We start from the raw sequence: 288,358 nt of genomic DNA, 5'->3' as shown, positions 1-288,358 counted from the left end.
AGACAAGATCTCCTGAGTAAATTTAGTGCATGGGCGCCATAGGAGAATTGAAAGGGAGGAGAGAGGCAGAGAGGGGAGCAGAGAAAAATGTATAGTTCAATAAAATCAATAAGAAAAGAAAAAAAATTATTTAAATAAGATAAAATGCACAAACAATGTTGTTGGTTGTCAGAATCTTCCTGTGCCTCTGGTCTCAGTGACCAATGCAGCACCTTATTCTCAAGGCTTCACACTGCCCTGGCAGCCGGCAGTTGTCTCTTTTTCAGGGACAAAGTGATTCATATCTCAGACTAAGTACTGTCTTCATCAGCGCAAGTACTGTCTTTGCTGCTAAAATTTCTGATATTAATTCATTCTTACCTGGTAGCAGGTCATAGGCCTCTACCAGATCTGATCATTATCCCTAGAGAATGGGACCCATTTAGTATATTAAGGCAAAGTTATTCACTTATTCATTTAGGAGCACAATGAAGCGTTAGAAGGCCTTGATGACCAGAGGTTTCAGTCTACCATGGCCTGGCAGCTTTTTTCGAAAGCTTGGCAACATGGGGGACTCCTCCGTTCCTCGGTGAGACTTCTTGCTCTCTGTCTGCCCTCATCTGGAGAGTGTCCCTGGGCTTGGAGACCTGACCTTCTCTGAAAGCTGTCTTTAAGCCTGAATGCCTGATTTATCTTTAGCATGACCTATGGCACAGTTCCCTGCTAGAAGCCTTTCCCCTGCTGCCTATATCATAACTAACACTTGTACTAAGAGCTTTGCCACAGGACCCTACTGCCATGTATGAAGCCTTAGGATAAGAGTGCAGCACTTAATGCAAATTAGAGTTTGTCCCCAGGGTTCCCAATTTTATATATTCCTTGTATTCTGGAATACAGTTGAGCTGATTCACTCAAGTCATATCCTGGAGGGCTGTGTCCATCATACCCACAGCAGTCCAGACGCTGTTTCCTGCTTGTGCTCCCTCCACCCTCCTGGACTAAAATCACCACTAATCTGGAAGAAGAAGTAGAACCACAGTTTTGATGCTGGGCCAGGAATAAAGAGTGAAAGAAGAGATATATTAGATTGATTTGTTGGGGAAAGGAGGGAGGGGCTGGAGAGAAAGGTATGGAGCTAGCATTAACCTGCCCAGGACTACCGGTCTTGGATTTCTGACTTTTGAAATATTAATAGAAAGAAAAAGAATGGATGAAAGGTAGGTGCAATCACTTTACAATAGGTTTTAGTTATTTTTCTACTAGAATGTTCTGTTCATTTAACAGAAATAAGGGTTCTTAAATGGTATGGCAGTCTCAAGGTAGCAAACATAAGAGGCTAATGAGATACTGATGCAATACCCAAGACTATATTCTGTATGAAAGCAGATGTGGGGAGCAGAGATGTTAGAAAGCCCTCAGTGTTGGCAGTGGCTTTAAGAAGAAATGTACATTATAGGTTCATGTATCTGAACACTTGTGCCTTATTGGCGGGGCCATTTGAGAACGTTATGGACCATCTAGGAGGTAGAGCCTTGCTGGAGGAAGTATGTCACTGTGGGTGGGCTTTGAGGTTTTACAGCCTTGCTCCACTTCCTGTTTGCAGACACTGTGATGAGCCAACTTCCTGCTCTGGCTACCATGCCTGTGCATTTGCTAGGCCTCCCCACCATGATAGACTGAATCCCTTCTGGAGCTGTAAACTGAAAGAGGCCCTTTCTTCCCTAAGTTTCCCTTTGTCAAGGTCTTAACATAGCCATAGAGAAGTAACTGATTATCTTTGAGCAGAGCTATCCTCTGACTACTGTTTCTCTGGTGTTTTAAAGATAATTGTGCTTTCTACAAATATGTTTTCCATTCTGATATTTTTTTATTCTCTATCCTGAATGTGTTAGCAGCCTTTCCCATATGATGTCATATCTGGGTTAAACAGTGTATCCGTTACTTTTCTGGGACTTGGGAAAACTTTTTATCAGTGGTTCTCAACCTTCCTAATGCTGTGGCCCTTTAATACAGTTCCTCATATTGTGGTGACCCTAACCATAAAATGATTTTGTTGCTTCATTGTACCTAGAATTTTGCTACTCTTATGAACTGTAAAATACATACTAGATGCTCAGGATATCTGATAGGTGACTCCATTGAAAAGGTTTTCTTGACTCCTGAAAATGATTGTGACCCACAGGTTGAGAACATCTGCTTTGTATTCTTTGCTCAACAGTTTCCTTGACTAGAGGTCTTTGCTTTTAGCTACCTCATGCTCCCCTCTTACCTAGGAAGGCTAGTTAGAGAACTGATGTCTTTTAAACTCCACTTTTTTTTTGTTTTTCTTTTAAAGCACTAAGATCTTACCACTTGCCATCATACTCTATAAATACGAGGTCCCATCTGTCTGGCTCTTCTTCCTCTGGTTGCTCTAGCAACCCGCATGTGTCCAGCTGCTATTCCTCTGTGGCCTCGTCTGTTCAGTCAATGGTTCAACAAATCTGACACTGACCTCAGCATCCCGTTTCTGGATAGATCCATTTTCCTTTGTTTTCGCTTTTGAAAAGATTCTTGCTTTCTTCCACAAGAACTATGCCAATTTGTAAGAGGCTTTTAAAAAATTATGAAAACACCTGAGTGCTTTCTAAGTGCAACTCTGACTTTGCCTTGAGAACAACTCAAAGGTGCACCTGGTCTGGAAGAGAGCTGAGTTTGGTTGAGAGAAAAGAAAAGCTGGTAGGTGAAAGATGGAAAAGTGAGTCACATTCCAATCATCTTAGACAACTGCTTATCTAGTAGGGATTTCTACTGTATGAGTTGTTAAAAGGAGCTCAGATCTGTAATGTAGTAATGATAAATGTGCCAGGAAACAATAACTCTGCAATAAACACATTATTTAAAATCATTCTTTTTAGATTTATCAACATGCCAGGATAGTTAAAAAAAAAAAAAACACGCTTGTGCTAGAAGACTTCCTGATGACTGGAAAAATTAAATTCGTCACCCAAGAGAATCTATGTAAATTCTGTCTTCAGCTAACTGCCTTCAGTTAATGATAACTTTGATGTGGATATAATTACTGCTATCCTTTTAGTGAATATACAGCCATTTCCAGAAAAGCAGGTCACTTCCACGTGTATGAGCCAGACGTTTGTGTGCGTGCTAGAAGGAAGATCTGTTTGCTGGCTTCTTCTCTTTTTCTTCTGCCACACTCACAGCCTGGCTTTGTGCTTATGTGTGTGAACTTCTTTTTCCAAATGCATTGGTGGGGAGGAGAAAAGGACGTGTTGAGCTCGTCATTTAAAGGATGGGAGAAGGGTACTTTAGGTAACGTGGCAGGTGTATTTACAAGTCCCAAGGTAGGTAAGAACTTACAAACAGCTCGTGTGAATGTCAGTGGTAACTGAGAGAAGGGTGGGATGAAGCTAAAGGGAATAAATGGCCAGGCAGCTACCTTAGTGTCAGAATTGTTGAAAGCCCACTAACCAGATTGGATGATTTTAATGGAAAGCCACTGAATGGGACTTCTCCATTTTTTTTTGTGGTTTTCAAAGTATCACATTGGTTTAGGGAGACAGGACTGGACCTGGATACAAATGACAGCGAGAGCCCATTTTGAGGGTCACTGTAATAACTGGGACAAGGGATGCCGGTGGCCAGGATGTAGCTATGAAGATGAGGAAAGCTGATAGGTGGAAGATGCGTGAGAAATAGAAGAGATAAGATGGCGAAAGGGGGAGATCTGGAGGAACGTGGAGGAAAGCAGAGTCAAGCCTGAGTAAAACTTTTGGTTTGCAAAACCAGGCAGAGAAACGATGATGCCATTCAGTTTGATGTCAGTGACAGGGGAGGGACAGGTGGAGAGCCCAAAACACGGGGTTTACTAATCAGGTTTCCACGCAATCAATTTTAGAATACTTGCCAGAAGCCTGGAGGAAACCAGTTAGAGATGTTATCTGCAAGTTCCCTGAAAAGAGAAATTATTTAAGGCCACAGGAACAGGTGGGTATGGAAAAAGAACAGGCATGGATGAAATGGTAAAAGCCAACTGTTTAGAAGTCTGAATAAAAGAAAGGCAACACAACCTGTGTTCACACCATTCTCGCTGAACATTATACTCCACTCTCCCCTCCTCCTCTAAATTTCAACTTGTGTATTTTTTCATCCAGGCTTTTCAATCACAGAGCTAGATTTTCACCATCATCCTTCAAGTTGTGGCACCTACAGTCAGTGCAAGAAAGGCTCGTGCTCCGAGGAGAAAAAGGCACACATTTCCTTTTAGCTGTAGTAAAACAAATTCTGTTTTGTGTCCATAGCGTTCTTGAATTAGTGTTTATGGCAATGGAATCTTCTAAGACACACTGTTTATCATCTAGATGATTTATTATACCAAGCACCCTATAAACAGTTGCTACACCTTAATGTCAACTTGACTGGGCTAAGGGACGTACGGGTAGCTAGTGTCTTAGTTACTGTTCTATTGCGGTGAAGAGACACCATGACCAAGGCAACTTATAAAGGAAAGCATTTAATTAGGGTCATGCTTATGGTTTCAGAGGATTAGTCCATGGCCATCATGGTGGGATAGTGGGGAGCATGGTGGCAGGCAGGCATGGTGCTGAAGCAGAAGATGGGAACTCACATGTGATCTGTAGAGAGGGTAGGGGAGAGAGAAAGAAAGAGAGAGGTGGGAGAGAGAGAAACATCAACACCCATTCCAGTACCATACCTCCTCCAACTAAAACACAACTCCTCCAGCAAAGCCATGCCTTCTAATCCCAAACATTTCACCCACTGGAAACAATATTGTCAAATATATTTATGTTTGGGGGCCATTCTTATCCAAACCACAATGGTTTGTAAGCATTATTCCTTGGTGTGTCTGTGTCTGTGAGGGTGTTTCTAAATGAGGTCAACATCTGGATGAGTTGACTGAACAATGAAAGTTGCACTTACTACTGTCGGGGATGATGATCCTCCATGCTTACGGGACAGTGAAAAGAAAAATATCCCCTACCCTCAGTACATACATACACACTCTGTTCAGAATGTATGCTATTTCTTCCCCAAATAATTTCCCCCTGTTGCCAGTTACAATGGGCAGAACGTAAATCCCACGACTTCTTTTCTGGGGAATACTGAAGAATACAGTTTGCTTATATTCTATGAATACAGTCTCTGGATGCAGTCTCCACTGGGCATGGACAGTGCCTCACATTCCACTTTTATGAATGATGGCTGATACTGCTGTTAGCCCCATGGAGCTATTGCAGGGATTTAATGCCTGAATGTGTGAAAAAAACAACAGCAGGATCCTTTCAGGGCTTGAGGCTGGTTCTCTTTTACAGTCTTTCCCTGTGGTTTCAGGACCTTTTAGTTCTTCAATTAACTTTATCCACTGTCAGAGTAGAAGTACAGATGATATGGTTTCTCCAGTTCTTCTCTCAGAAGTGAGCTCCATCTTGAAATCTTCAAACATGGCCCCTGCATCTGATAAAAAACTCACAACATCTATGCTCTCACAAAAGATTCTCAGAGTCGCTGGCTTTTGAGATGCTAAAAAGGTGCATGGAGCCACTGTTGGCTTTGACACTACCTGTGATTGAATAACAGTACTCAACTACTTTGAGATTTTATTAGAATTTTTGCTCAGGAAATTCAGATAATGCATTCCTTATACACACTGTTAAACACAATAGTGATAAAATGGCAGGTGTCAGTCCATAAAAGCAGCTAACAGAACTGCCTCCAATGACATTTATTGGACTGAGAGAACCTCAAGGCCATGATTGGGTTTTGAGGTAGGGAGGAAAGTATTAGACAGAAAAAATACAATATTGAGATTTAAATGTAGTGCAGGCTTAAAAGGAAGCAGAGGCTTCCCAGAGGAGTTTCATTAAGAGTATAAATAAGGAGTAGTAGGCCAACACGAAATGGATGTGTGTGCGCCTTTTGTTTTGCTCTCTCATTTTTATTTGTTTGACATTTTTTTTTGGGAGAGAGAGAGAGAGAGAGAGAGAGAGAGAGAGAGAGAGAATGAGCACTGCCATAGAGAGGGGTTAGGGATCGCAGTGGAAACTCTTCAGAGAGCAGCCTTCATCTCTAACCCAAATCCTGAAGCATTCTCCCCAAGGAGTCTTGAATTAATCCCCAGAACAAAGGAAATGTTTGGCTTTTTGTAAACATTTGGGATAGTGGGAAGCTTTACATCATGCAATTTAGTTCAGCACAGGTATGTGACAAAGGATATGGAGGAACCAGGTACTGGTTGGGACCCTAAATCAGGGGCTGCTGCTAGGCCACAGGATAGAACGTTTCTTAAGTTTTTGGTCCCAGGAAGAGGTTCAGGGAAGCTTGAATCAGACTTTGGGATCAGACCTAAGTTGCAGACCTGTGTTCTAACACACGCCACTTAAAGGACAGTCTCCAGGGATGGGGATGTAGCTCAGTGTTTGCCTGGCACACAAGAAGCCCTAGGGATGTTTTCTAGAACCATATAAAGAAAACAAGAATGAAAAAATAAGGGACAACATTTTATAGTGTCCAGATTGTGGGTCACATGATGATATCATTTAAATTCAAACGTGCAACGAATCTGAGGTATTCCTGGTGGTTTTAGCTTGTGTTGTATAGTGCAACTTTACTGCAGCCTCAGCTGTGAACAAACTTGCACTTTTGCACTGTGCATGCCTTTGCAACACCTAGCAGCAACAAATGCCTGACACATAAGAGCTCAGAACAGATGCCACTGTATGGTATCAGTTGCAGTGCATCATTGAATGGGCAAAGTTTTCTGCTCTTAGAGAAACAGAATAGTGGAAAGCAAAGATTTTAAATATGTTCCTACTGTTGTTCTCCAGCAACTAAGGATCAAATTTGTGTGATGTTTTATGTTAGAATGTTTAATTAAAAAAATTCTTATGTTAGAATGTTTAATTAAAAAAATTCTGTTTGAGAAGTTGCTTTGCGTTTCATAAAAGAAGTTGTTAAATGCATTTTGGTTTGGCCATAGGACAGAAAGGTGCCACCGTTTTGAACTGGCTCCAAACTGTCTTCTGCCATTGTGTGCTGTCGTATGCAAAATGGCATTCTCAGCATTGATGACACAAAATCAAAGTTCCAATCAACTCTGAAGAATGGGGATGATGCAGTACATCCTGTAGCATCAATATTCTCCCAAGAGTTAGTAAGCAATGTAAACATAAGCAGAGCATCTGCCATATTAGTATGCAAATTTGCTTTAATCTTTTATAAATGGTACAATTATAAGTATAGAAAAAAACTGTTTTAAAATATTTCCCCATGATTTATTGCCAGAAAATGTTAGATTTGTGTATCTATTCTAAAGACCCATATACCTGGGTTTTCATGAAAATTTCTCCAACGGAAAGGGCCCACATGTAAAAAATGTTCACAAAGCCCTTGTTGCTATGGTTACATTTTTTGCTGAAAAAAAAAAAGGGATAAAAAACCAAAGAAAGACTGACAAAAGAACTATAAGACTAACTGGAAGTTTTTTTCTAAATCAAATATAAAGCTTAGGGGATTTTTATATGTGTGAAATAAAATTCTTGGTGTTGTCTCAGGTTGGCTTTCTAATTAGAGCCTATTGGCTTTTGATTGGTACATTGTTTCAGGCATAGTCCAGAGAAGTTAAAAATTATTTACAGCACAATGAAAAAAATCTCTCCCAAATCTGACACCATCGTACCTAGGATGGCTCAAAAACTTTTCTTTCCAAACTGTTCCCAGACGTTGTTTATCTCCAAAGCTAAGACAGGCTGATCTGCATTCTGCAGCTGACTGCCCCATGCCTCTGCAGTGTGAAGATTTGAAATTGGCTTTCTCCCTGGAGGGTTTTCCTTGGATGCAGGAGGGGAAGGGAGAGTCAACTAAGCCAGGGCATCTTTAAAGATCTTTTCTCTGAAGCAAGATACAAACTGTGCTCTTTAAACAATGCATTTCCAATCTTCTGAGCTGTGACCTTCCCTACTTTGAGTGAATACCAATGAAATCAATGCTTTCTTGAGGGAGAAACAGAACTTCTGGGACTAATAGGCAGATGAAAAAGGAATATATAAAGGAAACAATAGACTTTCTGGGGTCCTTGGCAACTTTGCAAATCCTGTGGGTAAGGAAAATGGAAAAATTAGTGAGATATTAACTTATATCTTATAAATCACAAAAATTTAGACTCTTATCACAGGATGTGCATTCAGAGGTTTCTCAACAGAAGCACATTCCATTTTTACAGGAAGACCAGCCTTGGCACATGATCTATTTTATCTGTACATTAAACAGCATGTCCTTGCACAGGACTAAGTAAAGGATGGGAAGAACCAGGTTCACGTCTTGGCTGTCGCTGATGGAGCTTAGTGCTTTACCTCCCCTGAACCTCTTCCCTTTTCTGTAAAATGATAGCAGTGAAGAGCTTCCTGATAGTGAAAAGAAATGTGGCAATCAATGCAGCATAGGCATTCATCTGTGGCAGAGATGCAGTCTCCCTTTCTTGTCCTCATCTCTCCTGATTTTTCCGTGTGTCACTATAGCTGTCTCTTTATGCCTCTGTTGTCCCCTCTTTTCTCCTCCTTCTCTGTGCATCTCCCTCTTCCTCTCCCTGCCCTCACTCTCTGCTTATCCATCTTACTATTAACTTCCTCTACTTTCTGCTCTACCCTCCCTTCCTCTCTCCCATCTACTGATTCTTTACAGCTCAACTTCCCCCTCAAATCTCTTGGCCTCTTCTTCTGCAGAGTTCCCTTTTCCCGTTCTTTCTTATGGTCTTAGTTTTAGTCCATTCTCCTCAGCAATTCACTATTTCATCAATGCAGTGAAGGCATGATTTTAAAACATGTCATGGCCGGGTGATGGTGGCGCACGCCTTTAATCCCAGCACTCGGGAGGCAGAGGCAGGCAGATCTCTGTGAGTTCGAGGCCAGCCTGGTCTACAGAGCTAGTTCCAGGACAGGCTCCAAAGCCACAGAGAAACCCTGTCTCGAGAAAAAAAAAAAAACCAAAAAAAAAAATAAAATAAAATAAAACATGTCATGACACTCCGAATTTGAACACAGACACATCTTCAATAAATCCTTTGTATTTATACTTGTACTTATATGAGACAGTAAACACCTCATTTCAGTTTCTTTCTGCTAAGTTGATCAGGGAATATCATGGACAATATTTATAGAATAATCGTAGGGTTTCCACACCCTAAATTAAAATGCCATAAGTATTCTTTGAAACATGTTTATTTTGGCAATGGAAAAATAGAGAGTGAGAACTCAAGTTTTTCTGACTCTAGAATTTAAACTCTGCTAAATTATGTGTGTTTCCTGTTACATTTCAGATGAAAATGTATTTATAGTTCTTTTGTCTGAGTTTTAGAATAAAACAAATTTTCTTGTGAAAATCTTTATTGCAATAGTCTATTCCTTGAAACAGCTATAGGCTCTCCTTGTTTGCCCTGCCATATGGTTATGGTTCTTGAGAGTAGGGAAGGCGGGTTCTTGGATGTCTATTTCTTGTTCAGAGGTTGTAAGACATATCCAGTCTCCTGTTTAACCACTGTACTCCACAAGCACTTGATTGGACCAGCCTCTGGAGGGTTTTTAATTATTAAAATTTTGTCTTTGGTATCAAACACAAACCCAGGAAACAAACACGCATATACTCATGTACAAATTAAAATTTTTTCCTTGCAATAAAAATTTTGGTAATTTGAAGCATCACATGAAGCCATCTGTTGGGCTAATCTGAATTGTGTTTTCCTCTCAAAATCAGTGAAAGGAACAGTTCCACTGTGGATAAGTCCCAATATCCCCCACACATGAGAATTTTTTTCTTACGAAAATGCTTTCCAATTATTATGAGTAGTTTTGTGTTGAATAAAAACAGAAACTCCCAAATTGAGTGATTGTGGCCAATATTCAAAGTTCAATAGTTTTTGTGGAAGTTACTGGTTTTTTTCTTGCCTAGTGTAAACACTGTATTCACGGTCTTGGAGGGCAGATATAACAGACTTTCCCCAGACCTTGCCATTTCTCCTCTGGACAGCGAACAGTTATTTTGCACTCTAAGTATTTCTGTTACTTATGTTAGAGCAGTGTTGGTATTACAGGAGCGACCTCTATTTTTCCTTTTAGGGAATAATAAGTCTACAAATTTGGGCAAATTATTTGAGTGCTTAATGTTCTGTTTGCTGCAAATTCGAGGACAGGTGATTTATGATCTGCCTTTCTGAGAGAAGTGAACAACTTATTTGATGTGATGAAGAAAAGGAGAAAAAAACGGAATACTGGAGTGAGATGCTGTACCCTAGGCCTCAACTGAGAACACACACACAAACTGGATTTCTAGCATTTGCTGCCAACTGTGCATATGAACTCATTTTATTTCATGTCTTTTTCAATTTAACTCCTAATTTTGTCTTTCCCTTTCAACTGGCTGGAGTACACCCTTAAGTAGGACTTCCTAAGTGATGCTTTTAAGACTGCACCTGAGCACATCCTTATGGACTGGAGGTGATTTGGATACCAAATTGCTGTGTCTCTGTATTTTCTTTCCAAGATAAAATTTGGTATTAAAACTTGGTCCAGCCGGGCGGTGTGGCACACGCCTATAATCCCAGCACTCGGGAGGCAGAGGCAGGCGGATCTCTGTGAGTTCGAGGCCAGCCTGGTCTACAAGAGCTAGTTCCAGGACAGGAACCAAAAGCTACGGAGAAACCCTGTCTCGAAAAATCCAAAAAAAAAACAAAAAAAAAAAAAACAAAAAAAAACAACTTGGTCCAACTTAGTTTTTGTTCATTGAATAATCTGTGTTTTTGGCTTACATGAATTCTTTTTTTTAATTTTTTTTTATTTTTTTATTTTTCGAGACAGGGTTTCTCCGTAGCTTTTGGTTCCTGTCCTGGAACTAGCTCTTATAGACCAGGCTGGCCTCGAACTCACAGAGATCCACCTGCCTCTGCCTCCCGAGTGCTGGGATTAAAGGCGTGCGCCACCACCGCCCGGCTTGGCTTACATGAATTCTTATCCCGTTAAAAAAAATCTTTTTAATTTCAAAATATTTATCATGATGCTTATAGTTTAGGGGTATTTGTTGATTTAACCTAGAATATGATTCATGCATTCAGCCTTCACTTGCAATTTTTTAACTATGAAAATCTGAATTTGATTGTAACTTTAATTATTGATGTTTTATCACTAGAAATATTTCCCCAATGGGTACCTAGTTTACCAAGGAAAATGGCAAACTCATTCTTACTGAGAATACTGTGTTGTCTATATCCTAAGACAATGTACTGTTTGAAAGGAATACTTTCAAAGAAACACAGTGTATATGGATCACAGAGACACCGTTTCCCTAACTAGTTGAAAAATGAATTTGCTGAATTGAAGTAAAAAACTGGTCAAGGTGGCTTGTGCCTGGAGCCTTAGCTATTGAGTAGGTGGAAGTTGAGGGACAGCTTTAGCTTAAGACGTGGGCCCAACTTGAGGAAAGCACTAAGCTACTGCTTTACCAGACATGCATACATACAAAACCAATCAACCAACCAAAAAAAAAACCCAAACAAACAAAAAAACAAAAACAAAAACAAAAAAAAAAATCCAAAGAACAAAAACTAAGAACCAAATCAAAACTCAAATAAGCAAATAGGAGGAGGCAGGATTTATTTCCTTTTCCTTTTGAGTGGTGTTTTTGAAGAAAATGGGAAGTTCACCGAATAGGAAGACTATATACAATGGGATCTGGTTGGGATGCCTGACTATATTGCTGCTTTGAATTGGAAAGATACCTTAGTTCATTTTCCCGTGAAATGCTTATAGAACATTGCCAGGAAGACGTGTATCCCGAACAGGAGGAACCTGTAAATTCTGATGGTTGGTTACTACACAACCAAATGGCCCAGTCCTTTCAAGCTATGTGTATGTATCACTTTGCTAAAACTAAGAACAGTAAGTAAAAAGAACCCAGCCTGTTAAACCATCTGCTTGCTGCAAAAGGGAAAAGAGAAAGAAAAGAAAAAGCTTGTCATAAAACAGATTTGGCAGCTGAAAGGCCCATGTAAAGTGTTTCTGAAGAACAGCCCATAAGTGGTGGAAATTCTTGGGTCTATCGGTGTGTATATAAAGAGAGCGACAACAGAAATTAGTGCAGGCTTGAGCTGGGGACATGGACTTGACTTCACAGAAGCCTTTCTTGAGAGTTTTCAAAGAATTGTTGAAAAAAACAGTGCTCATCAGCATCTCTGTGTGTTGATGTAACATTTCCCATCTCCCCAGGTTGCTGTAACACTTTCAACAGTCACGCATGTCCTTATATTTGTTCCCTCGCCTAGCCACTCCTGTACTCCTTCATTCACTTATCCTAGAGACCTTTTCTATGCTCCTCTGATGCGTCATGAGCAATTCTGGGTGGTGAGAATATCCAAACACAGCCTCATGTGACTTGCTTTCATGAGGGCAAGATTGTCATGAAAAACAAGACACCACCATCTTTCCCCACTTCACTGGATTTGATTTTTATCCTCTTCTGGAGTTAAACACAGGGAATTGAGAAATTTATTTAATAGTGTTTAGAATGAAAAATTGAATTTGAAACCAAAATGGAAAAACCAGAACTTCTCAGCAGTGGAGACAGCCCTCTGGGGGTGGAATACTAATTCTGAGAGAAAGAGAGGAGAGAGAGAGAGAGAGAGAGAGAGAGAGAGAGAGAGAGAGAGAGAGAGAGAGAATTGAAAAAGTAAGAGGAAAAAAGTAGTTAAATGAGTTTAGCTACAAGCTGATCACTCCAGGAAATTACCTGGGTATAATAATAAATTCAGATATTACTAGATATGGCAGCACATGCTTGTAATAACCAGCACTTGGAAGATTTATTATTACCAGTTCTAGGCTAGTCGGTGATGCACAGTAAGGTCACGTCTCAAAAGTAAACAAACAAAGAAACAAACATCCCCCAAACTAACAAACACCATAAACAGCAAATGTAGCCATGAATGTTCTCTGAAGTTGTTTCTCTCTATTTCTTAAGAAATTTCCTCACAATCATTCCACTGATTTATAACACACACACAAACCTATATGTACATACATCTATACAATGCATATTTTATTATATTTCTCAGCAATTCTTTCTTATTTAATTCTTCTTTCTTTTCTTCTCTTTTCTCTACTTCTCTTCATTCCTTCTTCTTTGTCCACTTAAAAAAAAGTACTACCCAATAAAGAAACTTCTGGAGGCATCACCATCCCTAATTTCAAACTCTTACTACAAAGCTACAGTACTGAAAACAGTCTGGTATTGGCATAAAAACAGTCAGGAGGACCTATGAAACTGATTTGAAGACCCAGATATCAATCCACACACCTACGAACACTGATTTTTGATAAAGAAGCTAAAAATATAAACCGGAAAAAAGAAAATACATTCAACAAATGGTACTGGCATAACTGGATATCAACATGTAGAAGAATGCAAATAGAACCATAACTATCCACAAAACTCAAATCCAAATGGATCAAACACCTCATCATAAAACCAACCACACTGAACCTCATAGAAGAGCAAGCGGGAAGCACACTTGAACACATTGGCACAGGAGACCACTTCCTAAAAATAACCACACTAGCACAGACACTGAGAGAAACAATAAATGGGACCTCCTGAAACTGAAAAGCTTCTGTAAAGTAAAGGACATGGTCAACAGTAAAATACGGCAGCCTACAGAATAAGAAAAGATCTTCACCTACCCCACATCAGACAGAGGACTGACCTCCAAAATATACAAAGAACCCAAAATACTTGACATCAAAAGTATAGATAATCCAATAAAAAATGGAGTACAGATCTAAACAGAGAACTCTCAACAGAGGAATCTAAAATGACTGAAAGACACTTAAGGAAATGCTCATCCTTAGCCATCAGAGAAATGCGAATCAAAACTACTCTGAGATTCTATCTGTCAGAATGGCCAAGATCAAAAACACTGATGACAACTTATGCTGGATGAGGGGAAGGGGAACACTCCTCCATTGTTGGTGGGAGTGTAAACTTGTACAGCAGCTTTGGAAATCACCATGGCAATTTTTCAGAAAATTAGGAAACAATCTTCTTTGAGACTCAGCAAGATCACTTTTGGGTATATACCAAGTGTACTCAAGCATAACATAAGGATATGTGCACACCTATGTTTGTAGCAGCATTATTTATAATAGCCAGAACGTGGAAACAATATAGATGCCTCTCAACCAAAAAATAGATAAAGAAATTGTGGTACACTTATACAACGGAGTGCTACTCAGTGGTAAAAAATAATAAAATAATGAAATTTGCAGGCAAATGGATGGATCTAGAAAAAAATCATACTGAGTGAGATTACCCAGACCCAGAAAGACAAGTACAACATGTACTTACTCATAAGTGGTTTTTATACATAAAACAAAGAAAAAACAGCCTACAATTCACAACCCCAGAGAATCTAGGCAACAAAAAGAACCCTAAGAGAGATATATACATGGATCTAAATAGGAAGGAGAAAAAAACAAGATCTCCTTAGTAAATTAGGATCATGGGTGTCATGGAGAGGATAGAAGGGGAGGGGGGGAAGGGAGGGGAGCAGTGAAAAATGTATAGAGTAATAAAAACACTACAAAATTAACAAAAGCTACTACCTGTCCTTAATCTAACTGTAGTACAAATCGCCTAATCTTTTAAGTATTGTGAGCACAATGTATTAGAAAATTCACTAATTTTTTCAAATACGATTTCCTCTAATTTGACTTTCTTTCAAACTCCATTTGTAATTTAAATTTTTATTTTTGAAACCCTTCAGAAGTGTATCAGTAACCATCTTGTGAGTGCTTCTGAAGGTCACTTGATCCTTTCAGTGCAGGAAATCCTGATGGAGACTTCCTGTTCTCATACTTGTTCTTTGTTTTTCTGCCCTGTTTTTCCCTCTCTGTGTAAGGAGCAAGGCTGTCTTGCTTCCTCTAGAGTCTAATTCTCTGGGGGGAGATGACATGCAGATTAGTTACAAGCAGTTTATTTTTAAAAGGTCCTTTGGCTTTTAATGTCCTTTCAAGTCCATTCTCAGAAGATGCAATTCCAGCCATTCCAAAGACCCCAAAGAGCATATCTGGTTCTTTGTTGATGTCTACTGCTACTTTAGAATTGGGGTTTCTTTAGATCTTTAGTCTGTTTCCACTCATCCAACTTCCAGTTTGTTTATGTTGTTGGGATTACCTCTTCCATCCCTGGTTTTGGGATTTTTAAAAAAGCCTTTATCTTTTGCGCAGTTTTGGAAAGGAACAAAATAAATAAAATACACCTAAATTTTTCTTATTAAAGAATTTATCACCAACAACTCAAAAACACATGAATCTAAAATTCAAGCAATCTATCAGAGCATGAAAAAAAAGGTGGGGCCCCACGTGGACTCTCATGCACGTGGTCTGAATTGTAAGATGGTGGTATTTGCCCAAAAGATGCTTAATCCTACTACAAAGGCATTTGTTCAACTATGTTCATAGCAGCATTGTTTGTAACAGCCAGAACCTGGAAACAACCCAGATGCCCCTCAACCAAAAAATGGTTAAAGAAAATGTGGCACATTCACACCTTAGAGTACTACTCAGCAGTAAAAAAACAATGACATCTTGAATTTTGCATTCAAATGGATGGAATTAGCAAACACAACCCTGAGTGAAGGAACCCATGTGTACTGTGTTGTGCTGTGGAAAGGCCAAGGTCAATATCATGCTCCTTCTTTGCAGCATCACATCACACTCTGTTCGAAGATTCATTAGCTCTGCGTTCACTGCCTAGAGGACAAAGTAAATATTCCAAGAGTCCAGGGTCATTCCCTGATGGCAACTGGCTTGCAGATGGCCTATTTCTGTGTCTGTATGCACACATGTGCTTTGCTGCGACATTGTGGCATATACATCTTTCCTTGTCTTCTGGTTATTGAGTCTTCCTTCCTCCTTTCATTTCTTTCTTTCCATCTTAGTTCCTTCACTTTTTTCATGTTTTTGTATGTGTATGTATGAGTGTAGGCACATGTGTGTATGTGTACATGCCAATACACACATGTAAAGTTATGAGGTTAATGTTGGGAACTATGTCTATTCTACATTATTTGTTGAGGTAGACCCAGTCAAATCAAGAAGTTGCTGATATGGCCATCTCACTGGATAGTTTGCTTTGGGAAGCGTTGTCCCAGCCTTCCAAGGTTGGACTTACAAGCAAAACATCAAGTCCACCCAGCATTTGTATGAGCTCTGGGAATCTGAACTCTGATCCTCATGCTTGCACAACAAACACCTTAATCATTAGGTCATCTCTCCATCCCTGTTGTCTTCTTTAATACACTGTTATTCCTTATGGTTCAAACAGGACTGCCCTGTTGTATACATTTTGTGACCTATAGTACAGTCACCCTACTTCATTAATATAAGGTGTTTACTTAGAGGTGTTAATTAACTATCACTACATAATAAAGTTATGTTGCACAAACTGTAAAGCTTTTAAGTTATTCTGAAAATACCATTATAAAGTATGTCTTTAGAATATTGCAACATTAGAAAACAATTCTAGGAGTGAGTAGTAGTAGGCACTTTACTGCAAAACTGCTGTACCCAGTTTGTTTCCTTAATTTGAAAGTCTAAGTTCTCATATTTTTTCATAAACTAGTTGATTTCCATGTTTCTGAGGTGATACCGGAACATATTTTATTGTAATAAGAATAACCTATCAAGCAAAAAAGCCATCAACTTCCTCATTACTATGCTTTGTGTATAGGAGAGTGTCTTTTGTCTGCCAAAAACTGTATTCCACACTGTCTGATTTTGGAAAATGGATTGTTTTTAATGGGTGAGTTTGAGTGACTCAGGCAGAGAGCAAAGCACCGGCCTGTCCCCTCAGTTGATAGGATTAGATCTGAATGAATAAAGACACGCAATGGGCTGCAGAGTTCAGGAAGAAGTCTGCAGCGCACACTGACACTTCCGAACAGCATTAGCATTCTGTGTGCAGTACTAACTCTTTAAAATGCCATTTGCATTGACGATGGCATAATTGACATTGCTCCCTAAGGAACTCTGAGGATTATGGGGAGGTAGAATCAGAGAAAATTCATCTCTTCTGAATGTTTTTTCCTCAAGCTACAGAATTCAGTCTGACAAGAACTCTTGTTATCTGGTGATGTCATATTAATAAAAACCAAATAAGCACAAAATCCATGCATTGTCACAGTATTCCCAATAGCCTTTTAATCTGATTCTACATCATCTTTCCAAGTCACATTCACCGGCATTTGTCTGAATGCCTAATATAATTTCTGTACTATCTGTTAAGATTCTTCATGATCCATAGACTCCTACTGATTTTTCTTTGAAAAATAAAAAATTTGTAGCTCCAGCAATATCTTAGCATTCCAAGCACCTGTAGATGCATATCAGAGAGGTGGTACACACAGGCAGTGCACATGCAGTTTCTGCTTTAACTGAAGAACTCTAGAATCTTTACAATGAGCTTGACCTGCTGGGGGTTGCCTTAGTCACTCTTCTCATTGCTGTAACCAAAATCTGATAAGAAGTCATTTAAGGGAAGAAGAAGGGCTTATTTGGGCTCACTGTTACAGGGGAGACAGGCTTTTATGGGTGGAGAAGGCATGGCAGCAGGTACGTGAAGCAGATGGTAACCTTACTCCCACACTCAGCAGAGAGCATTGAATGCCAGCATTGAGTTGTATTTCATTCATTCCATTGCCCCCAGGGAATGGTCCTGCCCAGAGTTCAGTTAAGATGGGTTGGCCGTCATCAGTTAACCTGATCAGCTTGTTTTCTCCTTTTTAATCAGTTAGGGACCTAGCCCATGGGACGTGCCACACATTTCTGAGTAGGTCTTCTGTCTCCAGCTAAAACTCTGGAGAACTCCCACTCAGACCTCCATAGAGGGCTATCTTCTAGCTGACTCCAACTCCTATCAAACTGGCAATTAAGATTAACCATCAGAGAGATTTAGCATCAACTGTAGTGCCATGCAACCATACTATAGAAAAATACATTCATTGGTGCCAGCAGGGTGTAGTTTTTGAGATTTGTTTTTATATTTGTGTGTATGTGTGTTTGTGTGCATGTATGGTATGTGTATATGTGGGTGCCCTCAGAGACCGGAAAAGGGTGTCCCATAGAATTGAAGATACAGTTGTGGTGAACCTCCATATGTGAGTACTGGCAACTGAACTCAAGTTGTCTGGAAGTGCTGTAAGCACTCAACTACCCAGTCACATCTCCGGTAAGCATTCAAGGGAATCTACTAGATCTTGAAGTTTAGCTACAAGATAATTATCCCTTTAATTTGTTTTGGATCATTGTATATTAGAAAAATTTTGGTAAATGTTTTGCAAAGAATGAGTTAATAGAGAAAACAATTTCCAAACAACTTTTAAAATCAGTTATAAGAGAGATACATATTTTCTTAAAGTATTTGATAGACATGAAATCAGTTAAAATTCCATAGGGAACCAGAATAGGAACACATTTATTTTTCTCTTGATAAATGTCAGTAAAATCCATCTTCCCCCTGATATTATGCTAAGTAGAACTTATCTGCCTTATTTATGATACTTGGAGTTTGAAAACATCACCCGAGGCATTACATTATTTGGTGACTTGATACTGAGATTGCCTACTTTATATTGCACTATATTTTTAAATTGTTAATCGTTATCTAGTGTTTTTGACAGTTTATTGTAATGACAAGAGAGGTATTCAGAATAACTTTAAAATATTGCTATAAGAGATAGAGATACATTGTTAAGGCTGAGATATGAAATGTGCCTCTCCTGCTGCCAACAACTCATGAGTTGAAGGCTTGATCACTAGATCGTCTTGTTTTTGAGGTGATTGGTTCATTGGAGTGCTAACTTTATTAGGAGATAAATCATTTGATGAGGTTATAGCTGAATGGACTATTAGGAGATGAGGCCTTCTTATAGGAAAATCGCTGGCAGCAGGTGTTTGTTTCTTCTCTCTCTCTCTCTCTCATATCATGGGGTCTCTTTGTGTAACCCCAACTTTCCAGGCATTCCCTATGTATATCAGGTTGGACACACAGAGATCCACCTGCCTCTTCTGAGTGCTGGGATTAAGAGCACGTGCCACCTGTTATTCATCTTTCCATTACCCAGTGCAAAAGGAGCTTCTCTGACTGAGAAGCAGCCCATATATGTGGGTATAAACATAAATAATGAATATCTAGAAGGTAATTTGACAGCATGGCTGTTTAGCAAAGTAACAGCAGTAGTTTTTGCCACAGGGCATATGACCTCTTAAGTCATGGGCATTTGGCCAGGTTTAGAGCACTGGCAATGAAAATCCATCCTGTGGAGCAGGTCTCATAGCCAAACAAAACGTGGTTAATTACTCTATAACTGTTGTGTCTTGTTGTATATCTGTGAACACATATTGTTTAGAAAGCCAGTATTGTAGCACTTAGAATCTAGGGGTGGGCAAGACCTTGAATACCTGTTCTCCTTTAGCAGCCTGCAGGCACCTTATGGCACTATGAAAGTTAGCTAGCAGGTAGAAAGTTTATCATTCAGTTTTAGATTGATTTCTGTATGATCAATAACCAAAGTGTGTGTGGTTCTTCAGCAACTGGGTCTTATTGTGTAGTTATGATGGGTCACCAAGAGCAATGACAACACCTGTGCTGTTTTGGAGCCCAAGCATATCTTGCACTGATATTTTTGTTCAATGATCAGAGAGTGACCAAAGTGTCAGTGTTCATTCATGTGGGACACCAGCTTGAATGTATTTTTAAAGCTGTTTTTGGAAATTAGCTTTCTCATTAGTGGGTTTGTACAAGGTTTTTTCTACATCCTTAGTTTAGGTTAGTGCATCCACTGTTCCCTGTCATCAGAGGCTGCTCAGTTGTTTCTGGCTGCCCAGACTGAAATAATCACTCAGAAACTATATTAATTACAACTCTGCTTGGCCTATTGGTTTATGCATATTTCTAGCTAACTCTTACATTCTAAATGAACCCATCTCTATTAATCTGTGCATCACCATGAGGTCGTGGGTTACCAGCAAATTTCTGGCGTCTGTGTCTCCTTCGGCAGCTACATGGTGTCTCATTGACTCCACCTTCTTTCTCCCAGCATTCAGTTTAGTTTTTCCCACCTGGCTCTATTCTGCCTTGTAATATGCCCAAGCAGCTTATTTATTAATCAGTGGCATTCACAGCATACAGAGGGGCATCCTACATCAGTCCCCTCTTTTCACCCTCCCCAAGATCCTATCCCTTTGAGTACTTTAGCCTCCAGTATGTTTCCCTCTTCTTTCATATTGTATATATTCTACTACCTTTCCAGTTACATTCCTAACATGGGTGGCAAGATACTAGACTTCTAAAGGGATTTCTCACACATTCTTCTTCTGGGATAGACGTCCTCTTCCTGATTCTTCTCATACTCCTGTGGCATCTCTACTTAAGCCTTTTGACTCCCAATATTCTACTTAAGTACTTCATCTTACTTGCCCTCTTCCTTAACACATACCCCCTGCTAATGTTTCCTTTCTAGTTTCCTGGTTCCTATTTGTGCACCAAGTTAAATGTACAGAGCAAAAGACTGAAGCTAGAATATGTATATGAGTGAGAACATTTTTTATTTTTCTTGCTGGGCGTGAACGTCCATAGCATAATCATAATTTTTTCCAGTTTCATCCATTTATCTACAAATTCCATTTTTCTTTTTAGCTGCATATCCATTATATTTTTCTTATCCACTTGTCTGTTGATAGATGACTCATTTGGTTCCATTTCTTAGCTACTGAGAATAGAGTGGCAATGACAATGGAAGTGTAAGTGTCTCTATAGTGAGATATAAAGTCCATTGTGTGTATGCTTGGTGGTGTTATAGCTGAGTCATGGCGGGTTTATTCCTTGTGTTTTCAGAAGCTGCCAGACTGATTTCCAAAGTGGCTTCACTCCTTTACCCTCCTGCCAAAGTGTATAAGACATACATATCCGCACCTGGATTTTCTGTCATTTATATTCCTAATGAGAACCATTATGACTGAGGTGAGACAGATTCTAAAATGGTTTTTTTCTGTATTTGCCCAACAGTAAAGGATGTTGAGCACTTTTGAAGTGTTTCCTAGACATTTGTATTTCTTTTTTGAGAATCTTATGTTCAGTTCAATTGCCCATTTTAAAATTAGATTGTTTATCATTTTAATGGTGCATTTTTTATTTTTTTCATATAGTCTAGATAGGAACCTTCTGTCGGATAAATACCTGGAAGAGATTTCTCTTCTGTTTTGTAAGCTGCGCATTCATTCACTAACTTCGGTTTCCTTTGCTGTTCAAAAGCTTTCAATTTTCATGAGATGCCATTTGTTGATTGTTGGTATTATTTCCTGTGCTACTAAAGTCATATTCAGAATTTTCTTATTTATGTTTGCAAGTTGAAGCATACTCCCTGTTATTTTTTCCTCTAGCAGTTTCAGGGAATCAGGTCTTTCACTGAGGTCCTTTATCCATTTGCAATTGAGTTTTGTGCATGGTGAGAGTTAAGGACCTCCTTTCCTTTTTCTGCATGTTAAAATCTAGATTTTCCAGAATCATTTGTTGAAGAGGCAGTCTCTTCTCCATGCATCTTTTTTTGACATCCTTAAAATGTCAGGTAAATGTCATCGTGTATACTCCTGTATCATGCAATTCATTTCACTGTTTATGTTTTATGGCATCGTGGAGAAATAAACAGAACCAAACCTAACATGGTAACTGTCACAATATTGTAAATTCTGTTCTTTAACATCTTCACTGAGTTTAAGTATATACTAGATTTAAATTTTCATTTATTTGCTACGGTCAATCATATTTTCTTATGTTAGTGTTTTATTTCTTTTCTGTGGACTTCATCTGCTTCTTTGCTCTTATTTCATGATGGGTAGATGTTCTGTTAAGACATTTAGAAGTGCTATAAAACCTATAGTTTATTTCTTCATATCACCTTTGAGAGAATATGCTTCTCTAGATTCTCCAGTGTGATGCTCTCTCTTTAGTAGTCTATAGATGTCAATCATCCTAGAATTACATATTTATCTTTATGCTTTTGTGTCTGCATCTGACATCTTAAAGTAAGAGATAGGTATAGGTGTCACTGGTTGATTGTAAAGATTTATAATTTTTTTCATGGCTCTTCATTCTTCTTGTTGAATTACAGAATCAAACCTACCACATGAAAACTTCATTTCTCAGAGCCTTACATAATAAAGTATTGTTGTTTTCAAAATCCACCCTTGAAATTTTGACTTCTCTCCAGATTCTCATGAACAAAAGCTATAACCATTCATGCATTTTGTTCTAGGTCTCCCCCCTTTTCTTTCTTTTGTTAATTAAAAATCTTTATTTATTTTGCATCCTGATCACAGTTTCCCTTCCCTCCTCTCCTCCTGTTCCCTCTACCCGCCTTTCCTCTACTCTCCTATACACTCATGCATCTCTATTCAGAAAGGGGCAGGGCTCCCAGGGCCCTCTTTTCTTGAGAAACTACAAACTCTTGGAGGAAACCTTCTGTTGTGTTTTAAGGTCATTATTCTTCCCAAATAGATGGCTGGTTTTTCTTTGGAAATATCGTTAGGTACAATAAAACTAGGATGAGGTAATACTCTAGAAAAAAATCCTAATCCAGTTATTGGTATTTTTATAAAACATAGATGACTTTGGAAAAAACACATCAGAGTTGAAGACCTCCAAGTCTGACTGGGGCAGAGGCAAGTTGCTGAAGTTGTAGCCAGTGGATGTTAAGGGTTTTCAGCAGTCACAGAAATTCAGCAAGGGATAAAAGGATCAGAGTCTTCAGAGTTAACAGGAGCCCATTGATACCTTGGTTTCAGACTTCTAGGTCCCAGAATTTAGAGACAATGAGTTTTTGTCATTTGAAGACGCCTGGTTTATTTTGATTTACTGTGGAGGCCCTAGTGATCTACCATAATGCTCTGTAGAGGATTATTGAAAAGCAAAGTGGCAGCTGCATATTGACTGAGTAATTTCAGAAATTCAGAGGTCTAGTGAAGGGAGGTGTAAGGAGACAGGATTTCACACACCCTAAAATAATTACCCACCAGTTTTACTTATTGGTGCATGCCCTAAACTTAGCCTAGATTTCTTAGGTTCAAATTGAAAAGGAATAAAAGGTGCTTATTTCTTTTTCATGCATATTCTTTTGATGAATCAAATTATGGAAAAGGGTTATTTCTGTTTCTTGATCCAGTTTTATAAACCATACAGTTTTGAGAAATTCCTACCAGTTTTGGCAACAGCGTTTGATTATCTTATTTTAATCCCCATTTAGTTATTACGTGTGACTCTTTCAGAGTATTTTGGACGTGTGGGTATGTGAGAAGTTCATCGTATCTGAATCAGAGGTACTGATTCGCATTCCCTCATCACCTTGCCACACTTCAAATTACAGACCTATGTATGAAGGCACTGTAAGAAGACAATGGTAGTATCAAGTGAGACATTGGTTTACTTGTGTTGGAAGCTCAAGTGCTACCATCTCTTTACTCCTTTCTCCCATACCGTGCAACAATTTTCTTGTATCTGGAGAGTCCTAGATTACTCCAATCCACCCTTACACAAGTAGTGCAGTCAAAATTAAAAAAAAATTAAAGAACCGGAAAATTGCTGCTTATAATATATGAATTTGTTAGTCCATGATTATATAATACACACATAGCACTAAGTCAACTTAAAGAACATTAAATGTAAAGCTATGCTTTAAAATATGAAGCCAAAGAACCAATTAAAATAAAAAGAATATGATTGGCTTTGAGTAATAAGCCAAAGGATATGACAGAAACTGCTAAACAGGTGAAGGAGAACAAAAATGTGATATTGTATTTTGCAATTCTCCTGAGTTGTTGCAGCAAAAATTTCTTAGTTTAAAAATGTATTTCAAATGTATCTCAGGAATTTAGTGGAAGAAAAAGCAGTAAATCTAATTCAGAACTTTATCATCTATTTCAAGTTTTGAACAATAAAAAAATCTTGTTAAGGCCATAAAAAGATATATATATATTAGCAAAGGCTTCGCTTTGGCAATTTTCGAGACATCTGTTTACACAGATAGGACATACACAAACGAATACTAGCCAGGATAATTTAAAAAGCACTGAGACTTGGTGAGAAGAAATAAGCATTTTATTTTTGTACCGTTACTGCTGTCAATCAATGCTGTAAAGAAAAACAGAGAAGAAAGGAACAACAAAGGACAAAGCAATTTATCTCCAAATGTTCAAAAGAGACAGGTGTTGCCTATGCTTTGCAAATGAAAGAAGTTTTCTTCTCTTTCTTCTCTTGACTGTTTTTTTTTAAAGACATTTCTAAGCAAGGGAAAAATATGATTCTGATAGGAAACTCCAAGTCAATGAATACTGGCGTGTATGTGAGCTTGCCAAATTAATTTGAGTTGCTATATCTTTAATACAAAGGTGTGTCCTGTTCATTGTACCATTCTCAATTATCCTTTTTTTGTTGCTCAGGATAGATATGTTTTGAAAGTGGCAACTCTTATTAACCTTAGCTGTGTACCTTTTAGAAAGAATAATAACGGTGGAGTTTTGCTTCCAATGGTTCCCACACTGAGCAATTGCACAAAATGTTAGTTTGAAATCTAAACAGAATCTTAGCATTCTCTTCAGGTCAGAGAGAAACGATGGAGTGAAGAAGAATGCAGATGTTTCTGAGCCTGAATTCCTGTTAGGATATTGTCATATGATATAGGAGAAGCCAAAGAAGATTCAAGAATCAAAACAAACAAATTTATAAAGGGAAGACGTTTGTCTCTGGATATCACAGTGTCAGGTAGATAGGTGATGCTGTACTTGGTGAGTATGAGACACCAGCCTGACATGAGCTGTACCTTGTGATCTAGGTCCATTTCCTTCTAACAGGGCCTAATACCATCATCTTGGCTTTAAAACTGGAAAATCCAATTCCCAGAGAAAGAAAGGAACACGGCGGAGCTATCATTATTCATTAGTGGTGGAAAGAAGAGATCGTCTTCTTAGTCTAGACAGAGCCCTCCTCTGAACTCTCGCCTCCTTACCTAGTGATACCTCCTCCACGGCAGGTCTGATTTAGAAGTGTACGGGATGTGAATGTCAGTGAATCAGTGGGTGGATTATTCACAACTTCCAGATGTATAGTGCTATATGCGGAAGGCTTCTGGTAGACTCTGGTGGACCTGTTTTAATTTTGTCTGCTCAGCATCTCTTCCTCCTATTTTGGTATCCACGTCCTGATTTGGCCTGGGGTAACTATTCTCTCCTGCCCGTCTGTCTCGGTGCTCTGTATTTCCTTGTCTCAATAGAAGTTATGACACATAAGTTAGCCTGATCAGATGGTCTGGAACTTAGTTAGGAAGCTTGAGGGCTATGACAAAGACCTAAAATAAATGTAGTTTCTCATCATGAGGTCAGAATTTGGAGGAGACTGGAAAGTGATATTTCAAAACAGTGATTGAGTCCTCAGCTGTTTTGATTTGGCTCTCTTAAGTCTGTCATGTTAGCTTTTCCTGCAGTTCTGTGGGGTTGCAAGATCCTTCTCTCACATTCCTTTCTATCTGAAGAGAACTAAATTCCACTTATATAGACACAGATGTCCTCCATCTTTATGTGGTTCTGGAGAATGAACTCAGGTTACAAGGCTTACAGAGCAAATGCTCTACCCACTGAACCATCTTTCTGGTTCCATACATTCTGTTTATTTCGCTGGGTGCCAAACTTAATGAATCCATAAGCAACTTACTTTGTTACATCAGACTAACCCCAATTGACAGATTGATAAACCTGCAATGTAATAGCCACACCCTTAGGTGTAGCTTAGCAAAAATACTGAAATGGAGGGTAGAAAGACTGCACAAGCCAGAGATAGGCATACCTGCTTTTAGGTGGTTCCTTCTACACAAGACAGGGAATTCACAACCATATATATATATATATTTAACAGTATGATTGCTTGAAAAAGACTTTAAAAATGGGACATTCTAATGTGGGGAAATTCCACAAGGTCCTACCCCTAGGTGAAGAGCCAAAGGTGGCCCATGGCTATTGAGGTAGAGAAAGAATCAGTTTATCAAATTTCAAGTGGTCCCCTCAGACACAGGTACACACAAGTAATACTAAAGAAATCCAGTAGGTTGTGTGCACATACACGAGAAAAAGCACACACACATGTATGTGTAGGTAGCAACAATAATTAGAGGTCATGAATTTGGGAGGGAGTGCCAGAGACATGGGGGAGGGGCAGAGCAGTGTTAATATGGTGCTCATGCATGAGATTCTAAATTAACATGGAAACAAACCCCTAACAACCACACAATTCTTTGACATTAGACCTTACCCCATTGTTTCTTTTTTTTCACTTATGAATATAGTGTCAGGTTTTCTGAACCCTGTTCATGGGTTTGTCCCAGCTTATGTATTAGAGAAACATCATATGGGAAGTTAGTAAGGAAGAACAGGAATCTTCTAAGAAGCAGCTGTCTCTGACATCAGTAGGCAGCGAAAGTGCTGCAGTTTTATTTAACAGCATTCCAGGGGAAGCAAGCAGGTGGTGGAGGAGGAGGGATGTGAGCAACTTGAATTACAACTACGTTTTCAATTTTTAGCTAGATTCTATATTTGAAAGGCATGAGGGAGAGGGAACGAAGGGGATGGAAAATACTGGGAGAATATTCTGGAGTCATCCTTAATGCTTGCCTACTAGGGGTAGCTAGTATGACTGAGTACTTTACAAGCTGAGCATCACCTCAACATCTAAAGGGAAAGCAATTTCTATAGCAACACTGGAAGCATTTGAAGTGTGACTAGATAATCCTCTGTTATAACCCAGAAAGCACGGATGGAAATTTATTAAAGGCATATTTCATATACTCAGAGTATTACTTATTCAGGGTAAGTATATTTCTTCCACAGCCTGTCAAATGTCTGACTTAAGTCATAGAACATTAAGTATTGATGTATCCCTGTATCTTAATTAATTTTCTATGATAAGTTTATACTCTTAGGCACATAAGCATCATGATTAAGTATTCAAACAGTACGAAGCCTGCCTTTCTGGATTCACCTTCTAGTTCAAACACTTATTACCTCAGTCTTACTTCCTTAATCTTATTATCTCAATCTGGCCTCAGTTTTTTATCTTTAAAATTGAAACGCATATATCGTCACCTCTGAATATCTGTAAGTGTTAAACAAACAAATCTGTATGAGCAGCTTAGGACCGTGGCTGGCAAATAAAATAAAGTTGGCTCAATAGTAACAGAATTAGATAGTTTTTCAGCCATGAAAGAATTTTCTCTTTTAATAGACACAGTTAGAAATCATAGGCTATCCAGCTGGGCGGTGGTGGTGCATGCCTTTATTTCCAGCACGGGAGAGGCAGAGGCAGGTGGATCTCTGTGAGATGGAGGCCAGCCTGGTCTACAAAATGAGTTCCAGGACAGCCAGGGCTGTGTTACACAGGCTGCTTCAACTCACCCCACCCCTCATATCATGGGATATCCGAATAAATAAAAGTAAATTCAGCTAATATTTCTTGGATAGTTCTTTAACTCAAAGCATAATTATTGTCACTGTATGCACTAAGTTGTTTATTATCCGCCTAGTGAGGGGAAAAGATACACAGCTGAGTATTTGTTGTATAGATTGCAATCCTGGAGGGCTTCACAGGGGGTCAGTTCTTTGTCTCGTTACCTTTGCCTTGCTTAGTTCTCAGTAAGGCTGGATCCTTCTGCTGGTTCCACTGTCAGGCCAGATGTTATCTGACCAGGGACACCTCCCCGAATAGTCTTTCAAAAGCTGACTTTTCTGAGTCTATTTCTGTCACTGTGTTAGGTCATCAGACTTCAAGGTCACAAGGGAAGGAGCCCCTCCCTCAAACGTAGCAGCTTGTCACAGCAGGAATTGTAACTGCAGGACTGGTCTTACAGAAGGATGTGATCTGAATGGCACATCTGGATGCCGGTAGTGATGTGTCATTCTGAGCTGTCTGGAAGTGAAGGCTTTCTGGTAAAGATCAAGGGAATGACATCATCTCCTCTCTTAAGAGTTAACTTAAATGGGGATAGGGGCTGGAGGGATGTTTCAGTGGCATCTGAAACAGCAGCACTGGCTGCTCTTCCAGAAGACCTGGATTTGATTCCCAGCAAGCATAAGGTACCTTACAACCATTTGTAAATCCAGTTCCAGAGGGTCTGATACCCTCTTCTGGTTCCTCTGGTCCCCAGACATGTATGTGGTGCATAAACATACATGCAGGCAAAACATTCATGTTTATAAAATGAAATGAGAGTTAACTCAAACAGACTGCCACACCCATCTGATCTTTATATGGGTTCTACGGATCTGAACAATTGGTCCTCACGGACTTAACCATTGAGCCATCTCCCAAACTCTCATCTGAATCCTTCTGATGGAGACTGGGGAGCTGAGGAAGAATCCAGAACAAGACCTTGCTGACAAAAGGAGCCAACTTTATTTTTATTCCTAGCAGTTTCACAATGTATAATTATTGACTTTAATTAACTTGTTTAATTAGCCATCTTGTTGATTAGACCTCATCTCCCAAATGAAGTAGATGCTTCTGTTCTGCTTACAGGGTCCTGTTCTTTGTCTTTCAGTCTAATAAGCACGAGGTAAGAGAGTGAGCCCTGAACATAGGGAATCAGACTGCAGGAGACATTTTCAGTTTAGGTTAGGAGTTCTACCAAGGTTTTATGCAAAAGGTGGTTACTCTGGGTCACATACTCATGCTTGAACATTTTGAAGCTAGGCAACGCAAACAAATGGTTAGTCCTCAAACCAGACATGTGTGAGGAACACATAACTGCAAGGTCAGATTTCAAGTTTCTTTTCTAAAAATTCTATTCTTTCCCAGTTTTAGTGCTTCCATAGTCTTCTCCTGTGTTATCATCCTCTCTTACCCCCTTCTTCTTCCCACTGAACCCATTCTTTTCCCCACCAACTCTCCCTCCTATTTTCATGTTCTTTATTTGAAGCCCAATGCTTTTAACTAGAGTTGCCTACATGAAAATATGTTGGAGGTTATTTACTTGAGCAAGGGTACCTTCCAGTGGCCACACCACCGAGGGATATGACTCCCTTTTCCTTCCAACTGTTAACCGCCTATAGCTCCTCAGGGAGGTATGTGGCCTTACAAGTTCCTCCACTCTCCTTGGTGGGATGTTGGTGGCCCAGTCTTGCACAGGTCTTGTGTAGGTACCCATTTCTGTGATGGGTTCAGGGAGGAAACAGTCACGTCACATCCAGATGGCTGCTTTCAGTCTGTTTTTCCATTATCTAGTTCTTATATTCCCCTCCGCCCCCTGGCATGTGTTCAGAATCCACCTCTCCTTGCCCAGTCCTTGTTATTGTGTAACTTTCCCTGCCACACCCTTGTCATTCGAATATAGTTATCCTTTTGCACAGAGAACAATGCAGCAGTATGGTCCTTTTGCTATAAAAGCTGTGCAATCACATTATGCATCCCCCAGTCACTGGCTAGGTAGCACAATCATGTTTGCGCCACCGAGAGCAAGAACAGATAAGGTTACTTGTGGAGTTCACTTAGCTAAGAGCTATGGGCTTCCATTAATTGTGATAACCACAGCGTAATTTCACTGCTGGCTGAAGGTTGCAAGATAATTAGGAAAAGTGCATGCCAGAATGCCAGCGCATATTTCTCCTAAATTAATACACCCTCATCAAATAGGTTATATTAAAAACAGACACTGAATGATACAAGATCATTGATTGGCTTAATTAATAAGAATCAACAGGCAGAGTCAGGGCCTGCATTAACCTTGGCAGTAGATGAGACTCTGGGAAAACTAACTGAGTAAAAAATGATCTGCTGGGAAATCAGTCTGTGCTCAAGAATAGCTTTTGAAATGGAGTGTAGCTGCTGTGCCCAGATGCATCTGTTCTGCTCCACACTGGGCTATTCTCCCCAAAGATCTCCCTGTGGAGGACCTACTAGAAGCTGGACGGTAGGACGGAGAGGATTAGGATACAAAAGAAACAAATGACAGAAAGAATGGACTGCCCACCCACCAAGGGTTGCATGTAAGGGGCAGAGTATACACATGTAGATAATTTGGGACCCATAAAGGGTTGCAGCTCACATGACCCAGGGACAGTGAATGGGCTTCTCACTTTCTCAACTCTCTGGTCCAATCCCTTGCTTGGAAGTTATTTCTCTCTTTTAAAACATATTATTTTATTACCTTATTTTATGTGTAGAGGTATTTTGCCTGCACGTATATCTGTGTGCCATTTTTGTACCTAAAACTCTGAGGAGAAAGACCTGAAGAGGGCATCAGCTCTCCTGGAATTGGAATTACAGACAGTTGTGTTGTTTTCAGGGACTCAAACCTGAGTCCTTTGAATGGGTAGTCAGTGCTCTTAACTGCTGAGCCACCTACTCAGACCCGGTAGTCTCTTTTTAAATAAGTTGTCTCTGTTTCTTCTACTCACATGGCTTGACCCAATTCTGTGTTCTGGCAAGCAGGATCCTGAAAATTCCAGTCGTGTCCTCTGGTGTCCAATACCAACCCACAACACCACAAGGGTTGTGTGATGTTTAATACGAAATTGTTAACTTGGTAGGATCTGGAACCACCTAGGGGACAAGTCCTTAATCATGCTTGTGAGGGATTAAATTGATTAAATTAACTTAGATTCGAAGCCATACCCTACAAATGGTGGCATTATTCTATGGGCTTGGGTCCTGAACTACATACAAAAGATAAAGCTGAGTAAGCACATGAAGTCACCATTCTGCTTACTGGTTGTCTCAATCTTCTGTCACCGTCTCTGTCACTCGGGACCTCCCCTTGAAGTGTGAGCCAATAACAAACCCTTTCTGTCTTAAGTTGATTTTTTTTTCAAGGCGTATTATCACAGTAATGGAAGACACAAAGAAAAGGGAGGTGATGATCTGGCAGAGATGCTGACTTTGTGAAGACATTCATGTAGCTAGCTAGAGCCCATCAGTGGAGATGGAGCAACGACAACAATGCCAGCAGCAACCACAAACAGCAACAACAACAATTCAAGATTTCCTAATCTGTTAGTAAAGGATCTCTAAAGTTATAGCTTGAGGAAATGTGGGAAAACTTAAAAACTGAGAAATGCTAGTGTCTCAATTTCATAGCAACATATGGTCTTTTCCATAACACTCCTGATAAGGCAGCTGTGAAGCCCAGGTGTAAACCTTTCTAGGATTCTGTGGGCTTCAATGTTTCCCATTCTACTTTGTGGGGATTTGAGAGTATTTTATTTCTATGGCTAGGGAGAAACTTTTGTTCTGGTTCAAATGATATTCTAGGAAATCTCTATTTATTTCAAGTACAGCCATTTTTGGGTCGCCACATTTAGCAAATAAATACATGAATGCCCAGCAAAAATCTAAATTTTAGATAAACACCCAGGATTTGGGACACACTTGTATGAAAAAAAATGAGTTTGTGAAATTCAAATTTGGTTGAGTGTCCTTCGTTTAAACTGACAACTCACCATCTGTAGTTTAAATTCAGCTGTTGTTAAATGGAATGCCTACTGCATTTGCAATGCAGTCTACCACTGAGGGAAATCAAGGCAGGAATGTGAAAGCAGGCTTGCTTGCCCTTCCACCCAGCATTACCTTCAACCAAGGAACTCACTTTATAGACAAAGAAGTGTGGTCGGAGTATTGGAGGTTCCTGGTTTTTGGCTGGCAGACAGGCTTATGTTCAGCTACCATTTTATAGTACTCAGGACCACTTGCCTAGGGAATAGTGCTGCTCATAGAAACAGAACTGATAGAAGACTATCTATCTATCTATCTATCTATCTACAAATCATCAACAAGACTTATTAGAGTGGCTTGCTGATTCTGGTCTTACCATTCCAGCAATGACTGTCACGTGATAGAAAGCCCAAGAATACTATAGTTGTTCAGTTCACAAGACTGGATGCCTTAACTGGTCATCAGTAGACACCAGAATCCTGAAGAAGTAGGCTCTAATGCCAGTGAAGGAATGAACATGCTAATAAGAGTAAGGGCAGGCAAGCAAAGAGCAAGAACATCCTTCCTCTATGTTGTTTATATAGTTTGCCATCAACCAGAAGGTGTGGCACAGATTTAAAGTGACTAACTTTTCTCACCTCAAAAGATCTGGATTTAGGGTGGGTCTTCCTACTTCAAATGACTCAGTCAAGAAAACCCAATACAGGTGTACTCAGCTGCTCAGGTTTTAACTAATTCTAGACGTAGTTAAGTTAACAACCAAGAATAGTCATTATAGTGGTGTAGGCAGGGTCTTTCATCTGCTTCCAAATAACCACATAGAGACTTCTTATTAATTACAAATGCTCAGGCAATAGCCTAGGTTCATTATTAACTAGCTCTTTCGATTTAAATAGCCCATATTTTTATATACACACTACCATTTTGTCATACCTTTTATTAGCATGGCATGTTCATCTCCTGCTTCCTCTGTGTCTGGCTGGTGACTCCACCCCCTTTCTTCCCAGCATTCTCAGTCTGCCTGCCCTGCCTAAGCTCTTTCTGCCTAGCTATTGGCCAATTGACTCTTTATTAAGCCAATGAAAGCAAACCATGTTCATAGTGTACAAAAGACACCTTGGGCTCTGCACTCCTACATTACTTATCGAGACAATCCCATAGACATGCCCACAGGTAAATCTGATGTAGGCAATTCCTCAATAGAGGTTCTCCTCTCAGATGATTCTAGTCTGTGCCAAACTGACAGGCACAGCTCTGGTGTTGCTTCTCTCCTCATTTTAGAACACTACCCTTTCCCCCTCCTCTACTGTTTTGTTGTTGCTGCTCCCTCCCAGTCCTCCTCACTCTTGGCTTTGGTTTATGAGAAAAAACATGCACAATTGTCATTCTGACTTTGGTCTATTTAGCTTAACCTGCTTTCCAGTCCCATCCATTTCTCAATGAATACCATTCTTCTTTGGAGTTGAACACAACTCCATTGTGTATATTTATCATTTGCTTTTCATTCATTTGTTGGTTACTATCTAGGCTGGTTGCATATCTTGGCTCTAATGAGCAATGCACCAATAAGCATGGGTGGCGAAGTATTCCTGTTATTTCTGTGGTGTGCTGACTTAAACTGCTTTGGGACTATCACCAAAGTGGCCAGAATGGGGTCATGCAGTAGTTTAGGAGGAACCCCCATACTGAGCTTCACAGTGATTGCACAAGTTTCCTTTCCTATTGTCTGTGTGTAAGCACTCCTCTTTCCCAGCTCTTCCTCCGGATTTGTTTTCTTGATAGTTTTTTCTGACTTGGAGGAAGTAAAATCTCAGCAGAGTTCTAACTTGCATTGCTCTTATAGTAAGTAGAATAATATACTTTCACTGGTCCTCTACATAACATTGAAGGGAAATGTTAAGATTAAATAATTAATTATTAAATTAAATTTTATTTTTTTTGGAAAGAGTCTTTTTATGTAATACTAGCTAACTTTGAATTCACTCTATATTGCAGGCTGGCCTTATACTCACGATTCTTTTGCCTCAGTTTTGTGAGCAGGGTGTGAGTCATCATTTCCCACTCTTAAAAATTTTTAATTTGGTTGTTTAGTAAAAATGATTAGGTAATTGTGGCCAATTAGTTAATTGAAACACTTATCCAAATGTGATGATTAATTTTGATTGTCAATTTTATAGGATCTGGAATCACCATGGAGACAAGCCTCTGGGCTTATCTATGGGAATTTGTAGACTGAATTAATTTGAGGTAGGAGACCTACCTTAACTGTGGCCAGCACTGATCCCTAGGCTGGGGTCCTGGATAAATAAAAAGAAGACAGATAGACATAAGCACTCATTACTTTCCTCATGACTATAGATCCAATGTGACCCGCTACCTCAAGCAAGCTTTTGCTATGATGTCCTCTCAGTATTATAAACTGTACCCTCAACCTATGAACCAAAGTAAAACTTTCTTTAAGTTCCCTTTGCCAGGTATATTTACATAGCAAACAGACAAGTGACAAATACAGACAAGTTGATAGTCAATTTTTTGGATCTGGAATCAACCAAGTACCACATCTATAGGAGTAACTGTCTCAGATGTTGTCACTCAGTTTCCCTTGACCAGAGTTTCTCACCTTGCAGCCAATTATTTAAATCCTGATTTTAGTCCTCAATCCATCTTCTAATTTTTTAATTTTTTGGAATTTCCCAGTAGTGAATTCTTAGATCTCTTCAGAGTTTTTAGTGGTAGTTTTTCATCATTTAACCTGATTCAGATTCTTTATCTTGACTGGTGACAGAAGTCTCCTGATATTTAATTTTATGTCTTAATTGTTACTTTCTAGAGCATCTACAGTGATTGTTTGTAAGGGCATTTTTTTTGTTGAATTTAAATGTAATAATTGTTGTAGGAAGTGCTATATTGCTATGCTTCTTTTCCAATGATTAGATAACTAAACTCAAAAAATTGATAACAATCAGTTTTGGTGGAAGTATAAGGGAGTGAGCAGTTTAAATTTTTATAGTGTTATGCAAATTAGCACATTAGTTTTTACCTTAAAGATTTAAAGTGTATGTTACATTTGACTTAGAAGCTTACATTTCAGTAATTTATTCTATGGAAATGCACAAATGTGTTAAGTGCATATGTACTTTTGTATAATGCATGCCCATAATGCATCTCTCTCTCTCTCTCTCTCTCTCTCTCTCTCTCTCTCTCTCTCTCACACACACACACACACACACATGTATATATAACATCATTATATAATGTGAAAATTGGAAGTAATCTGTCATCGTAGTACATTACTTTTGTGCAATAAATTTCTGAAAAGTCACTAAAAAGAATGTAGCACTTATATTTACTTAAGGGAAACGAAGTGGCTTTATAGTACACCTTCCAAAATGCCTATTTGTGGTTGTTGATGAGCAATACTTGAAATTACTATATAAGAATACTTGTTAAGTTTGTAAGAACAATTTGCTCTGAAAACGGGGATTTTATGGGAGCCAAGATGTTATTCATTTGTCTTTATTGACTGAGATTTTGGGAAATAAATATGCATATACTTTTTTGATGAAAAAATTCAACTTTCTTGGAAAGGGATTTTATGCCTTTTGATAAGTTTTGATTTTAGGTTTCACACCAACCGGAAATTCAACGGTCTTTTCTCAACCTGGGGCAAATATGACACGGTGGGAGAGCCCAGTCTCAGTGACTGTCCTGATACACAGTGAGTGTGGTTCTGAGCAGCACTCAAGGAAACCTGCTGGACAGTCAGTTTTGTAGGGCAGAGAAAATTCTGGAAATACAAACCTAGTATTTACCAGTAGGACAAAGAACACAGGGACATCAGAGAGACACTGCCTTAGACAATATACATACAGATTCATACGTAAGATTTTGTCATATGACGAAAGAAATGATTCATAATTAATACATCTCAGCACCTACTGTCTAAAGCTTAGTATTTGCTGACAGAGCAGCAAAAATCAGAGTGACTGGTTGAGATGCCCATGGAGGAAGCAAATGTGGGGTTTGCTTCCTTGGTGGGCAGTCTTAGCTGAGTGATTACTTTTTATTGGTCGAAGCCATAAAATAACAGCTTTGGTGATCAAAGTTCGATGCTAAAGGAACTTTTGGTAGATAGTATAGTTAATTAATTGATTGACTGATTGATTAAATCTTTTCATGGTACTAGGGATTGAAACTAGAGCCTTGTATATGCTAGGCCAGCAGTACATTACTGAGTGATATACCCCCCTATATATCACTTTTTTTGTTTGTTTGTTTTCTTTTTCTGAGGTAGGGCCTTAATAGTTCAGACTGGCCTGGAACTCACTGTCTAGCCTTTTTTGCAACCCAAGCTGGCCTCGCACCGACTCTTTAGCCCAAGCTCACCTTGAACTTGTAATTTACTTGTCTCTCCCTTCAAAGCAGGCATCGTCCTGAATTAATTATACCAAGTCTGTGCAGTTCACCCAAAGTCTCAAGGAATTTGAAAGTTATTTCATGCTTGTGAAACTCATTTCAAACTGCATTTCTTTACTGAATGAATGGTTCCTTTATGTTATGAATACCTTTGGTTTCTTGCTTTGTGTTTAAGGACAGCCTTGAACTCACAAAATAATGTAGGATGTCCTCAGACTTAGTAGCCTCCTGCTTCAGCTTCCAGAATTCTTAGCTTGAAGGGATGTGCCATAATTTCCAGTTAGTCACTTAATTTTCTGAAATGCTTATGATATTTGACATTTATCTATGATATTTTTAATTCAGTTTTATTTTCTATCATGCATTTCTCCATTTCAGTGTTAACCCCTTTAAAGAAAATTGCTTCCTTTATTCCCCACTACAGTATGCCAAGAGTGAACTTCATCTGACATTGCACAGACACTCAGTAAGTACCTTTTATTAAAGAAGGATACACAGGGGTGGGAAATGGATTTTAAATCTTTCAACCTTTTTATCTCATATCCCATTCTCATTGTGGTTTCACTTATTTCAATGCCTATCATCGTGTCAGGATTGTTATCCACCAAGGGGAGGGTGTGATGATGCCCTTCCCACCCATATTTGAATCATTCTGGACTTGGTAAGTTTTTCTACTATATGTAAAAAAAAAATTCAGTGACTTTAAAACAGAAAATTCTCTGGTATTCACTTTCCTTCCTAAATGCTTTGTTTGTTTGTTTTATGATACAAGATTTCTCTGTGTAGTCCTGGCCCTCCTAGAACTCACTCTGTAGAACAGGCTGGCCTTGAACTCAGAGATTCGCCTGCCTCTTTTCTCCTGAGTGCCAGGATTAAAGGTGTGCACCATCACCACCCTAAATGCTTTTTCATTACATTTTAATGCACTTATTTTGTGTGCATGTGTCCGTGGTCAGAGGACAACTTCACATAGTCAATTCAGTCTTAGGCTTCCAACAGTTTTTAGGGATTTTATTTTATGTTTTAATATATCTGAAATATGAGTGGTTATTTTAATCATCATTGGCATCTTATTAACAAGCCATAATTTAATTTACAATATCTGGTACATCATAAAGTTGATTGGTATTAGATATTGTAAAAGAAAGCATTAGAGTCTTTTACATTTCTACTTCAGCATTTGAGAAATTTGAATAGCAATTAATATTGGAGGAAAAAAGTGTGCTTTCAAGGAAAGAACTGAATTTCAATCTGCAAATTAGATGGGTTACAACACAGAGAAACTTTATCCTTTTGGGTCTTTTCCCCTCCTCAGTTTGAGAGAATTGGCTGACAAACAAAACTCTTAAGGCTGAATGACATACATTCAGATTCACACACATGCACATGAGTGCACACACACTCCAATAATGCATTCTCATAAATATTCACTCATGTCAATGCACACACACATTCTCACATACATGAACAAACACACATACACAGACTCTGGCGTGAGAACCAGGAGTGGAGAACAGAGCCTGGCTTCATGAATCGCTGGAAATGGTCAGGATCTAAAGAGTTGCTTTTCCTGTTTTGGTCTTTTCTTATCCCTCTTGTTGTCTCTTCTTTTATTGTCTTCCTTCTTGTTTGTTTCTGAACCTTTTCTTTGCCTTGTTAGTCACATGGTCGTAAAGGGCCTCACTCAGCCTCTAAATTATTAGCTTGTTTAATATTGAAAACTACTCTGAATTTTCACACTGGTTCAAAACCCATACCTGTAAGCAGGTAGGGAATGATGATCAATTATAAATATTATGGAGAGCTTCGATATTTGGGGGAATTAATTTTCTTTTCTCTAAAAGGAATAACCAGGAAGATACTCAAAAAAATGTGCAGTAGTTAGTGGTTAATTTATCTCTGAGCCACCTCTAACTGGGTGAGCTATGAATTGGGGCAGAATTGAATGTTTTATGTAGAATGTTTCTCCTAAAATTAGTATTGTACGACTTTAAGAGGCAACAGGTTTTTCTTTGTATTACCCCAGAAGGCATTCTTGGTAATAACTATTGGATTTCTCATTTGACCAAAAGACCTATATAGATGTGGCTTATTTCAAACTGGAGATGACGCCAGAGAGGAGAGAGCTTCAAAAGGCATCAACATGAATTTCATGTCTTTGGACTGAAACCGTGAGCCTGAGGAATTATTTGTCATTATGAGGTGTTGCATTACCATTTAAAATACAACAAGGATCTTTCTGTGACGTTTGTATTCATCTCTTGTTTCCATTGATACTCTTAATTGTTTTTAAAAAATATTGTGCCTATCATTTTGTTAAGACACGGTCTTGTGTAGCTCAGGCTGGCCTACAGTTCACTATAGAGTCTAGGATGACCTTAAACTTCTAATCTTCATGTCTGGCTGTCCTACGGGTTAGGATGTCAGGCATGTGCCACCACATCAACCTATGTGGTACTAGGGATGGAACTCAGGGTCTCATGCACAGTTGGGATGAACTCTCCCAACAACTGATCTACATCTCCAGGCCCTGAAGCACTATTAATCCATTTTAATTGAGACACAGTGTGGGAGAGTATATGCCGGCATTTTCACATGGGGAGGGTGCCGAAGAAAGAGAGCAGGTGAGCTTGCACACTTACTTTGCACCAGGAGTAATACTTTCACTGGAGACTTAGTAATCACAATGTTTCAGACTCATTCTTTTGTAACAGCAAACGTCTTACATTTGGGACAAGCAGAGAAGCAAAGGTTGGCAGAAGCTGAGATGATGAACACTCATTCAAGAAGGAGCAAAAGGCCTAAGCCATCCCGCTTCTCCTCCAGTGAGTAATGTTTGTGTGTGCACAAATTCTTTTAATGCACCAGCTCTAACACACGTAACAATTTGGAGAGTTATTTTTCCTTTTGCCTTGCTGAGGCATGGTGCCTAGAAATGCTCCCATCTGCTGTCATCTTCACACCTGTTCTTCAGGATGGATGTTCTCAGCTTTTGTGATGTTGTTCTGAGATCTTCGAAAACTCCCCTAGGATGCCTATGCTTCATTTTCGTGCAATATAGTGTCGATGAAATAGAAACACTCAAATATTTGTTTTGAACTGAATGGGTACGTATTTCCATGCAGGGTTAATAGAAGGATTGCCTAGGTGTTTAGGTAACATTGATTCTAGGTTCACTGACATAACCCTGTGTTTATCTATTCTTTTTATTTATATCTGGAGGTATTGTATCCAGGCTGGCCTCAAACTCATAATCCTCCTCTAGGATTTTGAGTGCTGGGCTTATAGGTATGTGCTTCCATGCTGAATTTACTGGATGTGTTTATACTTTGGCATCTCAGCAGCAAAACAAGGTATCATTAAAGAACCAAAACATTAGACCACTGTGAAAAATAGACCTTTTGTGAATGTTTTTATGAAGCTCAGTCCAGAACAATTTCTCCGAACTTCAAATATTTACTGTTATAAAAGAGACCATATTACTATTATAAAAAAGATCAGAGTCCATTTCTAGGAGTTTTTGTTCACATTGGTGAGACACACAAAACTCAACATTTTTCTGTTGTACCTTTTGTTACAGGTTTGTCCAGGGCCCCCTAAAAGAGAAACCAAAACCAAAACCAAAAAAAAAAAAAACCCTCCCCAAAAAAGCAAAAAAGACACCATTAGAAGATAAATACAAATTGCAGGGTTTAATGTGTAAGTTTAATTTTTGCAAAAGAAGAGGTGTAAATAATCTGCTACATTGACTAACTATGCCTACTTCTTATGAAGATTTTAGAAGTCTGATGATTTGACAGAATCAAAAGGAAAGCGACAGAAAATATGTCAGCAACACATTTAGACTGATAAGACGCGGAAAGATTCAATGCCTGTGTGGGTCTTCGCTTATATCCACACCCACCCACTTTAATGTAGCGCACTGATGAATTTCCTTCTCATCTGCCAGAACAGAGTGAGCATCTTTGTTACCTCTGTTGGGTACATTACCACAAGAGTTCTTCCGTAGAAAACGGGTAGTCATCCATTTTGTTCTTAACTAAATAAACTGCATTAGAATTTAACTCCAGTTTGGGGGTCTAATTATGTGGAATAATATGAATATTCTTCTGTGTTTTTCTTTTCCTTTTGTCAAATGTATTCCTTATCCCCGACATTGGCAAAAATAATAATATAAATTAATAATAAATAAATGAATAAACATAGTGCACAAAGATAACAAATAAATTTTGCATTTGGCAGAAGTTATTTTTTAAGGTCTAAGTAATGACTCTTAATAGAATTGAGAATTATTTCCCTGTGTCAGGGGAGACTATTTCCTTAAAAAATGCCATCATTTATTAAAATTGTCAAAAAACAAAGGCTATTGGCAGTTTATCAACAGGCCTTTTGGGCATGAAGTAATATTTTCTTCATTAGAAAATCATAGTAGACATCATAGGAGAATCGGTATGAAAAACTCATCAGTCAGTGCTGTACCTAAGTAAGACGGCAGTGAGTTGGGAACCCTGAAGAAATGAAAGACCATGCGGTAGTTTAAACAACGCGTTTGCTTAGAGTCAGTCTGCCACATCGTAAGATTCTTTGCCTCACTTGTGCATATAAGTATCTGGCCTGGAATATTTAAAAAACCAAAGAACGTAGGATTTAAATTCGGTGAAAGGATCCGTTTTCAGACCTGCCTGCTTAGGACTGAGACAGGAGTGGTTTTTGATGGGTTCCGTTTTCGTTAGGACTGAAGGTGGAGCCCTTGAGCCACGTCCCAGAGGTAGCCTCACCAAGAGGCTTTCAAACAAGCTTTTGCAGTTCGCAAAAGGACATTTAGCGGGGAGGTGGTGGTGGGGAGGTGGGAGTAGCTTGCGCCTAACTCCCTGCTTGCCACCTTGCATAGCTTGTGGTGGGGACTGTGGAAATGGAGATTAACAGGATATGATCAACTCAGCCGTGAGCCCCGCTGAGGTTTTTCTTTTCGGTGTCTTACAGTTTGGCCATTGGACGGGATGAGAAGGGGAAGTATTGTTCTTTGAATTCGCCCTTGGACTCAAATCTCTACCCGGCCTCAGTTTCACCATTTGTATAATGATGGGGAGCTATTGCTGTTTTCTGTTATGTTTGAGCATTCTGTGAATCTAAGGGATATTTAAAGAGTTTTCCGCCCAGATCAGCTTTGAAATGGGGAATACAAGAGGTAACAGACAAGAGTAGTCGACTCTGGCTCTGTATCCAGAAATTCACAAACGTTACCTCGTTTTCCCTCCAACCAGAACTTCCTGAAGGTCATCCACATTAAGTAATGTATGCACATATTGAAGCAGAGGGCTGGATTTTGAACCCAGATCAGCTAAACTCCAATTTGAGGCCATTTCCATTGTAATCAAAACTTTGCATACATTTGCAAGAGATAATACAGAAAGCAGATTTTCCCCCCTTGAGGTAAATGCAGACTCTGAATTAAAATCACATTGCATGAATTTAAATTACATTGGAATGTTATTTTTTGCCTATCAGTATGGCAGAAATGAACATGTTTGTTGCATAACCAACTTTTCCTAGGGAATCTCAATCTTGTCACCTCGGAGAGAAAAGCCAAGGACTTAACAAAAAAAGTATTGTGTCCAAATGCAGTTTAGGAGAGCAGGGGCAGCTCTGGCAGTCACATAGGTAAAATTGTATCCCCTTGCATGACTGACACTCATGGGGGCTGGGTTAGAGAAGTTCCCAGGGCAACTTGCAGGCAGCTACCCCACTGAAGCATTGCCCTCTTGAAGCGGTTATTGCTCATATAGCCTCCAGGAGGGTGCTCTGAGTCTGAGTGTTCAGGAACCTCATGAACCTTTCCTCTTCTCTCCATGAGAGGACTTTCCAGTGCAGGGCAAGGGCTGCACAGCATCGTCTTGACAAAACTGTTGCTGAAGAAGCAGTGCTGGGCTGTGCGTGGGTTAACTCTTGTATTTCACATGTTTCAGAAACTTATCTGAATTATTTAATACTATCATGTGCAAATATATTGGCCTTTATTATTATTATTATTAGTTAATTATTGTTATTATTTAATTTTTCTGAGATAAGGTTTCTCTGTGTAGCACTGGCTGTCCTGGAACTAGCTCTGTAGACCAGGCTGTTTTTGAACGCATATAAATCTGCCTATCTCTGCCTCCTGAGTGCTGGGATTAGTGCACTCTTACTGGCAGGCTTGGTTTTTCCTTCCTTCCTTCCTTCCTTCCTTCCTTCTTTCCTTCCTCCCTCCCTCCCTCCCTCGGTTCCCTCCCTCCCTCTTTCCTTCCTTTGCTTCTTTTTTCTTTCTTTGTTTCTTTTTTTAATTAATTTTTTCTGTTTTGGTATTGTGTCTTTTCCCCAATTTGAAAGAACAGAAAGGTTTTTAATTTTTTTTTAAATTCACACACACACACACACACACACACAGAGAGAGAGAGAGAGAGAGAGAGAGAGAGAGAGAGAGAGAGAGAGAGCGCGCAGAAACAGACCCAACAAGTTGTATTATATATTTGGGTGCATGTGTGCTCGCATACACATAACAATAGTAACTGGGGAAGAAGAGACTATCCATTTGAGAGTGTGGGGGAAGACATAAAGGAGTTAGAGAGAGGGGACCTAGGAGAGGCTGGAGGAAGAAGACTTGGCAGGGGCTAGACAGAGGAAAATTACTCTACCAGTTGACCCGTACAGATGCTTGTGGAAATTTTCTTGATTGATGACTCTTGTGCAACGGCCAGTGTGCTGTGGGATGTGCCATCTCGTGGAAGGCGGTCCTAGAGTGAATGAGAAAGAAACCTTAGGAAGCCACGAGGAGCAAGTCAGAAAAGCAGAATTTCTCTACAGTCTGCTTCCGTTTCTGACTGCAGGTTCCTGCCTTGAGTGCCTGCCCTGACATCTTTCCAGGATAAAGTATAAATTGTAAGCTAAATAAACCCTCTCCTCTCGCCATTGCTGTTGGGCATTGTGCTTTATTATGGCAGGAGAAAGATGGCGAAGGCATAGGCTTGTCCTAGACTCCATCTTGAGGAAGCCATCCTTTCTTTACTAAATTGAGATGACCTTTACTACGACCCAAGTTTCTACATGTATTTGGAACTATTTTTTCCATTTTCTCTGAATGGGAGGGGAAGCATGCTACTTTCATTATTGTTGTTTTATATTTTAATTCCTATTAAAGTCCATTTAGCATTCTTCTTATTTTAGATCATTTTCCTGGCTACTCATTCATCTTTTTAAAATTAAGTTTTAAGAATTCATTCGTCAGAGTCTGGAGAGATGGCTGCATGGGTAATAGTGCTTCTTGCACAAGCGTGAGGATCTGTGTTGGGGCTCCAACCCACTGCTGCAGTTCAGTGCTCCTGCAACCCGGAGGGGCAGAGACAATAGGACTATTGGTCCTTGTAGGGCACCAGTCTAATTCCAAGTCCAATGATAAAAAGTGTGTTTTTTAGTTTTTCAATAATAATTTTACTTATTCTTTAAAATTCACTTACGTTATTAGGACATGGGTAGAATACAGCTGGGTTATTTGTCAGATTATCACACCAATTATCTTTGACCCAATTTCCAGTTGTGTCTATACTCCACTCTGAACCTGCCAGAGCTGAGCCCCGACTGCCTGCACTTCTCTCTACATTCTGGTCTTCCAAGTCTGGAAGAACGGTCCATCAATCTCTGCTTATAAATTCTTCCACATTCTTTTTACTGTCCGGCTGCAAAAGGTCTAAGAACCACATAAGCAGGTTTATCATAGCAACAGGCTCGATCATAGCAACAAGCTCACTTCTGGTACCCTTTTGTCCTAGTTACTTTATGCATCGCTGTGAAAAGAAAACCTAGACAAAAGCAACAGAAGGGAAGAAACAGTTATTTTGGATCAAAGTTTAAGAGTCCAGTCCATCATGAGAGGGACGTCATGGTGTAGGAATGTGAAGTCAGCTGATCACATTTCCTATGCAGCCAGAAAGCAAAGAACAAAGAATGCAGCTCTCAGTTCCCTTTCTCCTTTTGATTCTCTATAGGATGCCAGCCAGATGCTCACATTTAGGGTGAGTCTTCCCATCTTGGCTTACCCTAGAACTTTACTCACAGGAAGACACAGAGATTTGTTTCCATGGCGATTCTACATCCCGTCAAGCTAACTGTCAAGATGAACTATCCCACCTGAATTTGCAGTAATCTATCCCATTTTTGTATTCTGGGTAGTCATTCTTTGAGAGTAGTATCAGAATTGTATTTTTAGTTTATGTACATTTATTGTATGTACTTTTAAAATAACAGTACTTTTATTGAAATCTTTTCTGTTAATATACAAGGATATCATCTTCAAATTTTAAATGCCTTTACTAATTTATTTGTACCAAATAAGACCTCCAGAATAATGTAAAATTGGGAGTGTAGACAACTACGTGTTTTTTGTTTTACGTAGTAGTTTTATAATGTTAAGCCACATCTGTGTTACTGGAGTCTCACCAATTGCTTATTATTTTAATATTTTCCTGGATTAATTTAGCTAATGACTCTTTTATCATAACAAATGAGACTGTTTATAATTTTTCTTTTATTAAACTCTGATTTATTTTCATAACAAAATTACAATTGTCTCATAAAATGAATTGTTAACTGCTGTTTCTGGATTGGAAACTGTTTATAATAAATGGACGTATGGCACCTTGAAGGTCTGGGAAAATATGTTTCTGAAACATGGTTGTTGCATGAATTTGTTGCATAATTCAATACTTTGGCAATTAGTTTATTGCAAGCTCTTAAGGATCGACATAAGGCTTATAAAACATGCTGTAGGAAAAAGTGCATTTTATTAGAGATGTTTATAATCATTTAGTGGAATGGATTTACTTTTTGTTTGAATGTGGTGAGTTGTGATTATTGATTTTTAAATGTCAAACTAACCTTGCTTACCTTGAATAAACCCTGTTTGCCAATATTGTCCTACTAACAGGTTGAGAATAATGTGACTTTTAAAAAGAGGCATTCACATAGTATTTTGAGGCAGGTGGGCTGGTACTTTTTGTCTTATTTTTCTTCAAGTTTTGCTTTTGTAATTATGCAAATCTCACAACATAGTGAAAAATGCATTTACTCCTGCTGTTTTAAAGTTCATTTAAGATCTGTGCAGCTTTCTCCTTTACTCAGCAATGGGCAGAACTGAACACTGTTTGCTTCCAAAGTTTGCAGTGATAGACAATGAATTTAATTGCTCTTTTCTATGTAAGATCTTACTATGTAGCCTTGGCAGGCCTGGAATTCCCTATGTAAACCAGGCTATCCTCAAATGCACATACATCTGCCTGTCTCTGCCTTCTGAGTCCTGGGATTAAAGGTGTGTTCCTTCACATTTGGTGCTCAATTCTTTTATAAGAGTATTTATATTTTTTCTTTTTCATACTCTTTTATTTATACATAGTTCTTTTCTAGGAATTTGCTTATTTAATCAATTTCAGATATCATATTTGATGCCAAAATTATTATCAATACTACTTTATGATTTATTATTGATGTTCATTTTCATACAGATGTGGAAACTTCTAATAGAACATGTATTTTCAAAAATTATTTTTATATTTATTTTTTGTTGACATAAGCTGCTTTAATTTTAGTGTCGTTTTTCCTTTTGGAGGATGTTGAAACTGAATCTCACCATAGAGCCTAGGATGGATGTAACTCATAATCCTCCTGCTTCAGCCTCCCGATTACTGGGGGTAGAGTTGGGTACTAACATATCTGTCTTTTAGTACAATTCTTTTTTTTTTAACTTTCTTTTTGTTTTATTGAGAAAAAAACAATTTCCGCCTCCTCCCAGCCTCCCACTTCTCCCCCCCCCCACTCCTCTCCCCGTCCCCCCACTCCTCTCCCTCTCCCCCCACTCCTCTCCCCCTCCCTCTCAAGTCTGAAGAGCAGTCAGGGTTCCCTGCCCTGTGGAAAGTCCAAAGTCCTCCCCCCCCCCCCCCATCCTGGTCTAGGAAGGTGAACATCCAAACTGGCTAGGCTCCCACACAGCCAGAACATGAAGTAGGATCAAAACCCAGTGCCATTGTCCTTGGCTTCTCATCAGCCCTCATTGTTCGCCATGTTCAGAGAGTCCGGTTTTATCCCATGCTTTTTCAGTCACAGTCCAGCTGGCCTTGGTAAGCTCCCAATAGATCAGCCCCACTGTCTCAGTGGGTGGGTGCACCCCTCGTGGTCCTGACTTCCTTGCTCATGTTCTCCCTCCTGTTCCTCATTGGGACTTTGGGAGCTCAGTCCAGTACTCTAGTGTGGGTCTCTGTCTTTATCTCCATCCATCACCAGATGAAGGTTCTATGGTGATATGCAAAATATTCATCATTATGGCTATAGGATAGGATCATTTCAGGTTCCCTATCTTCAGCTGCCCCAGGAACTAACTGGGGACCTCGCCTTGGGCACTTGGAAGCCCCTCTAGTTCCAAGTCTCTTCCCAACCCTAAGATGGCTCCCTTAATTAAGAATTGTGCTTCCGTGCTCCCCTATCCAACCTTCCTTTATCCCAATCATCCCGTTGCCCCATGTTCTCCCCATCCTCCCCTTCTCACTTTTCTCTCCCCATCTCCCCTTACCCCCCTCCCCCACCCCCCTTAAGATCCCGATTTTTGCCTGGCAATCTTGTCTACTTCCCCTACCCAAGAGGATAGCTATATGTTTTTCTTTGGGTTCACCTTCTTATTTAGCCCCTTTAGGATATCCAATTATAGACTCACTGACCTTTATTTAAGTCTAGAAACCAATTATGAGTGAGTACATCCCATGTTCATCTTTTTGGGTCTGGGTTACCTCACTCAATGCGGAATTCTACCAGAACTTCCAAGAAGAGCTTATACCTATACTCCTTAATGTATTTCACAATATAGAAACAGAAGAGTCATTGCCAAATTCCTTTTATGAAGCTACAGTCACTCTGATACCAAAACCACACAAAGACTCAACCAAGAAAGAGAATTACAGGCCAATCTCACTCATGAACATCAACGCAAAAATCCTCAACAAAATACTGGCAAACCGTATCCAAGAACACATTAGAAAAATTATCCATTATGATCAAGTAGGCTTCATCCCAAGATGCAGGGCTGGTTCAACATACGAAAATCTATCAATGTAATCCATCATATAAATAAATTGAAAGAAAAAAATCATATGATCATTTCATTAGATGCTGAAAAAGCTTTTGACAAAATTCAACATCCCTTTATAATAAAAGTCTTGGAGAGATTAGGGATACAAGGGTCATACCTAAATATAATAAAAGCTATATACAGCAAGCCCACAGCTAACATCAAACTAAACGGAGAGAAACTCAAAGCCATCCCACTAAAATCAGGAACACGGCAAGGCTGTCCATTCTCTCCATACCTCTTCAATATAGTGCTTGAAGTTTTAGTACAATTCTTATTTATCAAAAGTCTGCAAAAATTGTAAGAGTTCTTATCTGTCTCTACTCCAGTTTTTTGTCGTTTACAAATTAAAGTATTCTGATGGATTATTCCAGCATTAGTTCATCTTTATTGCCTGTTCCTTACACCTTCCAGAGCTTCACCCAGATGTCCCTCGCTCTGCCCTTAGCCTCCTCTGACCTGTGACCTTTTCAGTGACGACCTTCAAAACCCGAGGTCATGTTGGTGGTGGTTTCTACACTGGGTTTATTTTCTATCTCACAATTAGCATGGGCTTGCTGAAGAATGGTGACAGACATGAATTCATTTGCATCATGTCCCATCAAAAGGTCAGATTGTCCCCCAAATTATCAATGATTAGTTGCATCACCTGGCTGAGGTCTCACCTGTCAGGGTCTTCAAGTTGCTCTTTCATATTTTCCCATACCTATATTCACTGGAAATAAGTGATTAACTGAACCCCATATTTAAGAGATGGGGCATTATTCTTATTGCAGGGAGAGGGGACAGTGCCTACTTAAACTATTTGGAATTCTCAATAGAGAACCCGTTTCTTTGATGGGAAATTCTTTACTGAGTTATTCATTGGTCCTGTTTTACTTTATTTTATAAACAATTTTGGAGGCTTGAGAGATGGCTCAGTGGTTAGGAGTTCCTGTTGTTCTTCCAGAGAATTCCAGTTTCATTTCCTGCACCCCTGTCAGGCTCCTCAAAACCACCAGCTTCAAGAGATAAACTCTCTTCTGGCCACCGAGGGTACATGCACATTACATATACATGTAATTAAGAATAAAAACAATAAATCTTAAAAGCAAAAATATATGACTATTGGAATGGTTTGAATGCCAGTGGTCCCCATAGGCTTAGATATTTGCATGCTTGTTTCCAATGGTGAAATATTCGGAGGATTAAAGGGTGTGACCTTGTTGGAGAAGGTGATGGTAATGAACTAAGTCTTTGAAATTGTAAGCAGCCCCCAGTTAAGTACTTTCCTTCATGAGTTGCCTTGGTCATCGTGTCTGTTCCCAGCAATACAACACTAAGACAATTATATTGCCATTGGGTAACATGGTCAAATGTTCTGTATTTGTGAATTGGTGAATTGTGAATATGGTTACAACGGTAGAAAGGAATTCTTGATCTATAAATAATTTTGAAAATGTTTTGTGAACATTTCAAATGATCATATGTTACCTTTTCCTTATTATATGAAATTTATTGTTAATTAAATATTTCTTTTGACCTTATGTGTTATCTTATTAATTGATGAGTTATTCATAAAGTATGTAATGTGTCAACACAATAATATTTGTGATTTTTAAAAACTATTTTCACATTATCATTTGTATGTTTTCATTTTGTATTATTAGTAGGAGTGTGTTTCTTCCTGCAAGCTTTTATGTACAGTGTAAATTCAGTGACTATGAAGCTCAAGTTTGTTTAATAACTTCTGCCTTAAGTTCTACATTGTCTAATATTTTCTCTGCCATTCTATCTTTTCTCAAATATCTGATGTTTAATTTCTTTTCCTAATGTACACATAAAGATGAAGATGATTAATAAATGTCTATGGCTTATGTCCCCTTAGCAGTCTTGCTTGCTCATGTAAGCCCACTCCTTGTAACTAATCTGTCCAAGAATATAGATTACTTACTCCTTGCCTTGTATGAATGGGGATAAGTAGTAATGTCCTCTACTTTATCACATTCCTTTAGCCTGGGAAAATTGACAAGCAATTAGTGTCCTGGCTGCAGGGAAGCTGAGGCAGGAGAGTAGTGAATTTGAGTCCAGTCTGGTGAAAATATGACCTTGTCATTCACACAGAAAAAAATACCTCTTCTCTGAGAATAGAATGATTTATTAAAATAGTAACAATGAACAATGGAAAAGGCAAAACACTAGGAGGATGTTTTAAATAAATGAGCCATTACTCTTGTGAGGTAGCTACTATTATTTGACATTTTATGTAATAAAATAGTTACAAAGAGTTGCTGCCACTTACTTAAGAAGTGTCAAAGCTGGGTGGCTGTAAGTAGGAACACCACTGGTTATTCAGGCTGTGGAGACCACGCTCTGAGCCACCGTAACACTTGCTGACTGTTATTCAAAGAGAGAATAAAAAGTTCTTTTCAGTGTTGCATGTGTGTGACATTATCTCTGTTCAGTTCTATCCCATTTCCAGGACTCACGCTGTTCAATTACTTCTCCTCTGTTTATTTCCCTAGTCCTGGCACTATCATAAGACTTCCTGCTTTGCTTAGAGTAGAATTATTCAAATTCTCTGCAGAAGTGAGATGTTTTGTAGTTTTACTGTCCACCCAGGAAGCAAGCTGTTACTCCTGTGCTACTAGAGGGACAGCAAAGGTTCAGAGCTGTTTCTCAGGATGTTTGACATGGGCCATATATTACAAGCAGCCTCCTTATGGGCACCGGCCCACCTCTTAGTTACTCTAGTTTTGTCCCAGGTTATTTGCAGCTCACTCTCAGCTTAGTGTGTCTGTGTGCCATTATTGGGAAAGGTGACCTTGGAGTGTCCTCTCTTTTGTCTCTTGGATTGTGTTTTATTTAGGCAGATATTCTTTATTTCCCATTTTATGTGTTTCCTGATTTTGAAAAAAAAAAAAAACTTTAAAGTTTAGTTCCCTGATGGAATACGTTTCTGTTTTCTAGTAGTGGTCAGAATTTCAAAAGCATATGTTTGGGGTTCAAGAAATGGTTTAGCAGTTCAAAGATTGTACTCTTTTTTTCAAAGGACCCAAGGTCCAAGTTCAGTACTCAGCACTCATGTTAGGTGGTTCACAACTGCCTGAAATCTAGGCATCCAATGATTGTTCCAGGAGCATTCAGTGATTCTGACACCCCATGAATACCTGTACTTGTGTACTTGTATACACACACACACACACACACACACACACACACATACACACACACTAATAGAAACAAAATAATAAAAACAAAAAATATCTTAAAAAACAAAAGTGCTTTTTATTTCAATAAGATTTTATAAGGAAAAAGGGGCGTGTAATCGCTTTATCTTCCTCTGTCAGAAAGTTAATGAGTTTCCAACATTTTAGCATTATGTATAATGAGTGCATAAAGAATTGATGTAAGGCCTGGGCAGGTAGTTCATCTGTCAATGGCTGGGCTCACAATCAAAATGTCAAGAAATGGTATAGAAAGTGAACCTTGTCTTTTCTGGAACTATTCAGAAAATATTCTTCTTATCTAGTATTTCAGGAATGGAAGAAGTGGTGCTTGCAATAGTTATTATCATAAACCAATTGGATTACTTGGAGAAGAAATGTATAGGCAATTTTTATGTATTTACTGCTTTTTATTTGGTTGTGAAAATTCTGTCTTAGTTTTTATCTTCTTTAAGAATACCTTTTATATTAGTTACTTTTCTCAGTGCTGTGAAAACTCATGGGCAGAAAGTCACTTGAGGGAAAAAAGATGTACTTTGTCTTACAACTTTTTTTAAAAATTATTTATTATATATACAATAGTCTGTCTGTGTGTATGGCTGCAGGCCAGCAGAGGGCACCAGATCCCATTACAGATGGTTGTGAGCCACCATGTGGTTGCTGGGAATTGAACTCAGGACCTTTGGAAGAGCAGGCATTGCTCTTAACCTCTGAGCCATCTCTCCAGCCCCCTTATCTTACAACTTAAGAACAGAAGTAGTCCAACCTAGCTGGACAGCGTGGCGGTGGGTGAGCGAGGCCATGGTCATATTACATACACACTTGGGGAGCAGTGAGAGGTAAATGTATGAATGTTGGCTCTCCTGTTCCATCTTTTTCTACTTCTTCATTCTGGCCACCCAATCCTTGGGATGACGCCCTAGGGTTTGTCATGCCCCTATAGCTAAACCTCTCTAGGAACATCATCACAGGTACACTCAGAGGTATGTCTCCTAGGCAATCCTCATTCCATTCAATCTGACAATGAAGATTGAGTACCACACCTTCTTCACCTCTCCTGCTTTGCTCTTCCCTTTCATTGGCTACTACAGAAGGTCAGAATTTTAGCTTTCCCTGGGATCAGACTTTTTCTCTGTAGTTTTTTGTTTGGTATAACCAGATCATTTATCTGAAGATTAGTTGACAAATTTTTGTGTGTATGTGCTTTTGTATGTGTGCATACATGTATATGTGTATGTGTGTACCTGTGTATGTATGTATGTGTGTGTGTGCCCGTGTATGTCTGTGTGTGCATGTGGAAGACAGAGTTTGATGTAGGTGGTCTTCCTCAATCCCACAGAATCTCTCATTGAATTTTGAGCTCACCAATGGTGGTAAAAAGGCTATGCCACCAGCCCCAGGGACTCTCCTGATTTATCTCTTCAGCATTGGGATTACAGGAATGATCCACTGTGTCCATCCAGCCTTTTTGTCTATTTATTTATTTATTTGATATTTTTTATTGAGTTTTTGGGGACTTTGCATTGTTTACCACAATCCCCCACATTTGGCTGTTCGTCTGTGTCCCCCTTCACTCTTGTAGTGTCCCCCAACAAAAGAAAAATTAAAATGAGATAAAAAACAAAATAAAAAATATTAAATAAACAATATCTCCAAACCAAAAATAGCAAAACAAAAGCAAGCAAACAAGCAAGCAAATAAACAAAACAAAACAAAACAAAACCCCACTTCAGTTCTCCGTCTTTCCGATCTCTGTATGACATCTTCATTCATCCTAGTGGCATTGGGAGGTATGGTGTGCCACTCAGTAGACCCTTTTGTCCAAACAGCTTTACTTGCAAATATTTGTTGTGCAGTGAGTTATTAGTTAAGTTCAAGGCTTCTGGTATAAAACAGTACTGGCTCCTCACCAATTTCCTACTGTTGCCCTGAGTCATGGAGAGCATATCGTCATGGTACCACAGGACCAGTCTCTTCATGCTCTCTAGATGCTGGGGAGTGACAGCTTAAAGGCCTGGGTGTGTACCTGGGTAAAAGCTGAGTTGGTCAGTCTGGGCAGCTGGGAACACTCTCCTTGGACAAGGAGCATAGCCAGCTCTCCCATGTCCATGGTGAGAGATGGGACCAACTTTCCCAAGGGGTCACAGCTCTCCTTTGAGGAGCATGATCAGCTCTCCCAAGGCCAATGGGAGAGGAGTAGAGCTGGTTCAGCATGCCCTCAGACTTTAACACACTTGGTTGACCACAAGGTCTCCTGTGTTCACATGGATAGTGGACATCATAACAGACCTCAGCTGTAGCAGGACCACAGACCTAGACGTGGTCCTCAGCAGCAACCCAGAACCATGGTCCTGGGTAACAGCGCAGGCCACTCAATAGCTTTTTTATTTTTTAATATTATCTTTTGACTAGTTATTATGGTACTACCTGCCACTATCTTATGAGCTGCCCCCAGATGTGTTCCTGTAGGAGCATTGGTAATATTAGGAGCATCTGGATGTAGGCTATGAGACCGTGTCACAGACAATTCCGTACTGAGTCTTGAATTAAAGACATCTTCATGTGGGGATATTGGGTGTCAATGAAGCTTTGAACATTTATTCAATGTGCACAGGGCTATGGTTGCATTATTCCTGACATGGGCAGAAGCTAACAGCTCTGTTTTTGAATTGCCGTGCAGCAGTGGAGACTTTTAAGGATGCGTTGTGAGCACAGTCGGTATTGTTTTAGCTCTGCACAAAAATATTGTAGTGAACTCGACTTCACTGCAAAGGCGCCTGGTGGGAAACACCGGTGCTTCCATTTTCTATTGTCAAGGAACTTGATGTCAGGAAGTAAAATGATCCCACTAACACATCTGTGGGTACAGAATTTGATCTATTTAAGTAGTTGCTATAAGACTTTAAAGTGCTAGTACCAACTGTACTTTTTTTTCTTACCATGATGGGGTGGATGTTTTCAGTGGCATCATCATGAAACATACTTTTATCTAAACTCTGACATTGTGTAGCAACAGATAATGTTAATATTTGGGATGATAGTTTTTCAATATGCACTTGAGATTATACATAAATGTCTGCATAATTTTCTAAAACTAGTATTCTAATATGTAATATGAGCTTTTTACAATGTCATGCTAATCACAGGTGTTCTTATGAACATATGTGCTGTAATTCAACTGGTTGCAGAATAGTAAACGACTATAAATAATACGATGAGACTTACATCTTTTTGCACAAACCAGGTCAGGCCACATCAATCTTCTAATTCTTATACCTGAACGTAAGTGAAATATGATTGACAAAAATATGCCTGAAATTGATGGCCATTAAAGGGAGAAAAACTTACTTTGTTCAGAGTGGGGTGTGATTGTAGTTTGATGCAGGTGGGGTCAGTCCTAGGTGGCTAGTAGGTACCTAGGTACAGTTTTCAAAGAAATGTGTATGTGCAGAGTACAAGAAGGAAAAGTGGGAAGTACCCTACAACAGATGGGCACAGGAGATCGCTTCCTAGGTATAACCCCAGCAGCACAGACATTAAGGGCAACATTGAATAAATGGGACCTACTAAAACTGAGAAGCTTCTGTAAAGCAAAGGACACTGTCACTAAGACAAAAAGGCAATCTACTGACTGGGAGAAGATCTTCACCAACCCTGCAACAGACAAAGGTCTGATCTCCAAAATATATAGAGAACTCAAGAAACTAGACTTTAAAATGCTAATTAACCCAATTAAAAAATGGGGCACTGAACTGAACAGAGAATTCTCAACAGAAGAAGTTCAAATGGCTAAAAGACACTTAAGGTCATGCTCAACCTCCTTAGCAATCAGGGAAATGCAAATCAAAATAACTTTGAGATATCATCTTACACCTGTCAGAATGGCTCAAATCAAAAACACCAAATGATAGCCTTTGCTGGAGAGGCTGTGGAGGAAGGGGTACCCTCATCCATTGCTGGTGGGAATGCAATCTTGTGCAACCACTGTGGAAATCAGTGTTTCGGTTTCTCAGGAAATTCGGGATCAACCTACCCCTGGACCCAGCAATACCACTCTTGGGAATATACCCAAGAGATGCCCGATCATATGACAAAAGCATTTGTTCAACTATGTTCATAGCAGTATTATTTGTAATAGCCAGAACCTGGGAACAACCTAGATGCCCTTCAATGGAAGAATGGATGAAGAAAGTGTGGAATATTATACACATTAGAGTACTACGCTGCGGTAAAAAACAATGACTTCTCGAATTTTGCATGCAAATGGATGGAAATAGAAAACACTATCCTGAGTGAGGTAGCCCAGACCCAAAAAGATGAACATGGGATGTACTCACTCATAATTGGTTTCTAGCCATAAATAAGGGTCACGGAGTCTACAATTGGTGAACCTAAAGTAGCTAAATAAGAAGGTGAACCCAAGGAAAAACATATAGTTATCCTCTTGCCTATGGGAAGTAGACAAAATTGCCGGGGAGAAAAGTGGGATCTTGGAGGTGGGGTGGGTTGGGGGTAAGGGGAGATGGGGAGAGAAAAGGGAGAAGGGGAGGATGGGGGGAAATTGGGGGAAAAGGATGATTGGGATAAAGGAAGGTTGGATAGGGGAGCACGGAAGCACAATTCTTAGTTAAGGGAGCCACCTTAGGGTTGGCAAGAGACTTGAACCTAGAGTGACTCCCAGGAGCCCAAGGCGATGTCCCCAGTTAGTTCCTTGGGCAGCTGAGGATAGGGAACCTGAAATGACCCTATCCTAGAGCAATACTGACGAATATCTTGCATATCACCATAGAACCTTCATCTGGTGATGGATGGAGATAGAGACAGAGACCCACACTTGACAACTGGACTGAGCTCCCAAAGTCCCAATGAGGAGCGGAAGGAGGGATAAGATGAGCAAGGAAGTCAGGACCACGAGGGGTGCACCCACCCACTGAGACAGTGGAGCTGATCTATTGGGAGCTCACCAAGGCCAGCTGGACTGTGACTGAAAAAGCATGGGATAAAACTGAACTCTCTGAACATGGCGAACAATGAGGGCTGATGAGAAGCCAAGGACAATGGCACTGGGTTTTGATCCTACTTCATGTTCTGGCTGTGTGGGAGCCTAGCCAGTTTGGATGTTCACCTTCCTAGACCAGGATGGGGGGGGGGGACTTTGGACTTTCCACAGGGCAGGGAACCCTGACTGCTCTTTGGACTGGAGAGGGAGGGGAAGAGGAGTGGGGGGAGGGAGAGAAGGGTGGGAGGAGGGGGAGGGAAATGGGAGGCTGGGAGGAAGGGGAAACTTTTTTTTCCTTTTCTCAATTAAAAAAATAAAATAAAAAAAAGAAGGAAAAAGTTCTAGGTTTCACGCACATCAATAGAAGAGGGATGTGTGCATAGCACATACTAAGTGGAGTTCCAGGTTGTTTAACTCTTCTATGCTTATCTGATTCATTATGATAGGTACTGTGAATCCTATCTCAAAGACTTCTCTCTGTAGCTCTCACTGATAGAACTCAGAGTTGTGAAGAGAAAGAAATCTGCTACCGTGCTTGCTGTTTTATTTCTTTAACTACCTTATTTTGGGCCACTTGAATCTTCAGTTTCTGTAACTGTAAAATGGACATCAATAGAATTGTTGGGAAAGTTAAATATAAGATACAAGGTTTTTGATAGTGCCAGAAATGACTAGAACTAGAAATGACTCATCAAACACTGTCATCATCTAATTGCTAGAATAACTCATTTTCTAAATTTAATTCTATCCTTCTAGGTCATAAGGTGACATTCACAACAGCAGTTGTCTGAAGTTTCTGCCTAGGTAGTAATCTCAATTAAGATTATTTTTTAAGATGAATGTTTTTATTTCTAATTATGCATATTTGTGTACATACATATCAGAGTGCAAGTAACCATAGAGATCAGAAGAGGTCGCTGAATTCCCTGGAACTGGAGTTAAAGGCAGTTGTGAGTTATTTGACTTAGTGCTAGGAACTGAATCTGAGTTCCATGTAAGAGCAGCACCCATTTAACCATTAAACCATCTCTCCAGCCTGAAGATTATGATTCTTTCTTTCCTGCTTTCCCCTTCTCTCTATTCCCCTTCCCTTCCCTTTCCCTCCTTTCCTTTCTTCTTCCCTCCTACTCGCTCCTCCTCACTCTTTCCTTCCCTCCTGTCCATGCCACCATGCCTGGCTAGAGGTATCAGCTTCATAACTGGATATGACACACCATCATAATAAATATTTGAGTTATACGGGACAGTGTCTCACTTGTAGAAATACTAGAAGTTTGATTTTCTGTGTATATGAAATCTTGTCATCTTTAATTTAAAACTATATTTGGCAATCCTCATCATATATTAGTCAAATGACAGAATACTTGGAGTTTAGAAATTAAGAAAACTATATCAGAACTTCTTGTCCCTAGTTATTTTACTGCTGAGTTATGAGAGAGACTACCTACCTAGAAGTTAGGTTTTTTTAAAAAAAAATTTCTATTGATTTATCTTCCTTGTTTCTGTGGTTTGTAATGGAAAACAGCAGATATAAATCCCATCGCCTGTCACAATCCTCTTGATTCAATGTGTATCATTTCTGAATCATTGTGCATGGAGTTCCATCATTCCTATGGCTTTCTGAACCACAGCAGAAGTATTTTAAGTGTTCTCTCCCAGTCTTTCAAGACTGATTGAAACAGAGGAAGAGGTGGGCATTTGTGCACATTATCAGTGGTTCCAGGGAAGACTTTATTTCCTTCTGTTTTGGAAAAGAAGCATGAAATACAAGATTCTGTTTTGAGAAGTCTATGCTAGGTATCAGGAGACAGAATGTCTAATTAACTCCCTTCTCTCACCCTCCCTTCTAATCATGCTGCAAATAAGGCGCCTAGAGCTGTAGAGACATGGCACAGGTTGGAGAGAGATGATACACTGTCAGAGTTTAGAAGCTGGGGAACGAGCTGTCTGTCTACACATTGTATATATGAGTGCACATGTATATATGCATTTGATTAAAAATTGAGAGATTATTTTATTTTTATTTAATTTTTCATAAGGTCTCATTTATCCCAAGCCGGTCTGGAACTCACAATGTAGCAAATGATGACTCTGAACTTCTAATTTTCCTTCCTGAACCCACTTTGTACCACCATGCATGCAATCATCTACTTACTTTCAACACTTTCCATTTTATCTTCCTGCAAACAAAAATGGGGAGAAGACACTATCTTGCATCTTTTATTGTAACAACTTTGACAATAATACGTTAGGGTCTTGTTTTATCTCACGGAGACCCTTGCTCTGGGGTGGAGATAGGGGATGACTCCTTGAGTGCCCCAGGCACTCAACATTTTACGAGCACTTTCAGGAATTTTTACAGATGTAAAGGGAAAGAAGTATATATTTTCCTTCTGCGTATGAGATTCATATGCAAATGAACATGGTTATATTGTTTTCCAAGTTGCTGTTTTCCACTTTGCAACATAATTGATGTCTTTCCCATGTCATCCTATGTTAATGAATGCGCTCTCTCTACAGACTTTACAGCTCTCCACAGTATGGATTTACTGTAATTAATTTAGCTGCCTTCTTATTCAGTGCTGTGATGTCTTTGCAAGTGTCTTCGAACATTTATCTAGAGTTTAATAAACATTTACTAGACATAGAATTACTGTTTTAGAATGTACACATATTTAAAAGTTAAACCCCCCACAGAGTACATAATCTGTCCTCCCACTAAGAGATATTTTCCTGTTATTTAAAAAATTTCTCCCCAGATTCACATATTATGCTAAGTTCTAGGAATAAAAGCAGTGGTTCATTTTGTCTTAATTTGTTTTCCTTGAAGAGTAAGTGTGATTGAACCGCTCTCCATCAGCCTCTTTTAGACACATAGTCCAGGCCTCAGATCAGGCAGCTTTGTAAACATTACCCAAAGGGCTCTTTCCCCAACACTCCTCACATCTCTGGGATGCTTGGGATGCTTGGGATTGCCAAGGAAACTAGGATAGAGGCTTTGGGAGTACTGGTTTAAAGTAAGTTTAGCTGTAGCACCAAGCTCAGGGATTGCCATGTAGACTGTTCACCTGTGGCCTTCACCAGGCAAATTCAATAGAAACAATAGAATAACAGTCCACCGCACAGTTCTTGGCTATTTTGTTGCATTACTGGGGAAGATGGGGTTCTAACTGCTGGTTCTTAGTCTTGTTAATAAAATGATTAAAAAAAGACTCTGTAGGAAGCTGCAGGACATCTCTATCTATCTATCTATCTATCTATCTATCTATCTATCTATTCTCTCTCTCTCTCTGCCCAACTGTTGCCCCTTCCTCTTCTTCTCTCAGTTCCTCCCCCATCCACTATTCTTTTTCTGTTTCTTTTAAGAAAAGGTCAGGCCTCCCAGCTATATCAACTAGCCATGGTATATCAAGTTGCAGTGGGACTAGGCACTCTGTGGTCTGATATGGCTGGATGAAGCAAGCCTGTGGGAGGAAAGGATCCTAATGGCAGGCAACAGAGTCAGAGACAGCCCTCACTCCCACTGTTAATAGTCCCACAAGTGGGGGCGGGAGAGATGGCTCAGAGGCTAAGAGCACTGGCTGGTCTTCCAGAGGTCCTGAGTTCAATTCCCTGCAACCACATGGTGGCTCACAACCATCTATGAGATCTAGTGCCCTCTTCTGGTGGGCAGACATACATACAGAGACAGAACATTGTATACATAATAAATAAATAAATTTAAAAAAAAATAGTCCCACAAGTGGACCTAGCTACACAACGCTCACATATAAGCAGAGGGCCTAGCTAGGTCAGTTACACGCAGGTGAGCCCCTATGAGGCCAGGCTAGTTGATTCTGTGGGTTTTCTTGTAGTTGTCATTGACCCCTCTGGCTCCTACAATTCTTCATCCCCCCCCCCCTTTCATAGAGTTCTCTGAGCTTGGTCTAATGTTTGGTTGTGGGTCTCTGCATCTGTTTCCAGGATATGGTTTTTAGAGTTGGAGAGAAAACAACAGGGCAGGAAAATTGTTTGTCTTGGTCGTTGCCAGAAGGAGAGAGATGGAGAAGAGGAGGAGAGAAATCTAGACACTGTGAATTAGGGTAGCACGGTCAGCAATGGGGGTCAGCAAGTGACATGGCAGCAAGCAGTTACTAAGAGGAAGCTAAGAAGCTTCAGAAAAGGAAAGAGAAAGCCAAAGAGCCAGAGAAAACACAGGTAGGTGTTGGCCAGTATCTGAAAGAAAGAGAAAAGAATTTTAAAAGAAATGGTTACTTTTATTGGGGGGAGGGAGGATAAGACTCAGAAAAACACAAAGACTTAACAGAGTTGCGGGACCCAAGTTCTGTAAGCAACTGTATGAAAGGTGGTAAGAATTCTGAGAAAGAAAAAGAAGTACATTATTTAATGAAAGGTAAAATTACTCTTCCCATCTTTTCAACATAGCTTTAGGTTAATCAGCTTTCCTGGAGGTGATCTTTGGGCTAAGAGACTGACAGACGCAATTGGATTGGCTCCTAAGGGAGGAGACAATGGTAAGCGATGTTCTAATCTTTAGAGCAGATCTTTTTTTTTTCACTCAGGGCTTGAAGTAGATTCCATTAGGGAGGTGGTCATCCTCAATGGCCTGGAAGCCTTCTGTAACATATCTCTGTCAAGGTGTTAGGACCTTCAAATTATTTGGAAGATGGGGTAAATTTTGGGAAACTATATGACCTATTTTTATCATGAAAATTCTGAGATATAGTTCCAAAGATGTTCACTAGAAAAGAAAGGGTCAGTGTTTGGATAGGAGATTCAGTGGGAAGCTCACACGTAGACCAGAACTCTCCTCTCCCATTGTTGGCCTCTGCAAAAACATTCCTGAAACTGTGGTTTTCAGGGTCCCCACCTTAATCTACATAATGAGCTTGTATCTCCTGTCTACATTATTTGGCTGTGAAATTAATGATGCTCCCTTTCTTTTCTGTCGGATTTTGCTTTTAGAGAGTGATTTCACCTTACAATACCATCAGGTGTTTAAGATTACCTGATTTATAACATTTGGAAATGTAGATCAAATTTATTTGACATCTTAGCCTTGAATTCTATCAGCCATCAACTTCTCTGGAAGGTATGCATCCAACTGTCTATTGTATTTGCTATCCTTTACACTGGTGGCTCTATTTCCTGAGGCTTTAGTTTGTATTGGGTTGAGAAAAGCTTGTAGCCAGAGATGAAGACAAATGTCAATTTTCAGAGGCATGGGCAATAAAAATGTGATTGGTTTTCTGTATGGATGGAGAGAGGTATGATGAAGATTGAAGTGGTGCTCATGTATCATCAGCCAGATCTGGCGCATGTGCTGTGATTGTGGCTTTAAAATTTATCACTGTTCTCCATAAAGTTAAGCTGACCTGACTCGTTTATATTCTCTAAGCGCTTCTTGTTTCACTCTTTCATCAGACCCAACTCTTAAAATTCACCACACAGCCTCTGTAAACCAGGACAAGTTCTGAACCGTTACCGGCTTTGCTAAATTTAGAGAGTCCACATTTTCTCTTACTTTCCTCTGATACATACATTATGTCTTATCATCTCCCACACACTTTTCCTTTTTCAAAGACATTCCCAAGTTCACTATTATATGTTTGGAAAGTGAGCTAATTTGCAGCTAATAAAATTCTGGTGTCCTCCACGCTTCAGAAGAAAGACCAAGAATAATAATACTGGAAAAACCTCAGAGGATCATTTTCCCCACATCTTTCTAAAGTTTCCAGATACATAATAATTGCTTGCTGTGGACTCACTAGAATCATCTATGTTTTAAAATTATTTAGGTTGGAAGTAACATTATTTGCTGAATGTAGGACATAATTAAACAAGTCTTTATAAGTAATTCCAAAATTCATCATCTATCCTGTGAAAGGTAAAGCATTTGAAGATTAAGCTTTGTACAAGAGTATTTTTCTATATAAATATTTTATACTGAAATTTTCCGAATGATTTATGGTTTTGAGAACGATAGTAGATCTTAGTTAAAATACAAGATCTCCTGAGTAAATCAGGATATGAGGAACTTGGGGGAGTGTTGAAGAAGAGGGGAGAGGCAGGGAGGGGAGCAGAGAAAAATGTAGCGCTCAATAATAATCAATTAAAAAAAGATGCAGAATGTAAGATGGAGTTGAGTACTGAGAGGAAAAATAAAGGCTAATGAGAAGGGAAAAAAATCTACTGATTTGCGGATTTATGGGCTTTTAGGATAAACACGCATGGATCTTATGATCGTCTTTGCAGCATATCTAGTCTGGCCAAACGAAATTGTTTACTTCAGAAGTTATTGCAAAAGAAAACTGAAAAGAGGCCGAAGAGGTGGCTCAGTTTGTAAAGTGCTTCCTATGCAAGCATAAGTCAGATTCTCCAAAACCACACAAAATCTTGATGTAAACTTGCAATCCAAGGGATGGGGAAGCAGGATAGACTCATGCTAATCATTTAGCAAATACCAAAGGCATATTCATTCTGTCCTGCATAATTAATAGCTCATTAGAATAAGAAAGATTTTTGTTTTCTAAAAAGAAGTATATTACTTTTCTAAAGGTGATAAGAATACTGAATGATTGATAAATCTTTGCTTGAGAGATAATCTCCCAGCTAGGAGTCTTTATGTAGTTTATCTTATTCATTCTGATTCTATTGTAGTCATATTGTGTGTGTTACTAGGTACCCAGATTGGGGTAGCTGTGCTAAACAGTTTCTATTAGTGTATGGTAAATCATCAGCAAAGCAAGTTGCTTTAAACATAAAATGTAAAGCTTAAGGATTGGGGGATATGGAGAGACATTCATGTAAGCAGGAAGTGAGGACATGGAGAGGAACAGGAAGTAGTGACCAAGGTATGGGAGACTCAGTACTAACTGCTAGCTTCAGTGTGACCTGCATCATTAGCTAAGGGCTTGACTTCCAATAGTAGATGTTATGTGTGTCCAGTGCCAGTTCTTATGTCTTCCCCATTTTACTAACTTGAAGTAACCTGAAGGTGGAAAGCAATGTTCCGTGGGTTATAATCCCTTCCCTGTGCCACAGTACTTTTCCACGTGAGTGTGTCTGAGTCAATTACCACAAGTATTCTCTGTCCAGGCAGTAGTTTACACACAAACTTTCTAGTCCAACTGAACAGGAAACCATAAGAGAAATTTTTTTCTTTTAGATTTTCCTCCTCCTCCTCCTCCCCTTCCTCCTCCTCCTCCTCGTCCTCCTCCTCCTCCTCCTCCTCCTCCTTCTTCCTCTCTCTCTCTCTCTCTCTCTCTCTCTCTCTCTCTCTCTCTCCCTTTCTATCTTAATAACTAGTTAAGTGATATATTTATTCTTATAATTATCTCTTATAACAGGTTATTTTAAAAATTTAGGTAAGACCTAGGACAGAAACAGATAAAGTTTATGATTAGACTTCTGTTGTACAGGCACGGGCATTTGCACCCACATGCACATGTGTGTGCACACACACAAATAAAAATAAATGCTTACAAACATAAAGAAAGATAGTATAGAAATGCAAGTGCGTGCATTAAAACAAGCACTGGCATCTGGAGGAGGGATGGCTGAAGATGACTGTAGTGGCGGGAATGGAAATGTGGCAGTATTAGTGGCCTGCAGACTCATACTCTGCTCACTATTTCACACCTAACAAGGATGGGGATTGTGGAAAGGGAGCAGCTTCTCATGCTGCGTTTATATATGTGGGCTTCTTCACTATTCTGCCTCCAGTGGATCAAATCCTGCTGGCAGGAAAGAGCTGAGGTGGTTATGGAAACCTGAGAACCCTCAAACGATATTAATATTCACAGACATATGGCACCTGCAATCCCTTAAAAACAACAGCACATCAGCACTGGCATCAGCAACAGAAACAACCAGAATAATTTGTAACTTGTCTCTGGAGAAGTGCGGTGCTGCATATATTATTATTTTTTAAATAATCAGTCACAAATTAACTAATTGCTGCGATTCTTAAACCTGTCTTTTCCTCTAGTTTGTCATTATTTGCTGATGTCAAAACAAGTAAAATAAATGTACTGGGTTTCCTTCCATTGCTTCTTGTAAATCTTTCTTTTTCTACAAAAATCTGACTGCAAGAGTCTTTCCTAAGCTCTGAGCCTTTAAACTCCTTCCTTGAAAAGGTGGAGCAAATGGACCTAAGAAACAGGCTATTGTAGCTATTCTAATATCTAGCAAAACAGAATTCAAACTAAAGTCAATTAAAAGAGATGGAGGAGACTTCATGTTTACCACAGGAAAAATCCATCAAGATGAAGTCTCAATTCTGAACATCTATGCCCCAAATACAGGAGCACCCACATATGTAAAAGAAGCATTACTAAAGCTTAAATTGCACATCAAACCCCAAACTCTAATAGCAGGACACTTCAACACCCCACTCTCACCAATGGACAGGCCAACCAGACAGAAATTTAACAGAGAAATAAGAGATCTAACAAATGTCATGACTCAAATGGACTTACTAGACATCTACAGAACATTTCACTCAAACACAAAAGAATATACCTTCTCCTCAGCATCTCATGGGATCTTCTCTAAAATTGACCACATACTTGTTCACAAATCAAACCTTGAAAGATACAAAAACCGGATAAACCCCTGTATCATATCAGATCACCATGGTTTAAAGTTAGAATTTAACAACACTAATCACAGAAAACCTACAAACTCATAGAAATTGAAGAGTACTCAATTGAATCACCCCTGGGTCAAGGAAGAAATAGAGAAAAGAGATTAAAGACTTTCTTGAATTGAATGAAAATAAATACACAACATACCTAAACTTATGGGACACTTTGAAAGCAGTACTAAGAGGAAAGTTCATAGCAGTAAGAGCCTACTCTGTAAGGAACCGGTAGAAATCTCACACAGTGACTTAACAGCACACCTGAAAGCTCTAAACAAAAAGAAGCAAACTTACACAGGAGGAGTAGATGCCAGGAAATAATCAAATTGAGGGATGAATTCAATAAAATAGAAACAAAGAAAGCAATACAAAGCATCAATGAGACAAAGAGTTGGTTCTTTGAGAAAATCAACAAGATAGACACTTATCTAAACAACCAAAAGGCAGAGAGGGAATATGCAAATTAACAAAATCAGAAATGAAAAAAGGGATATAGCAACAGACACAGAGGAAGTCTAGGGAATGAGGTCATAATTCAAAAACCTATACTCCACAAAATTGGAAAATTTAAAGAAAATGGACAATTTTCTGGATAGGTAACAAAAACAAAATTAAATCAAGAACAGATAATCAATTTAAATAGATCTACAACCCCTAAGGAAACAGAAACAGTCATCAAAAGTCTCCCACCCAAAATTAAAAGCCTAGGACCGGGTAGTTTCAGTGTAGAATTCTATCAGAATTTCTTTTTTCTTTTTGGTTTTTCGAGATAGGGTTTCTCTGTAGCTTTGGTGCCTGTCCTGGAACTAGCTCTTGTAGACCAGGCTGGCCTCGAACTCCCAGAGATCTGCCTGCCTCTGCCTCCCGAGTGCTGGGATTAAAGGCGTGCGCCACCACCGCCCGGCTCTATCAGAATTTTAAAGAAGAACTAATACCAAAGAAGAACTAATACCAATACTCCTCAAATAGAAGCAGAAGGGGCATTGCCAAACATTTTTTTTTTTACAAGGCTACAGTTACCCTGGTACCCAAACCACACTAAGATGCAATTAAGAAAGAGAATTACAGACCAATTTCCCTTATAAACATTGAGGTAAAAATATTCAATAAAATACTGACAAACCAATTCCAAGAACACATTAAAAAATACCATGATCAAGTTGGCTTCATTCTAAAGATGTAGGGATGGTTCAACATATGAAAATCTATCCATGTAATCTACCATGTAATCTAAACTGAAAGAAAAGACATATAATCATCTCATTAGATGCTGAAAAAGCATTTGATAAAATGCAACACCCCTTTACCTCTTCATGATAAAAGTCTTGGAAAGATCAGGGATACAAGGAATGTATCTAAGCATAATAAGAGCAATATACAGCAAGCCAACAGCCAACATTAAATTATATGGAGAGAAACTCAAAGCGATTCCACTAAAATCAGGAACAAGACAAGGCTGTACACTTTCTCCATACCTATTCAATGTAGTACTCGAAGTTCTAACTAGAGCAATAAGACAACTAAAGGAGATCAAGGGTATACAAAATGAAAAGAAAGAAATCAAACTTTTGTTATTTGAAGATGATATGATAGCATACACAAGTGATCCTAAAAATTTGACAAGGGAACTCCTACAGCTGATAAACAGTTTCAGTAATGTGGCAGGGTACAAGAACAACTTAAAAAATTCTGTATCCCTCCTATATACAAATGATAAAGGGGCTTAGAAAGAAATCAGTGACCCATAACCATTTGCAATAGGCTTAAATACCATAAAATATATTGGGGTAACCTACATAACCAAAGAAGTGAAAGACCTGTACAACAGAACTTTAAGTCTTTGAAGAAAGAAATTGAAGAAGGTACTAGAATATGAAAAAAAATCTCTCATGCTCTTGGATAGTTTGAATCAGCATAGTAAAAATGGCAATTCTACCAAAAGCAATCTACAAATTCAATGCAATGCCCATCAAAATCCCAGCACAATTCTTCACAGGCCTCAAAAGAACAATACTCAACTTCATACAAAAAAAGAAAATAAGCCCAGAATAGCTTAAGCAATCCTTTACAATAAGGAACTTCCAGAGGCTTCACCATCCCTGACATCAAATTCTATTATAGAGATTCAGTAATGGAAACAGCCTGGTATTGGCATAAAAATAGTAGGAGGACTGATGAAATCGATTTGAAGACCCTGATATTAATCCACACACCTGTGAACACCTGGTGTTTGATAAAGAACCTAAAGTTATACAATGGCAAAAAAGAAAGCATCTTCAACAAATAGTGCTGGCATAACTGAATGTCAACATGTAGAAGAATGCAAATAGATTCATAGCTATCCCCTTGCACAAAACTTAATTCTAAATGAATCAAAGACCTCAACATAAATCCAGCCACAATGAACCTGATAGAGGAGAAAGTGGTAAGTAGCCTTCAATGCATGGACACAGGAGACCACTTCCTAAATAAAACACTAGTATCACAGATACTGAGTTCAACAACTAATAAATGGGATCTCCTGACAAAGCTTCTGTAAGGCAAAGGACATAGTCACTAAGACAAAATGGCAGCCTACTGAATGGGAAAAGACCTTCACTAATACCACATCAGACAGAGGACAGATCTTCAAAATATACAAAAAACTCAAAAAATTTGAAATCAAATTACTAAATAATCCAATCAAAAAATGGGATACAGATCTAAACAGAATTCTCAACAGAAGAATTGCAAATGGCTGAAAGACACTTAAGGAACTGCTCAACATTTTTAGCCATCAGAGAAATGCAAATCTAAACAACTCTGAGATACCATGTTACACTGGACAAAATGGCTAAGATCAAAAATGCCAATGATAGCTTTTGCTGGAGAGGATATGGAGTAAGGGGAACATTTCTCCATGGCTCTTGGGAATGAAAACTTGTACAACCAATTTGGAAATCAGTGTGACAGTTTCTCAGAAAATTGGGAATCAGTCTACCTCAAGATCTATCAATACCACTCTTGGGCATACCCAAAGGATGCCCACTTTTACCACAGGGTCTTTTGCTTAGCTATGTTCATAGCAGCTTTATTCATAATAGTCAGAGACTGGAAATAACCTAGATGCCTCTCAACTGAAGAATGGATAACGAAAATGTGATACATTTATACAACGGAATACTACTCAGCGGTAGGCAAAAAAACAAGGACATCTTGAAATTTGCATACAAATGGATGGAACTATAAAAAACCATCCTGAGTGAGGTAACCCAGACTCATATAGACAAAAATGGTATGTACTCACTCATAAATGGATATTAGACATAAAGCAAAGGCTAACCAGCCTACAGTTCATGATCCTAAAAAAGCTAGGTAACAAGGAGAACCCTAAGAGAGAATACATAGATCCACCTGTAAAGGGGAAATGGACAAGGTCTCCTGAGGAAATTGGGAGTGTATGTGTTGGGAAAAGGAAGAGTGGAAGGGGAGGGGATAATGGGTGGGAGGAGGAGAACATGAGGGAATGGGATGCTCAAGAATGGGAAGGACAGAGAGAGAGGAAGGAAAGATATCTTGATTGATGGAACCATTATGGGGCTAGTGAGAAACATGGCACTAGGGAAATTCCCAGGAATCCATAAGGATGACCCCAGCTAATACTCTAAGCAACACTGGAGAGGAAGGCTGAACTGGTCTTCCCCTATAATCAGATTGATGACTATCTTAATTGTCATCATGGAGCCTTCAACCAACAACTGATAGAAACAGAGAGACCTACAGCAAAGCACTGGTCCACCAGAAGGAGGATCAATAATATGAACAAAGGGATTAAGACCATGATGGGGATACCCACAGAAACAAGTCACCTGAGCTAGTGAGAGCTCACTGACTCTGGACTGATTTTAGGGGAACCTGCACAGGACCAATCTAGGCCCACATGGAGGACAGTTGTGAGCCTTGGGAAATTTGTGGGACCACTGGCAATGGGAGCAGGATTTATCCCCAATGCTTGAACTGGTGTCTAGGAGCATATTCTTTTTGCTCAACCTAGGTATAGGGGGAGGGCCTTGGTTTTGCTTCAAAGTGAAGTGTCAGATTTTGTTGACTCCCCATGGGAAGCCTTACCCTTTCTGAGGAGTGGTTGGGGGGATTGTGGTAGGGGAAATGGTGGGGAAGGAGGAGGGGAGGGAGTGGGAATGGGGGTAGCTATATAAAATGAGAAAAATTAAAAACATTTAAAAATTCTTAATAAAAAAAAGAAAAAAAAAGAGGTGGATCAAGATGTCAAACTAGAGGTCCCTCCCTAGATCTTCTCCTAAATGAGAAAGCAAGGTGAAGCACTGGTCATGCTCCAAGCTGCTTTCACTGGAATCAGGGAGGTCAGGTGAGAATCCAGCATGCCTGCTTTTAGCACAGAGAAGTTAAAAGACACATGGAAGAGATTGGGAAGGCAATGGTTACCCATTTGCACACTACCCAAACCTCTACTCTGAATAATGCTACTGTACAGACCTTGGAAAGATGCTGCTGTTGAGAGAGAGAGAGAGGAAGAGAGAGAGAACATTTTGGTGTCCTATAGTGAAAGGCAATGGTGAACAAATTCTGAGGAGCCCTATGTACCAAGTCAATACCTACATACCAAGTCCCTGGCACTGCCTTGGGCCAGGTGGTTGATAGCAATAACCAGGCTTGAGTGCCAAAACGGGGAGAAAGATACTACATAGTACAGAATAAGGCACAGAATGTACCATAGTGATTTGTTGCAAATTTAGTATTAGGATTTGGCAGAGACCTGAGTGCTGTGGACACATTTGTGTTCTTGCTACTTGATTTCTAGTCTTAGAGTGGCCTTGAGTATACCCAACCTTCTCCTTAGACTATAAAGTTCTTCATGGCTGTGAGAATCAGATGTTCTAGTTCTAGTTTAGGTGGTCAAATGAGTCTCTCCATTATCTATCTCCAGCTTTGAGCACAACTACTTTAAGACCAGTGTTCACAGACAGGGTTCTAAAATTACTTTGTCAGCAGACAGAACACCAGCTTCCATGCTTATTCAAGACAGTGTATTTCTTGAGCTAGGAGACTCTTAGCAACAGCCTAGATACAAGGATATTTTCTTGATCATCATTACCTCAATATTGGGTGATACATTCCAAGCATAGGACCGAATTTGCTGAAATGAAGACAGAGCATATAAGCATAATACTTTGCACAGTGATATAGTATTGGGATTATGAAACCAGAAACTGGGAATATTTCAACAGTTCCCATTATCAGGCTAGCCTGTGGCTGGAATCTCTGGAATAGCCCCATTCCCAAGGGAAGAATTGCAGCCCCAGCTTATCAGCCTTCTTTGTAGCATCACTGATGGTGGGCTGAAAGGTTCTTGGACGGTGTGTCCATCTTAGCAGTATGTGCCTGGAGAAGTGTGTATCTTGGTTCTACCTCAGTATCATCCTAGATTGTGGACTGAGAGCTCTGGTGACAGAGCTTGGTGGCATTTTTCAACACATGGGGAACATAAGGAGTTTCAGTTTACACATTAGGGTGACTCTGCCCAGAGGCAAGTAGAGTTTTGATATGTATAACCACAGGCTTGTGCCTCTAGACAGGCTGCTGGAGTTACTGTTCCCTCCTTAATCAGAGTATTATGAAGCTCACCTCATCTGTTAAAGAATTCTTGTTCTTTTTAAATTGTACACAAGCAATATATTTGGGGAAAATTTGACTTTGGATTGACATCTGATGCTGGCATAGTAATATGACATTACTAGCAAATGCTCAGCAAATCTGGACTTCAGTACCATCCTAGATTAAAATAGCGAAAGTGACTATAGAATCACAGAAAGTGAGTTTCCTACCAAGAATCTTGGGAAATACAGGGCCAAAGAAGCCAGATTAAGAAGACTAGAAATAAAAATACCAAATCCTTTAATACCTAGATAATATTGCACAGAGATAAGCATCAAAAACATTCAGGTGATCATGACCTCACATAATAATTTAAAATAAGTTTCTAAAACTGCAGTAATTTTCATGAGAAAGCTTTTAGATAGTGAATTTTAAAATGCACTTGCAAGGAAGCTCAATGATCTTGAAGAAAGTGCAGAAAGACCTTTCAACACTCTAAACAAACTTAGCGAAGAGATTAAGCAATTCGAAAGAAACCAAACAGAAATCCCTGAGCTGAGAAATGCATCAGATGACATTGAAAAGGCATCAGTCACAAGGTAGATCAAATAGAAGAATCAGTGAGCTCAAAGACAGGCTATTTAAAACTACACAGTTGGAAGACAATGAAGACAAAAAGAAGGGAGTAAAGAAAGCTTGCAAAAACTTTGGGGCTAGGTTAATAGAGGAAGTGGAGGGGTTATTGGTGTTCAAGAGGGATGTGAAAGTTCCAGAGAAATGGAAAGCTCAGAGTAAATAATCAAAAACTTTCTAAGCCCCGAGAAGTACACAACACATAAGAAAATCAAAGGTTACCAGATAAATTAATTAAGACAAGTCTACCTTAAATCATCTTGTAGCTAACATCTCAAATTTGAGTCTTAAGGTTCCAAGTGATAAGCAACAAAGAACAAATAAAGGGGTCCAGATTGACTTGACAGCAGGCTTCTCGGCAGAGTGGGGTCTGCCACACACCCAAAGAAAATTAAGCAAAAGACAATGCCATGGTTAAGGCCAAGGCCAACTCTGAACCTAACCTTGCCAATGGAGAAATCGCACCCAGCAAAACAACCCTTAATAAATGGAAGAGCTGTAAAGACATCCTTGGAAAAAAAAAAAAGGTAAAAAAATACATTGTCATCGAGTCGTACCACAAGAAAGCTTAAGGAAATTCTTTAAACTCAAAGTGTCACTAATGAGTAAGAGGATAACACTGAAAGCTATAAAACTCCCTGTCCAAAGAAATTACACTGAGAGTTGACAGGGCGTCAGTATCATAAGCATGGCACAGGAAATATTCATTTTGAAGACTAAACATCATAGTAAAGTAGGAATATTAGTAAATTAAAAAATAAGCAATATGGGAAGTTTTAAAATACCCAAAATTCAAACGAGGGGAAGAAATACATGTTGTTTATTGTACCATATCTCATTAATTTTCTGTTTCTATTCCTATCTAATAGTGTTTAGTTATTATAATCTGAAGATCTTTTTATAAACCTTGAGGTAGTAAAAAAGGAAATAAATCTACTATAAACAAACCAAACAATAAAAAAGGATTCAGAACAGTGCTATAGGAAAGCATCACAGATGAAGTTTATAGCAAAAGGAGTGAAAGAGAGAAAGGAGTTACAGATTATACAATGCCTGTAGTAAAACCTTATAGGTTAATAATTACTTTAAATATAAATAAATTGCATTTTCCAATTAAATGAAAAGATTCCATGTGTCTAAAATAAACCTAATATATATGCTGTTTATAAGAAACTCATTCATATCTAAGGTACACATAGACTATAGAGGTAAGAATAAAATACTATATTCCATGCAAATAATCCAAAGGAAAGAGGGAATGACCATATTTGTGTTCGACAAAAGTATACTTTGATTTAAAAGCAATGAAGAGAAAGACGGTCATTCATTATGATAAAAGAGTCAATTCAGCAAAGAGAAATAAGACAAACTACATACACCCAATGTTGTAGCATCCAGTAATATAAAGAAAATCCAATAGACTTAAAGGGTGTGAGAGACTCCACAATACAATAATAGTTGGAGTCTTTAATAAAGTACTTTCAGAAGTGGGTACACAATCCAGACCTCTCCCCCCCCAATATCAACAAAACCAGAAGAGTTAAGTTGCAGACCAGAGAAAATGGACACAACAGACAACATTGCATTTAGCAATACTCATTGTCCCCATCAAAATATGGGGCAATCTTGTTTTCCTATTCTCTCTTTTATTAAAATTCAATTTTTTCCTCATACAATATATCCTGATTATAATTTCTCATCCCTCTTCTCCCAGTTCCTCTCTACTTCCCCTCCTATCTGGATCTATTTCCTTTCTGTCTCTCATTAGAAAAGAACAGGAAATCAAAAAAAGAGATAACAAAATGTAACAAAATAAAATATATAATAAGCTAAAATGAAACCATCACATCAAAGTTGGACAAGGCAAACCAACAAAAAGAAATGAGCCTCAAGAAAAGGCACAAGAATTATAGATCCACATATTCACACACACAAGAGTCCCATGAAAAATATAAAAAGGAACGCTATAATAGATACATAGAGGACCTGGTGTAGACCCTCGTTGATCCTGAGTTTGCTGCGTAAGACTCTCTGAGTTCATATGACCTTTGCTCCATTGATTTAGAGGGCCTTGTTTTCCTGCTGTCTTCCATCCCTCTTGCTTCAATACATTTTTTTTTTTTGCCTCTTCTTCTCTGGGGTTTCCTGAGTTCTGAGTTTGTGCATGTGGGGGATTTGATGCAGCCATTCTCTTTAGAGCTATGTGTCCCAAGGTCTCTCTTTCTGAGTAATGTCTGGTTGTCTGTCTCTGTATTGGTTCTTATCTGTTGCAGGAGGAAGGTTCTCTATTGATGGCTTAATTAGGCAATGATCTATGAGTATAACAAAATACCATTAGGAGTCCTTTTATTGCTACCATTTTTTTTTCCAAAAAAACTGGTCAGCAGTATTTGGTTTTAGCATAGGTCTCTGGTTCTTGGTTTTCTAAGCAACAGGGTTCCATCTTGTGGAAGGGTCTTTAAGTCAAATAGGACATTTGTTGGTTATTCCCTCAAACTTTGTGTCACCATTTTTCTGTCATATTTTTCAGTCAGGAAAGATTGTAAGTCAAAGCTTTTTAGCTGGTTCTTGTTTATATTTTTCTTTTGGTAGTCCACAGTTTACCTTCCCATAGCAAAGACACTGGAATGTAGGGGTAAAGATTCTATGTAGATACCAGCTGTACCTCTGCATATTCAGTGAGTTGTGTGGGTGTTGTCTTCAGCAGTGGGACCTTTCTGTCATTTTGTGGTGATCAACATATTCTATAGGCAACAGCTTGGGTTGTTTGGGGATTTCCATAGGTGTAACCTAGGCCTGGTACTGGAAGCGCTGCTTGGTGGAACAGTCTTGAAGACATATCCCATAACAGCCAGTAAAAACAAGTTTCTATCACCAAAGTCAAGTGATGCAATTAGAAGTCAATAACATGAAGAATTTGGGATTTCCTTAGGATAATAAATTGTTCAAAAAAACAATCAAAGAAATTTAAAAAAAATTTCTGGAAGTGAAAAATAAAAACAAAATATTAAAACCTATGGAAAAAAGCACAGATGAGACAAATAGGTATGATATTTCATGAAAATTATTGTGAAGTTTAAGATGGAAAATCACTTGGGAGATGGATCTGTGGGGATGCCTGTGAGGGATTATCTTTATTTTATTAATCTAAGTGGGAAGAGCTGCTTTAATTGGGACCATCCCATAGGTAGAAGATCCTGGAATATATAAAATCTAGAAAGGGAGCTGAATACCAGTGCTAATTGCATGACCCTCTGCTTTCTGATTATAAATATGAAGTTGACAGCCTTGACTTCCCTGCCCTCATGAACCATACCCTGAACAGTGAGTCATAATAAGCCCTTTCTCTCTTAATTTGCTGCTGTCAGAGTGTTTCATCACAGAAACAGGACAATAAATTAAGACAATGGGGAAGTATAGCATCAGTAACAGCATCCCACAATAGAAATGTCTTGAAGGAACAACCAAGTGTCACATCTCAAATAATGAAAAAATAAGAGCATGGCAAACCTCAAATTAATAGAAGGGAAGAAATAATAAAGATGATAAATAATAAAAATAAAATAAAATAAAATAAATAATAAATCAACACAAAGATCAATGAAACAAAGGGCTGGTGGTTCAAAAAAATAAATAAAATTTATAAATCCTTAGTTAAACTATGGAAAAGAGACATATACTCAAATAGATAAAATTAGAGGTGAAAAGAGACATATCACAGGGAGCACCACAGAATTAGAGTAATTAAAGATTATTATGAACAGCTATATTACAGCAAATTTAATAACCTACAAGAAATGGATGAAATCCTGACCCATTATACATTACCAAGATTGGATATGAAGAGGCATAGACTATGAGCAAAGCAACAAGTAATAAAATCAAATCAGCAATAAAAAGTTTCCTCTTAGAGTAAAGTTCAAATGCGTTCACTCCTGTCCCATACCAAACAGTTAAAAAAGAACTAAGTCCAGTTTGTTCCATGGATAAGAACATTTGGTGCTTCACTTGTTCCCTGTTTTAAAAGTTTAATCTGAAGTTTGAAAGAAATTGTTGGAAGGCCTTGCTGACTGGTCAGAGGTTGCAGTCTATCATGGCCTGGCAGCTTTGCCAAAATGTAGGCGAAGTGGAGATTCTTTTCCTCCCCAGTGAAACTTCCAGCTCTCTCCCTGCCCTTATCTGGAGAATGTACCTCAGCCTGAGCAGAACTGACCTTCTCTAAAACTTGTCTCTTAGGTCTGTAAGACACATGACTGATTTATCTTTAGCTTGACCCCGGCACAGATTCCTGCTAGACTTGTGTTAGGAGCTCTGTTACAGGACCCCACTGCCTTGTGATAGGACTGTGCCACTTAATGCAAATTAGGGTTTGTCCCCAGGCTCTGCAATTTTATATATTCCTTATATTCTGTAATAAAGTCTGTCTCACTGAAGTCTGTCTCCCAGTGGAGGCTGTCTCCATTTTATCCACAGCTGTCTGAACCCTGTTCTCTCCATCTGTTCCCTTTACCCTCATGGATCAATGCAGTCAATGACCCCAAGAGATAAGCATTTCCACACAAGAAATGTCAGTCATTGAAGTAGGAAGCTGTAATACATTCATCGGCACTTCTGTTTTTTTTTTTTAACTTTTCCTTTATATTTTAAGCTAGAAAGTCTGCAGTTACAATGAATTCTCAAAGTAAATTAGTAGCTACATAAGGTTTGAAGCCTGGTCTTCTTTGTGGAGGGGGGCAATGTCTTAAAGTTAGTTAATATAAAGTTTGCCCTCTTTTGAAACATTCTAGAACTGGAAATTATAAAAGGCTGTCCTTCCTTCCTTTCTTTCTTTCTTTCTTTCTTTCTTTCTTTCTTTCTTTCTCTTTTATGGAAGGACTTGTTTAATAAGTGAGTAATCCTCATATCCATCTCAAATAACTTTGAAAACTTTAACTTATAAAAATGGGGTGGACACAAACAATTAGAGGAAAGCTTTAAACTGATATTAATCATATGAGTTACCTGTCTGTATTTCAGAAAATTTAAAAAAAACCTAGGATAGACAGCAGATATCACAATAGTAAACATCTAACAATTCTTGTTGGGAGTGAAGGAAACCCTGAGTGAATGTGTATAAGCCTTGAGCGATTGTGTAAGAAGTGGGAGATGTCATGAATGAAGATGTATTGGGCCCTGTATCAAGACAGGTAATGGGTCAGGAATTCTTCTGGTCCAAGAACAAGTGTTTATCAATGATTGACCAGTGTGTACAATAGTTAGCTACCACAGTTTTCTGCTGCACATTGAGAGCCTGAGACTACTCCCAGACAAAGACCTCCTACAACTAAACAATTCCTCCTCCTGTTGTACATAATAAATGTGCTTGGGTTCTAGCTTCTTATATATCAGTGGTGCCAAGACATCACAGTTAGCATGGCCTACTCAATCTCCGTTTTTCTGTATGTGTCTGTGTATCCATCCTTTCTTTATTCCATCATCACCACAATCAGATTTCCAGGACCAACTTGTGCAGAACGTAGTGAATTTTTACTTATTTTCCTATTAATTGTATCCTGTAGTTGATATGTGTGGACAGAGGCTGCTTGCTTGTTTCCCTACTGCCCAAACCCAAAGTAATCACACTGAAACTATGTTAATTGCAACACTGCTTGGCCAATGACTCTAGCATATTCCTAGATAGCTCTTACATCTTAAATTAACCCATTTCGATTAATCTGTGTATCACCACGTAGTTGTAGCTTATTGGTAAGGTTCTATACTGTGTCCGGAGTCTGTCTCTCTCTCCTGAGGCACTCACACCTACTCTCTCCTCCTCTATCTGCTTGGATTCCCACCTTGCCCTATTCTGCATGGCAACAGGCCCAAAGCAGATTCTTTATTAACCCATGGTATTCTCAGCATACAGAGGGGAATCCCACATCACTGCCCCTTTTCTGTCTAAATAAAAAAGGTTTTAACTTTAAGATAGCAAGATTACATACAACAAAGCAGTTATCAAGCAAGAATTATAGTTACAATATTTATATTTACTTTATCTTTTATCATAACGAAGGAAAACTATAACTATCTCTTCTTCAACTCCTTCAAAGACCCTAGAAAGATGTACTATTACCTAAATTAACAGGAAGTGCATTGTAAGCAACTTCTGAAACTCTAGAATTGACAGAGACATCTCACTCCCTGGACAGTCACCCAAAGTTCCTCTGCAACACTGGAGTATCCACCTTCAGCCCACGGACCCATTGTATCTAGCAGCCTTTTCTATGAAACAAGAAATTTCAAAGACAGTATTGCCTATATTGGCAGTTTGTCAGTCACTTTCTTCTGTGTCCTGTAGAATGTCTGTCAGTTCTTTCATGAAGCATGAACCCTAAAGGATTGTCTTACCTTTTGGTAAGTTCAGGAGTCACCTCTTTGTGGGTCCTGCATATCTAGTTCATACAGCATAACATCAAGCAGTCCAGGAAGAGAAGTTTCTTGCCCAAATAGCTAGCAATTTCCATAAGGAGCCTCTTCAATGTCCATCATCCTCTTGAAGTAGATTGGTGCTTCCAGGAGCAGGTGTGTCTCATTGTCAGAAAAAGTCCCAAGTTCTTAGATCATTTTAATTGTCATATTCTGTTAGTCTTTGAAAAGTTTGAAGAATACCTAACCATCTGAAATATATCTCTGTAGGTCCAAAGCAGCTTCCTTATTAACCAATGGAATTCACAGCATACAGAGGGGAATCCCACATCAGACATATCTTATTTCTTTTTGCTTTCTAGCCATCCGTGCTCTCTGCTATACTGTTTTCCATATTTTGATGAGAAATCTAAAATAGAGAGATCAAAGAAGTTGATTAAGGTCATATAACTCATTCCTTCAATATTTCACCTTGTGGGCAGGGATAATTAGGTTCCTTTTAAGGCCATGAGAAAGCATCAGTTTATTAAAAATTAAAATTGGAACCAGGATTTAAAAATAAAAAAATTGCGGCTATATAACCATAATTTTTAGTTTTCAGATCATTCATAATTTATTCTTCCTGCAAAGAAGTCCATTTTCCATTACAAAGGCTTATAATACATGAAGCTTGCAGACAAGCTACACTCCTCTGCAAGATACTTCTTGCTGGAACTGTAGACAATCCTTTGTTATCAAAGAAAAATTAAGATAGCTTGTATGAATAATTCTCATGTTCACTGCTTGTCAGTGTTTTCAGTTCTGGGTAGGTCATGGCTATGTTTAATGTGGTTGTGGACAGGAAAAGAGAGGTTACAAGCAAAACAAATGCTTTGTCAAATCATTTCTTGCAAGCATAACAATTAATTAATTAAAGTAAATTATGTCATATGTCCTGCATTTAATATGAGAACTCCACAAAGGCAACGCAGCTCTAATTAACTTCTCCTGTTAAGTGAGATGCTGGCTGCCCCATGACCTCCACTTACTCTATTTTAGCCTCCTCTTGCTGGAGACTCGCTACTTAATATGAAAGTCCTGTAGCTCTTTGATGGCTATGACTACAGACATGCTCAAGTTTCAAGAGGTTTCAAAAAGTAGTAATATCACATACACAAAACAACTATCATAAAACGATTTTTGGCAAGAAGAGCATTGTAGCTTCCTGTGTTTCAGGATTTAAGGTGACTGTGCAAGCTGATTGTCGACAGCAGCAGAAAGTACGGAGCAGTCCTCTGTGCTTCTGCCGGTGGCAGTCTGAGGTGTGCTTTTGGAACCCTCTCTTGGGTGAACAGGTGATTCTTGGCTGTTTAACAGGAAATAATTTTAGGGCAAGTTAATATGAAACAAATGTGGAGCTCATGATGATATTGTAGCATAGTTTTAGATTTAAGAATGAGTTAATAACAGAGGTGGTGCTTAGGAAAAAGATCATTTGCAACCCAGAGTGATATTTGGCTTCTCAAGAGATAGAAATGTTGAAGTGTATTCACAATAACTCTGAGGATAGAAATACAACTGTAGCATCTTTTGACATTAACACTGTTTAAAAGTTTCTCAGGGATGCCTCCTTTTTTTCTGTAAATAATATCATACAATTGCCCCTGTAGCCATAAGGTAGTCTGTGAGGTCATATTGTGATCTATAATGTCTTGTTATGATCCCTGAGGTCAGTCTGTGGTTTCTGAGGTACTGGAGATCATAATGTGGTCTCTAGAATCAAAACATAATCCCAGATGTCATAGTACCATCTCTGGGATACATTGAACAAGATTGTAGGCTGTTAGATAAAAATAAAACCACTCGTCACAGGTTTGAATACTTTTTTTATTACATTTTTTATTGATTTTTATTGAGCTCTACATTTTTCTCTGATTCCATCCCTGCCTCTCCCCTCCCTTCTTCGACCCTCCCTCAAGGTCCCCATGCTCCCAATTTACTCAGGAGATCTTGCATTTTTCTACTTTCTACTTCCCATGTAGATTAGATCTATGTAAGTCTCTCTTAGTGTCCTCATTGTTGTCTAAGTTCTCTGTGATTGTGGTTTGTAGGCTTGTTTTCTTTTCTTTATGTTTAAAAACTACCTATGAGTGAGTACATATGATAATTGTCTTTCTGTGTCTGGGTTACCTCACTCAAAATAATGTTTTCTAGCTCCATCCATTTGCTTACAAAATTCAAGATGTTGTTATTTTTTTCTGCTGTGTAGTACTCCATTGTGTAAATATACCACATTTTCTTTATCCATTTCTCAGTCGAGGTACATTTAGGTTGTTTCCAGGTTCTGGCTATGACAAATAAAGCTGTTATAAACATAGTTGAGCACATGCCCTTGTGGCACGATTGAGCATCCTTTGGGTATATACCCAGAAGTTTTATTACTGGGTCTTGAGGAAGGTTGTTTCCTAATTTTCTGAGAAAGTGCCACAGTGACATCCAAAGGGGCTGCACCAGCTTGCATTCCCACCAGCAATGCAGAAGTGTTCCCTTTACCCCACAACCTCTCCAAAATAAGTTGTCATCAGTGTTTTTGATCTTGGCCATTCTTACAAGTGTAAGATGGGATCTCAGAGTTGTTTTGATTTGCAATTCTCTAATGACTAAGGATGTTGAACATTTCCTTAAGTGTCTTTCAGTCATTTTAGATTGCTCTATTAAGAGTTCTCTGTTTAGGTCTGTACTCCATTTTTTTAATGGATTATTTGTTCTGTTGATGGCCAATTTTTTGAGTTCTTTGTATATTTTGGAGATCAGACCTCTTTAATGCTAGGCCATGAAGAAATTATGATACATGTTTTTATCATAAAGAGAAGTTCAGCTTTAAAGCTGAGAAAGAATAGGATAATCTTAAAGGTTATATACACATAGACATGGTTCATTGTTATGTATCATTTTTTGATCTATCTATCATCTATCTATCTGTCTGTCTATCTATCTATCTATCTATCTATCTATCTATCTATCATCTATTTATCTATCATATTGTTAATGTAGTAAATGTTCTAAAATAAATACATTCTTTTTGTTTGTTTTTCTCCTTTTTTTTGTTCAGAATTTTTAAAGATATAATCTTTTCTCATCTTACATAGCTATCTCCATTCCCAATTCCTCTCCACCCTACCCCCACACCCCCATCTACTCCTTAGAAAGGGTAAGGCTTCCCCATGGGGAGTCAGTAAAGTCTCACATTTCCCTTTGAGGCAAGACCAAGGTTCTCTCCCATATATCTAGGCTGAGCAAAGTATCCCTCCAAACAGAATGTACTCTAAGATGCCAGTTCAGGCACTAGGGATAAATCCAGGGCCTCACAGACTGCCCAAGCCTCACAACTATCATTCACATTCAGTTTGTTCCTATGCAGGTTCCCCCACAATCAGTCCAGAGTCAGTGAGCTCTCACTAAGTAGGGTCAGATGTTCCTGTGGGTATCACCATCATGGTCTTGACCCCTTTGCTCACATTATTGCTCCTCTGTCTCTTGAGCTGGTCTCTGGTATCTCAGCCCAGTGCTTCACTGTAGATCTAGGTATCTGTTTCCATCAGTTGCTGGAGGAAGGTTCATTCTTGACTCCCAGTTGATGGACTCTGGTCAGACTCCAGAGCGAGGAGCTTCCTTTCTCTTCCAATATTTGCTCATGCCTCCCCGACTTTCCATTTTGCCTCAGCTATCATGCAAGTGGTCATTCTTATTCCACATGGCAAAGAACTCTGTCACATTGTGCTGATATGCAACTGAACCCCGTGTTAGCTTAAACCTGAGTTCTATTATCTGAATAATTACGCTACACTTTGTCTCCTTACAGAGCTTTAAAAAATGTGAGCGGTGTATTTAAACATTTCACTCTTTTAAACAAATTTGTCCTAATGTTCTAATTCATAATTAAGCTGTCATGCATATGAGAAATTACAGGTTTGGAAGAAATTATAGGTATAAACAACCAGAGCTACAAATACATATATTGTCTTAGTAAGGATCTTTGTAGGAGGGAGGTGGATATTCATGCTAGGCAATTTGAAAGTTTAGTAAGGTATTATTGTGAGTGTATGGAAAGTTAGTATCAGTCAACCTCAGCTTCTATGACAGGATATCATGACCCAGGGCTTTTAATAACATTTGGAGAGATGGGAATCTGAGATCAATATACCAGGACCATTGTTTCCATTTAAAATTTTAATTTATATCTTTTTCTTTCTGTTTTTGTGACAGGGTTTCACCAGCTCAGGCTGGTTTGGAGCACACTGTAGGTCAGGTTGGCCTTGATCTCTTGACCTCCTGCTTTTGCCTCCCTGGTGCTAGGATTATAGGAAGGATCCTCTACTTGGCTTGCAGTTATCAGCCTTCTTACTGCATTCTCAGTGTGCATATATGTGTGTGTGTGTGTGTGTGTGTGTGTGTGTGTGTGAGAGAGAGAGAGAGAGAGAGAGAGAGAGAGAAATAAAGACAAAAACAGAGGCAAACAGAGAAAATAAGACCGAGACAGAGACATAGAGATAGGTTTGTAATGTATTTTTATCAAGATACTAGCTTTTTCATGAAGGTCTTAGTGTCAAGAGCACATTTAAACCAAATTTTCTTCTAAAGATCCCCACTCTGATTAAAAAACAGTTGAATCCATACTAGTTTTAAAAACCACAGGAGGAATAGTAATGCCTCCAGAAGTTCCAGGAATGGGGAAAGGGGGAGGGAAATGGGAGGCAGGGAGGAGGCAGAAATTTTTTCAATAAGAAAAATATAAAAAAAACCTATAAATACAAAACAAACCTTTTGAATACTAAGATAGGATAGATAATGGAGTATTTTCTCTAAATTTGCTAAATGCAAATGTACTGAATGTTGTAAATATCATTGTTCCTGATACCTGTTTTTGTTGTATGTAGTTTAACAATGTTAAAATTAAAACTTTTAATTTATAATAGTCAAAATTTTTAATAAAATCTCCCATCAGAAGCTGGAAATTTGACAATATTCAGTAACTGGAAAGAAAATAAAAAATAAAAACCACAGGAGGTACTTCAATATCTTGGGGCTGAAACAACATAAAGTTATGATTATCAGGCATAAAGGAGCTAGAAATAGGCGATGCACTGGATCTAGAGGCAGAAAGTAGTAGGGACACACACAGTGGGCATGTGTGTGTGTGTGTGAGAGAGAGAGAGATAGAGAGAGACAGAGACAGAGACACAGAGAGGTTAACATATTATTGGTTAACTCCCCTTTTCCATTCATCACCTGGTAGGAAGTTCTGACTTTGTCCTGGTTGGTATTGGTGTAATTCATTCCCTGTTGAGTATCCGAAGGCAGGAACTTTACCATGTTTACCCTCCTGGTTGTCATCTCTTCCTTTTGGTTATTGAAGATTATGTACTCTGGCCTGATTCTTGTTGGATGGGGTCAAATGGTTTGCTCCAGCCAGACTGGAGATGAGACATCACCTCTAGACTGACATGCCTAATCACTCATCAACATTCTGTGAAGCTATTATTTTTATTGCCATATTAATACCGGTGTTTGACATGGTTGCTGGCACCAGAAATGAAACGGTAGCCATGAGGGATGAAGAAATAAAACACTGGTTTTAAAAGTCACTGACACTTGGGGTTGATTCTTACCTGAAAATAGTATGATTACTCTGACACCCTGTTATTTTGTAGACCAAATGAATAAGCATATTCCTTGTAATTTGTGCAATATCTTAGTAAAGCCCACGATCGTCAGAAGAGCTAATGTAGATCATTCTGAAGCTTTAGCTTACCAACGTGTCCTTGCTGTGACCTCAAAATTACAAGTTTTATATAAACGGTAGAAGGATTTCTAAAAATAGCTCTCATTAATGCCAACACTCTTTTGCATGCTGGAATGACACATGAGCCCTTGAAATTGTAAGTTTGAGTGATAACAACATGAAAGACAGACAGAATCAGGCAGGCAGCTTCTCTCAGGAGGACAGGAAATAATTTTAGTTTCGAATCTTTCCTTTTGATATTGTATTATTCCTTACAATAGTAAGTAATTTTGAGATGGAGCCTTGAAGCTGCCTAGCCCTGTTCTGTTCTCCCATGTCTAGTCCACTCTTGTTATTCAAATGTGCATCTCATTCATATTGCTATTTCTTGATAAATAGGCTTATGGGCACGGACATTGCTTTTGTCCTGAATGTTAAACAGGGGGAAAAATGCTCTCAGCACAGCAACTTTTATAAAATGTGTGAAAAATTTAAATCAAATTCCTCTAATGCCAAGATCACGCTGCTTTAACTGCTTATTTGAATTCATCATATTATGAGTAAGGATTTATTTTTTTAATTAAACTTAAATTAATAAAATAACTAGCCATTAACCAGCCAATAGGTAATGATTTGTGCATGTGGGGTTTTTGGGAGTTTATAATACAGATACAGTTTTTATTGTCAGGTTCAGGAAAAAATGTGCCGGTCCACATGTAACTGCAAGAAGGAGAAACTAGGATTACACATAAATCAGGACTGACCGTTCCCTACCAGATCCAGTGTATTCAAAGGTCATCCTTCCAGCACTCAGCCTTGAAAGCATCCATGCAATTAACTAGAGATGTCTGTAATAAGCTCCGGAGATATGCAAAATGAATGGATTTTCCTATGTGTGCTAATTAGCTGAAGAGGAAGGAATGGATGCCCCAGAAGAGAATGAAAAGGAGTTAGGATCTTTCCGATTCTTGCTTTTGTAAAAAAAGGTATTCAAATGAAGCTGTGTTGGAGAGTTACATTTCTAGGGAGAAATCTGGGAGCTGTACTAAGCAGCCATAGAGTGTGGAGAAGAAAAATGCCTTATGATTTTCTTTGCTTGGTGGAGATAGAGTAAGTAATTTCATGGAAGACATAGTTCTGGGAGAGAGAGCTTCTTGTATAATTAATATAATGAAGTCAGTTACTATGAGTGAATTTCAACTAACTTCAGAGCTGATTAGACACATGTATGACTAAGAATTTTAATATTTATTTTATATGCATAATATATTTAATACTTTATATATGCATTAATATGTAACAAATATTTAATATGTAGTTTCATTTATTATATGTTACATGTTAAGTTTTATGTTCATTTGATTGACAAGTATAAATTTAAGTTTGTTTTAATCAAGAACAATGTGAGCTAGCCATGGTGGGACATGCCTTTAATCTCATAGGAAGCAGAGCCAGGAGAATCTCTGTGAGTTTGAGGTTAACCTGGTATACATAGCAAGTTGTAGGACAGCCACAATCATGACAGACCTTCTCTCAAAGCAAAGCAAAACAAAACAACCAAACAAAGGAAAAACACTGTTTAATTTTTGAAAAATTACTTTGTTTATTCTTATTGTGTCTATATAATGTGTGTGTGTATTTGCATGTGCCATGGTGTGTATGATGAGGCCAGAGGACAATTTCTGGGAGCTAGTTCTCTCTTACAGTGGGATCTGGGATTGATCTCAGTTGACCAAGTTTGTGAGGCAGTGTTTTGGATATGTGTATGTGGGGGGAAGTCCAAATTAAGCTATTTATCATATGCATACACTCACTTTTGTACTGAAATCAAATGAAGTCTACTAGCAGCTGTCTGGCACACAGTTGATTAGTATCTATTAAGTACAACAGCTAATTCAAGCCCATTCTTCTTTTCTTTTTGCTTCAGTGAAATTTGTTGACCTTTGGCCCTGATCTTCTTGATACTTCCATGTACCTGAGACACCCTGGACTCTGGCAATACACTCTTAAAAGTAAGTGTTGCAACTGGTGATGTCTCAGTAGGTAACTGGGTAATGGCCACGCAAGCTTGACAATGTGGAGTTCAGTCCCCAGAATCCATATAAAAGTGGAAGAAGATTGTTGACTCCACAAAGATTTCCCCTGGCCTCTACACATACATCATGGCACAGGCATGCCCCCCACAAACATTTTTTTTCTGTCTGTCTCTCTTTCACATATTATAAATCACAATACAGCTCTTGGCTATTTGTTTTCTTCAGAGATTTATTACTTTACTTATTTTTTTAAAAAACTAAGTTGCATCTCTGCAACAATGACTCTTTCAATATTTGGTGTTGGTTGTCACGTTGGCTGGACTAAGACATACCTAAGATACTAACATATAACTGATACAACAGGCAGCTGGAAATTTCTAGAAGGAAATGGCATGTGGTACAATGGCTGAGGGTAGGGAATGGGTGTGTCAGAAGCTTGCAATATGTGACTCAGAAGAAAAAGCAGCAGGAAGCATACATTCTAGCTTTCTCCTTTTCATTCTGAGTGAGAGGATCTATTGCTGTCTCTCTCTGGGATGCTCCACTAGGTCAGAAACCGGCTTCTTTAGCTTTAACTGGGGTCAACACCAGTAAACTGAGAAAAGCACTGTTTTCTCATCACCAACTTTTTAGACTTCCTTCTTTATTCTTGATACCAATTATTTTGCATATATATATAAAATATAATTAGCCCATTCCATGGGCTTACTTTTTTTCTGCTGTTTCATTTATCACTGTGATTCTAAGTATGCACCATTATGCCCAGATTCCTATGCTGTTTCAATAACTATAGCCTTTTAATACACTTAAATTAGTTAAAAATAATTTACTTTTAAAAGTGCTGTGGCTCAAACCTAGGGCTTTATACACGATTGGCAAGCTCTTTACCACTGAGCTACCTCCTTAGCCCAAAATAAATAGTGGGATGGTTCAGTTTTCCTTCTTTACTGCAAAGCACCTTTGATTATTTGCAGTATTAGGAAGTTTCCATTTCTATATAAAATAAGAAAGTCAGGAGAATATTAAGATTTTTATTCTATTTTTATATAAAATTCTCATATATTCTTACTTTTATTTTGCATGAAGACGTGTTTGGATAAAATAATTTTGATTGTTTATGTTTCTACTTCAGTCAGCTATCCTGCAGAGTGTCAAGTTAGGGAAAGAGATCCAACTTTGGGACCAACATGGATGATTAGGTCAAGGAGTAAGAAAAATAAGTAAAAACAGAAAACTAGAAATAGAGAAGGAGGCTGGAGGAAATATGACACCCCACAGCTAGCTCTGTATAGGAAATGAGGGAATAGGTTAGGAGCTTAATACAAATTTCTCATCCTGAGAACATTATGCAAGCCCTCACTTTGGCGAAATAGACACATAAATACCCATGCTAGACAAAGATAGATGATTTAGAACTTTTAGTTCAAATTTGTTGTATTTTTCAAGGCCAAGTAATTATTTACAATTATTGCTAAAGCTTACAGAATGTTCTGTAAGTGGGAGAAACAAGGCCAGCATGACTGTTCCATTGCAAGCAATTTTACCTTCTACTTCATAAAATAATGAATATCTGTGATAAGCTTTTTGCTAGCAGATGGATGGTTCTCTCGGTGACCCCAAAGCACCTGGGTGGCTGGATTTGTACTTTTCTACCTTTTATTTTTGAGACAAGCTATAGTTATGTAACCCAGGCTGGCCTCAAACTTTCAATCTTTCTGCCTACCCTTTCTAAGTCCCAGAATTAGAGTTTGCTACCAAGACTTGCTTTACACATCTTTCCTGTCAATGGATACTACATCTAGTGCTACATTCATTTAGTAGTGAACTGAGTTCTTTCTGCCTCTTACAAAGATGAGCAATATACAAATGTGTTTCCCACATACACAAAGTAACCTACTGTTGGTCATTTTTATTTAGTGTACAATGTTACTGCTGACCGTCCTCTCCTTGTACCATAGCAAAAAAGGCTAAATGATACGTAATTTCCATATATCTACTTAGTCCTAGAGGCTCTATGTGTAAACAGAAATTGGACAATTCAAGGACTTTTTCCTTTAATATTTATATGGCCAGATAATTCTGTTAACTACGGTTTTCCAATGTCTGATAGTTTATGTAAAATGTTTAGAGTAACTGTTAAAATATCCAATTAAGACACAAAGTGAAGGGCTGGGGAGACAGCTCAGTTGATCAAGTGCATACTGTATAGGCATGTGTATAGGAGTTTACTCTCCAGAAACCATGTTAAAATGCAGGGTATGGTGGTATATGTTTGTAATCCCAGTATTGGGGAGGCAGGGATGGGAGAATCTCTGGGCCTTGCTGGCCAGACAGTCTAATCAGTAAGCTCTAGATCCTAGCAAATTGGAAGAAAAACAATACTTCTTGATATGGACACTCTATGTTGACTTCAGGAACACACACATGCACATACCCAGACACCAGACACACACACATACACACAAGCATATACAAATACAAAATGAACACACATAATCACAAAGCAAAATTTACGATTATATAACAAAATACTGGTAGCTTATTATAATTGTATTTGAATGTATTTTTTAAAAGTGTCATCAATTTATCTCTTTATATACTAATGTAACGAATATGGGAATCCATTTATTTCTTAAAATAAATCTTGAAATTGGTCAAGTTAGTACATGATTTTCAATTTTTGTGTGTTGTAGGTATTTAGTGACCCAACCATCCGTGACTCTCTGGCATCAAGGCTGATATTGCTCCTGGGTTTAAGTCTTTTAGCCTGTGTTGCTCCCATGTACTGAAGGTGGCTGGAATGTGAGACAATTGTGTGCAAACAGATTCCTGTGATGTTGCCATGTCACATGTAAAAATTACAGAATTGGGATTTGTGTTTAAAATAGAATTTGGAATAAAACTAACATGTTTTTCATGACTATGAGCATGTAATGGATACATTTTGCGTTTGGGCATGCCTTTGCCTTGAAGTAGGCCTGTCTCAGAGTAACACACAAAAAAGAACTTATGAGAAAACTTGACTTAAGAGAAAGCTGAAAGAAGTTAGAATCCAAGAGTACTTATCTTAAAGATGCTATTTGGAGAAAATCACATTCAGGATTTTTTTTGGTCTCCACATAAAAAATGCAATTCCCCATATCATTGAATTGAGTATGCCGAATTTCAAATGTGGGTTCAATGTGGATAGAAGAAAGAAGAGAAACTCATCTTGTGCACAGAGAGAAAGCAGCACTTTTTACATAGTTCAGTTCATTTCAAAAGGGAATACAAACTTGACTCCTTTTTCCCTTGGTCCTTTCCGTCCCAGCTTTGACAACTTGGTTTTCTGATCATCAACATGAACTGAAAGAAGGACCCTTGTCCAAGAACTGTGTAACAGTTTGACAATTGCAAGAAAGGGGGCAGATGTTTTAGAATATTTTGGTAAAGATGCCAGTACCTCTCTCTGAGATGTTTGTTTATTATAATTACCCCTTTAGATAAATGGGGTAATGGCCACTCTGCACTGATAGCACTCTTGTTTGTCTCTAAAAACAAAAACAAAATTAACTTTCTTTTCTACTTTTACTTCATTTGCTTGTGGGGCGCACACGCCCGTGTGTGTGTGTGTGTGTGTGTGTGTGTGTGTGTGTGTGTGTGTTAGCTACATGGTGCACTGCTGAGATTCATGCCTACTTTTCTTGTTCTCCAGCGTCTGCAAGTTTAAAATAGGCACTATTCCCCTCTGCCACATGGATTTTTCTCTCTTTGTTGCTTTCTTCTCCCCGTTTCAGACTGAACTTGTCTGACTGACTCAGCAGCATCTTTCTCGAGGCTACTGGTGTGTGTTACTAGGGACCTTTTGAAATCACCATCTGACACCAGATCTATTTCAGCACTGTTAAGCCGTTAAGGACTTGGGTCTTTTGGAGGAGTCATGTTGACTTTCTTTCCCATGTCTCTAGTGTTGATGTGTTGTCATGAGCACTCTGTTGGTTTGGATATCCCCAGGACACAGTTTTACTCAGCTTGGAGACATTAAACTGCTTTTGGAAATGGTTTCTTCCCATCTTCCCCTGCCAAAGTTTTCTGATAAGGTTTGTTTAGGCATAATTCTCTGCATGACCATCTTTTTTGTTCTTCCTGTTTAGCACCCTTTTACCTCCTTTATGGATTTAAAAGGTCTCCCTCTCTTTCTTTCTTTAGATTCTTTTTTCTTTTGAGACAGGGTTTCTCTGTGTAATTATACTGAGTGTCTTGGAACTCACTTTGCAGACCAGGCTGGCCTTGAGCTCACAGAAATCCCCCTGCCTCCTGAGTGGTGGCATTAAGGGCATGCACTTTCTTTCCTTCCTTCCTTCCTTCCTTCTTTCCTTCCTTCCTTCCTTCCTTCCTTTCCAATACAGTTTATTTAATATTATTTTCTTTAACTCACCAGACATAGCCTCCAGTTTATCATCTTCCTTGGGTGTTTTCCTCTTTTTTTTTTATTTTTATTTTTATTTTTTTTGAGAAGAAAAAATTTCCGCCTCCTCCCAGCCTCCCATTTCCCTCCTCCCTCCCACTCCTCTCCCCCTCCCCCCACTCCTCTCCCCCTCCCTCTCCAGTCTGAAGAGCAGTCAGGGTTCCCTGCCCTGTGGAAAGTCCTAAGTCCGCCCCCCTCCGTCCTAGGAAGGTGAACATCCAAACTGGCTAGGCTCCCACAGAGCCAGAACATGAAGTAGGATCAAAACCCAGTGCCATTGTCCTTGGCTTCTCAGCAGCCCTCATTGTTCACCATATTCAGAGAGTCCGGTTTTATCCCATGCTTTTTTTAGTCACAGTCCAGCTGGCCTTGGTGAGCTCCCAATAGATCAGCTCCACTGTCTCCATTTGTAATAGCCAGAACCTGGAAACAACCTAGATGTCCTTCACTGGAAGAATGGATGAAGAAAGTGTGGAATATCTACACATTAGAGTACTACTCAGCGGTAAAAAACAATGACTTCTCGAATTTTGCATGCAAATGGATGGAAATAGAAAACACTATCCTGAGTGAGGTAACCCAGACCCAAAAAGATGAACATGGGATGTACTCACTCATAATTGGGTTTTAGCCATAAATAAAGGTCAGTGAGTCTATAATTTGTTATCCCAAAGAAGCTAAATAAGAAGGTGAACCCAAAGAAAAACATATAGGTATCTTCCTGGTTATGGGAAGTAGACAAGATTGCCGGCCTCTATTTTTCTTTTTTAAAAAGGCACCACATAGCTCAGACTGGACTTGAACTGTTGCTCTTCCCCGTTTCAACTCTCCAAGAGCTAATATTGGAGGTGGGTCCCACCATGCCAAGATATTGAAAGTTTTTCTTCTCTTTTCTTTCTTTTCATTCTTTAAATATGTATGTTCTGATGTTTCTCATCAACTCTTTGTCACTGTTTTTTGGTGTCTGATGGTCAGTGTTTTGAAGGGTGTGTCATAGTTATGTTGTTTGCTATTAAGCTAGGAGCATAAATTTGGTGTGTAATTTCAGCTTGACTGGAAACAAAATTCCCTTGCATATCACTGTAACCACAGGACATCTGTGTAGAAAGGATACTAAAGACCTAGTAGATAACGATAATTTGGGCAGCTGTTATCCGCTGCAGTGCTCGTGCGGTTTCCGAGGGCTACTTATGGGTAGTGTCTGGGACAAATGGTTTTAGGACCTTGGTCTCTTCCCCTAAGAATGCAAAATATGGGCTATAGATTTGCAAAGTGATGGAGAAGAGGAATACACTGTTAAGATTGACAATGGGCCACATGAGTTTGCGCACTAGAGGGCTCTGGTTATTGTTCAGGACTAAAGGACTTCCTTTTTGAATTTTAGGAGAAGAGTTTGTGACTAAAGGGTGCAGTTGGAGTGGTTCTCTATTTTGACTGGCAGGTTAGGTTATAAAATATTTTCTACTATCTCTTCTCATAATGCATCTGATTATAGGTAGCTACACACCCAATTTTACCTAGGCATAAGATGACCAATCAGAGTTTTTCTAAAATGTTTCTTGAAGTCACTATTTTGCTTTAATGTGTATGCACCCAAATCAGTTTGATCTAAACTAGGCTTCTTCCTTTTTATACCAAGATATGGTGAGAATATATTTGGACAGAAACTGTATCAATCTGATTATTATAAGGAGTGAGGAGACTCATAATATTGTTCAGAGATGGAAGTATGCCTATACCCTGATGCAGGGGGTGAATTGATCAAGGAAGTTCTGAGATTGTTAGGTGTATTTTTTTTTTTGACATTTATTCTTTTCTCATACACTACATCCTGACTGAAGTCTCCTCTCCTTCCCTTTTCCCAGATCCTGTGGTGGCACACACTGATGGGATTTGTTGAAGGAGGCAAAGGAAGGAGGATCATGAATTCGAGACCAGTTTTGGTTAAGTGCAGTTTTTTTTTAAAACTGCATGGGCGGGTGAAGGGTCTTGTTGCTAACTGCGTTATTACAATGTCAGGGGTGCATAACTCAAAACTGAATGGAGTCTCAAGCTAAATGATCGCCTATGCTTGCTGGACTGAAAAAAAACAGCCATGATGGTAGAGGTGGAGACTAGTCATTCATGGCTTGAATCTCAAGTCTTTAAGGTTAATCAAGTCATCTTGTGGTTTAATGCCTAACTATAAACTGCCATCAATGGACATAGTCATTGAGCCATTGATCTGGCAGTATCAGTATTTCTTGAAAACCCAGCTCATTATTTGACAGCCAGTTTAATCAGCTTATTATATTCAACCCCTCTGCTTTAGTTTGAGAAGAATTTCATGATGTGTAAGAGTGGAATACATTTGAAGTGTGACTTTGATGTTATTGCTTATGGAGATCATGTAACTTCCATTATCCAAAATGTTTGAAATGTTTGATCCATGTATATTGTCTTTCATATAATGTTGCATAAGATTAAATGATTTACTTTACAGAATGAAGGTACAACTGTGAGCACATGATTGTGACAGCCAGTGTTTTATCCTAGACCATAACACCTTGAAAAATTATCCTGCCATAAAGATGAAGCAATGAATGAACAACAACAACTATATCATTATCAATAACAACAAACCCCCAAAACAATTTTTTAGGCTGTGAAATACCTTACATTATCTTACTCAACAGTCATTAATGGTGCAGTATCTCCCCATTACATATTTCTGGGAACCAAAGAGCAATGGCAGAAGTTGATCAGCTTTCTTGTCCTTATAATTCTAATTCTGGGCTCTGTTAATCTGAAAATCAGTGTTGTGAGATGATATAGATATAGATATAGATGGATAGATAGATAGATGATAGATTGATAGATGACAGATAGATGATAGAAAGATAGATGACAGACAGATCTATGACAGATGATAGATAGATAGATAGATAGATGATAGATAGATGAAAGAAAGAAAAAAGTTAGACAAATAGATAGAGGATGCTTCTACCATAGTGTGAGGCAAAAGTAAATTAATCATTAAGTTCTAACTAAGAGTTTAGTCATATTAGAACTCTTAAACAAAGATTTTAGAAGATGAGCAAACAGCCTCCATTCTGAAATAATAGTAATTGAAACTTGTGTTTAAGAGATTGTGAAACCATCATAAAATGAACACACTCATGATGAACTAATTGTCTCTTGTTACCATGGCCCAATTTTGATCACAGTTGGAGAACACATGGCAGACAGAGGTTATACTCCAGAACTTTGTCTGATTGTAGTGCCAACGGAGGGAGAGGGGAATGCAGAAATAATTATAGAGGAAAACCATTCTGTAGTTTCTATCATTCAGACTGCTTTATGTTTTCTTAATGTAACTCTCTGAAAATTTTCTTCTAAGGAGTCATTTCTTTCCCTTTCCTTCTCAAGACTTTTTGACATTTGACTCATCCCTATCTCAAGAGCTTGACTAGACACCTAGAGCAAATCATTCAAGTTGTGCTTTTCTTTTCCTGACAAAGTTCTCAGTAAGAGTCAGCTAAATACAATAAAAACTTATTTAGGGCTAAGTAAAAAACAAGGCATGTCCATTTCCTACTGTACTTGAGTGTTAGAAGCTTGAGGTTGGAACAACTGTTAATCAAAAGTTCCTTGCGCAAGAAGCTGATATAAGGAAATAATACCACAACTAAATGGAAAGCACAGGTTTTTATTGTTTAAGTTTCTAGATCCAAACAAGCCTGAAGCAATGGTACTTTTGGGATTTAAATAGTAAAGTTCCAATATAGCCTTTAAAAATGAATAATTTTGGCCTGATTTTCTGACAATCTCATGGTTGAGGCAGTATCTTACAGAACAAAGTTGTGGAGACAGGAAATTAAGTTACTAAAAGTGTTTTGTTTGGAATAATAATGTATATGAAGTGAGGAACTTGAAGAGTAGAGAGTGCCATTCTGAGTACTTGTAAGCTTTCTAAGGAAAGCTTAGATCGATATTTCCCCATTTTGTTACAGTTTGTTCTATTCTTGTTAGCATGAAAATTACTGCAATCATATCAGTGTGGAATAAGAGGCCCTGCTGTTAATTACAGAGACAACAAGAACACTCTGTTATACTTTCTCTAATTATTAAATATGACACTTCCAAATCTAGACTCTTCTTCAATACAGAGAAAAATGTTCCTCCAATCTCCACCCTCCACAGAATAGCATTTGACTGGGAAAGTTTATTTTAGCCTCTTTGAATTTGTATACCTTTTCTTATACAATTAAAAATAAATCCTTTTAGTTAATACAGAAATTGTTAAGGTGAAATGAGACACGTGTAGGTAGGTATTCTGTTAGTTGTGAGTAACTTAATGCTTTCAGCCATTGTCAGTGGTACCTCAATGACAACCCAATAATTGAAGCAGCCTCATGTTGTAGAATTTATTACGGGTAAGTTAAATACATAAGGTTGGCATAGATGTTGGTATTTTCACTTTTTGGGTAAAATACTTTGTTGTACAAAGAACAGGGTCTCAAGTCTCAAAGGAAAATAAACAGAAAAGAAAGAGAGAGAGACCTACAATTCATCATAGAGGGCCTTTCAGCAGAAAACTTACAGCCCAGGAGATAATGATAAGAATTTTCCTAGTACTGAAGGAAAGGACTGTCAAAAAATGCTGCACGCGGTAAAGATGCTCGTTGGAAATGAAGGAGAGATAAAGATATTCCCAGACAAACACAAATTGAGATAATATATATCAGCCAGACTTGTTCTACCATAAACGCTCAAAGGAGTTGTTCAAACTGAAAGAGACATTAATAATAAGAAACAAAGGGAAGATGCAGAAGATATAAAGGCACTGATAAGGGTCATTTTAAAGCGCTCTCAGACTGCTATTGTAAGCTTAGCACACAGACCATCATATTTTAAGTGTAAAGACTAAAGACAAGCTAGTTATAAATAATTGGTCAGTAACATATAAAGACTTAAGCTATAAAATAAATGCAAAATAATACCCAGAATTCAAAATGAAGCAGGAATGAGCACAAAGTAGAAATTTTACCTCTTTGTATATTTTTTCTTTCTCTTTTGTTTCTGTTCTTATTGTTATGAAAATATTTAAGTACTATTATAAAATAGCTTTAACTGTTCAAAAGATGATATTTCATAAATCTCAGTTGAATTACAAAGAACAATTTCTATTCCTACACTTACATGCAAGGGATGAAAGAATGCTGTTAGAGTAATTCCATTAGCCCCAAAGACTTTAAGGGAAAGAAAACAATGATAACAAAAGTAGAAATAAATAAAATAATGGCTTTAGTAAGAGTTTTCCTATTAATAATTACTTTGAATGTAAATGTATTAAATTCTCCAATTAAAAAAGCATAGAATTACTGGCTAGATTAAGCAAACAAAATTCCCACTGTATACCACTTACAAGAAACTCATTCCACAGCTAAGGCCATAAATAAACCAATTGGAAAAATAGGATAATATATTCCAAAGTAATAGGAATTAAAATAGTCTGGGTAGCTATGTTAATATCAGTAGCTATGTTGATATAAATCATAAGTAGTGAAGACAAGAAAAGAATTGTGTAATTTCATGCTTGAGGGGTCAAAGGCAAGAGAAAAATCAGTTCCATGTATGCATACACCAAATATCAGAGCACCAAGATATATAAAACAAAGATTAATAGACCCTAAAGGAGAGGTAGATGCCAACACAATGAGAACTGTGGCCTTTAACTTCATACTTTCAGCATTGGATCCAGGCAGAGAAACAGCAGAGTTAAGTGACAACCCAAATTTTTGATTTAACAAAGGACAAAAATGTATGGACAGCTTAAAAGAGTCTAAAAAAATATTTCACAAAATCCGTCAATCTCCATGATTAAAAACATGAGTAGATTGCATAAAGAAGGAGCAGATTTCAGTGTAATAAAGGACATTCATGATAAACTACCAGTAAATGTAGTAATAGGAGCGGCGGGGCTGCGTCCCCAGCACCCCGGCTGCCTGCTAGTTTATGCCCGAAATAACAACACAAACTGTATTCATTTAAACACTGCTTGGCCCATTTCTATCTAGCCTCTTCTAGGCTAATTCTCACATATTAATTTAGCCCATTTCTAATCATCTGTGTAGCACCGTTAGGTGCGCTTACCGGGAAGATTCTAGCCTACGTCCATCCTGGGTCGGAGCTTCATTGTGTGTGCCTCAGAGAGCAGAGCTATTGCCTCTGTCCGGGAGAGAGGAGCATGGCGTCTCTGCTCCAGAGAGCAGAGCTGTTGAGTCTGAGCTCACTTCCTCTTCCTCCCAGCATTCTGTTCTCTTTACTCCTCCCACCTATGTTTTAACCTATGAGGGCCAAGCAGTTTCTTTATTGCTTAACCAATGAAATCAACAGATTGATATATGACACTCCCACATCAAGTAAACATTCAGAACGGGAAAATTTAGCAAGTATTTTTTTTCCCTGAAAGATCTAAAGTTCAGAAAGAAATGAATTTTCACCACTTTAAGCAAAGTCCTTTATAGCTTACTGTTAAAAGGAACAAAAGAAAGCAAATCCAAATTGGGAAAAATTAGTCAAGATGGCACTTCAAATGATACTATTTTACATGTAGAAAAAAAATCAGAAAACTATTAGAAATAAGAAGTCAGTTCAGCAAGCATCTATGTACAAGACACCATCACATGCCGTGTGTCAATAATGAGCTATTTCTAAAATGGAACACAGTACATACTGCAAACAACAAATAAACAAAAAAAAATGGAGCCCCAAACCTGTATCTATCTGCTTTGATCTACTGGTGTTCTGAACGAAATTAAAGGCATCTAGAAAATGATGAGATGTTCTTTTGCCATTATTCAGAGGGTGCCATGATAGTGTCTATTTTCAGAGATGATAAGTTAATTCATTGAAATGATGGATGTCTTGGGCCATTCATGTTTAATGCTTCCCTGAAATCCTGCTTGAGAACAGCTGATGGATGTCATATTCCTTGAGTGAGTTGCTTGAGCTGTATAAATCACTTAACCTTTCAAAACAGACTCTAATGAAAAATGACTCTGCTGATCACAAGGGTGACATCTCTGTGACTTTGGCACTTGAATGTCCCTTGGGTAACAAGGCTACTTAGTGGTGAACTTGCTCATCTCTAAGTTATCTGGATATTGATCATTTCAGCTGGCAAATATGTTAACCAGTTTTTTTCCCCTTTTACCTGTTCCCTATTTGGAATTTAGGATTTTTTTCTCCCAAGAAATTTTGCTGGCCCATTACTGTGCTAAATTCTTCGGTTTTTGTTGGTCTCAATAATTAGCACTACATGAGTTGAGTGGCTAGAGAGATGGCTCAGGAGTTAAGACAACCTCAGACTATTGTTCGCTTTAGTTAAGCGTATAAGTGGCATGAAACTGGCATCAAAGAGAGGCCACATGTGTTGCAGGCCTAAGGGTTATCCATTGGAGCCCTGGTAATGCCACCAAAAGTCCCTGATTAACTCAAGTATAAGATTTGATGTTTTTCATGATGGGTTTTGATTTTGCTTTGATTGGATAATTTCTTGTTGTCTTCCTGTTCTTACTTCTAGGATTGGGGTGTTTTACTCAGTGCTGTTCTATTTTGGAAGTATGTAAGTTATTTGATTTTACAAAGTTCAAAGTCAAGAGATTGTTTTGAATTATAGCTAATACTTTGGACTTTGTTTAATCCCCCATAGTCTTATTAGTCTAGATGTTGTATACTCTTGCTGCCTTGGACTGAATCCTTTCCCATGCCTTTCCACTACAATCCATGAACAACCACCACGACAAAAATTCTTCTTCCCTTAAGTTTCCTCTGTCAGGTATCTGGTCATACCAATGAGAAAAGAATCCAATACACCTACAGGCTTTTTTTTTTTAAATGATAGTTATATCTCAATGAAGATAAAAAAATGTAATGCAGTGACTTTTAAAAACATCAGTCTTGCTTTATGTGCTCTCTTTTTATATGTCACTGAAGTGTTCTTGTGAATGCCTTAGCATTTTCTATAGTGTTTTATTCCTATAAGTGAAGTTTTACAATTTTACTTCTCTTTCTTTCTTTCTTTCTTTCTTTCTTTCTTTCTTTCTTTCTCTCTCTCTCCCTTTCTTTCTTTCTTAAAAATTTCCACCTTCTCCCATCCTCCCATTTCCCTCCCATTCCCCCGTCCCCCTCCCTCTCCAGTTCTAAGAGAAGTCAGGGTGCCCTGCCCTGTGAGAAGTCCAAGGCTCTCCCTCCTCCATCCAGGTCTAGGAAGGTGTGCATCCAAACAGACTAGGCTCCCAAAAAGCTAGTACATGCAGTAGGATCAAAACCCGTTGTCATTATCATTGGCTTCTCAGTTCGCCCTCATTGTCAGCCACATTCAGAGAGTCCGGTTTGATCACATGCTCATTCAGTCCCAGTCCAGCTGGCCTTGGTGAGCTCCCATTAGATCATTCCCACCATCTCCGTGGGTAGGTGCACCCCTTGCGGTCCTGACTTCCTTGCTCATGTTCTCCCTCCTTCTGCTCTTCATCTGGGCCTTGGGAGCTCAGTCCAGTGCTCCAATGTGGGTCTCTGTCTCTATCTCCATCCATCGCCAGATGCTGGAGAGGATGTGGAATAAGGGGAACACTCATCTTGCATATCACAATTTTACTTCTTTAGTGCCTTCTTTCCAAATCATTCTCGTGTTGTACATCTTTAGCTAGACTTTCTGGCGCCATGATAATTAAATAAAGGTAGTATGAGCAAAGCTGATGTGACTATCTTGCATCATCTCCAAACACCAGGGGAGTAGTAACTTATCTGATGATAGTCGTTGACATTTCTTAAATGCTTAAGACTGAGGGAAGTTTTCTTCTTTGCCCACTCTGTAAGGAATGTAAATCAACCGGTCTTGGAATTTTGTCAGTCTTTTATTTTTCTTGTCTTCATTGGTGACTCATGCAATTAAATAAAAGTTTTTTTTTTTTTAAATTTCATGTGTATGAGTGCTTGCCTGCATGTTTGTAAGCTTACTATGTGTATGAAGTGTCTGTGGAGATCAGAAGATAGTCCTGGTTTCCTGGAACTGGAGTTTCAGGTGGCTGTGAGCCGCTATGTTGTTGCTGAGAACTGAACGCCAATCCTCTGCAAATAAGTGCTCTTAACTGCCGAGCCATCTCTCCAGACATGGATTGTGTGATATTTATCATGCAACATACACTAACCTATTAGACATTAAGCTAACTTTATAAATTTTTTGAATAAATCTAAGTTAATTCTAAAGTGTAAAAATTATTATATCTTACTGGATTTTTATTAACATTTAAAAATTATTATATATATGTTTATAGTGTGCATATGTGTGTATGAGTGATCACCAATTCCACAATTTTCCTTTTGTCATCATTTATGTCCCTCCATCTGATGGAGGATCAAATTCAGGTTATTAGTCTTGAGGTAGATGCATTTAGCACCTGAGCCATCTCACTGGTCCCAGGGTTTATTGCTGATGTATCTAATTTTGACAATACTGGCCTTATAGGTTAATTTGTGGTGCAGAATTAACTAAGCAATATAATTTGTCTTTCTTCTTGGATCATATTTACAAAGCAATGCAATTTGAGTCAGTTTTTGCAGTTTTCAACTATGGCATCCAGTTAATTAAGAATATGCGAATGGCTCTTTAAGTCGAAGCCTTCCCACAGCCCAGGATACGTTATTGTGTACCACGCTTCCCCCAGCCTCTCCCTGTCAAATTGCTGGCCAGTCTACCGGTTCTTACAAGACCCAGGCATCACCTCCACAGTCTGATTGTGACTTGGGGACTTGGGTATCTCCAGTGGCTTTAACACTTTGAAGGATGTTGTTTCTGACAGTTCCCATGAATGTGAGCTGACAGGCTTTTTTTTTTTTTTTTTTTTGGTCCTTGCTCCAAATTAAGACATCGCCCTTTGTACAATAAAACCTCTAACCACAGACTGACCCTACTTAGACTAGTTTCTAGTTTTGAAGGTATGGCGAGGGTTAAGAGCAGTCGTAGCTAGTACCCCATGGACTCTTGTTACAACCTCAGGTTTCACATTTAGTCTATGCTATGGTCCCCTTGGTTCATCCTGAATCCTGAAATTTTTGATTTCTTTAGTTTCGTCCACTTTTATTTGTGCTTTCTGAAGAGAGGATAGGTTGAGTCCCTCACTCCATAATTTCTAAGATGCTGCCACGTCTGATCACATTTTAGTAGTTATTCTCAGAGCCACACAAGTGGAATGGAGGAAAGGGAAACTTTGCAAGGGATGTATTGGATGAGAGAAGAATTTATTTTCAATAATCACAAAAGTAAAATATTTCTTTAAAAATTCTATCATGGGCCATTATGACCAAGTTGGTAAAAGAGATCCACACACCTAATCACAGGGCATGGGAGAGCTAGCCCTGAGGGTGTGGGAGTGGGAGAGCTGATCCACCTACCCTCACCTGCCATTTAGTGACATGGGTGAGGGAAAAATACCCTCCTTGCCTCATCTCTGGTCACTTTTGACACGTTGGGGAGCTTACTCAGCCCCTTACCTCACCTGGGCAGCATGGTAGAACTGCTCATGTTTACAGGGGTACAGGTGAGCCAGCACCAAGAACATGAACATGGGACATCTGGCCCTACCCCTCATCTGCCATATAGCAGCGCGGAGAGTGGTGAGGGAGAGATGCGTCCCTCCATACCCGTTAACACCCGTGCCAGGTGGGAGAGCTGAGCCGGAGGTTATTAGAGCTGAAGAGCTATTTCTGCCTCCTAGCAGCTTCCCTTGGGGGAGTGGGCCCTGCATCTCTTTTTGGCAGCACAGTGAAGCTGGTCCTGATGCTATAGGTGTAGAAGAGGGCACAAAAGCAGGAACTGACTCTGCACCTTGCTCATCGCTGCAAGGGGTGAGCTAGCCAGGGCAATGTTGCATTTCACCCTGGTGGTGAGAATGGGGGATAGCTGATGGGCTGACTAACCCTACAACCACTCAGGCCCAGAACCAGGGTTAAGAGTTACCCCATACCGACATTGCCCCATCTATAATCTGCTGGTTCTGTAAATCCAAAATTGCAGGATCTCTATGACACAGGACAAGATCTACAAAAGAAGTCTTAGTGAGGGCCCAGTATTTATAGTGAAGCGGAAACCAGAGGCTTGAATCAGACCAATGACTCTTTGCAAGTAAGATATATATATATATATATATATATATATATATATATATATACATTAAAACATATAGTGTGTGACTCACTGTGTCACACTGCAGCTTCCATGATGAGATTTTTCTCTTTTTCCCTTTTTTTTAAATTTTCTCTTAAATTATATTTTGTTTTATTTGAGAGTTGTGTTGCATGGGCAGATGCAAAGGGACCGGGAGATGAATGAGATAGAAATACATGATGTGAAAACCACAAAGAATAAAGAAATAGTTAAACATTTTTTCTTTTGAGCTGGGTGGTGGTGGTATGTGCCTTTAATCCCAGCACTTGGAAGGCAGAGGCAGACAGATCTCTGAGTTCGAGGCCAGCCTGGTGTACAAGAGGTAGTTCCAGTGCAGGCACCAAGCTATACAGAAAAACCTTGTCTCAAAAGACAAAAAAAAAAAAAAAAAAAAAAAAAAACCAAAAACCAAAAACCAAAAAAAAAAAAAAAAAAACAACCTCTCATGAATTGCAATTAATTTGCTGATTTCTTAAGCATTTGGTTCATGTTGCTACAGATCACCATCTCCATGTTTGGTAATGAGCAGAGTGATAATGTCAACATTTTCCTTAGCAAATGCTGAGTACATACTTCTTGCTTCTTCAGTACTCTTTATTGTTGATAACCCCCTGCTGTCTTTGTGGGCTTGACCTCTGAAATAAAAATTCCTCATGATTCTCTCTCCCCCTCCCCTTCTCTCCTCCTCCTCCTCCTCCTCCTCCTCCTCCTCCTCCTCCTCCTCCCTTCTTCTTCTTCTTCTTCTTCTTCTTCTTCTTCTTCTTCTTCTTTTTGTAAAAAGTTTAACCAGTCTTCCCAAACCTCGCATCTCAAGGACAAAGGTTGTATTTTTAAGGGTCCTGAACTCACTTTGTACCATCTTCAGATGCTCAGTAGTTACTCATATAGTTTTTCTCTTTTTCTTAGCTATACTATTCTTTTTTCATGTTTAAAACAGTAACAATTCTACTACTTTTTAAGCTTATAAAAACTCTTGCTTAAAGAAAACATGATGTCCTCTGTGACTGAACTTTTTTTTTTAATTTATTTATTTATTAAGGATTTCTGCCTCCTCCCCGCCACCGCCTCCCATTTTTCTCCCCCTCCCCCAATCAAGTCCCTCTCCCTCATCAGCTCCAAGAGCAAACAGGGTTCCCTGACCTGTGGGAAGTCCAAGGACCGCCCACCTCCATCCAGCTTTAGTAAGGTGAGCATCCAAACTGCCTAGGCTCCCCCAAAGCCAGTACTTGCAGTAGGATCAAAAATCCATTGCCATTGTTCTTGAGTTCTCAGTAGTCCTCATTGTCTGCTATGTTCAGCAAGTCCAGGTTTATCCCATGCTTTTTCAGACCCAGGCCAGCTGGCCTTGGTGAATTCCTGATAGAACATCCCCATTGTCTCAGTGTGTGGGTGTCCTGAGTTCCTTGCTCGTGCTCCCTCTCCTTCTGCTCCTGATTTGGACCTTGAGATTTCTGTCTGGTGCTCCAATGTGGGTCCCTGTCTCTGTCTCCTTTCATTGCCTGATGAAGGTTAATATCCAGGAGGATGCCTATATGTTTTTCTTTGGGTTCACCTTCTTATTTAGCTTCTCTAGGATCGCAAATTATGAGCTCAATGTCCTTTATTTATGGCTAGAAACCAAATATGAGTGAGTGCATCCCATGTTCCTCTTTTTGGGTCTGGCTTACCTCACTCAGGATAGTGTTTTCTATTTCCATCCATTTGTACGCAAAATTCAAGAAGTCCTTGTTTTTTACTGCTGAATAGTACTCTAATATGTATATATTCCATACTTTCTTCATCCATTCTTCCATTGAAGGGCATCTAGGTTGTTTCCAGGTTCTGGCTATTACAAACAATGCTGCTATGAACATAGTTGAGCATATACTTTTGTTGTATGATAGGGCCTCTCTTGGGTATATTCCCAAGAGTGGTATTGCTGGGTCCAGGGGTAGGTTGATCCCGAATTTCCTGAGAAACCGAAACACTGCTTTCCAGAGTGGTTGCACAAGTTTGCATTCCCATCAGCAATGGATGAGTGTACCCCTTTCTCCACAACCTCTCCAGCAAAGGCTATCATTGGTATTTTTTATTTTAGCCATTCTGACAGGTGTAAGATGGTATCTTAAAGTTGTCTTGATTTGCATTTCCCTGATCGCTAAGGAAGTTGAGCATGGCCTTAAGTGTCTTTTGGCCATTTGAAGTTATTCTGTTGAGAATTCTCTGTTCAGCTCAGTGCCCCTTTTTATAATTGGGTTTATTAGCCTTTTACGGTCTAGTTTCCTGAGTTCTCTATATATTTTGGAGGTCAGACCTTTGTCTGTTGCGGGGTTAGTGAAGATCTTCTCCCAGTCAGTGGGTTGCCTTTTTGTCTTAGTGACAGTGTCCTTTGCTTTACAGAAGCTTCTCAGTTTCAGGAGGTCCCATTTATTCAATGAGGCCCTTAATGTCTGTGCTGCTGGGGTTATACGTTGGAAGTGGTCTCCTGTGCCAATGTGCTGTAGAGTACTTCCCACTTTCTCTTCTATCAGGTTCAGTGTGTTCGGACTGATATTGAGGTCTTTAATCCATTTGGACTTGAGTTTTGTGCATGGTGATAGATATGGATCTATTTTCATTCTTCTACAGATTGACATTCAGTTTTGCCAGCACCATTTGTTGAAAATGCTCTCTTTTTTACATTGTATCCTTTTAGCTCCTTTATCAAAAATCAGGTGTTCATAGGTTTGTGGGTTAATGTCAGGGTCTTCTATTCGATTCCATTGGTCGACTTCTCTGTTTTTATGCCAATACCAAGCTGTTTTCAATACTGTAGCTCTGTAATAGAGTTTGAAGTCAGGGATGGTAATGCCTCCAGACAATCCTTTATTGTATAAGATTGTTTTGGCTATCTTGGGTTTTTTGTTTTTCCATATAAAGTTGATTATTGTCTTCTCTAGATCTGTGAAGAATGTTGATGGGATTTTGATAAGGATTGCATTGAATCTATCGATTGCTTTTGGTAGAATTGCCATTTTTACTATGTTGATCCTCCCAATCCAAGAGCATTTTCTGATATCCTCTTAGATTTCTTTCTTCAATGCCTTAAAGTTCTTGTCAAATAAATCTTTCACTTCCTTGGTCAGAGTTACCCCAAGATATTTTATGCTATTTTATGCTATTTGTGGCTATCGTGAAAGGTGATGCTTCTCTGATTTCCCTCTCTGCTTCCTTATCCTTAGTGTATAGGAAGGCAACTGAGTTTTTGGAGTTGATCTTGTATCCTGCCACATTACTAAAGGTGTTTATCAGCTGTAGGACTTCCTTGGTAGAGTTTTTGGGGTCGCTTATGTATACTATCATGTCATCTGCAAATAACGAAAGCTTAACTTCTTCCTTTCCAATATGAATCCCCTTGATCCCCTTATGTTGTCTTATTGCTATTGCTAGAACTTCAAGCACTATATTGAAGAGGTATGGAGAGAGTGGACATCCTTGTCATGTTCCTGATTTTAGTGGGATGGCTTTGAGTTTTTCTCTGTTTAATTTAATGTTAGCTGTCGGCTTGCTGTAAATAGCTTTTATTATATTTAGGTGTGACCCTTGTATCCCCAATCTCTCCAAGACCTTTATCATAAAGTGGTGTTGAATTTTGTCGAATGATTTTTCAGCATCTAATGAAATGATCATATGTTTTTTTTTCTTTCATTTTATTTATATGGTGGATTACTTTGATCGATTTGCGTATGTTGAACCAGCCCTGCATCTCGGGGATGAAGCCTACTTGATCATAATGGATAATTTTTCGGATGTATTCTTGGATTCGGTTTGCCAGTATTTCATTCAGAATTTTTGCGTCGATATTCATGAGTGAGATAGGCCTGTAATTCTCTTTCTTGGTTGGGTTTTAGTGTGGTTTTGGTATCAGGGTAACTGTAGCTTCATAAAAGGAATTTGGCAATGACTCTTCTGTTTCTATATTGTGAAATACATTAAGGAGTATAGGTATTAGTTCTTCTTGGAAGTTCTGCTAGAATTCTGCATTGAAACCATCTGGTCCTGGGCTTTTTTTCGAAGGGAGATTTTTGATAACCGTTTCTAATTCTTTGCGACTAACAGGTCTATTTAGATGATTCACCTGGTCTTGGTTTAGCTTTGGTATATGGTACTTATTTAAAAAAACGTCCATTTCTTTTGTATTTTCCAGTTTTGTGGCATACAGGCTTTTGTAGTAAGATCTAATGATTCTCTGAATTTCCTCTGTGTCTGTGGTTATGTCCACCCTTTCATTTCTGATCTTATTTATTTGCGTGTTCTCTCTCTGTCGTTTAATGAGTTTGGAAAGGGGTTTGTTGATCTTGTTGATTTTCTCCAAGAACCAACTTTTTGTTTCATTGATTCTTTGGACTCTTTTTTGTGTTTCTATTTGTTGATTTCCGCCCTCAGTTTTATTATTTCCAGTCTTCTACTTCTCCTGGGCGCGTCTGCTTCTTTTTTTTCTAGAGCTTTCAGGTGTGTTGTTAAGTCCCCAATGTATGCATTCTCCATTTTCTTTAAGTGGGCACTTAGTGCTATGAACTTTCCTCTTAGCACTGCTTTCATCGTGTCCCATAGGTTTGAGTATGTTGTCTCTTTATTTTCATTAAATTCAAGGAAGACTTTAATTTCTTTCTTAATTTCGTCCTTGACCCAGGTGTGGTTCAGTAGTTGACTGTTCAGTTTCCATGAGTTTGTCGGCTTTCTGTGGGTAGTATTGTTGTTGCCTTCTAACTTTAATCCGTGGTGATCAGATAAGACACAGGTGGACACTGATATTTTTTTGTATCTGTGGTTTCCTTTGTTTCTGAGTATTGGTCAATTTTCAAGAAGGTTCCATGAGCTGCAGAGAAGAAGGTATATTCTTTCCTATTTGGGTGGAATGTTCTATAGATGTCTGTTAAGTCCATTTGCTTCATTACCTACAATAATTCTCTTAATTCTCTATTAGGTTTCTGTCTGATTGACCTGTCCCTTGGAGAGAGAGGTTTGTTGAAGTCTTCTACTACTAGTGTGTGTGATTTGATGTCTCCCTTGAGTTCTAGTAATATTTCTTTTTACATAAGTGGGTGCTTTTATATTAGGGGCGTAGATATTCAGGATTGAGAGATCATCCTGATGAATGATTCCTGTTATGAGTGTAAAGTGTCCACCTCGATCTCTTCTGATTGATTTTAGTTTGAAGTCAGTTTTGTTAGAAATTAGTATGGCCACACCTGCTTTTTTCTTAGGACCGTTTGCTTGAAACACCATTTCCCAACCCTTTACTCTGAGTAGGTGCCTGTCTTTGTGGTTGAGATGTGTTTCTTGCAAACAGCAGAATGTAGGATCCTGTTTTCGTATCCAATCTCTTAGCCTGTGCCTTCTTATAGGTGAATTGAGCCCATTAATATTAAGTGATAATAATGACCAGTGGTTGTTTACTCCGGTTATTCTTATTATTTTTGGTAGTAGAGTTTGTGTGTCTCCCTTCTTTGAGATGTGTTGGTGCAGAGTCGCTAGATGCCTGAGTTATTGTAGGCAGTGTTGGCAATGTTGGATTCCTTGGGTTGCGATTTTCCTTCTATTATTTTCTGTAGGGCTGGATTTGTGGCTACGTATTGTTTAAATTTGTTCTTATTCTGGAATGTCTTGTTTTCTCCATTGATAGTGAATGATAGCTTGGCTGGGTATAGTAGTTTGGGTTTGCATCCATGGTCTCTTAGCTTCTGCAGTACATCTATCCAGGACCTTCTGGCTTTCATGGTTTCCATAGAGAAGTCAGGTGTAAGTCTGATCGGTTTACCTTTATAAGTTACTTGCCCTTTTTCCTTTGCAGCTCTTAATATTCTTTCTGTAACCTGTATATTTTGTGTTTTGATTATTATATGGCAAGGAAATATTTTTCTTTGATCCAGTCTGTTTGGTGTTCTGTATGCTTCTTGAATATTTAAATGAATATCTTTCTTTATGTTGGGAAAGTTTTCTTCCATAATTTTGTTAAAAATATTTTCTGGGCCTTTGAGCTGTGACTCTTCTCCTTCTTCTATTCCTATTATTCTTAGATTTGTTCTTTTTATTGTGTCCCATATTTCCTGAATGTTTTGTGTTGAGAATTTGTTGGCTTTGCTGTTTTCTTTGGTCTGTGAGTTTATTTTCTCTATGGTGTCCTCAGAATCTGAGATTCTTTCTTCTATCTCTTGTATTCTATTGATTATGCTTGTTTCTGTAGACTCTGCTCATTGACCTAGATTTTTCCATAACCAGCTGGTCCTCAGTTTGTGTTTTCTTCCTTGCCTTCATTTCAGTTTTTAATTCTTGAATTGTTTCCATTACCTGTTTGATCATTTTTTCTTGGTTTCCCAGGGTATCATGTACGTTTTTACTCATTTCTTCAAACTTTTTTTTATACTTCTCATCCATTTCTATAAGGACGTTTTTTTCCATGTTGTTTAAGGGACTCTATTGCTTTCATAAAGTCAATTTTTTTCCACTTCTTCTGTGTTGGGGTGTTCAAATACTTCTGTTGTAAGATCATTGGGTTCTGCTGTTTTCATGTTGTTTTTGAGATTATTGGGTGGCGCCTGCCCATCTCTTCCTATTGATCCTATCTAATGGGTCTTTTAAAACCGGATCAGGTTTCCCTGCTGGCCAAGGGTTCTGCTTACCAAATGCCCTTGTTCTGTTTCCTGGTTCCTGCCCCAGACCAAGAACCCTCTCACCCCTCCGAAGGGTCTTCTGTATCAGGACCAGGCTCCCCGTTTGCCAATGACCTCGCCAACAAAAGGCCTACCTCTTTGATTTAATTGTAGTGGGGCAATCTGCTCTTGTTATTACGCGCCCGTCCCAGCCTCCTGCGTCTGCCGCTGTGCTGGGCTGGTCCCCGTCGCTTGCATCAGCCGTCACGCTGGTCCCCCCTCAGGGTTTCTCTTTGATTTACTTGTAGTGGGGCAATCTGCTCTTGTTATTGCGTGCCTGTCCCCCAGCGCTTGTGTCTATCGCTGCACCGGTCCTCCAAAGCCTATTCCTAATTGCAGCACCTCTCCGCCGCGACTGTGTGACTGAACTTAAAAGTCTGAAGGTTGAATTTATAAAATGAAGCAATTGGACTGGGTCAGATCTGGGCCTTCTTCTGGTTCCCTATTGCTCTGCAATCTATAAAGATGAACTTCTATATCAAATATGAAGCATGTTTATTTAATAGATTTGATCACACACATAAAAACAGAATTGATTTATGTACAATGAAATGAATAGGTGTATCCCTTTTAAAAATACGTCCTTTAACATGTTCACTTGTAGGCCTATATTTCTATATGGTATGGCAGCCAGGCTCTAAGTCCATAGACCCAACCTTAGGAGGTCACGTAGCCTTGCAGACAGGTTGCAACTACCCTAACAAAGGGTCAGGATTTTGTTTTCCTCTTTTCTTTGTATTTTGAAGGATGCAGGTAGCATACAGTGCACATAGGTAGTTGTGGACATGAGTAAAAGCCATTCACCTGGTTACCTAGGAGAAAGAATGCTGGTGTATTTCCCATTCAGTTTATGTTTTGGTATAAAAGCTGTTTGGAGAATAAATGAGAGGAATTCTTCAGGATGTAAACTCAGGATTTCATGAGGGACTACTGAGAATCTCCCTCCCGATGAAACCATGTGAGTTGTGTCTTTATTTTTGTGCCTCCACACCAGTCCAGAGGGATAGTTTATGTTGAGGTCTGGTTCAGAGACTTTTATAGGGTATGGGCTGCCACTGGACCCTGACATAATGGCACCCAACATGAGGCTGACCCAAGGACTCCAATATAATGGAGCCTGCAATGTGCGGCTGACCAGCAAACCCCAACATAAAATTGTCAGGAGAGGTGACATTCAAAAATTGAAATCAATCTTTTTTCTTTATGCCATACTCCTAACTGAAAACAATTTTGGAGGTCACTAGGATGCAACAGTTTCTGATTTAGCAGATGAGATGACAATTGAGAAGTTAACTGTCATGTAAGGCTCCAGAGGAGGCTACTAGTAGGGCCAGAACAAGATTCCAAACTCTGAAGAACTTTTCAGCTTCCTCTTGCTTTCAAGTCTTTGATGCTGCCTAAACTTGGCTCTGTTTTTAGAAAGATATTTATCCCATTTTTAGTCGTGCTAATTATTCAGTGCCTATTAAATACCAGTGTGATTGCTGAGACTGAATGACTTGCAAAATTCTCACTGCACACCTTAAACTTGTGCAGTGTTTGTAAGTCATCACAGTTTTCAAAGGACAAGATTGCACTTTGTTGATACTTCTATAAAGCTACTTGATAGTTATTTATTTAACATTCCAGACACAGTTTTCCATCCCTCTCCTCCCCACTATTCCCCTCTAAACCCATCCACTCCTTCTCCATGTCTATTCAGAAAAGGGCAGGCCTCCCATGGATATCAACAAAACATGGCATATCAAGTTACTGTAAGACCAAGCACCTACCCCTCTTATTAAGGCTGGACAATGAAACATAGTATGAGGAGTAGGGTCCCAAAAGCCAGTGAAAAAGTTAGGAGTCTCACAAGAAAACCAAGCCACACAACTGTCACATATATCCAGAGGGTCTAGGTCATCCCTATGCAAGCTTCCTGGTTGTCGGTCAGTTTCTGTGAGCCCCTAAGAGTATACGTTAGTTGTTTCTGTGCATTTTATTATAATGTCTTTGACCCCTCTGACTCCTATAATCCTATCTTCCTCTCTTCAGCATGATTCCCTGAGCTCAGCCTAATGTTTGGCTATGGGTCTCTGCACCTGTTTCTATCAGTTGCTGAATGAAGCCTCTCTGATGACAATTGGACTAGGGACCAATCTATGAATATAGCAAGGCATCACTACATAGACTTCTTTTTTCTTTTGCCAGTCATGTTTGGTTCTACTAGGTCTCTGGGCAACCCAGCCTCTGGATGCTAGTGCTCCAGGAAGTGTTAGGGCTCTCTCTCATTAATTGATTTTTTTTTTTTAAAAAATCAGTTTACACTAACACTTACTTGAAATATTTTGGATCAAATGTGGTTATTTACTTATTTGCTATAGAGCATAGTTTTCATATGTTTCATCTGTCTAAGTCAAAATGATAAGACACAATTTTTCATAAAATTTCAAATCTCTGCTTCCTTTTGGTTGAGATGTAGAGCCACACTCCTGACTTGGTATGATCCCAATTATAATTTTATAGTTTTAGAGTTGCCCACAGTTCTTTGTGTAGGATTGAGTCCTTGTGGTCTTTTCTATGTCTGCCCTTGTATGTTTGTTGGTTTCATCTTTGTTCAGTTTAAGTTTGGATCATTATGTTGCTGAGACTCTTTAACTCCTTATGCTGTTATTAAGAGACAAGAGTCTCACAGTAAACTCCTTTATCTCCTGTCTCTTACAATCTTTCCATCCCTTCTTCTTCAATGTTCCCTGAGCTTTAGGTGTGGGAGTGGTTTTCAGATATATTGATTGGGATTGTGCTCACCAACTGTGCATATTTATTGGTTGTGATTTTCTGTAATGGTCTCTGTTGCAAATAGAAGTTTCATTGCTAATGGGTGAAGACTATACTTATCGGTTACACCGGTTTAGTAAAATATTGGTTGTAAATTCCCCTCCAATAAAAATGACTCCACTAGCATTGAGTATTTAGCTAGGTTTCTAGTACCAGACATGTCTTCCTCTTTTAAGCAGGTCTCAACTACAGTTAGAGAGGTGCTGGACATTATTATGGTTCATAGGCATTATAGCTGATTAGGACTCTTGGTTGCTACTTCCTTTGAAAGCATACATGGTACATTCTGGTACCATGAAATCTAGTCCTCATGGAGAGGGCATTCAGGTTAGTTCTATCTTTGGGGCTTTAGGTCCTCTTTTTGAAGTACATGGGATTTTAAGCAATAGGGGCTTACCTTCCACCTTTGGGATGCAACCAAGGGCAATGGCAATAGACAGTTTTGGGAGTCTCTTAGATAGCCTGGGTCAACAATTCAAAAAAGGCTTCTCATGTTTTGTACTAGAATTTTTGTTAGTGGAGGTCTATGGCTTTTAGAGAACCACATTGCAGTCCAGATGAGAAAAGTTCATTGAAACTAGCAATGTATATTTATATACTGAATTATGCATTATTGTTTATAGGTAAGTAGTTAGTAGATAATTCCTTGTGGCTTTTTCAGCTATCCATATTGTTATTTATCTACCTCCTTCCTTCTTTATTTTCTTCTCCTCTATGGATTTCTCCCTTTCCCTTCTCAGATAAATTGTATCTTAATATTCCCTTTTGCTTCCCCCCACCTTCTTCTGTATTTACATCCCACCCCTTTCCCTAATGAGGCTTTGTCTTCCCATTTAACTATTGTCTCTTGAACACCTGCAGTGTGTGGAGTCCCATGCTCATTGCTTTACAAAGAGTGAACTTAGTTCTTGAAATAAGTCTCTATGTTGCGACTTGCTTTGCAAAGTGGAAAAGAAGGTAAAAGAGGTAAATCAGCCACTCAGTTTGGAAATAATAATTCTACTTCTACTGGCCTTATGAAGAAATATATGTGGACATTGGTTGTCTTATTATTTGGTCTGTTTCTCATTTCTTCATTTTAGGAATGACACTTTTTTTTCTCCACACATTGGGATGGTGGCACAGCTCATATCAATGTGTCCCTAAGTTTCCTACCAAGAACACAGATGTTTAATCCAAATAACAGATGGCAATCAAGCAACTGGCTTACATGTTTAAGGGATGCCCCTTTCATCAGTACTTATTCATTAAGTTTTTCTGTATGTAGTGGGGGTAAATTGGGAAAGCAGAGAATAGGGAAGCAAGAAATACAATGGCATTGAACTTGAATCAGATATTCTGAATGTACTTCACGCTTTGCACTTCCAGGTGACGGAGAAGAATACATATTCTTATTGTTGTTTACAACAGCTTCAGTAGTCTTTCTGGTATTGGTGGACAGTCTTTGAGAGTGACTGACACATTCATGAAGCACTTGGATAGCTCTAAGAGGCTTATCCCTCAAATCCTTACTATGTCTTCAGCTGGTTGAAAGCTGTATGCTTGATAAAAATGATTGGCCCAAACTCCTTACCTTACAGTACCAGCAAAGGAAACTGCCTCTAAGCTCAGGGCTGTAAAATAGTGCTCTTGGGGTAGAGATTCCAAATCATCTTACACAGCTCTAAAGAGAAGACTGGGGGTGAAGGGAGGTGATCAAGGTGAAGATGACAAGCCCATTCTAAGATTACATTTAATTTGATGTTCTGGAAGCTGTTCCTGATGCTGAATATTCATGTTTAGCAAAGAGTCCCAGAGGCTTCCCCACAGTGTCATCTGCCACAGCTCTGCAGTGAGGGGAATTGGAGTTCCTGCTGATTATGTCCCAGGAGTGATGAAGGTGAACTAGTGAGATGTTCTTAACCATTTCCTCACCATGCAGACAATAAGAGCAGCAGAAGGCCTGAGACTTACTCCTGGTAAACCTGCTTTCTAGTGAGCATACACAAAGGGCAAATGGGCATAAATTACTCTCTTTTTAATAAACACTGATGAAACTCCATAGGAGGCGCATACATGATTTCAAAGCTAACTGGCTCCATTTAAATTGCCATAAATTAATCTGCACAAACTGGTTAAATACATTCCCACACAAAGTTTGGTAAAATGTCATGTGATTTTAACAGGGTAAAAAGAAAATTGAGCAAGCAAGGTGTGGTGGTTTATGCCTTTAGTCCCAGCACTTGGACCTGGTCTACAGAGTAAGTTCCAGGACAGCTAGGACTACACAGAGAAACTGTGTCTTGAAAAACAAACAAACAAAAAAACAACAAAAAAGGAAACCGAAGCTCAAATCAGTCTTAATTCATGCAGGTTGAGAGTTTTTCTTATCATTATCCAGAGTTGGAGGCAAAGTCTTGCTGTGGTTCCATATGTGGTATATTTTAGTGATGCTCTGGGGATATTCCTTAGTAAACACTATTCTTAGGGGTTCATCTTGGGAAAAGTAGAGTTTCAGGAGAGTCTGAATTTTAGTTATAATAGAAAAATAGCAGAAGCCCTCTGTCTTACCCTGTGTAATTAAGAATAAGGGGTCATCCACATTTGTGTCTGATGCTGTGACAACACCAAGACCAAAAACAAGCTGCAGAGGAAGCTTGTTTATCTCAGCTTGTGGGTGACAATCCATCGTGGATGGAAGTCAAAGCAGAAACTCAAGGCAGGATCCCAAAGCAGAAACCGTTGAAGAACTATAGCTCACTGGCTTGCTCCTTCTCCTCCGCTCAACTATCTTTCTGAAAATGCTCAGGCCCATCTAGGGAATGATGCTGCGTACAGTGTGCTGGGTCTTCCTCTATCAAATAGAAATTAAGAAAACACTTGAACAATATGGACACAGGTCAATGTGATCATGGTAATTCTTTAGTTGAGATTCTCTCTTTTCAGGTGACTCTAGCTTTGTGTCAAGTTGATGGCTGAAGCTAACTGACCCAGGAGTGGTAGCATAACTGGAGAGGTATTTGAAGAGGGAATTATGAAAAAATGAAATGGTCTGTAGTCTAGAGTTCCTACACAGCTTCAGAATGGATGCTGGCCACCAAAGAGATGAATTCATTATGTGTTAGATGTTCAAGCTTCAAGAGGTCAGTAGGTATGAAGATTGAGTTGATCACTACTGGTCAATTGTCTTAGTAAATCTTGTCTGTGCATGAAACTTTTATGAGCCACCATGTGGTTGCTGGGAATTGAACTCAGGAACTTTGGAAGAGCAGGCAATGTTCCTAACTGCTGAGCCATCTCTCCAGCCCTACATTGATGGAGGAAGGTCATTGGCTAATAAAGGAACTGCCTTGGTCCATTTTATTGGTTAGAGGATAGGTGGGAGGAGTAAACAGAACAGAACGCTGGGAGGAAGAGGAAGTGAACTCAGTCTCGACAGCTCTCCTCTCGGGAGCAGACGCCTGAGAGAGACGCCATGCCCGCTCCCGGGCAGATGCACGCGATGAAGCAAGCCGCCAGGTTAGACATGCTGAACCTTTCCCGGTAAGACCGGTGCTCACAGATTATTAGAGATGGGTTGATCAGGATGTGAGAATTAGCCTGTAAGTGCTAGAGCTAAAGGGCCAAGCAGTGTTTAAAAGAATACAGTTTGTGTGTTGTTATTTCGGGGCATAAGCCGAGCAGGCGGCTGGGGTGCCAGGGACGCAGCCCCGCCACCCCTTATTACTACACTACATGAAACCTTTGTATATTTAGTACAAAAACAACAAAATGGTCTTTAAAAGCTTTCAAGGTAGTGAATCCATGCATTCTCCTACAGGGTGTGGTGTCCAAAGGCCCAGAATCTCTGTCGTCTTCCTTGTCATTTCCATTGCTTCACCTCCCCAATCTTCTGCTTTCTTTATAGTATCTTTTAAGACTAACCAGGATACATAGCAATGTCCTTGACTTTTATGAACTCCTGTAGCAAATTAATTGAACCTAGGGAAAAAAAAATCACAGAAAGCACAGGCATTTGAAGAGAAATACAGGTGATGCCTCAGGCCTTTGGTTGGCACCGCAAGTGGGCAAAATCTGTAGTCCTTTCATTCATAACATCTGATGCTCTGCCTAGGTTGATAGGTTCAGAAATGACATGAGTTCTGGGATGCCTGGCTGGTGGCCACTGGAGAATTTGTTCTGATATGGAGAACTGCAGAATATAAGTGTGTATACGACAACTGGAAATATTTTTCATGTGTCTATAGCTATCAAAATGAGGACACTAGTTAATTTGGTGCATTTCCCAGAGGGGAAAGAACAAATGTGTCCTTCTAGTAGTGTAGCTAATGCTTCACTAAGAGATTTTCTCAGGTAAATATGCGAAGAGAAAGATCTGAGGTACACCTTGTATGCAAAGACACAGTGGCAAATTTAAAGACTGTCGGACTTTGCTTCACTGTGAATGGTAGAAAATATCTCACAGTTTTAGTCTTTTTTATTGTCAGCTTAACACAAACTAGAGTAATTTTGGAAGAGGGAACCTCTGTAGAGGAAGGATTTACCTAAATCATGTTGGCATATTTGTGGGTCTCTTTTAAAATTGTATGTTGAAACAAGCAGTCCATTGTGAGGTGATAATATTTTTAGGCAGGTGGGTCTGGACTCTGTAAAAACACTAGTTAAACATGAGCCAGAGAGCAATCTCATGAACATCAGTCCTCCATGCATCAGACTCCATGGTCTCTGCTTTCGTTTCTGCAGCGAGTTCCTGCTTTGAGTATTCTTGATAAAGTATGACATCCTTTAAGCTAAAATAAGCCATGTCCTTCCCAGGTTGCTTTGGTCATGGTGTTCATCTCAGAAACAAAAGCAAACTATGACACTGTACTGCCTTTGATTCTTTAGATTTGTGTCTTTTACTGGGAGTACCCAAAGAAGTCAGAAACTGGAAAGGCACTGTTATGTTTGAGGGGAGAAAGGTGTTAAGTTGGGGGATTGTAGACCAAAGGAGGTATGAAAAGGCAAAGTATAGTGTAAATGGGAGAGTAGGGCAGAGGAGGGAATGGGGGAAGGATAATTAATATGGAGGATGCTTGAAAAAGACATATGGAAGCTTATGGTTTTATAATTTTACTAAAACTATTATATACCCTGCCACCACCACAGTTTATGTTATGAAAAGTGGATTTCTCGTCTGTGTGTTTATTTGCAGAATAGTCAATTAAATGTGAACTTTTGTTTCTGGTACAGGCACCATGAACAGGATGGGAAAGCATGTGTATTTGAACTCAGCATTGAGACCTGTCTCAAGCCTTGCCATCATGTATTGAACTTGTTAGCTCACAGATGTTACTAGGCCCTTAAGGGGCGGAGTTTCACTGTGACAGAACTGGACAATGAGTGCACAGTACCCTTGACCATTTGCTGTCTGTTAAAAACAAGCGACTAGCATTTTCTTTCTTTCTTAACAATTTATTCTTCTCATTTATTACACCCTGACTGCAGTTTCCCCTCCCTGCCATCCAAGCTTCTCTCCCCAGAGGTACACTTCTTCTCCATTTCCCTTCAGAAAAAGGCAGGTCTCCCAGGGATATCAACCAAATATGGCATATCAAGTTGCAGTAAGAATAGGTACCTCTCTTCATATTAAGACTGGACAATGCAACCTAGTAGGAGGAATGGGTTCGCAAAACAGGCAGAGTAATCAGAGACAGCCACTATTAGAACTACTGTGAGAAGATGAACTACATAACCATAACATTTATGCAGGGGCCTAGGTCAGACGCATGAAGGCTCCCTGGTAGTCAGCTTAGTCTCTGTGAGCCCTTATGAGCCCCAGTTAGTTGATTATGTGAATTTTCTTGTGGTGTCCTTGACCCTTCTGGCTCTTACGATGTTTCCTTCCCCTCTTATGCAGGATTCCATGAGCTCTGCCTAATGTTTGACTGTGGGTCTGTGCCTCTTCTCCCGTGAACAACTAGCATTTTCAATAAGCACCTCCTAGACCTTGTTTATAACCAGGTTCCATTACTATATCCTAGAAAGGGAACTTGGGAAATGAACACCTGCAATAATGAATGTTTTGTGGCTCAATGGAGGTTGTAAGAATTTAATCATGTACTTTGCCCCCAACAAGTTATGTTGTTTATTAGGCCTTATAGAAACTAGATTGTAATTGTTTTTAAATATTAGGTCTTACTTTGTAGTCCTGGCTGTTTTGGAACTCATTATGTAGACCAGGCTAGCCTCGAACTCATAGAGATCAACTTGCCTCTGCTTCCCAAGTACTGGGATTAAAGGTGTGTGCCTCTATGTTAAGCAATGTATTATTGAATAAGGAGAAACTGTTATAATGTTTCATGCAAACACTATTTGAATATATTTTAGTATGCAGAATTATGGGCTTTATCTAAATAACTAAAGGTTTCCATCTTATTGAAAGACAGACCAAAAAGTAAGATGCTATGAGACCATGTTACTATTTTGTTAGAAGCTTGGCAGTATATAGCTTCTATGTTGCCAGTGTTCACCACAGAGAGACATGATAGCTTCCCAAAATACTCATACCACAGTGGGACTCAACTGCTTTTCATTTGTTCTGCTTGCTGAAGATTGCCTTACCGTGCACAAGAGTGAAACCTAACCCTTCAGTTCCTGGGGAGCTGTGGGATTGGGATCCTTCTGAAGGCATTCTGTTCTTTGGTGGGACCCAAGGTGTGAATTCTGCATCCTATGAACCATCTTTCCTTGAAAAGAAGTTATGAGAAAAGAGGGCATGTGCATCCAAATAAAATGCTTAGATTTAGTCAAATGCCTCATAGTTGTTCATTTTTTTTAGGATGGGGGTGTCAGTGGCTCTGAACACCTAGGATGAAGACATCCTATTTTTCAGGTTCATGTAATTGGGAGTGTAGGTCTGAATTCCTGCTTTTTGTTTTATTTATTTATTTATTTATTTATTCATTTATTTATTAAAGATTTCTGCCTCCTCCCCGCTACCGCCTCCCATTTCCCTCCCCCTCCCCCAATCAAGTCTCCCTCCCTCGGCAGCCCAAAGAGCAATCAGGGTTCCCTACCCTGTGGGAAGTCCAAGGACCACCCACCTCCATCCAGGTCTAGTAAGGTGAGCATCCAAACTGCCTAGGCTCCCACAAAGCCAGTGCGTGCAGTAGGATCAAAATCCAGTACCATTGTTCTTGAGTTCTCAGCAGTCCTCATTGTCTGCTATGTTCAGCGAGTCCGGTTTTATCCCATGCTTTTTCAGTCCCAGGCCAGCTGGCCTTGGTGGGTTCCTGATAGAACATCCCCATTGTCTCAGTGTGTGGGTGCACCCCTCGCGGTCCTGAGTTCCTTGCTCGTGCTCTCTCTCCTTCTGCTCCTGATTTGGACCTTGGGATTTCAGTGCGGTGCTCCAATGTGGGTCTCTGTCTCAGTCTCCTTTCATTGCCTGATGAAGGTTAATATCCAGGAGGATGCCTATATGTTTTTCTTTGGGTTCACCTTCTTATTTAGCTTCTCTAGGATCACGAATTATAGGCTCAATGTCCTTTATTTATGGCTAGAAACCAAATATGAGTGAGTACATCCTATGTTCCTCTTTTTGACCTGCCTTTTGTTAGTAAAAGGCTCTGTGCTTATGTTGTGAACTTTGCATGTAGTACATTAGATATTATGTAACATTTAAAGAGAGCTACCTTCTAGTAATATGGATTAGATAATAAAGTATATATTGTATATATACATACATATAAGTATATAAACCCACATCATAATTATAAACATATATACATACACACATACAAACTAATATCTCCTTACTTTGAGTTCTATATATGGTCTCATAGGTAGTTATTGTTAGAATTACTTGTGCACATATATTGTTATATTTTATAATGAAGTCATCTGCCAACTAATTATAGTGGGTTGTTCCTTATCGCACAAACATTTAAAAGTGTTAAACGTTTTCTTTCTGATACAAGGGACTTGGTTAGGGTTAGAAAACTTATTTCACTTTGCCTTGGTCTTATCTTTGAGATCTTATTGTGGGAACATACAACAAGAGATATATTTGTTTGTATAAATGGCAGTGAGTTGCATTATAATCACTAAAAACAACTGTTAGGAATCTTTTCATGATGCCTATGGTGAAAAGGAAAGAAGCCATTTCCTAAATAATTGAAGGCACATCAATGATTCATGCGGTTGGGACACTTGGGATGTTCAGCTGGTCCTCTAGGACATGATCTCTCCTGATTGTCAGATGTTTGTCTTTGTTTCTAGCTGTGCTTAGTTTTCTAAAGTCGTAGACATTCAATAAAATCACCTATTCATTTAGGACGCAGCAGCTAGTGCACCCAAAATGATAATTTTGTTTGTTACATAATGGCATTTCTTCTTTTCTTAGCTTAAGTATTTTATACTTTCATTTAACTATGGTGAGGAATAAACTAATTTATTTTTTTTAATCCATCATCTAACTAGGTGATGATTAAAGCTTAGGTCCAATTTCTGAAAAGAATTTTCTGTTTGATGAAAGCAATGTAATTCTTCTCTACCAGAAAGATTAGTTCTTCTGTTAGGTAAACTGTCTGTCTGCAAATTGGCAAAGAGAAACAGAGGTGATAGGATACATCAAGAGCAAAATGAATAATTCTCAGCAGCTACTGGAAATAAAGGAGCTTCACGCTTTGACTCAGCCATAATTCTGAGGCGAAAATTTGAAAATTTAAACATTTTGCATGTCGAGTAAGAAAGCATGCCTTTGCATTTAGAGATATCATTCTTGAGCTGCTGAGACTTGATTGAGCTTACTAAGAGTAAATAATGTTCTGCATAAACTCCCACTTTATGGAAAAATCAACTTGTAGATTTAGAGGCTTGTGTGCTTTCACTGTTCTATGTTTTGTTAGCTCATCAAAAATGAGAATAGATTTCAGTTCTCACAGGCTTAGCAGCCAGTCTTGCTCAACTTTTCCTATGTTATTGATTTGCTTTGGATGTTGATCAACTCTAACCCTGAGTCAAGAACTGATGCTTCAGCGTTCCAGGGACTTTGGCAGGGAGTGGATGCCAAGCACAGTTAATCACCTCATGGATTCCACCCAGAAGTGCACTGTTCAGTGCTTTATCAGTTTTGTCAGGCTTTTAAGATATCTTTCAGATACCAAATGTACCATAATCCTGGGACTCCAATGAAATTTGGTGAGGAAGTTAATAGGGCTATAACTTCAATCTATTGCTGTCACTGACTGTCATCAGAAGGAGATTAAACATGTTGAGTTTTGTTGCTATTAGTCATATTTAAACTAGCAAGATCAGTATAGCCCAGTGGAAGGAAGCTTCCAAATGCCTCTATTCATTGGTAGCCTTGTTAGGAAGCATTTGAGGACTTGATCAGTTTGATTTATTCCATATCTGAATGCTCAATGTTTTGTATGCTTCTTTTCCAACTAATTGAAGAGTAATACTTCTATAAAGTCACATCATTCATAAATTAGATCCAATAAAATTCAATAATTGTTACATGGAATAGAATAGGAACGTAGTATTAACACTAGTGAAATGACGGCTGTAGTTTTAGGATTTTCAAGCTTGTTATGAGGTAACATTCCATGCAATCACTCATGTGACATGTTTTCATCTATACACAATTATCCCACCTTCTCTACTTTGGCCATGGGAAAAAATATCCACACTCTCTGTTGAATTTCTCTGAGATCACTACTTCCCACCCGGGCCTGCTTCCCTGTGATTTTTTTCCCACAATATTAGTCTTGTGATTTACTCCATGATAAAGTTTCTGCAATAATTTTCGGTCTGTGTTATTGTATAGCATAATAGACTTCATTTTTCACAACTTTTTGGTTGTATTCCATGTTCTAACTTGTATTTATGTCTAAAAGTAGCTGTCTAGATCATCTGGAGTCAAATTCCTTTGAATAATGACAGGGCCCCAGTTTTCAGTTTATTTGTTTTATCATAGATCATTTGACATAGATATTTGTGCCCATCACAAGTTGGAGGCAGAGAGAGAACAAAACTGGCTCTGATACAGACTTTTGAAACATTAAAGCCCACCTCCCGGCATACTTCTTCCAACAAGGCCACAACTTCCAATTCTTCCCAATTACTTAGGGACCAAGTGCTCAAATATATGATCTTATAGGAGAGGCATTCTCATTTAAACCACCATAGTAACTTTCCATCATGGGAAAAGTTTCTGAAGGCAACTACAGGTAAACAATTACTGCTCCCCTACCAGCTGACCACCTCTCTTCACATCTTCACTTTTACCTCTATATTGGAAAGCCATTTTATAGAGATTTTTCATCCATAGTCTTTTTTTTGGAACATCTTATTGCAAATAAGATTTCTAAAACAAATACAGGTTTAAGTGTGCCAAGAGCAGAGGTAAGCTGGCAAGAGTTGGGCTGTCATTTAGAGTGATTAATTAAAACCACATGCGAAAATAAGCACTGGTCACGGCTTTAATCATGACCTTTGCATTTCTTAGTTCCTCATTTTCATAAAAATGTCTGAGGCAAAACTAATAGGAAACAGATAAAATGTGCATGTTTTTAATGCTTGCAGATCCCCAGTGTTTTCCTAGATGGATCTCACACAGATTCTCACTTGTACATGTTCTATATGATGAGATCTGGGACTTAGATTTGATATTTGATAGACATGAGTTAAGACTTTGGAGATGTTAGGATGATGTGCTGTATTTTGGACAAGGGGAAGAAATGGATTTTATCAGCCCAGTCTGTAGTTGAATAATTGTGTTTCCTCAAAAGATATGTTCAAATCCTAACCGGTGTGCCCACAAAAGTAATCATATCTCACAATACAGCTATTTAGAGAAGCATTTGATTTGCATGAATTAACTAGGAGAATTAAAGTCAGTGAGCAATTTTTATAAGAGAAAGGAGAGGGGGATTTCTAATAATAGTAAAATATGAGGAGAAAGAGATAGACTGATGAGCAATGGTTCCTCAAAAAGAAACCAGAACTTGATGATTTAGAAAGGTGTTTGTCTCTACTGCACAGAGGGGCTACATGCAGAGGAAACAGAGACACAATAAAAAGTTACCTATATGAAGACTAAGAAAGTTATCGGGGTGGTGTGGTTATAGGGCAGAAACCACCAGGGATTATCACAGGAAGGCACGGAAAAGCAAAAAGTATGCTTTCCGGGTAAGAATAGCTTCTCCAATACTTGAATTTAGATTTCTACCCTCATGATATAAGAAAAGAGTAATTTCTATTGTTTGAAGCAATGCTGCTTATAGTCCTGTGTCATAAGGTCTAAGATAATGATTCACCATCTAAATTCGTGGCCTTTACTTTGGTCAGGTAAGCAGGTCTTGTCTTTGTCTCTTTGTTGGAGCTGGTCTCTTCAGATTTCAGGCTAGTGGTTTAGCTTGAAAATTCAGTTCTCTCGGTATGTATATCAAGTCTTCATTTTTTGATTTGTCCAGTTCTTTATTTCATGGATGGGAATAATGACTTCTATACTTTTAGCATGTCAGAACTAATTTAAAAGATTTCACTATTCTTTTGTTTTATTTCTTATTTTTTTTTAATTTTAATTTTAATTAATTATTATTATTATTATTTTTTTTTGTTTTTCGAGACAGGGTTTCTCTGTGGCTTTGGAGCCTGTCCTGGAACTAGCTCTGTAGACCAGGCTGGTCTCGAACTCACAGAGATCCGCCTGCCTCTGACTCCCGAGTGCTGGGATTAAAGGCGTGTGCCACCACCGCCCGGCTTTGTTTCTTATTTTTAAAAATATTATTTTTATGTGCATATGTTGTCAGTGTGTGGGTGTGTGCAACTGAGTGCAGATATCTGCAGAGGCCAAAAGAGGCACTGGATCCTCTGATGTTGTAGTTAGAGATGACTGTAAGTCACACAATATTGGTTCTAGGAATTGAATTTATTCTGGGAAAGAGAACAAGCACCTTTAACCATTGAGCCATCTCTCTGATCCTTGTTTTCTAGATTTGAGAAAGGGTCTTATGTAGCTCAGGCTGGCCTTCAATTCAGTATGTTAAATATGTCCTTGAATTTCTGATCTTTCGGACAAGTATTGAGAACATACATGTTTGTCTAGGCCTATTTTCTTGTTTTTGATATATTTTCCCAATTTGAATTTCTTCCTACTATTTCCTTTCTTCCTATCTATCTATCTATCTATCTATCTATCTATCTATCTATATCCATCCATCCGTCTCTGTCTGTCTGTCTCTCTATCATCTGTCTACCTCCCTACTTACTTATTAAAGCAAGCAAGCCTAGACATGTTGCCCAAGCTGTTACTGAATTCCTTGGTGACCTGTTTCACCTTTCTAAGTAGCTTGCAGCAACAGATATTCTTCCCATATTTTTGCCAAATCATCGATTGAAGATGTGAGCTTTTTTTTACTGTAAGTCTTCTGCCTTAGGATACTCTCTTATTTCCTTCAGATGTTAGCCATGTACTTGCTTTTTAAATCCTCATTCGGAGCATCAACTATTCTGTGAAATCTCAGAATTCCCTTGTCTGCCAGACTGCCAGACTGCCAGACTTCATGTTTTGATAACTCTGATTATTGTGCTCACCAAGCCACATCACAGCTGTTTCTTTCCTAAAAAATAAATGACCTTACATATTTTAAACATCTGATGCTCTTTCTCAATTAGAGTTAAATATTATTTAAAATTGATTGTTTATTCCTCATTTTAGAATGCTGTTTCCCTAAGTGATATGAATGCGTTATTATTCTTCAACAATGTATTTTCAAATTGCAAACAAATACTTTGAGTTTTGACTGTAAGGTGGCATTATTTTAAAGTCTGTGAATATGTGGATGTGAAAATCTTTTTACTCTTTTAATGTGGGATTCCCCTCTGTTTTCTGTGAAAACCATTGGTTAATAAAGAAACTGTTTTAGTCCTGCGATAGGGTAGAGTAGAGCTAGGTGGAGAAAACTAAACTGAATGCTGGAAAAAAGGAGGCGGAGTCAGAGAGAAGCCATGTAGTTCTGCCAGAGACAGACACTGGCAGATCTTTATCTGGCAAGCCACAGCCACATGACAATACACAGATTAGTAGAAATGGGTTAAATTAAGATGTAAAGTTAGCCAGTAAGAAGCTATATCTAAAGGGCCAAACAGTGATTTAAATAATATAATTTCTGTGTGATTATTTGGGGAGTCTGGGTGTCCAGGAAACAAAGAAGTAGACTCCTACAACACTCCCCTTTTCCCCTCCCCATCTTATTCCACCCTCTTGTATCCCCTACCTAATTTTTCTAGGAGGTCTTGTCTATTTCCCCTTCCCAGGGGAATCTATATATGTTTCTCTTATGAGGGAACAGGATTCTCAAGAAGAAGGAAGGACAGTGAGGGAGAAAAAAGAAAGAGATATCATGATTGAGGGAGTCTTTAAATGGCTAGTAAGAAACATAGCACTAGGGAAATTCCCAAGATTCTACAAAGATGATCCCAGCTAAGACTATAAGCAACAGTGGAGAGAGTTCCTGAACTAGCCTTCCCCTGTAATTAGATTGATGATTACCTTAACTGTCATCATAGAACCTTCATCTAGCAACTGATGGAAGCAGATACAGAAATTTACAGTGAAGCCCTGGGCTGAGCTACCGGAGACCAGTCCAAGAGAGGGAAGAGCAATAATATGAGCAAACATATATATATATAATATCCACAGAAACAGCTGACCTGAGCTAAAGAGAACTTACTGATTCTAGCCTAATTGTAAAGAAACTTGCATAGGATCAAACTAAGTCCACTGAATGTGGGGGACAGTTATGAGGCTTGGGAAGTCTGTGGGGCCACTGTCAGTGGGACCAGGATTTAATTCTAATGCTTGAACTGGTGTCTAGGAGCACATTCTCTTTGGAGGGATACCTTGTTCAGCCTAGATATGGGGGAAGGAGGGTCTTGGTCTTGTCTATAAGGGAAGTGTCAGACTTTGTTGGCTCCTCCTGGGAAGTGTTACCTTTTCTGAGGAGTGGATGGGGGGTGGGGTAGGAATAAGGGTGGGACAGAAGGACGGGAGGGAATGGGAACAGAAATATCTATATAAAACGAGAAGATTGTATTAAAAATTCTTAATATAAAAGGAAAAAGAGAAAAAGGAATGTGAACACATGAAAGATGTGTTCACAGGCTTCTTGTAGTCTTAACTATAAAATCAAATATTATAAATATATAAATTACAGTATATGACCATATGGATAGATGGTAATAAACACTGTGAATGGGATAAATGGGATGTTGAAGATTGAGACTAAATGGACATATGAGATGCTGATCAGCATAGACATCACTCTGGAGGTGATGTTTAATTTGAGATCTTAGAAAAGAATGAAGGAGGGCAGTTGATTGAATAGATATGCTTGTTTGGATATTTGAAATCATGGAAATTGTATAGGATTTAGATCTATCTCCAATTTGTAATATTCTGGTTATTTCTGTATTTATTTACCTGACCTAGGATGGTCAGGAGCTTATTTTTAGTCTGGATATATATAATGTGGATGGAATAAAAAGCATAAACCTGTGGACAGTCTTCAAGAATTGTCATTAAGAATCTAGTCCAGTATAGGGATGTGTTGTTCTCAAATTTATAAAACACAATGTATATTAATTTGGGGAAAGTTGGTGGCATTTTATGCTCAGGGAATTCTAACATGAGGGATTTATTTCAACTTGGAGTCTCTGGAACTGATAGCCTTCTGTTCTTTGGCCTGGGAAAATGTGCTTCATATTAAGTGATGACAGAAGCATCTGTTTCTGTCACTGCGAATGCTCATCAATGTCACTTCACATATGCAAATAACATAAGATCCTTTGAAAAAAAAGAATCCTGTGGGAAAAAATGACTTTGCATTGAGAGTCATGAACTGCATTGTTCTCCAAGACCTTGCTATAACTGATGACTAAGCTTTGTATGCAGCTAATAATCAGTGCTTTGGGTTATTTCATCATTTAAGGGAAAACTAAAGCTAGCTTGGAGATACACAGAAAAATTATATATATATATATATGTGTGTGTGTGTGTGTGTGTGTGTGTGTGTGTGTGTGTGTATAATCATTATTATTAAAGTGGCTAATTTAAGAGATAGAGCCCTAGACCAGGATTTCAATATCTGGGTTCAAGCTTTACTTTACCATGAATAGCTGTGTGATTCTGAGCAAGATTCTCTTTATTCCTCAGCTAGGACTAGATTCTGAGTCCTGGAAAGGCCTCACCATCTAGAGTAGTGCAGCCCAATGCGTGTGCAATCAGCTATGGATGGCAAGAAAGGATTGTAAGCGGTATAGTATACAGTGACATGACTTTCAGTAACTTTGAGTCTCATAAGTTATAATGTTCCTTGATTGTTCTGATCCTTAGGAAGGGAAAGTCAAAGCTTGGTGCTTACATATCCATGATCATGACTATGACCAACACTTTACCATTCTCTTAATAGAGGAAGCCAAGTTTAAAATCAACGAGCAGAATAATAGCTAATTAGATTACAGCAGTATTATTCTGTTTGCAGTATGTTTATTGTTTTGGACAATGTAGGAAAACCTTTCTCCATTAATTTCTATTTGTGACAAATGCTGATATTCATGACTTTCAATTTTATTGCATTTGACATATAGTCACAAGAAAAGTTTAATCTGGATTATCGTCTTGGCTGGATCTGATTCTACTAAACTAAGCTTCTGGGAATACTTGTAAGAGATTTTTCTCAATTAGGTTCAACAAAGTAACCCTTCTAACGGCAGATAGATAATCCAAAGACAGAAATCCAAAGAGAACAGTCTTGATTTTGCCTTCTCCTCTTATTAAACTTGGCAGTAATTTATCAGTTGAACCATCTGATGGGGAGTTCAACTTGGTTTGCATGCCCAACATGCAATAAGGGATAGCTGAGACATTTGGAGTCACAGGTGTGGAACACGGAAAATAGAGGAGCAAAGGAGAAATTTTGAGGCTATCGCATAATTCTGATTCTGCAAGGATGAAATGAAGGAGTAAAGAAATCGGAGCTCAGGATAATCACCGAGAACATCCAGACAAGTTTCCTGCAGTGTTCACATCTCTGACTTGTGTTGCTCACTCTGCACCATATTCACAAAGGTCTGATACTTTCATAAAGTGGGGGATGAGGTCTTTGAGATGCTCCAGGACAGCCAGACTGTTATACAGGGAAATCCTGTCTTGAAAACCACCCTCGCCACACACACACAAAATACAAAATGCAAGGCTGCTTCAGATGCAGTGAGAGATTTAAAGAACATGCAATGTGAACAGCTAAGATGGCATCTCCAATTATTTTACAAAAACAGCAAAGAGAAAAGTTAAAATTATGCATTGGTAAGAGTGACTTTAACGTATCTAAACAAGACTGGCTCCTGCATACTCCTGCGCATGGTAGCTTTAAACTTTTTAATTCCAAAGTTGATTTTGTAAATGGGAAACAACTGTTAGAGAACATTTTACTCCGGATTCAAATAGAAAGAAAGCAAGTTGTGTAACTGTTGCTTTTAAAAAGTAGATGTTAGCATATGTCAGGGCAATTTGCAGCTATTATCACCTCTTAGAGATCCTGAGAAAATTGAATTGCTGACTAATGGAGTTGGGGGTGAAGGGCACCTTTCACTAACCCGGTGACTGCATAATGATCCTATTTTAAAAATCCATCACGCTACATTTCACTTAGAAATGTATTATCTTCTCATAGGCGAGCTTCATTTTATGATACACCATATTTGCTTATATAAATATATTTCATATACACATATCTGCATGTAAAATTTGCAGATAAAAAGAAGCCCCCTTCTCCTCAGCCTATACTGCTCCCCTTACTCTGTCTATTTGGGTGAAAGTAAAAAAAAATCAAATGTACAAAATAATCAAACACAACTTTGAAGACTTAAAAATTACTTACTTTATTATATGTATATGTATGTGTGACATGTGTGCAAGAGCCCTCAGAGGCCAGAAGAGGATGACAGATTCCCTCGAAATGGAGTTACTACAGGTGATGTGTCAGTCACCCAGTGAGGGTGCTGGGATCAAAACCTGGTCTTGTGTAAGGGTAGCAAATGCTCTTAAACATGGGGCCATCTTTCCAGCCCTGCTCTGAAAATTTTATTTATTTATTTATTTATTTATTTATAATTTTGTTGTTTTTGTTATTTTTGTTTTTTCAAGACACGGTTTGCTGTTTATCTTTGTCTCTCCTGGAACTCACTTTGTAGACTAGGCTGGCATCGACTCATAGAGATCCACCTGCCTCTGCTTCCCAAAGCATGCACCACCACTGCCCAGTGACTCTAAAGGTTTTTTGAAGACCGTTCTGCACCTTGGGCTGATAGATGGAGAAAATGTCTATAATGCTTGTGCACAGAGCAATAAAGACAGCAACCTAACCGTGTGAACATGAGCACATATAAAGAACTCAGGCAACTGTGTAATAAAATGTCCTATGATTGTGCACTGTAGGAAGAGGAAATAATTATAGATGATTTTATATTTGAATAAATACTCTTTATCCCCCTTTGGAGTGTGTTTACATGTGAGCTTGTGTGATGTGTTTGGAAGTATGTGGGGACATATCTTTACCTGTTGCTGTGTTTCATAGCACACCATGTGAACACACAAAATATAGCATGCTCGGAGAGCTGACTAATGAAGGAGTCAAATATATTCAAAGTATTTGAGATCAACTAGTTTTGAAGTGCCAAAACTATTTCTCATTGCACAGTGTTTTCTTATAGCTTCCTGGGGGTTTTCTCTAGAATGAATTATCAAATGAGAAAATGTATTAGTTCATTTGATTGTGTATCACTGCAAGTCTTGAACAGATAAAGCAACGGGTGGCAATTCATGCTTTGAAGCGCTGCTGAAGGCCTTTGAGAATATTGAGAACAGGACACAGAGAGAACAAAGCTAAAGACTGGGACTCATTACTTATGAGAACCCTTTTAACAAAAGTCACACTGAATATGCAAACATGATTTTATTTTTCTTCATAGTACCTATTTTAGTTATCTCTAGCACTCCCCAAATAGCTGATGAAAACACACAGTTTTGTATTAAGGTTGCAGAGCCCACGTATGAGCTAGTGGTAGCTATGGAGACAGAGTACAAGCACATTGCACATGATCCGTTCTATTGATATTTTCCTGACATTTTTTTTCCACAGAAAATGAAGCTCACCAGTTCAGAAAAGAAATTACAAATGGATGTTGTCCACTGATGTGTCAAACAATGATACACCTAGGCTTTGTATTATGGTTTCTGGAGAACCTTGAATTATAGTTGCTAATTTTTATTTGATTATGTTGACTTTTAATGTACTTGGCTTATTCATTTGTGAGTTGTAAAAAAATACACTGTCTATTGTTCAGAGACATGAGATAAGTCTCATGCTAAACAGTTAGTAGACAACACTGAAGACATTCTTCATTTCCAATTGGCTTGCATTCTATTTTTTTAAAAATGACTTTTTGTTATTTTTTTTGTGAATTGAATGTCATTATGTAGACTGAACTGACCTACAACTCACAATCTTTCTGCATTGAAGCACTCTTTTCCTGAGTACCAGCATTGTTGGAATATACCACCACTCTTAGTTTAAATTCACATTCTAATTATGGACGATGATTTACTGTCTGGAAGAAGAAGATGGAAGAGGTGAGAAAGAACTCATGGTCTAAGGCAGGGAGATAGCTTCATAGAATAAGTGTCACAAGTAGCACCTTGCAGGATACATAGCATTTGCTTTATGAGGATCTTTGGGAGTTGGACAGAAACAGTAAATCTGCAAAGGCTCAGCACTCAAGTGGGACCAAGCAAGTTAGGAATATAAGATGGAAAAGGAAAGCGACAAATGGATGTGTCCAGAACACAGAGGGCCTTGGGCTATCATAAGATTAGATTTGATGGGAAAGGGTAGCCTGGTGTCAGGTGTTTATAAAGTAGACTTACATGATGAATTCCAGTTCCTTGAAAGAAAGAGAAATCACTCTCCCTGGTGGACTGGGGTAAAGCTGCTAGGAGGACAAAGGTGACTGGAAGAGCATTTGAGGTGACAGATAAGAGTTGTCTGAACAAGGCAGGGCAGTTGTTTAGATAAGGATGCTGTCAGGAAAAGCAGAGGGCTGTAGATATTGCTATTATTCACCTGGTGGAAAACAGAGTTGCGAAGATGGTAATGCTGATAGCTGGCTTATCTTGACTGAGGTTTCTGTCTTGCCTGGTCCTGCAGCCACTCAGTCCCAAAGAAACACACAGAGGCCTACATTAATTATAAACTGGTTGGCCTATTAGCCCAGGCTTCTTATTAACTAACTTCGACATCTATAATTAACCCATAATTCTTGTCTGTGTTAGCCAAATGACTTGGTACCTTTTATCAGTGAGGCATTCTCATTTTGTTTCCTCTGCATCTGAGTGACAACTACAGACTGAGTCTTTCCTCTTCCCAGAATTCTCCTATTCTGGTTGCCCCACCTATACTTCTTGCCTGGCTGCTGGCCAATCAGCATTTAATTAAACCAATACAAAAGACGATTCTTTACAGGGTACAAGACTGCTGTCCCACAGTAGGCTGACATAGCTACACTGAAAGGAGAAAGATGAGGTCATTAAAATGTATACATAAATTGAATTCATAAACCTGGGTGAAGCTTCTTAGGTGCAGTGTATAATATGAAGCAGGGAGGGGAAACTTGTGATGGAATCCCAGGGTTATCAGTTTGAGAAAGCTGGACCCGATTGGAAATAAGAGACACACTTGTGAAGGGGAAAGTTTCCAGGTGTGTATCTTAGAATACATTGCTGTGGTTGACCAGAATCCTTACTCTAGTCAATGTTTGTGACCTTTGTGATTGACCTTGGAGCTTCTCCTCTCCCTTTTTTCTTTTCCTTCTTATTGAAAACACATCCCATACCTTCCTACTCCTATATCAGAGTGAACATCTCTGCTTTATTCTCGAAGCACAGATTAGAACATCTGTCAGTATCTCCTAACACTGTAACTTAGCATCTAGAGTCAAGGTTTGCACAATTTTATCTAGGCCAGGTGGGCCTCTGAGGCTTCTTCCCAACAAGTGGGAGGTGTCCAGAGCATCTGCCTGGGCTGTGTTTCATCAGTCTTGGAGATGAATCATGATTCCAGATATGTGTTTACTTATGATTCAAAAGTCAACTTCAGTCTTTAAAACAGCAAAGGACATAAGTTTTAAAAGTAGTTCAAGACATTCTTCTACAACAGAACAATAATTTTCTAGAGAAAAGATGATTGTATTTCTCCATGTACTAGAATCAGTCATTATTAAGGTAAAGGTAACTTTAAAATACAAGACATTTTTAGAAAGAGTAACTCCTAATAGGTTACTTTAAATCATTCTATACCTTGCCCTTCTGGCTTGGAAGATAACCTTCAGAATGTAAATTGATGCAGCAGGGGTTGGAGCTCAGAACTCAAAGTTCTGATGCAGTTTCTCAAAGAACATTGCAGCCTTTCTCTTCTCTGCTGATTGCTGTCAGAACTTAAAATGCAATAGCCGCCTGGTAGCAGTAGACATTAACCCAGTACTTTCCTTGAAGTGTTTAAAGTCTTCTACTATCTAAAAACACCACAGAGCCTTTTTGCCATGAATAGTTGCCTCTTTTGTCTGCGTTTGTGGAAGATTTCAGAGGCAATTTGCTTTACACACTTCAAAATATAAGGCCGTGTAAAAAGTGACACCATTTTGTCTCCTAGAAAGGATTGCTGACCAGGAACCAATTTTTCAGTTCACTTCCATTTACAAGAAGTGGTTTAATACTTAGAATGTTCAAAGATTGAAATTTATATGAAAATCCAAAGTAAAAGCACCATTCTCATGGACATCAGTGTTTACTGAGATTGGTTAGCAAAGATAAGAAAAAATAATTATTGGATACTTTATAAAAGCAATTATATAAAACAAATAATATGTAAGTGTTGTTTGTTTTTCTCATCAGTGGCTACCATTGCTGAGTTTCTATTTTGTGTCAGGTAATATCGTGACTGTATACTTTTTTTCAATTAATCCACACAATGCCCTATGAAGAAGGTGATAAAACAACTTGAGGATTTAACTGAGTTGTTCTAGGCTAAAGTATTAAATGGATAAAGAGGAATTCCACCTCCTCTGTGGGATTTAAATCTCCCTCTTCCTCCTGGACTATCTTACATAGTTGCTTCCCTTGAAAGATGGATGCTATAGTGCGGTCTGGAAGAGGGCACTTCGGACAGATAACCACAGAAAGATCAAGGAACTAAAGACAATGATTTCTTTTTTTTTTAATTTTATTTATTTATTTATTTTTAAATTTATTTATTTATTAAGGATTTCTGCCTCATCCCCTAAACCGCTTCCCATTTCCCTCCTCCTCCCCCGATCAAGTCCCCCTCCCTCATCTGCTCAAAGAGCAATCAGGGTTCCCTGACCTGTGGGAAGCCCAAGGACTGCCCACCTCTATCCAGGCCTCTTAAGGTGAGCATCCAAACTGCCTAGGCTCCCACAAAGCCAGTACGTGCAGTAGGATCAAAAACCCACTGCAATTGTTCTTGAATTCTCAGTATTCCTCATTGTCCGCTATGTTCAGCTAATCCGGATTTATCACATGCTTTTTCAGACCTAGGCCAGCTGGCCTTGGTGAGTTCCCAATAGAACATCCCCATTGTCTTAGTGTGTGGGTGCACCCCCCGTGGTCCTGAGTTCCTTGCTCGTGCTCCGTCTCCTTCTGCTCCTGATTTGGACCTTGAGATTTCTGTCCGGTGCTCCCATGTGGGTCTCTGTCTCAGTCTCCTTTCATCGCCTGATGAAGGTTAATATTCAGGAGGATGCCTATGTGTTTGTCTTTGGATTCACCTTCTTATTTAGCTTCTCTAGGAACATGAATTATAAGCTCAATGTCCTTTATTTATGGCTAGAAACCAAATATGAGTGAGTACATCCCATGTTCCTCTTTTTGGGTCTGGCTTACCTCACTCAGGATAGTGTTTTCTATTTCCATCCATTTGTATGCAAAATTCAAGAAGTCCTTGTTTTTTACTGCTGAGTAATACTCTAATATGTATATATTCCATACTTTCTTCATCCATTCTTCCGTTGAAGGGCATCTAGGTTGTGTCCAGGTTCTGGCTATTACAAACAATGCTGCCATGAACATAGTTGAGCATATACTTTTGTTGTATGATAGGGCCTCTCTTGGGTATATTCCCAAGAGTGGTATTGCTGGATCCAGGGGTAGGTTGATCCCGAATTTCCTGAGAAACCGAAACACTGCTTTCCAGAGTGGTTGCACAAGTTTGCATTCCCACCAGCAATGGGTGAGTGTACCCCTTTCTCCACAACTTCTCCAGCAAAGGCTATCATTGGTGTTTTTTATTTTAGCCATTCTGACAGGTGTAAGGTGGTATCTTAAAGTTGTCTTGATTTGCATTTCCCTGATCGCTAAGGAAGTTGAGCATGACCTTAAGTGTCTTTTGGCCATTTGAAGTTCTTCTGTTGAGAATTCTCTGTTCAGCTCAGTGCCCCATTTTATAATTGGGTTGATTAGCCTTTTGCGGTCTAGTTTCTTGAGTTCTTTATATATTTTGGAGATCAAACCTTTGTCAGTTGCAGGGTTGGTGAAGATCTTCTCCCAGTCAGTGGGTTGCCTTTTTGTCTTAGTGACAGTGTCCTTTGCTTTACAGAAGCTTCTCAGCCTCAGGAGGTCCCATTTATTCAATGATGCCCTTTGTGTCTGTGCTGCTGGGGTTATACGTAGGAAGTGGTCTCCTGTGCCAATGTGCTGGAGAGTACTTCCCACTTTCTCTTCTATCAGGTTCAGTGTGTTCGGACTGATATTGAGGTCTTTAATCCATTTGGACTTGAGTTTTGTGCATGGTGAAAGATATGGATCTATTTTCATTCTTCTACAGATTGACATTCAGTTTTGCCAGCACCATTTGTTGAAGATGCTCTCTTTTTTCCATTGTATACTTTTAGCTCCTTTATCGAAAATCAGGTGTTCATAGGTTTGTGGGTTAATGTCAGGGTCTTCTATTCGATTCCATTGGTCGACTTCTCTGTTTTTATGCCAATACCAAGCTGTTTTCAATACTGTAGCTCTGTAATAGAGTTTGAAGTCAGGGATGGTAATGCCTCCAGACAATCCTTTATTGTATAAGATTGTTTTGGCTATCCTGGGTTTTTTGTGTTTCCATATAAAGTTGATTATTGTCTTCTCTAGATCTGTGAAGAATTTTGATGGGATTTTGATGGGGATTGCATTGAATCTATAGATTGCTTTTGGTAGAATTGCCATTTTTACTATGTTGATCCTCCCAATCCAAGAGCAAGGGAGGTCTTTCCATTTTCTGGTCTTCAATTTCTTTCTTCAAACACTTATAGTTCTTGTCAAGTAGATCTTTCACTTCCTTGGTCAGAGTTACCCCAAGATATTTTATGCTATTTGTGGCTATCGTGAAAAGTGATGCTTCTCTGATTTCCCTCTCTGCTTCCTATCCTTAGTGTATAGGAAGGCAACTGATTTTTTGGAGTTGATCTTGTATCCTGCCACATTACTAAAGGTGTTTATCAGCTGTAGGAGTTCTTTGGTAGAATTTTTGGGGTCGCTTATGTACACTATCATATCATCTGCAAATAACGAAAGCTTAACTTCTTCCTTTCCAATACGAATCCCCTTGATCTCCTTACGTTGTCTTATTGCTATTGCTAGAACTTCAAGCACTATGTTGAAGAGGTATGGAGAGAGTGGACATCCTTGGCGTGTTCCTGATTTTAGTGGGATGGCTTTGAGTTTTTCTCCGTTTAATTTAATGTTAGCTGTTGGCTTGCTGTAAATAGCTTTTATTATATTTAGGTAGGACCCTTGTATCCCTATTCTCTCCAAGACCTTTATCATAACGGGGTGTTGAATTTTGTCGAATGCTTTTTCAGCATCTAATGAAATGATCATATGGTTTTTTTCTTTCAGTTTATTTATATGGTGGATTACATTGATAGATTTGAGTATGTTGAACCAGCCCTGCATCTCTGGGATGAAGCCTACTTGATCATAATGGGTAATTTTTCTTATGTGTTCTTGGATTCGGTTTGCCAGTATTTTATTGAGAATTTTTGCGTCGATGTTCATGAGCGAGATAGGTCTGTAATTCTCTTTCTTGGTTGGGTCTTTGTGTGCTTTTGGTATCAGGGTAACTGTAGCTTCATAAAAGGAATTTGGCAATGACTCTTCTGTTTCTATATTGTGAAATACATTAAGGAGTATAGGTATTAGTTCTTCTTGGAAGTTCTGGTAGAATTCTGCATTGAAACCATCTGGTCCTGGGCTTTTTTTCGAAGGGAGATTTTTGATAACCATTTCTAATTCTTCGCGAGTAACCGGTCTATTTAGATGATTCACCTGGTCTTGGTTTAGCTTTGGTATATGGTACTTATTTAAAAAAATGTCCATTTCTTTTGTATTTTCCAGTTTTGTGGCATACAGGCTTTTGTAGTAAGATCTAATGATTCTCTGAATTTCCTCTGTGTCTGTGGTTATGTCCCCCTTTTCATTTCTGGTCTTATTTATTTGCGTGTTCTCTCTCTGTTGTTTAATTAATTTGGATAGGGGTTTGTTGATCTTGTTGATTTTCTCCAAGAACCAGCTTTTTGTTTCATTGATTCTATGGACTGTTTTATGTGTTTCTATTTTGTTGATTTCAGCCCTCAGTTTTATTATTTCCAGTCTTCTACTTCTCCTGGGCGCGTCTGCTTCTTTTTTTTCTAGAGCTTTCAGGTGTGTTGTTAAGTCCCCAATGTATGCATTCTCCGTTTTCTTTAAGTGGGCACTTAGTGCTATGAACTTTCCTCTTAGCACTGCTTTCATTGTGTCCCATAGGTTTGCGTATGTTGTCCCTTTATTTTCATTAAATTCAAGGAAGACTTTAATTTCTTTCTTGATTTCTTCCTTGACCCAGGTGTGGTTCAGTAGTTGACTGTTCAGTTTCCATGAGTTTGTCGGTTTTTTGGGGGCAGCGTGGTTGTTGCCTTCTAACTTTAACCCGTGATGATCTGATAAGACACAGGTGGACACTGATATTTTTTTTTATCTGTGGAGGTTTCCTTTCTTTCCGAGTATTGGTCAGTTTTCGAGAAGGTTCCATGAGCTGCAGAGAAGAAGGTATATTCTTTCCTATTTGGGTGGAATGTTCTATAGATGTCTGTTAAGTCCATTTGCTTCATTACCTCCAATAATTCTCTTAATTCTCTATTAGGTTTCTGTCTGATTGACCTGTCCCTTGGAGAGAGAGGTGTGTTGAAGTCTCCTACTACTAGTGTGTGTGGTTTAATGTCTGCCTTGAGTTCTAGTAATATTTCTTTTACATAAGTAGGTGCTTTTATATTGGGGACGTATATATTCAGGATTGAGACGTCCTCCTGATGAATTGTTCCTGTTATGAGTATAAAGTGACCGTCTCGGTCTCTTCTGATTGATTTTAGTTTGAAGTCAGTTTTGTTAGAAATTAGTATGGCCACACCTGCCTCTGTGTGTCTGGCCGCCGCCGCTCCGCCTCTGTGCATCTGGCCGCTGCCGCTCTGCCTCTGTGGGTCTAGTTGCCGCCGTTCCGCCTCTGTGCATCTGGCCGCCGCTGCTCCGCCTCTGTGCGTCTCAAGACAATGATTTCTTACAGATTTCTTCTTCTTTTTCCTTCTCCTTGCCTCCATATACTACAGACTTCTTAGTAATAGATATATTATGACCTACAGTGATGGCCACAAATCTTCAAAATTTGAACATGATAGTCAGGTACATATTCTCTTTCATTTGTTGAGCCTAGCTTTGACTTTTTAGTTTTGCTTGTTTTCCTGGAGAAACCATGGGAGACAGTAATCTGGAAAGAGGTTATTAAGAGGGGGATACTTTATGGGAGGGGGGCTAGAATATAGAAAGTAGAGTGGCAAAACACTGGGGGCAGAAAAAGGTACACAAAGTTCTATATTGTATAGGTGAACTCCTGGATATTGATGGATTCTGGATTAAGTTTAGTAATTCATGTAACAAAACAGAACCAGATAGGAATTTGAGAATTTGAGAGAATAGTGGTGTAGTATGTGAGTAGTAGTAGAGAGAGTTAAGAGGAAATGGGACAGGAAAGTAATCAGTATTCAATATACATGTTTGAGTTGTTGATCAAATTCCACTAATTAAAAAGTATAAAAATTTGATGTGATACTATGCCTTTGCAACTTACTTATTTTCAATTGTCCCATTGAGAAATAGAATTTTTGTATGTTTTATTTTTATAAATATTATATTTATATACATATATATTAGTAAGAACAAATAGAAAAACACTGTTTAGATTTTCTAATACTTGATGTATTGACTGTTGCTATATAAAGAAATTGTATTTGTTTGGTTTCTCCTCTTCTAGAAGATGCTATTGTAAACAGCATTTTGCTTTTCTTAGTGGTTGGTCAATTTCAAATGGAACACTGGAAAGAGACATACTAGAATCACATATCTTTGTGTGCTTGATGTAATCTAATAGAAGAATGTGTTTGTTTCCATTTCTTTGTTATCAGTAGATTCAGAACAAAAGGTCAAGCTAGGTAAAAGAGCGAAAACCTTACTTGGTTATTAAGTATCCCCAGAAGCTGAAGCTGCCAAGTATTTCTGTTTCTGCTTTTAAAATGTTGTACTCATTTAAATAGACATTGTCTGTTTGTGTTACCTTTGATATGGATTACAAAGATGTGTGAATATGGATATTCTTGAACATCAGAGATTCATTAATTTGTTTGGAGTCAAAGAATAATTAATTTCGTATTTCCAAAACAAATTCTAGTTCAACATATTGTAACAATTACATGTTTAATTCTTTTTTTTTTTTTTTTTTGATTTTTTGAGACAGGGTTTCTCCGTAGCTTTTGGTTCCTGTCCTGGAACTAGCTCTTGTAGACCAGGCTGGCCTCGAACTCACAGAGATCCGCCTGCCTCTGCCTCCCGAGTGCTGGGATTAAAGGCGTGCGCCACCACCGCCCGGCTACATGTTTAATTCTTAAGATAAAAGTATTTTTAGTAACCTTGTTTAGAAATGAATATAATTCTTATTTTGATAAAAAGATGTCACATTCTCTATAACTTTCTTTAAAGAAGATTTTGATTTGGACTTGAAAAATGGTATGGATACTTAATCATCAGGGTCTTGCTTATTAATTCTATTTGTTTTATTGCCTTGTAGTTGTATTGAAAAGGCTAATTAAATCTGGTATTGAACTGCATTAAAGCTGGGTGCTTGATTGTATTCGCAGCACTTAGAAGGCAGAGGCAGGAGAATTAGGACCTTAAAACCAGTCTAGGATAGATAGTGAAATTGGTTCCAAAAATATTGCATTAATTTTCTCATTTTTTCACAACTACCTTGAGTGGATTGCTTTGTTTGCCAGCATAAGAATAAGAAGCTCTTTGAGCTATGTTATTCCTGCCTTCTACTTTTCATCTGTTCCTTCTGTTTTAGATGAGTCATCTAGGGACCAGATATGAATCTCTCGCCCCACATGGATATATCACAAACCATGGAATGAATTATGGGAGTAATATAAATAATGCATTAAAATATGGGATATGAAAAAATCTGTATTCTTTCTCTGGAGTCTCTAGAGTGGTCTAACATCCTCACATACAGAGAATAGTAGCATTTGGTGTGTTTTTTTCTGGATGCCTTCCTATTATTATTTTTTTTAAATTTATTTATTTATTAAGGATTTCTGCCTCGTCCCCGCAACCGCTTCCCATTTCCCTCCCCCTCCCCCGATCAAGTCCCCCTCCCTCATCTGCTCGAAGAGCAATCAGAGATATTGGTTGATATTGAAATAAAGCCTTTGTTTTTAACCTGAACTACACGGAGTAGGTTTTGTGATTTGAAACCAAACCATCCCCTGCTCAGCTACAGGTCACACCAGTCAGAAGAACAGGTAAGAGGCCCACCTGCCCTCAGAACTCTCCCATGCTTTCCGTTCAGATCCTGAAGACCCTACCAACTCCCTACCTCACTATCTGCCCTCACTGGCATGTTCCTGCCCTCACCTTGGGCAGATATCTTCCGTTCAGGGACAGGCCACACCAGTCTGAAGAACAAAATGACCATGTCAGCTAGAAGAGCAGATAGGCAAACCTAGGCAGAGACTCACTACTGGATCAGAGGCTATTCCAGCTGCCAGAACTCCAGCCCTAAACCTTTTGCCTCCTATTCAGAACCTGATTGGTTACCTTCTGATAATGGACATTCTTTTGATAAAAGACTCTCCTTTGCTTTTTCTTTGGGGCAAATAACATTTCCCATTTTATAACTTGTATAGTTAGGGTATTATTTCTCAGAATGTCTCTAAGACACTCCAACTCTGTCTTATGTATTTTGCTTTTGTTTTAGAGAATACAGTCATTATGCCTTTTGTGATATAGCTTTCTTTGTTTTAAGTGACCAGCTATCAAATGTGTTTGACAAACTGAATAGTCAATTCTCGAAAGCAGCATAAGTTTTAACTTACAAGCTGCTCTGAGCAGGGTGACAAAACCTCTTTTCCACTCCATCCTATCCATGGCACGAATCCTCACTTTCCCAAGTAGAGCTCTGCTTTATGTAGTGCTTACCCACTGGCCCCTTAATAGCTGCCTCGATTATAAGTCAACTGTAGGTATGGTGTTGTGACTGACTTCAAGAAATGAACCTTTTGTTGACTCAGTAGTACTCTGGTAGGACAATAACGACATTGCTGGCAATTTGGATGTCCTAAACGGAAACTGGAAAGCATTTCCTTTGAAAGAAAAGGTTCAGAGAAATAAGTAACAGAAACAATTGTAGACTGAGTGTACGAAGGTCTCCGGTAAGGGCTAGTCTGCCTGTAAATTATAAAGAATTAGGAAGAAATTAGTTCTAACTCTGATGACTCACCTCAAACTGTGACCACTGTGGCCACAGGCTAGGGAAGGTGCTCAGGTGGGTAGAAAAGGCATCATATGATATGGGTAGGCATATTTGAGGGTCCAGACATCTTCTGGTAGGTTTAGATAAGAAGAGTGTCTCTAATAAAATATCTCAGTGAACAGTCATTGAAGGAAGTGAGTACCATTTGCAGAGTTCACTAGTGATGTATTGGCATATTTTAGCCTTATTTTGTAAATTATTTAAAGGTAGAATTTTAGGAGCTGGATTTTTCAGCCAAGTATTTTTTAGAAGACAGTAAGGAGAGTTTATTATTTGAGTTTCAAGTTCATAGTTTCAAATAACATCAGATGTAACTTGAGCAAGGGGTTGTGGCTAAATTGGGTGTGTTGAGACCACATGTGATACCTGTGCAGTTACATGATTCTTTTATTCTGTTTGGTGTACCATAAAGAATACTGTAGACTGACTGCCTTATGTAACAGATATTAATTTCTCATAGTTCTGGTGTCTGGAAGGCGGAGATAAGGGTACTAGCATGGCCAAGCTCCTGGTGAGCATTTTCTTCCTGCCCAAGTCCTCACATGACCTTCTCTCCTCCACATTATTTCTTCCCCTGTCTTTCTAACTACATTAACTCCATTGTGAGAGCCCCTCCCTCATCTAATGTAAGAATGGCCAATAACAAACGCCCTGACTCTATGGGTGAGGTTATCCATATGAATTTAGTCTATCAATGGCCTTTATTTTGCCCTCAAGCTATTCAACACACCATCATGCTAACTAAAACCTAACCTACAAGTTACAGAAATGAATGTCCTCAAAGGAACAACATCAACTCCTTTTAAGAAAGCTTCTTTATTAATTTACTGTACTGTTTTTTTTAAAATGATACCTGGGCTAAATAATATGCTCCATTTCTGGGCAATTTACTCATGAATCCCCAGGATTTAATCCACTAATTAGGGAGAGAGAACTTAAGAATGCAACCTGAAAATTACCATCGCTTTTTTCTTCCCTGAAAGCAAATAAATCCAAAGATTGGGTTTTGTTCCTTAAATCGGAACATTCAAGTTCTCATCTCAGGCCTCCTGGTTTTTATGTCTTTACCTATAAAGCTGGGATAAGGTCATCTAGATCCTCCTAGTGACACAATGATAGTCAAATATAATAACAGAATGGAAAAAAATTAGTGAAATATGTAACCTGACTCGTAAAAGCAGTAAGTTATTATTTCAAAGAAAGAACAGTAGGTTATATAAAATTAATTGTAACATTTCCTCAAGGAGTTTAAAATCTGACTTTTAAAAATGAGAAGGGAGAAACGTGCTTCCTGCCGAGGCTTTTGTAATCAGGGAAAATGAAGAAAGCTGTACAGAAATGGCTTGTCAAGATTCTGAAATTGTGCCCTCCTCTGGCCGAGCTATTGACATCAAGTAGATTAATGTTCCCGTTTAGAATTCTGATAAATAAGATTACAAGTAGCACATTTCGTTGAGGATGTTATTTTCTGACTTTCTGGTTATTTACTTTTCCCTCTCCTACTGGGAAGGTAGTGAAATTTGAAGTCAAATTTCTAACTCTGTGAATCCACAGACGACATGAAGCCGTGAGAAAGAAGCAGTTTGTTTAAACCTCTGTCTGGGTTTTTCTTTCTTTCTTTATTGTTTTTATTGAGCTATGTATTTTTTTCCCCACTCTTCTTCCTTCCTTCCTTTTCCCCTCCCACGTACCCCCTTCCCACAACATTCCCAATTCTCTGGAGCTGTGGATTTTAGCCTGGTTATCCTTTGCTTTGCTTTATATTTTCTATCCAACTTATGAGTGAGTGCATACCGTAGTTGTCTTTCTGAGCCTGAGTTACCTCACTCAGGATGATTTTTTTTTTTCCCAGTTCCATCAATTTGCCTTTTGCCTTCAAATTTCATGGTGCAATTGTTTTTTACAGCTAAGCAATGCTCCATTGTGCAAATGTACCATATTTTCTTTATCCATTCTTTGGTTGAAAGACATTTAGGTCATTTCCAGGTTCCAGCTATTATGCATAATGCTGCTATGAAGATTGTTGGGGGTTTTTCTGATAAGACCTGTCTTCTCCTAGAAGACTGCGGAGTTCTGACCAGCAGCTCCTTCCCTGGTTTTTACATGCTCTGCAGCTTTCTCATCTGGCTGCTTCCTTTTACTACCATGTCCTCCTGGCTTGGTTGTTTCTTTAACCTCCTAGTTCAGTCTTATTGATTCCTTCACAGACCTCCCTGTCTCTGTAAAAAGCATTTCGCATTAGTGAGGCTACTTGCAGCTTTTCCTCTAACCCTGTGAAATACTGAAACAACAAAGAAGTCGTGTTCTCTGGCTAAAAGATTTCTTTCGAAAAGGTTACCAGTGGCCTCTTGTAAGCAGGCTGCTTTAGAACGCTGGCGAAGATGTGCTGCTCTGAGCTCTAATTGCAGGATCTTCATGTTTATCTGTGGCAAATAGATTCTGTGCACATGTTCTTTGAAAATTGCTAAAATTGGTGGGTGACTGTATGGCTCAAGCTTTTCTCCACTGTTTAGACATACAGTACTGATGCTGCAGGTGAGGTACATGGGTATTAGAGAACTACACAGAAGCATCCCATAGTGAGCCTTCCCTCCCCGAGTATATATCTAATTTTAGGTTCTCCAGCTGCGATTAGAATTAGCTATTCAACATGATCCTGCAGTGCTTAGAAAAAGCCCCCCTCCCAATCATGGGCTCTTTATGTAGTCCAGTCTGGCCTTAAAGTCATCTTCCTGTTCAACCTCCTGAATACTGGGATGGCAGGTTTGCATCAGCAGGTCTAGATTTGTAAAAACTCATGGTCTGCTCCTCCCCCTCTCCCTTCATCCCTTCTTCCCTCCCTCTCTCCCTCTCTCTTTCCCCTCCCTCCTCTCTTTTCCACAAAGTATACTTCTAGAAGTAGGGAAGTCTTGTGTTCAAAGTTGGGTGGCATTCATTATGTGATTTTGCATGTTTTTAGGCCTCTATTAAGGGCCATCATTTCATATAAGTTTATTAAAAGGATTTGCAAGTGTAATAAAAGGAAGACTCTAAATGCCATCTGAGACATAAAAGGCACTCAGTAAACACAACTTTCCTATCCCTTTGTCAATCATTTTCTTGCTCTTTGGTTTCATTTGTTATGACTGTGTGAGGCCTATCTCTTCATAATTCCCATTGGCCATTATTTTGCTTTAAAGGATTTAAACTTCAATTCTCCCAATGACATTGCATCCCTTTACATTATAGGTGAGCCTCCTGGAGAATCTCAACACAGTGTTGACTTGTAAACTTAATAAGGAAAAGATAAATTAAACCAATTCAAGCCCTAGAACTTTTAATAAATCTCCTGCAAGGAAAGCCTATGGATTAACGTAAGAGTTACTCGAGGATAAAGTATTAATTTGGTTTTAATTTTGTGGACTGTCATGCTCTATGCCATGTTATTAAACTCAGTTTTTGTCTGACTTGAGGACGAAGCCAATTTCCATCAAATGAAGGTGGAAACCGCAGCAAAACGTAAGAGTTTGAAATAGCACAATTTTAGGCTAAACTTTTATTTAACCCATTAGAACAAAGTTATATTTTTTTAATGCTCAAGATGCTTTTTAGCTTACTGATTTTTTTGGATTACTTGAAGTGATTATCTGAGTCAAACTTATCATCTATAGCTTTCTGGAAGAGTTTGGCAATAGGAAACCTAAGTTTTTTTCTTTCTTTTTTTCTCCATTCCTTTTTATTTCCAGATTTCAGAGATCAGTCTATGGATTCAAGCAAGTATTATGCAATTTGGGAAACCTAAGTTTTAATGGTTTGTTCTATTTGTTATTAAACATTTCCCGGTTGGGCTGGCAAAATGGCTCAGATGTTCCTGCTACTAAGAGGACTACATGAGTTTTATCTTCTGAGCCAACACTGTGTAAGGAGAGATCTGATTGCCATGAGTTGCAAACCTGAACACATGAATATACACTCAGGCATGAAAAGTAAATAAAGCTAAGAAATTAGGAAATTTTTTATAAAATATAAAAAAAATTTGAATAACATGGACTTCAAAGCATTAAAAAGCTATCTGGATGAGTGTGTGGTATCCCTTGCTTGCTCGCTCTGTGTTAACTAATGTGTTCTTCATTAATCTTCTATTAAAATTTGTGCTCCTTTGTGTCACTGAGGTCAGAATTAGAACAACAACAATAACAACAACAGCAACAACAAAAATTGTGTTTCATGTCCTACTGAAAACCAAAGGTGACTGAAGTGGCCTGGGCAGGACCTGAGTTCACCTGGGTCACATGTTCCTCTTAGAAAGCCATCAAACTTTAGTGTCCATGATTTTTCTATATCTAAGTTTTTTTTTTTTTTTTTTTTAAGTTTATAGATGCATTATATTTTAAAACAAAAGCAACAAACCCTTAAATTTCATTCTTTGCTAATTATTTTTTTTTTTTTAAATAATTTTTTTATTAAAAAAAGAAGAAAAAAAACATAAACAAAAAACAAGTTTCCACCTCCTCCCAGCCTCCCATTTCCCTCCTCCTCCTCCCACCCTTCTCCCCCTCCTCCCACCCTTCTACCCCTCCCCCCACTCCTCTCCCCCTCCCTCTCCAGTCCACAGAGCAGTCCAGGTTCCCTGCCCTGTGGTAAGTCCTAGGTCCTCCCCCCTCCGTCCATATCTAGGAAGGTGAACATCCAAACTGGCTAGGCTTCCACAAAGCCAGCACATTAAGTAGGATCAAAACCCCGTGCCATTGTCCTTGGCGTCTCATCAGCCCTCATTGTTCGCCATGTTCAGAGAGTCCGGTTTTATCCCATGCTTTTTCGGTCACAGTCCAGCTGGCCTTGGTGAGCTCCCAGTAGATCAGCTCCACTGTCTCAGTGGCTGGGTGCACGCCTCGTGGTCCCGACTTCTTTGCTCATGTTCTCCCTCCTTCTGCTCCTCATTGGGACCTTGGGAGCTCAGTCCAGTGCTCCAGTGTGGGTCTCTGTCTCTGTCTCCATCCATCACCAGATGAAGGTTCTATGGGGAGAGAAAAGGTAGAAGGGAAGGAGGGGGGATTTGGGGAATCAGGAGAATTGGGATAAAGGAAAGGTGGATAGGGGAGCACGGAACCACAATTCTTAGTTAAGGGAACCACTTTAGGGTGAGCAAGAGATTTGACCCTAGAGGGGCTCCCAAGTGCCCAACATGAGGTTCCCAGTTAGTTCCTTGGGTAGCTGAGGATTGGGAACCTGAAATGACCCTATCCGAGAGCAATACTGACGAATATCTAAGTTTTTTTAAGAAGCCAAAGTATGTACTTTTTGATATAATATCTCTCCATTTTATCACCCATAGGAAATTAAAAATATATTCTTATATGGAACAAAATTGAGCTTCATTGGCTCATGTCTACCATCTTTTTCTCTCCCCTTTGGAGACAAGGTCTTGCTATATGGATTTGTGATCTGCCTGCTTAAGCCTGGGATAGCAGACATGCACCAGTATACTTGACACTGATGCTTTTTCCGTGGCTTCATCAGGTAGAGAAGGATTCTATATCTGATTTAAATTTGTTTCTTTTAGTCTTTTCTCTATTTTCTCACTTCTATCCACATCAGTCTTGTTTGATCATTTTATATAGCATAGATAATCTTCCACTAGATTATCTCCAAATGTTTATTTTTTCCAAAACACACCAGTCATTTCCAGATTCCCTGAAAACTGTCTGCTTTCCCATTGTTCAAGATGCTCTTTCTTCTTTGATTCTTCCTCATGTAGACTCCACTTTGAACTATATCATAGTTCAAGTGTCTGGGTGTGATGAGTCTTCTGGAAAGAGTTTCAGCAACATCTGCTTCTTGTACTATGGTAAATTTATTGTTCAACAAATGGCACTTCCCCATGATATTGCATCACATTTATTTATTTGAATAATGATATAAATCACTCTTCTCTTGTCACTCAATATTTTCAGAGAGAAAAAACCAAGCACAGTAGCTACACATAAAACGTCTGTGGTTGTATGTGCTGCTTTTAGTTTGTCAGAGACTAATCGCAAGTCCCATTCTTGGTGAGGCTACTTACTTTGCAGGAGCATGAGCCAAGCTTCCAGGCTTCCCACCAGATTTCTTTGGCAGAAATGACATATAGCAATTCAGATCCAGACACCAAGAGACCAAAGGACCATACTCTGTGTTTTCCCTGTCTGTGTTCATAATCTTAGCTCAGTTCATGTCTGTATAACTTTACCTTCTTGTTTCATCTTTCCAGCATTGGTATTTGCATAGAAAAAGCTTTGTCTGGAAGGCAGGGAAGGGGCAGACCTTTGATGTCAGTAAGCATCTTCAGCTGGAGAACATTTCTTTCTCACAGCTTCTCCAATTGGCTAACTGGGCATCATGTTTGTTCAGAAGTCAGCTTTAGATGCTCATGATAGGAGCAGGAGCTTTATTTCATTAACCTTTGTATCGCCCATGTCTACCAAGCAATAAGACATAATGCCTGTCAACTAACCCAGGAGAAGAATGTCTATAAAGATGATAGATGAGCTCATTTCTCATTGATAGTTAACATTTTGAGACCTAGGTTGCCAAATGAACCATGGGCTCCATTGCTAATCTCACATTTACAAATAAAGTTGAGGCTAAGACGACACCAAATTGACATTTCCTTTAGATTTTATGCAGGTGTTGCAAACAGTATGCTCTGGATCTCTGTTATTTTCTCAGCCCTTGTTGAACTTGGGGTTTATGCTGTGTAGTGGCATTTCAATTGTATTTTAATAAATAAAGAATGCCTGAAGATCTGAGAGTAGAACAGTCCCAGTGGTCATCCTTACAGACCAGGCTTTGATAAGACACCTTTAATCCCAGTAGCCACAGTAGTTTCCATAGAAATCGGGTGGTGCACGCTTTTAATTCCAGCCCCAGAGAGTATTATAAAGTGGGAGGACACAGCTCTCAACACACAGCCTCATTCTAAGATTCTAAGGTCTGAGACGGGTTGAACACACTGTGGCATTTAATATGAAGATGCTTAAGAATGAGGTATTATACCAAAAGAAGACAGTAACCAAAAGTTGAATAAGCGCTAGTATACACCATTGTCTGTACCAAGCATTTCCCTGCAGCTTCTCTGTGTTGTACAAAGGCAGCTGCAAAGGCAGCATGACAAATCACCCCAGGCGCTCAGACTCAGAATTGTTTGCCTACCTTCAAAGCAGGGTTTCTTTCTATGATACCAAAATCTGCGAAGGCAATTTTACTTCGGTTGCTTCGAAATACAATTTCATAGGAAATCATTGTAGTAGGCCTAACATTCTCCAAATTAGGAACAGCTTGAGGACCTTGGAGCCTTAGAAATAAAGGGGAGGATAGGAGCCCTGCTTCTTGGAAAGTTGCTTTCTGAAAGTCTTGCATTTTATATCTTGGTATCAGACCAGATCTCTGTTGTTTCATATTTAAGTTGAAGCCAAGTGCCAAGCAATCATTGAAGCTGCATACATTAATTTTGATTCTCTTGATATTGACATAATATTTTGTGAATGCATAGCAGGTAATATCTGGATATTGCCATCAGTAATTGACCTTATTTTGTAAACCTATTTGTATGAACTTGGAGCCCAAGACAAAACTTATATTTAGAAATTGTGAGATTATTGAGACAATGCATAATATCAAGTACAGGAAAAAGGCAGTATAGGATTTGGTGAAAAACATGAGATTGAAGGCAAATGAAAGTAGGAATGTAATATATGATAGAGGAATGAAAAAGGCAATCACCAAATAATAAATACTTATCAAGCCACTAATTTACATGAAATATAATTCTATGCACAAAGAAATGCATATAGGCACCAGTGACATAGTCAATTTTCAAGTACTTTAAATTTAAATAAATTTGGTTGCATATAAAACAAACACAAAAAATGAAGTAAACAAACAAAAATTCATGATACTGGAAATTATTATCAAGATTGATTAGAAATTAAAGTATTGAGGGTTTGGAGAGGTGGTGCAGCAGTTAGGAGTGCTTGCTACTTTTCCAGAGGATTCGAGTTTGGTCCCTTGTAGCCATCTTCGGTGGTTCACAACTGTCTGTAACTTCCGTTTCAGAGAATATGACACCTTTCTCTGGCCTCTACAGATACCACTGCACATGTGGTGCACACACACACACACACACACACACACACACACACAGAGAGAGAGAGAGAGAGAGAGAGAGAACAAGAAAGAGAAAGAGAGATTTTCTAAAAGGAAAAGAAATTAAAGCTGTGGTTGTGAAACACTTGGCTGAGAGAGTAACGATAATAATTGGGAGTTTATTTTCTCTCCCATGACAAGATGCATGGAGTTACAAGGAAGGCTACTGGAATTAATTAAACATTTCTGTAATATCATAGTGTCTCTGCGATTCTATTTGTCCTCTTTTTATCTAATGAAAATGGTCTTCACAGGTAGATTTGCCACATTCCAGCGAAGGCCCTACATGATGCCCACACTGGCAACATCAAGGGACTCAGTGGTTCACAGAAAGAATACCCGAAATTGGAAGTGGAAGCTAGTGGAGAAGAAATTGCAGGAGAAAGACTGGAGCTGGATTTGATTAACATAGTCTATAATATAAGTATGAAATTCTAAAATAATGTGAGTGCCACACATTAACTATGGAAATATATACCCATTTGCATACTAATAATTTTTGGTCATTTGGCGTTCTTTCATCAGAAAAACAAAAACTTTTCTGGTAACTCTCCGAACCCATTTCTGCTCATCTGTCATTGCTAAAACTGTATCTCCTGGCCATCTTTTGCTACAAAGAAGGCAGACAAATGGAATCTCTATTTTTTTCTAGCAACTTCTAAAGAAACCCATATAAGATAATAAAGAAAGGAATGGTCTTTTGAATACCAATTAGCTGTTTCTGTGCTTCAGTGATGTAGTTGATGTCAGTTTTATGAAATGATTGGAGGGCAGAGAGATGTCACAACAGGTAAAGGTGCCTGCTGCCAAGCCTAAGGAAGAGGAACTGAGTTTGATCCATAGGACTTACATGGTACAAACTGAGAACTGACTTCTAAGAGCTGTCTCTGGCTTCCACGAGCATTATGATATGTGTGTATTCCCTGTAAAGAGTTGTTTAAAAAAGGGATGAAGATTATGTAGTATAGACTTAGATTTACAGAATACAGAATTAAAATGACAATTATTAATAACGAGAACACAAAAAGTAACTTTTGGTTTAGTAAATCTCATTCTGTCTTAAATACTTTGTCCTCCTGAGGTTCTACATACTATGAACCCACAAGAAAAAAACCTGTAATTTACCTTTAAGCTAAAAATGTAGTACTTATATTTGTTTTAAATACAACATTCTTTTTTTCAATTTCACACTAGTACTATAGTTGCATCATTTCCACCCTTCCTGCTGCCACTTTTCCTTCTTCTGGTGTCTCTCTTACCCACTCAGACTTATGACTGCTTTTATGAAGGAATGAATGCTGGCTGAGGGCAAGATACCAGGTTGTCCGTGGTAGAACAGCCACTCTGTGTTGATTCGTGATAAAAGGAGAAGCTAGGTTTTGATATGAAAGGAAGCAAAAGACTTCATCTTTTCATAGTCTCAAATCATACTACACCCCTGCCATAAAATCGTGTTTTCCAACCCTTCCATATAAATAGATCATTAAAATAATGAAAATGAATAATTATTTATTTATTTTATATAATGGGCAGACTAATGCAGTCTTTGAGAAAAGCTGGAAATTAAGCTAGAAATGGAAAAATGCTTTAGGATAACCTTTGGTTTCCAATAGGATAAATAATGAGACTGACCTATTTGTCTTCAAGGTGCTAGTACTGAAAACTCAAAAAGACAAAATGCACAAGAAATTGTTTAAGTAAATTGTTATTTGGTAAAAGCTAGAATAAGGTTTTGTTTCTTGTTTTTGTGTTTACCCTAAATTCTTATTTTTTTTTCCTAAGACAGGGTTTCTCTGTAGCTTTGGAGCCTGTCTTGGAACTAGCTCTTGTAGACCACACTGGCCTCGAACTCACAGAGATCTGCCTGCTTCTGCCTCCTAAGTGCTGAGATTAAAGGCATGCACCACCACTGCCTGGCTTAAACCCTTAAGTGTATTTTATTTGCAAAATTAAACAGGTTGGTTTTGGGATCTTTCTCTCTATTTCTAAAGATCATTTCTAGGTAGAAGGCATGATTAATTATAAAATGTTGATCTGTGAAGTTGAGTTAGTAATTTTGGTTGATTGGCATAAGTAGTGGTACTTATAGAGATATCATTAATATTATAAATATTTCACTTAAACCATTCAAAGAAAGGGGCAGAAAAAGGGGAATATTATTGCATTAAATTACTCAACATATTTAGATTAATAAGATTTTAGAAAAGTTTTAAGACTAGAACCAAGTATATTAGCTATCCACTGTTGCTGCATAACAATTGCAAAATGAAGCTTTTTAAAAGACAACTTAATTTTTTTTTTTGAGTGTATGTGCTAACTCTGTGGTCATATCAACACAAGCTGTAGTTAGCTCGAGCTGTGCTAAGACATGTATTTGCAGTTTTGTAAAGGACAATTTAGACCAGAATGGATTTAGCTTAACTAGTTTAACTTTATCTAGAGCTCTCCAAATTCTGTTACGATTTTGGTTTAGTCATCCTCACTTGATGGTGGCGAGAGTCTAGGAGTTAACCAGTTCAGTTTCACAAGGTCTTAAGCAAAATAAGCAAGTGTTTCAAGGCTCTGCTTGGAACACATTTTTTTTTCCATTTTTTTTTATTGAGAAAAGGAGAAAAAAAAAAACAAGTTTCCACCTCCTCCCAGCCTCCCATTTCCCTCCCCCTCCTCCCACCCTTCTCCCCCTCCTCCCACCCTTCTCTCCCTCCCCCCACTCCTCTCCCCCTCCCTCTCCAGTCCAAAGAGCAGTCAGGGTTCCCTGCCCTGTGGTAAGTCCTAGGTCCTCCCCTCTCCGTCCATTCCTAGGAAGGTGAACATCCAAACTGGCTAGGCTCCCACAAAGCCAGCACATTATGTAGGTTCAAAACCCCGTGCCATTGTCCTTGGCTTCTCATCAGCCCTCATTGTTGGCCATGCTCAGAGAGTCCAGTTTTATCCCATGCTTTTTCAGTCACAGTCCAGCTGGCCTTGGTGAGCTCCCAATAGATCACATTTATTGATATCTCACTGACTAGACAAGTGAGATGACCAAGCCAGGAGTCAGAGTAGAATAGGTTGACATAGGTCAGGACAAAGCCACATCTATTGAGTCAGTATTGTGACAGTGGATGTAAACAGTTGATCACAGCAATCTATTTTTTTCTCTTGCTTGGAGCCTAACAAGCACAGGTTCTATTATTCTCTTGAGTTTATTTTTGGCATGCCTTGGTTACAGTATTACTGAATTGAATTATGAAGCTAGTTGATTTGTTATCTAGTTTGCTTATTTCTTCAAATGATAATAGCCATTCTTGGACTTGACACTGGATTTTTTTTCCTCTATGGTAAAAATTGAATATTATAATTAATCGACTACCTATCTGTAGTGTAAGCATTCACGTCTCTTATGAATACAAAGCTGCCTTCTTTCTTTCATATAAAAGAAATTATCCTTGATTAAAAATAAGCTCAAAATGAGGAAATCAAAAATTCTTTAAAGTATTTCTGGAAGTAGATTATGCTCAACAAAAGAAGAGGATAATATCTAGTAATTGGAGTCAGTTTTATGCCAGTGAAGTGTACGGGCATCAGACTAGAACTCTCAACAAAACTTCATGGATTTAGAATGACATTTTTATTGCAGAAAGACATTAACAAACTTTGTCCTATAAAGCAACTCAGCAGTATGAATTTGTCATAATTACTTATCTATTTGTAGCTATAAAAAGACCCTGCTGCTATTAAAAAAGTCACACCCTTGCCTCAGTTTTTTTTAAAGCTTAAAAATACTGTCTTACATAAGCAGATGCTTTCTCATATTTTACAGTTTAAGAAATGAAGAGTTTTCCTAACACAACTTGTGTTTTCAAGGCATATGTTCGTAACTGCATATGCCTTTAGTCCACATTCAGTTATTACTATTTCTGATCTTGCTGCCAGAAAGGAGACAACATCCAGGCTGAAATTTCAACCTGGAGAGTTAGCACATAGGGAATATGAGCAAAGACCCGAACCTCAGCAATTATTTTATATGAAGATAAGAAAATGCAAATGAGCACTGGGTGTAAGCTTCTGAAAGATCTATAGCAGCCATCTGTTAAAGATAGTTCAAAAGCAAAAATTGGGTTAGTTATTGACTGTTTTAATAAGGTTGGATGCTGCTAGTTCCCTAGTAAGAAGTGTCAATCTGATGTTGTTGCTTCAGTATTCTTCAATCAACATTCCTTGGTCAGTATCAGATTGCTGAGGCTCATGCGGAACAGCAGGTAGACCAGATGCTGAACATTAAATTAGCGAAATAACAAGCCAAGATTCTCCTTGAAAACTCTGATTCCTCCTTTCCTTCCTCCCACACTTAAAAATCAGAATCAAGAAGTGCTGGGACAGACTGCGGTTATATACCTCGGAGGCCTCTTTTAACGAATTTCACCTGGCGTTGTTCATGGATTGTTTTATATGACAGCATTGTATGAGCAAATAGCTGGTGTTGGCGATGTGTCTGTTACTCCTCTAAAGAATAGTTATACTTTTCCAAGAACAGATTACTGAAGAAATTCATAACTCACATGTTGCTCCTTCTGTTTAAGATATTTTTTTGCTGTTTTAATACTACCGATTTCTACAGTCTCTCCCTCCCTCCCAATCCTCCCCCATCTTTTGCCTCTGTCACCCCCCCCCCGACACCTCTCTTTGTGTCACTTTCTCACTCTTTCCTCCTCTTCATATCGAATTCAGGGTCTTACCTATCTTAGTAATGACTCATTCACCGAGCTACAACCACCCACCCACTGCAGCATCCATCTCATTTCAAGTGACATAGCGGACAATGAGGACTACTGAGAACTCAAGAACAATGGCAAAGGGTTTTTGATCCTACTGCACGTACTGGCTTTGTGGGAGCCTAGGTAGTTTGGATGCTCACCTTACTAGACCTGGATGGAGGTGGGTGGTCCTTGGACTTCCCACAGGGCAGGGAACCCTGATTGCTCTTTGGGCTGCCGAGGGAGGGGGACTTGAATGGGGGAGGGGGAGGGAAATGGGAGGTGGTGGCGGGGAGGAGGCAGAAATCTTTAATAAATAAATAAATAAATAATGAAAAAAAGAAATGGAGAAGATAAATACTTATAGTATTTTATTGAAGGAAATTAACTATATCTATCTATCTATCTATCTATCTATCTATCTATCTACACAGATACTGAGAAATTAAGTCTTTCATCTTCACTTGGGTATCTTACCCCTAGAGTCTATGCAATATCATCCTTAAACTAAACAGTAGAATTTCTATTATTTTAGTATTTGCCATTGAATGTGACATAAAAAGTGGAGAAATAAGCTTGCAACAATTGCCTGCATATGGGTCCTAAAGAAATAAAGGCTTTGGTGCATCTGACATCACTTCGCAGCAGAGGAACGCTGAGCTAGCTAATTTTCTACTCTTGACTCCCACCAGATTATTACCCAATTATAGACTACAAAGTCAAATTTTTAAAAAAAGCACAGCTATGCTTTTACAGATACTAAGTTATCTATTATTCATAGAAAATAAAATAGTTACCTTCAAGACTTGAACTAAATTTTCTTTGTTAAAATTTGAAACATAGGAAAAAGAACACTTTAACACCTAGAACAATGATGGCACCACTGAATATATGATTTGCTATCTATATTAGATTATGGTATTGTTTACAAGAATATAAAGGCTAAGGTATTTTTACCAAGAATATGTGTATCGTGTTGAATAAAACAAACTTTATTCATATCTGAAATATGCAATTAGCATTCCTGCTGTCAGTAGCTATCAAGACTGAGAAACATGGGGTGAAGAGATGACTCAGCGGTTAAGAATAGTGATTTCTCTTCCAGATGACCACTTGTGGCTCACGACTGTCTAGGTCCAGGGCCTCCAATGCCCTCTTCTCGTCTCTATGGGCATCAGTCTATGGTGCACATACATAACTCCTGACAAAACATTCAGATACATAAAATAAAAATTAATAACTCTTTTAAAACAATTGTGAAGTTTAAGGCTCTTTCTAAAAATTATTAGGCTTATCTCCTGTGATATTGGTGTCATGTAACAGTTGAAAATCCAAAAGTCAAAGTTAGAATAAGATTATTGCAAAAGCCATGGCAGTATATCCACATGGTGGTACATTCCAAGCCAGCTAGGGAAAATATACTCCACGTTCTGATTTGTTTGTGACTAAGTGTCGTAGCTCCCCAGTTCAGGGACTCTGCTGGGCTGTGAAGAGGTCCCCTGGGGAGAATAAGCTTCACTATGGAAATGCATGGAGCAGGCAGGGTGTTGTAGATAAGCCTGCAATGAATGCTGATTCTCAAGAGATTCGTGATGAGGCTACTTTTCCAAACAAAAATTGAAAGCCACACTGGATGGTTATTTTCAAAGGAGTGAGATTCACAAATATGACTGTAAACCCCACATGCTATCAGATGATATTTCCATTCTTTAGAACGGAGATCATCAGACCATAGCTCACAGAGTGAAGCAGTGTGCTGGCTGTTCTCTGCTTTTCTCCCCGTTATGGGAATTTTAGATTTGTTGATGAATTGAGAGATAGTGCACAGAGGTTTCTACACAATCTCTCTTCTTGTTCTCACTTTTCCTGTCATCAACATCTTTTATTAAGATGGTTCATTTATTGAAACTGATGAATTTTATTATTATTTGTATTATTATTGTGAACTATTGGTGTAGGAGGTCCTTCTGTTTTTGTGTTGCTTTCATTGGTTGAATAAAGAAACTGACCTTGGCCTTTTGATAGGGAAGAGCTTAGGTAGGCATAAAAAAGAGAACTGAATTCTGGGAGGAAGAGAGCAGAGCAAGAAAGCTGCCTTGGAGCAGCCAGGTCAGACATGCTGAATCTTTCCCTGTAAGCCATGACCTTGTGGTGACATACAGATTATTAGAAATGGGTTGAATCAAGATGCGAAAGTTAGCCAATAAGAGGCTAGAGATAATGGGCCAGGCAGTGTTTAAATCAATACAGTTTCTGTGGGGTTATTTCGGGTGTTAAGCCAGCCAGGTGGCGGGACATAGCCTGCTCCTCTTACTACAAACTATAGTTTATACTTAACGCTGAGGATCATTTTGGGACTGTATATAATTCCATATATACACTATATAGGATCCAATGAACAATTTTAACTGTCTCTAATTACTCCATTCTCCACCCATCATCTCTCTTCTGTATACATCACTCATAAAGCAATCTTACTAATCTCTTATGCTCTGCACTTTGCCGTTTGCAGAAAGTCACATGGGGGAATTATAGAGTACCCAGTTTTTGAAAGATGATTGCATTCACTTAGTAAGATGCATTTAAGGCCCCTCTACATTGTACCATGATTCAATAGTGCATCTCTGTTAGCTGCCGAATAATAAATAGTGTATTGTATAGATATACCACAGATCATTTATCTTGGTTGTTCCTGATTATTGACAATGATGAATAACGGTTTTGTTAAAATCTCTGTGTAGATTTTTGCATAGAAACAAATTTGCAACTCACTTGGGCAAATATCTAAGAAACCATTTGCTGGGTCACTCAAAAATTTTGTTCTGAAAAGCACTTTTGAGATACCTTCCAAAATCATTGTACAATTATTCATTCCAAAAAGCATTAGATGGCAGGGTCTACTGGTCTACACCCTTGATATTCTTTGGCTTTGCCAGTATTTAGAATCTGAGCCTTTGTAATCTCTGTGTAGCAATAGTGCCTCATTGTCATCAGCTGTTTGTCCTCATAAATACTTTATGTAAACACTGTATATACATGCTTGTTTGTTTAAATACTTTTGTGTTGGTTTCATCGTACATGGACTAGAAAGAGCAATTGCTTCAGACCTGTGTCCACAGAGCCTGAACTATTTACGTTTACAGAAAAATCAATATGGAAAATTGCTTTAGAATTTATGTGGTTTCTAGTACATTCCTTGATGAATTAAAAAAATACATACATTCTCTATTAACTCTCTGCTTGGATTACTAGAAATTCATGAGGGATCCAACATTTTTTAAATCTGTCTTTGCTAAGGCAGTGCTGTGCAAAACCCATCCTGCATAGAATGCTACAAACATCACGCTGTATAATTTGTAGTGAAAACAATTTTGTAGATTTCCCAGATATCCAGCTGTTACTTGATACCAGCAAACCATCATTATAAATCATATAGCTATGGATAGAATGATACTGAAGAAATAAATAAACTCTGTAGCACGTGCATGCTCCCCATTGTCTGGGAAATAATGTTGCTTGGTATGTATTTGAAATTGTTATTATAGCATTTAAAGATAGCCCATTCTCCTTTGTCTTCCAACATTAAAAATCATTGAAAAAGTTATCTGTCCTAATAGATTCCAGGTAAGTGAAATATTTATCAATCCCAGTATCTCTAAGAATAATATTTTCCAATTCAATTTGCTATCTCTAGGATCATTCCAGCCCTACTGCTTCATGCTTGAATTACAGAGCATCCAAAGTGTTTCTGATAGCATGACTTCATAGTTCATCAGTTTTGAACTACCATACCAGTATATTTAAGAAAAGAACTCTGAGAATCGAGAACTATTCAGTACCCAAGTGCAGCTTGGGGCTCCACATCCATTTTGATTAGTAATTAGTTGATTAGCACCGAAGAAGATGTCTTTTGATGACGCGTCCCTGTCTAATTGCTTTCAGAACTCTTTTAGGTTTCAAAATAGAAATGAGGAATGAGCATGGCATGAGCTCAGGCTTGCACAATGAAGTGGCAGAAGGTTTTCATTCATCACTCATCCTTGTAGTCAAGAGCCTGAGTTATTTGTCTTCTGATTACATGGCCAGGGGCTGTCTATGGAGATAATGCTTTTAGAGACTGTGAGAGCCTCTCCAGTCATCAACCGCTGAATGGGGCAGCCCTGCTGGCTCACTGCTGTTATCTTTGCTTTCCAAAGCACTGCCTGTTTTCTTTTCATCATGCTTCCGTCTTTCAAGTTGTAATGGGCAATTTTTCCCCAAACACTCAATTGGTTCCCAGCTAGAAACAGACATGACATGGCATGAAAGTGATCTGATGTGAGGGATGGCAACAGGACATAGGCACGAATTCTTTACTGGGCTTGGTTCTGGCATGGCATAGATATGTAGTTTAAAAAATCACAAAGGTCCTTTTTTGGCCTCCTCATTTTTATAATTCCGATTTGTCCTGAGTCACATGACTATATATACACTATAATAAGTAGCAATTGAACCTGGATTTAAGCTGGCAGCCAGCAAGTCCCAGTGATTCCCCCTATTTCTGTCCCTCACGGTGTTGGGATTTTAGGTACATGGCAGTCCCTGGCATTTTACATGGGTGCTGTGGATTCAAACCCAGATTCACATGCTTGTGTAGCCTTCACTCTTCCCTGCTGAGACAGCTTTCCATCTCCGGAAGATACCTGGCTCAGCATGTACTGTTTTGCCTACAGCTACGTGGATGGCCCTTCACTGTTTCTTGAAGCTGCAGTCGAGACTCCTTCCAGTTCTCTGTGTGATATGAAAGCAATGATTCTCTGTCTTCAGTATTTGCTAGTTTCGGGGAAGACATTGCTTAACAATCCTTAGTACTTAAAGAATCTCTAGCCGGCTTCACCACAAACTTCCATGCAGTCTGAATTTGCGGTTGCTCCTCTGGACAAAGTAGGTTTTCTCTGCCTCCACTATGCCATGTTGCCTGCTTAGAGCGTGCTTCTCACTGGTTCCCCTTGGCTAAGGTACATATTGCTTACTCACTTCTGTCGCATAGAATTTCTATCCCTTCCGTTTTAAAGAGAAGACGACATTACTGCATCTATGGTTTGCTTATCACCCCGACTCACTTCTAACATATTATTTCTTTGTACTTTTTAAATACCTATTTATTTTGCATAGTACACATTATTCTTGTAATTTTTCTTGATGTAGGTATTTCTAAACCTGGTTTTTGGTATTGAGGCATGCTGTTTGTTCAAGTTTTTAGTATTTCTCTGCTTGGATTATATACTTATAAAAGCTGTGTATAGCTAATAGTTATGTTTACATTTTATAAACTTTCTTTGATTTATCTTAAATTGATAGCATCTTAAATTCGCATAGTCTGTGCTCTGTTTTTTACTGCAATGTGAGTTCCTGAGAGGGGAGGAAAATGCCCGACACAATTTCCTACTTTCTGTAGCTCCCTGCACATAATAGATAATCAATAAATGCTTTTCAAAGCAAGGAGATACGTAAAACAATATAAAATGAAGACACAATATACTATTCCTTCAGCTCTGTGTGAAATGAGATCTTACAAGGTTGTCTGCAGTTCAGATCATAAATCCTCCTCCATTCTTGGTGTCATTTGTGTCTGTTGTACACTCATCAACATTTACTGGGAGAAATATGATGCTTTGAATGTGATGTGCTTTTCCTCCCCTTAGTTCAGCCTCTACATTACTTTTTACGTTAGAATGCTTAAGTAGGTGATAGTGCCCTTGACTTTGTTTTATTTGGTTTGGCGAATGTTGTTTGGCCAGCAGGGAGGCCTATCAGTAGTTCATTTGGAATCCATTAACAATGAGAGTTTTCTGTTTACTAAGTATCTGCTTAAAGTCATCTGTATAGAATTTGAGGCTTCCTTCTGGATCTTCCTTAGAAAAACCATCAACCTAAATTACTTCCAGATGATTCTTAATTATCTTTGTGCTTTACTGCATTGATAGAATGCCTTCAAAATTTAACCCCCCCTCCTGTTATGCCTGTAATTTTTTTCTCCATTAAAAAAAACCAGGATTGAAGTATTTAAAAAAATTATATTCACTTGATTTTCAAAGCTAAGTATGCTTATTTATACATTTTTCTGTCTTGCATTGTCTTAGTTTATAATGGATAAGAACGAATTTTTTATTAAAGAATCATCTATAAGTTAACACAGTAACTTCCATCATTGCTTATGATATTCTAATTTATTTAGGTAACAGAAATAATTGCAGAACCTAGTCCCATATATCTATCTTTTACTTGGCTCCAAATCATTCATTTTATTTACTTGTTACAGTTTCCTATCAATTGAAAGTATTATTTGTAAACATAAAACAAATAATAATTGTATTTCTCTTATAAAAACCATCCCATAGCTTTTCATTTCCCTTAACTGCCTTACTCTGAAGTAAGAGCCTTGGTAGTCTGTCCCTTTCTCTCTCTTCGTCACACCCCTGGCCTCATCTCCTGCCACTGTACTGTTTTCTCTCACTCATGTCCTATCGTTTGCCTGTTTGAGATCATCTTGACTCAGAGCCTTTACCTTACTTCACTTACTGATGACCTTCTCAGTGTCACCTCTCCTAGTCCTAATTGAAATGCATTCTCTAGCAATTCAGATCTTATTCTATTTTATTTTCCTTTCTTTTATATCTTATGTTTTGATATACAGTCTATTTGTTTTCAGCTCCTTTTATTAACTCACTGAAAAATGTGGTGACTCAAAATGACTTCAAAAAGGGGACGTTGGCTCATTACTTAAGAGCATTCATTGTTCTTCCAGAGGATCCAAGTTTGGTAGGGATGTGAGTTGACTGCAACACGAGTTCTAGAGTCTCTAATGGCCTCTTTTGGCCTCTCAACATGTATACACACCCATGCACAAACATGAAAAAACATACAATAAAAAGAAAACGTGAAGCCAGTGGTTTCAGCCTCTCTTATTCTTGACAAAACCCCTAGACTCTATAACAGTAACTAATATGCAATAGTTATACAGGAAGATTCAGTGAATAAGTATATGATTCAAAACCATCTTATAATTTCTGATCTTTTGACTAGTGGAGACATAATTCACCACACACCATTTTATTTTCGCTATCCAACTTCTGAATATATTTTAGGAATGTGTTATAGAAATAATAGAAACTTGCCTGTAGCTTCCCCATAAGTAATTCATCTGCAACGTGTTGTTTGGTAAAGCAGACCAAGACTCTCTGTGTGGAATTGACTTGGCAGCCTCCTAAATGCTCGTTTTCTTTTGTTTTGTTTTGCATTGTTGGATGCATAATGCATTGAAGTTATCTTCCCTGAATGTGCTTTTTAATTGAAATGTGTCCATAATCTTCTCAGCTCTGAACCATCAAATCATGTTGCAGTTTGTTGATCAAGATTGATTTTGAACGTGTGGCATACATTCTCAACAAAAAGGACTCTTGTCTGTTCTTTATAATATAATGGCTAATGCACTGGAAACAGATTGTGCGGACATTACGTTTCTGTCTACACATCTCATGCTCAACAACCCGAACCATAAATATTTGCTTTCATGATTACTTTTTGCTGAAAAGGTGCAAACAACCATGACTCACCCTTTTCAAAAATCCCATTTCTTTTCTTCGTTTTTCATTTTTTAAATCAGAGCTTTGGCATGAAAAATACTGAATCCTTTCCATGCATATTTTGGGAGAGTAGCTGGGCTGCATGCTCCAGAATGACAGCTAGGGCATCATAAACTGGCAAACAGGAGTAGGACATTATTTTGGAAAACGATTCTATGTCTACCTTGTTAATGTGGAGTGTGATTTGAGCTGACTGATTTGCTTTCTGTTTTCTTCCTACAGGAAGTCTCAGTGGATGGGGTAACCTGCATGTGTGATTTCAGTTCAATGGCTTCCAGTAATCCAGATATATACACAGAGATAAAATAAAATTCCCACCAGGTTGCAACATTTACATATTCTCTCTTTAAATATCTGTTTTAAGAGGCAGAAAAGATATTGTTACTGATGGGTAGGTGGCAGCTTACAGCCTGTTTGGTCTTGTGGATGTAAAATGGATGCCATCATTCTTTTACCAAAGGTCTGGAAACTCACAGTACTGCTGGGTACAGGTTTGAGAGAGATGTAAGGCAGAACAGGCAACCGGGTCCAGTGTTTCTAATTACCTTCTGATTTGTGTTGGAATAACATCATATTTCTAATATCTTTTTGTTGTTAAAATTTCATGAACTACAACGATCTCTGATTGTGTTCTTCCCTCAGCCTTACCAGGCTCAAAAGAGAAAATAAAGTGATCAAGGAAAACAAAAAATTAATGTGAAAAGTTTCATATTATGACAAAGATAAAAATTAATTGATAATTATTATTTTGATAATGGTTTGAAGAGATGACTTGAAAAATGCCAGCACAACGGATAAACCCCTTAAAATTTGTAAAAGACAGCTACAGAAAGATTATATGTTAAAAAGGACTGAGAGGTAGCACAGACATATTTGTGGTGAGTGGTTTATTTCTTTCTCAGAACAGCCTCCGAGGTGGACATTCATCCTCATTTCACCTGTGAGCAGACTACATACAAAGATTGCCAGCTGGGGATCAAATCCAAGCACTGATATTCCAGTTCACTCAGTGCTAATTATTGGTCTAAATTGCTTTATATTCTGGTGTTGTAGTATGAGAGACAACCCCAGTGCATCTTTTATAAAAATTTCTTCTAAATCTCCCAGTATGGATTCTGGATTGTGACTGAAAAAGCATGGGATAAAACTGGACTCTCTGAGCATGGCCAACAATGAGGGCTGATGAGAAGCCAAGGACAATGGCACGGGGTTTTGAACCTACGTAATGTGCTGGCTTTGTGGGAGCCTAGCCAGTTTGGATGTTCACCTTCCTAGAAATGCACGGAGGGGGGAGGACCTAGGACTTACCACAGGGCAGGGAAATCTGACTGCTCTTTGGGCTGGAGAGGGAGGGGGAGAGGAGTGGGGGGAGGGGGAGAAGGGTGGGAGGAGGGGGAGGGAAATGGGAGGCTGGGAGGAGGAGGAAATTTGTTTTTGTTTTTGTTTTTTTTCTCTTTTCTCAATAAAAAAAAAGTTAAAAAAAATACTTTTCAGTTGAAATGTTAAAGGAAAATTCCAACTGAATGTCAGCCGCATTTCAAACATCGAGCGTTCAAAGTTCATAGAAGTATTTTGTGGGCAGTCACCTACAACAAATGGGGGAGGGGAATTCAGTATTTGATAGAATGAGATAGTTGTTAAGTTGAAATCCCAGCCTGTAGCTGTAGTTAGAAGATTCTACATTCTCTCATTGTAAAATATGGCCACAAGTATTCAGGGACATTACTAACCAATAGAAATTTCAATAAAATAATTCTTCAGAATTGGAATTCATCTCCTACTGATGACTTTTTCTGCGCTAAAGAATAGATTTGATGAAAATAAAAATAATTACATAATAATGGATCTGAGCATAAGTTAGAAAGACATTTCCCTACAAACCTCATCTTTTTCTTTACTGTTTGAGTTCGTTGTTTCAATGCACAGTTTATAACTCTATCCAACTTTCTACTTTCTTTCACTTTTCTGTGAGTCCTAAATAAGGAATGTGAATATAATTTAACAATTTGAGCTGAAATTTCACATCTAAAATTGATAAACTCAGCATAACAAATAACTTGATCCATGGAAAGATATTTTGATTTTTAACCATACAGGCCCTAATATTCATCCAATATAATATTAATTTAAGATAAAAGTAATCTTCCCAATCCCGCCAGTTCAGAGCATTCATTGATAGAAGTAAAAGTGTTTTAGAAATGCAATTAACCACTTTTAGAAATTTCATTAGAATTCTATCCTTGGGTATGTGCCAATGACCAGACGTGTTTTTAGTTTTTTAGGATTTATTTTTATTTTAAAACCTTGTGCATTCGTGTGTGTGTGTGTGTGTGTGTGTGTGTGTGTGTGTGTACATGAATGCAGGCACTCACAGAGGTTAGAAGAGGGCATCAGAGCTCCTGGAGCTGGACACACAGAGACCTGTGGGCTTAGCAATGTGCTGTGAATGCTGGGAAACAAACTGGTCCTCTGGAAGAGAAGAAAGTGCTCTTAACTGTTGAGCCATCCCTGTGGTGTTGAAGGAGAAGACTCAGAACAGTAAGAACATGTGAAGTTAGGTAGTAAAACACATTCGTTACCTTATGAAAGATTGGAAAATAGCAAGTGAGACTTGATTAGACAGTTATGAAATAATGGGAAATATTTTCCAAACAGTTTTTGTAAAAGCTCCTTAGCATAAAGTAGGTACCCATGTTGAAGTTTCGTATTTCCTTTATTTGAAATGTTGGGAAGAATTGATTCATAGTGGGTTAGCAAACAGGTGTTTAAAGGTAGGAAAGATTGTTTTATGTATATTAGCAAAATATGTTAATGCAGAACAAGCGTTCTGGGGTAAAGAGGAAGGAGTTTTCTCTGTGAGCATGCGATGGGATCTGAAGCACAGAATGAAAGTAGTTGGGTTTTCTCAGCACTGAATGGCTGTGTGCAGAGGCTCAGATGCAGCCTGGTTTGAAAATTCTTCACAGGCTCAATAAAGCAATACACTAGGATGAAGACATTCACTTTTATTCACTTATAATGAACCACAGTAGACTTTGTTAACTTATTAAATTATACAAATGTAATCCATTTAAAGTCTTTAGCCAGAGCTACTTTTTGTGAAACTTAGGCCATGATACATTAAATTGCAGAAGTTTTCTTGTTTTATTTTGCAGGCATGGAAGAAATTTACATCTGGCTTCCTTTGAGGAGAATATAGATTTCTTTAAAAGGCAAGTAAATAGTCTTCTAATTTCCAGACAGTATACAGAGACAAGTCATCTGTGTGGTGCTAATTAGGGAATCTCTCAAGTTGTAAGTCTAAAGTTTTCAACGGATTATAAGGGTCACAGAGGGCAGAAAAGTTAATAATTTTAAATGTCACATTGCAGAAGAATATTAATGTAAGCTCAGTACTCTATGATCAGATCAATAGGATACTGACTGTATTCAATACGTGTCTAAAAAAGAAAGAAGTCAGCATCACAATGTTTACCTAATTTCATTGAACAATTTGGTCTATGTTTTAGTTTGTAGGACTTGATAGCACATAACATCTGGATTCAGTCAGGGTGTTGGCTACTTGTTACTTTTTTTTTAATTAATAGGCTCAAATACATATATTCCAATGATCAGATATTAATATTGAAATATTTTGTCATTGAATGAAAATATTCATAGCCCTAAGTACTCATTTGGAATTCAGGCTATTTTGATGTTTAAAATTAATGTTTCCGCAAGAATTAAAATTTTAAATAAGAAATCTTTGTTTTTTTTTATTTTCACTCTGAAGCTACTAGAATAAAATATAGGGGAAACACATCAAGACAGTAGTGATAAGAATTCCATAGAATCAAAGAAAACCTAACAAATCACAAGCTACTTTAAGCTTATGTCGAGCAAAGGAAAGAGTTAAGTGAAGAATGAAGAGACAATTTTTACAGGAAGTGAGTAATTACATATTAACCATTTGTCTGACCTGAGTGTTAATACCTAGACCATGTTCAAACCCAAAGCACTTAACACCAGAAAAACAAATCACCCACTTAAACAATGGGCAGTTTTCTGAATGGACATGTCTTAAAATTAGTAACACCAAAGGCTAAAAAGAAAAATCTGAAAGTAATGCTTGATATAAGAACCATTAATAGAATGTGTATTGAAACTACAGAATCATTGTCTTGTATTTGTAATGGGTATAGTCTAGAAATCCTTGCACATAACTGATGGTGCTGATAAACGGAGACAGAGGACTTGCACATGTCATTGGTATGAGCATAATTAGCACAATATGATTGGAGAGCAGTATGACCCTCAGAAAGTTACAGATGGATCAATAATATGGTCTAGTCTTTCCACTTCTCAGTATATAGACAAAGGAAAAGAAATCATCAGATCAAGCAGATATTTTCATGCCTATGGTTATTGCAACAATCCAAAAGGGCTGAAATTAGCCTAAGTGCCTGTAGCGGGAGGCCACTTATTCATTTCTGACTTCTCAGCCCTGAAATAATCACACAGAAACTACATTATTTGGCCAATAGCTTAAGTGTATTAATAGCTAACTCTTACATCTAAAGTTAACCCATCTTCATTAAGCTGTATATTGCCATGGGGCTATGGCTTACCGGGTAAAGTTCCCGCATCTGTCTCCTGCAGGGCTACATGGCTTCTCCTTGACTCTGCATTCAGTATAGTTTTCCCCACCTAGCTCTGCTCTATTCTATCACAGGCCCAAAACAGCTTTTTTTTTTTTCCAAAACAGTTTTTTTATTAACCAGTGGTATGGAAGATCATTGGTTAATTATAATAAAGAAACTGCTTGGCCCTCGTAGGTTAAAACATAGGTGAGAGGAGTAAACAGAACAGAATGCTGGGAGGAAGAGGAAGTGAGCTCAGAGGCCATGCTCCCCTCTCCCGGGCAGACGTGATGAAGCAAGCTGCCAGGTCAGACATGCTGAATCTTTCCTGGTGAGACTGGTGCTACACAGATTATTAGAGATGGGTTGATCGGGATATGAGAATTAGCCAGTAAAGGCTAGAGCTAATGGGCCAAGCAGTATTTCCTTTTTTTTTTTTTTGGTTTTTCAAGGCAGGGTTTCTATGTGCTTTTGGAGCCTGTCCTGGAACTAGCTCTTGTAGACCAGGCTGGTCTCAAACTCACAGTGATCCGCCTGCCTCTGCCTCCCAAGTGCTGGGATTAAAGGCGTGCACCACCACCGCCCGGCTCCAAGCAGTGTTTAAATGAATACCGTTTGTATGTTGTTATTTCGGGTTTAAAGCTAGCCAGGTGACCAGGAGCTGGGGCGGCAGGAACGCAGCCCGCAGCTCCTACTACAGAATCCCACATCAAGTGCCCATCAAGAGTTGAAACTGATACCAAGGAAACTGAGGTTCCCCTCTTGGAATTCTTAGTGTCATTAATAAAACAATTTAAGAATGAACTCAAGTGGAATCTTGAGAGCAATTTTTCTAAAGTTTAAAAGAAAATTACCATAGGGTAGGCAAGGTGTAAATATCATCAGATTCCTAAGAAGGAGAATGGACAAACAAGGACAGAAGGTATATCTCTTGAGTTACGAAGACATCATATCACAAGTGGCATGGAAGTTACACATACGGTGGAGAGGCAACCACATGCCAAGAAGAGAGGCTTTTAGAGAATTAAACTAGAAGCTCAATGGATCAGAAAAAGCATACTTAGTTTCCATTCAGCATCTTAAAGAAAGAGGAAGACAGAAGCAAAAATAAGAGTTGCACAGGTGAGGACTCAGAAAGATGGATAGACTCATCCAAACTCATAGCAACCTCCTTGTGGCTTTTAGGGGGCTCTATTGTGAGAATGAATTCTTGGAAGGAAAGGTACAGTATCTCATTAAAGGAAAAACTATTCCACCAGTCTCTTCAGCATGGCTCAAGGGGAACACGCCTTCTGAGCTGAGCTGTGGTCCTTGGCTCAATAATTGTCTTGTCCACCTGCAATGTTAGGTCTCTTCCCAGGATAGATTCATTCTCTTGATCAGAAATGTTCTCTTAATGGTCATCTACTCTTACTCTAACAAATGGACAAAGAACAAAAAATGTAGTATTTTCACTTGTATTAAAAAAAAGATGGAAATGGGAGCGATCATGTTAAATAAATGAAAGACAAGGACTCTCTCGTCTGTGGGCTTTAAACAAACATGACTCTGAAAGCAGGGCAGGACGTTGAATTTTATCAGTGCACCTTGTGGACATTTAGGGAAATATGCTTAGCCTTAGTAATATGTAAAATTAATCCATGTTAGTGAAATATTTATGTTTAAAATTAAAATGTAGTGACAGATAAAGTAACAGAGAACAGTCTTTATTTAACTGTGGGAGATTATCTTGCATATGTTGGCATCAACAGAGTTTCTTTACAGAGGACATAATTTCTTTATAGTATCCAATGGACAGGTTGTAACTTCAACCAGAATGTTGTTTAGAGAGAATTCTTTAGCCTTTTCATGAGAAATCTGATAATCCTTTGTGTTTGAACTTCTTTGTTTAAATAAACAGGTTAGTTCAAGTTCCTAAAAAGGATATCACAACCTTAGTCACTTTCAGTTTAACACTTTTCCTATTTATTTATTTTTTTAAAATTAACATGAAGGGTTTAGATAGTATTCTTTCAATTTTCAAACCTATTGTGTTTGCTAAAATGAACTTTCCCCAGGTCCAGATATTCAGGCCAATTAAATTTTGGGAAATATCAATTTATATTTACACACATGAAATATTTACACAGTGAAATTAGGTTATAAAAATTAGCAAATAGTAAGCACAAAAAGTGACCCACATTTTAAATGAAAGATGTTCCTAAACTCTGGTATATATCTCCTCATATTACATAAAATAACAGAAATAACAGACAAATAATAAATTTTCAAAAAATACCTTTAATCCTGCCTTCAAAATCTTATTTTTGAACACTTATTTTGAATCATCGACTCATTGCTAATTTTTGATTATATATATATATATATATTTATATATATATTAGCTAGCATTATTTGAAGATTTATTATTTATTTAATGTAAATCCTAGAGGAGTAATAACTTGATAAACAGGGAAATGTCTATATTGATATGTAAAGGTTTGCCGAATATGCTCTTACTATTTCCAAAGCATGCATCCCCAGGAACCAACATAAAAATCCCTTTCAGCACATAACACTTCAGTGGGAATAAAAATTATTATGAGCAATGCAAACCCAGTTTTTCTTTAATAACTGGTTACGTCTTCACTGAAGATGTTAAGCTTTTCTTTTCTTGTGATCACACCTAATATTTTAGAGGTCAGTGGACAACCTGCAGTAATTGGTTCTCACATTCCACATTTAAATGCTTTCTGATGGAGCAAACTCAGGCTTGGAGACCAGTTCCTTTACTGTCATCTCAATCCAAGGTTTGTATGTCTTTGGGATTTACTAGAAAGAGGAAAGAAAAATGTCATACATGTCTCCCTCTGCTTTTTTCCTCTGTTCCTTCCTTTCCTTATCTTATCCTAACATTTTGAAAACAACATAAAAACTTGGAGTAGGAAGTGGTGGTGGAGAGTGGAAATGGGGAGAGGAAGTTAAAAACTGGAAGGGCAAGACAAACCTAACCCACCATAAATGAGGGATAACTGGTGTCTTCTTCACTAGCAGGAGCCACTCACTTCTATTACCATGTATATACTTCCCTTATTCAAGACAAAGGTCAGCTGTTTGTTTCCCCCTCTGTATATATTGAGTTATCTGGAATGCATATTAAACTTCAAATTAAGGAATCTATTAGTTATCCTAAATAACATGGGACTGATAACTCTTTTGTCATTTTCTTAGTATTTATGGAATGTTCATAACTGGTAGGTCGTTTGTCTCTGTGATTAAGTAGGTGAGCAGAGACTTTGGTTCTCATCCACACCCCATAACTGAACCTTGATTATTACATTAGCAATCTCCTGGCGACAGGTATTTAGGTTACCCAGGCACCTCATTAATCACATTAATGATGTTAGACACAGAAAGAAAGTCGAGGGATAACTTGCTCTGTCACTTGATATCTCTCTACTAGGGGCCCCATCAAGGACAATGAAAGACATTTACATTGGCATTTGATATTAATTCTACTGAAAGCAGTAATGAAGCAGCTGGATTCCAAACAAGTGACCTCTTACACATGAGAACTCAAATGAGATGGTGCTAGAATCTTAAAATTTTAAGTCTTTTTTTTTTTTTTTCCTACTTAGAGAAATTTACCTGAATAAAGGTAGTGAAAGCACGCAGAAGTTTGAGGAGACAGTCTGGGTTTCTGGGTTTCAATCACTCATTTTTGTTTAAGTTCCTTTGGAGATATTTTCTTTAGCAGGTTAAAAGACAAAATGATTGCCTGGAAAAGCTAAGCATTAACTCCGGGTCTGACATTTGAGCAAAGAGCCCTTAGGCTTGCTGAGACCCCATATTTGGTATTGGAATTAATATAAAAAGGGTGTTGTTTCTCACTTTTTCTGTGGAAACTATAAAATTTGCAACTTGAAACCAGCTACCAGCTACAGCAGAAGCTGAAAACCTGGCTGCCATATGAATTATATTGCACTTTCCAACAAGATGGAGGATTAGAAACTCTGTATGTGGCAGAATGCAATGCAAAATTAATTTAAAAATAGACTCTGTTGTTGTATGAGAAAGAGATGAAGGAAAAAGAAAGGCTTGCTTTTTCTCTGCAAACTAAGTCTGCATCTAGGTGTGCCTTACTGTTCACACCAGGTTGAGTTGGCAGTTGCCGTTGATGTTCCCATCTTTGAAAAATGACATTGCAAGAGCAACAAGCTATGGAGATGTTTGGGCTGCAAAGAAGCAACCAGGAGCTGGTACAATCCACACATTGAGATGGCCAGCACATAACAGGATGCGTAGATAGAGACAGGAGTGAACCATGAGCTTCCTGGAGTTACAAATGAGAGTAGAGTAACCCTCATTCCACTGTGTGGGGAGCTACATGGGGATGCACAAAGTGGGCTATTGACGTTGGCAGTGTTTCCTGATGTGCAGATGATTGGGAGAAACTTCCCAGTGGCAAAGGAAAACACAGCCAGGTCCTTCTTCTGCACTTAGAGCCCCAGTAAGAAAAACAGAAAGCCAAGCAGGTGGGAAGAACAGCCTATCAAACACCAGAGATGAAATTGCAATTGGCAGGTAGAAAAATTAGGCAAATTGTGGATTTCTGAAGATAAATCCATCTCATGAGAAGGGGCACGCTGATTTAACTTGTCTATATTACTGAAATTAGCACATCTACTGCCTGAAGCAAAGACTGATATAAACACACCCGAAGAGAGGAGGGACCACATCATCCCAATTAGGGAGAATTACTGACCCAGATAGTAGCGCCTTCTGTTCCAGTTTATTTCTCATTTATTCATTAAGTTTTACTTTCTAATTCATACTTTCACAATCATTTCTCAATTTATACTTTGTATAATTTTTCCAGGTGTACTTTGGCTTTACCTCACCTGAACAGATCTTTCTGACTTTTCCTTCTCTTTACCTGCTCTACAATACCTTCTTCGTTTTCTCAAACCTATAACCCAAATATTTTCCTTCTCATTCATGCGGTGTTCCCCCTTTCCTTTACCCATCCACCCCTCATTTGACTTCTTCATTGCTGAGAATCTTAGCTCACAAATACTGAAATTTACATTTCACCTAATCAGTTCCTTACTGCCACTGTCTTTTCATTTTATTAGAGACTGAGCGAAGTGCACACAGAGATTTCTACTGAAAATCAGCCTTGGAGGCTGCTGTCAGGTAATTATACCTATTGCCCAAATTAGTTTTTCTCCTAAATACTCCTGAGGGACCTGAATCCACATAAGGACAACTAGGAAGACGTCTATAAAACAAAACAAATCAAGTGGCAAAAGGAAAAAAATAAAAACTGGAAGATATATAAATGCCGTTGTATGTGGAACAAAAAAACAAAGATACATACGAAAATACCAAAGTCCCCGTGAAACCTATGTAAGCTCACAAGTCCCTCCATGTGAGATACCAAATGTAATGAGGTAGCTTAAGGGCTAGAGAAAAAGTTTGGTGTCCTACATTTTAAAATGACCAAAGTCTACATAAAGGAATCAAATAATCAGGTGAATAAAGTAAAGAAATAAGTTAAATAACAGAACAAGAAAGTCAGCAAAGTAGATGAAATGGTTAGAAATTTGGGAAAGAAATTAAAGAACATGGGGGGAAATTAAGCAAGGAGGTCAAAATCCTGAAAAAAAAAGTCGTAGGCATGAAGGAGTCAAGTCAATTCAATCATATAATTATCAGTAGAGAACATTATCAGCCAAAGAAAGGGAGCAGAGGAACCAATTTCTGAGAGAAAAGACAAGGTTGAAGCAAACTTTAAATACAGAAGCACATTGAAACATACATAAAGAAAATCAATACACCTGACCAAAACTTAAAATGACTCTAGGATATGTACCAGGAGCAAGTGTAAGAGTACATCCACATTATAGAAGGAGCTGGGCAAAGACTAAAGGTAACTTACTCAAAGCAATTAGAACAGAAAATTTACCCAAACAGCACAAAGACATGGATACTCAAGCACAAGAAGACTTCAGAACTTCAAATAGTTACTACCATAGAAAAACCAACCCAGGAACATCATAGACAAGATATCAAAAATTCAAGGCAAAGAATCTATATTAAAAGCTGTAAGTAGAAAGTGCCAATTTCCACATCAAAGGGAACAAGAGAATAAATTCAGATCACCCATCAGCAATCCCCAAACTCAGGAAAGCATGAAATGCAGTCTGAAAGCAACTGCTAATAAAGATTGCTATAGCAATGCATATATCATAATTGATTGATAGATGAAAACAATTTAAGACAATAACAGAGCTAAGGCAATTCGGGACAACCACATCAGCTCTAAACAAATCAAACAAAATTTACAGAAAAAGGAAAAACTTAAGGAACTACTGTGCACAGAGGAAAAGGAAAAACAGTCTCAGTCATGAGAATGCAGTAAAGAATAAATTATCTTCTGGGAAAGGAGGGAAATGGTGATGCATTATTTAAAAAAATACTCTATAAAGCATGTCACACCAAATTGAGGCAGAAGCAAGCTCCTCCCATTAATCAAGGCTGGGCAAGGCAATCCACCATGAGAAATAGGTTCCCCATATCCAGTTCAAGCATCAGGGACAGGTCTTGATCCCACTGCAGGAAGTATGACAAACAGACCAAGCACAAGCTACACAACCACTATATACATGCAAAAGGTCTATGTCTTCCTATGCAGGTTCCCTAGCTGTCAGCCCAGACTCCATGTGCTCTGACAAGCTCAGGTTAGCTGTCTCTGTGGGTTCCCCTGCCATGACATTTACTCTTCATGACTAGATATAATTGTCCCACAAGGACTATAGAAACTAAAAATCCTGTTTTGTTCTTTTGTTCAGGTGAATTGCACACAATTTGCTCACCTTCACCTCAGAGCAAGTTCAAACTAGACTAATGTGGGATTCCTCTCTGTATGCTGTGAATGCCATTGGTTAATAAAGAAACTACTTTAGGCCTACACAGGACAGAATATAGATAGGTGGGGAAAACTAAGCTGAATGCTGGGAGAAAGGAGGCAGAGTCAAGAGAAGCCATGTAGTACCTCGAGAGACCGATGCCGGATGAAACTTTACTTGGCAAGCCACAGCCATAGGCACAATACACAGATTAATTGAAATGGGTTAAATTAATATGTAAGAGTTAGCCAATAAGAACTTAGAGCTAATAGGCCAAGCAGTGATTTAATTCATACAGTTTGTGTGTGGTTATTTTGGGTCTGAGCAGCTGGAATGAGCAATCAGCCTTCATACAACACGAGACCAAAGGCTTTTTATGAATAGATCATAAGCTTAAAACTTTACAACTGTGTACAAGGTTAGAGTCACAGATGTCTAACCAGGATGCTGCACAAAGCACCCTAAGAGAAGCATGCCAATTCTTCACTTGCCAAATCTGTTAACACAAGACCTATGTCACAAAGCTTATCTCAATGGGCACTGTACCCCTTTGCTCTGGTCATGGTCTTACTCCTGTAACCTTTCCAGCTCCCTATCACTTACCTGACGAATGTGTTTTTGACCAATGAGAGGTAACTCTTGTAATCTTTTTATCCCTACAAGACTCCTATAAGAAGAAGAGTCTTTAGGTTAGAAAGAGAAGAAGCTAGGAGAAATTAGAAGTAGAATAGGTGAATTAGAATAGAAGCAGAACAAAAAAGAGACTGATTCAGAAAAACACACGTGAGAGAGTTTGCTTGCACTCAGAAAATGTCCTTTTTGCTTGCTGTAGCTTCCATTATGAACTCTGAAGAAAGTCTTGGAACTGGACCCCAAAGGATCTCTCTACTTACCAATGTTAGAGCTATTGTGGAATATTTAACTATGAACGATAAGTTTCATTTGTTTATGCTGTGGAATATTACTTAAACTATATAAAATTGTGTTGCGGCCGGGTGGTGGTGGCGCACGCCTTTAATCCCAGCACTTGGGAGGCAGAGGCAGGCGGATCTCTGAGTTCGAGACCAGCCTGGTCTACAAGAGCTAGTTCCAGGACAGGCTCCAAAACCACAGAGAAACCCTGTCTTGAAAAACCAAAAAAAAAAAAAAAAAAAAAAAGAAAGAAAAAAAATTGTGTTGCGTTTGTTCACTGATGTAAGATACAAGTTTTTTTTTTATGTAAAGATGCGTTGCACTTGTTTCATCTTGCATGCCTAAGGCACCTGATTGGTCTGTTAATAAGTTGGATGACCAATTTGTAGACAGAGGATAAGTGGGGCTAGTGAGAAGAGAGAAGAAAAAGGAAGAGAAATCTAGGTAAGGAAGGAGAAGAAGAGAACAAGGGAGAAAGAGGACATGCCTGAGGCCAGAAACCAGGCAGCTCCCAGTCAGTCAGACACTAGAAGAAGCAGGAGAGTAATATATACAGAAGGAAAGAAGCTCAAAAGTCCTGAGGCAAAACAGAGATAAAGAGAAACAGGTTAATTTAAGTTAAAAGTGCTTACCAGAAATGAGCCTAGGTTAGGTAGCACTCATAACTAATAATAAGTCTCCATATGCTGATGTAGGACCTGGTTGGTGGCCTAAAAGAAAAACAACTGGTACTTGAAGGTTTATATTTTTATTTATGTACATATAGCAGTTTTAATCAAGCCTTTTCTAAGGATTAAAGTAGACTATTTCAGCCTTTTACCATTGTATCTTGACCTATTAGTCATCTTTTACACTGTTGAGTGTTTTTTGTCTCATTCTAAGATTAGACTTCCAACCTAATTATCAGCAAAAAAAGCTCAGAGATAAACTATAACACAGATCAAGTGATTTAGTGACTATCTATAGGTTATTCCACCAACAGATTTTGAATGTACGTTCTCCTCAGACAGCTATAGAACCTGTTGAAATGTTGAACACATTTAGGCCACAACAATATAAAAATTCAAAATAATTCCATATATCTTATCACGTAATACTGAAATAAATAAATCAGAGTTGAAAGAAAAACCATTTGTGCTGAGACCAGGGAAATACACAGGACCTTAAGAATCTTAAAATATGAAAAATTACCCCCCAATAGTTGGAAAATCTAGAAAAAAATGCATACATGCTCAAAACGTTCTACGAAAACTGGATTATGAAAAAAAAAACAGAAAATTGGAATAGACCAGCCATGTATAATGAGTTTGAGTCAATAATCAGAAATTACCAACAATAACAAAAAATTTGTCATGTTCTCATAGCTTCACTGGTGACTTCAACAAAACATCTTACTGAGAAGCCATGTCTTCTCAAATGCTTCCAAGTAACTGATGAAGTACTTTGAAAAGTGCTCATTTTTCCAGGCCAGTGTGATCATACTTCCAAAGCTGGCCAAAAAGACAAAACCCCAGGCTGCAGTCCCTGATGAATGTAGCTGCAAAAATCCTCAGTGAGGCACCAATAAATGAAATTAAGCTTCACACACTGACATTATTATGTACATTGTGGTCCGGGGATGCTTGAATACTCAGGGGTAATGAGCCTTCTTTCTTTCATTGTTTGAAATACTGCATGAAACAGCTAATGGTTAAGGTCTTGATGGCCATGGCTCAGTGGGAAACTTTTTTGAAGTGTTTGAAGTATTTGATAGGCTGTTAGTGCAGTCACAGGATGGATTTGTAGTGTATTTGAGTGATTGGCTCTGCTTCTAATGAAAAGCTGTTACCTACTGCAATAAAACACTACAGAACCATTAATGCCAGCCAGAGATGCCTGACTTTAATGGAAAAGTGGTCTTTCCTGGGAGCCTAAGATTACTGTCCAAGGGTTTTCAAATCCTTTTCAAGTGATACTGAGAAAGTAGCAGAATGAGGGTTCTAAGATCTTTTGCTTCCCTGAGAATCTAGGGCTTACACCGAGTGGGTGCTTGACTGTCCATAACCCTCTATCAACTGTGGCTAAGTAGTACTGGCATGTGGATTGAGAATTGTACCTTCATAAATGATTGCCTCTTGGATGTCTAACCTGTCAGCTTCAAGCCAAGGTAGACTTTTGAAGCTCCTAGGCCTTTTCTTTGGATGGTTAGAGGTGGAAAGACAGAAAAGATTTTGGTTCATTTTCTCCTGTCCTCCAATTTGAACACATTCCTCTAATTATGAGGTTCATAATATGGAGCAAATCCCTGATTAGAATAGCTGAGATTTTTTTTTCTAAGTGAAAACCCCAACAGCAGAACTAGATCTATAAAAGCAATGGCAATATGTGTTTCCTTAATATTTGTCTTATTTTCTTGTGTATTTTCTTTCATAAAATAAGATTGCTCTGCATTTTAACTGTGGAGTTCATTCAAAAATCAACTTTTAGGTCCTTGCATATACCCCCTCCCTTTCCCCAAGATGGAGTTGAGGCTGAATACAAGGATTTTAATATTTCATTTTCCTGTCTAAAATCTCTCTTCAGACCCCTACAAGTAGAACCTCTTGGAATAGCTTCCTATTTGTTTAAACACGTGGTCCATGCATTCTCTTTTATGGACCATGCAGCTTTGGCCACAACATGTGGTGCGGCTCTCTGATCTTATCTCACTACTGAATATGGTTGCTTTCAGAATGCTTGAAAAGTAAATTTATTCAAGACTTCTGCTTGTCGTGCTTTTCTTTTTAAATTACTGTTCTAAAGTGCCCTCCAGTAACTCGGAGAAGCTGTTGTCTGCTCAATGCACTTTTTTTTTGTCTTTTCTTTTGTATCTGCCAATGATTTTATATTGGTAATTTGTGCAGTTCTAGCTAAGAGCTTGTTGGAACTGCCAGTAAATGATGGGTATTTTGAACTCCAATTTAATCAGGCTCACTGACTGAAAAATCATCTGTGATTTTACTTGTACTAAATCATACACAGCTTTGGCATAGTTGCCTTTATTTATTTCTAGCTAATGAAAATTTGGAATTAAAGGAGTGATATTTTCCTGCCCTATTTCTAAAGATTCATTATTTAGCTGGTCAAAATTACCATGGAGCTCCGGAATTCTAGATTTGGAAAGAACTTTGGAGACCATCTGGTCTAAGCATGTCTCTTGTCAGATTGAGCCTCCAAGCTTGAACACATGCTAACTGAACTAAAACTAGAATCCAGATCTCTGGTTTCCAAGTCTCAGCCATTAATTCTTACTGTCTTTGTTAGATTTTACCTTCAGTATAGTTTCATATCTTGCTTTTCAGAACAAAGAACTGTGAGGAACATACTCCTGATTTATCTGAAAAACTTTGGCAGCCTTCTGTCAAAGAAAGGAACTTAGCTAACCTTCGGAGTTTAACCATGAGGGAGCCTAATTAGATTTTTTTCAATTCTCTATCTTTCATCTGTCTCTAATAAAGAATTTTTATCTATTTTTATTGAATATCACAGAAAACAAGGTATGTGAATGAAATGAGTAATCTTTGATTTCTTTTTTCTTTTTAAAACCAGAGTTTAGAAGAGAAGAAGTTACTTCCTGGTTCCCACTGACCCAGAATAGCACTTAAAACAGCACACAGATGTTATAAAACCATATCTGCATTTTGCTTTAAACATTTATAGTGCACATTTTTTTCTAGTTTACTTTCAACCTCATGGCTACTTTCAGCAAATGATTACCACAACACACACACACACACACACACACACACACACACACACACACTCCTGAGTCAGAGGCATAGAAGAGTACATGATTGAAGATTAATGATATATATTTAGCTCACTTTGTGAAAGTTGATTGCATAGGAAGTCCAATACATAGTACAGTTGGTAATATTATTTTCTTAAAGACAAATTAAAATTTAAACAGGCTGAATACAAGGTAGAAAAACAGATTGAGTCTATAGTTTCAAATTAATTAATATTAAATTGGTTGCAGTTTAAGCAAAAATTCAGAGTCTGAAAGGGAGTGGATCTTTCAGAAAATACTATTCCTACACTTTGGTTACAGATAACTTGACGTTGGCTCTTTTAGGTAAATAGGAATTTTCTCAAAGAGGACTATATTCTCATAAAATCCCTTAGGTTAGAAATAAGAATACTGAGAACTCAAGAACAATTGCGGTGGGTTTTTGATCCTACTGCACGTACTGGCTTTGTGGGAGCCTAGGCAGTTTGAATGCTCACCTTAGGAGACCTGGATAGAGGTGGGCAGTCCTTGGGCTTCCCACAGGTCAGGGAACCCTGATTGCTCTTCGAGCAGATGAGGGGGGGGGACTTGATCGGGGGAGGGGGAGGGAAATGGGAAGCGGTTGTGGGGACGAGGCAGAAATTCTTAATAAATAAATAAATTAAAATAAAAAATAAAAAATAAAAAAAAAAAAAAAAAAAAAGAAATAAGAGATGGAACCTAAAGGGGCTTCAGGGGCCTTTTGTAATACGATGTTCAGGTTCTTTGTGATTCAGTTAGAGAACTGAGTCAAGACAGTGGGTAGCAGAACTATAGATTTACTGAAAGTGAGACAAAGCAAAGTGTTTACTCCACACAGCAGAGCAGGCTCCAGGAGGAATATGGTTCAAGAACTTTTCTTTTCCAGTCCTGGGATTTTTCTTTACAAAGGGGAAGGAAAGAGTTCCCTGAAAGAGGTCTCTTCTTTGGCTTTCTTGAGAATTATTTTTGTTTGTTTGTTTTTTGGAAAAAATCTGTACAGTCCTTGGGATGTCACAAGATAGTCTTTCTTTCTTGCTTATTGGGTCCTAAAGTTAAACTTCCAAAGATTCAGTTGCCTGTGTCACACTTGGCTCTTGCTTCATACTTCAAGGGAAGCTCAAACAGAAAGGTCATTAGCTCATATGGACTTAGTGCCTTCCTGAACTTAGCTATACTTTAGACAGGCATTTCCTTGACTATAGTCTATGAATTCTTACAGTACTTCCCCAGAATTTACTTCTACCAGTTATGACCCTTTCAGCTATGAACCTTCTGGTCTCCCATCGGTTTATAAGACAGGCATATCTTTCTTACAGAAATGAAAATCGTTTGAAATATAGTCATTAAAAAGCACTCAATACATGATTCACTAAGTTCCTTTAACAAATGAAATCTAGAGGACCTAATCATGACTATCTCTCTACAAGTGCTCCTGTGGTATCTCTGAGGTACCCCAGTACTTTAAAACAAGTCCTCTTTGTTTCAACGGAGTGAGTTCAATCTCTCTACTGTATTGGCCCAATATTGAATAAAACATTTTTTTTTTTTTTGCTGCTCAATTTGCTGGCTTTATTTTATTTTTTTGGTATTTTGATACCTCTGGTCAAAAGGACTAAGTAGAATTTTAACCATTTCCTTTCCCATTCTTTCCCATGCCAATTTGCATGGAGAATTCTCTTTCTCATGGAGAATTCCACTAGTCACCACACCCCATTAATCTCACCAGGCTTCATTTAGTTAATTATTGTCTCAACAAATCAAGAGCTTTTTAACAAATCCAGAGCAGTTTGGTATAGGAAAAAGAAAGGTAGACAACTCACAATTCTTTACCCCCAAAGTAACCCATTGATGATATTACTATCATCATTATTCTCTAATCAGTATATCAGACATGGTAGCATTTGGAAGATTATGTGTATGAGGTAATGAGGGTGCCACTTTTCTTCTCCTTTTGATGTGAGAGTCTGCTCTGCACACTGTGATTACAATTTACAACAAATTGGAGCACCAACGTGGGTAACTACATTCATATAAAAACCAGAGAAAGCTTGAAAAGGACTCCTAGACACAAAGGAACAGAGTTAAGCATGGTTTGGTAGTGGCATTTTCTTGGGTAGGCTCTGTTTGCTAGAAGCAAGCAGAGGCACAGCTCCTTTAAGAGAGGTTTTTCTGATTCAGCCATAGTAGAAAAAAAAAAAAGCCATGCTGTTTGAAATGCTGGCTTTCTGAGCCATGCTGCCAGCATGACCTCTGGCTCTTTCAGGAGGCAGAGCATTTAAATGGTTTTTGTACGCGGCATGTTACAAATTGCTTAATGGCTTGACATAGACCCTCTGCATACTTAGAACTGGGGTGGTATTCATGGCTCAGAGGCAGTGAATGAACCTCTTCTGGCATGTCACTAGGTAGAACAAGCAGACAGGCCATATATACCCGAGTAATGGCACAGCTTAACTTTTTAAAAAGCACTTAGCATTTTAAGAAGTACTCCTGGCTAGGCTCCCCCAAAGCCATTACATGCAGTAGGATCAAAAACCCACTGCCATTATTCTTGAGTTCTCAGTAGTCCTCATTGTCTGCTATGTTCAGCTAGTCCGGTTTTATCCCATGCTTTTTCAGACCCAAGCCAGCTGGCCTTTTGATCGGGGGAGGGGGAGGGAAATAGGAGGCGGTGGCGGGGAGGAGGCAGAAATTAATTAAAAAAAGAAATATTCCTGGACAATAAAGAATTATAGATAGAGGAGATGGCTCAGCCATTAAAGACTAGTCTCACAACCAAAAATTTAAGAATTACAGATACACAATAGGACAAATTCAGACATACAAGAGCTCTAAATGGGTCACAGTGTTGGATAATTGTATGTAGGCTTGGGAGAGAAAAGAAAAAAGAGCATAGAGATTTATAAAAAGAAATAAATGTTTTTTTTAAAAAGCAAAACAAAACAAAGTCTTTAAAGAAACAGAGTAAAAATAAATAAGCCACACAAAGTTGGAATATATACAGAGAGTCTAGATTATATATATTATTGTGTCTTCTTTGAATTTTTTGACTGTGAAAGATTTGATGAACAGAACAGTACCCCCAATCAGTAGGAAGTAGTCTAGAAAACTATGCTCAAATTCCCAAATATTGTTTATAAATGTTTCTTTACATTTAAGTGAGGATATGCTTTAGAGATTTGCATTGGTATGGATCTTAGTTTGTTGATACAAATTTAAGGTCAATTTTGTTATATGTATATTTCTGCTCTTGATTAAGGTAATGCATTTGTGCAGCTCATTTAAAATGTAATGTAAATTAAGAAATAAAGGTTAATAGATAATCACCTATAATAGTCAAGCTTGTAGTCATGTTAGTTAGACTTTCTAGATATGCAGAGATGTATTTCAGATGGATAGACATTCTTCAAGCCTTTCAAAGACTACAGAATACAGCATTTAAAATATTTTAATTACTTAGGACTTTTCATGACAATGAAATACATCTGTTCTTGGCAGCACCAGTTACTTCAAGAGGAAGAAGGGCATTGAAGAGGCTCCTAATGGAGTTTGTTAGCCATTTGGGCAAGAAACTGCTCTTTCCTGGACTTCTTGAAGAACTTGACATGCAGGATCCACAGAGAAATGACTGCTGAACTTGCCTAAAGGTAAAATGGTCATTTGGGGTTCCTGCTTCATGAAAGAGACTGACAGACATTCTGCAGGACACCGAATACAGTGACTGAAAAACTGCCAATATAGGCAGAATTGTCTTTGAAATTTCCAGCTTCATGGAAAAGTCTGCAATATGCTATGGGCCTATAGGCTGAAGATGGGTGCCCCAATGTTGCAGAAGAACTTTGGGTGCCTGTCCAGAAAGTGAGATGTTTCCATCAATTCTATAGTTTTGAAAGTTGCTTACAATGAATTTAGTGCTTATTAGGTAATAATTTGGTGGTCTTTGATGAAGTTGAAGAATTGATAATTATAGTTTTTCTTAGTTATGATAAAAGATAAAGTAGATATAAATATTGTAACTGTAATTCTTGCTTGATACCTGTTTTGTTATATGTAATTTTACTGTGTTAAAGTTAAAATCTTCTTTTTTTAATTAAACAGAAAAGGGGAGGTGATGTGGGAATCCCCTCTGCATGCTGTGATTACCATTAATAAATAAAGAAACTGCTTTGAACCTATAGCAGGACATAACTTAGCTAAGTGGCGAAACTAAACTGAATGTTGGGAGAAAGGAAGCAGAGTCACAGAGTAGACTGACCAAAGATGGATGCTGGAACTTTAGTCGGTAAGCCACAGCCACTTGGCAATACACAGATTAACAGAAATGACTTAATATGTAAGACTTAGCTATTAAGAAGCTAGAGTTAATGAGCCAACCAGTGATTTAAATAATATAGTTTCTGTATGATTATTTTGGTTTTGGGCAGCCAGAACAAGCAGCCCCCTCTAACACCCTTCATGTTTCAACTCTTACAAAAAGAATGAAAGATTATTTGTTAAAGTAAAGATGGTTCAAAATTTCTTTCTAGTATTAAGATTATTGCTTATTAGTAGTGTTTGAAATGAAAAATTGGGCTAAGGAACAGTTAGAGGTTAAATCTTGACTTGGTGGAAGATTTATAGCACATGTACACTGGTTAATAATTACACTGTGTGCTGATTTTAGTCCTCTGAGAAACTCATGTCAGGAAGAGATTTGCTATGACAGAATACTATTAGAAGAAACACTCATGACAACTGGGACACTGAAAGAGCCATTAGATTGAAGCTCAAGTCTGATACTGAGTGAACATTAGAGGGAACGAACTTCATGGGAAAGCATCTAGAGTAAAGAGGTCCAGGAAAGGCTTCAGTTCACATTAGAGATGGCTGTCATAACAATCTCACAATTCCCAGAGATAAGGTTGTTGAGTCATGGGGCTAAAACAATGCAGACAAGGATTTCAGAGTGTATCAGTTGAACCTGGACCTATGAAGAGTTCTGTAATTGACTTATGCAGGTACATTGTTGTAGACACCATATCATGCAGGTATTATGTGGCACTTTGAATGAGAATGTCCCCTACAGGCTCATATGTTCAAATACTTTGACCCTCATTGGTGAATCTGTTTTGAGAAGGATTAGGAAATGTGGTGTTATTAGGCTGTGGTTTACCAGTAAGTTTCTTTCATTTTTATTCTTTGGCACAATGATAATACTTTATTTAGGTACCAAAATTCTAGCAAAGTAGCATCATTGTGTAAATGAGAAAGTTAGGAAAGACATATATGATGTGGGATGTCCCTCTGTATGTTATGAATATGTTTTATTACCTTTGGTTAATAAAGAAGCTGCTTTGGCCTATGGCCAGACAGAATATAGCTCAGCGGGAAAACTAAGCTGAATTCAAGAAGAAAGAAGGCAGAGTTAGGTAGATGCCATGTAGCTGCCAAAAAAGAAAGATGAAAGAAACTTATTGGTAAGCCACAGCCTTATGACGATACACAGATTAATATAAATGGGTTAATTTAATATGTAAGAACCAGCAAGAAATAGGCCTGAGTCATTGGTCTACTGGCCAACTGACCAAACAGTGTTGTAATTAATAGAATTTTTATGATTATTTGGGTCTGGTGGCTGGAGAACCAAAGTACAGTCTCTGCTTACACATATATAGAGGACACAAGAGTAAGTTTGCAACATCACACCTCAGGAGTCTCTGAGAGTGTTGATATTTGCAGTTTAAGAACTGTGCAAGGAAAGAGAGTCAGAAGCATGTATTTCACCTAAGTACCAGACATAGAAACTAATTATTGGTAATAGGAGACTTAAGAGTCCTCAGAAAAACCCTAGGAGGGTCAAATATTTTTTCAGGAACTTCCTAAAGTATAATTGCAATAGTTTTTTGAGATGATCTTGTCAATGTATGTTACAATGCATCAAATTTCTATCTGTATTTTAGGTGGTTCAGAAATTAAAATATAATATAGAGAAATAGCCAGCCACACATTTAAAGATTTGCATAAAATCAGTTTATTATAGCATTATTTATAATTTTAGAAGGCACATAATTTCTTAAGAACAAGTAGGAGCTCATGTTTGTGAGTGGAATTTAGCTATTTAAGGGATGGTAGATGCTCCTGTTGAACTGAGCAGGTTTGCAAAAGTATATTTTTAGGGGAGAATGCAACATATTAGGACTTAGCTTTTTATTGTTAGAATCCCTGCGTGTTTTTATACCTTGTGGTTGTAGTTGGAATCTGAAATATCCCCTCCCCCCCCCCGACACTCACACTTTTAATTTTCTGTCTGTGGCTTGTGCTTAGAGGATTGTGTGTGTGGTAATGATGCAGAGAACTAAGTACAGCACACAACTGGTTATAAAAGCACTCTCTAAACAGTTGGTGTAATTATTTCATTAGTCAGTGTAAGACAAACAGAATTGTAAAATAGAAAAATCTGTCATTAATGAAAATTATCTAAGGAATTGAACTTTAAGTAGCAAGGATAATGAAAGGTCATACGGATGAGGAAATAATGCTATTCAGAATGCATCTGCATCGAGCCCATTTCTCATTGCCCATCTCCCCATCATGCCAGTCACTTGACATTTTACCCAAGAGTCATTAACGCATTATTGAAATATTTGTCTTGATTTAAGTGATTGCATAATTTACAGTAAATGGCAGATTAAACTTTTCCATCTTCTAGACTTCAATATTAATGATATTTTGAACGCTTATAGTTTAATAATAGCTGCAATACATTATTGTCTATTACCTAATTACCTTTCTCAATCCATCACAAAGCACAGACAGTAAGCAAAAGTAAATTGTAATCCATCTTTATAGACAAGATAAACTGACCTCTGGTGAATATGAATATCCTTCAGCATGAATTCAACTTAGAATAGAGGATTATCAAAATTATCAAAAGTTTAAAATATTTAAATCTTATTTTTGTTTGCTACTTGTATTGAATTTACAAGAGTCTAATGTTTTCTAAGATTAGTGAAGAAATGTAAAAACAAGTTGAATCAATAAGTGATCAATGAATATTTAAAATAATCTCTGGATCACATTAGTACTTTGTTAAACCATAATCAGAAAAGCTTCCTTCTGAAACAGATGGGAAAAAATAGAGAGCCACAGTTAGACATTTTGCAAAGAATGAGAGATGTTAGAGCACTCTGCCATAAATGGGGTATCTTTATCAAATCCCTTTCCTCAAGGATCAGAGGACACTGCAGAAGAGGAGGTACAAAGAGCCAAGGGAATGGAGGACACCAGGAGAAAATGGCCTTTTAAATCAATATAATCAATGTACACATGAACTCACAGAGACTATGGTCATATGCACAGGGCTTTCATGGGTCTGAAGAAGATGAGGTCCTAGAACTGAAAGGAGAAGTGTACACATGTTCCCATCCTTAATCTAGAAGCTGTCTCTAATTGGTAATACCTTGCAAATGAAAATTTAGTTTTCTCTAAGGTAGACTCACTGGGGAAACAAACTACTCTTAAGGGTAGGCTGTGTGTCCAGATGTAGATGGCCAATAGGAAAGCAATTCAATGGAACCTTTGGAGGTTCCTTGTCTTACAATGTCATGTCAGGGCTTTTTCTTTTTTAAAATTTTTATGCTAATATTTTTATTTTTATTTTATTATAATTTTCTTCTATCACTTTTACCTTGAAGGTCCTTTGTGTATACATATTATGACTTCCAGTTTAGCATTTTCATGGGAATCCTGAGGGTGTCAATGAACAGGACTCTGCACCTATATCTGTTTCTTGTGCCTTCTCTTGGGCAATTTTCCTTCTGTTTTTTTGGTCCTCTTCTGGTTTTTGATCCTACTCTTTGTTCCATATACTTATGTTTCATCACTTTTATATTATATCTTATTTTGCTATTATCTCTTAGAAGTCTGCTTTTTTTTTATAATGAAAGGCAGAAAAGAGGTAAGTTTTATTTTATTCATTCCAAGTTAGGAAACTTAGCGACCAAGACCCTAGAGGATGCCTTGCTGAAAATCAACCAGTCAGAAAGAGTGATGTATTGGGTATGGATGTTCACCACCATTTCTGATTGCAAATTCTGTCTGCTTTGCTATTTTGCTGATTTTTATTTCATAATTTATACTTGGTAAATGCCTAGGTCCGAATGACATTAAATGATTCCTCCTGTTTTCAGGAGTTGTTCAAGTTTGCCTTTAAAAAATTCTGGCTCTTTTCGAAGTAAATTAATTTTTCACAAATTCTTTATATTTTTATCTGAATAGAATGGGTTATGTAGAACATATTATATATATCATTGGGTCTTTTAGATAATAATCTCATCTTGGAAGACATTGTTTACTCAACTAGTATTATTTATCACCTTTTAGGTGAAAATTTTTACTGTACTAAATAACCTAAAATCTATCTTCTTAATAGTTTATTTTTTAACTGCACAGCTTCCAATATTGTATTATCAGATGTAGGTACAATCTTGTACAACATATTTCTAGAATGCACTCATCTTATGTGATTGAAATGTTTGACACATATGAAGAGCAAGTCCATACTGTTCTCTTTTCACATCCTGTACCAGAATTTGATTCTTTGCTCCTGAATTTGATGTCTTCACGTAGCTCATGTGAGTTGAATCAAGTATTACTTATCTGTGACTGAATTTATTTTACTTAGTATAATATTCTCAAGGGTCAGTAATAAATAAATACATATGAAAGACCCTCATTTCTAGGGTTCAGGGAAGGATCCCCCAAATTCAATAAGCAACACCAATGGATGCAATCAGCAAGAGGATTCTTTAATGTTGAAGGCACCAACAGGGGACTCAATACTCTGGTGAGAATGAGCCCCCTTGGTATTTTTCCAGCAAGCATTTATAGGGTCTCAGGGTTACATAACAGGGAAACATAGCAACAGCAACATCATTGGTCAACTCAAATTAACATATGGGGGGATCAACATCAGGTCAAAAACAAGTCTAACAGGACAAAACAAGTCTAAATTAAGCCAGTTTCTGCCTCCCTGGGTTTTGATACCTGAAGGACTGGGTGTTTTTCTTTTTCTTTTTTTTTTTTTAAATATTTATTTATTATGTATACAGTATTCTATCTGTGTGTATGCCTGAAGGCCAGAAGAGGGCACCAGACCTCACTACAGATGGTTGAGAGCCACCATGTGCTTGCTGGGAACTGAACTCAGGACCTTTGGAAGAGCAGGCAATGCTCTTAACCACTGAGCCATCTCTCCAGCCCCTGGGTGTTTTTCTTGAGACTGCTTCTGCCGCCTACAGATATCCTGTTTTTCCCTGGCCTAGTTGATCACAAAAACATCTTAAGATGGAGACTAGGAAAAAAAAAAGATGGAGACTAGGGTTGGGGTCTTTCAAATAAATAAGGAGTGCAGCATCTCCTTATTTCTAAAGACTGTGCAATATTCTATTGTATATATTCTGTACATATACACATATACAATAGATTATATACTGTATATATCACATTTCTTTATTCAGTGAAACCTTAGGGAGTTTTATTAGACATTGTAGCCAGTGGTTTAATATCCATAAGAAAAATCTATCTATTTATCTATCTATGTTCAATCAGTATCTATCTATCTATCTATCTATCTATCTATCTATCTATCTATCTATCTCAGAGAGAGACATAGACAACAATCACATAGATATATACACACATATGATCAACAGCGCTTTTGGCAGAGTTTTAAAGAGGTAGACAAGCTGTAAATTTCAGTAAGTACCTGAAGGAGGAGAATGGAGAAGGAGAAAAATTCATGTCCTTTAAGTTAAGCTGACATGGAGCCACATGGCAGGGAGCAGGGAGCTTTAAAGAAAGAGTAAGTAAGCCCAAAGAACCAGAAATAAATATACCTAAACTCCTATTCAATAATTTTATTTCAATTTTTTCCATTAACATCAGGAGGTGGGATTAGTAGGTCATATAGAAGTTACACTTTTAACTTCTTTGTGAAGTGTACTATTTGGTATTTATTTAACACTTTCTTCATGCTTTCTAACTTTGACTAGTTTGTAGTAGTTTATTTTTTCCAGTGTCAAGTTCAACAATCCAGAAGAAAAAGTATATTAACTTGCCAAACTCAATAATATTCGGATAAATTACTAAGAATAATGACAACAATAACAAACACAGAATAAAAAGACTCTGTACCAGGTATCTTAAGTTTGATGACTAATTTAGCACCTAGGTGAAGAATCTGACTTCCAGATATTTATTTCAGTCTATATTATGATTTTCAAACTTTGTTTTTAACTAGCTACAAACATTTGTGATAGTAAATAATACAAATTCTAGGATTCTGACTTGTTTTTTTTTTAAATCTGGCTTTTTGATTCCTTAATGTTGGTACTTGATATTAAAGTTGAAACAAAGTCATTAATGACTTTTCTGTGTTGAGTATGTCTTTCCGGTTTGTCATGGTGCCCACAAAGCCTCAGCAGATTAGGCTGCTAGACATCCAGATGCGTCTACACTTGTGGCATCTGATAAAGAGGAAGGGTGAGATGTTCCCTCAAGATGCCTTCTGGCTCTACACTTTACATGTTCTTGAATTAGAATTTAAGTCTTCTCTAGAAAGGCATTTCATGTACCCTAATTTGAAAAATATTGTTGCTGTAAGAGGTGATAAAAACTTCAAGGTCAGAAAGAATTGTAATGTGCTGAGCTTTTTAATCCACTTGGGAGACTCATAATTGTGTTCACACATTAATAAAATCATCAGGAAGACATAATTTTAGGACTATGTATTGATGTTATCTGGGTATTCCCCATGTTGGACATATAATTCTGTGCATATATAGAGGGATTTCACTGTGAGGTGTGTTGCAATGAAGAATGGCAGCAGTATTATACAATATTGCTTTTTGGAATAATTAATAGTTTTCTTAGAAAACAAGGAAGATAGTGATTGAGAAAGATTAGTAATGCTGATTCCTCAGTTCCTTTTTCAGTTTCAGTTTCTTCTTTCTTGCGGTGTGTATGTGTTTGTGTGTGTTTGAGTGTGTATGAGTGTGTGTGTGTTGTATGTTCATGCGCAGTGTGCCTGGGTGTACTCAGCTGCATGGCAAAGTAGTTGACATGGAGATGTTCTCCACAATCTTTTGCAACTTTTACATTGGAGACAGGGTCTTTCACTGGCTGGTCAAGAAACCCTTTGGATTCACCCGTCTCCATGCCCTATCACTTGAGGTTAAAGACATGCATTGCTAAACCAACTTTTTACACGGGTGTTGGAGACCTGAGTCCAGGCTATCACATTTGATAGAATTTTAACAATAGAGCCTCCTCTCCTGCCCTCACCTCTCTTAATGAATAAATATTTTTTAAAATGCCATATTTTCATTCTTCGAAAATCAATATGGCATACACATTAATGACCAACAGAACACTCTTTTGAATTTGAGAAAAAGAAAGCGAAATGGAATTTTGAGAAGAGTTGCAAAATTGGAAGCAGTAGGAGAACCCTCCAGGGTCAGTCCCTTTCAAATGATAAGAAAACTCCCCCTGTTTCATCAAACACATGTATTCCAGCTTTTTTCTCTTTGTAACAATAAACTGTGACAGACCAACATTTTACTGCAGTTGGTTCTGAGCCAGGCAGCTGTTTGAGGCTGAGTGTTAAGATTCTCGAAGGTAGAAAACGTACTACTTTCTAACAGTATTTATCAATCCAACAAATACCTACTGAGTTCTTGCAATGTGTATCCACTGACTACCAGTTAGTTAAGAGAACTAAGTCTGGCCCTGAAGAAGTACATCTGGTAGGAGAAACAAGGGCTAAGCAGGATAACAAAGCCAGCAACATCTAACTAATGATGTGTGACCATGAAAAAGCATGCATCTGGATCTTGCAAGTGTTCGAGAAAGTCTAATATTCCTCTTTTGGCTGGACGGCGCCAAAAAGACTCTTGTAAGGAAAAAATTAAGTAATACACAAACACACACACACACACACACACACACACACACACACACACACATTCATGGCTATACAGCAGCAAGTACTTAGGTTTGAAAATGAGGACAATGGTACATCAGACCCAGGACTGAACACTGGTGACTATGATTGGGATTGTGGGAGGGGGAAAACACAAAGAGCTCAGACACATAAAGCTGCACCTTCAACCATAGAAAGGGGTTTGGATTTTATTTGGAGTACACTGGATGTTTGCTTAACTTTCTTTTTCTCAACAAATAGAGAGATGTTAGGTCTACTGCAAAACGATGAGGACTGTTATTTAGGAAATGAACAAGACCAGGCTTGTGTCTTTCCCATATCACTATTTGCTGCTGGTACTTTGGGTGAAGATAAGCTTCACAGCAAAGTTAAATGACAGACAATACATTTATGAAGAGTCGAGCTGATGGTGGCGCAGGCTGTGGTAGGACAGCGGAGTTGGAGGACAGTGTGTGGATTATATCTAGTGCACATTTGATACAGTGCGTGTTACTTCTGAATTCAATGTGAGGTGTCAGGAAGTGAGATGATTCCCATGTTGCTGAGTCAAGAAATTGGGAGACTAAAGGCAGTTTAATGGCATGAGGAGAGTCAAAAACAAATAAACAAACAAACACAAAACCCTAAAAACAAACAAACAAAAAAATAGGTTTGGAGGGAGAACATTGCAATCAAGATTTGAGTCTGGAAGACTTTTATGAAATAATCTAGTGGAGAAGTCAGAGTGGAGGGGATGGGCCAAAGAAGAGAGTTGGGGGTCTGTGGCTCTGTACTTTGGAACCACTTTCTACTTGATTAAATGTGGCAAATAGAATACAAACAGTTGCAGGAAGTACCTTCTCCTGGGTTTTGAGTTCCTGGAAACAAGTAGAACACATATGTCATTTTATTCTATATCAGATTTTAATGTTGGTATTATTCTCATTAAGTGAGAAAGAATATTAAAATCTAAAATTAAACAAACAAAATTCCTTTATTATTATTATTATTTAATTAAAAATCTCCACCTCCTCCTCTCTTCCCATTTTCCTCCTGCTCCCCCAGTCCCCTTCCCCCCCCTCTCCAGTCCAAAGAGCAGTCGGGGTTCCCTGCCCTGTGGGAAGTCCAAGGTCCTTCCCCCTCCATCCAGGACTAGGAAGGTGAGCATCCAAACAGACTAGACTCCCACAAAGTCATTACATGCAGTAGGATCAAAACCCAGTGTCATTGTCCTTGGCTTCTCAGTCAGCCCTCCTTGTCAGCCATGTTCAGGGAGTCCGGTTTGATCACATGCTCCATCATCCAGCTGGCCTTGGTGAGCTCCCATTAGATCAGCCCCACCGTCTCAGTGGGTGGGCGCACCCCTCGCGGTCCTAACTTCCTTGCTCATGTTCTCCCTCCTTCTGCTCCTCATTTGGACCTTAGGAGATCAGTCCAGTGTTCCAATGTGGGTCTCTGTGTTTGGGGTGTTTTTGTTGTTCTTCTTTAGATCTCTATTTAATACAATTTATTAATATTTTTGACAACTGGGAAGCGTGTTTCTTTGCTGATATAAGCAAAGTGGTGCTGACTCTGTCACCTTCAAATATTAGCTTCATATTTTACCTTGATATTTTCAGGTTAATAAAACTCAAGTTAATCTACATGATAGGGCAGAGATTCAATTTAACGAGTGAAACTCAGTCACAAGAAGGTAAAACTGAGTGCAGTGGATGAAGGGAGCTGTGATCAATAGCACACCCCAACATAGATATCAGCCCTGGTTGTCAGCAGGCCTTTGCTATTTGGGTATATCTTTTAACCTCCGCATGAGCATTTGAGGTTTAAATAAACATACAGGAGAACTCGAGACTAATTTTAAAAGGAGACTCTTCTGATATTCAACTTCTTTAGTTTTGTCAGTTCTATGAGTATCATTCACAATTATTTTTCTGCATCCCAGAAGTGAAATATTTTTCTGTACATCTTGTTATTTTTAGATATAAAATAAATTATTTGTTTGATATTTGATATATGTTCTGTTGATGGCTTTTAAAAGCTCTTTAGAAATTGGGGGAGGGGGAGGGAAATGGGAGGCGGTGGCGGGGAAGAGACAGAAATCTTTAAAAAAAAAATAAATTAAAAAAAAAAAAAGAAATGGAGAGTTGGCTCAGCAGTTAAGAGCACTGGCTGTTCTTCCAGAAGACCGAGGTTGAATTCTCAGCACTCACATGGCCACTCACAACTGTCTATAAATCCAGTTCCAGGGGATCTGACATTCTCACACAAATGCACATAAATAGAATAAAGTAAAATAAAACAAAATACAAAAACTTAAAAAAATTTTCTTTAGAAATAGGCAGGACTTCCTTTTTTGCTTTTCTTTACAGTCAGACAAATAAGCAGTTGTTTTGTCTGGGGGATTTTTCTAATTGACAACTATGTGGCTGCTTTCTATTTAATTTTATTGGGCATTATGGTTTACTGAGTAATTAACTGTGCATTTTAGAAAATTTAGAAGCTAAAGAAAGTGATTTGGGTGCACTGCTGAGTAGTTTTCTTATTCATTAGAGTTCTATCTGTGTTAAACGTTATTGCAGACTTTAACGGTGTAGGAACACAATTCCATTTGTGTCAAGATGAAAACCACGCCTTGGAGAAGACTAATTTAACTCCAGTGATTTGGCAAATAAAGACAATATTAAAAAAAAAACCATAAAAAAAACAAAGCTAAACCTAACTACCACCTTCCCAGTTCATCCGTTTAAGAATGTCATCAATATTTACAGACAGTTTAAAAGAGATTTTGACATGTGGTTTATACATTACAATTAATTCTTAACAATAACCTCCTCATGGATTTCTCTCATTCCAAGTTATGCTTCCAGGAAATCTCAGGTGTGTCCAGATTTCACGCCTCAAATCTATGGGACAATCCTTCATTAGGATATCCAAAGATGACCTTCTTGCGATCTTTGTATTTACCATTCCAAATGCTTCTTTGCTTAGATGTCCCAGGAGTATGTCCAAAGTGATATGGTCTTCTTTTCAGTACTTTTATGTCTTCCTAATGGCAGAATGATGAACAGGACTGTGTCTCTCTTCTTTAGTTCCACTGAGCAAAAGCTACAAGTAGAAATAGAAGGAACTCGGACTGTCTCCCTTCAGTGACTTTTCATTGTTTTGTGGTAAGGCTGGAGTTTGTCACACAGCCTTAATGAGCCACGTATCTGACCTCCCTCTTGTCTCTCTGGTCTTACAGCCTTCTCCTTTACTCTCTTTCTACTCTTTAGCTTCACTTTTTTCTTTTAGAATTTATCTTAATATATACTGTAGGTTTTCCTCATCTCAAAACTTTCTTCAACACCAACTTTTTATTCTATAAATTTACTGTTTCTGGAACCTCAGAAGACATATTTTGTAAGTTTTTTTTATTTTTTTTAATTTATTTATTTATTAAAGATTTCTGTCTCTTCCCAGCCACCGCCTCCCATTTCCCTCCCCCTCCCTCAATTAAGCCCCCCCCCCCAGCCCGAAAAGCAATCAGGGTTCCTGTCCTGTGGGAAGTTCAAGGAACCCCCACCTCCATCCAGGTCTAGTAAGTTGAGCATCCAAACTGAGTTCCTTGCTCATGCTCTCTCTCCTTCTGCTTCTGATTTGGACCTTGAGATTTATGTCCGGTGCTCCAGTGTGGGTCTCTGTCTCTGTCTCCTTTCATTGCCTGCTGAAGGTTAATATTCAGGAGGATGCCTATATGTTTTTCTTGGGGTTCTCCTTATTTACCTTCTCTAGGATCACTAATTATAGGCTCAATGTCCTTGGTTTATGGCTAGAAACCAAAAATGAGTGAGTACATCCCATGTTCCTCTTTTTGGGTCTGGCTTACCTCACTCAGGATAGTGTTTTCTATTTCCATCCATTTACATGCATGTAAGTTTTTTTAAAAAGCTCAGTTCTATCTTTTCTAATGTTCTACAAATCTCATAAAGGCAGGGAGTGTAATCTTTTATCAAGATTGTGTTGTCTACGTCTGGATCGTTGTCTAATACTTAGCAGATCAACAGTAGGCAGAAATTGAAATGATGACTGCATGTGTGAATCAGAACCTATGCAGATGTTCTCAGTCTTCTCCCTCAACTTGCCCTATGGCGGCTGCATAGAGTTCCTCTTTTGCTTACTACATCTATGCTTCAATGTCCAATGCTTTAGGAGCATGGCAGCCCTCAATGTACAATGTGACATTTTAATATCACTTATTGTGATTCGAGTAGGCAAAAGTTCAAGAATGTTTTTCAGATGCACAGCACTAAGTGCTTCTTTTTCCTAGTGTCAGATTCCTTCTGCCCTCTGGGATATTTTTCTTCTCTATGCCTCTATAATTCAATTCACAATATTTCTTAGTGAGTAGTATGTGCCATTATTTACTTTAGTCACATAGCAATTCAAAGAAAACTTTGGATTATACTCAATTTAGTTAGGAATATAAGTAATATTATTAGTCAAATATATATTTAAAATAATCTTTTAAAGAAATGAAGAAGAAGAATATGATTTTGATGACAGAGATACCTGTTTAGAGAAAGAATATTCCATCTGGGTATTGAAGGCTGTGAGTAGCATTGTGTCAGCTGTAAGGAAGATTGCATGGTCTCTAGGTAGAATTATTAATAGGAAGATGCAACCAGGAGTAGAGTGTGGCAGTCAGAACAGAGGAAGCATGTATTTTGCAGAAGAAGACGGAGAGGGACAAGCTGGGGAGAAAAAGGAAAAAAATGCCAGACTCTTACAGGTCACCTTTATCTACAGTAAACACATTGAGGCCACCTTAACAGCACACAGGCAAGAGAATTCTAATGCCAGCAACGGTTTGGTTGTAAATAATAGATATATGGCTCTGCTTGATTTGAACAACTGGGTAACCTGTCCATGTGGTTCAAGCATGGAGGGGACAGATGAAAAATAGTCATGGCTGCTCAGAGGTGCTTATGTGATGTTACTGAATACTGAGCATCTTTCTTGTCCCTAGGTTGGATTTCTGAATTGTTCTCACTCTCAAGCAGCATGACTGTCATCAAGAGACCTAGAGTTAAATCTTTAAAAGCATATTTTATATTTTTTCAATGTTGGGGAATGAATAAAAGAACACAGGACAGTGGATTTTGAGAAATCTCTCAATCGCAGTGTATTAAGGCATGAGACTCATTGAATTACATGAATTCATACACTGATTCCAGTTAATCACGGTGGTCAATGAGTAGGCAGGCTGTGTGTCCTATGGTGCTCAGGGCAAAATAAAAACACAAGGACTCTTTCAAAAAGTCGTAAAGGAAGGTGGCTAAAGGCTATAAAACAAAAGGCTGGCATGATGGGTCATCTGGTGAGGGTGTCTGCTGCATAGACCATATTATGTGATTATGATACAATATATTTATTCATAAGTATCCTGCTTTCAGAATCAAGAAGAAGTAAGCATATAGCTGGATAAGATGTTCACCCGCCCCTTATTTAAATTTCATCATGTTTTCATTCTGAGCAGTTAGCAGTGTATACAGAGTTTAGGTCTCAATGTGCAATGCTGTAGCATGAAAACCTTCCCGCATACTGCTTTTGAAAGGAGGTTAGTTTATTCCCTGGTTCATATATTGTTTTCCCTGAAAGACCAAGATGGCTAGTAAGGGGAGGATTGGTCAAGGAGGCCTTGCTGTATTCCTCAAAATTGACTTTGCCTTGTTGTCTCCTCTGGCTAGCATATTTTTCTTCTGGCTACACAAGACTTCTAACTCTTTTCTTTTAGAATATTGCCTATGCATTACTATCTTGATAAAGCTTTTCTTGCACAGATTTTTCTCTTGATGATACTTCTATAGCACTTCTAGATTTTTTTTTTGCTGTAAGGCACTTATATCATTGTCATAGCACATAATGGTATTTATAATTCTTATACCTTTTATGCATACATAAGATCAAAGATCTGTTCTCTTATTTACTACTATATCTTGAGTATAATTCTTGGTCCATCACATACTAATAAATTAGATTAGTGGGGTTTCTTTGTATTAGAAAATTTCTCAGCTCATTTAGAAAACAGCTCATAATTGACTGTGGGTCATAGTTTGAGAGTGATTGGTAAATAACCTCCTTTTGACAATGCATTAGGATGAAAATCATTTATATTTGAAGGGACTAGTAATTTTGCTGGGCCTTATAGATCAGTTAGTAATGTGCTTTTAGTAACTTAAGACTGCTGTCCTACTGTGTATTCTGTCTGTTTAACAAGCCTTTAAGAGAAAAATATAACAATCAACCTTACTTGCCTTGATTTCTCCTATAATCAACTTTTTTCTTTTTTATACATTTTTTATTGGTATTTATTGAGCTCTACATTTTTCTCTGCTCTCCTCCCTGCCTCTCCCCTCCACCTTCAACTTTTCCCCAAGGTCCCCATGCTTCCAATTGACTCAGGAGATCTTGTCTTATTCTACTTCCCATGTAGATTAGATCTATGTAAGTCTCTCTTAGTGTCTGCATTGTTGTCTAAGTTTTCTGGGATTGTGGTTTGTAGGCTGGCTTTTTTTGCTTTATGTTTAAAAACCACCTATGAGTGAATACATGTGATTATTGTCTTTCGGTGTCTGTGTTACCTCACTCAAAATAATATTTTCTAGCTATGCTGGAGAGGCTGTGGGGAAAAGGGAACACTTCTGCATTGCTGGTGGGAATGCAAGCTGGTACAACCTCTTTGGATGTCAGTGTGGTGATTTCTCAGAAAATTAGGAAACAACCCTCCTCAAAAGCCAGGAATACCACTTTTGCGTATATACCCAAAGGATGCTCAATCGTGCCACAAGGACATATGCTCAACTATGTTCATAGCAGCTTTATTTGTCATAGCCAGAAACTTGAAACAACCTAAGTGCTTCTCGACTGAAGAATGGATAAGGAACATGTGGTATATTTACATAATGGAATACTACACAGCAGGAAAAAAGGACACCTTGAATTTTGCAGGAAAATAATCAACTTTTATAAATGAACTGCTGACTGCAATCTTAAATTATTCATTTTTTCATGCCCACCACCCAGAGCAGTGATGTGCTCTAATAATCATTTTCTGAAAATAGCAAAAATAGAGGTTAAAATCAATCTTTTAAAATGAATATCCATCACAAATATTGAATACTGCATATGATTTTTGGCTAATGAACAGTGATGTTTCTACTATTGTTTGTAATTTGGATTACTGAAGGTCATTTGGATTTAGTGACTTGGTCCCTTGTAAAACCCAGTCAGAATTTTTTATAAATTATCTCCCATTCCTTTCCCATATGACATTTTCTGTGCTGTTAAATATATATAGAGCATTGGTCCTTGTTAGAAACAGAAAGACACATAGGGACACACAGATGCACTCAGACAGAAGCAGACATAGCTACAGACACAGGGAGAGATTTACCAAGACAACCTTCCAGAAGGCGGAGGTTTAGGCCAATACAACAGACAGGGAAGATGGAAGACACAGGAAATGCAAAGTGAAGAGTTCACTCTCGCTTAAGCAACACAAAGGGAATGCTTTTATTTTCTTCCATAAAGAGACAAAGACACATTCTTGGTGACTCACAGTTTCTGACTTAGAGTTTACTATTTATGCTTTTACCCACCCTCATTTATTAGCATATTGAAAAATCACTTTCCTGAGCCCCTTTGTTTGTTGTATCTTTTTAACCTTTCCTTTAAAAGTAGAGTTGCTCTGCCAGTGATGCTAACCTGACTGCTCTCTCTCTTACATATACTGCTGGATCATGCTGGGTATTCCAGGTTCATCCTTATAGAGAAACTGGGAATGATTGGCCATCAGCTGCTGAAAACAATGGTAGATCAAAAGGTTAAATGTTGACAATATTCTTAATCAAATTTTGGAAAATATATTTAATCTTTATAATTTAATTGCTTTCAGTTTACACTGAATTTACCTTCTGATGTTTATTTTCTCCTCTTGCTGTCTACTTGCATGTTTAAGGCGATGTCACTTAAAAATCAATTTAACTCTAAGAGCTGAGCTTCTAATAGGGATATTGCTTTAAAATAAAATGGAATAGAAAGGGAAAGCACACGAAGTGAAGCAAGCTGGAAGTGCACTCTCTATAAATAAATCATATGGACTGAGAACTTGATGTACACTCCACAAGTACCATTCATTTTGCCTACTAAAAACAGGGGCAATGAAGATTATATTACTCAGTCAAAAGCTACTGAATCTTCACTTCCAATGACTGTATCAAGATTTCAACTTCAGGTCTGTCTTAACTCAAATATCATGCTCTAACTACTCTCGATGTGTCCTTCAGGAAGTAACCACTCATAGGTGAATCCTAATTATAAAGGAAAAGATGAGAAGCCTATAGTCCACGACGCTAGAGAAGCTAAGTAGCAAGGAGAACCCTAAGCGAAACATACATAGATCCTCTTGGGAAGGGAAAATAGACAAGATCTCTTGAAATAATTGGGAGCATGGATGTTGGGGGGAAGAAGGAAAGACAGAAGGGGAGGAAGATGGACAAAGGGGAAGGAGAAGGAGAACTTGAGGAAACAGGGTGGTTGAGATGGGGGAAGGACAGAAAAGGAGAACAAGGAAAGAGGTATCTTGATGGAGGGAGCCATTATGAGGCTAGTAAGAAACCTGGCACCAGAGAAATTTCCAGGAATCCACAAGGATGATCCCAGCTAAGATGCTATGCAATAGTAGAGAGGGTGCCGGAACTGGCCTTGCCCTGTAGTCAGATTGATGATAATCTTAAATGTAATCATAGAACCTATATCCAGCAACTGATGGAAGCAGATGAGATCCACAGTGTAGCCCTGGGTTGAGCTCCCAAAGTCCAGATGAAGAGTGGGAGGAGTGAGAATACAACCAAAGAGATCAAGACCATAATGTGGATGAATAGCCACTGAAATAGCTTACTTGAGCTAATGGGAGCCTAGAAAGTCTGGTCTGACAGCAAGGGAGCCTCCAAAAGACCAAACTAGACCATCTAAATATGGGTATTTGTGTGGCTGGGGTAAACTGTGGAGCCACTGGCAGTGAGACCAGGATTTTCCCTACTGCTTGCTCTGGCTCTTTGGAACCCATTATTTCTTGGAGGGATATCTTGTTCAATCTAGATATATAGTGTGTGTGTGTGTGGGAGCTTGATCCTGCCTCAAAACAATATGTTAGACTTTGTTGACTCCCTATGGGAAGTCTTAGCCTCTCTGAAAAGAAGATGGGGTGGGACGGGGAGTGGGGTATGGGGGAAGGTAGAGGAAGCAGGAGAAGCAGAGGGAGTAAGAACTGGATTTGGCATGTAAAATGAGAAAAGATAGGTTTTTTTTATATTTTTGTGCATCTTTTTATTATTGATTTTCTTGAGCTATACATTTTTTTCTCTGCTCCTTTTCCTTTCTCTCTTTCCCTGTTCAACCTTTTCCCAAGGTCCCCATGCTCCCAATTTACTCAGGAGATCTTGTCTTTTTCTATGTCCCATGTAGATTAGATCCATGTAAGTCTCTCTTAGGGTCCTCATTGTTATCTAGGTTCTCTGGGATTGTGAATTGTAGGCTGGTTTACTTTGCTTTATGTCTAAAAGCCACTTAGTAATATGATAATTGTCTTTCTGGATCTGGGTTACCTCACTCAATATGATGTTTTCTATATTGATAATTGTCTTTCTGTATCTGGGTTACCTCACTCAATATGATGTCTTCTATATCCATCCATTTGCCTGCAAATATCAAGATGTCATTATTTTTTTCTGCTGTGTAGTTCTCCATTGTATAAATGTACCACATTTTCATTATCCATTCTTTGATTGAGGGGCATTTAGCTTGTTTCCAGGTTCTGGCTATGACAAACAATGCTGCTATGAATATAGTTGAGCACATGTCCTGTGGTATTATTGAGCATCCTTTGGGTATATACCTAAAAGTGGTATTGCTGGGTCTCAGGAAGGTTGTTTCCTAATTTTCTGAGAAATTGCCATTCTGATATCAAAAGGGGCTGTACCAGTTTACAATACCACCAGCAATGCAGGAGTGTTCCCTTTACTCCACAACCTCTCCAGCATAAATTGTCATCAGTGATTTTAATCTTGGCCATTCTTACCTGTATAAGATGGAATTTCACAGCATTTTGATTTACATTTCTCTGATGGCTAAGGATGCTGAGCATTTTCTCAAGGTCTTTCAGCCATTGTAGATTTCTCTGTTGAGAGCTCTCTGTTTAAGTCTGTACTTCATTTTTTTTATTGTATTATTTTTTTGAATGCCTATATAAAGAAGCTGGAAAACTCCCACAGTAGTGAATTAACAGAATATTTGAAAACTTTAGAACAACAACAATAACAACAACAACAAAAAGCAAACTCAACCAGGAAAACCAGAGGGCAGAAAATAATCAAATTGAGATATGAAATCAACAAAAGAAAAACAAAGAAAATAATACAATCAATGAGTCAAAGAGTTCGTTCTTCAAGAAAATCAACAAAATAGACAAACCTTTATCCAAACTAACCAAAAGGCAGAGAAAGAATATCCAAATTAATAAAATCAGAAATGAAAAGGTAACATTAACAACAGACACAGAGGAAATCTAGAGAATCAGTAGGTCATATTTTTTGAAAACCTGTACTCCACAAAATTGGAAAACTTAAAGGAAATGGACGACATTCTTGAAACATATTACTTACCAAAATTAAATAAAGACCAGATTTTAAAAAATTAAATAGACCTATAACTGCTACAGAAATAGAAACTGTCATTAAAAGTCTTTCAACCAAAAAAAAAAAAAGTCTAGGACCAGATGGTTTCAGCTCAGAGTTCTACAAGATTTTCAAAGAAGAACTAATACCAATACTCCTCAAATTGTTCCACACAATAGAAACAGAAGGAACATTGTCAAACTCTTTCTATGAAGCTACAATTACCTTGATACCCAAACCACATAAAGACATTACTAAGAAAGAGAATTGCAGACCAATCCCACCATGAACATTGATGTAAAAATACTCAAAATATTGGCAAATCAAATCCAAGAACACATTAGAAAAATCATTCACCATGATGAAGTCGGCTTCATCCCAGAGATGTAGGGTCGGTTCAACATACGAAAATCTGTCAATGTAATTCACCATATAAACAAACTAAAAAATAAAAACCACATGATCTACTTATTAGATGCTGAAAAAGCCTTCGACAAATTACAACATTCCTTCATGATAAAGGTTTTGGAGAGAGTTTGGATACAAGGAACATACCTAAACATAATAAAGGCAATATACAGCAAGCCAACAGCCAACATCAAACTAAATGGAGAGAAACTCCCAGTGATCCCACTGAAATCAGGGACAAGACAAGGTTGTCCACTCTCTCCATATCTATTCAATATAGTTCTTGAGGAACTAGCTAGAGCAATAAGACAACAAAAGGAGATCAAGGGGATACAAATCAGAAAAGAAGTCAAACTCTCACTGCTTGCTGATGATATGATAGTTTATATAAGCGACCCCAAAAATTCTACCAAGGAACTTCTACAACTCAGAAACACTCTCAGTAATGTAGCAGAATACAAGATTAACTCAAAAAAAAATCAGTAGCCTTCCTTTACACAAATGATAAATGGGCCGAGAAAGAAATCAGGGAAACATCACTCTTTACAATAGCCACAAATAGCATAAAATATCTTGGAGTAACTCTAACCAAACAAGTGGAAGACTTTTATGACAAGAACTTTAAATCTTTGAAAAAAGAAATTGAAGAAGACACATAAAGTGGAAAGAACTCCCATTCTCTTGGGTAGGTAGAATGAACATAATAAAAATGGAAATCTTACCAAAAGCAATCTATTAGTTCAATGCAATGCTTATCAAAATCCCAGCAAAATTTTCCACAGACCACAAAAGGATATTTACATGTCTTCCCTTCCATTACGAACTCTCCTTCTGGAACCATAGGCCCAAATAAGATCCTCTCATAAGTCACTTTTGGTCATGGGATTCTATCACAACCAAAAATAACTAATACAAAATCCAACTCTAAATTCCGATGTGGTATTTCTCTATGATTTCCATTGTAAATAACCTTTTCTAGTTTGTAAGATAGTAAACCTGTTTGGGGAGAAGATGTGGGGATTTATTTAGTATTCTGCTTATGCTGTGGCTGTGTCCACTACTATTGTTACAAATTTATTGACAGTCCCATTTGTGTGTGTCAGGAAGTATAATGAATAATGTGTATATTTATTAGTTGGGTCAGTCAGGGAAACTGATGCCACTTTGAGAGGAAATATATTCCATACAGTGGATTAGGTACTTATAAGACAATTTAATTGGCTTGGAAAGGTTTTCATCTTAGAACAGAGTTCTAAGGTCAGTGAATAGCTAGTTCTGCCCATGCTAAAATATATATTCTATATATTTAATATATATTTAATTTAAAATTTATTAAACATTTATATGTGAGTGTTTATTTAATTTTACACACAGAGACCTTACACAAAACCTAAGAAAATAGTCAGGTGATTCAGAGAGAAATACCCAAAGACCATTGCAAAACTCTCTGAAAAGGATCATATAATTGCCATCCACTACCACAAGAGTGGAATGATTATTCTCTCTTCTAGACGCACACACATTGGTACAGACTTTCCATCTGTATCCTGTTGGCAAAGGAGCATGGGAAATTCAGTTCTTAAGTTCCTAGCCTAGCTGTAAAGGAGTGAGCTTAGACAAGAGAGGAAGAGCTGTGGACTCTCAACAATCAGCACATTGTAGAATGGTTATTATCTCCTTCAATTCTGCAAGTAATACTTCTGAATGGGGTAGGAAACCATGAGGCTTGGAATTTTCAAGGAGACTGTGAACATAGCCTAGGTTTTGTATAACACGTGTGCAGGCAGGTATTAGGAAAAGCAGAGCGACCCTAAAATACACAAAGGAAAAGCTGTTATTTAAAATCTCCAAAGGATGCTATGGAGAATGCTTAAGGGGGGCTTCAGGGATTTTACCGAACTTTCTTACTTTTCTGACTCGCAGCAGAGCTAAAGAAATGAGAGAGCTGTTAGGGGGGCACTGTCTCAGAGGACACTCTTGACAGGTGGGAGAAACAGAATTGGAAGCACACTATTTCACCACTGAGCCATCTATCTCTCTTGCCACCTTGGGAACTCCTCATACTATGGCTCTTCTTTGATTGACTTCACTTGCTTGACTTTTCTTTTTTTTTTTTTTTTTTTTTTTTTTTTTTTTTTTTTTTGGGAAAAACTTGTCTTTTAAATTTAATGCTTAATTTTGAAACTCATGGCTCATAATCATATTCTTTAGACTGGAAGAGGGAATATTTTTTTTTTTTTTTTTTTTTTTTTTTTTTTATTTTAATTTATTTATTTATTAAGAATTTCTGCCTCGTCCCCACAACCGCTTCCCATTTCCCTCCCCCTCCCCCGATCAAGTCCCCCCCCCCTCATCTGCTCGAAGAGCAATCAGGGTTCCCTGACCTGTGGGAAGCCCAAGGACTGCCCACCTCTATCCAGGTCTCCTAAGGTGAGCATTCAAACTGCCTAGGCTCCCACAAAGCCAGTACGTGCAGTAGGATCAAAAACCCACTGCAATTGTTCTTGAGTTCTCAGTATTCTTCATTGTCCGCTATGTTCAGCTAGTCTGGATTTATCCCATGCTTTTTCAGACCTAGGCCAGCTGGCCTTGGTGAGATCCCAATAGAACATCCCCCTTGTCTTAGTGTGTGGGTGCACCCCTCGTGGTCCTGAGTTCCTTGCTCGTGCTCCGTCTCCTTCTGCTCCTGATTTGGACCTTGAGATTTCTGTCTGGTGCTCCCGTGTGGGATTCTGTCTCTGTCTCCTTTCATCGCCTGATGAAGGTTAATATTCCTGAGGATGCCTATGTGTTTGTCTTTGGATTCACCTTATTTAGCTTCTCTAGGAACATGAATTATAGGCTCAATGTCCTTTATTTATGGCTAGAAACCAAATATGAGTGAGTACATCCCATGTTCCTCTTTTTGGGTCTGGCTTACCTCACTCAGGATAGTGTTTTCTATTTCCATCCATTTGTATGCAAAATTCAAGAAGTCCTTGTTTTTTACTGCTGAGTAATACTCTAATATGTATATATTCCATACTTTCTTCATCCATTCTTCCGTTGAAGGGCATCTAGGTTGTTTCCAGGTTCTGGCTATTACAAACAATGCTGCCATGAACATAGTTGAGCATATACTTTTGTTGTATGATAGGGCCTCTCTTGGGTATATTCCCAAGAGTGGTATTGCTGGATCCAGGGGTAGGTTGATGCCGAATTTCCTGAGAAACCGAAACACTGCTTTCCAGAGTGGTTGCACAAGTTTGCATTCCCACCAGCAATGGGTGAGTGTACCCCTTTCTCCACAACCTCTCCAGCAAAGGCTATCATTGGTGTTTTTGATTTTAGCCATTCTGACAGGTGTAAGGTGGTATCTTAAAGTTGTCTTGATTTGCATTTCCCTGATCGCTAAGGAAGTTGAGCATGACCTTAAGTGTCTTTTGGCCATTTGAAGTTCTTCTGTTGAGAATTCTTTGTTCAGATCAGTGCCCCATTTTATAATTGGGTTGATTAGCCTTTTACGGTCTAGTTTCTTGAGTTCTTTATATATTTTGGAGATCAAACCTTTGTCAGTTGCAGGGTTGGTGAAGATCTTCTCCCAGTCAGTGGGTTGTCTTTTTGTCTTAGTGACAGTGTCCTTTGCTTTACAGAAGCTTCTCAGCCTCAGGAAGTCCCATTTATTCAATGATGCCCTTAGTGTCTGTGCTGCTGGGGTTATACATAGGAAGTGGTCTCCTGTGCCCATGTGCTGTAGAGTACTTCCCACTTTCTCTTCTATCAGGTTCAGTGTGTTCGGACTGATATTGAGGTCTTTAATCCATTTGGATTTGAGTTTTGTGCATGGTGATAGATATGGATCTATTTTCATTCTTCTACAGATTGACATCCAGTTTTGCCAGCACCATTTGTTGAAGATGCTCTCTTTTTTCCATTGTATACTTTTAGCTCCTTTATCGAAGATCAGGTGTTCATAGGTTTGTGGGTTAATGTCAGGGTCTTCTATTCGATTCCATTGGTCGACTTCTCTGTTTTTATGCCAATACCAAGCTGTTTTCAATACTGTAGCTCTGTAATAGAGTTTGAAGTCAGGGATGGTAATGCCTCCAGACAATCCTTTATTGTATAAGATTGTTTTGGCTATCCTGGGTTTTTTGTTTTTCCATATAAAGTTGATTATTGTCTTCTCCAGATCTGTGAAGAATTTTGATGGGATTTTGATGGGGATTGCATTGAATCTATAGATTGCTTTTGGTAGAATTGCCATTTTTACTATGTTGGTCCTCCCAATCCAAGAGCAAGGGAGGTCTTTCCATTTTCTGGTGTCTTCTTCAATTTCTTTCTTCAAAGACTTATAGTTCTTGTCAAGTAGATCTTTCACTTCCTTGGTCAGGGTTACCCCAAGGTATTTTATGCTATTTGTGGCTATCGTGAAAGGTGATGCTTCTCTGATTTCCCTCTCTGCTTCCTTATCCTTGGTGTATAGGAAGGCAACTGATTTTTTGGAGTTGATCTTGTATCCTGCCACGTTACTAAAGCTGTTTATCAGCTGTAGGAGTTCTTTGGTAGAATTTTTGGGGTCGCTTATGTACACTATCATATCATCTGCAAATAACGAAAGCTTAACTTCTTCCTTTCCAATACGAATCCCCTTGATCTCCTTATGTTGTCTTATTGCTATTGCTAGAATTTCAAGCACTATATTGAAGAGGTATGGCGAGAGTGGACATCCTTGTCGTGTTCCTGATTTTAGTGGGATGGCTTTGAGTTTTTCTCCGTTCAATTTAATGTTAGCTGTTGGCTTGCTGTAAATAGCTTTTATTATATTTAGGTAGGACCCTTGTATCCCTATTCTCTCCAAGACCTTTATCATAAAGGGGTGTTGAATTTTGTCGAATGCTTTTTCCGCATCTAGTGAAATGATCATATGGTTTTTTTCTTTCAGTTTATTTATATGGTGGATTACATTGATAGATTTGCGTATGTTGAACCAGCCCTGCATCTCTGGGATGAAGCCTACTTGATCATAATGGATAATTTTTCTTATGTGTTCTTGGATTCGGTTTGCCATTATTTTATTGAAGATTTTTGCGTCGATGTTCATGAGTGAGATCGGTCTGTAATTCTCTTTCTTGGTTGGGTCTTTTTGTGGTTTTGGTATCAGGGTAACTGTAGCTTCATAAAAGGAATTTGGCAATGACTCTTCTGATTCTATATTGTGAAATACCTTAAGGAGTATAGGTATTAATTCTTCTTGGAAGTTCTGGTAGAATTCTGCATTGAAACCATCTGGTCCTGGGCTTTTTTTCGAAGGGAGATTTTTGATAACCATTTCTAATTCTTCGCGAGAAACCGGTCTATTTAGATCATTCACCTGGTCTTGGTTTAGCTTTGGTATATGATACTTATTTAAAAAAATGTCCATTTCTTTTGTATTTTCCAGTTTTGTGGCATACAGGCTTTTGTAGTAAGATCTAATGATTCTCTGAATTTCCTCTGTGTCTGTGGTTATGTCCCCCTTTTCATTTCTGATCTTATTTATTTGCGTGTTCTCTCTCTGTCGTTTAATTAGTTTGGATAGGGGTTTGTCGATCTTGTTGATTTTCTCCAAGAACCAGCTTTTTGTTTCATTGATTCTTTGGACTGTTTTCTGTGTTTCTATTTTGTTGATTTCAGCCCTCAGTTTTATTATTTCCAGTCTTCTACTTCTCCTGGGCGCGTCTGCTTCTTTTTTTTCTAGAGCTTTCAGGTGTGTTTTTAAGTCCCCAATGTATGCATTCTCCGTTTTCTTTAAGTGGGCACTTAGTGCTATGAACTTTCCTCTTAGCACTGCTTTCATTGTGTCCCATAGGTTTGAGTATGTTGTCCCTTTATTTTCATTAAATTCAAGGAAGACTTTAATTTCTTTCTTGATTTCTTCCTTGACCCAGGCGTGGTTCAGTAGTTGACTGTTCAGTTTCCATGAGTTTGTCGGTTTTTTGGGGGCAGCGTGGTTGTTGCCTTCTAACTTTAATCCGTGATGATCTGATAAGACACAGGTGGACACTGAGATTTTTTTGTATCTGTGGAGGTTTCCTTTGTTTCCGAGTATGTGGTCAATTTTTGAGAAGGTTCCATGAGCTGCAGAGAAGAAGGTATATTCTTTCCTATTTGGGTGGAATGTTCTATAGATGTCTGTTAAGTCCATTTGCTTCATTACCTCCAATAATTCTCTTAATTCTCTATTAGGTTTCTGTCTGATTGACCTGTCCCTTGGAGAGAGAGGTGTGTTGAAGTCTCCTACTACTAGTGTGTGTGGTTTGATGTCTGCCTTGAGTTCTAGTAATATTTCTTTTACATAAGTAGGTGCTTTTATATTGGGGGCGTATATATTCAGGATTGAGACGTCCTCCTGATGAATTGTTCCTGTTATGAGTATAAAGTGACCGTCTCGGTCTCTTCTGATTGATTTTAGTTTGAAGTCAGTTTTGTTAGAAATTAGTATGGCCACACCTGCTTTTTTCTTAGGACCATTTGCTTGAAACACCTTTTCCCAACCCTTTACTCTGAGTAGGTGCCTGTCTTTGTGGTTGAGATGTGTTTCTTGCAAACAGCAGAATGTTGGATCCTGTTTTCGTATCCAATCTTTTAGCCTGTGCCTTTTTATAGGTGAATTGAGCCCATTAATATTAAGTGATATTAATGACCAGTGGTTGTTTACTCCGGTTATTCTTATTGCTTTTGGTAGTAGAGATTGTGTGTCTCCTTTCTTTGAGATGTGCTCGTGAAGGGCCATTAGATGCCTGGGTTATTGTAGGCAGTGTTGGCAGTGGTGGATTCCTTGGGTTGCGATTTTCCTTCTATTACTTTCTGTAGGGCTGGATTTGTGGCTACGTATTGTTTAAATTTGTTCTTATCCTGGAATGTCTTGTTTTCTCCGTTGATAGTGAACGATAGCTTGGCTGGGTATAGTAGTTTGGGTTTGCATCCATGGTCTCTTAGCTTCTGCAGAACCTCTATCCAGGACCTTCTGGCTTTCATAGTTTCCATCGAGAAGTCAGGTGTAAGTCTGATCGGTTTACCTTTATAAGTTACTTGCCCTTTTTCTTTTGCAGCTCTTAATATTCTTTCTTTAACCTGTATATTTTGTGTTTTGATTATTATATGGCGAGGAGATGTTTTTCTTTGATCCAGTCTGTTTGGTGTTCTGTATGCTTCTTGAATATTTAAATGAATATCTTTCTTTAAGTTGGGAAAGTTTTCTTCCATAATTTTGTTGAAAATATTTTCTGAGCCTTTGAGCTGTGACTCTTCTCCTTCTTCTATTCCTATTATTCTTAGGTTTGGTTTTTTTATTGTGTCCCATAGTTCCTGAATGTTTTGTGTTGAGAATTTGTTGGCTTTGCTGTTTTCTTTGATCTGTTCGTTTATTTTCTCTATGGTGTCCTCAGCATCTGAGAGTCTTTCTTCTAGCTCTTGGATTCTATTGATTATGCTTGTTTCTGTAGACTCAGCTCGTTGGCCTAGATTTTCCATATCCAGCTGGTCCTCAGTTTGTATTTTCTTCTTTGCCTTCATTTCAGTTTTCAATTCTTGAACTGTTTCCATTACCTGTTTGATGGTTTTTTCTTGGTTTCCCAGGGTATCATGTACGTATTTACTCATTTCTTCAAACTTTTTGTTGTACTTCTCATCCATTTCTATAAGGGCATTTTTTACATGTTGTTTAAGGGACTCTATTATCTTCATAAAGTCGATTTTTTCCACTTCTTCTGTGTTAGGTTGTTCAAATACTTCTGTTGTAAGATCATTGGGTTCTGATGTTTTCATGTTGTTTTTCGGATTATTGGGTGAGTTCTTGCCTTGGCGCCTGCCCATCTCCTCCTATTGATCCTATCCAATGGATCCTTTAGAAACCGGATCAGGTTTCCCTGCTGGCCAAGGGCTCCGCTTACAAAATGCCCTCACTCTCTTTTGTGGTTCCTGCTGCAGGCCAAGAACCCTCTCACCCCTCCGAAGGATCTTCAGGACAGGACCAGGCTCCCCTTGTGCCAGTGACCTGGCCAACCAAAGGCCTACCTCTTTGATTCAATTGTAGTAGGGCGATCTGCTCTCCTTATTGCAGCCTGTCCCAGCTGCTTGGGTCTGGCCACCGCTCAGCCGCGTCTGGCGCCGCCGCCGTGCTGCTGCCGCCGCTGCGCCGCGTCTGGCGCCGCCGCCGCTGCGCCGCGTCTGGCGCCGCCGCCGCTGCGCCGCGTCTGGCGCCGCCGCCGCTGCGCCGCGTCTGGCGCCGCCGCCGCTGCGCCTCTGTGCGTCTGGCGCCGCCGCCGCTGCGCCTCTGTGCGTCTGGCGCCGCCGCCGCTGCGCCTCTGTGCGTCTGGCGCCGCCGCCGCTGCGCCTCTGTGCGTCTGGCGCCGCCGCCGCTGCGCCTCTGTGCGTCTGGCGCCGCCGCCGCTGCGCCTCTGTGCGTCTGGCGCCGCCGCCGCTGCGCCTCTGTGCGTCTGGCGCCGCCGCCGCTGCGCCTCTGTGCGTCTGGCGCCGCCGCCGCTGCGCCTCTGTGCGTCTGGCGCCGCCGCCGCTGCGCCTCTGTGCGTCTGGCGCCGCCGCCGCTGCGCCTCTGTGCGTCTGGCGCCGCCGCCGCTGCGCCTCTGTGCGTCTGGCGCCGCCGCCGCTGCGCCTCTGTGCGTCTGGCGCCGCCGCCGCTGCGCCTCTGTGCGTCTGGCGCCGCCGCCGCTGCGCCTCTGTGCGTCTGGCGCCGCCGCCGCTGCGCCTCTGTGCGTCTGGCGCCGCCGCCGCTGCGCCTCTGTGCGTCTGGCGCCGCCGCCGCTGCGCCTCTGTGCGTCTGGCGCCGCCGCCGCTGCGCCTCTGTGCGTCTGGCGCCGCCGCCGCTGCGCCTCTGTGCGTCTGGCGCCGCCGCCGCTGCGCCTCTGTGCGTCCTGCTTGACTTTTCTATATCTGCATATGAAAAAGACATATTGCTTGCTGTTTCTCTTGGGAGGAAAAAGAATAAAAGCTGTATTCTGGTTTAGATCAGCTGGTTCAAATTAGAAACAACTAGCTTCTCTCTGACAAAATACAGTTCCTATAATAAAATGTTTTGACTTTTAGGATCTGCGCGGTTAGATAATTTTGTCAGTTTAACACAAGCCAGGGTCATCTGGGAAGTAGGGAAAATGCCTCTATCAGATTGGTTTTGTAGGGAAATATCTTAACTGATTGGTGTGGGAGAGCCCAGCACATTGAGGGTGTTACCTTTTCTGGGTAGGTCCTTGGTTGTATTAAACAGCAAGCTGAGTTAGACATGGTGATGAAGCCAATAAGACACGATTCTTCATGGTACCTGTTTCAGTTCCTGCCTCCAGGTCCCTGCTCCATGTATTGTTAACTGGAAGTATAAACCCATTCCTCCCCAAAGTGCTTTTGGTCATACTGTTTCTCACAGGACCTGAAATGTAACCAGGGCTGGTTAAAGGTCCTAGGTGGTATAAAAACACAAGCTCAGCGAGCCATGGGGATGGAGCCAATAAGAAGCATTTCTTCATGGTACCTGTTTCAGTTCCTTCTCTATGCGCTGTTAACTGGAAGTATAATAAAGACCTTCCTCGCAAAGATGCTTTTGGTCATATTGTTAATCACAGGAATGGAAAGGTGACTGGAGCAGTTTAATGGGACCAAGAACACGCTGGTGAGAAGCTCAGGTTTCATACTGGGGAAAGTATGGCAGTCACCCGGCTCTGAAGACAGGAGGGATGACTCCCAAAAAGGGGAGGCAGGCCCTGAGTGAGCAGGCAGGTCCAGTTAACCCATGCCTTTGGACAAGTACCCACCCCCTGGGAGTGCCACACAAATGCAAAACACAAGATCCAGTGTATGTCAGTGGAAAGATTTCTTTAGCTCCAGACGTCAGATTTTCTGGTTTCTGAAGCATTACAGTAGTATGAAGTTCCTCTGGCTTGCTATCGGCTGTTGACATTGTCACATTTTCTTTCTCTTCTTTAGGTTTTGAAAGTTGAATATGTTTGAAGTTCTTGGTCAAATGATGCAGATTTGAAACACTTTATATAAGTGCAATCTTTCCCTCATTTCTAAGTGCATTTCATTTAGGCATTTTTTCTTCATTTTTAACATTTTTGTATCTGTTGCTTATATTTTTAGCTCCAGAAGAAAACTCTCAAGTTATTTAAAGGGAGAGTATTTTTTCTTTTATAGATAATTGTTAAATTTGCAAGTTTATAGAATGCATATAATCTTAGATTGAAGAAATCTAATTAGAATCTAAGTTGGAACAATAGCCGGCTCTACTCAGTGTCTGATTATTCTGAATTTCCAAGCTGTACTTTTATTTAAATTGAACTGCTGTTGTGGTTTCTCTTCATTTTACTTTTAAAATTAATAGGCTAGAAAAAGCTAACCTTTTATAAACCAACTCCCATTGAAGTGATTGATTTATCATAATTTCTTCTCATCCAGATTGAATTAATATAGGAAAAGATATGGATCACTTTTTTATCTGATTACTTTTAATTGGTTCCAGTTGATTAAGCAAACATTACTTTAATGAAGTTTCTGAGTTTCTTATGGTGTGAGGTAATGTGAAGCCGTTTCAGTACTAACTTGTCACCTCGGGGCATTGATGCTTTGTACTTGAAAATCTTTTTGTCTTTCAGGAATTAATTTCCCTCCCGTGTGCTCCTTCTTGGGAAGGAGGTACATGTGGTATGGTGTGGAAGGCTGTTTTTGATTTCCTATCCATACAGTAAGAAAACCTGTTGTGACAGACAGACATTACTAATGGGCTGGAGAGGGGTTAGAGAAGCAGAAGAAATTTCTGGGGAGGACAGAGAAAATAATGTGGACCAGCTGTTTGTCATTGCAGGTACATACAAGAAAATGCATGGCCCCGGGGTTAAAGAAAAGTGGGCTAGGACATACTTCAATGAGCAAGACACCTTATTTTTCTGGTTTCTGTTTCTTCACAATGAAGGGCTGACCCTGGTGATTTTGGCCAGGCCTAAGATTCTACGAGGCTATTTTGTTCAATTGCTGTGAAAATTGATCACAACCTATTTAGCTGTTGGTAGTCCATTTCAGGGCCATATTTTTGAAAGTTTTGGTAAGAAAAAATGTGACAGAGCCTTCTTGAAATTGAGAGAGGGGGCGACATTCTGTGAGATCATCTTGTTTTTTAATAACACCAATTCTCTCCACTGTAGAAAGGTCAGATTGTTTCATCCTGAAACTCTTATTTCTTTTCAAAAGTTCTACTTCTGAGGATTTGCTGAAATGTAGTTCTGTCCTCGTAATCTTCCTACACTCTGGGGTGAAACACCTATCACTCTCATGTGTAGGTTTTTAGGATGCTTCAGTTACCATTCAAACACATGTATCAAGGGGATTCGTTCTGCTTTGTTAAAATGCTCATCTTTGAAAAAGTGTTTGCTCTTCCTGCTCATGGTTTGTGAATTCTTTTTACTATTTGTGGTTGTTATTGATTTTGAATAAAACCTCTGAAACTACAGTTTCCTAGTTCTCCTGTTTTCGTTCCTTTTTACTACCTTGCATTCATGTGGCAAATGAATATGCTAACACTGATACACTAAGTTTAACTGGGTTCTGGGTTTCACAAAGATCTCTGTGGGTGGGTTTTGTCTCTAGTTCTTACAGTCTTGAAGGATCACACTGAGGATTCGCCCTGCCTACCTAGATTCCTCTTGACTCTGGTAGTTTCTCCGCATTGACTTATTTTTGATGATGTTAGTGGTTTTGAGTACACTCATTTTCTAGCACAGCCTCCTGCTCTAATTATATATTGTAGATCCATAACAATTAGGCTCGGATTATGAGTATTTGAGAGAAAAGCTGTGAAAAGCAAAGTACATTGTCACCCTATCACATGAAGAGTGCGTAACACTGACACATTAACATTTGACACTAACCTTGGTTGAGAGGCTGGAGCAGCGTCTGTGGGGCTTCTCACTAAAAGTAGATCTTCTTTTCCCACTTCATGGGAGTCTTATGTATGGTATGCAATTTAAGGACAAAACTTTGTTCAGATTTACTTCTTTGAGAATGGGATAACTTCATGAATTATTTGTCTTTTTCTACTTTCATCATCTATTTATTACATATAAGACTATGAATAAATATTAAAAGTAATTACAAATTTTACATCCATTTTATATATTGAGTTATAATCTAATGGAACTGTACTAGGGCTTAGATTTTCCCTGCTTTTGAACTCCTTGAAGCAGCTTCTTTGTTTTCCTTTGGTCATGTTCAACCTTATATTTTATGTTATAAGCTTATTAGAACAAGACCCTCTAGAATCATCTTGTATATATTTTTGCTTCAGTTCTAGAAGTAGACATTCTACAAATATTACCTTTTCTTTTTGTTAGAGATCATATTGGAAACCAAGACTTGAGTTTTAAGTATGGTCATCACTATTTGGTGTGTTGTTTCTTGGATATGTCTACAGCTGGTAAATAAGTATTTGTATTATGTGTGTGTATTCCTTTCTCTATATAATATTTTATATATATTTATACATATAATTTTCACCTGTATTGTACCAAGTCAAATGAAAGTTCAGGCTGATCCCTCCAGCTCTACCCATTGCCACTTGCTTGTCTGACACGCTAGTAAAGAACAACTCAGCACCTCAAATCACCAATTGTTTGACTCATTGTTCAATTCCAATATGCTGTATATAGGTTCTTAAGAACAACTAAGCTAAATTCCCATGGATATTGCTTGTGTAAAAGTCTGTTTACACTTTATTTTAAAGTCTTCACTCATTTCCAAAGTGACCGAGGTTCATCCTCCCACTCACCAAACATACCTGTAAGTAGTTTGTAGGAGGAGGCCACTTGTTGGTTCCTGGCCGCTTAGGCCCATAATATTACACAGAAAAATGTATTATTTAAATCACTGCTTAGCTCTAGCTCTAGCTTTTTTTTTTAAATTTATTTATTTATTAAAGATTTCTGTCTCTTCCCCTCCACCGCCTCCCATTTCCCTCCCCCTTCCCCAATTAAGTCCCCCCCCCAGCCCGAAAAGCAATCAGGGTTCCCTGTCCTGTGGGAAGTCCAAGGAACCCCCACCTCCATCCAGGTCTAGCAAGTTGAGCATCCAAACTGCCTAGGCTCCCACAAAGCCAGTGCGTGCAGTAGGATCAGAAACCCATTGTCATTGTTCTTGAGTTCTCAGTAGTCCTCATTGTCCGCTATGTTCAGAGAGTCCGGTTTTATCCCAGGCTTTTCCAGACCCAGGCCAGCTGGTCTTGGTGAGTTCCCAGTAGAACATCCCCATTGTCTCAGTGTGTGGGTGCACCCCTTGCAGTCCTGAGTTCCTTGCTCGTGCTCTCTCTCCTTCTGCTCCTGATTTGGACCTTGAGAATTATGTCCGGTGCTCCAATGTGGGTCTCTGTCTCTGTCTCCTTTCATCGCTTGCTGAAGGTTAATATTCAGGAGGATGCCTATATGTTTTTCTTGGGGTTCTCCTTATTTAGCTTCTCTAGGATCACTAATTATAGGCTCAATGTCCTTGGCTTATGGCTAGAAACCAAATAGAAGTGAGTACATCCCAAGTTCCTCTTTTTGTGTCTGGCTTACCTCACTCAGGATAGTGTTTTCTATTTCCATCCATTTGCATGCAAAATTCAAGAAGTCCTTGTTTTTTATTGCTGAGTAGTACTCTAATATGTATATATTCCATACTTTCTTCATCCATTCTTCCATTGAAGGGCATCTAGGTTGTTTCCAGGTTCTGGCTATCACAAACAATACTGCTATGAACATCGTAGAGCATATACTTTTGTTGTATGATAAGGACTCTTTTGGGTATATTCCCAAGAGTGGTATTGCTGGGTCCAGGGGTAAGTTGATCCCGAATTTCCTGAGAAACCGAAACACTGACTTCCACAGTGGTTGCACAAGATTGCATTCCCACCAGCAATGGATGAGTGTACCCCTTTCTCCACAACCTCTCTAGCAAAGACTATCATTGGTGTTTTTTATTTTAGTCATTCTGACAGGTGTAAGATGGTATCTTAAAGTTGTCTTGATTTGCATTTCCCTGATCGCTAAGGAAGGTGAGCATGACCTTAAGTGTCTTTTGGCCATTTGAAGTTCTTCTGTTGAGAATTCTCTGTTCAGCTCAATGCCCCATTTTATAATTGGGTTGATTAGCCTTTTACGGTCTAGTTTCTTGAGATCTTTATATATTTTGGAGATCAGACCTTTTTCCGTTGTGGGGTTGGTGAAGATCTTCTCCCAGTTAGTGGGTTGCCTTTGTGTCTTAGCGAAAGTGTCCTTTGCTTTACAGAAGCTTCTCAGTCTCAGGAGATCCCATTTATTCAATGAGGTCCTTAATGTCTGTGCTGCTGGGGTTATACGTAGGAAGTGGTCTCCTGTGCCCATGTGTTGTAGAGTACTTCCCACTTTCTCTTCTATCAGGTTCAGTGTGTTCAGACTGATATTGAGGTCTTTAATCCATTTGGACTTGAGTTTTGTGCATGGATAGATATGGATCTCTTTTCATTCTTCTACAAGTTGACACCCAGTTTTGCCAGCACAATTTGTTGAAGATGCTCTCTTTTTTCCATTGTATACTTTTAGCTCCTTTATCGAAAATCAGGTGCTCATAGGTTTGTGGGTTAATGTCAGGGTCTTCTATTCGATTCCATTGGTCGACTTCTCTGTTTTTATGCCAATACCAAGCTGTTTTTAATACTGTTAGCTCTAGCGTTTTAATGGCTAACTCTTACACATTAACTTAACCCATTTCTATTAATCTGTATATCGCCCTGTGGCTGTGGCCTACTGGCAGTTTCGGTATGGCTGACTCTGGCAGCGGCTCCATGGTGTCTTTCTAACTCTGCCCTTCTTTCTCCCAGCATTCAGCCTAGCTTTCCCTGCCTACCTAAGTTCTTCCTTGCTACCAAAGCATTTTTTTTACTGATTAATGGTAATCACAGCACACAGAGGGAAATCCCACATCAGTAGTTATTTCATACTTTTAAAATATAGGCAGATTCATCTGTCATTGTCTGTACCATATTTGAATGTTTTTTCCTTGTATTTTGGTATATATATAATTTCTTTAGTTATATTTAATTCATATAGTTTATTTTCAGTAATTTTTACCTTCCTTATCTTCTCATCTATGCTTGAGAAAAAATTATAATAGAATCTCATTGTAATTCTCTGATGTTTTATACTGTGGACTTATCAGTGTCCCTTGTAACTGATGTATTATGATTGTCTGCTTTTATATCTTATTCCATAGTGAATGGTAGTTTTTCCTTGCTCTGCAATTAAAATGTTTTCTTTCCAGTTTTACACTTTGGACATATATGTTTGTGATTGTGTCAGTTGTACCTGGTTTCTCATGATTGGATGTTTATATGTCTTATTCCATAGTGCACTGTGGGCTTTCCTTGTCCTGCAATTAAAGTGTTTTCTTTCCAGTTTTTATTCCAGTGATTATTGTTCATTAAGTGCTCATTAAATGTGTGGATGTCTGAGTTTTTGAGTAGCTCCCTATCGTGCAGCATGCTCACATAGTTGGCTACTTTCAGTAAGAGAGCTAAGGTGCTTTTCAGACGAGTAGAAGCATCATTTGATCTAATGCCATGTATGGTATCCAGGGCTTGGGGCTCACAAGTGAACCTTGGCTCTACTGACTACAAGTGGCAGGATTCTGAAAGAGAAAGAATGTCTTTATCCTTTAGTCTTCTCTTTGTGAAATATGATTAATAATCAAACGGAGGTCACAGTGGTAGCATGAGTTGAATGAGAATATACTTGGGAAAGCACTTAGCATAAGGTCTAGCAATGCTGCTTTAAAGATTGTCATTTATATTATTGAATTATTTTTATAGACATTTATTCCTAGTAACCACATCTGAAATGCCTTTTCTCTTTTCTCATTCCGTTCAATATAATGTTTTTGTTCTCAGTGACCTTTCCTTGCTACTGTGGATTTGATTATTTTTCTCATCTTATTTATGTGTGTATCTCCTTTCCCCTTGCAGTGACCAGAATGCTTGTTTCTCAGAACACGTTCCCTCGCTTGGCTCCTGGCTGGAGAAGTAATTATTTTTGCATTAGCTGCCATTGCCCTGAATTTGCCATCTGTTGCCAACATCGCTGAACTGATGCCATTTTCTGAAGTCTGGCAGTATTTTGTATTTTTACTGGCTCTACTTCTGACTTAAGTTCTGTCTCTCAAATGAATAATGTGTTTTATTTCTGAAATTATATATATGCATATACGTGTGTATATATGCATAATATATGTATATAAAATTATATTTAGAATTTCATACCTGAGTACTATATCTACATCAGTCCACTCCTTCCGACTTTCCAACTCGTTCTGTTTCTCTTCTCCCCTTCCCAATTGTTATACATATTTACTTACATATATGCATTATACATATATGCATACATGCACACAGAACCTACTAAATTCATGTGCATAGGCTTAAAATGGGATTGGATAGCCTATGTGAGAGTTCATGCCTGAAAGAAGCTGATTCTCTATTGACCCTCGGTAGCTCTTCATGGGGGGGGACATAAGAAACTTCCCTTGTCTATGTTGGCATGGCAACTGGTAATGCCAGTCTTAATCAGGCAACACTATTGTTGAGGTTTCATGGGTGCATTTTCCCTTGTCAAGTCTCAGTAGCACTATCTAGAATCAAGCATCCTGGGCTTTTGGCTCTTACAATCACGCTTTTCATACAGCATCTATAATTTATAACTTAGAGAAGCACATATTTTACTTTTTAAAATCCTATAAAATATGAGAGGAACTAATAACTTGAAAAGAATGGCCGATAGCATGAATGTTGCTCATGTACGCGTTTATTAACTAAGGGGCATGTAAAAATCGATCCAGCTGCCATTTCTTAACTGCAGATGGCAATGATACCTGAATGTTGAGAATTCTATATCTTATAATATTTCAGCCTTGAGACTGCCCTATTTTGGTTTCTATGCCATTTCTCATTGTTTTTTTTTTTTTTTTTGCCATTTTCTAGGACTGCTCAACAGGCTGATTTTGCATCCCTCTAGCCTTTGCTTTCCGTGCTTTGGGAAGGCTGTTGTCAGCTTGCCACATCCTTTCTTTCCTTGCATATTCTCATTTATCTCTCATGAGAATCTGTGCTAAAGTCTGCTGTAAATCGTAGCGGAGTGCCTCTTGCGTCTGATTTCTCCCTATCTGCCATGAAAGAGCATTCTTGAAGGAACTGCAGGAGAGCCGTCACAATGCACAATTCTCTCGCTGGCCCTTGTTTTTCTCTTTCAGACCAGTCCCAAAGCTGCTTTTTTCATGCATGGGTGGTGTTGACTGAGAGAGGCTGTTTTGATCTGAGGAACGGCTGCATTTGTCGGGTCTTCTTGAAGATGTATTTCATTTGCATTTTAATTGTTGGTCTGAAAAAGCGCAAGCATGAACTCTTGAGAATACTAACTTGAGCAGTTCTAATTATCTGCTTTGGTTTTGCTTGCCTTCTTTCTATATACTGTGTCCCTTAGGACTATAACCAAGTCATTTAAATATGCATTTTCATTATAAATTAGAACTTGACTAACGATTTGATAAAAAGTGTACCTGTCTTTTTTGACAACAAATAAGTGGTCAAAAGATCGATATTATGTAGGATTGATGGAAGCGTGGGAAAGTAGCTGCATTTGTTCTCACATGTTGCAAAAAGTGTTGGTTGCTTTAGGGCCTTGGAAAAGTTCATCACGATGTAGCAAACTTGGAAAATCTTTTGTTCTTTATTTTAGCTAATTTATGATGATAATCCATTGAGTACTTACCGTGTCCCAGACATTGTGTTAACTACTTGGAATGTGACCATTGACAAACTATCATGACATGACATAGAAGTCATGTCATATCATGACTTTTTGAATGAGAGTAGAAACAGAAGAAAAATAAACAAATACGTAGCAAGTATTCCTGATAGTGATTAATGTGTGGTGATGTTTTGTTTGTGATTTAACAAATAAAGCTAACCTGAAGATCAGAGTGAAGAAATAGCCATAGAGGCCAGGTATTGATGGCACACATCTGTAATCTCAGCACTTGGGAGCAGAGGTAGAAGTAGACGAATCTCTGTGACTTCAAGGCACCCTGGGCTTAACAAGATTGATCCAGTCTAAAAGAGACTCAGAGCCAGTGAGTGGTGACTCACACCTTTAATTCCAATACTTGGAAGTACATGCCTTTGAAAAAGGACCCTTTAAAGAAATCCCACACTAGCTTAGAATTGAGAAATAGATGCTTATTTATTTAGGGGTAGACTCACAAATCAGAATCCTCTGCTGGAATGGAGATCAGAAACCGAATTCTACAGCCGGAAACGTGGTCGGATGCATGCTTTACATCGGTATAAATAGTATAAGAAGCCACACCCCAGTGGGAGGGTAACCACTGACTGTAAGACTTCCTACAGCATGCCTTTAATTGCAGGACTAGGGAAGTGGAGATAGGAAGAGTTATGGCTGGGCAGAGGAGAGAGGAATAAAGGCAGGAGGAGACAGGTGCTCAAGGCACTCAGTCTGAGGATTTGTAGAGACAGGATACCCCTTTGGTCTGAGGATTTCACAGAGATAAGAACTAGTGGTTAGCTGCTCTGCTTCTCTGATCTATCAACTTTCACTCCCTAATATCTGACCCCAGGATTTTATTATTAGGACCAATTAGAAATTGCGCTACATTAATGCTTGGGGTTGGGAAAGGCAAGTTGAAAGAAAGGTATTATTTGTTTTCTGTGTGTAATCAGAGAAGTCCTTACTGTTGAGAAAAGACTGGAAGGAAGAGAGAAGGCTTACCCACCTCTGAGCAGGAGAATGCCAAGAAGAGGACAGGGACAAGAGAAGCCAAAGAATTCTAAAGCAGAGGTTTCCCTGCAGGGACTCAGAGCAGAGATGAAGTCCACTTGCACAGAGGGAAGCAAGTGTGGGACCACAGTGGGAGATGGGGGTCAAGGTGACACTGCATAGGAAGATAACGCGACTTTGTGTTTTCTCTAAACAACCCTACAGATTGTTACTAGTTTATGAAAAAAGGCTGATACAATCAAAGTCATGCTTTATATATAGCATAAAAGGATAAGTCAGCATAGGTGAACTGACTAGGAGATCACTACCTTCAGACTAGGATTGTTAATATGTGTAAATGATAGTGGTACCCAAGACTCGATGTGCAAAGATGTCAGTTACATCGCTGTTTGTGTTGCCTTTTTGTTATGAGATGAGCGTAAGCTTTCAAGGGGCTCTGGCTGGATACTAAATGCGACCTCCGTCAAAGGAATAGTGCTGATCTATTAAAAGCAGGAACCGGAAAAGGTTTTATCTGAGAGGTCTATTTCAAAGTGTGCAGTTTTCCATCTTCATTACACAAGGTCCAGATAATTTTTTTTCAGTCTTCTTTAATCATGTTGCTGTCTTTTCAGGTGATGAAAGGATTCGGGATCTTTGAAGGCGAGAAACTGGTTTATTCTCATATTCAGACATTTTGAAACCTCATCTAATCACTACCGTACCCAATTTACTTAATGCTGATTATTGAAAGAACTGAGTGGGAGCTATGATTGAATCTCCTAGAAATATTTCTTTTATCCCTAAGATAAAAATTAGGAAATGCATTTAAAATCTTAATTTTCTTTAATTGAAAGTTTCCATCATGTGGTCATGTGTAAGATTAGAGCAAAGCACCAACGCTGAATGTGGATCAACATATAAAGAAAGCTGTGACTTGTTATTTGGGAACGATTTCCAGGCTTTGGCAGCCTAGGCTAGTGCCAACCTGCAGGTCTACTGCTGCACCTTTGCTTTTCAAGTGCTGAGAAATCCTAATGCACTCCTGATTCCCACTGGAGGCTTTTTATTGGAAAGAAAAATCCCATCAGAATGTTCTTTTCTCTTATAGAGATCTGATTTCTGCATTAAATTCAGGTTCAGGAAATTGAATCAATTTAAAATTTTTATCCTTTATATATAAAACTGAGTCTGATTAAAACTAGCTTGACTTCATATTTTGTTTTGAAATAAATAAGTCATAATTATTTATACTTCTTACTTACTTGCTATCTGGGGATTTAAAAAAATACTTTAGAATGTGTGTCCACAGTGTCCATTCATGTATGTACATGTGTGTCTGTATAGAACAGAGTCAACATTTTAATGTCGTTCCTCAGACGTCACCCACATTGTCTTTTGAGACTGTTTTTCTCACTGAGAACTGGTGCTCACCAAGTAGGTTAGGCTCACTGGCTAGCAAGCTCCAGGTATCTGTCTGTCTTCATCTCTCCATTGCTATCATCATAATCACATACTGTCTTATCTTTTTAATAATAAATTAAGTCTTTTCTGCTTTACCTTCCTCATTCCTTCCTTTAAACCTCCCTGCAGGTAATATGATCCTGATATTACTCCCCACTGCCACATTCTGTACCTACACGCCCTCTTAAACAGTCACCCACGTTCTCATTTTTCACTCACCGGTTCATGGTTTTAGTTCTTTGGTTTAGTCAACAAATTTTGTTGCCTTTCTGTCATGTGTGATGTGCCAGGTAGAAGACGTTGAGACACATGATGAAATAAACAAACAGATGAAGTCTTTAGGTACATATATACAAATATATCAATAAAACATCCTGTAGTGCTAAACTGTATAACAAAACAAAACAAAACATTAAATAAAGGCAAAGCACGGAACACCATGAACATGTGTTCCCAATGTTGTACTTAACTGGATGGGCAGAGGTGAGAAATCAAGTAAAGATTTATTTAATGAGTTATGTATCCTAATTTTATTTTAAGACAGGATCTCCGTATCCCCAGGTTGTCCTCAATCTCATGGTCATCCTGCCTCAGCCACTTATGTACTGGTGGGACAAAAGCCCCACACCACTAAGCCTTGCTGTATTTATCTTCCTAATTGTGCAAGTGGAAATACAGAAGAGTGAGACAGAATCTACCTAGAAATAAAAGGGAGACATACTAGACAGCTGAAGACAGTGCTAATGGACATGTGCAATGGCTTTCCAGGTGTCCTAAAGCAGTGCTCATACACCTAGAATAAGAGCAATTTTGATATCAGAGCATCAGGCATGGCTGGGATTTTCCCATTATGCCTCTAGAGTCTATGTGAGGAATATAAGAGCTGTAGCTGCAAGGGCATTACAGGCATATTTTCTTCTCCTGTGTTATTCATAGAGAGAGAAAGATGGAGCAAAGATGTCTGGAGTGTGATTATAATGGCAGCCTATATAATTTGAGGATGCATTTGAGGATGGACAAGAGGACATGAGGAAGAAATACAGTGGGATGGTGGCTAAGGCAATGTGTTTATGTTTTTATGCAGGTAAAACTTGTGTGATGCAATAAACTGAAGAAATACTAAAAATAAAGGAAAAAGGTCACCTTCAAGATGAACTATTGAGAGACTTCTGGATCGTGAGAGCTCCAATGTTCTCAGTGGATTAATATATGATGAATAGGTGAGAGAATGGAATATTGGAAGGTGAGATTCTTTTGACTTAGCCTCTCTAGTTCAGGGGCGATTAAAGGCTTGTGCCACCATGCTGTAGGAAGTCTTACAGGCAGTTGTTGCCTGCCCATTGGGGCATGGCCTCGTATACTATATATGCTGAGTAGAGCATGCATCCAGCCTCTTTTCCGGCCTCTCTGTTCCGGTTGGGGATTTTGGTTTCTGATCTCTGTTCAAGCAGAGGATTTTGATTTGTGAGTCTACGCCTAAATAAATAACCATCTATCTCTCAATTCTGACCTAGTGTGGGATTTCTTTTAAGCGTCCTTCTTCACCACCATGTCTGGTTGCATTTATTTTTCTAAGTGAATAAATAAGTGATATTGATGCTCATAATTTATAATTAATATTACTGATGGCTTTTAGAGTACACTCGATTGCTAGTATTATAACAGAACTGCAAAAAAATCTAACACAGGGATTGTTCTATTAATATTATTTGATGATTTCACTATTGCAAATGATAAAATTAAAAGTTTCTAAACCAAAGGCTATTGACTTTCAACTTTTGGCAGTACTGCTAAACCTCACTCACGAATCATTGTGATGTACCCTCTCAAGATTTGTAGTGAATATCAGTAATGATATGCTTTTTTTCTCAGCCAACATTTCAAGTGTTTGGAGGAAGTGTATTCCGGGGAGGATGCTTTTGAAGGGTACTTCCTTTGTCACTTTGCTTTGTAGAGGCCACAAGGTGGACTGCTCCGCTCAGATGCACACGTTTAACTATAATGTGGCCTTCCCACAGCTTGAAGAGCAGCAGAGCAACATAAAAATGCGCTCAAGTCAAGGACGAAAACAAACCCTTTCTTCCTTTAAATTGTGCCTCTTGGATATTCTGTTACTGTAGCTGAAACTACCCCAGTAGTGGCACAGTTTCTACAGTGATTCATGTTCTAAAACTATCACCTCACACAGTTGCTTATCCATAGTGAGAACAGCTCACACATACTCAACATACTTCCAAAACACCATTTACTTCCGTCCTCATGGTACAGTCCAGTCGCTAATCTTGCTCATCCCATGTGTCCACCACTTTGGCTTTTTTGCTGTGTCTTGTGTTTGCTTTGGGTGCCTTCACATTGCTCTGTTTTAAAGCTCTCTGACCTTTACATCTTGTAATATTTAAATGATTGATAATCAAATCCAAGAATGTATGTGTAAATTAATTTTCAATATCTTGCATCTCTCGAAAGTCCATTTTTACCTTTTAATGCACCTTTGTCTTTTCTTTTTTTATCTCTCTCCCTCTCTACCTCCCTTAATCCCTCCTTCCCTCTCCCTCTCCTGCTTCCCCTAAGGTATGTGGTTTTTGTCAAACATATTTACATTAAAAATTTCAAGCTTTTTCTGCTTCCTGAATTGAATCTGCACTTTCTAGTCTATTGACCATTAACCAATTTTTCCCATATACAATGGGTCACGGTTTGCTGACTGTGAGAACTCTGAGCCACATGCAATAAGATACTACACAGTGTGAATGTTGTGTTTTGAGTACCAGATTATGCCCATTTTGTTTGCTTATTTGTTTCAAAGAGGGCTGTGGTGTTATGGATGATGAGTACTTGCAGATCCCCTTGGTAATTCCATAACTTGTTCAGAATCTCTGCCTGATGTTCTTGCATTAAAACTGCTCTTGCTGTAGATATATGTGGTAGTTTGAATAGGTATGGCCCCCACAGACAGATGTGTTTGAATGCTTGGCCTATAGAAAGAGACACTATTAGGAGTTGTGGCCTTGTTAGAATAGGTGGCCTTGATGAAGGAAGTGTACCACTGTGGGATGCTGTGGGACAATGGTCTTTTACCCTGTAAATATTTGTCACATGTATTGGTTTGATAAAACGCTGATTGGCCAATAGCCAGGCAGGAAGTAGAGGCAGGGAGACCATGGCCTGCATGAAGCCGTGTCCTACCATGATGATAATGAACTAAGCCTCGGAAATTGTAAGCCAACTCCAATTAAACGTTTTCCTTTATAAGAGTTTCTGTGATCATGGTGTCGCTTTCTTTACAGCAATAGAAACCCAGACAAAGAGAAGGTATGAGCAGTGCTTTAGGGTCCTTGTCCAGTCACTGTGCCTGTCCATTAGTACTCTATGAATCGTGCCTAACTCCTGGTCTTCCAATGAATGCTCTTGTTATTCAGTAAGAAACTTGTGATAGATGAGCAAACATTTGACAATTCTCATATCATTCATTGTTTTATTAATTCAGTTTCTGTTCTTTGGAGTTTTCTCCTATGCATGTATGGCTTCCATACATCTGCGAAGAACCCTGTGCAAGTTTCAGGACTGCTTTTCTTTTCATAGCATCTCTTTTCCAGTTATTTCCTCCCTAAACCGCAGTATCTTAGCCCCTTCCTTAGCTGGTGGGGCTTTTTCTATCTTCTCATGCAAATGAGACTACCACTCTAAGCTTAAGACTCCTCTTTCTGCACCGAGAGCTGGAAAGCCGCTCCAGGCAGATCATTTATCTTCCCCCTCTCAAGGTTCACAGACCTTTATTGCCTTTTTTACCCCACTGTCTGTGAGAATTACCTCCTGTTTTCATCTGGTTTTGTAGATTTATTGTGACTTATGATTGAGTTTGTTGAAATACTGTCTTCTGTAATGAAGGCAAATTCACATGTTTTGATATCTTCAAAGTGTTGTATTGCCTAGATGTATAATTTATAACCAATATCTCATTGGTGTGTTTGAAAGCAGGACCTCTTGCTAGTATTATAAGGGTGCTGCAAAAATCCTAATGGAGGCATTGTTACATTAAAGTTTTTTTGATGGTTTTTCTATTTTAAATGATAGAATTAAAATTTCTAGCTCAAAGGTGAGTGACAGATATTGCCAAACTTGCCTCAGGAAATATTGTGATGCACCATCTTGTGACTTGTAGTGAATATTGTCAATGGTATACTTTTTCTTAATACTTAAGTTTTAATACTCACATAATTGCGAGTAATCATAGATTTTCTTGTCTTATAAACAAGTAAAAATGTACTTTTCTTGAAGGCTTGATTTTAGTTTATTATTACTCAAATTTCTATTTCTTCTTTTTATAAACCAACAAAACATAGTTTTAGACTTTGACAATGTGTTTAAAATGATTCTTTTTGTGTTCATGATTATGTAAGAGAAGTCTCCCTCATAGTCTTTTAATCATCATACACTTAACCTGAATACTGATCGGAAATGACTGGATATCACAGCAGTGTACATACCATTATCAACTATGTCCATGTTTAGCACATTAGCCTTTCCCCTCTGAGCCATTTCTCTGGCCTCCTTTCACCCACGTCTGCTGACAGAGTGTCTCTTGACAACTTCCATTTCTAGCAGAAATCATTTCTTGCCTAGGACCTCAGCTGGAGGTACATGTGTGTGTTTATACACTAGAGATATGTCCCATTTCAGAACTACATGGACTTTGATATTTAGTTCTGAGTGCATATTTAATACCTGCGCATATACGCGGAGTCAGATTCTGGGGTCCTTCGATCAATATTGTGCATGTTTTTTTTTTCAAAGACATTTGAAGTTGTTAAGAGAGCAGTTTATGAGAGAAAATTTGTGCCTTAAAACTTTTGGAGCTCTCCTAGAGGCCCTCCAGTGTGCACCTGCATACTAAAAGCTGTTCTTAAGCAGTAAGTGGCTTATTATTTTTTTCTCTAGTCATCTCAGACTTTCACTGTTCTCTAAACTTTTCAGAAGAGTATTCATTAGTTTGCATGTGAACTATTCCCTTGTCTAGATATAAATAAACACTCAGAGGAAAATGCTAATTAAAACAAGTATGGTTATTCAAACAATGCATTATTCAGAAAATTCTCTAATACTTAATGTTAATATTGTGTTCTGAAAGGCAACAATCTCTATGACCTTTTGTTATTAGAATTAAGAACTGATTAACCCAAACCATAAATAATCATGAGTATTAAGACTGAATATAATAGTCTGCAAAAACTCTTGGGGAGTGGATCCTGTGAGGTTACCAGATGTTTATTACTTTACAAAATCCAATGGTAGGATTCTTCATGTTGCCAGAGGGTAACAATTCTGCGGCTTTCTTTTGATGCAATTTTGTGGTTCTTATTATAGTGTACAATAAGGCTAAAATGTCTCCTTTTCTTAAGGCAATCTCTTTTAAAGAAAATTAGTAAAATAATTTGTATCCAGTAGCCACGGGTTGCTATATTGGCTTTTCAAAGATATTTTTTAAAGCATCTATTTCATTTTGAGTCATTGCTTTCTCTGTGAATATCTACATAATCCCTGGAAATGTATACGTCCGATTCTTCCAGCTTTGGTCTGTATTGGCATCTACATCTGTAATTGGTTATCCTATACCAAATTGTTAGCATATACAAAAAATAATAACATTATACAGGCTGAGCAGGCAGTATTCAGGTGTTTAGGAATATACATACACGTATTAACTGTGTAACAACAGTTAATAAAATAGGCCATAAATCAGAGACAAGAAGATGTATATGCTAAGTTTGAGGGGAGAAAATAGAAAGGAGAAGTGGTGTAACCTGAAAAATAAAAGGATTAATTAAAAACATTATTCAGGTTCATTTGGCATTAGTAGAGTTTTAATGTGTTATGAGAAATGAAGACAAAATAAAAAGTGAACCAATAAAATATGTTTCGCTGGCAAACTTGCTGATTTGGTTTTAGAGCAGTGACATTTAAGATCTGTTAGACCACATCGTCTATAATTTGGGCCTGTAAAAAAACTATTCTTTGCTGATTGATTTTCTTTTAAATTGCCAATTAGCGCAGCTCAAATTCAATAAAATATTATCCAATGAAATGCTTTAAGGTAACAAACAAAAAGATTCATAGTAGTATTTATTTTTAAAACTTTTATTTACAAAGTCTTAGATATTAGTATTATGTTAACACATTTGGAAGCTACATGTTTGAAGGGGTTTTGTGAATGGTTTTTATACAACCTCATTTCATACTCATATCATTATGATGATTCCTGCAAGATTCTCATAAGACCCTCCCCATGGACTTACATTCTTATAGGCAGTGTTGCTTATGATGCTATTCATTCATAAGTCAAGATTATATTTATTGAGCAATTAAATATGGTCATCTACTCTTTCCGTCCTTGAAATGACATACTCAAACTTTCTGGTGAGTTAGGTAATCTTGTTATTCTGCCTGTTTCTGTTTTAGATCACATGGATGAATAAAATAACCTTTTCTCTTCCTTTTCCCATACTTTTTACTTACGGATATTTTTTTATTTTCTTGAATGCCTAAAAATGTGAAGATTTGAATGGTGATGACTTACAATCCATCCTAGGACATAGTTCTTTCTGAATGTTGAACTACAAGTTCCTGTCATGCTTCTGGGCCCCCCTCATTGGTTTGCTTTTGTTCTCTCATCTTCCCCACACGCAAACTCTATTTGTCTTCTGTTGATAATTTTTGATTTTTCTCCTGTTGCTGTCTCTTGGGAGTCTACAACATGCACATCATCTTAAAACGTTTAATTGTCAATACAATTCACTAAAATGCTTGTTTTAATAACGAATTAGATAGAGCTATCTGTTGGAGAAATAATGTCCACATTTTATCAAAGGTTTAGTTTCTTTTGGATTGATTAATGTAATTTTGTACTGATATATGTCTTTCAACAAGTCTTTTGGAACAGGATAAAGAATATTTGTTTTGCATACTTGTATATAGCTTGTGTATCTTTAATTACATTAACTAAATGTAGTTAAATGTAACTATGCTTAGGAGAAATTACATAACTAGGAGTATTATCATTTATGAATCAATATAATTTTGACCTTTGTTTTTAAATTTAAAAACAACAATTGGCTCCTTCCAATCTGCTCTCTGTTGCTTGGCACGGCAGTTTTACAGAGGCTATAGTTAAGGCTGACATTAGAATAATCATTCTGTAAAAAGGCTAGGCTATTAATAATACCTCTTTATGTAACGAAAAAACAATGAAAATAATGAAGTTGAGAAATCTGTTAGAAAATGTCATTATGGATTGGGGTGAGTTTCTGGCCCACGGCGCCAGCCTGGGACGGGGAGCTCGGGGGTTTCTTGGCCCCCTGTCCTGCTTGGGCTCTCTGCTGCCTCTTTCTTCCTGGCCCACCCAGCTTCCGTCCAGAGCCCTCCCCACTTCGCCCCCACTGCCCTCTTTTGGCGCGTGGCATCGCCCAGCACAGCCTATCTGGGCGCTGGGTCCAAGTACCCGGGGCTCCCGGGGGGCAGCAGTTCCTTTGTTTCTGTGGCCTGCCTGCACCAAGCGGGGTAGGCGCTTTGTCTGCGAGCTGCCCAACCAGCACGGAGGCCTGATCTTTCGGCGCCAGGAGACCCAGCATTGGGGTGAGTTTCTGGCCCACGGCGCCAGCCTGGGACGGGGAGCTCGGGGGTTTCTTGGCCCCCTGTCCTGCTTGGGCTCTCTGCAGGGCCTCTACTCCCCGGGTGCTGCCTCTTTCTTCCTGGCCCACCCAGCTTCCGTCCAGAGCCCTCCCCACTTCGCCCCCACTGCCCTCTTTTGGCGCGTGGTATCGCCCAGCCCAGCCTATCTGGGCGCTGAATCCGAGTACCCGGGGCTCCCGGGGGGCAGCAGTTCCTTTGTTTCTGTGGCCTGCCTGCACCAAGCGGGGTAGGCGCTTTGTCTGCGAGCTGCCCAACCAGCACTGAGGCCTGATCTTTCGGCGCCAGGAGACCCAGCATTGGGAGAGCCAACATTGGGGAGAGACAGCGTTTGGAAGGCAAGGAGACCTAATCCGGTAAAAGAAGATCCATAGAGAGCATTTGAAAGAAGAGATGGGCCGACGTCAAGGCAAGAATTCGCCCAACAAGCTGAAAAGCAACATGAAGCTACCAGAAACAAGCGACCTCTCAACGGGAGGACAAGAACCCCTTAATCAAGAGGAAGGAGAAAAGATTGACTTCATGAAAGTGATTGACACCCTTAAACAGCATGTAAAAAACGCCCTTATAGAAATGGATGAGAAATATAACAGAAAGTTTGAAGAATTGAATAAATCAGTGAATGATACCCTAGAAAACCAAGGAAAAACAATCAAACAGATAATGGAAACAGTTCAAGACCTGAAAACTGAAATGGAGGCAAAGAAGAAAACACAAACAGAGGGCCGTCTGGACATGGAAAATCTAGGTAAACGAATAGAGACTACAGAAACAAGCATAACCAGCAGAATACAAGAGATAGAAGAAAGACTCTCGGATTCTGAAGATACCATAGAGAAAATAAACACACTGATCAAAGAAAACAGCAAGTCCAACAAACTCTCATCACAAAACATTCAGGAAATATGGGACACAATAAAAAGACCAAACCTAAGAATAATAGGAGTAGAAGAAGGAGAAGAAGGGCAGCTCAATGGTCCAGAAAATCTATTTAATAAAATTATAGAAGAAAACTTTCCCAACCTAAGGAAAGATTTTCCTATGAAGGTGCAAGAAGCATACAGAACACCGAATAGGCTGGATCAAAAAAAAACATCCCCTCGCCATATAATTATCAAAACACAAAGCATACAGAATAAGGAAAGAATATTAAGAGCTGCAAAGGAAAAAGGCCAAATTACTTATAAAGGTAAACCTATCAGACTTACACCTGACTTCTCCATGGAAACCATGAAAGCCAGAAGGTCCTGGATAGATGTACTGCAGAAACTGAGAGACCATGGGTGCAAGCCCAGATTACTATACCCAGCCAAGCTTTCATTCACTATAAATGGAGAAAATAAAATTTTCCAGGATAAAAACAAATTTAAACAATACGCAGCCACAAATCCAGCCTTACAGAAAATAATAGAAGGAAAATCACTAACCAAGGAGTCCAACAATGACCACAATAACTCAGACATCTAGAGACCCTTCACCAACACAAAACAAAGAAGGGAAACACACAAACTCTATGACTAAAAAAAAAATGACCGGAGTTAACAACCACTGGTCATTAATATCACTTAATGTCAATGGACTCAACTCACCTATAAAAAGGCACAGGCTAAGAGATTGGATAAGAAAACAGGATCCAACATTCTGCTGTTTACAAGAAACACACCTCAACCACAAAGACAGGCACCTACTCAGAATAAAGGGCTGGGAAAAGGCCTATCAAGCAAATGGACCTAAGAAACAGGCAGGTGTGGCCATACTAATCTCTAACAAAGTTGACTTTAAACTTAAATCAATCAGAAGAGATGGAGAGGGGCATTTTATACTCATAACAGGAACAGTTCATCAGGATGAAGTCTCAATCCTGAACATCTATGCCCCTAATATAAAAGCACCCACGTACATAAAAGAAACATTGCTAAAATTCAAGGCAGCCATCAAACCGCACACACTAATAGTAGGAGACTTCAACACTCCTCTCTCACCAATGGACAGGTCAATCAGACAGGAACCTAACAGAGAAATAAGAGAATTAGTGGAGGTAATGAATCAAATGGACTTAACAGACATCTATAGAACATTCTATCCAAATAGGAAAGAATATACCTTCTTCTCTGCAGCTCATGGAACCTTCTCGAAAATCGACCACATAGTCGGTAACAAAGCAAACATCCAAAGTTACAAAAAAATATTAGTAACCACCTGTGTCTTATCAGATCACCAGGGATTAAAGTTAGAATTCAACAATAATGCTACCCCCAGAAAGCATACAAAGTCATGGAAACTGAACAGTCAACTATTGAACCATAGCTGGATTAAGGAAGAAATAAAGAAAGAAATTAAAGTCTTCCTGGAATTCAATGAAAATAAAGAAACAACATACTCAAACTTATGGGACACTATGAAAGCAGTCCTAAGAGGAAAGTTCATAGCACTAAGTGCCCACTTAAAGAAAACAGAGAAAGCTCACATTGGAGACTTAACAGCCCACCTGAAAGCTCTAGAAAAAAAAGAAGCAGACTCACCTAGGAGGAGTAGAAGACTGGAAATAATCAAAATGAGGGCTGAAATCAACAAAATAGAAACACAGAAAACAATACAAAAAATCAATGAAACAAAAAGCTGGTTCCTGGAGAAAATCAACAAGATTGACAAACCACTATCCAAGCTAATCAAACGGCAGAGAGAGAATTTGCAAATTAATAAGATCAGAAATGAAAAGGGGGACATAACCACAGACACAGAGGAAATTCAGAGAATCATTAGATCTTACTACAAAAGCCTATATGCCACAAAATTGGAAAATGTAAAGGAAATGGATACTTTTTTAGATAAATATCATATACCAAAGTTAAACCAGGACCTGGTGAACAATCTAAATAGACCTGTTAGTCGCGAAGAATTAGAAGAGGTTATCAAAAACCTCCCTACCAAAAAAAGCCCAGGACCAGATGGTTTCAATGCGGAATTCTACCAGATCTTCCAAGAAGATCTAATACCTATACTCCTTAATGTATTCCACAAGATAGAAACAGAAGGGTCATTACCAAACTCCTTTTATGAAGCCACAATTACTCTGATACCAAAACCACTCAAAGACTCAACCAGGAAAGAGAACTACAGGCCAATCTCACTCATGAATATCGACGCAAAAATCCTCAACAAAATACTGGCAAATCGAATCCAAGAACACATCCGAAAAATTATCCATTATGATCAAGTAGGCTTCATTCCTCAGATGCAGGGCTGGTTCAACATACGAAAATCTATCAATGTAATCCAGCATATAAATAAACTGAAAGAAAAAAACCATATGATCATTTCATTAGATGCTGAAAAAGCATTTGACAAAATTCAACATCCATTTATGTTAAAAGTCTTGGAGAGATTAGGGATACAAGGGTCATACCTAAATATAATAAAAGCTATATACAGCAAGCCGACAGCTAACATCAAATTAAACGGAGAGAAACTCCAAGCCATCCCACTTAACTCAGGAACACGACAAGGCTGTCCACTCTCCCCATACCTCTTCAATATAGTGCTTGAAGTTCTAGCAATAGCAATAAGACAACATAATGGAATCAAGGGGATTCGAATTGGAAAGGAAGAAGTTAAACTTTCGTTATTTGCAGATGATATGATAGTGTACATAAGCGACCCCAAAAACTCCACCAAAGAACTCCTACAGCTGATAAACAGCTTTAGTAATGTGGCAGGATACAAGATCAACTCCAAAAAATCAGTCGCCCTCTTATACACAAAGGATATGGAAGCAGAGAGGGAAATCAGAGAAGCTTCACCATTCACAATAGCCAAAAACAGCATAAAATATCTTGGGGTACATCTAACCAAGGAAGTGAAAGATCTATTTGACAAGAACTTTAAGGCATTGAAGAAAGAAATTGAAGAGGATACCAAAAAATGGATGGACCTCCCTTGCTCTTGGATTGGGAGGATCAACATAGTAAAAATGGCAATTCTACCAAAGGCTATTTATAGATTCAATGCAATCCCCATCAAGATCCCATCAAAATTCTTCACAGATCTGGAGAGGACAATAATCAACTTTATATGGAAAAACAAAAAACCCAGGATAGCCAAAACAATCCTATACAATAAAGGATCTTCTGGAGGCATTACCATCCCTGACTTCAAACTCTATTACAGAGCTACAGTAATGAAAACAGTGTGGTACTGGCATAAAAACAGAGAAGTCGACCAATGGAATCGTATAGAAGACCCGGATTTTATCCCACAAACCTATGAACACCTGATTTTCGATAAAGGAGCTAAAAGTATAAAATGGAAGAAAGAAAGCATCTTCAACAAATGGTGCTGGCACAACTGGATGTCATCTTGTAGAAGAATGAAAATAGACCCTTATCTATCACCGTGCACAAAACTCAAGTCCAAATGGATTAAAGACCTCAATATCAGCCCGAACACACTGAACCTGATAGAAGAGAAAGTGGGAAGTACCCTACAGGAGCTGGGCACAGGAGATCGCTTCCTATGTATAACCCCAGAAGCACAGACATTAAGGGCAACATTGAATAAATGGGACCTACTTAAACTGAGAAGCTTCTGTAAAGCAAAGGACATAGTCAATAAGACACAAAGGCAACCTACTGATTGGGAGAAGATCTTCACCAACCCCACAACAGACAAAGGTCTGATCTCCAAAATATATAAAGAACTCAAGAAACTATACTTTAAAATGCTATTTAACCCAATTAAAAAATGGGGCACTGAACTGAACAGAGAATTCTCAGCAGAGGAAGATCAAATGGCCAAAAGACACTTAAAGTCGTGCTCAACTTCCTTAGCAATCAGGGAAATGCAAATCAAAACAACTTTGAGATATCATCTTACACCTGTCAGAATGGCTAAAGTCAAAAACACCAAGGATAACCTTTGCTGGAGAGGCTGTGGAGGAACGGGTACCCTCATCCATTGCTGGTGGGAATGCCATCTTGTGCAACCACTGTGGAAGTCAGTGTTTCGGTTTCTCAGGAAATTCGGGATCAACTTACCCCTGGACCCAGCAATACCACTCCTGGGAATATACCCAAGAGATGCTCTATCATATGACAAAAGCATTTGTTCAACTATGTTCATAGCAGTATTATTTGTAATAGCCAGAACCTGGAAACAACCTAGATGCCCTTCAATGGAAGAATGGATGAAGAAAGTATGGAATATATACACACTAGATTACTACGCTGCGGTAAAAAACAATGACTTCTCGAATTTTGCAGGCAAATGGATGGAAATAGAAAACACTATCCTGAGTGAGGTGTCCCAGACCCAAAAAGATGAACATGGGATGTACTCGCTCATAATTGGTTTCTAGCCATAAATTAGGGCCACGGAGTCTACAATAGGTGAACCTAAAGAAGCTAAGTAAGAAGGTGAACCCAAGGAAAAACATATAGTTATCCTCTTGGCTAAGGGAAGTAGACCCAATTGCCGGGGAGAAAATTAGGATCTTGGGGGTGGGGTGGGATGGGGGTAAGGGGAGATGGGGAGAGAAAAGGTAGAAGGGAAGGAGGGGGGATTTGGGGAATCAGGAGAATTGGGATAAAGGAAAGGTGGATAGGGGAGCACGGAACCACAATTCTTAGTTAAGGGAACCACTTTAGGGTGAGCAAGAGATTTGACCCTAGAGGGGCTCCCAAGTGCCCAACATGAGGTTCCCAGTTAGTTCCTTGGGTAGCTGAGGATTGGGAACCTGAAATGACCCTATCCGAGAGCAATACTGACGAATATCTTGCATATCATCATAGAACCTTCATCTGGTGATGGATGGAGACAGAGACAGAGACCCACACTGGAGCACTGGACTGAGCTCCCAAGGTCCCAATGAGGAGCAGAAGGAGGGAGAACATGAGCAAAGAAGTCGGGACCACGAGGCGTGCACCCACCCACTGAGACAGTGGAGCTGATCTACTGGGAGCTCACCAAGGCCAGCTGGACTGTGACCGAAAAAGCATGGGATAAAACCGGACTCTCTGAACATGGCGAACAATGAGGGCTGATGAGACGCCAAGGACAATGGCACGGGGTTTTGATCCTACTTAATGTGCTGGCTTTGTGGAAGCCTAGCCAGTTTGGATGTTCACCTTCCTAGATATGGACGGAGGGGGGAGGACCTAGGACTTACCACAGGGCAGGGAACCTGGACTGCTCTGTGGACTGGAGAGGGAGGGGGAGAGGAGTGGGGGGAGGGGTAGAAGGGTGGGAGGAGGGGGAGAAGGGTGGGAGGAGGGCGAGGGTAATGGGAGGCTGGGAGGAGGTGGAAACTTGTTTTTTGTTTATGTTTTTTTTCTTCTTTTCTTAATAAAAAAATTATTAAAAAAAATAGAAAAGATAAGTGCCACCTTTGAATATGCTGCCAAGTGAAGTGTGTACATTAGAGCCAATTAGTAGAGGTGATTAGCACGTTATTGTCCTGTGTAACAATGTGAAGCACAAGTGCCTCTCAGACTTGAGTTTCTTTTAGATCTAAATATAAGGACAAATTTTCCACATGCTTGCTGAAGGCCTGTGATGAGATATTGGCCTATCTAACTTGTCTTAAAGTAACACAGGAAATGATAAAAGAAAAGAAACATTAAACAGGTCACTGTGTGTTTCAGACTTGCCTTGCTGGCTTCTGGGATTTGGACTCCCCACAATCTTGCAGGATTTGCCCTAGGTCAGACTCAGTCCTCACCATGATAGATGGTGGAGGTGATCTATGGGACTCCCCTCTTACTAAGTAGCTGCTCAGCGATGGAGAATCTCTGCTTATTGAGAGTATGGTCACTGATAGGTCTCCATTCTTCAGTGAATACCCACACCTGTGCACATGTGGGCAGCACTAATTGGACTTAGTGGGTTATCCAAAAAAAGATACAAGCATGTAGTTGGAGGGAGATATCAGAAAGTAACAGAGAGCATGGATAGGGGAATGGAGTAGATGTGACATCTTTCCTTATGTACATGTACAAAATTCTCATGAATAAAGAAGTTATTTTTAAAAAATTCAACATAAAAAAAAAGAAAATGTCATTATGAAATCTTTGCTCATTTTTCTCCTTTTCTTTCTATTTGATTTGAACTTACACAAACATTAGATTTTTCATACACTATTTTGAGAGGAACTTTACATCTTTGAAATTCTAGAAACCATGATATTTTAGCATTCAAGTTAAGATATTGTTTTCCTTAAACAAACAAACAAAAACTTCTAAGCCTCTAGGTCATAAGAAATTTGATCTTCCTGTGATTGTACTGGTCTTTTTTTATGTGATGGTAGCAAGAAGGCTATGTGTGGCTTTTAGCAGTGACTATGTTAGAAATCTCTACCATATTCTTTTAATGTTGTTGTGAATTTAAAACATCTGCAAAAACATACAGTATGAAAAGAGTCTAATGATGTTTTAGAAGTATGAATTTTGTCTGAAAAGAGATTGAGTTTTGTCTTGTAAATTGGTTTTAAGCTACTGAAAGAAAATGGAAATACATGTAGAGAAACATGAGTTTCAATTACAAATAATTTAATCAAGTAACATATATTCTTCAGGAATTATTTATCTCTCAAAATATGTTGGCTCAGCTGATCTCTAAGTTTTCTTATTGTTCTAATGTTTTAAGAGTTGTTGATATCAAATAATAACATTCTATTGCAAAAAATAGCTTTTTTTAAATGTGAAAATACAGCAACCACCACATTTTGCATAGTCTAAAGCTGACAATACCATGGGGAAACACAATTTATTGCTTATGCTTCTCCACAACTTCCCAAGCAAACAGAATTCCAGAACTGAGTTTAAACATGTAATGGATGTCACTTAATTCACATAACACCATATAAGTTATGAGAGGCTACCTGAGCCATATGCACTACTTAAGGCTTTTATCCTATTGTGAGGAGGAGCTGTGATTTTGTTGCAATCAGCATAGTTACAACATTTGAGCTAGAATTATGACCTCATTATTGTCTTCCTTTTAGATTGACTTTGGTGATGAAGGTGGTTATGGGTATCAAGAGTGGGTTTGTAATGACTGTGTTTGTGTATCAACCTGATTGGATTAAGGTGTATGTGGATAGCTGCTAAAACATTATTTGTGTTTTGATGCTTCAGAAGGCTTAGAGCCCACTCTGTTTTGGCAGGGAGGGCAACTCAGGCAGTTTGGCATGTAATAACTAGAATTGTTGTTGTTGTGACTTTATTTCCATTGAAAATGAACATCTTATTGTCAGGCCCTTAGGTCTATGGATCACCATCTAATTTTCGTGTATTTTAAAAGACATTAGGCAACAGATTAATAAAGGGAAGTGGATTTTTTTGCCAAATAAAAGAAGAAACTGTGACAAATAGTCTTAATTGGCAACTTGAGAATAATCTGGAATTGTCGAGAGATGGGATCCATGCATGTCTGTAGATTAACAATTTATGTGAGAAGACCCATCCGCTGTTGGGGCATCATTCTCTAGGCAGGGTAGATTAGAGTAGAGAAAGAGAAGAGAAAGCAAGCTGAACTCATCCATGCATCATTAGCTCATTGTGTTTTGCTCTTGACTATGGATATAATGGAACCAGTTCTCTGATGCTCCCACTGCTGTGACTTTCCTGATATGAGGGACCATAACTACTATTACTATGAGCCAAACTGACCCTTTCTCTTATCAGCTGCTTTTGCCTGCGTATTTTATCGCAGCAACTGGAAAAGAAAGCACCAGAAGGGCAACTCAGTTTCTTCCCTTCCAGGACTGTGCAACACCTTAAATTTATAGATTGTCATGAGACAAAAATTGAATAGGTGTAAATTTAACTGTAAGATAAGCCAATTGTTCCCTTTATTGGAGAAGGAGCCATAGTTCCCAGGTACGCAGCTCTGTTTTAAAGATTGGGTATTTGATTTCCTCTAGTTTGGAATGAGAAAAGAATCTCCTATTTCTGTAGAATTTTGGCATTGGCCAAATTCTTGGTCCATTACTTTGATCAGTAGAGGGTGAGAGTGGAAGTCTTTCACAACTTTTCTTTGAAGGTCACTGTCAGCTCCTGACCCTTGCATGTTTGTATAACACACTAATTTTGCAAGTACTTAAACAAGAAAGGTGATAATCTGGTGTTGAAGGCAAGGCCACAATATCTTTTTCAAACAGTTTCACTTCTACCAACTCTTCAGCATAGGATGCCAGTACTAATAGATGTGATAAACAGTGGGGGATGATCACCACTAGTGTGTGCAGACACCATCCAGTCAGCTGATTGCTCACAGATAACAATATCATAGGCAGGACGAATTCTTCCTGGGGTGGACATACACCCATTGGACATTAAAATTATGTTTTCTCTTATGAATTTTTATAAAACAAGAATTATGTCTTGTTTTAGACTCCATGAATCACACCCATAACCACCAGTTTGGCCATCTTTTGGCCTCAGATTGAAAATCACTCATTAAACTTTGTTTCCAGGTTTGTCTATTGTGGGACTTCCCAGCTTCCATACTAAAAGGTGCCACTGCCCCCATGGGTCCCTTTTCTCACAACTTTCTGTGCATCTTTTCGGTTCTCTTTCTGTGGAGAACCATCGCTGAGTCACTGGTGGTGATGGACATTTGTTCATGTTTTCTTTCACAGCATATTCCTCAGTCAATTTTCCAGTTACTGATTTTCATTTCAAAATCTAGAAAATGACACACAAATCACCAGGAAAGTCAATGAGAGTCTTTCATTTCATTGACCATATTCTTTGGTCCAGGAATTACTATTACATTTATTTCAGCTTTGAAAACAGAGTTCCCATGGATAAAATAATTTGAAAATAATTTTAGAAGGATCCAGGTCAATTTAAAACTTTTTATTTCTAATTATTACTATTGTGTGTCCATGCTACAGTGTGTGTGGAAAGGTCCAAGGAAGACTTTGTGAAGTGGTTTCTTTCCTTCCGGAGCTAAACTTGCAGGGTCAATGTTTTACCCACTAAGCTATTCCATTGGTGCCCCTGAAGACAATTTTAATGGAATTTAAGAGCAAAACAGCTCGGCAAATGAAATGGAGATCTTATCATCTTCTGAGAAGATTCTGGATAACAGGAACAGAGAAAAATCATATTTCTTGAGTTATAGGTCAAGAGACTAGCAGCTTCAGCAGTGAATTCTGCAACACCTGCCTGCGTGGGTGGGGAGTTTGTCTTCAGAAAGTGCAGAAATGCCTTGAGTGTTAGGGTAAAAAGGCTTAGGATTTTCTTTGGTATCCAAGAAAAGGAGATATTAATACAGAAAAGGAAAAAGTACTGTTTAACACTGCTAGCTGTGCTCTACCTATGAGTAGTCCCCGGCTTAAGGATGAACACAGCATGAGGGAATCAAACTAGAAGAGAGCCTTCTAGTGCTAAAGAGCCTGCAGTTTGTTCAAGAAATGGTGCTGTAGTGGGAAAAAGCACAGACCTTGGGATAAGGTAAGCCTTACTTAGGTTCTGACTCATTTACTTACCATAAATATTATCAAGTATTTATTGATTACTTAAAGTTTGCCAAGTGCTTTAAGATCATTACCTCGTGTACCTTTCTCAATGTCTCTGTTACGGATACTATTTTCATCTTCATTTTACAAGCAAGTATGCTGAAAATTACAGACCCTATGCCAGATGCACCACTTACTATGTGTCAAGGAACTTTTGGCACACAGGTATGCACCATTGAGTGTCTTCACATTAACTTACCATACTTTAACAAGTAGAGGGTATTTTATTTGTGTTTTCACATATCTGGAAGATTTTTCACTTGGTCACATCCCAGGGGGAGCCGTTTGTTGGAGAAATATGGATGTTCTAGCTAACCATTGTGCACCTTCTGAGGCTGCCATATTTCTCTGTCATTGTCACATTTTAAAACAACTAATCATTTTTGACATTGTTGCTATTATAGGACTGAATAAAAAAGAGTGAATGAAGAAATGATCTAGAGGGTTGGAAATTTTATAGAAAAAGAGAAAATGCACAATTAATTGTAGAGGTTAAAATATTTCTTTTTCACAGCAACAGAACATGTATATAGGTGCTCTGCCTGCATGCCTAGTGCCTATGGAGACCAGTAGAGGGAGTTGAATTCCCTGTTAGTAGGGTTACAGAGGGTTGTGAGCCATCATGTGGATGCTAGGAATTGAACCTAGTCCTTCTGGAAGAACACACAGTATCTTTTTAAAATTTTTATTGAGCTACACATTTTTCTCTCCACTTTTCCTGCCATTTTGTCCTTTTCCATAAACCCCAATCTCTCAATTTACTCAGGAGATCTTGTCTTCTTTTCCTTCCGGTATAGATCCATGTATATTTTCTTAGGGTTCTCTTTGTTGTCTATGTTGCTTGGGTTTGTGGACTGTAGGTTGGTATTTTTCTTTGATTTATGTCTAGAAGCCACTTATGATTGAGTACATATGATATTTGTCTTCCTGGGTCTGGGTTACCTCTCTCAATATGTTTTCTTCTAGATCCATCCATTTGTCTGCAAATTTCAAGATGTCTTTTTTTTTCCTGTTGTGTAGGACTCCAGTGTGTAAATGTACCACATATTTTTCTATTCATTCTTCAGATTAGGAGCATCTAGGTTTCTTCTATGTTCTGTTTATTACAAATAATGCTGCTATAAACATAGTTGAGCACATGTCTTTGTGGTATGATTGAGCAGCCTTTGGGTATATACCCAACAGCAGTATTGCTAGGTCTTGAGGTAGGTTGTTTCCTAATTTTCTGAGAAATCACCATATTGATTTCCAAAGAAAACATACAAGTTTGCACTCCCACCAGCAATGGAGGAGTGTTCCCTTTATCCCACATCCTTTCCAGCATAAGCTGTCATCAGTGTTTTGGATCTTGGCCATTCTGATCATGTAAGATGACTGTGTAAGATGGAATTCCAGAGCTGTTTTGATTTGCATTTCTCTGATGGCTAAGGATGTTGATCATTTCCTTAAATGTCTTTTAGCCATTTGAGATTTAACTATTGCAAGTTCTCCGTTTAGGTCTGTATCCCATTTTTTAAACTGGATTATTTGTTCTTTTGATGTCAAGCTTCTTGAGTTTTTCATATACTTTGGAGATCAGTCCCCTGTCCAATGTGTGGTTGGTGAAGGTCTTTTCCCAATCTGTAGGTTGCTCTTTTGTCTTGTTGACCATGTCATTTGCTTTACAGAAGTTTCTCAGTTTCAGGAGGTCTCATTTATTAATTGTTGCTGTCAACATACAGTGTCATTAACTAATGAGTTATGTCTATAGCCCCAAGAATTTTTTGTTTTGTTTTCAAGAAGTTATATGCTAGTGCTATATCTGATTCATTGTGTGTACTTGCTTCTGTACTGGTTAATTTTTTTGTCATCTTGATATGAACTACAGCACCTGGGAAGAGGAGACCTCAGTTGAGCTATTGCCTCTACAGATTGTGGGCATGTTCATGGGAGCATTTTCTTTGATTATAATAGCCCACTGTGAGCAGTGTGACCCCTAGTCAAATCATTATGAATTGTATAAGAAAGGTAGCTGAATATGAGCCTGAGAGCAAGTAAGTAAGCAGTGTTCCTCTGTGTTTCTTTCAAATTTTCACAGTAGAGTCCCTTTCTGATGGTATGTGGCATGTAAACAAAAACCCTTTCCTCTCCAAGTTGATGTTGCTCAGCAACAGAAAGCAAACTGGAACACCTTCTACAAGGATTTAAATTTGTCAAGGTTCCATGCTTCTATATTGTAGATTTTAAAAACTGCCTTCAGTTTTCTATGACTTCCCATTTCTCATTCGAAGAATGGAAGTTTTACTACAGCATTAAGCAAGATCACTGATGCAACACTTGGCATCTACGAGTTTGCAGCAAATAAGAGCTGTTTCCCCTTTCCTCATTCTTCCTCTCTGTACATCTAGTCTACATTACTATAATAAATTGAGAGCATACCTAATGTGACTATGACTACAAGTTCGATTATAATAGGTGAATATTTAATAATCTGCATTTCCTTATTATCTTAAACCGTTGGTAATAATAACTTTCAAAGACTAGAAATTTGCATTATATTGTTAAATGAGATGTATAGGTACAATAACTTAACAAGAAACATGTGTGTAGTATGTTTTAACAAAATTAATCTCAAATTTGTATTAATATGTAAAATTTGTATATAATATACAAAAGTCCAACCTAATGTAAAACATTTAAAACTAGTAGTTGTTTTTTAAAGCTAGATTCAATAATCTACCTTTTTATCTTATCATATATATATCCTCCCTCTTTTCTTTTTGAAACAAGAACCCTGAATTTAATCTCCCTTGTTTAGCTTTTTTCCTGACCATTATCCATAACAACTTGTAACAAACACTCTTTACCAAGTTAAAAATCCATAAGCTACTTTTTGGGAATGTATATCAGCTTGGGAGAGATAAGAAAAAATTTAGAAAGTCATAAAGAGAAATAGATTTAGAGCTGGGCAGTGGTGGTGCACACCTTTAATCCCCAGAACTCAGGAGGCAGAGGCAGGTGGATCTCTGTGAGTTTGAGACTAGCGTGGTCTATAGAGCTAGTTCCAAAGCTACAGAGAAACCTTGTCTCAAAAGACAGAAACAAACAAAAAAGAAATAGATTTAAAAAATAAAACAAAGTCTTTAAAGAGACAGTAAAAGTAATACAGTCATAGATTAAATGAAAAAACAAAAATAACCCATGTAAAGATGGAATATGCATAGAGAGTCTGGATTGTGTATATTATTGCGCTTTCTTTGAATTTTTTGACTGCAGAGAGATCATTTGACTCTGAGGGCTGTTAAGCTAAACCAGCATTTATGTTTTAAAGGTATCTTGACTTCAAAATTTGAATCTAAGGATATGTTACTTTGGAAAAGAGGTTCTGATTTGGTTTCTACAGAAGATGAGAATCTGTGAATTCCTTCTAGGCTAATGTGGATTGATAGAACATGACCCACTGAAAGGTCTCCATGTACCCTAAAAATATTTCACCCAGCAAACATCAGGAAGCAGTTTGGAGAAAACAATACTCAAATTCCCAAAATGTTTCTTTATAAATGTTTATTTTCATTTAACTGGGGATTGACTATAAATGCTTAAATGGTCACAGTCTATCTCTTTCTAAAAAAAGAAACAGAGTAGGGAGATATGATATAGAGATGAATGCTTTGCATGCAGTATGGACTTTGGTCTACTGATTCATATTCAAGGTTGATTTTATGACACTGCATATATGTATTTTTGTCCTTGGTTAAGGTATTGTTCATACAGCTAATTTAAAAATGTAATGTATAATTAAGAAATGTAGATTAATAAATAATCATCTATAATAGTCAAAGTGTAGTCATGTTAGGTTTTCTAGATATACAGAGCTCTATTTCAGATAGTCTTCAATATTTCAAAGACTTATAGAATATGGTATTTAAAATGTTTTAAGAACTCAGACTTTTCTTGTCAGTGAGACACGTCTGCTTTCTGACAACATCAATTACTTCAGAAAGTTTGATGAGTATTGAATAAACTCATTTTGGAATTTGCCTTCAGTGTGACAAGGTTAGCCATCTGGACAAGAAACTGCTCTTTCCTGGACTGTTTGATGACATGCTGTATGAATTGGACATGCAGGACCACAGAAAAGTAACTGCTGAACATTGTCCTTCAGTGTTCCTGCTTCACAGAAGAAACTGCCAGACATTATGTAGGACACAGAGGAAAGTGACTGATGAATTTTGCCAATTTTATTAGAGAATCTTTCAAATTTCTGGCTTCATGGAAATGTCTGCCATTTCCTATGGGCCTGTAGGCTGAAGATGCATGTCTCAATATTACAAAAGAACTTTGGATTCTCTGTCTCTGTCAATTCTAGAACATTGGAAGTTTGGTTACAATGCACTTCCTGCTGACTTAGGTAATATTATATCTATCCTTCTGGGACCTTTGAAGAATTGAAGACAGATAGTTATAGTTAAAATTTTCCTTAGTTATGATAAAAGGCAAATATGACATAAATATTGCAACTGTAATTCTTGCTTTATAACTGTTTTGTAATATGCATTTTTACTATGTTAACGCTAAAATTTTCCTTTTTATTTAGACAGAAAGGGGGAGATGATATATGTTTTGTTATGTTTTGTTATCCTTGGTTAATAAGAAGCTGTTTTGGCCAATGGCTTAGAAGAGCAAATCCAAGTGGGAAATTTGAATAGAGCTATATAGAGAGAATAGGCGGAGTCAAAGATACACCATGTAGCTGTCTAAGGAGAGAGACATGCTGGGACCTTACTGGTAGGCTACAGCCTGTGGTGATTCACAGATTAATAGAGATGGATTAACTTAAGATGTAAGAGTTGTTTAACAATTAGCCTGAGCTAACTGTTGTAATTAATATAGCTTCTGTGTTTGGGCAGCTGGGGAATGAAGGAACAGTTTCTGCCTTTACCCAATAACCCTATACTCCCCAGCTGCTTTTTTGTCATGATGTTTCATTGTAGCAATAGAAATGCTAAGACAGGGGTTCATATCTGTAATTTCAGCACTTAAGGGGCTTGAGACATCAGGATCACCGCAAGGTTGAAGCCAGACTGAGCTACATAGCAAGATTCTGTCTCAAAAGACCTTGAAAAAAGAACTATATTGTTTTCCTTACCTATCAGTGTAAGCATGGGGAACTCCCAGTAGCACAAATAACTCCGCATTGAAAAGGACATAATTTCTGTAGATGTCCATTTGCAATAGAAAAACAGACATTGTCATCACCTGCTTAAAATATAAGGAAAGGTAGTAGATCAATGATCACCATAGAAAGAGCTTACAAAGATTGTATGTATACGGAGACTAAATGAACAGATTTGCATTTTCTTATTAAATGGATTCTATTTTGTTACATTTTATTGTCTTTTTTTCTCTCAGCTTTTCAAGAAGTTCTTTTGTCTCTTCTGAGCAAAAAAAAAAAAAATCACTTAGTTTTGTGGACTTAGGTAAAGAGTGTGCCCCTGGATTCAGTGAAGTGTGGTTAATAGCAGGTTAGGATTAAGAAATATTGTAACATGTAAGGAATGAATAGCTCCTCCAGTCTTCTCATCCAATAGCAGGGTTAATGAGGTAGTCTCCAGTTGCGAGGTAGCCTATCTTCTCTGTCCAGAGCTTGGGATAATTAAACCTTTTCCCTGAAGAAACTAGAAACACTTTACCTAAGTCCACCAAACTATTAAAATGATTTTTTCGCTCAGCAAAGACAAAGAAACTTACTGCAAAGTTGGGAGAAGAGTATAACATGAAGTTCATTTGCAGCTTAGTGGTTGTATTTTTATGGTAATGTTATTTTCTAAAATATAAGCATTCCAATTTCATTAATGTACTTTGTGATATTATCCAGTAAATGCTGGATGAGGTGATAGCCAAATTGATTGTCATTTTATTTTGTGGGAATTCTTATCAAGATTTCTCATGGTAAATTTCTTAAAGAAATGATGAATTACTATAGACTTTTGGGGACTGCTTTGTAGCCTCTGGAAGCCATGGTCAAAACGTGACCAAGACTTCTTGCCATCTGACTGATATCAATTCACCTGGTACAGGAGAGGAAGAGGGAGAAATAAGACATTCTACTATTGAAAATTCTGGCTTTATTTAAAAATGAAAGAAGATGTATTTTATTTTATAAGATTTATAAAATATCAGATCTTTTTGTACAATTTATCTTCATGAGAAGGTGTCTTCTCATAACAGATATATCCACCATAAGCCAAGGCAAAATCCTGGTAGTCTTTATAAGATAAAATAATTGGAATATACCTAAGTAGTATTTTCTAAACATGGTCCTTGATGCCTTTAACAAAGTCATCTGGAGAATGGGAAGATGCAAAATTATAAAGCAAATGCAGGCTCTTGAAGTCTCTGATGATAAAGCCCAGGAATTGTATGTTGCTATGATTCCCAGAAGATGGGCTAGAGGCAAGATGAAGCTAGCAAATGTCAAAATTCTATAGGGTGGAGCATAAAAAAATGAGATGGGGAAAGATAAAGAAGGACAAAGATGGTGAGACTAATAGAGATGTTCAGGAATGTCTCCTGGCGACTCCATTTTTCTCTATACAATGACCAAATAAACATAACAACATAGACAAAGTATTAGAAAAAGTACTTCTTGTTTTTATCAGGCCAGCATGTGTTTTCCCATCAGTTAGCAGCAGACTGATTTTGAAATCAAGCTTCCTTCCAGTGTTCTTATTCCTAAGGTTTAGAGAAACCTGACTTTACACACTTAGGATGATATAAAATAGGAATCAATAATTCAAATGGTATTCGAAAGCAAAATTCTTCTAGGTGTATACTTATATTCTCTTGTGTTTTTTTTCTGTTATTACACTTGCCACCATGTAGAACTGCTATGATTTTGAATAGCTTCTTAGGATCAAATAATATTTTATACCAGCAAGTGACTGTGGTCAGGTCAAATATATTCTACCCCCTTCCACTGTAACTAAGGCAGGTATCAGTATTGCAGCACAAACCAATATACAGTGATAGAACCTCAGTAAAGTAATCTCTCATTCATACAACCCAAGAAAAAGCTTTTGCCACATCCATAGAAACCTCATATTCCTAAACACCATCCAACAATCCTCTAAAGTACTATGATCTATGCTCAACTAACACACAACAACAATCTGTTTTCCCTGGTTGAACATTCTGCCACCAGATTTCCTCAAATATGGCACCTCTGTGGGCCATTCTCCTCTGTCACTTCAGCTATTGAGCCTCTGATGTGGCTTTGTTAGCATCAAATCCATCTTCATAGTATAATCATTGCTGTGATAAATGGGATATCAGAGACTATTGAGTAAGGCTTTGCTGAGCCCAAGGGAGTTGTCATTACATCACAACCAAAGCTAAATTCAAGTCTGAGAAGAATAAAGCTTCCCTTCACTGAGAAATACATGCCAACACATAAGATATAAATTCAGTTATCTCCACAATTCAAATTTAAACTTCAGCCTTTCTCATTATACTAGCATCCTAAGTGAATGTGCTACACTGATGCCAGAGCTTAACACTATTGTTCTACAGAGAAATCCCACACCCCTGTGCTTTCTGTGGAATCTGACTTTCAATTCCCATCCTGTGGTCTACTTTAAGAACATATACTGTCCTAGTTGGGGTTTCTGTTGTGAGTAGATACCATGACCACAACAACTCTTTGTAAAGAAAACATTTAATTGGGACTAGCTCACAGTTCAGAAGTTTAGTCCATTATCAACATGGTAGGAAGCATAGTGGTATACAGGCAGACATGATGCTGGAGAGGTAGCTGAGAGTTCTACACTCAAATTGGCAGGCAGGAGGAAGAAAATGAGACACTTGGCCTGGCTTGAACATCTGAGACCTTAAAGCATACCCCAAATGACATGCTTTCTTCAATAAGCCACAGCTACTCCAACAAGGCCACACCTCCTAATCATGCTGCTCCTTATGGGCTGTGTAGGGCTTGTTTTAATTCAAACCACCATATATCCTTTAAAGAACTATCGTTGTGTATTCTTCTAATTTGGTAGAATTTGTGAAAAATAGAAGAATAAAATATTATAGACAAGAAATAAATATAAATTCTGAAAAGTTAAGAAACTCAATTATCACCTGTATTTATTTACCTATCTATAAAATAGAAGTATTTGCTGTTAGATACCAGCAAATATTATTTCAGAACACATTTAATGTTTAATATATCATATTTAAGGTTTAATTTCCTATAAAAATATTTGAAGTTTTTGTGATGACTTCTTAGAAAACAAATATGCTTGCTCCATGAATGGGAAAACTCAGATGGAGACATCATTCCTTGTTCCACTTTGCTTCTATTTTTATCAAAAGAAAATTGTTCTGAGTACAAAGGCAGTCTCAAACTACTGCCCAAATTGCTAATTGTTACTTGCCCACTTAAATCAGTTCCTCTACTAACTAACCTTCCCAGTTTGCAGTAAGTCTCTGACAATCTATTTAAAATTTGGTATCAGAGTCACCAAAATGTCTGTACAAATACAAATGATGCAGAATTCATTCTCTTAGTACCTATTTTAGTAAGTTACCACTGTCGTATGAGGACAGAGAATGTGTGTTAGTGGATAAAATGCTTGGTATGAAAACATGGAGATCAGAATTTAAATTCCCCAAACCCATGTAAAGCAGGATGCAGGAACATGTTTCTAACCATCGTGTTTCTGTGTGGAGATGGAGACAGAGACAGAGACAGGAGAATTGCTGGGCTGTCATTTTTCAGTGACAGACAATAATCAATGAGAGAAGCATTGTCTTAAGGTGAAAAGTGAAAACCACACCTTAAGGAGGTTCTCTGACCTCCACACATGAACCAGCACATGTGTGGGCCTGAAGTCACACACATATATACCTACCCATCATATGTAAATACAAGTACACATACACATCTTAAAAGGGAGAGAGAGAGAAAGAGAGAGAGAGAAAGAGAGAGAGAGAGAGAGAGAGAGAGAGAGATAGGGAGAGGGAGAACTAAATAATATTAACTCCACAATCTTTCCAGGTTTTTTTTTAAGTACTTCTAATTTATTTTATAAGACAAACTGGATATTACTGCCTTTCCATCTATACATTATAACATTAAACATATCACAAAACATCAGAACACTTAAAATGCTCCTGCAAGGATGAATGCAGTAAACAAGCTAGCAAGCAAGCAAGCCAGGCTCTTCTTACACAAGTCTATTCCTCGTACGTGAATCACCTAAAGATTCTGCCAAGAATTTAACATTGTTAAATTTTTATTTTTGCCTATATTTTTTTTATCTATGTTGAAGCACAAGAACAATTCTGTTAGAGCTCAGAAGAAAATTGTCTGATGGGCAAGAGGTAAAACCTGGAAGCAGAGAAGGGTGTAAGGAAGATCAAAAAAAAAAAAGCCATGCAATTGCAAACCTTCATGGTGTTAGCCACGTGACCAACAAGCAGCTACATGGCATGGAGTGAAGAGGTTTTAGAGAAAGAATGAGGAGTCTTAAATTAAATGTGAAGGGAAAGCCCAGAGTGTTAAGGAAAGCATGCTTAAGAAAGAAAGAGAAGGGAGGGAAAGGAAAGAAATTATTAGAAAAACAAGCAGACTTACAATTCTTACATACTCATAAGTTTTGGCATTATAGTATGGAGAAGTACAGTATCTCATTAAAGGACTAATTTTTCTTCCAGTCTCCTAGGTGAGCCTGCCATTCTAGAGGTGGTCCCCTAACCAAAGTGATTGAACCAGCCCAACAGGAATGTTAGGTCTCTATCCAGTCCAGGGACTTTATTATAGGACTAGGGTTTTTTTCTACTAATGTTAATCAGCCCTCTGAACCCGATAAGAGATCAGAGTCCCCAAACATTTCTGGTATCTCTATCTTGTTATGAGAATGAAGCTGCTAAGAGGCCCAGACATTTGAGTCTGCATGCCATCAAGCTTTGGTTTTTAGACCCTCAGAGAGCTGAGAGATGCTTGTCATGTAGATGAGTATTGTGTAACTAACCTTCTTTCTCTGCTATCACACATCAGGTTGTCAAATGAGTTAATTGAATAAATGGCAGTGAGCTTGCCAAAACTGGATTGCCCCCTGACCTTGAAAGCAGTTTTAAGTGTAATTTAATCGAAATAGCCCTCAAACTTCTAGCCACCTCTTCCCTTCCAGTAAAATGCACTAAAATCTTAAGAAATAGAGGTAGACCCCCTCTGTGTGTGTTACACCTAGAGCAAGTTAAATTCAGAAGTTCCTAAGGCACTTTGATTTCAATGTGATCTTTCAGAGAACACACCCATGAAGTCAGCAGAGAAATGTAAATTCCTTTGTAAAAACCTATTCTATTTCAACCTATCATTTTGCTCAAATTTTTTCTTTGTTCCCTTCGGCTGGATGATTTGGATTGGTGAGGAAAGCATGCCAAATATAAGCTTGCCTGGCTTGTTTTGAGACCTAAGTTATATTATATGCTCACCAGAAATCCGTATCTGTTAATTCAAGATCCAACTCTATTAATAAGGACGAGGAATAAGGTCAGATAAGCATGACTGCATTATCCTGAACTTTGAAAGATGTTTCGTTTTTGAGACACTGGTTTCATATGCATTAGGCTGTCAGTGAGTCTCTGTCTGATAGGCAAGATGAAGGAAACTGTATTCGTTTTTGATTCTAATTTGACAAAAGACCAGAATTAATTTTTCTAGTGCTATAGCTTGAACACATGTGTTCTCCTGAAAAGTTAATCTTAAGGGAGACAATATTCAGAGGTAGGGCCCTTAGGATGTGATCAGGTCAAGAATGTTCCACTTCCTGGAGATTAGTTTATAAAAGGGCTTGAAGGAGCAAATGCTTGTCCTTTGTCTTTCTGCCACGTGACGGTACAGAGAAGTACCAATGAGGATCAGTTTGAACTGAGCTCTGAAGTTGCCTCAGACGTCCCACTCTTCAAAGACACAAGAGATAAGCTGTCACCCACAATTACCCATTCTAAAGTATTTTGTAGCAGCAACACGGATGTTAACTTCGTCCTTAGCAATTTAGTTCAAAAAATGGAGGCTAGTTTTTGCTTATTTATTTCTGAACATGACATCCTCTAGAGTCTTTCTAAGGAAAGGGAGAGAAGCTTGCCTTTACGCCCCTCCACTATGGATGGTGCCTTCTCTAACTCGCATTAATCTAATAGGTTAAGGCCCTAGTCTCTATTGCTATTCTTCACACATAAGTGGTTTTCAGAGATGGCGTCGAGTCTTCCCGTACTTTCCAGTTATATAGTTAACTGTACGCTGTAGCTGAGACCTTGTCACAGAAGGACTGAAAAGAAAAATAAATTCACTGTTGAAGAGACTTCTTGATCACCTCAACATCAGGGAGAATAGCGTTCAGAGGAAGGGGAGAGATTGCCTCAGGTGTGCCTGCTTCAGTTTTTCTTAGGGTGATCTACACAAACACAAAAAAGACTCATCAACTTTTGCACTCCTAAACGGGGTGCTAATTTGGCCTGTCTTAAGAATGTCAGCAGGTAGGTTTTATCTTTTTATTTATATTTTTTGCTAGTGAATCTATTTTTGGAAGCAGAGATTCTTAGAAATATTGGTTTCATGGGGATTTTGGACATGTGATGAAATTCACACTCTTGTCTATGTACAAAGGAAATTTATGCTTAAATACAATGCTCAAAATAGAAGAAAAATAAGTTTGTTTATACATACACACATACTTTTCCAACTCACTTTGTAAGAACAATTGTTTCCTAATTACTATTTCAATTTTTGAGGTAGCAGTGAACATAAATATCCTTTGAACTATTTATAAAACATTTATACATGAAATATCCTAATTTTTTTTAAAAAAATGGATTCTGCTGGCATCATTTTTTTTGTTTAAATTCATGGCTGAAGGAAAGGTTATATTAACTATAGCTAGGTTGGGGAGAAAAACGAAACAATTTTATGATTAAAACTCTTGGACCTATTGAATTGTACATCTGGTCTTCCTGGTGGTGTCTCTTTTAGGAAAAAAACCAAAAACTGCAAACCAAAAACCTCTTGCTATAAAAATTAGGGCAAATAAAATGCAACAGATTTCTTTCTTTTTAAATAAATACTTTGATGTGTGTGTGTGTGTGTGTGTGTGTGTGTGTGTGTGTGTAGACAAAAGAGTGCCATAGTATAAATGTGGAAGTCAGAGAGAATCCAATAGAAGTCATTTTTCTCATTCTACATTGCTGAAAAAGAATATCTACCTATGGAAAATAATGTTTTGAAGTAAAAAATAAAGATAAGATATTTTGTTTAAGAAAAAAAAAATCCATGAGAATTACTTAGTGACAGTACATTGAACAGAAACATTTGCCTAAATGTGCGAATCTCTCTTAGTAACCATCAAGACAAAAAACCATTTCAAGTTCATCGTGGTACAAAAACTGGCTTTAGGGTTCCTACGCTTCATGTTGAGTGTGTGTATGGCTCATTTCTTGAATAATGAAAATAGCAGCAACAACTACTGTGAGAGTGCTACCCACTTCCCAGCACAAAAAGACATCAGCAGCGATAGTGCCCTGATTATTTCCAGCACTGTGTTTAAGTTCTTGCAAGCTGAGTTCTCATGGGATAATGGCATCTTCAATAGGTAATTGGCTGTATCACACACATTATTCAGGTCATGTTTTGTTTTTTTTAGAAATATTATCTTTCTGAGGAGCATGGTAAGAAGCAAACAGTGGATGTTACAATTTCATATTAAAAATTTTGACTCAAATATTGGCCAGGATAACGTAGGAAATATGAAGGCTTCTGGTCAGTAAGGTAAAAAACAAAGTCGGTAAAATAAGCATGGTTGCTAAGGGGGGAACCAAAGTGTAATGATAGCTGTGAAGCCAATAAGAAAGCACAGTCTCTTTTAAAAGACTGACTTGCTTAGAATTGTAATCTTTCAGATCTGACATGTGCAGAAACAAAAGCTATTGATTCTTTGCTTACTCAATTAGTAGATAATATGAAAGAGGTTTTTATTTTATGGAGGAAGAGGAATTCTTATTCATTGTTGGTGGGAGTTATAGTGGTTTGAATGATCAAAACATATTGTGTAAGAAAAAGTTTGGAGGGAAAAATAAAATCAAGGGTAGAAAAGAATAAAACGAATCTCTCGGGGCTCCACCAAGATGGCTCAGCAGGTGAAGGCACGGGTATACAGCAATTTTGTCTGAGATGAAAGCATCTTGGAGGGGAAAGAAGTTTTTATACCCCTGAACACTGTCTATAGTTTGTCAGAGTGAGTGGAATAAGGAACACATTTTTTTTTTTAAAAAAAAAACAACTTCAGAATTCTGCCCTTCAGCTCCACCTTGACCCTGCAATCCAACAGTATTGACAAAATTGATCTTTCTTATGGGTACATCATCAATATGATGATTTGATGACCTTGCTTGGAGTTATTAGTTCATGTAGTGTTTTAATGAAATAATTTTCTTTTTTGCTCCCCCATATGCAGTGAAACATGTATCCGATTTGCATTACAATTCTAATTCTAAGCAACTTCCAAAACTCTAGAAATGACAGAAATATCTTGCCTGGACAGTCAGCTAAAGTTCATTTGTAACATTGGGGTACCCATCTTCAGCCTACAAGCCCATAGTATCCAGCAGACTTTTCCATGAAGCAGGATATTTCAAAGACAGTTCCACATATATTGGCAGTTTGTCAGTCATTTTTTTTTTGTGTCCTGCAGAATATCTGACAGACTCTTTTATGAAACATGAACCCCAAAGGACTGTTTCACCTTCTTTAGGCAACTACAGCAATTATTTTTCTGTAGGTCCTGCAAGTCCAGTTAAGCAGTTCAGGCAAAAGCAGTTTCTTGCCCAAATGGCTAACAAACTCCTTGAGGAGACTCTTTGATGCTCATCATCTTCTTGAAGTAGATTAGTGCTGCCAGGAACAGATGTTCTTACTGTCATGAAAAGTCCTAATTTTTTAAAATGTTTAAAATTCCATATTCTGTAGTATTTGAAAGATTTGAAGACTATTAATCCATCTAAAATATTCCTATGTACATCCAGAAAACCTAACAAACATGACTATAAGCTTGACTATTAGAGATGACTATCAACCTGTATTTCTTAATTATATATTACATTTTAAATAAGTTACACAAACATAACATCTTAATCAAAAGCATATTATATATATATATATATATATATATACACACACACACACACACATACACACACACACATCTATATTTTAAAGAAGACCTCTTTTAAAAAAGCTTCAGCCAGTAAAGAGAGCTAAACTTTGTTTTTCAGTGCCTAGAATTCCTTTCCAAGCCCTATCAGGTTTATTTATTTATTTATTTATTTATTTATTTATTTATTTAAGATTTCTGCCTCCTCCCCTCCACCGCCTCTCATATCCCTCTTCCTCCCCCAATCAAGTCCCCCTCCCTCATCAGCCCGAAGAGCAAACAGGGTTCCCTGACCTGTGGGAAGTCCAAGGACCTCCAACCTCCTTCCAGGTCTAGTAAGGTGAGCATCCAAACTGCCTAGGCTCCTACAAAGCCTGTACGTGCAGTAGGATCAAAACCCAGTGTCATTGATCAGGTTTTATGTGAACTTAACTAGCACACATTTTGGTGTGCCAACCTGTAGGCAGAGGTAACTTGTTTGTTCTGAAGTCCTCTTGTTAATGTTGTGTTGATAATTACTAGTCAACTCAGTCTAATTCAAGGATAAGGAGATAAATACAAATCAAAGCCACACTGAGCTAAAACTCAGACTAGATAGGATGCCTGTCATAAAAACCTAAACTGAGAATAATGAGTTTGGGTAATGATGTGAAGAAACGCCAGCGCTCATGCATTGCTGATAAAAACATGAAAGGCCGTGGGATTATTTAGAAGATTTCTAAAAAAAAATTTCAACACTGAATTACCATACAATTCAGCTATTAATCTTCTAGGACATGTATATTTGGGCAGCAATAGCACAAGAAATATCACTATTTTTACATCTAATATAACTATTACTAATATCTAAGATATGTGTTAAGTTTTTAAAATGAGATTTGAATTCTTACAAATATCCCTTATGAAAAGAATCATTAATTAAAAGAACATGCACAGGAATTTTAATAAGTTAAAATAATTAATGATGCTTCTGCGTAAATATTGGACAGATGTTTTGGCTCTGAGTTATATAAGAATTTTTATTACTTAGAAAATTGGAACTTGTACAGAGTAAGAAGGAAGTGATGAGAAACAGCTTATAATTTTAATTAATATTTAAAATATCCTTGTAAATTCAAGGCACAATAAAATGGCATATAACAAATATTGCTATGGCAACCAATCCAGATGTCTACTTTCTACAACTGCTGAAAAGTCAGTGAAACTGTTCTAAGTAATATTTTCAATACCTTACTATTCTAGGTTATCTTAATGACAATTCTTCAGATTATTATATAGGAAAACTAGTAGCATTGCAATTTAATCACTATAATTTTCTTGCAGTAAATAGTATTTTCTATGGTAAGAGTTTAGTTGTCTCTCAGCATTCTCCCTCTCAATCTCTCTTTGATATTCTCTCTCTCTCTCTCTCTCTCTCTCTCTCTCTCTCTCTCTCTATTTTCACATACGACCTGTTATCCTCCTCAAGCCTATTCCTTAAACATCCTTTCCTCACACCTCACATGTGTTCAGTTTCTAGTTTCATGACTTCTATCCACACCATGTATATAAAAGTTAAAACCCAGTGTCTATATGTGAAAGAGCACGTGATATTTGTTTCTGAGCCTGAATTACTTTTATTTATTTATTTTTCAAATATAGTATATTTTGATCATGTTTGTCCTCTCTCCCAAGTCCTCCCAGATCCTCTTCACTTCCCTAACCATCTGTTTTCAGGTTATCTCTCTTTTCTAAGAGGAGAGAGACTTTATGGTCTTTCTAAAAATAAAAATACAAAAAATAAAAATCAAATCAAATCACAGAAACAAACAAAATACAACAAAGACCAGTGAAACAAGTAAACAAACAAAAAAGAGAAAATAAAGAAAAGTGAAACAAATATACAAAAATACCATTAAGTTCATTTTGTGTCGGATAACAGTACCAGAGAATGTGGCCTGCCCTGGAGTGTGGTTGATATACTAAGTGACACTCCTGTAGAGAGATATTAGCATCAGGTATCAATTGCAATTAGCCTCTTGTTTATGAGTGGGAACTCATATATATTTTGGTGCTGGGACTCCAAATTACTTGATTTTATGAATGCTGCTACAGTGTTGGTAAGCTCATATGTGCATTAGTCCTATTGTGTCTGGAGGATCCTGTGTCCTTGGAGTTATCCACTACCTCTGGCTCTTACAATGTTTCTGTTTGCCTCATCTTCTGCATAGATCTCTGTATGCTTGAGGGAAGGGTTTCAAATAAAGTCTTTTATGAAGGTTAAATATTCTTAAATGAAGACATTTTAATCCCTAAATGAAAAGTCCCTAAATGAAGACATCTCCTTTAGAAACTGTGGCGTTCTATTTAGGGACTGTGTTTTGGAATATTAGTTAAAGATATGTTACATTCTTTTATGCTGTGAAAAATTTACTTGATGCAAAGATGTATTGCATTTTTTTATGTTGCATTTGTTTACCTCTATAAAACTGTGTTACTTTGCCTGTCTAAAACACCTGATTGGTCTAATAAAGAGCTGAATGGCCAATAGCAGGAGACATACATGGGGAAGGGGAGGCTTTCAGATAGAGAGAATAAATAGGAGAAGAAGAAGGAAGGGAAAAAGTAAGAAAAGAAGGGGAAGAAGATGCCAGAGGCCAGCCACCCTGCCCCACAACCAACCATGGAGTAAGAAGGAAAGAAAGGTATATAGAATTGAAAAATGTAAAAGCACAAAGGCAAAAGGTACATGGGATAATTTATTTTTTTAAAATAGCTGGCTAGAAATAAGCCAGTCTAATGCTGAGCATTCATAAGTAAGAATAGGATTCTGTATTTATTTGGGAGCTGGGTGTTGAGTCCTCCAAAGAGTAGAATCAACAACAAAACAAAAAGAAACAACAACAAACCAAACAAGTAAAAAATAACTCCAGGACTGAATATGATCCTGCTTTGTGTTTTTTTTTTTTCTTAATGAAATTGCCAAATAATGGGGAAGACAGACTCCCAACAGAATGTCTTGTGTAATCAAATGAAGTTTCTAGTAATGCTAATAGGTCACATTTAATTGACTTGTTGGCCAAAGGGACCCCACAGGAATCCCCAAACAACTCAGGTTGTTGCCAAAACTATAGTAACTCTCCAGAAACTGATAGCAATGCCCCATTGCCATTAAAACAACATCTACACAACTCATTGAACCTGGAAAAGTTGAATTGGTGCCTACAGAAAGCCTTCAAATACCCCCTCATGCTAAAAAGGGGAAACAACAACCCAGTCGCAAACCCACTGATTGACAGTGGTGTCCCTCCTGCAAGATACACTAGCACAATAGTGCTGCAGACCTTTAGAAATGAATATCTGATTTGAGGTAAGGCCCACTCCATGAGATTGAACCCATACCTGACTCTGCTTAGGTAACCAAGAAGGAGACTAGACAGCGCAGGCACCTAGGGTAAAACCAAATGTTACTGGTCTAAAACAAACAAACAAACAAACAAATAAAAAAAGTAGCAATAAAATAACTCCTAATATTCTGCCATACTTATAGATCAGTGCCTGATTCAGTTTTCTTCAGAGAAGCTTCCTGTTGCAGCAGATGGGAATAAATATAGACGCACAGCCAGACATTATGCAGAGAGGATATGAACTTGGAACACTCAGCCCTAAATGGGATATCTCCACCAAACCAGGGAAGGAACTAGGAAGAACAGAGCAAAAGAAAACAGCAATCATGATATATTATGTGAAAAATTCTACATTTGAAATAAATAAATAAAAGGACAAAAGACAAAATTAAAATTAAAAGTATTACCAAATTTTCATTTGAAAAAGTCAAGTAAAAATTCTCATTGCAAATTTTCCAAAGTTCAATTATATCATGTGCATTAAGAGCCTCTAAATCTAGAAAACTTTAAAAAATTTTTTTTCTTTCTTTCTTTTTATTTTTTTAAAACAATCTTATTTTACATACCAATCCCAGTTCCTTGTCCCTCCCATCATCCCAGTATCCCATTTTCTCCACACCCCATCCCCCATCCACTTCTCAGGGAGAGTGAAGCCTCCTATGGGAAGTCAACAAAGTTTGTCACATCACTTGAAGCAGGACCAAGACCCTCTCCCTACTGTATCTAGGCTGAGCAAGGTAACTCTTCAAAGGGAAAGGGCTCCAAAGAGCCAGTTTATGCACTAAGGATAAATACTGGTTCCACTGCTTGTGGCCCCACAAACTGTCCAAGCCACACAACTGTTACCCACATTCAGAGGACCTAGTTTGGCTTTATGCAGGTTTCCCAGCTGTCAGTCCCACGTCAGTGAGCTACCACTAGCTCAGGTCAAATGTTTCTGTGGCTTTCCCCATCATAGTCTTGGCCTCTTTGCTCATAATATCGCTCCTCTCTCTCTATGACTGCACTCCAGGTGTGCGGCCCAGTGCTCAACTGTGGATCTCTAAATTTTGGGAATATGTAACTTTCATTGATAAATTTTATCACTGAATAAATGTCCAGATTGGTTATAGCTGTTGATTTCTGGTGTGAACAATCCTCCTAGACTGAAAGTTTCAAGCTACCACTTAAGTCTGTCTGCACATGCTCAGAATGAGCTGTTTTTATGCTTTTCATTTTTCTGTTTTGCAAGGAGGAAGAGATGTTAGAAAAATCTTCAGTCCACTCATTTTGTAGAAAAAATTATTTTCCTATGTTGTTAAAAATATGTCACTGTATCTAGGATTAAAGACTCACACCCATAATCTCAACACATGGGAGGAAGATGCAGGGAAACCATGAATTTTGAGGTTAGCCTGGACTATAAAGCAAATACCCTCCTTCAAAGGAGAGTCACAACAATTGTAAAATTTTAACACTAATAATTCTTACATGTAAATAATATTTTGGTTGTTAAGTGTTTTAAGTGGGTTACTAGTCAGTTTATAAAGACATCTTATATATGATGCATTGAATTTTCACCAATTTATTGTGAGGGCTCTTTACCACTGGAAATATCTGAGAGCTGTCATCCATCAGGTTTTAGATAGATACTTCAATTATGTTTTAATTTAAGAGCTCCTGGCAGAGGAGAGTCAACAGTAAAGTAATTGATACTATCATAAAAACCCAAGACTTAGGTAATAAAGGACTGAGATTTCAATCACTGCAAGTATTTCTTGATACAATTAAAATTGAAAATGATGCCAGTGGGTAAAAACAAACATGGAATATGAAGGCATTTTTTTTTTCTTAACTGGTAAGAAACAAATCTGGTGTGTTGGTGGTGGTGATGAAGATGTCTTAAACAAATCTGCGTAGTTATTATTCCTAGTCTAGGGTGCTATCCTGGTTTTCAAAATATTGCTGTACTTCCTTGATCATTTGCTTTTCTCATAGAATTCACCCTCAAACCAGATTAATGCTGTTAGAAGGACATTTTGAATGTTTTCTCTCATATTCAGAATAGTCTTGCAACCTTCTCTGTCTGTGAAGTGAAGCTGACAATTCCCCTTGGTATTCAAGTCCTCAGGCTACATGGCCATTTTGACCTCTCGTGTTCTTATTCTGCTTGACATCAATGCATGCCTTGACCAGTCCCACAATGTCATCCTTTTTCTGATACTCAAATGTACCTTCTTGGTCCATGATGTTCTGTGTCTCCCATGATTAGAACCATGATATTTTCTGTGTATATTATGTGCTCTATTCCACATCTCACATTCTTTCTAAAATTTTGTCATGTTAGTGGTTTAGAGCACTGCTTACTCTTCCAAAGGTCCTGAGTTCAATTTCCAGCAACCATATATGGTGGCTCAAAACCATCTGTAATAATATCTGGTGCCATCTTGAAGAACAGACCTATTCAGTCACCCTCATCAATTTAGACCATGAAACCCAATATTGTCAGATAAGTTCAACAGAATTGCCACTTACGGACTGCCCATGTATCCTTCAGCATTGTCAGTACATAAATTTCAAATTTCAAAATTCATCTTCCTGTTTTGGGTGAGCAATAGGGGTGCAATGACTAGAGTGATTTTCAGGGCTGTTACATTTTGCTATGTTGCCCTCTGTACATTTTTAAACTTCTCTTGATGAGCCTTCATCTCTAGAGTGAGTTTCTTAATAAATGACTTGTGATGTTGAATTGTAATGATTCAAATGGAAAATACCTGCCAAATACAATGAAATATTAACTATGATTCTTTCTGTCCTTTTAACTCAAATGGTCCTTCATTGGACCTTGACGTTTTTATACATATGATAGTATTCTCAAAGTATTTTAGAACATTTATCCCAGAGAGCATTTTTGCCTTCTCTACAGCACCTGTTTTACATTTTGCCTTGTGTACAGTAGGAAGTGTAAACATCCAGCTGATGAACAGATGTTAGAAGAAGGCACTACACTCAAGTGAACATTGTTCTCTCAGCAGAACTCACTCTCAGCTTTGATTATGCCTTGTGCAGCATTAGCTAATAAACTGCTCTGAGCCACTGTATTCTTTTTATAAAGAAGGATAGAATCACTAGAAAATCTCTGGCCCATTTTAAGGAAATGATATAATTATTTAGGATATGGTCAAAGCCTACCCATGGAAATATACACAGGTTGACACGATTATTTATTAACCATCCTGTTGAGATCTTTGGGCCTACATTGTTTGTAAGTCTTTAGTAACCCAGAACTGACAGGAAACAAAACTCAGCTGATGAGAAGCCATTATTTTTGATCCCTGTGAGCCTTTTCTTATTATAAGAAAATTTCCCTTCAACTTATAAATTTAATATAGGCTGGAGGCTTCCAGGTAAAAATAATATTTTAACAACAGTAGGAGAAAGCACAGCAGAGCATAGCTGTGACTAGAAGTACGGTATGGTTTTAATTCACAAAACAGAAGGCGCATCAGACAAATCAGGATGGGTTTAACTGTACAATTTCGTATATTACTTTTTTCCCCAAAGTGTGCAAATTAGATTTAACTTGCCTCAAACTATACTGAATTATTCTGTCCAAATTGGTCACACACATAAAAGCACCACAAAGACTTTCCCTTGGCATTTTTCTTGCTGTCTTCTTCACTACTCAGTTCAGAGGGCCAGGTTGTGTCTCCAACCACACTCTGCTGTTTCATTTCTGACTCTGACAGTGCACTGGACACCATGTCTGACCATGTGCTTGCCCCAGCTTCTCTTTGGAATTATTGCAGTGGTCTTTGATTGTTTTCTTAACCATTCTTCAGTAAAAGTAGACACACCCCCATGAGTGTATTTATTAGGTGTAGGGTGATTTTTGATGAGATTGATTACTTCTAATTGGAATGTCTATCATCAAATAATCAAGTCTTTAAAAGTAATTCCTACAGTCTTTTGGATTTTTTTAAAAATTGATGTATGTGGTGCCTTGAGTGAGAAAAGGCCCCCATAGGATCACGTGTTTGAATGTTTGATTCTTAGTTTGTGGGTCTATTTGGGAGGTTATGGAACCAGTAGGAGGCTCAGTCCTTCTGGAGGAAGGGCATCAGTTGGGGTCAACATTGAGGTATAGCCCCCCATGTCCTGTTTTCTGTATCTGCTTCCTGTGAAGATGAAGGTGTGCTCAACTTATCTATCCACTCCTGTCATCATGCATGCTGTGCCCATTATGGTAGATCATCTGGAACATAAGCTAAAATCGCAGCAAAAGAAAAGTAACTAATACAATCTGTATTACCTAATCCACCAGCTCTATAGAGAATTTCTCAGATTTCTCAAGTTACTGACAAGCAATAACATCAAATTTAGTTTTCTTTACACTAAGTGGTTTTATATTGCTGCTCTAACAGAAATCTTTGCGGATATTTCTTTTTCTTCCAAACAAAAAAATCACCAATGCTAAATGTATCATGTTTTACAGAACCCCCAAAGGAAAAGTGCTCACTATGAATTTAAGAGATTAATTAGAAAATGTTTTGATTTCCTCTTTATATGTTCATTAATCAGCTTATTAAGCTACAGAGTCATTGAATTAATAAATACAACACCATTTATTCCAATCTATAGATTCATTTTATTTTAGTTTTAAAATGCAAGGGATCGAACCTTGGGCTTTGTATATGCTATCAAAGTGTGTGTGCTCTGTCACTGAGCTACACTCATAGTTCTGAGATGAATTTTCGAAGAATTATTTTGGATTTTAACATTAGGAAGTGAACATTGGAAGTGCTAGACAGAAATACTGTTTGAACAGATTTGCAAGCATGGAGAATCTGCACAATTTAGGAAAAGTATTTTCCCCTTTCCACTTTACTGTCAGAAATTTCTGCACTTTTAATTCAGGCTGTGTATTAGTCAAGGTTCTCTCTCTCTTTCTTCTCTCTCTCTCTCTTTCCTCTCTCTCTCTCTCTCTATATATATATATGTGTGTGTGTGTGTGTGTGTGTGTGTGTGTGTGTGTGTGTGTGTGTGATTTGTTATAGTGGTTTACAGGATGTGGTCATGCTAGTTTAGCAATGATTGTATACCAATGGAAAGTTCAAGATCCCAACATATATTCTGTCCACAATGTTGGCTGTCTTAGCTGTCAGAATCTACGACACCAGATTCTAATGCCAGGAATCTAATGAAGGAATGTACTTGCCATTGACAGCAAGCAAGCAAAGAGTAAGCTTCCTTCTTCCATGTCCTTTATATAGACTTTGAGTAGAAGGTGTGGCCCAGATTAAAGGTGAATCTTCCCACCCCAAACAATCCAGATTAAAGGCGAATCTTGCCATGTCAAATGATTCAATTCAGAACAATCCCTCACAGTTGGGCTTTAGTTATTTCCAGATGTAGCCACCTTGACAACCTAGAATAACCACCAGAGGCCTTGATTGCTTAAACTACAATCATAGTGATGCTTTTTGGAATACCACAAATTTTGAGTTGCTTTGTCTGTATTTGGTTTTAAAGACTCATTTTTTTTTGTTGCTGTACATATGTATGCATGTGCCCTTGGAGACCAGAGAAGGAAATCAGGTGCCTTGGGCTTGTATGTACAGGTGATTTTGAGCCCCCAGCATGGAACAAAATGATGTTCCATCATCATGTTATCTCTCCAGACCCAATGTCTTAATTTTTATTTGTTTCAAAATTGTCTGTCATTTCTTCTCCTTCATTTTTTTCTTCCCAATTTCCTTTTTCATTTTCTTCTTTATTCCCCCTCTTTCTCTCTCCTTTTTTGATTTCTATTCAAGATAGGAATTTGTTATAGAATTCAATCTGGGCACAGATTTTGTGATCCTTTAGGCTCAGCCTCCAGAATACAAGGATTATTAACATATGCTACACACCTGATTCTGTAATTTATTTTTCAGTTTTTACTTAAGTCATTGGTTCTTCAAAACAGTTATCCTGCATAGATGAATATTTCTTCTACCTTAAGTCCATAGATTATTAAGCAAAGGTGTTGGATAGCCCCTGTCAAATCAGGGAAGAGTCCCAGAGATCCTCAAAACAATAAGGCTATTGGTATTGTACTTGATTACAATGTTAAGAACCCTATTTATAAAAACTTAACATACTTTACTTGCAGGAAACAAGCAAATCTGATTTTAGTACTGACCAGGAAACCTCTTCCCTACTATTAAGCTTTCTAAGAATCAGAAGAATCAGAAGGTGTTTGTAAGCTGTTAGGAAAATAGTTAACAACACATGACACAGTTGTGAACTCTGTGAGTTACAAAGTGACTGGCCTGGCAAGATATGTCCATTTGTGTTCTAGTGGTACAAATGCTATGAAAGTAACCAATAGTATTGTAACTAAACTTAAGGTTCATTACAGAAGAGGAACCTCATGTCTGGTACTTTTAACTAAGCCAGGAACCAGGATCTGGAAAGTCCACAGGATCTACTACTATTATTTTGCCAAAGCAACTCAATATCAAACTGCTTTCTAAAAATTGACCCACTTACTAATTGACTAGTGCAACTGCATAAATAGAAGCTTATTTATGCAGGAAAGAGTGGTTAATACAGATGGTCACCACTTCTCAAAATGAAGAGAATAAGTGACTGGGAAAGACTGGAGAACTCTACTGTGAAATAGTATCTTCTGGACATGATATGGCCATGGCACTCATGAATTGACAGCAGCTGTGGTTGCCTGCACAAGACCCAGATAAGATCAAGCTAGCTAACGCTCCTGATTGGAAAGGGAAGTGGATCATGAGACCTCTCCTTATCTGAGAGGCTATGGGCACTTGAAGACCTCTGGGGATGCAAAAATAGTTATTGTGCCCATAGTAAGGCAATAGTTGATGCACAAAGCATAATGATATTAGAGAGGTCTGAAGTGGTTGCTCATGTTAGTGAATTTTATCTCTTATGATGCTTTCTTCTTACTAAGAAGAGCCCTTTTCTGTAGTATAAAGAATTACCAATTCTTGAAAAACAGGCCAGCTAGAGATAGTCTCCATTTTTGTATGGTATTGCCTTTAGCGCTTTCATTTCTAAAGGATGGATTTGATTTGTACTCTACTCTGGTTAGCATGAGTTTTCTTTAGTACTGGTAATATCTCATGCCACATATTCTTCTCTGCCTGTAAGGTTTCTGTTATGAAGTCTGTTAGGAAAATTGTTGCATACTCATACCCTCTTTCTGTATATACCGTGATGCCATGAAATTCTCTTTCTTCATTATCCTTTGGGAACTTGATTATAGTGCATCTTGGTATTGCCTTGGTTGACTTGAATCTACCTAAAGTATATTCATATATTTTCCTAGGTTTGGTAAGCTCTTTAATTCTTAATTTTTAAATTCTCTCTCTGTCTCTCTCTGTCTCTGTCTCTCTCTTCATGGATATCACAGGACAACTTTATGTGTTATTCTTCAGAATGCATAACCTTGTCTTTTTGAGGAAGCATCTCTCCCTGACTTGGAACTCACCATATTGGCTAGGCTGTCTGTCTAGTAAGTTCCCTGGTTCAGTCTGTCTCTTTCTCCCAATCTCTTTGATTACACAAATGCCCCACCATTTTCAGATTTTTTAGAAAGACTTTGGGAATCAGATATGAGTCTTTAAGCTTTTTAAAGTTTTTAAGAAAAACACTTTATTGACTGCACAATCATCCTAGCTTTAAGCTCCATTTGAGTCAAATTTTTCTTATCCTTTTGTCATTTCAAAAGCCTCATCATTACCCTGAGCTTTTCCTTTTCAATACTGCCTTCAAATTTCTATACTTTTCTTCATTTTTTTTTACCCCACTTTGGTTTTTGTCTTACTGTGCTTTGAAAAGCCCATGTTTCAATTTGCTTATTCATTCTAGCTAGACCCATTCTATTATTGACGTTCTGTGTTGTACTTTTTAATTTCTTTGAATATCTTTTTAAGCTCAATTATTTTTGTTTGATTTTTAAAAAAAATGACTCGAAAACCTCTTTCAGAATACTTAGTGATTTCTAGTTTGTATAGAGACGTGTTGAGTTTCTTGGCTGTTTCTTATTAGTCTTGGATTGAATTCTGTCACCTTTGACTGAGATCAGCTCATGATTTTGGGACAGTTCTGCAGCTTGTCATTCTAACCAAAGCACTGAAGTATTAGTTACTTTTTCCAGGTTTAATAAACTCACTTGGTTGGTGCTTGTCTTCCCAAAAATTCAAGCAGTTTACTCATTTCATCTGACGTGTACTATTCCCCAGATTTTGCTACTTGGTTGACACCCTAATTTCAGATTTGCTGTGAGGACACTGTCGGTATGCTGTCTTCTTTATACTACTAGAGGGTGGTGGGAGCCCAGCTCTTTCTGTGTGTGGCTCCCTTAGCTTTTGTAAATACAGTTTGCTATATAAATAGATTTTTCAAATTGGTGTCTATAGGTTGAACATTGATGTAAGTTCCTGTTCTTCCTTGAGCTACTGTATTTTCAGGTAATTTATATGTCAGACAACATGTACTGGAAGATACTCTGGGTCTATAGTCAGAACTTCCATATTCCTGTTGAATTCCTCATCATTTTCTTTCCTTTTTTCTTTTCTTTATATTTTTCTTCTTCCTTCCTTCCTTTTTCTTTCTTTCTTTCTTTCTTTCTTTCTTTCTTCTTTATTTCTTTTGTTTGGTTTTTGAGGCAAGGTTTCTCCGTGTAACAGACCTGGCTGTCTTGGAACTTGCTTTGTAGATCAGGCTGGCCTTGAACTCACAGAAATACACATTTCTTTGCCTCTCAAGTGCCTGAAATAAAGGTGTACACCATCATTCTGGCCTATAATCCTGTTATTTTTCTATATGAACTTGGGAAAGTATCAATTTCCCATGGATCTCACCTTCCAGGAACTAACACATCATATAGCTATATTAGAGAAGTGATAGAATACATGGAAAAAATTGCTATCTGTGATTTTTACTATTTTTTATGATACTCATAACAATCTACAGCAATCAGCCAAAGAGCTAAGATATTGATTGAAGCAACATAGAATTTGAAAGCTTGGAAAAATTGGAAGAGTTGGCTGCATTTCAAGGGATTTGCTGAGTTCCTAAAGTATGCAAAGACATTATTCTAGCAATTAATTTTATTTTCCTCATTGAGTGGCTCCTTTGCATGAACAAAAATATCAGAGTGCTGTGAAGTCACAGGACATCAATTTTTTTTTAGACAATTCCAATATCTGTTTCTAAACTTGCCTAAGATTTAACTGAAATCAGGTAATTGTTAGGTTTTCCCCCTTTTCATATAGAAGTGGGGTTTTAACATACACTAAGTTAGTAAGTCCATACATCACACACACACACACACACACACACACACACACACACACACACGCATCCTGAATTTAACAGTTAAAGACTATTTAGCAAATTTAGAAAAACAAATTGATTAAAAAGAAATAACTCCCTGGGATCATTTACTTGAAATCACACATCTTTTCTAGTTTTTCTAAACTCAGCGAGCTCTAATTAGATGGTAACTATATACCAATAAAACATAAAGAAAAGTAAAGATGTAATTATCTTTTTATTATAGTGAAGAAGAATCATGTTATGTTTTGAAAATATAAAGAAATGGTTCTCATTGCAGCAATAAACAGCTCTGGAAATTAGTAGAACACATAGGTAAAATACACTCAGCAATTGTGCTCTCCTAAACCTTTTCCATATACATCCCAGGTGTCATTCAGTGTTGTAACTGTGCTTTGAGAATTTATATACATGAAAATATTTAATCCAAGAGAAAGAATGTCAAATATATATTTTTGGAACCAAGTTCATTTTTCAATCTCAGTAAAAATATAGCATATGTTAATTAATACAAAGATAAAAGTACTTCTTGTAAGCTAAAATAATTTTCAAATTAATTAAAATAACTGAAATTATTTAATAATGTGTTATTATGCTAAATCTAAACAGTGCATGCAAAATATAACCTTTCCTAAATCATGACTCATTTTTGCTCGCAGGATTAGTCACTCAGAACATGATTTGATTCTATGCTGGTTTGGTCTCATCATGATTTGAGAACCTGAAACTAGCTAATTAGAATGCACCTTATCTCCCTGAGGCAGTGGAAGATGTTCGTTATGAATCCAGGAATGAATTTATGAGCCCGTGGTCATGCAAGAAAATGAAGAACAGAGATTGCATTCAGACTGTTAGAAAACACAGTCATCTGTCTTTGCAGATTCGCAGCTTGAACATCACAGTTTTCTGGCAGTGGGAGTGGGAAGGAAACTGAAAAGTTCAGCGAGGACTGTGGCTATCTTTCAGGGAACTGCAATTGTATACTATCCTATCAAGGCAGGGTAGAAGGAGAGGGAACGGAAGGAAGTTTCTAGGATTCATAATGACAGAATGTTGCAGCTCGGGGAGAAACAAGACACTTATTAGATTTTTTCCCAGGAAACCTTACCCAATCACCAGAAGATTTGCTGTATAGCTCATCTGATTTTTGTACACACTTTAACAACTTCTGTGGACTTGCTTTGTTAGAATTGGCTTATTGAGAAAAAGAAAGGTTAATACTTCAACTTTGCTGAAAGCCCCAAGGAAGAGTTTCTGACTGAGGATGTGTAGTTATGGTTATAAATGGGTTTTCATCTTAATGTCTTATATATACAGTAGTGGTATTTCTAATGAAGCAATGCTGCTTTCTCATACAAGCATATTTTGTTTTTTAATTGATGTTTGATAATTATTCATAGATATAGAAATTAATGTGACATCTCATTGTAGATATATTCTGTGTAATGACCCGATTGATTCAAGGTAAGTTTCCAGTCTAACACCCCAGACACTTAAAATCTTCGTGGTGGAAACATTAAAAATCTTTTTACTACCTATTTTGAAATGTATAGGCAATTCTTGCAAATGATGTATAGCCTTCTGTGCTATAAACTATTAGAAACTATTCCTCCTGCATTCCTGTGATCATGAATGACTATCTTCTCACATCACCCATAAGCACCATCCCCTCAAACTCCAACACCCCTATTCTATACTCTATATCTATGAGATCAGCTAACACACACGAGATCAGTTTCCACACATAAGCAAGTACATGTGCTATTTTCATTCTGTGCCTGACTTCTTTCCCTTGCATATTGTTGAAACCATGTCTTTTAGATCAGTAACATTTTTGAAAATTTTTATCCATTTGGATATCCATTCATTCTTTCTACCAATACTTACTAGGCATCAGTCCTATAAAAAAAATAAACTATTCTATGTACTAGTTGGAATGGGTAAATGAAATGGATACAATCTCAGACCTCATTCATAAGTCCAGTGGAGGAAACAGGTCATGATAATCCCGTAAAAAAAGAAAATATATCCACATCTGTAGCAAGCAGGGTGAAAGCAAGCTACAAAGCACCATTTGAGTCCACAGTTGCTAGGAAGAAATCTTTTTATCAGATTTGATATTGATCTGAGAAGACTTGCAAAGTGATGTTGTTGTCTGCTGCCTGACTGTCAGCAACAACATCTCAAATTGATTCAGGCATGAACTCTGCTTCTTATTTAAAGTGCACACACCACATTGTGGAATGAGTTTTGTCATGATAATCTTTGACTTCGCTTGTCTTTGATTTACTCCTCTGGTTGGCTATTTAAGATGAAGGCAATACTCTTTGCAAGGAACAATCAGAAGCTCTGATGCTTGAGTCTTTCCAGCATTTTAATCACATATTTTCTATGTTGCCCAAAGTCTGTGTGTGTGTTGAGCATGTGCAAACATGTGCATGTTCATGTGGGGTTACATGAGAGGGATGTGTGTGGAAGCTAGAACACCGCTTCTTTTGTGGTTTCTTAGTTGTCCCCCTCCCCTCGCCTTTTTCTTTTTGAAACAAGTCCGGGTTCTCTAGTCCAGATCTCACCAAGTGGGTTAGGCTGGCTGGTCAGTAATCCCCAGGAATCTGTGAAAACACACCATTGCACCCAGCATTTTGACATGGGTTCCAGAGATGAAATCCAGGTCCTTACACTTACATGACAAGCAATTTACTGATGGGCCAACTCTTCTATCCCTTATGTTTCCTGATTCCCCAAACATTCTTTTTGAATGCAAGGGCAACGTCAATTCTCAAGTTAATTCCAAAAAAAAAATTATCTGTTTATATGCTCCTGTAAGAGTTCTCAGTCTCAGCTCCCCAAATTGCATGGAAGAGAGGAGAAAGATGTCAAAAGATAGAGGACCTATTATTCCTATTTCATATTTGCATTCAGTCTAGCTGTATAATTAAAATGAAAGCATTCTCTGTAGCGAGTTTCCTACAGTCAACTGATGCTCACATTTAAAATTATAATTAAACGATACTGAAGCTATTATCTGAGTTTTCACACAGTGAGATAACTAAGAGTCTCAGATATTTTGAATGAGATTGAAAGTTTGGGAGTAAAAATTTTATATTATATTCTTATTCCAAAATTGAGTGCTTTAAAAAGAGCGATAATCTAAACTCATTCAGTAATATTAAATTTGGTTAGCATTTATAATTACTGTCCATTTCCTATTACTTTTCTTAAATCTATTTTCTTTTCATTATTTTCTTCTTTTCTTGGTTTTCAAGTGTTGATGGATTCTCTGGTTCACATATGTGAGCTGAACAGTCTTTTAAAAGCATGTGAGTTTGTGTGTGTGGATGGTGAGCTCTTGTTGTATACGAACTGCAGTGGGTAAATCCTTTTACAGGGTTGCTTTTCTTTTTGGTTGACACAGGCAGTGAAGAGTGGATATGGCAAAGTATCAGTCATTGGATGCTGGGATGATTTCAGTATCCGACTGGTAATAAGCAATTGTTTGTGTATCGGGTCATTGATGTGTACCTGGACGAAGTGAAAAGTTACCTCTGAGATGGACGTACTGTGAATCTAATATTGCTGATGATACTATAGCATAAACAGCTACCTCCAGACAGATCTTGCAGGTAACTGAGCTGCTGGATGCAGTATTTGTAAGACTAGGTAGGTGAGAGTACCTTAAGAAGTTGTGACTGAAAAATAAAACAAAAGTTTTCCCCTTCTAAATTGCACATGGCACATTGAATTCATAATTACATTAATTTTTGGCTTTGTTTCATATGCACATGATTGTGATTTTCAGCAAGATTATGCCATTTTCTATCACCGAGTATATAATTCATTCTATAGGGAAGATTTCAAAATTTTTATACTGGCCTTGTAACAATTGAAATTCTGAAAAAAAAAAAACAAACAGAAATCTTGAGTAACTCTTATTTTGTTCTTGATGACATTTTTCTTACTTAGAGTTAACATTAATAAAATGCCTAGATTCGGAATCAACATGAAGTAATATACAAGCTTTTCATCTGTTTTTCAGTATGCTAATGTTTTAAATTGATATATTGCTGAAAGTCAAAATTTGCATAGAAAGAGAGAGCTTTTGTGGAAAAAAGTCTCAGAATTTCCATCTTTCAATGATGTTTCAGCTTGTAAAAATTTCTTACCTTAGTGTGAAGCAATGTCACTGCTACTAGATTCATTGAGGGTTGTAAATATCCTGAATATATATGCATAATTAAGTTAAATTTCACAATACCTTTGGAGAGAAACATTATCATCATTTTAGGTGAGCTATATGAATCTGCATGACATGGCATAAGAGGTTTGGAGAAGCCACTTTGATAGAGCAACTGTTTAGCAAGAGGGAGATTCTGGGTCCAGTACTTTCTACTGAGTCTACCTTGGGTTGACACAGAATGCTATACCAAAAGGTTTCAATTTCATTTTCTGGGTGGAAATGTTCAAAAAATGGAGAAAAGAAAGACTGTAAAGTTTTATGAATTTTCAAATCCATTGTATTCTTGGAGTTTACAGTTTGACCTAGATGTGCCTTCCTGCAAGATGAGGATGATTCCTTTAAAAGGGGCTCTTAACGGGCTGGAAAGTTAGTTGGCTCAGTGGTTAAGAGCACTAACTGTCCTTCCATAGGATCTGGGTTCAATTCCCAACACCCACATGGCAGCTCACAACTGTTTGTAAGTCCGGTTCCACTCTCACACAGACATACATACAGGCAAGACAGCAATGCACATAAAACAAAATTATATAGAAGCTTAAAAAAAGGGGGGCTCTCAACCTCAGCACCATGACCATTTTTATAGCTCATGATTGCTTTTAGCAAGTGATGGAGCATTGCAGGATGTTTCACAGCATCTCTGACCTCTACCTGTAAGGTACAAAATAGGAGTTTCCAGGTGTGACACAGAAAAGGATCTCCAGGTATTGCCAAGTTTGAGTGGGAGGGGTGTAATTGCCCACAGTGAAAACCAACCGCTCTGTGTATCCAAACATCTTAGAGAAGCACATCACCATACTTAATGTCCCACTTCCTCTGAGGAATTTGTACCTTGTGCCTATTATTATTTAAGGTGTTGAATTCTAGGTGGTCCTTTGGTCCTTTAATTATTTTTAGATACATATGTTGCATTGTTCTCTTAAGCCAGGTCTCATTCATCAATTCAAATATTAACCAAGCCCATGTGAAGGTGTCATTTACAATCATAAGTGAATATTCTCAAGCTGGGCAGTATGAGTGCATGCTAATAATCCCAGTACTCAGTACTCAGGAGGCAGAGGCAGGTGGATCTCTGTGAGTTCAAGTCGAGGCCAGCCTGGTCTACAGAGCTAGTTCCAAGACAGGCTCCAAAGCTACAGAGTAACCCTGTTTTGAAAGACAAACAAAAACAAACAAACAAACAAACAACAAAAACCTCAATAAAGAAAATGAGAAGAAAAAGAAGCAGCTACATGGGATTTTTTTTTCCCCTCTCACTAAGTCTCTCCCTCACTGAATGCTCAGACACTTGTGTCAAGACAGGGATTTTGGATTAACAGGTTCTCACTTTAGAACCCAAAACGAAGGTTTTAGATATGACATCATTCCTTTCCTAAAGGCTTCTTCATGCATAGCTACTGAGAAATTAGTTTATATTATCAGAGACAAACACAGAACAAAGTCAATAAAAGAGGACAATTGGTACCCATTTTCTTAACAATGGCTTAACTGAGTGAGATGTTTAAGTGACATATTAAGAGTCAAAACTAGCTTCTTCATATCTTTCCATATTATGAATTCTGCCAGTGTCCATCCTTGGCTTGGGTTCAGGTCCTGAGGCGGGGAAAGGGTAGTGGCACAAGGGAAACTTCTAACCGTCAAGTGGATTGCACTGAAGGGACCCCAAATAGCTTGAGCTGTCTACTTAAACAGAGTTTTTCTTTTTTCTTTCTTTTTTTTATTGAGAAAAGGGAAAAAAACAAACAAACAAACAAAAAGTTTCCACCTCCTCCCAGCCTCTCATTTCCCTCCCCCTCCTCCCACCCTTCTCCTCCTCCTCCCACCCTTTTCCCCCTCCCTCCACTCCTCTCCCCCTCCCTCTCCAGCCCAAAGAGCAGTCAGGGTTCCCTGCCCTGTGGTAAGTCCTAGGTCCTCCCCCCTCTGTCCATATCTAGGAAGGTGAACATCCAAACTGGCTAGGCTCCCACAAAGCCAGCACATTAAGCAGGATCAAAACCCCGTGCCATTGTCCTTTGCGTCTCATCAGCCCTCATTGTTCGCCATGTTCAGAGAGTCCAGTTTTTTTTTTTATATTTATTTATTTATTATGTATACAATATTCTGTCTGTGTGTATGCCTGCTGGCCAGAAGAGGGCATCAGACCCCATTACAGATGGTTGTGAGCCACCATGTGGTTGCTGGGAATTGAACTCAGGACCTTTGGTAGAGCAGGCAATGCTCTTAACCTCTGAGCCATCTCTCCAGCCCCAGAGAGTCCAGTTTTAACCCATGCTTTTTCAGTCACAGTCCAGAGTTTTTTCTTACCGGGGTTACCTGAACAGCTTTACTCTTGGCTTTTAGTTTTGACTTTAAGAAATACATTTTAATATAAGTAATGCATCGTGATCATTATGAAAGCCCCCATTGTTCCCGTTTATGCTTCCCCAATATACCTTCCCACCCCCTGCATAACCTTATTCTAGATATAGAGTTTAGGATTTTTGCAGGCTTAATTAAATATCAAGCCAGACACATCCGGCTTTCACAGCCCTTATGTCAGCTGGCAGCTACTTGCGGTTACAAAGTTAAAAAGTAATAGACACGGAAACAACGCCTTAAGGACAACAATATTCCTACCCAAACAGTTCTTCTGTATCTGCAAGATATACCATTAAACAGTTATCTTTCTACAAGAGGGTCCCATGTCTTAATTTCTCTCTAAAAGACAGACCTTGATAAAGCACTCTTTCCATCTCACCATGTTATACTTTTTCTACCAATATAAGCACCCGTGTATGGTAAAGATGGATCTGTCCATCCACATTTTGCATTATATTTTCCCCTTTGGAGTATCCCAGATCCCGTCAATGATTCTGTGCTTGGTGTCCAGCAAACTTATTCTCTGTAGCTGGCACTGTGTCGATTTTTGAGGCGTTCGCCCTAGTTTGTGTACCATGTCCTGCTCTCCTTTGCAGAACTTTGAGACATGGTTATGTTCGAAACATTTTCTCATATGTACCTGTCTGTGCTGAGTAAGGAAAGTTCCCAGAGTTAGGAATTATATCTAGTAATCAGATAAGAGATTTGAGAAGCATTAGCCCCCTGTTGAATCTTAGGGGAAAAGAGTCAAGAAAGCAGGAGTTCCAGGGAAAATTTCAGCTATTGTTTATGTGACCGACAAAGTAAAACTAAAAACCATCCAAATAATCACCAATAGAATGAGAGTGAAAAAAGTCTGCAAGTTGTGTGGATCTTGCAAATTCCCATGCTGTCCTGTGGACTAAGAAGTGACTGGTCCTTGCTGTTTCCATAGGTGCTTGGAAATAAATCAAGCCTCTCCAAAGGGAGAGTCCGTTTCCATAGGTGCTTGCCCAGAGGAAATCCGTTGGACTGGTTGTCATATGCTGATCAGAGATTAATATGTATGGACTCAGATGGAATTTAATGCCAATCCCTCTCTCATTAATATATATATATATATACCATACATACATACACATCATATATATACACACATATATATAGTATACATATTCATACATATGTGTTCTTGGGTGTGTACAGGAGCTAGTTGAAACCAGAAAAGAACACCATATCATCTGGAAAAGGTGATGCATGTGGTTGTGAGTTGCCTGATGGGTGTGCTGTCTCTTTAAACTTGCCCTTTAAAGACAATTGACCAGTAAGGAGATTTTTTACCATCAGCTTCCATATTAAACATGCAATCTTTTTGCAAAGGTAATCTGCTTTTCATAGCAACTGTAGAAATATGGTAGCCACAGACAAAGAATGGAACAAGGTAGATACCTCTTATAGGTGTTTTGTCCTTGTTTGTCATTAAGAAATACGCTCTGGTTCATGGCCAAATGCTTCCTGGTTGTCTTTGGAAAAGGCCAATCCACTTGCACGAGTTTGCTGACACAAAGCTATTTTTTTGTTGTTGAATGCAATCACCTCCATTTGTAAGCACTTAAGACGAGCCCACACTCTTTCTGGCAAGCCATTCTACTCTCATTTTATTAAATGATTTATTGGATGCCTCCCAAAATTATTACCTAGAAATGTCAGGTAAAGGTTAATTCAATACCACGGGGCAGGGTAGTCGAAGACTTGTGTGGCGCAAGGCTGATTATACCATTTGCTTTAGGAAAGGGAAAAGAATAATTTAGTGTAACACTGTGCGTATCTGACATTTTTTTTTCAAATTTGCCAGTAGATAAAGAAATATGTTCCAAAGTGTTCTTTCAATATCAAAAAGTGAGAACGGTTTTGAAAGCCTGGGCTCACTTTGCTGTTTAAAAATAGTTACCGGAACAATTTCAAAATGCTTTAATTTATGCCAAATACTGTATCTAAGAGATTATACTATAGAAGAAAGAAGAGCTATAGCACGGAGGCCAAAAAGAAATTAATGTTTGCAGAAATACTGTTATGTAAAAGTCTTGAATGTGTAGATACTTTGGGTCTAAAATTGGGGGCTTGATTTATTTTCTAATTTTTGTTTACTTACCTGGAATATGAATACTGCAGAACACAGGACTTTTTATATTTTCACACAAATATGACTGGCATGCATATTTCCTAATTAAGGAAACATTCATTGAGTACCAACTCTGTGGCAAGACTGATTTTAAATTATGATAATGAAAGAGCGTGTTAAAGCATGCTTAATCTGCTTGCTGATGTTTGTGAACTGGGGTGGTCCAGAGTTGCGGTAGGAAGGTATCTATGCACTAAACACCATACAAATATATATATATATATATATATATATATATATATATATATATTTTTGTTTGTATGTTTGTATGTATGTGATATATATATAACAGATAAATATATGTGTATACATATAATTATTTATCTGTGATAAGTATTGTTGCAAAGAATAATGCAAAGTTCATAGTCTGATACATATTCTGATCTTGTAAATATCAGAAAGCTTGTTTGAGAAAGTCACATGGTCTAATCTCAGAGAATCACGGAACTTAACTGGGTATTATGATCTAAATATTTATTTCCTCTCAAAATTCATATGTTGATGCCTAATCACCATGGCGATTACAGTGATAAACACCTTATTAGAAAGGTGATTATTTTATGAGCACAAAGTCCATAGGAATGAATTTTGTGTTCTTATAAAATTTGCCTTTTTCTATCTCTCACAAGAAGTCAGGCATCAACTATGAACCAGAAGATTCCCTTACCAGACACCAAATCTGCCAGCATAGTGATTTTGGACTTTCCACCTGCAGAGCTTCCTCTGGCCTTCACGTGCATTCTTATGCACACAAACATGCTCTTGAATGCACACGCACACACACACACACACACACACACACACACACACACACACACGAAGCTGTTGAGGCTGCTTAGTGTTTGTAAAGTAAAAGAAAAATATGTCAGATAGGGTTACTTTTTGATTGGCATACTTCCTTTGTATGTATGTAAAAACTGTCAGCATTTTTCCTTTTGACAAGTTAATTGCTTTTACACTTTAAGAAAAACTTGATACAAAGAGAAAACAACACTCCAGACGTTCGTCCTTTGTTGAACTTCTTTGTTAAAGAAAGCTCCTTTCCCCCTCAAAGTAAGATTGATAGACTTTGTGTTGTCTGATGGCAGATCGAAATTTTCATCTAGCACCTCAAGATTCCCAGACTTTCTAATACTCCTCTGCTAGAGAGGAATCAGGATCAGTTTATAGGTCTGCCTGTCTGGGGTGCTAAAATTTTATTTATTTTTGGTCCAGGTTCCTCGTCACTTTTAATGATGAGTTAAGAATTTTAAACACTTGTTTTTTCCCTATTATATTTGAAACGCCAATGAATTTATTATCCATACTCTTCAGTGCATTAGGTAGCAAGGGAAAGTCTATTCTTAGTTATGTGATTCCTTATTATCCTTTTTTTTTTTTTTTGCCTTAACAGTGTGTCAACCTCTACACTTGTTATTTTCACACAAGAAGAAGCTGGAAGATGTAAGGACTTAAATACTCACATCTTTTGAGGATATTTTGAGGTTAATATGTTTTATCCATTCCTATAAAAACTCGTGTGTCAAATATTTATGTAATCTAAAGTAACTTGTTCAGAATGCACTAACATAAATCTTTAATGGTCATCTTGACACAGCCAAGAATTTCTGGAGACCAGACTCTTCATGACTAAGCGCATGGGCATGTCTTTTTAGGATTGTCTTGATTCTCTAGTGCATGTGGGAGGAATCAACCTACTGTGGGTAGCACCAGTTTTTAGTCAGAGACTCCTGGCCTGTTTGAGTGGAGAAGTAAACCCAAGCACAAGCAAGCAAGCAAGCAAGCAAGCAAGCAAGCAAGCAAGCAAGCAAGCAAACAGATTACTATGTATGTATTCATTTTTTTCTGCTCTTGGATTGTGTATGTGGTGCATCTAGCAATCTCAAGCTCTTGCAGTGATGGGTTGTAAGTTGTAACTGAGTACTAAAATAAATCCTTTCTCCACTAAGCTGATTAATTTCAAAGTGTTTTTATCATATAAACAGAGATAAAACTATTAACAACTAAGTTCCCGGAACTGCTTAAATGAAGAAGACACAAAAATATAAAGTAGACCTGTTCTCATGAGTGAGTTCTGATATTAATGTCAAATGTAGAGTTTATCCTGAAACATTCCATTGGAAGCTGAGGCCAGCAAGTCATTGTCCTGAGACTTCTGTGTAAGAAGAAACTGTTGTTCTTGCCTGTCATCTCCTTTCTTGGCTAAGGAGTTGAAATTGTCAAAGAAAACCACTCGGCTTCACTGTGGAGATTGTATTCCTATTATTTAAATCTTTACTTCCCTGACTATATTATTCTGAGCCCAGTTTTAGAGGATAGATGACCTATTTTATTTTTGTAAATATGGTAGATGCCACTGTTATTCTTTGTGAAGTGGTCAGGTGCACAGCTGCTCACTGAAGCGTGGGCAGACACGATAGATGAAGCATCACTGATTGAACTGCCATTTCACCTGTGGATATGAGAGCCATTGCTGGACGTGATGATATCATTAGGAAAAAGAGAATGGATGCTTGTTATTCTCCTTTCACATGCTATTACATTCTGGATTAGAAGACTTAATTTAGAAGTCCAAATTTGAACTGAACCTTTCGTTATTAATATATTTATTTTAAGATAGCAGAGCAGGAAAGAGTTTTGTTGCTTGATTTCGAAACACCTACGTATTTAAGCATGCGATGTGGTACATCTTGAAAGTGTTGAACTTGGTAGACTGATGGCATGCTAATAGGCAAATAAATAGTTGAGGGGGGGCTCTCTCTCTCTCTTTCTTTCTTTTTCTTTCTTTCTTTCTTTCTTTCTTTCTTTCTTTCAAAAAACTGTAGTTTTGTACATGGTTTAATTCTGTGGCCCAGGCTGGTCCAAGACTCACTATGTAACCCTGGTGAGCTTCAAATTCAAAGCAATATTCCTGCAGCAACCTTTTTGAATGTTGAGATTAAAAACACATGCAAAAAAATTTTAGACAGCTGTAAATTTATGGCATAAATAATATGCTAGGGGAATAGAACAACCTAAAGATTGATTGCTGGAGGAAGACTACCTTAAACAAGGGACAGAGAACTGAGATGAATGAGAAGGTACTCACCAGCAAAACCTTAGAGTGAATAATTCTATTAAAGGTCTAGAGGGGGAGAAGCACCTGGTATACACAGCAGAAAGGCTCACACAATAAGTATATAAGGAAACTACCTTTCCGGAGAAGCTGGGATTAGATCTAATCAGTCCTGGAGACCATGATTTTAAATACTTAATAATTCCAAGTATAAGGAAAGCCATCGACAAGATGCAAAAATGCTTAGGATGATCTGATTTATGCTTCACAGTGAAGAACTAATGGGGCTATTCCACAACAAATGAGTTGTAGAGACACCGAGGAAAGGAAGCTGAGAAATCACACAGAAGGCTATTGCAAGGGTCCAAGTTATCACTGATGCTGGTTTGGATTATGTTCCAGACATTAATGCAGGCATTCAATGGGAAAATACTCTCGGTACTTAGAACCACAATGTTGTGTTCTTTAGGTACCACTTTAAGACCTAATCAATTTGAATTTCTTTTATAACAACCCTATTTTTGCCCCTCCCAGTAAGCCAGCTATTTCTTAAGCAGTCTTCTTCTAGATGGAACTTTCTGTGATATTAACAGTACCATTAAAATCCAACCAAGTTATTTTAAACCTTACTTGATGCTGGGACAGAAAACGTCAGTGGAGGCTCAGAGTGCATTTCAGCGCTTCAGAACATAACAACACATAATGGGAAAATCGATTTGTAAGAACTGGGAGGTTGTGTGAAGAAACAGTGCAGACAAATGTATTCAATTTCAGGTCACAGGACCTTGGAGCTGAAGTACTTGGCTTATGTACGAAGCTGTGTGGTATCATGCGAAGTCTTTGCATAATGAATGAGTAAGCAATGTTTTCAGTTTGTGCTACTGAATTATTCAAATGTATATTGGAGTTACAAGTGCTGGTTGATCCACTAAGTATTTCCCAGAGGCCTGCTGTGTGGAGGTAGACGAGGGAGGGCAGTAGTTTTTAACTCTTGAGTTTGGGAAGAACAAAATGAAAGGAAGACTGAGTTTCCATCGCTTGAAATCTTTCTAAATTTTAGGAAATGCTGTTCAACACAACCTCTAGACCCAAAGCTCAGAAAATATGAAAGAGAAGGTAAAACAATTTTAAGATCCATGGGTCTAGGAAATATGGTATGTGATGGGTGTCATCTGTATATGACAAGGAACCTGCACCCATAAAATCTTAACACTATATTTACCTAAATAAGCCCTGCACAATGGAAATGCCACTTGATATCCCACTGTGTCAAGAGAGGAGATTGGGATATCCCAAAAAATCCCACACCAAGATGAAGAGCTACATGCTGAGGAGGAAGAATCAGTCTTCTTCACAGATAAGACCCCAATAATTATCTGGTTAATAACTTCCCATTTAGGAGGATGCCTAGAGACCCACATTGGAGCACCGGACTGAAATCTCAAGGTCCAAATCAGGAGCAGAAGGAGAGGGAGCACGAGCAAGGAACTCAGGACCGCGAGGGGTGCACCCACACACTGAGACAATGGGGATGTTCTATCGGGAACTCACCAAGGCCAGCTGGCCCGGGTCTGAAAAAGCATGGGATAAAACCGGACTTGCTGAACATAGCGGACAATGAGGACTACTGAGAACTCAAGAACAATGGCAATGGGTTTTTGATCTTACTGCACATACTGGCTTTGGGGGAGCTTAGGCAGTTTGGATGCTCACCTTACTAGACCTGGATGGAAGTGGGCGGTCCTTCTACTTCCTACAGGTCAGGGAACCCTGATTGCTCTTTGGGCTGACGAGGGAGGGGACTTGACCGGGGGAGGGGGAGGGAAATGGGAGGCGGTGGCAGGGAGGAGGCAGAAATCTTTAATAAATAATCGCACGCCTTTAATCCCAGCACTCGGGAGGCAGAGGCAGGCGGATCTCTGTGAGTTCGAGGCCAGCCTGGTCTACAAGAGCTAGTGCCAGGACAGGCTCCAAAGCTACAGAGAAACCCTGTCTCGAAAAAAAATAAAAAAAAAATAAATAAAAAAAATAAAAATAAAAAAATAGAAAAAAACCTTCCCATTTGATCTTAGCAGTATCTTCAGATTGCAAACTTGCAGAATGATGAGTCCTTCATAGACCATACAAATCTTTTCTTTAACACAATTCCATGCTCACATGTGCCTTTTATGTTCTGTGTAACTGTTATTTACCTTAAATATTTGTCCTAAGAGCAAAACGCTCTCCCCATTATTCTCCAGGCCCAGTAAAGGGAATTATTTGTTTCTTAACTTTTCTTGTCTAGATATTATTAAAGTAGGTCTTGAATTTGTGGACCAGTGGCAAAAGAACTTAGATTTAAAAAAATAATGGCTTACACAGTATGTATTATTATATCACTTCCCTTGTGCCAGCAATTCCTCAATAGAAACTGAAATCTCACTGCTTTGAAATGTTTTTTCTCTTTACTTTCCTTACATTATCACCAAATTTATATGTAAAAATTCCTTTTCTGAACACCACTTCCCAAGTTTCATGCTATCTGTAATAACATCACTAAAATTATATTTAGTATATTCACATGCACATTAAAATATATGCATATTTTCTTTGAATGCAACTTTTAGAGATCTACAAAGTTAGTATGAATATTTTTAAATATGGATTTGGCATTGTTTGCATACTCTCTTTTGAAAGAAAAAATGTATATAAGCTTTAACAATCCAGAGATTGTACATGTTAGATTTTTGCACTGTTTCTGGTCTTTGTATGATACCTGAATCATATTTAACAACCACGATGTATTTAGTGGATTTCCTGAAATCATGAGACTCAGCTATTTAGTCAGTTATCTAGGTGAACATGGTGGTTCACTCTTACAATCCCAGCACTTTGGAGGCAGAGGTAAGAGGGTTGCAACAACATGGAAGGCCATCTTATTCTACATAGCGACTTCCAGGCTAGCCTGAACTGCACAGCTAGACCCCATCTTAAAAAAGTAAAACAGACATTAAAGTAGATGGGAGATGTCTTAAGAAATGAAAGGAAATGAGTTATCATCAATGGGTGTGAATTAAAATATGTAGGCCCAGTTCTGGGGAAATTAAAGGGATGGGGAAAGAGGGATGGTTATAATGAAGAAGCATTGTATACATGTATGGCATTTTCAGAGAATGATTAAAAATTAAAAAATAATATGATAGTACTCATATGTATTCAGGCTTTTTTATGCTTAATTCAGTTCCTTTTGATATATTTATTATTAGAAGTGGTCTAGTTAGATCATATAAACTTGCATTTTTAGCTTTTTGGAGCATTTGTGGTAAAAAAAATGTATTATGTATTATAATGCTAATTCATTTTGTAGGTTGCCTTTGCATTCTATTGATTGCTTCTTTTGTTTTACAGAATCGCTTTAGTTTGGATATTATCCAGCTTATGACTTTTTAAATTTCACTTTTGTATATTTGTGTCCTTATCTGTAAATTACAAATAAGTTTACTTTTTGAATGGTACATATGAACATACATGTGGTATAATGCATGTGTACATATTTGTTTGTGTAGGGCAAGGATTAACATATTATACCTTCCCCTTTTACATTCTGATGTACTTTTGGAGATATTGGAATATGCCTATATAGTGAGCCCCTAGGATATGCCTGAGCTACCTCTCACCCCCAATTTCTGAGGTTATAGATTTGTGCCATCATGTCCAGCTTTTACATGGATGATTGGGATCTAAACTCAGGATCACTTTTTGCATTGAGCCATCACTCCAGCCCTTATACCAGTATCTTGAAGTGTTTCTCTTGTGATTTCTCTTAAGGTTTCAGAATCTGAAGTCAAATGTTAAATTATTTTATTTGAGCATGGGTATGTTGTATGCATGCATGCGCATGCATGTTTGTTTGTGTGTGTGTTCGTGGAGATCAGAGATCAACTTGCAGGAATTATTTTAAACTCAGGTTACTGGGCATGGCATTAATGCCTTTATCTATGGAGCTACTTCTATGGCCCTATAGGTGTTGTTGTACTAAATGCACTTTGCATTAGGAGACAGGTGCTAAGGTCATAATCTTATGTTTTCAGTGTGATCCATCCCTTAGATGTACATGTGCCACCATAATAAGATGATGGTGCTAATTTGGGGGGCATTGTAATCTTAAGAAAGCAGTGCTTAGTTGAAAGAAGTGAACCATTTGAAGATAAGTTGTAAGGGTTATAGGGCAGCCCCTATCCTGTCTTTGTGATTCCTGATTTGTCAGATAAGAGTAATCTCCAGTTGCTATATCTTCCATTCCATTATGGACTACATCACCTTAACCGTGAAACAAAATAAGTCCTTTTTCAATTTGCAGTATTATTCTAGTGATGAGAAGAAGTTTAGGCTCACTTGAAGGGTTTTATACATTTTCTTTGACTACAGCTACTCTATTGATATTGCTTCATAGTCAGAGAATTTGTTATTGAGCCACTGAAAATCTGTAGACATTCATAAGTTGATTTATATTCTGCTACTTTACTAAATGATCTACATGATTCAATGTAGTTTGCAAAATGCTTGAATTTTTCCTACACATAGAATCACCATCTTCATACAATCAATTTAACTTTCTCTTTTTCTATTTTTATGACTTTTTTCTCTTGATTAATTAATTATCCTGAATAAAATTTCTTTTTTTAAAATTTATTTATTTATTAAAGATTCTGCCTCCTCCCCGCCACTGCCTCCCATTTCCCTCCCCCTCCCTCAATCAAGTCAATAAGGGTAATATTCATTCATTGCTGGGGGGGAGTGAAAACATGCACAGTCATTATGGAGATCAATATATCTCAGAAATTAGGGAATAATCTACCTCAAGTTTCAGCTACACCAATCTTGGGCATATACCCAAAATACTTTATCTTACGACAAGGACACTTGCTCAACTATGTTCATAGTAGTGCTCTTCATAATAGCTAGAAACTGGAAACCACCTAGATTTCCTTAAACAGAAAAGTGGATAAAAAGAAAAGTTATGGCACACTTACACAATAGAGTTTAATCAGCTGTATAAAAATGATATCATAAAATTTGCAGGAAAATTGATGGAACTAGAAAAAAAATCTGAGTTACAGAGAGGTAACCCCCCCAAAAAGGTATATATGATATAGATTTTCTTATATGTGAACATTAGACATTAAAAATGATAACAAAGCTACATTCTATAGATTCAGAAAGGTTTGTTATGGAGGAAGGGACTAGGGAGGACATACAGATCCTTTTGGGAGAAAGAAATAGAATAGATTTTATGGGTGGACTGGGAGTATATGAGGATGGGAATGGGAGGATTATGGGGGAAAGATAGCAGGGTGACATTGATGAAGGAAATAAAGGGACAGACAGCTAGAATTTAGGGAAATTGGAGAGATGGTAAAGAAGCCCACCGAAATGGAAACATCAATTCCAATGAAGCCATCTGATAGCAAGGGTGACAGAGTCCCAACCGGAAATGTCTTGTCATCAAATGAAGCTTCCAGTAATGTAACTAGGTTACATTCAGTTGAGTTGTTGACCAAGTGGGTTTCATGGAAACTACCATATATATAACCCAGGCTGTTGCCAAGACAATAGGTTACTGTCTACACACTGACAACAAGGTTCCTTTGCTGAAGGCAACACGCACACAACTCATTGAACATGGAGAAGTTGAACTGGTGCCTACATGGAACCTTCAACCCTACGTTCTAGTCTCTTTAGTGCAGGAAGGTACTCTGAAGCCCACTGAAAAAGAAGCATGAACACCAATCCAACCATAAAACCTTTGACAAATAATATTTCCTTCCTGCAAAATATGCTTGAACAATGATGGCAAAAATCCTGTGGGAGTCACCAACCAATGTCCGTAAAATCCAACACTGGTTGGGTGATCAAGAATAAGAGACTAGGTAGCCCAGAGACCTGGGGAAAAACCAAAAAACTACTTGTCTAAAAATATAAAATTAAAAGTAATAATAAAATGGCACCTAATGATTGTGCTGTACTCCCAGATCAGTGCCTTATTTAACTACCACCAGGGAAGCTTTCTCCTGCAGCAGACAGGAACTAATACAAAGACTCACAATTAGACATTACAGAGAGGAGAGAGACCTTGGAAAACTCAGTTCTAAATGAGACATCTCCTTCAAATCTCTCCTTTCAGAGCTCAGAGATCCCCTAGGAGTAAGAAGGGACAAGTATGTAAGAGACAGAGGGGCTGAAGGTCACCAGGAGAACAAGGCCCTCTAAATGAACTGAGCAAAGTTTATATGAGCTCACAGAGCCTGGAGCAGCAAGTACAGAGCCTATAGGTGCTTGCATCAGGTCCTTGGCATATATTTTACGGACTTCAGTTTAGTGATTTTGTGGGACTCCTGGGTGTGTGAACTAGTGGGTCTCTGATTCTTGTGCCTTCTCTCTGTTTATTTTTTTTCCTTCCTGGTTTGCCTCTTTCAACTTTGATGTGACAGTTTTTGTTTTATCTTATTGTGTTTTATTTTCTATTTTTTGTCATGTTTGGCTATTGTCTATTAGAAATCTATTCTTTTCCAGTGAGAAACAGACAAGGAGTGGATCCAGAGGGGAGGGGAACTGTGAAGAGTAGATGGAGGGGGAACTGTAAACAGGATACTTTGTATGAGGTAAGAATCTCTTTTTGAAGGTGGGTGTTCAATACAGGATTTCTGTGTAACTGTGTCCATCCTGGATCTCACTCTATAGACAGGTTGTCCTCCAAACTCAAAGAGATTGCCCGCCTCTGTCTTCTAAATACTGGGAGTAAAGGTGTTTGTCCCTACTGATGATAGGAATCTATTTTTGATAAAAAAGGCAAAATATAGTTATATCATTTTCTTACCTCTTTTTCCTTCCTCTAATCTTTCCTATGCTCCCAATTTCCCTTCAGATTTATGGCCTTCTTAATTATTAATGTTACATACATATGCACAAATAAATATATAAATGTAAAAAATAAATTGGCTTTCTTTATTTTTCAGTTTATAGGTTTTTTTTATTCTTTTACACTCTCACAATTTATAAGACCATGTCAATGCATTTTAGGTAAATTGCCTCATTAAGACTGAGAACAGATTTACTGCTATGCTGACAATTTTTGTCATGGTGTCTAGTAGGTAGTAAATCTCAACAAATATGTTTCCACGAGAAAACTGCCGAGGAAGACTAAAGATTGAATTCTCGGCAATGGAGATTAAAAGAAGGAACTATGTTTTAGTCATGTGAAATCTGAATTGCGTATTTACAATAGATAAATGCATGTGTAAAAATGATAAAAATCCCTCTAAGTCCTGCATAGTATGTTACTCTACATAGAATGTCATCTCTACCTCTGTCTAATTCCTTTAATTCTCTATTCGAAAATTCTATCTCTTAATTTGTTAACTTCTACTTATTATACTGGCAGCAATCTAAACCCATGTCCTGTGGAACCTTTCTTCAGTTCTGTAAATTGTTTCATCTTTTATTATCCATTGTTACAGTTTTATGAAGCAGCCATCTACCTCATAAAATCTTCACCTTTCCTTCACTCCATCTTCAACAAGCATTTCTGAGAAACAAAATATCAACTCATCAGGGCTGGTATGTTTGAACCCAGTTCCGAAACTTCACTGTTTCTTAAGAGATGACACCTGAACCCTTCCAATATTCTTTCACATAATAATCCATTTCTACACTTGGGGTCTTGAGCCAAAGCAGAAAGTTCAGGCTAACAGTGATTTATGATGAGGCTTTGATCTACAACAAAAGTTGACCTTGTAAAGGGATAAAGATTGAGGTGCCAATGTCAGCCCCAATGGACATTCATATCTGTATGGTTGACTCCAAATAAAATCTCTGGGCAAGAGTGCATGTCAATACTTCTCTGTCTGTGAGTACTTAGTGTGTTTTACACTACATCATGACTCCCTCTATAATTATACTGGAAGAGGAAAGCTGGGAGTTTATACTTCTTATCTTCTGAACTCTTATGTTGATAGAGTTTACACTTGCTTAGATTAAGCTGTACTATTTTGCAGGGATAAATTAAAGCATAAAGCATCTGGTTTTAATTATTTTTGGAATTCTTTTAGTCATGCATTGCATAGAATCTCAGAATAATCTTTATGTAGCATGATTGGTACCTTACAATGGTAGGATATTAAGTCGTGATTAAAACAGACATCAGTCTTTCTTTAATTGTTATATTTACTGATGAAGGAGGAGCCCAAGTGCACGTATGAAAGCGGGACAAGCAATTACCAGAAAAACTAAATGCCATAATCAAAACAAGTAGCGCAAACAGCAGAATGTAGTAGTGAAATCTGTTTTTCTTGCCAAACCATAAGCAAAGCTAGACGCCATGCTTATTTTCTATCAGTCTCCAAGGTATAATAAACAGGTTTGGTTCCTTGTAGAGAATGGACACTCTGTATTTGTACTTACTGACAAAATAAAAGCAATCTCTCATAGCCGTCCATTTCTTTGAAAATTTCCCAAGCAAAGTTAATTACCCCTAGGTATTTAACATTCCTGGTTTCCCTGTTGCTTATTCTAAATACAAGGACCTCAGGTCCTCTACAGTTGACATCTTAGAACCCAGGTGTAAATAGTGATCCTGTTTGTGTATCAAGTTTTTTTTCCGCCTGAGAATCTATATTATTCTTCAATTGCATTTCTGTGATATTGGGCCAAGTAGGAAATTGCTGAAGATTTTATGCTGTGGAGAAATTTAAGTAATAAGCAGTGACAGAACAGCCTGATTTTGGCATTTACAATATTTTGATTGTCTATTTTCTTTGATACACATACTATTTTTGCTATATCTACCAGAGACAAATCTTTTTCTTTTTATAACTGGCTATCACAAATACAAGGAGGAGTGACGACTCAAGCATCAATGGTTACATGTCAATGTGTTTGTGTGTATATGAGGCCATACAAGATAAATGATTTGCTCCATTTGTATGTGCCATATGACAATTATTGAGGGAGACCGCTCATTCATTTCCCAGATGCCCAGTCCCAAATAATCACACAGAAACTATATTAATTACAACACTGTTTGGGCTATTAGCTCAGGCTTCTTATTAAATAACTCATATCTTTAATTAACCTATTTCTATTAATCTGTGTATCACCATCAGCTAGTGGCCTACTGGTAAGATTCCAGCAGGCATCTTTTTCCTTTGGTAGTTACATGGCGTCTCCTTGACTCCGCCTACTATCTTTCTTTCTGTCTCTCTTCCCACCGGGCTATATTCTGCCCTTAGACCTTATTAACTGATGGTAATAAAACATATTAGTAGCATTCAAAGGAGAATCCCACATCATCTCCCCTTTTCTGTCTAAAAGGAAAGTTTTAACTTTAACATAGTAAAATTATTTATAACAAAACAGGTATCAAGCAAGAATTAGAGTTATAATATTTTTTTAACATTTTCAAAAACTTTATTCATAGCAATCAAACCAAAACACCAGTACCATCACCACAGCAACAACAAAAGAGAGAAAAGTCCAGGTGTCCCTCTATAGAACAAAGGATAAACAAACTACAGTGGGTTTGGACGATGGACTCAGCCAGAGTTAACTATTGATAAACATCACAAATAGTCATGCTGAGCTAAAGACCTTGTGTCTTGGAACTGTGGGGTGTAGCTCAGTGATAAGCACTTTTGTAGACTGTTCAAGGCCTGGTTTTAATATCAGCATCACCAAAACAAAATTTAAAAACCAGCATTTGCTCATAACAGTTAAAATTAGAAACAACCCAAGGGTCCATTGGTGGACGAGCAGATAAATCTGGATGTAATATGCATACATGTTATTCCTCCTTAAGAAGAAAGGAGCTTCTACACAAGCCAGTAAACCTAGAAGACAATCTGCTAAATGAGATAATCCAGTCAAAAAAGCAGAAATACCACCAGGTGTGGTAGGCAGGAGTTCAAGTTCAAGGCCTGCCTGAGTTATATAGTGAGTATGAGGTTGACAAGGTCACCATAGTTAGACTCTGAACTACTTTTTACAGTGGCATTATCTTATTTTTATTTAATATTTGAAAACTACATATATGTATACAATGTATTTTGAACATATCCACCTCCTCTTTTACCCTCTCAGAGCCTCCTAGACCCTCCTTTTTTCCAATTAGTCCTCTCCAACTTTTGTGTCTTGCACATAGCCACAGCTTCTGTGAGTTCACGATTATATTGGTCATGTCGTATCCAGATGTCAGCATTTATCAGTGGTCCTTTCCATCCTTTGGATTTTACAGTCTTTCCTTTCCCTCTTCTTTGATGTTCCTTGGGCATTATAGGAAGTGATATAAATGACCTGCGGGATGAGCATCCAACAGTGTCTTATTCTTAACTCTGACCAGTTATGGGTCTCAGGGTTAACCACCACCACTGAACATGCTTCTTTTACCAAGGCACTGGACAGTCTGACTTCTAAAGGAAAAGTAAGCCTGTGGAGCAGTTAAAACACAGGGACAGGAAGAGGACAGGAGTCTTCCAAAAACTAGAAGGAATCTGAAGAGTCATTCATAGGGGCAGATGGATAGCAGTGACACTTGGATGTTATGAATATAGTTAATGATGTTGAACTGTGTGATCAGAAGTGGTTTAGATGTTAAATATTGTTTTAGTTGTATTTTGACATTTTTTTATTAAGAAAAGGAAAAAAAAGTATCCGCCTCCTCCCAGCCTCCCATTTCCCTCCCCCTCCTCCCACCCTTCTCCCCCTCCCCCCAAACTCCTCTCCCCCTCCCTCTCCAGTCCAAAGAGCAGTCAGGGTTCCCTGCCTGTGGAAAGTCCAAGGTCTGCCCCCCTCTGTCCATGTCTAGGAAGGTGAACATCCAAACTGGCTAGGCTCCCACAAAGCCAGAACATGAAGTAGGATCAAAACCCCGTGCCATGGTCCTTGGCTTCTCATCAGTCCTCATTGTTCGCCATGTTCAGAGAGTCCGGTTTTATCACATGCTTTTTTGGTCACAGTCCAGCTGGCCTTGGTGAGCTCCCATTAGATCAGCCCCATTGTCTCAGTGGGTGGGTGCACCTCTCGTGGTCCTGACTTCCTTGCTCATCTTCTTCCTCCTTCCTCTCCTCATTGGGACCATGGGAGCTCAGTCCAGTGCTCCAGTGTGGGTCTCTGTCTCTATCTCCATCCATCACCAGATGAAGGTTCTATGATGATATGCAAGATATTCGTCAGTATTGCTATAGGATAGGGTCATTTCAGGTTCCCTATCCTCAGCTGCCCAAGGGACTATCTGGGGACATCACCCTGGGCTCCTGGGAGCCACTCTAGGGTCAAGTCTCTTGCCAACCCTAAGGTGGCTCCCTTAACTAAGAATTGTGTTTCCGTGCTCCCCTGTCCAACCTTCCTCTATCCCAATCCTCCTGTTTCCCCAAGTTCCCCCACTCCTTCCCTTCTCACTTTTCTCTCCCCATCTCCATTTACCCTCATTCCACCCCACCCCCAAGATCCCAATTTTCTCGCTGGCTATTTTGTCTACTTCCCATAGCCAAGAGGATAACTATATGTTTTTCCTTGGGTTCACCTTCTTATTTAGCTTCTTTAGGTTCAACAATTGTAGTCTCTGTGATCCTTCTTTATGGCTAGAAACCAATTATGAGTGAGTACATCCCATGTTCATCTTTTTGGGTCTGGGTTACCTCACTCAGGATAGTGTTTTCTATTTCCATCCATTTGCATGCAAAATTCGAGAAGTCATTGTTTTATACCGCAGCGTAGTAATATAATGTGTATATATTCCATACTTTCTTCATCCATTCTTCCATTGAAGGGTATCTGGTTGTTTCCAGGTTCTGGCTATTACAAAGAATACTGCTATGAATATAGTTGAACAAATGCTTTTGTCATATGATCTGGCATCTCTTGGGTATATTCCCAAGAGTGGTATTGCTGGGTCCAGGGGTAGGTTGATCCCGAATTTCCTGAGAAACCGAAACACCGATTTCCACAGTGGTTGCACAAGATTGCATTCACACCAGCAATGGATGAGGGTACCCCTTCCTCCACAGCCTCTCCAGCAAAGGCTATCATTGCTGTTTTTGACTTTAGCCATTCTGACAGGTGTAAAATGATATCTCAAAGTTGTTTTGATTTGCATTTCCTTGATCACTAAGGAGGTTGAGCATGACCTTAAGTGTCTTTTGGCCATTTGAACTTCTTCTGCTGAGAATTCTCTGTTCAGTTCAGTGCCCCATTTTTTAATTGGGTTAATTAGCATTTTAAAGTCTAGTTTCCTGAGTTCTCTATATATTTTGGAGATCAGACCTTTGTCTGTTGCGGGTTTGGTGAAGATCTTCTCCCAGTCAGTAGGTTGCCTTTTTGTCTTAGTGACAGTGTCCTTTGCTTTACAGAAGCTTCTCAGTTTAAGTAGGTCCCATTTATTCAATGTTGCCCTTAATGTCTGTGCTGCTGGGGTTATACTTAGGAGGCGATCGCCAGTGCCCATATGTTGTAGGGTACTTCCCACTTTCTCTTCTATCAGGTTCAGTGTGTTCGGGCTGATATTGAGGTCTTTAATCCATTTGGACTTGAGTTTTGTGCATGGTGATAGATATGGATCTATTTTCATTCTTCTACAGGTTGACATCCAGTTGTGCCAGCACCATTTGTTGAAGATGCTTTCTTTCTTCCGTTGTATACTTTTAGCTCCTTTATCGAAAATGAGTTGTTCATAGGTTTGTGGGTTAAAATCCGGGTCTTCTATATGATTCCATTGGTCGACTTCTCTGTTTTTATGCCAGTACCACACTGTTTTCATCACTGTAGCTCTGTAATAGAGTTTGAAGTCAGGGATGGTAATGCCTCCAGACAATCCTTTATTGTA

This window comes from Microtus oregoni, unplaced genomic scaffold (assembly GCF_018167655.1).
Source record: "Microtus oregoni isolate MIOR12 unplaced genomic scaffold, Mior012 000027F_ref0000203, whole genome shotgun sequence".
NCBI lineage: Eukaryota > Metazoa > Chordata > Mammalia > Rodentia > Cricetidae > Microtus > Microtus oregoni.
This window is presented reverse-complemented; position numbering follows the sequence as displayed.